The sequence below is a fragment of the Halichoerus grypus genome, chromosome 3, assembly GCF_964656455.1.
Source record: "Halichoerus grypus chromosome 3, mHalGry1.hap1.1, whole genome shotgun sequence".
NCBI lineage: Eukaryota > Metazoa > Chordata > Mammalia > Carnivora > Phocidae > Halichoerus > Halichoerus grypus.
The window spans coordinates 70924082-71212439 of NC_135714.1; the positions used below are offsets into that span (position 1 = coordinate 70924082).

At 40.0% G+C, this 288358-nt stretch overlaps 4 protein-coding genes and 1 pseudogene across 17 annotated transcripts; 2 read left to right on the top strand and 3 right to left on the bottom strand.

Annotated features, from left to right (window-relative positions):
- Positions 1–566: 566 nt before the first annotated feature.
- SPP1 (secreted phosphoprotein 1) lies at positions 567–8486 on the top strand. 3 transcript variants are annotated; one of them, XM_036096713.2, is made up of 7 exons: positions 567–711; positions 1835–1899; positions 2012–2050; positions 5006–5086; positions 5378–5419; positions 6484–6762; positions 7654–8486. In XM_036096713.2, the coding sequence occupies exons 2-7, from the start codon at positions 1846–1848 to the stop codon at positions 8056–8058; spliced, it is 900 nt and encodes a 299-aa protein (XP_035952606.1). In that variant the 5' UTR covers positions 567–711; positions 1835–1845; the 3' UTR covers positions 8059–8486. The 3 variants fall into 3 exon arrangements, with proteins under 3 accessions (XP_035952606.1, XP_035952607.1, XP_035952609.1); XM_036096714.2 differs by lacking the exon at positions 5378–5419; XM_036096716.2 differs by lacking the exon at positions 5006–5086.
- A 20223-nt stretch (positions 8487–28709) lies between these two features.
- PKD2 (polycystin 2, transient receptor potential cation channel) lies at positions 28710–83132 on the top strand. Its single transcript, XM_078068940.1, has 15 exons — positions 28710–29393; positions 36800–36913; positions 50554–50687; positions 52256–52506; positions 56925–57149; positions 59618–59846; positions 64634–64801; positions 67138–67319; positions 68423–68543; positions 70785–70883; positions 73037–73158; positions 73406–73523; positions 74643–74806; positions 80235–80382; positions 80742–83132. Exons 1-15 carry the CDS (start codon positions 28793–28795, stop codon positions 80976–80978), a joined length of 2913 nt encoding a protein of 970 aa, XP_077925066.1. The 5' UTR covers positions 28710–28792; the 3' UTR covers positions 80979–83132.
- Positions 83133–93214: 10082 nt separating this feature from the next.
- On the bottom strand, positions 93215–234888 carry ABCG2 (ATP binding cassette subfamily G member 2 (JR blood group)). Of its 7 annotated transcripts, none has more exons than XM_036122711.2 (17): positions 234740–234885; positions 194981–195102; positions 134173–134394; positions 127208–127267; positions 126361–126475; positions 125640–125792; positions 122784–122941; positions 117624–117775; positions 116008–116112; positions 114811–115058; positions 108833–108915; positions 103940–104029; positions 102643–102767; positions 100978–101132; positions 96255–96344; positions 95113–95195; positions 93215–93428 (listed from the first exon to the last, which is right to left on the bottom strand). In XM_036122711.2, exons 2-17 carry the CDS (start codon positions 195022–195024, stop codon positions 93281–93283), a joined length of 2031 nt encoding a protein of 676 aa, XP_035978604.1. In that variant the 5' UTR covers positions 195025–195102; positions 234740–234885; the 3' UTR covers positions 93215–93280. The 7 variants fall into 7 exon arrangements, with proteins under 7 accessions (XP_035978604.1, XP_035978603.1, XP_035978607.1 ...); XM_036122710.2 differs by lacking the exon at positions 234740–234885 and adding an exon at positions 226012–226573; XM_036122714.2 differs by lacking the exon at positions 194981–195102 and having other exon boundaries at positions 234740–234888.
- Positions 234889–240146: 5258 nt separating this feature from the next.
- Positions 240147–264421, bottom strand: PPM1K (protein phosphatase, Mg2+/Mn2+ dependent 1K). Of its 6 annotated transcripts, none has more exons than XM_036122717.2 (9): positions 264227–264419; positions 256944–257462; positions 255768–255868; positions 251295–251324; positions 248841–249006; positions 248343–248487; positions 247252–247386; positions 243892–244068; positions 240147–243576 (listed from the first exon to the last, which is right to left on the bottom strand). In XM_036122717.2, the coding sequence occupies exons 2-8, from the start codon at positions 257381–257383 to the stop codon at positions 243937–243939; spliced, it is 1149 nt and encodes a 382-aa protein (XP_035978610.1). In that variant the 5' UTR covers positions 257384–257462; positions 264227–264419; the 3' UTR covers positions 240147–243576; positions 243892–243936. The 6 variants fall into 6 exon arrangements, with proteins under 6 accessions (XP_035978610.1, XP_077925070.1, XP_035978609.1 ...); XM_078068944.1 differs by adding an exon at positions 262949–263078 and having other exon boundaries at positions 240147–244068; XM_036122716.2 differs by having other exon boundaries at positions 240147–244068; positions 264227–264418.
- Positions 257560–258013, bottom strand: LOC118554864 (ribosomal biogenesis factor pseudogene; annotated as a pseudogene).
- Positions 264422–288358: the final 23937 nt, after the last annotated feature.

Consider the following 288358-nt stretch of genomic DNA (forward strand, 5'->3'; position numbering starts at 1 on the left):
ATTCGTGTCCTTGAATGGTCATTGTAAATCCAACTTAAGGGGCATAAACATGGAACTTAGTGTTAGTAATGTCATTTGTCTAAATGACAAGCTGCTACATACTTGAAATCACAGCACTGAGCCTGAGTAGCAAAGGATGGAGGGAGCCTCTTCCTACACCTGAACAACTGCCTTGCAGCTGTTAAACGAGTATAATTGTGAGGCAAATTTGGTTGCATATATTACCTTAATCTGTTATTTAACCCTAAAGAAACAAAAATCTATTCCATTTCCTTTTATTTAAGATGGATTTATATTAATATTTTTTCTTCTAATTCAGACATTATCAATTCTCTAAAAGAACCAGTCATTCCTCCCCACTTTTTACAGGACCCCTAGATGCCCTTCCATGATGCTGAATGCCAGTCCCACAAATGAAAAAGCTAGTTAATGATATTGCACATCAGTAACATTTTAACTGTAGAGTAGTTTCTGTGTGTTTGTTTCTTTGTTTTTTAACCACAAAAACCAGAGGGGGAAGTGTGGGAGCAAGTGGGTTGGGCAGCGGCAAAAAACCTCATGACACATTTCTCCGCCTCCCTGTGTTGGTGGAGACTGTCTGGAGCATCATTTAAATTCTGGGAGGTCCTGATTGTCAGCAGCAGGAAGAGAAGGCGAGCAGTGCAGCCTCATCCGGGACTGGGCTCTCTTCTCAGACAGCCACAGAGCAAGGTAAGGCCGCACTTCGCTGTCCTATGCGTTCAACTTCATTGCTGTCCTAGGCATTCAGCTTCATTTCAGGGGGAAGGGCAAGTTGTAAGGAAAAGAGTTGAACTGTAAAGCTGTTAAGCAGACTTACACTGTTCTAGTCTTTTAATTGAGCATGCCAGATACATTGCAGATTTCCTGGAAGAAAGGTAACTGGTTATTTTGAAAGCCAGTCATTTATAGAACTCAAAAATTCTTGGGAGTCCTCAAAAGAACTGAATCTATTTCTTCCAATCAGAAAAAAAAAAGAAAAATTCTATGCCCCTTTCAAATGACTATATACATTATTTTTAATGGGTAGATGGCTGTGGAAGCATTTAAGTGGAAAAGGATCTTTAGTGGTAACGTAAGCTAATAATTATGCTATGTTTTAATGATTTAATGTATCCATCCTATTTTCAAGGGAAAAAAAACTCTTTCTGAATATTTCACTTCTGTATTTAGCTGTTAAATTCTTCACCAAGATACCTGTATGACACTATGCAGACTTATTATCATGAATAGAAAAGCTGTTGACTATTTTCAATGTTTTGGTTTTTGTTTCAAATTTCTAGAATGCCTTTCTTAAATAACTTGAGTTTTGAGACAGCCTCATTTTGCCTAAGTAGTACCATTTTAATAATTTAGTTAAAAATCACACTTAAAATGCATGCTGGAAAAATGAAGAAAGCAAGCTTCTTTCTATGGTTTTATTTTCTCTCTGTGTTTTTCTTCCCTGAGAAATAAATATCCCAACAGTAGCTTATTATTTTAATTAAATTACTAATGATCTGTTTTTAGGTTGAGATAACTGGAGATATCAGGTAATAATGATATAATCTCTGGAACTCTAAATTTTGAAGTCGAATATAGTCTTATGAAATTCCTCTCTCCCTTGCCTAATAGTGAGAGATGGAGTAAAGAGGAGGCATTACAAATAGTAACTCAAAAGACCATAGTGATTGAAACAGAAGTTTTCTCCAAAAGGTAGAAAATATTCTACAGAAAATATATTTATTTGTAAATATTTTGTAATGTGGTAGCATAAAGAGGTATCACTGTTTTACCCTACAAAGAAATCAAATATTCCTTACAAAATATTTTGCAGGAAAAATCACCATGAGACTTGCAGTGATTTGCTTTTGCCTTTTAGGCATTGCCTACGCCATTCCGGTGAGTACAGCTGAATCTTAAAGGAAATTTCTCAAAATAAATGAATTGTGTGCTCCCCTGTGCTAGGAACACATTCACATTGTAATCTTGCTTCATCTTTTCTGTTTCAAAGATTAAGCAGGCCGATTCTGGGAGCTCTGAGGAAAAGCAGGTAAGCATCTTTTAGGTTTATCGTGTAGTTAAATTATTTATGCAGCTGTACGAGAGTCACCACAAACATATTTGTTGCCATTTTACTTATGATCATAGTCAAGCCGTTGATTGATAAGTATTTACTGACTGTCCGCTCTCAGCCTAGGCCAGTACTAAGTACAGTTACAGCTGGTCTCTGACTTACAATGGTTCCATTTACAATTTTTCAACTTTACGGTGGTGGGAAAGCCATACGCATTTAGTAGAAACCATACTTCAGATTTTGAATTTTGACCTTTTCCTGGGCTAGCGATGCACGGTACAATACTCTTGTGAGGCTGAGCAGCGGTAGTGAGTCACAGACCCAGTCAGCCACGCCATCCCGACGGTCAACACCGATATGCTTTCAACCGTTCTCTACCCATACAACCGTTCTGTTTTTCACTTTCAGTATAGTATTCAATACTTTAAATGAGATATTCATCACTTTATTATAAAATGGGCTTTGTATTAGATGCTTTTGCCCAATTGCCGGCTAATGTAAGCATGTTTAAGGTAGGCTAAGCTGTGCTATGATGCTCAGTAGGTTAGGTGTATTAAATGCATCTTTGACCTACCGTATTTTTAACGTTCGATGGGTTTATTGGGACATAACCCATCACAAGTTGAAGAAGAGTTGTATAGTCTTTAGTAAATATATGTTCTTAACACCAAACTAGTTCTTTTATATAATAAAATAATGCTCTGGGCCATAGAATTAAAACCTCCCTAATAGTCATAACACTCACAGATAACCAATGTTCATCTGCAGTCTATGAAGTCATGTGAAGTCACGTGACTTTTTCTTTCCATGAGTCAACATACTGTACTAGACGTAGAAAATTCCATCCTTTGCTTTGCTGAGTTTAAAATTTGTCTCACACACTGGACAGTTTACATGACCATAATATTCATAATATCTCCTAAGATACTTGCTAAGAAACCCATTATAAAAAGAAAGGTTCTTAAGCTGTTTGGATCTATTATGCTTGTCAGCTGACTTTAGATAACAACTTTCTAACCAAACATAAGACCAAATCAAACCCTTCATTATAACTCTTTGACCAGCACCGTAGATGTACATGCCCCTCCAAAATACGTGAAACTGTGCCAGCCAAACAACAAACGGGCATTGTCCTGAGAGCTCAGACTAGAAGGCACACAGAGTTCAATTCCAGATGAACAGAATAAAGGCCTATATAGAGCTGCCTGGGGTCACTGAAAGTAGATTGCTTAATGAAGACATTCGGAGAAGTATTTGCTGCATGTGTTTGGGTGCGCAAATAGGTGGGTATAGATATGACTGGTTTCCAACTGATTTGAGAAAACAAGTATTGAAGCACAATAATAGGCCAGAAAAATGAACATTTCCAGAAAAGATAGAGGTCACACTATTTGGGCAAGAATTGGTGACTTTTTCATGAATAAATATGGCACATAAAGCTATGACAGTATAAATTATTCAGTTATATTTAGGAGATAAGTGAAGAGCTCAACCTTCCAGAATCCTAGAAATTTAGAGCTAGTCGGAAATATGTGAAAGTTATAAGGCTTTCCCTCTGCAGATGAACATTGGTTATCTGTGAGTGTTATGACTATTAGGGAGGTTTAATCTGTTTGTTTTGTTCATCTACATTGTCTTCATGTTACCTTGTTTTAAATCATAAATTTAACTTCTAAATGCCTTCTCTCTGAGCCCATATTACATGTAGCAGCAGGAAACATATATATTAAATATATATAAATTATAACATATTTACATATCATCTTTATATATTTTTAAATAAAAAAGAAGTAGGGAAACTTGGAACTCCTCTAGAACAGTAGTTTCACATCTTTTTCAGGCAAGGAACCCTCTCCTTCAGCAAAAGCTTTCAGAGTAGCCCAATATGAAGCTGCTCTGGTTGCAGTCAGCTCTGGGGGGAAACCCCACATGCTACTGACTTGTTGCCTCCCTGCCCTTCCCCCACCCGGTGGCTGGCTGTGAAAGGGACCCAGGGAACGGCCAGGGTTCTCATTCTCAATGACAGGGAAGGGAAGGGATTGGCTCTGGGTGATACAGCCCATCAGATGACACTTATTCAGAGCAATTTCCACTCCTCTGCACTAGGATAATCATTTTCCAGATAAATAACTGGGCTAAAGGAAAGACCGTTCCATTCACATCTCTGGCACCTTGGAGCAATAGAACATTTGTGTGATGATGTTAATATTATAATAATATTATATTTCTGCATGGTCCACCCAGAAAGCAACTAGACACATGTGGCTACTGAACTCACAATGTAGCTAGTGCGATTGAAGAACTGAATTTTTTATTATATTTCATTTTAATTAAATTAAGTAACCACATGTTATATGGCCGGAGGATATTGTATCAGACAACGCAGTCTCAGAGAGTTCCTCCTCTTTTCATAGAGGAAACAATGAAGATCACCACTAATTAAGGGCACCTCTGCTTTAGATGTGCTTTATCTGAGGGGAAATTTCAGCTCGTAAGCCTAGGACAGGAATGCACAGTATTCAGCATGCACAGCATGCACCACTGCGAAGACCCAGTCTGCCTGGATTTGAACCCCAGCTCTGCCACTTACTACTACTTAACTTCTCTGTGGCTGAGCTTCTCTTGGTCTGTAAAATGGGAATCATAATGATACCTATCTCACAGGGGGTTGAGAGGATTAAATGAATAAATATTTGTACATCACTTTGAAAGGATGCCTGACCTAAGTAAGTGCTATGTAGGAGTATATTAAATGAATCTGCAACAAAAAGGAACTGATAAAAGAGGTATGTAAGGCTCTGGCTGACCATACAGAGGCATATTATGCTTATCCATCAAGATCAGTGAAGTATACTTGTTTTTTCAGTTGATCACTTAGAGATCCTTATGTTTCTTTTTTTAATAATGATAAATATGCAACATTTTTTGTAGCTTTACAACAAATACCCAGGTGCTGTAGCTACATGGCTAAAGCCTGACCCATCTCAGAAGCAGACTTTCCTAGCACTACAGGTATTTTTAATTTTAACTAATTTTAAGAATTAAATTTCTCACATTTAGAGAACAACAACAAAAAGTAGCCATCATGGAGGCCATTCAGGCCAATTAAATGGATCCTTCCTACCTGTTGGTAAACTTGAGCTTAGGATAGCAATTGATCTGGTTATGTTGGCTTTTCCCCACTTTAAGCCACCCACTTATGAGGCTGAAAAATAAGACCTGCTTTGGATAGAAAAGGCTAACTTTTGAATTAAAATATGAGACATATTTGATGTAAACTGATATGTGTCCCTCCTTCTTCAGAATACTGTGCTCTCTCAAGAAAATGATAACTTCCAACAGAAGGTGAGTTCTCACCGTGAATCAGAAACTGACCATGCCTTGGAGAGATGAAAGAAGCCACTCTTTCTCCTAATGACATGGCCTGGCTTCGATTCTGACAATATTCTATTAGCAACTTTTATAGTAAATTGCCAATTTAAAACTTGCTCAGGAAGAAAACATGTATTTACTCAACGTCAGAAATACCAGGTTTCTTCAGATAAGTTTAGTGCGGCAGGAAATGTTTACTAATGTCTGTTATTTGAAATACTAAGCCTCTTAACATTTTATTTAAGGTATTTTGTAGATGTCTTATCTAATATCTGATAAGCATCTAATAATGCCTACGAAAGCCAAGACTTTGTCTCAGGGTAACAGTTCTGTTCCTAACATAATGGTTTATGTGATAGCTATTCTTTTTATTAGGAGTATTGATATATTTGCTAAACAAAGAGATAAATTTGTTTTCCTTAAGATCTGTTTGAATGTGTTAAGAAACTCTATCTGGGAAAGTTAGATAAATAATCAAGTATATTTGCTAATCAGAAGTTTAATCAGACATTCAGTGGTTAATTTGGTTGACAGATTTGAGTTGCAGTTTATACACAAGCATAATGGAGTCACTTTTGCTTATGTATGCCGATGGGGGGGGTAGGTTTTGGTGCATGCATTAGTATATGGATGTTCCAATCTCCTGAGAATTCTCATTTCAAATAAAAAGTAATCTCACAATTATGTATCTGTATTTATTTCATCATTGAATTTGGTAAATGAAATAATGTCTAATATGAACAAGGAAAAGCAATGTTATCCATAGAAATGTTATACTCACATATATGGCTTGAAAATGTCTATGAAAGTAATTACTTATGGAAAAGCAAGAAAAATACCTCAGATTATGATTCCATTTATCCTGGTGTTAAAAAAGAGATTGGAAAATACTCACTTTTACTCCTAGAAGCCACTGAATACATTGTTGTGAATGCAAAGATTCTGAAACCAAATTAGTCTGAAAGACTAATGCACTATAAAGACTAAGGGAAAATAAAAACCCTTACCCAAATTTTTCTGGCCATCTTGTTTTTTAGACCCTCTCAAGCAAGTCCAATGAAAGCCACGAGGATGTGGATGAAGATGACGGAGACGATGTGGATAGCCAGGATTCCATTGATTCCAATGACGTAGATGATGACTCTAACCAGTCTGATGAATCTGATGAACTGGTCACTGATTTTCCCACCGACATTCCAGCAACCCAATTTTTCACTCCAGCTGTCCCCACAAGAGACTCAAATGATGGCCGAGGTGATAGTGTGGCTCATGGACTGAGGTCCAGATCTAAGAAGTCCTACAGATACGAAGTCCAGGTAAATCCTTAAACAGACACATCAGATATTTATGATTAGAGCCCAATTCTAGGAAACCAGAGTGTGTCTATTCACATTCACTTATTCATTCATTCATTCATTCATTCATTCAGTAAGCATTATTAATTTATGACTTTTTAAGATTTTTAAAATTTATTTATTTTAGAGAGAGAAAGAACAGGGGGAGTGGTAGAGGGGGAGGGACGAGGAGACTCCATGCTGAGCTCACGACCCTGAGCTCATGGCCTGAGCCAAAATCAAGAGTCTGGCGCTCAACCGACTGAGCCACCCAGGTACTCCTAATTTATGACTATTGAACACAAAACCTTTTTTCACTTGGTGATTTTATGTTTAAGTCCATGCAATTTCTCCCTACTTTTGTCTCTCAATTACAATGATCTTTTTCCAAATCCTGGCTATAAAGCATTTATTCTATTCACTTTTTTAGATTAAAGAAAAAAACTTTGGAAAACAGCAATTATTTTCACAATATAATGGTCATGTTTTGAAGTTAAATACCTAAGACGAATTGCAGAGTTGCAAATTATGCTTAATCTGCAGTCGAAGGATCTGAATTTGACACATAGCCTTGCCACTTACGAATCATTTTACTTTTTAACTTTCAATTCACTTTCCCTTTATGTAAAACAGAGATCATCAGATCTACATCATAGTCTTTATCATATGCATAATTGATGTATCTATTAAACTAAAGGAGATGAATATGTGAAAAGGTTCAGTAAAAAACAAAGTAACATGCTAGTCCTGTTTTTTGCTTCAGCCAAATTTAGACAATTTTCAGTATAAATTGGCCTAAAATTTAGAAAGCAGAATTACAATGTTCCCATCCCTGGCTCTTCATTTAATTCTTCCGTTTGTTCTGTGATTCAGTATCCTGATTCTACAGAGGAGGACTTGACATCACTTGTGAAAAGTGAGAGTATGGATGATGACTTCAATGCCGTCCTTCTTTCCCAGACTGTGAGGGGGACTTCTGATGGGGACAGCCACGCGAAAGACAGTCAGGAAACAAGTCAGCTGGATGACCACAGTATGGAAACAAAGAGCCACAAGCACGCCAGAGAGTATAAGCTGAGAGCAAGTGATGAGAGCAATAAGCATTCCCATGAGATTGGTAGTCAGGAAAATTCTGAGGTCAGCAGTGAACTCGTCAGCCAAATAGTTCAAAGCCATGAAAAGGAACGAGTCCTAGACTCCAAGAGTGTGGAAGAAGATAAACACCTGAAATTTCGCATTTCTCATGAATTAGATAGTGCATCTTCTGAGGTCAATTAAAAGGAGAAAAGGCAATTTCTTACTCTGCTTTTAGTAAAAAGAAAAAATACATTGTAGCAGGATGAGAGAGAATATGAAATGCTTATTTCTCAGCTTAGTTGGTGAATGTATATGTATATGGATCTGGAAATAGATACTGGTTTTGATCATTAGTTTAGTGTGTGGCTTCATGGTAACACCCTTGTAAACTAAAAGCTTCAGGGTTTGGTCTATGTTCTTTTCATATAAGAAATGCAAGCTATCACTGCATTGTAATGTTTGCTATTCTTTTATGAATAGAAATTATGTAGAAGCAAACAAATACTTTTACACACTTACAAAAGAGAATATAAAATTTTGTCACTGTAATCTTTTGTTTTTTAAATTAGTGTATATTTGGTTGTGATTATTTTGTGTGTGTGTGAATAAATCTTATGTCTCAAATATAATGAGTTTGGTGGTAGCTTTTTCTTTTTCTTCTTTTCTCTTTTTTTTCCCGCAGCTTTATTGAATTATATATGAAATGTAATATTGTGTAAGTTGAGTCGTACCACATGATGATTTGATCTGCTCTTGTACTGCAAAACGATCACCACCATAGCATTAGTTAACACCTCTAGCTTGTCACCTTCTCTAGCCTATCACACAATCATCATTTCTTTTTTGTGGTGAGAGCATTCAAGATGTACTGTCTTAGCAATCAGTTGCTATTTTAACGAAACTGCTACACTTAGTAGAGAGCAATCCAGGGTCTTCTGGATCAACCGTACAGCTTCTGGTTGAGCTAAGGTTCCTAGTTAAAGAAACAGAATTCAGGCTGGGGTCGCTATTCAGCCAGAAATCCTCCAACCATGCAGGACTCTTACACCCCATGGGACACCTTTTTCTAATTTTCACAAAGCTGATATAAAAGCTAACGAAAGCCTAGCTGCAATCACAAATCAATTTTATTATTTCTCATCACTCACCATTAATTTGTTCAGTAAATTTATTGCTTTGTTGCCCTCGGATGAAAACCTGATAGGTTCCATAGCAGTTTTTTTCCCTAGCTATTTTGATCACCCGTAGATAATAAACAGTCCCCTTGTATTGGAAAATTTTTAAATGCAGTTTCGGGTAATAACTGAGATTTTCAATTTCATTCAAAACTAAAAGTTCTGGAAGCCTGAAGTGGAGCAAGCATCTTTACTTCCATGTCTTGCTCGTTTGCTCTTTCTAAAACTAGAAATTCCATTTGGAAATTTTAAAATTATCTATTAAGTAACTTTTAGGACAAAACGGGCAGTTTTTCTAAAAAAGAATTATATTGAAAACACAAAATCAATAGAATATAGTTAAATCAGTGATCACAGAAAAGCCATAGCCTTAAATTCTTGCAGCAAAAAAACACATCAAAAAATGAAAATAAATAAATTGAGCTCCCATCTTAAAAATAAGAAAAGAACAACAAAGTAAGACAAAAGAAAGCAGAAGGAAGGAAATAATAAATTTAAAAGCAAAAGTAATGAGGTAGAGAACAGAACAATAGTAGAAACTAATAAATCAAAATGCTGGCTTCTTGTAAAAACAACAACAACAACAACAAAATAGATAAACCATTAACTCACCCAATAAAGAAAGAAAGGCAGAAAAAAATAAGAAATACAAGCAAGGAGATAACCAATGACACTGGTAAATTTTTAAATATTGAAAGAGACTACTTTACACAATCCAATACAAATAAAATGGAAAACCTAGATAAATGGAATTATTTTCTAAGAAAATACAACTTATCAAAACTGGCCTTGCTATACATGGAAAGCATAAATAGACAGATTTCCATAGAGGAAAGAGAAAAAGTTATCAAGGAACGAACTATAAAAACTAGATCCAAATGATTTTACAGGGGAATTCTATCAAACCTTCAAAGACCAGATAAGCTTAATCCCATTTAAGTTGTAGCACAGAAGGAAAACTCTCAAATGATCTCTGTGAAACAACTATAATTCTGACACTCAAACCTGGTAAGATTACAAACACACACACACACACACACACACACACACACACACAAAACTATAAAGCAGTCTCACTCATGACTAGCAATGGAACAATCCTAAATAAAATGTCAGCAAACAGAATCTAAAAACATGTTTAAAGAGTGCATCATAATCAAGAGGGGTTTATTCCCAGACAATGAAGCTTCAGTATTAGTAAATTCATTCCTATAGTTCATCATGTAGTTAGATCTAAGGAGAAAGATGTTATATGATTAGATGTATAGATGACACAAAGGACTTTGTGTTAGTGAGCTATTACTAGGGTGAAAATAGTGAGTAACAAACACCCCCGCCATCTCACTGGCTTACAACGTCAAATATTTTCCTTGTTCTCACTCACCAGTCTGTGGGTTGGCGGGGCTGCTTATGCTTCAGGCTGCTGGATGGATTCAGGTCTACTCCATATGCTTCTCCATTTGGGATCAGCAACTACCCAGGGTATGTCCTTCTGATGGTAGAGGCAGAAACACAAGTGGGGTGAGCAGAAACATATGATGCTTCGGACTCTGAACTTGTCACGCTACTACTGTTGATCAAATTCCATTGTTTAAGGCAAGTCACAAGCTCAAACCCAAAATCAGTGTACAGGTAAAGTATTCTCTCCCAACAATAAATCATGATAGAAGGGAAAAAAGAAATAATTGTGAACACATAGTAAAATGTAGCATAGCCTTTGACAAATTTCAACACTCATTCTTAATTTCAGAAAAATAAAATAAAAATTAAGATATATTTTCTTAACATGATGAAATATTTTATACCTCAACTCAAAAACCAGCATCCTACTTAATGGAGAAACAACTCTCATTAAGATAAAGCAGTTATGTCCTCTGCCCTGCTACTATATAGCAAAGTATTGGAGATAAAAGCTAATAATCATAAGCATTTAGGTGCATAAGACTTGAGAAAGAATTAAATTATATCTCTATGTAGATCATGTAATACTACACCTACAAAACAAAGAATCAGTACTAAAGATAATAATTTCTGTAAAGTACCATAATATAAAATTCACCTGAAACATATATACAAAACTGCAAGCAGTAACCATTTAAAAGATACAATGTCATTTAATATAGAAACCAAAAAAGGATAAAATACTTAAGGAAATGTGCCAAAACTATATTAGAAAGACTTCAGTAAGTGGAAAACACTTCTGTAAGCTAAAAAAGGCTTGAAGAAATCAAAAGACATCATTTGTTCTCATATAGGACAACTCAACACCCTAAAGACGACAATCCTCCCCCAAGTTATGTATAAATGTGATTCCAATTAAAATAAAGGTAAACTTTTTCCTAGAGTTATGCAAGCTAATTCTAAAGTTCATATGGAAAAATAAACATACAATAATGGAAGGAAAATCCTGAAAAATAAAAATAAGAGAGGGCTAGCCCTAACAAGTATTAAATAAGATTATAAAGCCTCTCTAATAAAAACACTGTGGTACTGGCAAACAGATAGAGTGGGAAGGGAATAGAAAATCCAAAAATAGACCCAAGTACAGATGGAAATCACTAGAGGGCATCTAAGATCACCTGGGGAAAGATGGACTTTTAAATAAATGGTGTTGAGTGACTGGCTATTCATTTGGAAAGATAAAACTGGATCCATATCTCACACTATGCATCAGAATAATCTTCAAATAGACCAGAGATGTCAATTTAAAAGGAAACTATAAAAACATGAGACAAATACGTGAGGGAGTTACTTTTTAACTTGGGTGTGGGGAAACCTTTTCTAACTACGAGAAGACTCAATCTCATACCACCTGCTATAAACTAAATGTTCGTGTCCCTCCAAAATTCGTACGTTGAAACCTAATCCTCAACACAAGGGTATTAGAGCCGGGGCCTTTGGGAGGTGACTAGGTCATGAGAGTGGGGTGCTCATGAATGGGATCAGTGCCCTTAGAAAAGGGACCCCGAGAGCTCCCTGGCCCTTCCACCAGGGGAGGACCCACTAAGAAAATGGCTGTCTACGAACCAGGAAGCAGGCCCTCACCAACTCTACGGATGCCTTGATCTTGAATTTCCCAGCCTCCAGAACTGTGAGAAGTAAATGTCTGTTGTTTATAAGGCCCGGGTCTTTTTGGTATTTTTGTACTTGCTTCATTTGCCACTTCATCACCATCAACCGCAGGCGATAGCTTTATTAATGGTGTTGTCCCTGCCCGCCACAGAGTACAAGCATCCCATTTCCTCCTGGCAAGCAGCTCCACACTGGGCTCAAATCCAAGAACATACCAAGTTAATCCAGTTAATCCCCAAAACTAAGGTTCAGGATTCATGAGAGAGAATGGAGTTGTAGCCCAGGGGATGGCGGAGAAGTTTGCTGCGTTATCGTGGGCCACAGCCGATCCGGAGCTGGCGGGGGCTGGAGCCGGCAAACTTCCCGCTGGGGTACCAGGAGGCTGAGGCTGGCAAGCAGGAAACCATGGACCGCGACTGCAGAGCAAAACCCTGCAGGCCAAGGCGCCAGGAAAGCTCACCGGGGAGTGAGGGACCCCGCGTGTTCTTGCACGGTGCTGGCCCCCGCTCCGTCGGAGGAGCAGAAAGATAGGACACAAGCCAGCAAGAGAGCCCGTTTCCTGCAGCGTCCCTCCAGTGCCCCCTACTGACAAAGCTTGCCATCGTGCCGGTCGGCCGGGGGTACGGGGTCCAATTCCAGTACTGCAAAGCCGGACAGCAGTAAACTGAGAGCTGTCACAGGCTCTTGGGGGGAAAAAAGCTGATTCCCGCTCCTGGGGCAAAACGAGTAAAAAATGAGCCTGGGAAATCTCTTTAAAGATAGAATGCAAGGAAGCCCTCAAACACAAAATGGGGTCATAACCAAGGGACTGAAGACCAAAATTGAAGGGGATTGCCATTCGCCAAAACTGGAGTGATTTGAGAATAAAAAGAATAATGGCAATAATGAATTATAACAAATATATATATATATTTATATAATATATATGATGAATTATAACAAATTGAAATTTTTTTTGTTTCATTGGTACATAGCGATACTATAAGAGAAAGCATAGAAGAAGGAAAGGTCTTCTTTACAGATGAACGCCAGCTAATAGTAAATGTAGAAGGAATGATAAAATTAGAAAATCAGTTTGCAACCACAGTGTAATATTGACTCAGGAAATGATCACTGATTAGTGTTAAAATAATTGTACAAAAGGTTATTGGCAACAGGATATTCACCTCGTCCTAGAAGATCACCCCATAAATTACTAATTCCAAAAGAAGAAGATACTTCTAACTAGAGAGTTTTGGTGGTCAACATCTTCATCCAGGAATCAAACTTAGCTTCGCAAATGAGACAACTAGACATTTGCTTCCTAATGTCACACAATAAGAAGCACGCAACATCCCCTATGAAACATTTTTGTGAAAAGATGTTTAACAGAACCAAAAAATAGGAAAACAAGCAAACCCAGACGTTGAGTTACTCAATGATAAGACTGACTTGAACTTTCCAAAAAGTAAAGTTTCCAGATGAAATACAGGACACTGTTATATTTGAATGTCAAATGAACAACAAAATCATCTTTTAGTGTAAGCATAGTATATATTATACTAAAGGATGAGTCATTGTTTATCTGACATTCAAATTAACTGAGCATCCTGTATTTTTATTTTCTAAATCTTTAAACCCTAGAAAAAAAGGGTGTTATACTATTCTAGATGAAAAGCCTAAAGAGGCGTAACCAAGGGCAAAACATGAACTTTGACTGGCACCTGGATTGAAAAAGAAGACTATAAAACACATTTTAGGGACAATTATGGTAATTGGAACATACACAGTGTGTTAGATGATATTGCAGAATTACTGTTAATTTTCTTAGGTGTGACCATGGCATCATACTTACGAAATGAATGCCCTTATTCTTCAGAAATGTATATTGAAATATTTAGAAATGATGTGCCATGGTTTTTATAATTTGCTTTCTGATGATTCAGAAAACACACACGGGCACACGAGGAGAAAGAAACCAATGTAGCAACATGTATTATTCTTTCAACTTTTCTCAAGGTGTGGAAATGTTCCCAAAATTGGGGGTAGGAGGAAAGAGCCTACAGAATACAAAAATGTATGATGAATTACGTCCTTAAAATAATGTCTCATCCATTGATATAAAAGTCTCAGAACAATTTCTTCATGGTTTACTTCTTATATAAAATCAAGGAAAAGGAATTAATACATTTTTACAACTAAAAAAAAAAACTGTGTTTAAACTATGTTCCATCACCTATGTATCCCTAATGACCTTAGACGCTCACTTCAGATGCAATCTGACAATCTTTTCATCCTTTTTCCATGTCACTAGTATAACCTAACCATGATTTGGAGTCCTTTTTTACTGGTCCTCGGCACCGTCTCTTCCTCTCTCCCACATGCAATATTTCGGGCTTCTAGTAACAGTGGCTCCAAAGATTGTTTGATTGCAATTATAATGGTAACAACAAAACTTCCCGGCGAGTCAGTGTTGCCTGTGCAGCAGGGCAGAGGCAAATAACTAAAATAAGCAGTTCTGTTCTTGATTTGTACCGAGCATTCAGAAAAGGACTTAAAAACCCTATTTGTGGAGATTGAAGAAAAAACTATCTTCTACTGCACAATTTCATGAGGCAGTTTTTTATGCTTCCTCAATTTGGTGAATTCCCATATTGAAGCATTATGAATTATGTTCTCCACTTACAACACGCAGACCCAAAGCACACACTAGCATGTTACATGCTCAACTGCAGTTTTGTTCCTATGCAGTCTCTTTGACTTAACCTCTTTTATTCCAAATACCATAAAGACTCATGTCTGACTAATCTAATGTGGCTATTTTAATCCAAAGTGCAGCTACATATCGCATATAGGTCCCAATCTCCAATAATAGATGCCCCCACCTCCAAGACGCAAACAAATAAATCCGGGAGACCTATGTGGCTGAACATACTCATCTAGTCAAATTGAAAGCATAGGTTGGCAACCGAAAAAACAAAAGATCAGTCCCTCTGAGGAACCACCAAAAGAATGAGGGGCAGACCTAAGGGAAAAATCCAAAAGAAGGGTCCTAAATGTGCCCTAAGTATTACCAACATCGTTTACAACATATCAAGGTGATACTTTGAAGTTATTATTTAGAAATTATTCAGTAAAAGTACAGAAGTTTTGCATGAATATAATACATCCAATTTCTTGAAGGTGCGAAAGGGTGAGAGGAGACCTATCCCTAGTAAAGCTCAAATACCTGACTTTCCCCCCCACATCACCTTCTTCCTCATTCCAGACACTAACAGTGGAGAGGAAGGGGATTAAGTGCTGACCTGACACATTCTTCTAAAGAAGGCCCCCATTGTCTTAGTCTGTTCGGGCTGCTATAACAGAAATACCACAAATGGGATGGTTTATAAACAACAGAAATTTATTTCTCACAGTTTTGAAGTCTGGGAAATCCAAGATCATGGCTCCAGAAGGTTTGGTGTCTGGTGAGAGCTCACTTTCTGGTTCATAGACAGCCATCTTTTTGCTGTGTCCTCATGTGGTGAAAGGGACTGGTGATCCCTCTGGAGCCTCTTTTATAAAGTCATTCTGGGCTGTGCCCTATTGATCTAACCATGTTCCAAAAGTCCTGCTTCTTAATACCATCACATTGGGGTTAGGATTTCAACATATGAATTTGGGCAGGATGGGGGGCACACAAACTGTTGGTCTCTAGCACCTACCCTCCAGCCTCGAAGCATTTGGAGATGGGCCAAAACACAGGCCGGCTCTACTTAGCAGTGCCTCCAGAGCCCCTTCGGAGGTGTCAAATCAATGATCTCATCTACCTCAAGAAACCAGACAAGCAAGAGCAAAACAAACCCCATGTCCCTTCTCACCACTTTTATCCAACATAGCACTGGAAGTTCTAGTCATTACAATAAGGAAAAAATAAACTAAATTAAATTAAATTTAAAAAGAGCACACAAATTTGAAAAGAAAAAATAAAACTATTTTCAGACATCAGGATTTTCTATGTAGAGAATTTCAAGAAACCTACAAAACATTCCTAGAACTAAACAATGAGTCCAATAACATTGTAGGATTCAAGATCAACATACAAAACTCAATTGAATTCTTATATACTGACAATGAACAAGTTAAAACCAAAATTAAAATGATGTCATTTATACTTGCTTAAAAAATGAAATGTTTAGGTATAAATCTAAGAAAATATGTATAAGATCTGTATGATAAAAGTTACAAAATGCTGATTAAAAAAACACACAAAAAAAGACCTAAATACTTGGGGATTCACACCATGCAATAGCAAGAACCCCCAAACCATACAATTAAAAAATGGACAGGAGAATAAACAGACATTCTTCCAAAGAAGACATACAGATGGCCAACTGGTACATGAAAAGGTGCTCAATATCACTAATTATCAAGGGGATTCTAATCAAAACTACAAGGAGATATTACCTCATACCTGTTAGAATGGCTATTATCAAAAAGACAAGAGATACCAAGTATTGGCAAGAATATGGAGAAAAGGGAACTCTTGTGCACTACTGGTAAAAATGTAAATTGGTGCAGTGACTAGGGAAAACAGTATGGAGGCTCCTCAAAAAATTAAAAACAGAGCTACTATATGACCCAGCAATTCCACTTCTAGGTATTTATCCAAAGGAAGTTTGGATAAGGAAGTTTGGATAAGGAAGTGATTTATCCAAAATCTCTATCAATTCATCAGAAAGATATAACAATTGTAAATATTCACTCATCATTGGAGCACCTAAACATATAAGATAAATATGAACGGAAATGAAAGGACAAATAAACAGCATAAAACAATAGTAGAGGACTTCACACTCCACGTTCAACAATGGATACATCATCAGAGAGAAAATCAATAAGGAAAACGGTGGGCTTGTATAACATCATAGAGCAAATGAACCTAACAGACATTTATAGAACATTACTTTCAACAGCAGCAGAATATGCCTTCTTTTCAAGCACATTCTCTAGAGGGATTGTGTGTTGGGCCACAATACAAGTCTTAACAAATTTAGGAAGACTGAAATCATATCAAACGTTTCTAATCATAACGGTATAAAACTAGAAATCAGTAGCAGAAGGAAAGTTGGAATATTTACAAATATATGGAAATTAAACAACACACTCCTCACAACTTAGGAGTCAAAGAGGAAATTAAATGAGAAATCAGAAAGAATCTTGAAAAGGAATAACAACATGCCAAACTTATAGGATCCAATGAAAGCAATTCTAAGTAGGAAGTTTATAACAATAAATGCTTGGATTAAGAAAAAAGAAAGCTCTCAGATAAACAACCTAACTTTACACCTCAAAGAACTAGAAAAAAACTAAGCCAAAGTTAGCAGAATAAAAGCAATAACAAAGATTAAAGCAGAAATAAATGAAATAATGAGTAGGTGGACACTAGAAAAGATAACAAAACGGTATTGGTTCTTTGAAAAGATAAAATCAACAAACCTTTCATTAGACTGACAGAGAGAGAGAGATAGAGAGAAGACTCAAATAAATAAAATTATAAATGAAGGGGGACATCACAACTACATAAATGTAAAAGATCATAAGAGACTATTATCAACAATTATATGCCAATGAATTGGATAAACTAGAAGAAATGGATAAATTCTTAGAAACATGCAACCTACCAAGGCTGACTTGTGAAGAAATAGAAAATGTGAACAGTTCAATGACAAGTAAGGACATTGAATCAGTAATCAAAAATCCTCCCCCCAAAAAACAAAAACAAACAAACAAACAAAAAAACCAGGCACAGATGGCTCTATGGGCAAGTTCTACCAAACACTTAAAGAACAATTAATGCCAATCTTTCTCAAACTCTTCCAAAATATTGAAGAGAAAGGAACACTTCCAAACTCATTTTACAAGGCCAGTGTTACTATAATAACGGGTATATGTCAGTCCACATTTGTCCAAACCCACAGAGGGGCAACACCAAGAGTGAACTCTAATGTGAACTGTAGGCTTTGAGTGATTACGTTGTGTCCATGTGGGTTCATCAAATATAACAAATGTACCCCCACCCCCACGCTGGTGGGAAATGTTGATAATGGGAAAAGCTATGCATGCAAGGGGGCAGAAGGCACATGGAAAACCTCTGTACCTTTCCCTCAATTTTGTGTGAACCTAAAACTGCTCTTAAAAAATAAAGTCTTTAAATATGGGGGAAAAAAACACAACAGTGGTGAAAAATGGTAGCATACCACTTAGGGTCACTTGTATTCAATTAGGAAATAGATGGCATATTCAACTGGCTAATCTGCCTAGGAGTTATATAGAACGGACCAGCTTTTATTCTAGGCTAATTTGGCCCCACAACTGAAGCATTATCTTCCTGAGTCTTCTACTCAACACCCCATATATTACAAAGTTTCCCCACTTTGAATGTTGAGAACTAGAACGTTTTCCTGCTCTGTGAGAGCATCAGAAATTTCCCCACTTGCTCCTTTCGGGTAGTTCTTTCCCTGCAGATTTCCCAGCAGGCAGTTCTGTCCTCAGGCAGATTCCTCACAGGCACACTCTGAAGACTCAAGGGCAACTCTGGAGATCTCTGGAGCTCTTTCTGCAGTTCTCTCCTCTCTGGTACTCTGTCTGCACATTGGCCTCCCTTGCACCTTGGTCTCCTTGACCACCCTGGCCTCCCCAAATTCTCAACTTAGTCTTCTCAACCCTGAGGGACTGCACTACAGCCTGGGAGCCCTCTCTAGGGAATTATTGGGAAACCATAGAACTGTCATCCTTTGTTTATCTCCTCATTTGTTTATCTTCTTTCAAGGATTACTGTTCATCACTGCTGATTGTCTGATGTTTCAAAACCATTCTTTATAAAATTTGACTGTATTTTTTTTTTTTGTAATTGAGGGTAAGTGGGTATATCTGTCCCTGTTGTTCCATCAGGGCTGGGAACAGAAATCCTTTAAAAATAATGTTATCTTAAAAAAAAAAAAAATGAAAAAGACCAAATAAAATATATGACCACAGAGAAATAAAAAGTGAGCTGACAAAATTCACAGGAGGAATTAAGGATTTAAAATAAATAATTAGAGAAATAAAAGCCACATTCGAAACTATAAAAATAAAAGATACAGGGGTGCCTGGGTGGCTCAGTTGTTTAAGCCTCTGCCTTCAGTGGCTCAGGTCATGATCTTGGGGTCCTGGGATGAGCCCTGCATTGGGCTACCTGCTTCTCCCTCTCCCTTTGCCCCTCCCCCTCCCCACCCTCTGCTTGTGCTCTACCCTCCCTCTCAAATAAAGCAATAAGATCTTTTTTTTTTTTTTCAGGGGTGGGAGAAATCACTTTTATTCCAAAAGAATTCCATATCTATATTCCAAATCAATAACAGCATTTAGGTAAGTGTGTACCCTTGCCTCATAGATAACATTCATTTGAGTGCCTAAGTTAAGGCATTTAAAAATTATATATATTTAATTTCTATCACCCATCCAATCTCATTTCCTTATATAGGCAGCATCCTGTAGAATAAAAAGTCTGATTCTAAAGGCCATATTTGCATGTATAATTTAAAAAATTAATATGTGCATGGATTTTTTACACCGATCCTGTGAAACACTATGTTCCGTTTCCAGGGATAATTAACATCAACTTAGTCTGTTGCTAATTTCCGTTATTTCTCACCAAGTACATTAAAAAAAAATGAAAGATACAGTAACATGGAGGGCAGGATTTGTAAAAATTCTGTTAAAAAATAGAAAATGATAAAAAGAGAAATAATTAGAAAGAAGATAATTAGAAAGAAGAAATCAAACACAGTAGCTCCAACATATGCATTAATTGGTATTCCTGAATTAAGAAAGCAAAATTTAAAGTATTCCAAAATTACAAAAGAAGAAAACTTTCCTAAAATAAATGAAAAATTGAATTTGCTGATTAAACCCGTATAATTTCTCCCAGAAAAATAATTATGCATAATAATCAACACAATGGTGTATTCTAGAGCAGGATAATAAAAAATTCACTAAGCAGGTAACTTTTGGGCAGAAAAATCAAGTCATCTGCCACAGCTGAGAGAAAAGAGTGGGTTTAATCTGAACTCTCCTTCTCCATGGCAACATTTAATGACAGAGGAAGGTGGAAGAATGTGTCCAGAATCTTAAAAAGAAGGAAGACAAGATTGAGCCAAGAATATTATGCCCAGCCCATTTGTTTTATGTTTATGGCAACAGAAAGGCACTCTCAATTTGGTACACACTCTGGGAGTAATGAGGCATTAATGAGTCCTTCTTTTAAAAAAAGAAAAAAAGAACACTTAATAAAAAATCTATCCCAAAAGTATTGAATCAAGAGAACTTAGGGGAGGGGAACCTATGTTTTAAAAGTATTGGTAATAAGTACTGAATATATCTAAATATAAGATGAAATACTATATTTATTATTTTAGAAGAAAATAAAAGTTTATAGACTTTGACAATGTCAAAGTTATTAATTTTTAAAAGTGTTGGTAGAGAGTACGTATTTGTTAATACCTTATTTTTCAGAAGAGTCAAAGCCTACTGAAAAAATTGACAGATCAAAAAAACAATTGCTTGCTTAATTTAAAAAATTGATGTTGATATTAAAAATTACATTTGTAAATAATTTCTAAATAACATTCAGACAGAAACCCAACATAGCTCACTAATCCTCTCTAGTAAATTGATGAGAAGCCCTTTAGAGGTCAGGCCAAAGTAAGGACTATAACCAGACAGAGTCATTAAATAAAATTAAACCATTAAAATTTACAAATTTAAAATATGTAGTCAGTGAGCAAGAGTATGAGGAAAGCTACTGTAACCAAAGTAGGATGGTATTAGTAAAAGGTTAAAAAATAAAAGAAAAAAAAGAATACAACATGCAGAAATAAACTCACACATATATGGTCAATTGATTTTCAAAAATAGTGCAAAGATGGTTCAAGAGAGAAAGGATTGTCTTTTCAACTAATGATACTAGAACACTTGGATACTCATATGTAAGAAAAAAAAACTTGATTCATACCTCCCACCATATGTTAAAATTATCTCAAAATGGATTATATGCCTAAACATAAAACCTGAAATTATAAAACTTCTAGAAGAAGATATAGGAGAAAATGTTCATGGCCTTGGGTGAAGCAAAGATTTTTACAAATATAACACCAAATGTACAATTCATAAAAGAAAAAATTCATAAATTGAACTTTATCAAAATTAAGAACTGCTATTAAAAATTACTGAGAGTCCATTTTCAAAAGGATTTCTGGATTATTACAGCAAAAATTTCAAAGCTGTAATTTAATTATGTAAAAAAAAGAAAAGTAAGATTCAGGGATGCCTGGGTGGCTCAGTCGGTTAAGCGTCTACCTTTGGTTCAGGTCATGATCCCAGGGTCCTGGGATGGAGTCCCGCATCGGGCTCCCTGCTCAGCGGAAAGCCTGCTTCTCCCTCTCCCACTCCCCCTGCTTGTGCTCTCTCTCTCTCCGACAAATAAATAAATAAAATCTTAAAAAAAGAGAAAAGAAGAGTAAGGTTCAGCATCCTCTAAAGTCTCTAATCTCCTAACTCTTGCAGAGTGGGAGGCCAAACCAGCCACTCTATATGCCCAGACAAGGGGACCTGATCTTGTGATCATATTGCATATAACTAGCACAACTTTTACCAGTCTGTAGATTCACTTCTATTCAAATTTGTTAGTACTATTTTAATTGCAAGGGACAGAAACCCTAACCTAAAATAAATTAACCAGAAAGGAAATGTTAGGGCTAATGAAGTACAGGGGTAGATCTGCCTTCAATTAGTGCTGGCTCGGGAGCTCAAATGATATCATCAGAAGCTGGTCTTTCTTCATCTCCTAAGACCCACCTAAGGTATAGTAAGTCAGAATCCTCAGGAGTTAGACTCCGGAATCTTAAAACCAACAACAGAAAACCCTTTCCAGATGAGTGCCCTAAAGCACTTATCAGTTAATTGCTTTATCTGTGTATAGCTTGTCTTTGCAAGCTAATTACAAGCTTCTTGCATGCAAGGACAATTTCTTCTGCACCCTAATCATATCTAAAATTGTGCTCGATGGATATTAAACAGGTATTCTGTAAAGTCTGGTAGATCTAGGGATGCTGCAAGTTTAATGCTATAAGCATGAGAAGGCATTTGAAAAAAAATCTAATATTCTTTTGGAAAATCTGAGCTAGTGAAAATATAGTTGGATTCAAAGTTTTTGAACAACTCCATCCGAATGGAATTAGTGAATAAATTTGAGTTAGTAAAGAGCAGTATTCCAAAGCCCTCTGTTCTTGGCCCTGCATTGTTCAAAATTCTTTTGAACTTGAATAAAGATATAGATGATAAATATCATATCTGCGATTGACCAAACCAGGAGACGTCAAATGATAAAAATGTATTTCGCAATGTTCTTGAATAGCATGGCCACCCAAACATTACCACCAGATCAATTTTGGTATTCTTCCAGTCCTCACGTTATATATATATTGTTGGCTCCCTTTTCCCCCTGAGCATCAACATTTTGGCTGCCAGTTTGTCTAGACTTACATCCTTTGACTCCAAATCTAGCAGGAAGAAAAGCTTTTCTTTTCCACAACTTGAAAAAAGTTCTGTCCTGATTTCCATTGAACAGAACCAGATCCCATGCCTGTTCGTAAATACCACTCACAGGAGCCAAGGGTTCATGATGCTCTGGTCGGCCACGCCTGCGTTCCACACTCATCACTTGGGAACTAGTGGTGGTGGTAGCCACATCTGAGGCACACAGGGACTCAGAATGGGGGGGGTTCCCCAAGAAAATCTGATTATTGTTTTGGCAAGAAAGGGGAATGGTTACAGAACTGCTAAACAACAAACCAAATAAGCCAGGGTCTCTGCCTTACATCCTACTCAGGAGGACAACTCTGTTAACAGATATTTTTAATATGAAATGATAAATGTTGGGGTGCCTGGGTGGCTCCGTTGGTTAAGCGTCCAACTCTTGCTTTTGGCTCAGGTCATGATCTCATGGATCATGAGATCGAGCTCCTCATAGGGCTCTACACTCAGTGGGGAGTCTGCTTGAAGATTCTCCCCCTCTGCCCCTCCTCCCACTCACTCACAAACACTTTCTCTCTCAAATAAATACATAAGTCTTTTTTTTTATTTATTTATTTATTTATTTATTTATTTGAGACAGAGAGAATGAGAGAGAGAGAGCACGTGAGAGGGGGGAGGGTCAGAGGGAGAAGCAGGCTCCCTGCCGAGCAGGGAGCCCGATGCGGGACTCGATCCAGGGACTCCAGGATCATGACCTGAGCCGAAGGCAGTCGCTTAACCAACTGAGCCACCCAGGCGCCCAATACATAAGTCTTTTTGAACAAAAAGATAAATGTGATAAAATTTGACAGGGTAGAGGGGCAAGTAAATTCAAGCTAGGGGCCAAGATCGTGGCTAAGTAAGTTTCCAGAAGGAGATGATGCCTGAGTCTAGAAAGATTCTAAGTCTTTAGGAGGTGTAGAAGAGGGCTTGGGGATGACTTAGAGGATTTGATCCCCTTGCAGGTAGGAATTATGTCTTACTCTTGCCCCGCTGGAATCCAACATGGAGCCTGGTGTCTAGTGGACACTCTGTAAGTGTTTGATGAATTTGTTAATATTCCCTCATTATGTATTCAGCCAAAATTCTGTGGGAATTTGTAAGGTAGATATTTAGCCACATTATTCCCAGAAGGAAACTGAGATACAGAGGTTAGGTCATCAGAATCACATGCCAGCCAACAACGGTGCCCAGGTAACTCCCACAGAGGCAGGGACACATCCAAACCAAATTCTAGACATAAGGTAGAATACCACAAATCCTAGCCTTGCATTATTAGTGCAGTAAATTGAGAAATAAAAACAAGTAAAAATTTTAGTATGGTTAGCAGTTCTTATAAAGCCCAAAACACCAAATCTTTTTCTAATGATTTCAGATGTCAAGTGGTAAAAATTTATTCTCCAATGTTCTTGAATAAATAAGGACTGGGAAAAAATCGAGAAGGAAACATGTTTGTTTGGGTGGGTTGCTAAGCAACACCACATAAGCCAGAGAGCCCTTTTGGATTTCCTTTGGAAGGTGGATTCTGCAGGACCAATGGGTCCTTCTGCTTGTGTCTGCTTCATCTGTTCACATGGGAAAATAAAAGCAAAACAGGAAACAAACAGGCAAGTCTAATAATACAGAAGCCAGAAGCGTGGCGAATACTAAGTATTAAATCAGACTGGACTGTTTTTAAGCTGCCTTTTGAAGGGCTTGTCTGAGTATCCACCATGGCACTGAGACAAAGAGGTGGGGTTTATGTAGCATGTTCCAGAAGAACTTACCACACAGATGAAATAAAACCAAATAGCATCCAGCTATGTTATCCATCCCACACAGGATTTCAGGCCTGTAGATTATCGAAACTTGCAATATGGCCATAGGATTATGGCAACCAGGTGGAGAAGAATATGAATTTTGCATCTCATTTATTTAATAAGAGAACACTTCTTATGAGAAATGGGTTTGTAAGATGAATATTAAAGGAAGGAATTCTGTGGGAAGGGAGAGAAATTTACAGCTTCAAGGCCTACTTGAGGAAAAGCGAGGCACTCCCAAGGGGGAAAACATGCCAAGGTAAAAGCACAAGAGAGAACATTAGGAAGCCAGAAAGAATGACTAGGTATTTGAACAGGAAATATATTGCGTGGCTGGTGATGGGTTTATGAAAACTAAGATTGACACTGGTAGTGAAATTCTTGGAATGTAAGATTTAGGATGCGGTGCATTAAATACTATCCACATAATGTTACAAAAATGTTTCTCTGAATTTTTTAAAAATCACATTACTTGTGAAGATTTGTAATTAAAATTTTGGGTAAGCACACATTTAATTCTGAATTATGTATGTGTGGACACATTTTTGGTCAGTCCAAATTCTTTTGGGGATAATGGTATAGTCTTAAAAAGAATGCTTCAGATTTTGTTTTAAATCATTGACAAAGAAAGTATATTATTATTATTATTATTATTATTATTATTAAATAAAGGCTATACTCTTTAACATGCATCTCAGGCCTTCCATGATCTAGCCCTACCTTCTCCCGTGCCAGCCTGAGTAGTTTCTCTCCTCAACCCCTTCTTGTGTTGAAAGACTTCATACTGACTTGATGCCATAGGGGCCAAGGGCAAGCCACCTCAAAAAGTGCACTTCAGCATACTGGTTATTTTAAATAAAAGTTACTTAAGAAACAGTTGGTATAAGGATACTCAGAACCACCTCCATTCCCCTCCAGCAAGAAATCAATTTCCCATATGAAAGGTACCCTTCCTGTACTAAGAAGTACAAAGATATCCTTATCACCAGAGATAGGAACTTTAAAGCTGAGAAAGCTATAGAAAAAAACCCTGAGATCATAACCTGAGCTTAAGAGTCAGATGCTTAACTGACTGAGCCACCCAGGTTCCCCATGCTCTTCTATCTTAATTATGTTAAATATTTCCATCTATTACAATAACTTATGTGGTTTTTGTTTAGTGTCACAACTGGATTATGAGCTTCTACTTTTTTTTTTTTTTTTAATTTTTGGATTATGAGCTTCTTAAGGTCAGACACTCACCACCTAGCACAGAGGATTCTACAACAAATACTTCTTGAGCACCTGCTATGTGCTGGACACAACACTATGAAAGAACACAATCAGTGCAACAGGCAAAAAGCCCAGCCCTTAAGGAGTCTTCATTCCCTGTGGAATTGTTGAGGGACTGCATGAGCCTAGTCAGGCGTCATAATCATACCATTAGAGCTTTGGTTAAGACTGGGGTTTCCTAATTCTTCATGTAGAGCCCTTTTTAACCTTCACATGCTACCATTTCTCCTCTGAGGTGCAAGGGCCTTGGAATAGCTTATGCACACAGGAAACTATTTTTTTTTTAAAGATTTTATTTATTTATCTGAGAGAGAGAGAGAACACGAGCAGGAGGGTGGGGCAGAGGGAGAGGGAGAAGCAGACTCCCCGCCCAGTAACTCGGGGCTCGATCTTAGGACCCGGAGATCATGACCTGAGCTGAAGGCAGATGTTTGACTGACTGAGCCTCCCAAGCTTCCCCCACATTAAACCATTATTAAGTCACTGTTCAAAGTGTTATTTTCAGTTTTGTAATATTTGTTCCCCAAGGATGTTTTGATTTTCCACAGCTCAAGGTTTAGAACACAGCAGATTACTCCTTAGTTTATCCATTTCTTTTTTCTTACTTTTTTTTTTTGCTAGCAAGTCTATAGTCCAGAGATATAAGGAAGAGAATACTGAATGGAAAAACAATAATACCAAGGAATAATAGAATTAATTCAATTACTATTTATTTATTGGGTTCAAGTTCTGTGCTTTCACTATGCACAATGTAAGTAACATTATTATTTTAATAGAACATACAAGATAAAACAAAATACTCTTGGGACATAACTGCAGGGAGTTATCTCATTGGTGAGATAATATACCTTAAGTCTAAATAACAACAGATGGGAGAATATAATTTAGTATTGTAGGGAAGTGAAGTTGTTCCTCTACCCTTCAAGGTCTTCCAGCTGAACTTAGAACTCAATTTACACAAGACAGATTAAAAAGGGGGAAAAAACCCCAAAGTTTTCTTATGTGCACACAGAGGCCTAATAATGAAATTGAGGCCTAAACAAATGACCAAGGCAGGCAGTTTTCATAGTTTTTAGACAATAAATTCGTGAGAAATTGACTGGCATAAAGAAAACAGATGTTTGAGAGCTTTAATTAATAAGAATTCTAAGTGGAATTTGGGCTGAGGTAGTAGATAAGAAAAACACACCCTGTCTTTAAGAAACTCAAAGTTAGGAAAAGGATACAGGTAAGTAACAAGGTAAACTGTAGAATTGATGATAGGTGGCCATGATTACCTGAATAAAATCAGGATATTATGGGCACATTGTGTCCCCCTCAAAAATTCATATGTTGAAGTCCTAATCTCCAACAACACAGAATGTGACAGTATTTGGAGACAGGGTTGTTGTTTTGTTTTGTTTTTTAAGGTAATTAAATTAAAGTGAGGTCACTAGAATAGGCCCTAATCCAATGTGACGGGTGTCCTGATGAGAAGAGATTAGGACACAGACACCTACAAAGAGACCACCATGTGAAGACACTAGCGGAAAACCACCATCTACCAGCCAAGGAAGGAGACCTCAGGAGAAGCCAATCCTGCCAACATCTTGATCTGACTTTCAACCTCTAGAATTGTGAAAAAATAAATTGCTGTTGTTTAAGCCACGCAATCTGTGGTACTTCATTATGGCAGCCCTAGCAAACAAATAAATACAAGGGCAGATAAAGAAAATGTACTAACCTAACCTAAGGAAATTAAATTTTATGTTTTAAGTTGTAGGAAGCCCCCAGAGGTATCTAAGCATCAATGTGACAGGAGCAGTTTTGGTTCTGAATACAATTTGGGAACGCGTGGACCCTGGAGTGGCGGATGGAGATGGAATTGACAGGTTAGTTGTCCCAGTGAGGAATAAAACCAAACATAGACCAAGGGCCCTGGGCGAAATCACTGACAACAGGGATGAGAAACGGAGGTCCTATCAGAGAGATTTGTGGGGCAAAAGGAACAAGATTTGGGGAGATGAGGTGTAGGAGGAGAAGAGCAGACAGATGAGGGTATCACGGAGAAGCATATCTTGACAAGTAAGGAGGACAGCCATGCCTCAAATTTCAACTGGGGGAACAGGAGGTGACGCAGGCTTAAAAGAGGAGGAGAATGGATATTTAATTTGGGATAGGTTAAGTCTGAGACAATTGCAGATCCTCCAGTTGGATGAGCTCACCGTAGAGTGGGAATAAAGTTCTGGCCCCGGGGCTGACGTGGGATTGTGACTCGGAAGCCAGAGTCTGAGCTGACAGCGGGGGGCGGGAGGGGATGAGCTCGAGCTCAGAGCACCAGCGATCTGAACGTTCCAGGACGGAATCTTTGGGGTCCCCACAATGTGTGGAGAGAGGAGCCGACCAGAGGTTGAAGAAACCATCCAAAAAGCAGCAGAAGCGGGAACAAGGGGGCCGCCAAAGGCCAAGGAAGTCAGCATTAGTAGTTTGTTGGTAGTTTTCAAACGAAGTTAAGATTTCTTTGCCCCTGCTGCAGACCGGCGCAGGCTGGATTTCGCTAGTACACACCATCCCACAAAATGGTTTTCTCTCTCTTTCTCTCTCTGCACTTTGGGAGAGGCAGAAGGGGCTGGCGGTGAACAGGGACCCAAGCATTATGTCGGGGTCACGCAGGCAGTGACAGCTCCACAAGCCCCTTCCCCGCAGGCGAGCGGGCGGGGCAGCGAACCCCTCCCTGCCGGAGCCCCTCCACCCGAATGGAACGTGGGCGCCCGCTCCCGGGCTCCCGCTCCACTTGGAACACGAGTCTGGGCGCCGCTCACAGACCGCGCGGTCCGCAGGGGCGGCTTCCTCGCACCTCCCCCTGCAGCGCGCCGCGGCGGCTGGGCGAGGCGAGGCTAGGCGAGGGGGAGGCGGGCCGAGGGGGCGGGCGAGGGACGCGGGACCGCCGGGAGGTCGGGGGCGGGGAGCAGGAGGCGGCGGGCCCCGGGAAGAAAAGAACATGGCTCCTGCAGCGCGCTGCGCCGAGCGCGGCGAGGGGCGAAGGCGCGCGGGGCGCCAGTGACCGCGATGGTGAACTCGAGCCGCGTGCAGCCGCAGCAGCCCGGGGCCCCGAAGCGGTCGCCCGCGTCCCGAGCGGCCGGCCCCGGCCGGCTGATGGCGGGCGGCGCGGCCGTGGGCGCCGGCCTCGGGGCTCCAGGCGGCCTCCGCGAGCAGAGGGGCCTGGAGATCGAGATGGAGCGTATCCGGCAGGCGGCCGCGCGGGACCCCCCGGCCGGAGCCTCAGCCTCCCCCTCTCCTCCGCTCTCGTCGTGCTCGCGGCAGGCTTGGAGCCGTGACAACCCAGGCTTCGAGGCCGAGGAGGAGGAGGAGGAAGAGGAGGTGGAAGGAGAGGAAGGAGGAATGGTGGTGGAGATGGACGTGGAGTGGCGCCCGGGCAGCCGGAGGTCGGCCGCCTCCTCCGCCGTGAGCTCCGTGGGCTCCCGGGGCCGGGGGCTGGGGGGTTACCACGGCACTGGCCACCCGAGCGGGAGGCGGCGCCGGCGAGAGGACCAGGGCCCGCCGAGTCCCAGCCCGGCCGGCGGCGGGGACCCGCTGCATCGCCACCTCCCCCTGGACGGGCAGCCGCCCCGAGTGGCCTGGGCCGAGAGGCTGGTTCGTGGGCTGCGAGGTAAGAGCGCGCGACCCGCAGCGGCTGATGGCACAAACCAGAGCTGCGGGCGCCGGCCGGAGCCATCGCCCGCTGTGGGCAGCTTTCCGGGGCTCCCCCTCGCATCCTTCCTGTGTCCCCGCCTCCCTTGGAAGCGCGTACCCCATTCTGCTAATTGTGCTCTACTTCCGGTACCCATGCGGAATTCCACTGCGCCCTTGTTGGTGCAAATTTATGGGATAGCTCCTTCTTCTAACGGAAGGAGATGGGTCAGCATATTTTTACCTCTGTATATAAGTGAAAGCCGTATTAGAATGAAAGGGTACCTCTGAAGATTTTTTTTCTTGTAGGGGAAAAAAAGAAAAAATATTCGAATACAGCTGAAGGTGGTTGCGCCTGTATATCGGGTCTTCCGTTGGTCTGGATGCCCTCTTACCCCTCATTCCATTCTGGAAAGGGTAACTGTAGTGTTATCCAAGTTGTGGGGGAAGTGTCACTGAGTTGTCACGGATGTTGTTTTGGTGATGTGTGTGGTGGTTTTGGGGAGAGCGAGCTGTTGAGAACACCACAGATAGAATAAAATAATGTCTATGAAGGCAGTTATTTAGCCATTTCTAATCTAGGCGTTTTTCTAAAACAACTGCAAAGCAAAGAAAAAGTTACATTGTTTAAAAAACTTGGTAGTATGGTTTTAAATAGCTAACTTAATGTCCTTTGAAATTCCAACAAAACAGTGAAGTCACCGGATACCAGCTGTGTGTGTACATGTGTCCGAGTTCAGTGCACCCAACTTTCCAGAGGCAGGAAAGGAATTTTCAAATCTGCCAGTGCCTATTTAGAGGACCCAGATTTTCCAGGAGCAGAGAGGATCCTGTTTTGCGAGGTTTTGTCAGAGGCATCCTTGGAAAAGAGTTGCATTTGCTCTCACATTCAAATTATTTTAATCTCCGCTTTTTAAAGAGTTTCCATTCTCCATTCTTTTGAAAGTTTCCCTTCCCTACTCTTCCCTGTCAGTTTTGCAAATCTTGTACAAAAAATCCAGCTGTTTTTATAGCAATGTGATTAAGACCAAGTCAGCCCTACACCCAAATTCCAGTTCTACCACACAGTGGCAAATTGCTTTATCTCCCTGATCCCCAATTTTTGGTTTTCTTAAAAAGAGATAATCATAATACTTTGTTCTTGAATGGGGAGAATTGAATGAGATGAAACATGTGAAATGCTTAGCATGTCTCTGACATGTTGTGAGTGCTTCATAAATATAAATTGATTCATAAATTTTCAATGGTGTGCACTTTTGTACTTCTTTTATGTAAGGGCTTACGCTGTTACTTTGATTCATGTCATGGTGGGGAACAAAAGACCCTTTTTGAACAACCTATGTGAGTAAGTTAGTAAAGCTTTTTAAGGTTCAAAACTGTATCCAAACAAATTATTTTACATTGTTTTAAGTGTGCTTTAAAAAATATTCACTGAAGTAAGAGAAGTTTTTTGCAAGTTAGTGAATAATAATAAATCATGATCCTTTAACCTCCTTTGAATAAACTCAATAATGGAATATAATGAAATGAAATATATATCCTTATATGAGTTTATATACAAGTGTAGTTCTTCAAAAATTTTTTCTCAAAAAAATTTACAAAGTATAGGCTCATAGGGAACTTCTAGTCAAACTTTATCAATGGTCTAATTAGTAGGGCAAGAGACGCAGGAAAATGTTAATCTTAGGAAATTTTAGAATAAATTTTATTTTATTAAATATATTAAAAATTAAACATACATATTGCTTATTAAATAAGTGACATTTGTTGAGTAATTAGCACCTCCTATGAAATTAGTACTGAACTAGGTGCTCCCCCACCACTGCCAACAAAAAAAAAGAGGTAAAATAGCACCATCACCATTTTCCTATGGATAGAAACCAAGAAAAGTAAAATAAATAACCATGAATGAGTTGTGATTTTTTTCCCTCATGGGATACCAATGACAAAAATCTTACATGCATTATGTAAGTAGTACCCTAGGATCAGAACAAGAAGTAACTTGCAATTTCTAAAGGTAGGAAAGATTACTCAAGCTTGCAGTGGTCAGGAGCTTCCATGGAGGTCTCCTGCCTTCGTGATTTTGTACAACTCACTAAGATTCCCCGAGCCTCTGTTCCTCATTTATAAAACGGAGGAGTTGAACCTAATCTCCAGAGTCTTTTCTAGCTTCCACATACTCTGTGATGTTCTTTAATGGCATGAATCCAAGATGGACAACAAATGGTCCTTTTTGCTTTTTGTACAGTAGATAGATCTATCTCCTTAGCAGGAGTAAGATGGTAAAGAAGAAATGTTTGAGGTTTGGTTGTGGGAAACATGTGTCCAACCAAGGAACTGAGAATTTATCCCTAAATATTAGGAAGCAGTTGCAAGTTGTTAACAGGACCAGAAACATGCCGAAAGGGAGTATCGGTAGGCAGTGTGCTGTGCAGAAAAGCTTGCACAGGGAGGCAGGGAGGCAGAGAGGCAGAAGGACCATGTAGCAGGCAGCCAGTGAAGAAGTGGTGAAGGTCTGGACCAAAGTGAAGGATGGCCGAAAGATGTAAAGACTGCCCTCAAACTTAAAGATATCCCCAATAATCTTGTTTGCTTTTTTCTTAGCAAACTCTTTTTAGTGCAAAAATAAAATTTGACACTTTACATGAGTTATCAAATTTTCTGAATTTCCAGAATTGAATGTGTTCTATGGATGTATCAACGTGGTAAAGTCATCTCCTGTTATTTTAAACATCTATGCTTGGGGTTTCGGGGTTTTGTTTTCCTGGAGAAATCCTAAAGTACTGGCTGTGTTGGTCAGGGTGGGCTGGGCTGCTCTAACAAATAGCTACCTTCTCTCCCATTCACTTGTATCATCACTGCCCATTTCCAGAAACTTTTCATCATTTCAAACAGAAACTCTACCCATTACCACGTTCCCCTTCTCCTGGTATCTTCTATTCTTTCTGTCTCTGTGACTTTTTCTACTCTAGGTACATCATATTAGTGGAATCATACAGTGTTTTGTCCTTTAGTGTCTGGCTTATTTCACTTAGCATAATTTTTCAAGGTTTATCCATGTTGTAGCATGTATCCAAATTTCATTCCCTTTGATAAATGGATAATATTCCATTGTATGTCTACAACACATTTTGTTTATCCATTCATCAGTTGACGAACACATGGGTTGTTTCCACCTTTTGGCTATTGTGACTTTCCCTTTGTTTTTAATCCAAACCTCACTCCATCACTTCTTCCTTTTCTTTTTTTATTTGCACTATAATTTTGAACAAACAAGATTTTGTATTTCCGTAGCTGTGGGGATTTTTTTGAGGGAGCATTGCTACTGTGAGGTATGTGGTTAAGGTTATGCTAGTAACAGAATTTGTGCAGTCAGCAAACATTTGTGAGTCTCCTTTGTGGTGGATACTAGAGATACAGAGATGAATAATACAAGGTCCCAACTCTCAAGGAGTTCAGCTTAGTAGGGGAAACAGATGTAAGTAAATAATTGCAATGTGAGGTCTCAGGGATTGGAGGGACCCAAAGAAGAGAGGACCAGCTGTATGGGAGGAGGTCAGAGGAAGTGAAACTTGAGTTAACATTTTGAAGGATGAGGGGAGAATTTAAGGAGGGAAAAGTAGCAGAAGTAAGAACACGCAAGCCTATAGCTTATTGGTACTTTTTCCTCTAAAAAGTTAGAGCTCGTGGAGGCTTCAAGAAGGGGGCTGATACGGTCACATATCAATCTGAAGATGATTCTAGCAAGAATGTAGAGAATGGAGTGAGGCAGATAGTGCTGGTTGGTGGGAGAATAGGTCAGGAGAGGACTAACCGAGAGACAGGGGTAGCAATGGACTGCAACCAAGGCATGTGCGCTGGGCTAGAAGGAAGCTGGACTGGAGACAGACAGAAGGCATCAGAATTGTGGACCAGCTCCATGTGAGGGTTAAGAAAAGGGCCTGTTCTAGGATGAAACCCATGTTTCTGGCTTGGTACCATTAACCCATACAGGGCAAGTAGGTTTCTAGACAAAGAAAGAAAAAATCTCAGTGTGGGGCATGCTAGTATTAACTGTCCGTGGAACATGCATGTAGAACTGGCTGTTAGCTGTGGCACCTGCTTGTCTGTTCCTCAGGAGAGGGCCGACTGAGAATTTAAGAGTCAGGAGTCAATAACATATAAGGGAGCAACTGAATATTCTATATTAAATGGGCCAATAGTAGTAAAAAGTCACTTCCCTTTTTAAAGTTGGGCCTGCAATTCAAATAAATATTTGGAAGGATTGTGTTTGTCTTCCTAAACAAGGCCCACATGTGTCTGAGCACAAAACCCCCGGATTCTTTCATGATAGAAATGCGATGAGAATTTGGTTAGGCTATTCACAGTAAAATCGAAGTTCGTATGGATTTGGGTGTTTACACTGTTCTGAAATTTAGACCAACTAGAGGTCAGAAGTAGGACATTTTTCAGAGTTGCACCTGTTTCTGGAGCTATAGACAAGTCTCTTTCAAGTACTTTATGTGCTTTACATATAATATTTCTAATTCCCAGAGCAACCCCACCAAGAGGTACTTTTATCCCATTTTCAGCTGAGGAAATGGAGGCTCATGATGTTCGATAAGGTCCCACTGTTCATATGTGACTGAGCCCTCAATTGATCACAGCTGACTCCGAAATTCCACATTGCACCTTGTCATGATCAATGAGTCATGGGGATTTAGTGTACATCAGATGGGACAGGGTTGGTATGAGGCAAATGATCCACATGCAATCTTTTGACCATGGAACTGAAATATTCAGGATGAAATGATACGATAGCTGGAATTAGTTTCAAAATTGGGAAGGAGTGGGTGAGGGTTTAGATGAATCAAGGTTGTTGTTGAGTTGATAATTGTTGAAGCTGGGCAAGAGATACATAGGACTTCATTATATCATTCTCTCTGTGATGTTTTTTGTGTATTGCAAAATAGTTTTGGAAGTATTTGAATAAGATAGTTGCAAAAATGGCATTTTTCACAATTATTTATGTTTGAGACATCTTTTGTGTTTCAGATTATCCATTTCAGAGTCCCTCTACATTCATATTCATAAGTACCACTGCCTATGGGAATATACACTGTTTAGATGAAGTACTCCGGCTTTGGGCTCTGGCATTGACCAAGCACCCTCTTAAATATGAGAGAAGCTGGATATTGTCTGGTGTCCCCCTCATATCATGTTCTCCCTAACAGCTGGAGACACTTTATGTACTCAGTGTGAGTGCCTGAAATGCTGGGCATATACTCCCTCCATGGTGAGGACAATTGTGGGAAAAGACAACAGTTGATTTTGAAGAATGCTGCCATTTTGTAACCATTCTTATTCCATCAGCTCTGCTAAACATGGGAAGTAGTTAGCCATAGGACAGCAATTTTTTCTATTTGTGGACATAGCCATTTCTCACTCATCAGAATGTAAAGAGGTCCCCGTGTCCTAAGACAGATCCTACATACGCACCCAGTGGGGAAATTGGATGAAATTTTGAAGGTGATAAATATTTGAGGAAGTAGATAATTTAGAAAGTCAATGAAATGGATAAAGTATATTATATAAAAATATAAATAAGGGAACTTTGTTTCTTTTTACTTGAAATGTTTCATTCGAGGGCTAGAATTAAATTGCCATAGACCATTGCACGTTTAGCTTGAATAAAATTTGATGGGAGTTTGGTTTTTCTATTTATAGGTCAAGCAATACCATTTGTAAATATTAAGAACCATGACTACTCCTTAGTGCATAATTGTTTATAAACCATGGGAAAGAGTGAAATCACTGACTAAGTGAGGCAAGACAACAATCTTTCCTGATGATAAAGAGACTCGTCATCTCCACTTATGTGTGTATTTTAGGCCTGGTCTCCAAAAGAAATATAACCAAAGAAATAGTGTGATTGCGTCCAGGGCTACTGAGCCTAATACTTGGCTGCCTCTATGTTATTCTGATTGTAATTTTCCATGTCATCTAAATTTGTAATAATTTTTAAATATGATAGAGTTTCAGCGAACAAACATTCTGCTTGCCGCATTTCTTCTGCATGAGTAATTCCCTGACAACTACCAGATCTTGGCAGAAGCAGACCTGGTCATAAGTCATGCTCCACTTTCCGTATGCTGAAACCTATGATATGTAACACAGTGTCTTTGAATTCAGATGCTGATTTTCCTAAAGGAAATTTGGGAGAAAAAAAAGAAAAGGAAACGAAATACCCAAATTCAGGAGTAGTATTAATATATTATTATAAGACTTAAAAAATACATAAACACTGGTGATGGAGTCATTTCTGTGAAGTAAAAGCCACGATGCCATTTTCCCCTGTCCTCTGTGTGGCTTGATGGTGGCTTAAGTGGCTGTGTGAGTTTCAGTGATTGATGGCGTTAAAGTCTGTGGAATAAACGTGTGAGGCAGACTGCCGGGGCCAGGTTGGCTGCCATTCACAGCCGACCTAATCTAACTGAAAGGATTGAGAAGTTTGTCCTTTTTGGCAAACATGAAGGCTCTTCCAAGTAGCCAGCAATGTGATTTTACCACACTGTTCATTAATGGGGGTTTTGGATGGCCACCATGTCTGTCTGCTGAGCGAGTCCAAAACTGTGGTCACTGCCTCCAGCAAGCCCGCGGAGGGTTATGTCATCCCCGCTCAGCCAGCCCAACGCTTTTTCCATCTGCTAAAATATGGAACATGGCTGCTGATTTTATTCTTTCTCCAAAGAGAGAAAGAAGTTGGATGATTGTTGCTTTTAACTTAAAGATGATATGTTAATTAGCGTTTTTCAAATCTGTTAAGCTAAGCATGTTTAGAGTAGTCAGTCAGCATTGAGTTTCTTAAAGGAGAGAGATGGTACCGAGTAGCGAGATTTTGTGCCAGTGGATATTTCCATAGTGAAATGATGCTCCAACCAGGCTTTCTTTTCATCAGGAGTGATCCAAAAGGTGTCATGTGCCATAGAGTTACATCATGTCCTAACTAGGTTTAGTAAGAGGATAATTGCCAGGTTGTGTCCTCCCCCACACAGGAAAAGCAGATGTGTGTGTGCACAGTTATTTAATATGTTCTTCTGGGGTGCCCTCATTTCCTGTTCTAAGTTTTTACTAAGACATTTTCTGATGGGATTGGGAGTTTAGACAATGATCAGATTGTCGCCTTGTGTTTTGTACATCTGGGGGGACAGTAGAGGCTGATCTATTCTTAAATAAAAGGCACTCCTGCTAAAACAATTTCTTAGTTACATTCAGAGCATGCTAAAAAAAAAAAAAAAATACAGGAGAATCCCCCTTAAAGGTTATACTATTTATTTTATGTTTCTTCTTTGCCATTCATGAGATTTTTAAAAATAAAATGTCATACTTTTCATTATTATTTTAAAGGTCTCTGGGGAACAAGACTCATGGAAGAAAGCAACACTAACCGAGAGAAGTATCTTAAAAGTGTTTTACGGGAGCTGGCCACATACCTCCTTTTTCTCATAGTCTTGTGCATTTGTAAGTAGAACATTTCCTCCTACTAAAGGAAAAGTTTTGAAAATATTTGACCTGTCGAAACCATAATTGAAAGGAATTGTATATGCATCAGAGGGGTTCATTCAGAAGCTCTCTGTTTTCAGTTTCAGTTTAGAATTTGGTAAAGCTTTCCTCTCTCCTCTGGTAAAAATTGATTAAAATTCAGCGTTATCTGATTGGCCAGTTCATTGTCAGCCATGACCATTTTCACTATGAGATGCATGTGGCAACCTGCCAAATATCAAGAAACCAAGTAAAAGGATTTTTTATTAGATTTCCTGATAAAGGGGCGCCTGGGTAGCTCAGTCGTTAAGCGTCTGCCTTCAACTCAGGTCATGATCCCGGGGTCCTAAGATTGAGCCCCACATTGGGCTCTCTGCTCGGCGGGAAACCTGCTTCTCCCTCTCCCATTCCCCCTGCTTGTGTTCCCTCTCTCGCTGTGTCTCTCTCTGTCAAATAAATAAATAAAATCTTTAAGAAAAAAAAGATTTCCTGATAAATACACTGTCACTATTTTTACATCAATTAACGTGAAGTTTAATGTAGGAATTATTTTCAGCAAAATGACGTTCAAAGTTTAACGTTCAGGAAATACAAATAATGTCTCCTAATATTGCTTTTATGGATATATATATAAAAGTCCCATTCTTTTGGATCTGGATGTGTTTCCTGTGTGGGTTCCTTCATTCTAATTCATAATGTCTTCCAAATCTTCAGTAATCACCAGCCTTGTACTCTACAGGAAACTTATGGCAGACTCATCTCTTTCTTCTTCCTCTCTTCTTTCAGTATGTATATGCATCCCCTGGGAGGGGAGGGGACTCAAGCCTTAGCCAGGACAAGTCTTAGAAACCATTTGCTTTGAAGTCCAGAAAGTCTTAGACAATGGATTGATGTTCTGATTCAAAGGGTATTGGATGATGGGAGTTCTGTCCTGTTCTCTCTAAAGGTCTTTATGAGAACAGACAAGGAAGCAGCTTTATGACAACCAGGACCTCTTACCATACTCCTGGGAAAGGACTTCCTTCATATAGTGTACACTTAGAAAGGCTTAAAAAATTAACACCAATCTTAAAAAGAGTCCCCTTCTTTGTTTATGGAGAGAATCAAAATTTATCAATGATTTAATAAGGCCATTCTTATTACATTAAAATTGACCACCTTGAATTTAATTGACTAGGTACAAAAAGCTTCCTTAAAAACATTTTTAAAATTTATTAGATTTATTAAAAAAATTTTTTTAAACTTGAAGTTGAACATAAAGGATTGAGGAAACACTTAAGTTTCAATATTTATAATTTTAAGAAATTGAATATTGATTTGTTTACTATCCCCACACACAGTTTTTTATTAATACTAGTAAGTTCTTAATGAGCTTTAACAGGGAATGATGACTTTTTGCATTTTCTGAGACTTTGCCAATCCACATGGGAACTTGAGAAAAAAAGAAGTTATTTAAGCTAGAATGTATATATGTGTGAATAATATCCATTTTCTTGATTTTTTTCTGTTATTTGTTTAGGAGGGAATGTCATTACTTTTTACAACATTCTATCTAAGATAGAAATGCTGAAAAAGTAGAAAAGATCTATTCATTATATTAAAAGTTGTAAAGCCAGAGATGTGATATTTTTAATTTTTATGTTCTAAGCTGTTAGAGCTTAGAATACTGAAGTAGAGTTTGCTCCCTGCATAGGCGCTTAAATATTAAACTACACTGGCCTTAAATATTAACAGATTGATTAGAATCATTATTAAGATTTTTTCAGGCATGACACAGACACATACATACGCATATATTTCTTATGCAAAATATAAGTACCCCTATAAGTACGTTTAGGTTTTCAGTGGCCCCCCAAATTGCTTGAGCATCAGAATCACCAAGAGAATTTTTTAAAAATTACAGTTTGCCCAGATCTGCTAAATCTGAGCCTTCCAGAGGTGGCCCAGGGAAGTGAGTGTTCTGATGCACTGACAAGTTTGGGAACTAGGCCAGATAAATAAACTGAATAGCTAGAGTTCTAGGAAACATGCCTTACTTAAGTCATATAATTAGTGTTTTCTTGTTTATTTTGGAGTTTAATGCTTTTTGTTCTTTTTCACACTAATCACTTTTTTCTTATATCAGTAGCTGCATATTTTATATAGGCCAAGTTTTATTTTCAGAGTACTATAGAATCTCTGGCTAGGAAGGGATCTTAGCAACCATATGATCAAACCTCCACTGAATGCTAAAATTCCCCCTGCAGCATCCCTCTCAAATGGTCAGTCCTCTTGTGTCTGATTGAGCAAGAGTTCCAGATTAAAGGACTTACTTCTTTTTTTTTTTTTTTTTTTTAAGATTTTATTTATTTTTTTGACAGAGAGAGACACACAGTGAGAGAGGGAACACCACAAGCAGGGGGAGTGGGAGAGGGAGAAGCAGGCTTCCCGCTGAGCAGGGAGCCCGATGTGGGACTTGATCCCAGGACCCTGGGATCATGACCTGAGCCGAAGGCAGACGCTTAACTGACTGAGCCACTCAGGCGCCCAAGGACTTACTTCTTTGAAATAGTTCATTTTGTTTCTCTATGGCTATGTTAGAAAGTTCTCCCTTATATGAAGCCAAGTCTAACCTATCAAATTTCCTCTCCTAGCTCTCCCCTCCAAGCCCACCTATACCAAGTACCTTTTCCATGTTCTTCTCCAATTTAGCCCATCAGAAGTTTGGAGACAGACATTCAGTCTCCCTTAAGTCTTCTCTAGGTTAAACCTTTCTGGTTCCTTTAACTGTTGATCATGTGATTGGAGACATGCATTTGAGTACCCATGTGATAGAAACTCCCTCCAGCACATGTTCTGTTTATCAGGTCCCTTTGAAGGCACAGTAGGAGCCTCATAATGAAAGAGGGGGAAAGGGATGCCGTAGGTGTCCTCAGTCAGATACACAGCTGTGGTTCATGCCTCCTCCCATCACCTGATTCTGCACATAAATGATTCCTCAGTCTCTTCACCAGAAACTATAAAGCACTGCGTCCCCCAACTAGTATATGAACACTTTTTCCTGGAACATAGTAGCGGACTTCCCTTTCAGCTGTGTTAAATTTCATCTCATTCAGTCCATCTGTTGAAATTTTTTTGGATCTAGATTCATTCATCTTATGTATCAGTTGTTCCTCTTGGCTTCACTGGATCAACAGAGTTGATATCATCCATGTCCTTATCCTGATTAATTAATAAATCAAAAAAGATTGGTCTAACAACATCATCCATTAGTCAAAGTTCTCTGAGTTCACTGAATTATATTATCATCTAGCTCAGAATGTTCAAGAAATAGGATAATAAGGATAATAGAATAATAAGGATAATAAATAGGAAATAACGACTGGGTGGCTCCGTCATTAAGCGTCTGCCTTCGGCTCAGGTCATGATCCCAGGGTCCTGGGATCGAGCCCCGCGTCGGGCTCCCTGCTCAGCAGGAAGCCTGCTTCTCCCTCTCCCACTCCCCCTGCTTGTGTTCCCTCTCTCGCGGTCTCTCTCTCTGTCAAATGAATAAATAAAATCTTAAAAAAAAAAAAAAAGAAAAATAGGATAAGAAAGACTTTTTCAAATGCCTGTCTGAATAACTCCACCATTCCTCTGCTATTAGCTGTTGACCAAATTAAAAATGAACATTATGAGGATAAGCGGACAGGATTTACTCCTAACAAAGCCTTACTGACTCCTAGTGATTGAGCCCTTTCCCATTGCTCAAAAACCATCTTTTTAACTATTAGTTTTAAAATCTTGCCAGCAATATCAATATCAAATGACCAATAATATCAAGCGTATTACTCTGTGGGTAAATGAGATAATGTACTTAACCGTATGCCTTGCATATTGGAAGCTCTTGATATGAAGTAGATAGGGTTCTGGAAGGCAGTTGGCATAGTAGGAAAAGTATAGATTTTTTTGCATCAACAGAGATCTGGGTTCAAATCCCAGCTCCACTACTTATATACTAGGTAAGCTTGAACAAGTTATTTAACCTTTCTGAACCCTTGTCTTCTCATCTGTGAAATACTTATTTTGAAAGATTTTGTGGAATGCCTGGGTGGCTCAGTCAGTTACGGGTCTGCCTTCAGCTCAGGTCATGATCTCAGGGTCCTGGGATCGAGCCCTGAGTTGTCCGGCTCCCTGCTCAGCGTGGAGTCTGCATCTCCCTCTCCCTTTGCCTCTGCTCCTCCCCCTGCCCGTGCTCTCACTCATTCTCTCTCTCTCAAATAAATAAATAAAATCTTAAAAAAAAAGAAAAGAAATATTTTCTGAACTTTGGGATTAATATACCAAAAAATCCTAGGATACTGTCTGTCACGTGAAGAATAGTACGAGCAAAATTCTTCCCAGAAATAGTTGACAATGGCTGAATTGTTTCATCAGTAGGTTCTAAAAACTATAGGTTCGAATTGTTTGGACATTCATTTGAAGCAACTAAGTGCCCATCAAGACCTATTTTCTATCTTATCAGTGTTACTTCTAAGCCCTATGTCTTTAAAATTAGTCTACTTAACCCAGAGGAGAGAAATGACATGGGAACTAGATAATCCCACTTTCTCTATAATTTAGAATTTATTCTTACTTGAAACCTAAGGTTGCTATGAATCCACCATCAAAGTACGTACTTATATATGGGTTACTGTTATAAAGAGCCACGGAATTTCTTTGTGTGACTTAGATGCTGAACTTGAAGGGGATTAATGGTATTGTTAAAGATCTTTGGAAAAACCAAATGAAGTCTTTGGTGAATCTATGATAAAAGTACATTTGCCTCTTCTTTTTTTCTGCTCTCTCCGTTAAAATTTCTCAAGTTTCCTGTTTAAACATAATGAAATCATAAAGAAAAGTTGGTAGAGTTAGCATCATAGAAATTTGGTATTTCTATATGTCAAAAAAAATAGACAAGATTAAAAGGCAGAAAATTCTCAAGAATACTTAGAAGAAACATTACAAAGGATTAATATTTTAACACATATATAACCCACAAAGCACTGAGAAAAATACCAAGGCCTCAGTAAATATTTTCCGGAGTAGAAAATAAAACATATTTCACAGAGTAGAAAATGTAATCAATTAGATTCAGAAAGTCTTTAACTTTAAACTCACCAGTGTCCAAAGAAGTAATGAAACTGGAGAAATGAACAACACAATCATAATACAGCATGATATGTCCTGGGATAGGAAGAGCTCTTATATGAAGAAATCTATGTGTCTCCATCTCTTTATTTCTGGAAGAAGAAGGCTTTGCTTTGTATTCTAAAAAAAAAAAAAAAAAGAATAGTATCAAATCAACATGTTGTATACCTTAAACTTACATAATATGACAAGTCAATTATATCTCAATAAAAAAGAAATGAATATTTTATTTTACTTGTAAAAATCTTGCAAAGATGGTTATCTAATCTAAAGATAGTTTTCCTAATTGCAAGAGAATTCATGCAGATGAACTGTTGATGACTAGGTCAGGGAAGTCAAAGTCCGTGGGTTAATCATCACATTGGTGGGAAGCTAATTCAATTTCCGGTGGCATACAGTCCAACAGCTGACACATTCAGTCTGAAGATCACAGCTTGCAGCCCACGGAAAGTAACTTTTAAAGACTGCCTATGGCCGGAAAGCTCTCTGTCCTTTTCAAGAGAACAAAGCTACAATGACAAGAAATGTATGTTCTTGCATAAATACTAATTTAAACATGGCCTGCGTTCCATGTGCATAGCTTTCTCTTCTTTATGTCTTTGTGATAACATATATAAATATTACATATCTTGCTCTCTTGTTTCAAATGGCAAAGTAATAACCAGCTCAGTATGGGCACTCGCAAAAGCACTTGTGTCAACAGACTTTATCCCTCAAAGATTTCCATCACAGTGTTACTTACGATTTCCTTCAAATTTTAACCAAAACTAGATTAAAATATCTGGAGGTTTTAATAACTTTAATTCACCTCTCTTGTTTATTCTGCTGTCTCACTTCTACCTCTTGAAACGCCTCACCAGAGTTGCTTAGGGTCCTCTTAATTGCTAAATTTTATGGGCTCTTTCCAGGCTTTCTCTGGCATTTGCTCCTATGGCATTTGGCTTTCTAGAAGCTTCTCTTTGACTTCCAGGACTCCCTCTCTTCCTGTGTTTCTTCTTGCTCTATTCACTTTCTTAGTTTTTTTCTTTATGAAATGTGTTTAGCCAGTGTATTCTCTGTGATTGGGTCTTTGGTTTTCCCCTCAGGTGATCTTTCCCACAGCTTCAACTGGTACCTGCTGCTGGTGAGTCCAAGCGCCCCCAGACCTAGCTCAGGAACTACAAACCTTGTACCAGCTTCTGCCCAGCATCTCCACTCGTGTATCTCCCAGGCGTCTCATCCTTACCGTTCCTAACGCCACACTCATCATCCTTCCCATCCAAACTTGCTTCATTCGTGTTCTCTCTCTGGGCTCATGTTAGCATCACCCACATGATGCCTCTCTCCAAAGCTGGGCATCACTCTAGATGCTTCCCCTCATTCTTCTCGTGTGATCATTCCACCTACTTCTTCCTCTTTTGTGCCTCTCAAATCTGCCTTCCTTCATATATCGCTATTTTCCCTATTTTAACCTTTATCATCTCTATCCTGGATTATTCATTTATTCATTCATTCAACTGTTCAGTAAGTTAATTAAAAACAGATTTAGGCCCTGCCCTGAAATGTGGAAGTGATATGAAAGAAAACAGTTGGGGACGAGGATTCCCCTACAGAGAAAGGCCTCTGTGAGGCCTAAATCAAGCGTGGGAGCCCTTCAGATGAAGAGAACTGCCTGAGTGAAGTTTCTGAGGCAGGAAAGAGCTCAGAACATTCCAGAAGCTGAGTGAAGACAGTTACTAGAGAGAGTACCATCAGATGAGGATGGAAAGGTGGTCAGGGGCCAGACCCTGTAGGTCTGGTAGGCTTTGGTTAGGGGTTTAGAGGGGGAAGCTGGGATTTTAAGTAGGGGAGTGACAAGATTTATTTAAATTTTGAGATGACTCAGATGCCGTTAGACCACATACTGGTTGGAATCTTTTTAGATCTTTTAGTAGGACTCCCAGGCACTGCCTCCAGGCTGCTCTGAAACCAGATTAACCCAGGTCACTCTTCCATTTAACATACTGTCATCACCTCACTTTCAAGATTAAGTTTAAAATCGTTACATAATAAAGTGCACTTCATTATTCCGTCTTTGCTTACTTCTTCAGACCTGCCACTCCCTGTGAACACCTGTTATTTCAACCACATCAAGCCACCGTGAGTCTCAAAAAGGCCTTGGCCTAGGCTGTCACCTCTTCTTGGTCTGTTCAGTTCTTCCTCATCCCTCAAGATCAGCTCAAGAGGCAGATCCATCGAGAAGCCTTTATCCACTAGCCCTTCCCCGGAGCTGTGCTGAGGTCCCGGGCCCACCTCAGTCACCGCACTCCTCACCCTGGATTGTCAGACTAGTTCATGCATCCGTGTCCCTCAGCACAGGGAGGGAGAAAGGGGTGCTGTTAGGCACATCTCGGAGATGCCACATAGATGTTCTTACTAAATGCTGACAGCTTCGCCCATTCTCATTCTCTGTTTACTAGTACTTCTTGCTCACTAACCCAGAACTATTCCTAGTATGACAACTCCAAGAGCTCAAGCCTCATCATTCTTTGATTTATGTGTATTGCTTTGCATTTGGCACTCTTCATTTATAGAGTCTATTCAAATACCTGATCTTATTTGATCTCTACCGTGTTTCTGTGAGGATGTGGGACAGCACAGAGCTAGCAAAGGAGTTCGGCTTCCTGGTCAGGATGATGGCTTTACTTTGTGGCAGATGGCCTTGGAATACTGGATTCTACTGTCTTTACATCTGGTATTTATATTTGTGTGGCAGCTTTGATTTCCTCTTTGGCCCAAGAGTTATGAAGAGGAAAACAATTTTTCATTTTGAGATGGCTTGGTTTTATCTGTGTTTGCTTAATCCTTTTAAAATTAATTTTCTGGGGGCGCCTGGGTGGCTCAGCCATTAAGCGTCTGCCTTCGGCTCAGGTCATGATCCCAGGGTCCTAGGATCGAGCCCCACGTCGGGCTCCCTGCTCAGCGGGAAGCCTGCTTCTCCCTCTCCCTCTCCCCCTGCTTGTGTTCCCTCTCTCGCTGTGTCTCTCTGTCAAATAAATAAATAAAATCTTTTTAAAAAAATTTAATTTTCTGCCCTTGTGGTTTTTAAAATATTGCTTCTTTGGTTTTTATGGGGGATTTTTTGTCATTTTCTGTGTTTCTGTTGTTACATTGGAAAATTCTTCTTTGCTCTTTATTCTAACGATTTGGAGTTTTTAGTACAGTCATCTGTGTTTTTAGTCTTTGAGCCTACATTTTTTCAACAATATTAAGGATAAAATAGTGTCCATTGCTATTTTATTTTATTATTATTATTTTTAAAGATTTTATTTATTTATTTGAGAGAGAGAGAGAGCACATGAGAGGGGGGAGGGTCAGAGGGAGAAGCAGACTCCCCGCTGAGCAGGGAGCCCGATGCGGAACTCGATCCCGGGACTCCAGGATCATGACCTGAGCCAAAGGCAGTTGCTTAACCAACTGAGCCACCCAGGCGCCCTGTCCATTGCTATTTTAAAATGAGGAATGTTTTTTAAAACAGCTTTATTTATATTTCATGCTGATTAGTTGGTGATGCTGTGATAATATTTTTTATTCTGGCTTATTTTATGGAAAAGGGAACTTGGAAGTTAAGACAAGGACTATAGAATAGAAGAAATATATACACATAGACATATATCTGTCCTTTACCTTATATTTTTTAACATTCTCCTTTCTGTTCCTCATTTAAGCCTATCTATTTCATCCTGTAGTTTTTTTCTTCATGATTCAGCTCATTTAAAGAGTGAATGCTACCTTCCAAGTGGGCTTCTCCATCAGGGACTAAAGAGAAAATGATGATACAGTCTTGTATTTCTATTGCATTTGACATCGTGCAGAATGTCTTCACATACATTTCTCCCATTGAACTATGCAGAAGCCCTAGATGTTATTTTTAAGATTTCATTTATTTATTTATTTGTCAGAGAGAGAGCACATAAGCAGGGGGAACGGCAGAGGCAGAGGGAGAAGCAGGCTCCCTGCTGAGCAAGGAGCCCGGTGCAATGCAGGACTCAATCCCAGGACCCTGGGATCATGACCTGAGCCGAAGGCAGCCGCTTAACCGGCTGAGCCACCCAGGCATCCCGCCCTAGATGTTATTATACCCACTTTCTTGTTGATGAAACTCAAGCTCAGATAAGTTAAGTATTTGTCTGAGATCCCAAGACACCGAGACCCACTATCATGACCACGGAGGCAGACATTCTAGGTGAAGCAAAGCTGAAACTCAAACCCAAATCATTCTGCTTCCAAATCCCAGGGGTCCTTTAGCTACAACCTAGGTGGACTCATGGTGTAGGTGATTCCGGGAGCGTAAGGAGCTACCACTCAAAGATATCCCATGGACTAGCCCAGGGCCTGGCACAAGGGAGGGACTGAGTTAATATTTGCTGATTGAATGTGTTAGAATAATCATCCCTTCAAAGCTAGATGACAGTGTTTCTCTGGATGTCCAACAGATGGTGCTAAATAGCCAAGGGAATGCATCACTTCCCTTTTAGTGAAGCCATGAAATTTCATACAGGTCCTGAGAATTTCAAAAGCAATCGATATTAAAAATATAGGAAAACAAAAGAGTTGAAATTTTTTTATTTTATTTTTTTATTATGTTCAATTAGCCAACATATAGTATATCATTAGTTTTTGATGTATCGGTTCATCGATTCTTTAGTTGTGTATAATACCCAGTGCTCATCACAACATGTGCCCTCCTTAATACCCATCTTCTGTAACCCTCAGTTTGTTTCCTGAAGTCCAGAGTCTCTCATGGTTTGTTTAAGAGTTAAATTTTTAATCAGTGGCTAAAATATTTATATGTATGCATATAGAACTAGAATATTTATAAATCAAAACATTTAAATCATTTGTTACAATTCTTTTTAAACAAAAAAAAAAACCCACAGGTAAAAAATTTAGAATGATCTATATTAATTAATCCAAAGCAAATTCTAATTTCAAGTTAATTGAAAAAATCAGCTTCATAATTACTTATTAGGTTTTGGGGACTCCTTCCCTACTCCTCTAGCATCATATCAGCCTTGTTTCCTCAGCTGTCTCTGGATCCACAGAAAGCTTTCCTAGAGCTCATAGTACCTTGTCCATTCCTCTATAGGAGTTGAGTGGGCGGTGCTGTTCCCAGGGAAACTTACTGGCTTTTCTTCTTGAGGACAGAGATCACACCTTGCTTATCTTCATAAGCGCTTTGTCCCATAAATATGAATGGATTAGAAGTCTAAACCCTTACCTCTGGCCCAATATAGTTTTGAGAGGTGGCAGGTCATGTAACACTGGAAAAGGAATTTCTTCTCCTAATTTGTGGGTCGTAGGAGGACAGGTGAGGGAGCCTAACTAAGGGGATGGCAAAAACGTTCCTTCCCCTCCAGATAGAGCACATAAGCCTCGTGACTGTGTGTATTTATTGATCCATTGACTGCTTGCAGTAGACTTTAAAAGACACTTGTGTTTGAATCACTATTATCTACGCCGCTTTTTTTTTTTTTTAATCTTTAACAGTTTATTTCAATATCTGTGGCTGTGCAAAAGTCAACACAATACTCAAGTAGGAAGGATCAATAGAAAAAAGTGTTGTATTCATTTTAAGCCGTGGCCCGCTAAATACTGGAATACTATCAGGTGCTTCGTTCCTTGCCCCTCACAGAGTTGGTATTTAGCAGACAGCTTCTCAGAAAATAGATGCTAAATAATGCTTGGTCATTAAACTGAAGATTAGAAGTACTTGTTTTGAGGTTAGTAGTATCTAATTAACAGAATTGTTGTAAGGACTAATTGTGGGACCAAACAAGTACTGAATGCCCTATGAAAAAATTCACCTTTATTGTACATTTATGAAAAAATTTCTTTATTATGTTATGTTAATCACCATACATTACATCATTAGTTTTTGATGTAGTGTTCCATGATTCATTGTTTGCGTATAACACCCAGTGCTCCATTCAGTACATATCCTCTTTAATACCCATCACCAGGCTAACCCATCCCCCTACCCCCCTCCCCTCTAGAACCCTCAGTTTGTTTCTCAGAGTCCATAGTCTCTCATGATTCGTCTCCCCCTCTGATTTCCCCCCCTTCATTTTTCCCTTCCTGCTATCTTCTTTTTTTTTTTTTTTAACATGTATCATATGATCTCACTGATATGAGGAATTCTTAATCTCAGGAAACAGACTGAGGGTTGCTGGAGTGGTGGGGGTGGGAGGGATGGGGTGGCTGGGTGATAGACATTGGGGAGGGTATGTGGTATGGTGAGCACTGTGAATTGTGTAAGACAGATAAATCACAGACCTGTACAAATAATCATTATATACTCCTCTTTTTAACTAATCTTAATTTTCTATGCTGCTCAGGGGGGGAAGGGAGCTATAGGAGGATGAGATTTTACTAAATAGCACTTAATCCCCAAATCATTTAATACCAGGTTTTAAATGCATTTTGTGATGCCTAAAGATTATTACAGAGTCAGCTGAGTATTGATCACCTGCTGGATATTGAGAACCATGACTAAAAGAAGTGAAAAACTTCTGTAGTCAAAAGAAGTATAAAAGAGGGGCACCTGGGTGGCTCAGTTGTTAAGCGTCTGCCTTTGGCTCAGGTCATGATCCCAGGACCGGTCCTGGGATCGAGCCCTGCATCCGGCTCGCTGCTCCGCAGGAAGCCTGCTTCTCCCTCTCCCACTCCCCCTACTTGTGTTCCCTTTCTCGCTGTGTCTCTCTCTGTCAAATAAATAAATAAAATCTTTAAAAAAAAAAAAAAGAGAAGTGTTTCCCCTTGAAGCTTTTTGTCAGTTAGTTACAAGAATTATAGCGTATTGCACATGCAATCATTAGAGTCCAGTGTAAGACAGTTCTCATTAAGTACTGAAATTTTTAATACATGTGTTATAGCAAGTCAATTAAGGAGGAAGAACCATCATTATTGGGCATTTAAGTTTCAGCCACTGTACTGGGTAATTTTTAGTTAGTTTTTTTAAAATATTTATTTATTTGTCAGAGACAGAGCGTGCACAAGCAGGGGGAGTGGCAGGCAGAGGGAGAAGCAGACTCCCCGCTGAGCAAGGAGCCCAATGTGGGACTCGATCCCAGGACCCCAGGATCATGACCTGAGCCAAAGGCGGATGCTTAACCAATTCAGCCACCCAGGCGCCCCTAGTTACTATTTTTATGTAAGCACCAAAAACTCCTATGGGATAGCTAATTATTCCCATCCTACAGAAACGGAACTGAAGCTAAGAAAGTTTAAGCAGGTTGGGGCACCCGGGTGGCTCAGTCACTTAAGCATCTGACTCTTGATTTCAGATCAGGTCTTGATCTCAGGGTTGTGAGTTCAAGCCCCAACTTAAAAAAAAAAAAGAAAAAGAAAAAGTTTGAGCAACTTGCACAGGTCACGTTGTAAGTAGCAGGATTCAGCCTCTCATCTCCTATAACCTACTGAGCCTGTAAATTATCTTCCCATCTCCCTCTAGGACCATTCGGAATGGGCTGATAGAATCAGCAAATCTTCATGGCAGGGATGTAGCTTGGGTTTAGAGGGTTCCATAGAAGATTTGACAGGTAGATGGGAGGCAGATGGGTACATTCTGGAAGGAAAGAGATGGAAAACTCAAAACTCAAAATTTAAAGAACATGTAATGAAGGGCCTATTTCCGCAAGTGGGGAGGGTTATGGGAACCCGCAAGGGGAGTGAGGCCCTCGGAACAGATACCACCTCCAGACCTGAGGGGACAAGGGGAGGGAATGGCGTGGCATCAACCCAGCGTGGCTGTGGGAAGGGAGATTCTCCCAGCAGCTGTGGCCAAGGTTGGAGGGTGTCCTGCCAAGCTGCATCCAGGTGGTGAAGGAATGGAGTAAGGGTGGTGGGAGCAAACCCAACCTCTCTTTCCTCAGGCCCGCAGATTGCCTGTTCAGCCTCCCCTGGGCCAAATGCATGGGAAATCAAAGGGCAAGGGAGCCCATGTGGTACAGTCTGGAGAAGTCAGCCTCATGGTGCAGAGCAGAGAAGGATGGAGAGCTGGTACGGAAGAGAGAGCGGCCTGCCCGTGTTATCGTAGGGAGAGCGACAGCACGTGCCCAGCCACAGGACGAGGAGTGCGGCCTGGCCTCTGTAGGGGCCTGTGCCGAGCAGCCTCACTGCTTGGAGGGACTAATCCAGCAGCGGCCTCACTGTGTGGAGGGGCTGATGGCGGGAGGGGCGTTAGGTTAAATAGGCATGTCCCAGATGTCAAGTGAAGGCGCTTGATCTTCACTTGATGCTCTGTAGTAAGCCAGTTTTGTTTCACATAAGCCAATGTGAGTTTATTTCTTTTATAGGCCCAAGAGCTAGGGAGAGATCCTAGAAGAATGGTAAAGGGAAGGAAGGCAGGGGACACAGCAGAATGTTTGTGGCTGCCTGCCCATCCACTGGGAGTGTGTGAGTGAGTGCGTGGGTTCCCCCACAGGGTTCACGTGGCTTTTTCTGTGTTCCAGTGACGTATGGGATGATGAGCTCCAGTGTGTACTACTATACCCAGATAATGTCACAACTCTTCCTAGACACCCCAGTGTCCAAAACAGAGAAAACAAACTTTAAAACTCTTTCTTCAATGGAAGACTTCTGGAAGGTATTGCAAATGACTTTCAAAGTACCTCTTTACCATTGAAAATTGTTCATTTGGTTTCATTATTTCAAGTCAGCAGTATCTATAGGATCCACCTTGTGCTTGACACCATATGAGGTGTAGGCTGTGGTGAGTTGTTAGAAGTCATGGTTCTATTGAGAACCTTGTATGTGCCTTGCACCGTGCAGAGTGTTTCATACCTTCCCTTTTCTAATCCCATAGTAACCATACGAGGTAAGGGCTGATACTACACCCGGGTGGCAGATGAGGAGATGAAGAATCAGCATGCTTACACATGGTTAGGGAGTAAGAAAAATGGACTTGTTTCTAGCCTGACAGACACTTCCTCACCCTCGTCTATAATTCACTCAGTCATTCATGATTCATTGAATGTCTGTTGAGTATCTCCTAGGATATATGGCCCATAAGGGCAAGATTTGGTTGTTTTGTCTTGCTTTGTTTTTTGTTTTTTGTCTCCTTGTTGATGATGGCCTGTGCCCTAGAGCAGCGCCTGATACAAGGCAGGCACATTCTTTCAGAGATCTCTGATGTGAAATTCAACCCAGCCCCTTCCCAGATTGTCACAAAAGCCAACACAGTAACTGAGGATAAGCTATGAGAGATACCACAGGAGAAATGTTAAACTGACCTGGGAGGCATGGTGCTCAGAACCTAAGAAAACTGGGAGGGAAACTGGAGAGGAAAGACTTGTTTCTTCCTGCGGAGATGCATTCTAAAACTCTTACTAAACCCCGGAGTCAGAGTTGGTGGTTGTAAAGATAGAGGAAACTGGACCTTATGAACCCATTAATACTGATGCCTAAAAATACTTATGCCTAAAAATACTTGGCATCCAAAACCACGCTTGTAAAGTAGGAATCTCTCCCCTCCTGAACAGAGCAAATCAGTCCATCTCTACTAATTATCTAATAAGCTGGCACTGAGAAACAGCTTCTTCTTCCCCATGTGCAACTACTAAGAGACTTCTCCCATATACACAATTCCATGGTAATGAATGCCAAGGTCTAAAAGCAGGGGCAGTGGCAGGGGCGGGGTCAGTTACTGAGTTCACCATATGCCAAAATAATCCAGACACTTAAAAGATCCACCAGATGGCAGACTGGTAATCAAAACTAGATATTTCCTCTCCAAACAAGTTTGGAACCATGATTATGTGGGATACTATTTTAATAAGGGAAAGTAAAATTGATCATGGTTGTGGATTTACGTGAACCACACCCCTGACCTTTAGTCCTAGGGCAAAAATCAGAGTTGCCATTTATTAAGCACCCACTGGGTACCGGGGTAGCAGCCATGCAAAGATGGATATTATAGATGCAGGAACTTTGGCTCAAAGTTGGATCCTGCTCAAGGCCTCACAGCTAACAAGCAACGGAGCAAGATCCACCCCAAATCTTTCTGACAGCAAAACCCATGCTTGTTACTCTAGCGTGTTTACAGAGTTGCCAAACTGTTGGTCGTACAAACATTCCAGGAAAGAGCAAAGCAGCTACTAAGCTAAGCTTGGGGCTTTTCAAAAATTTTTTTAAAAATGTTTCCTTCACTTTCAGTTCACAGAAGGTGCCTTATTGGATGGGCTGTACTGGAAGACACAGCCCAGCAACAGAACCGAAGCTGACAACCGAAGCTTCATCTACTACGAGAACCTCCTGTTAGGGGTGCCACGTATCCGGCAACTCAAAGTCAGAAATGGATCCTGTTCTATCCCCCAGGACTTGAGAGATGAGATTAAAGAATGCTATGATGTCTACTCAGTCAGTAGTGAAGACAGAGCTCCTTTCGGTCCAAGAAATGGAACTGCGTAAGTGTCTGTGCCCCCGGCGGCCATGCGCGCCCTGGCTTCTCATTCACTCATTCATTCATTCATTCATTCATCCTCTAACCCCTTAACCAAGGAGAAGATGCTTTAAATGAATCTTCAGTGCATAGAGTTAAGACCATGGCCAAATTGGCCTTTGGTTTCTCAAGCTTTTTCTACTTTTTACCCCCTTCAGCTTCTGCATACATATTTTTCAAAAGGCTAAATTATTGACCACATGGCCCATCAAAAGTAGCTACCTGGGTCTTTGGAGGTTTCTTTGAAGATGTCTGGATCCTTTTTTTCTAGATCCAGTGACATCATTCACTAGGTTGTTACTGAGAACTATTCTGGTACAGAAATTCTCATTTTACTAGCATTTACAAATACATTTTGGTTCAAAGTACAGGTATTTAAAGTGTGTAATAAGCTTGTGAGGCAGTTTCGTGTCTGCTTTAAAGCCTGTCCTCTCAAGTGTGTGTTTATGATTTTGAGTATATATTGTCCATGTGCATATTTGCAGGGATTTTTGGTGTTCTTTTGTAATCATACTTAAAACATCTTATGTATTAAGGGAGGATAGTCGGGCACCTGGGTGGCTCAGATGGTTAAGCATCTGCCTTCGGCCCAGGTCATGATCCCAGGGTCCTGGGATCAAGTCCTGCATCAGGCTCCCTCCTCGGCGGGGAGCCTGCTTCTCCCTCTCCGGCTCCCCCTGCTCATGCTTTCTCTCTCTGTCAAATAAATAAATAAAATCTTTTTAAAAAAGGGGGGGAGGATAATCATTACTTTTAGAATTACTGTAGTTATTATAAAGAAATAAGAAGAGCTCTCAAGCTGTCCCAAGGTGGGCCTCTTAGGGTCACTGCCCCTGGGTGAGTCACTATGGTTAGAATAGTCTTCTAGACTTTACTAAGCTAATTCTTTCAGTTCATCTAGATCCCTGTCTTGACCTGAGACACCCAGACTCCAGATTTGTTAATATACAGTGGGGGCAGACAGCCTTCCCATGATCAGATTCTTTGTCTATCATCCAGTGCATACCTTATTTAGTACCAGGGTCCATAAGGAACACACTAAGTAAAGGTCAGAAGATTTAGCATAAAGGGATTGAATCATCCCGAAAAACATTTTGTCCGGCTTTGATAATGACTTTGCTCTACTCCTTTTTCTAGTTCCTGCAAAGCATAAACATGCCCTTAAACTGTAGTACCTGGTTTAATATTTTACTCTATCTCATAGCATTAATAAGAGAAGTGGATGCAGCCACTACCAGATGGTATTTAAGAAGTGATTTCATGCGTTATCTCATCTGCTTTCACAAAACAACCTGAAATACATGTCATCTCCATTTTGTTGATGAAAAAACTGAGGCTCACTTACCCAAAGCATCACAGCTCGTAAATGGAACCATGCTGGGATTTAACCAGCCTGACTCCAAAACCCATGTTTCTTCCACTAAACCACATCGCTTCTTCCATATTAATTACGCTGTTGGGTGGCTCCTGGCCGCCCTCAGCTCCTTATCAGTATTCAGGCTTCTGGAGCGCAGGGACGGTATTTTGTTCAATGCTGTATTCTCAAAGCCTTGACCACTGCCTGGTATCTAAAGCTGCTCAGTGAAGACCCACCAGAGACATGGGTGAATGGGTGATTTCCGCTATGGGAGGGACCACCATGTATCTAAACCACCCCTTGATGCTACCCTATTCTCAAGTTACTCCCATTTCTCCTTCCCTTGAACTCCACAAGCTTTAGGAAAGAATAGCCTTCACTTGCCACTTCCATTCCCTTACCATTGATTCACCCCTTAAAGCTTAAGCCCTGTGCTTCTGACGTCTCTCTTGGAAGCCACCAGTGGATTTGTTGAGTTTGCCAACCCAGTGACCAATTCTTGATCTTCATCCCATTCAACCTCTGCAGAAACCGGCTATGTTGATTGCTCATTCTTTTGACTTCTGAGAGAGACACTAAACTTGGGGTTCCCTTCATTCTGTAATCCTCCTCTTAACTCTCCCGCTTCTCTCTCATTCCTAGGTTCTATATTCTTCTTTCTTTACATTCTTCCCCTTGGCATTCCAGTGGCTTCCTCTCTCATGTCTGTTTGATAATTTATCATTTCATTAACAAATATACGGAGTGTTAACATGTGCCAGCATTTTCTCAGTGAAGTCTCCCTCTTCTAGAAACACCCTTGGTGCTGGCTGGGTAACAAAGCAGCAGGAAACAAAACAGAAACAAACCCGCTGTCTTCACAGAGCTTATGTTCTAGTGATAGGAGACAAAAAACAAATCTGTATCCTACCTGTGTCCTACCAGCTCCTTTGCATTATCCAAAAAGAGTCTCCAGTCATTTTTCAGATGTCCCTTCTCCCTCGCTCCAACTTCCAAATCAGAGGCCACGTTCTGCTGACAGTCACTGCAGTGTCCTCTGTCCATCCTTCCTGTCTGTCTTCCTGTCTTCCTGTCATTGCTCTGGTTCAGGCCTCATCGTCACCTCTGGGTTACCGCAGGCACTGCTAACTGGGCTGGGTCAGAGCCCGCAGGGCCTCTCCCAGGTGCAGTGATGTTCTGGAAGGATTCACGAGATTCGTCACCCAGTCGCGTTCATGGCTAAGCTTCAATGCAACGGAAGGATAAAAGCAGAAGCAGCAGAGGGTACAGGCACATGGGGTAGAGTTTGGAGGAAAAAAAAAAAAATGCAGGCTCCCAAAAGTGCTCTCCCAGTGAGAGTCACACAGGCCCCATGATGGGCTACAACCTGTAATGGACCGTAACGACACGTATGAAATGTTGTCTGTCAGAGAGGCTCGTTAGAGACTCAGTGCCCAAGGTAGTCAGTCCAGAAGGAAAGCAGGTGCTGGGCATGAGCCACTGTGTTTGTACAGACAGCCACTCTTCCCAGTCGCACAACATTTTTGTTGGTTTTTTTAAAGATGTTATTTATTTGAGAGTGCGCACATATGAGCGGGGCTGGGGGGGTGGCGGCGGGGGGAGGTGAGGCAGAGGGAGAGAGAGAAGCAGCCAGACAAGTGTTATATCAGTGTAGGGAGCTGTTTAGCAGTCAAGTTCCAGATGGCAGCCAAGGCGCAACCCTGCAACCTTGCAAGCAGGCCTTCCTAAGGAAAGGCGGTCTCGGACCCGCTGTGGCCACTTTTGTCTACATGTGAGGCCCCTGTTCTCCCCACTCCAGTCTTTCCTGCAGCCACCGGAGGAACCCTGTTCCATGCCTCTCAGAAACCTTCCCTCAGTGACCCCTTCCTGCTTGCTCTTCACAATCTGATCACAGTCTACCTTTCAGCCTTCTTTCTTTATCGTATGTGAGCTGAACTCAGCTGCCAGCTGGGTGCCTTGTGCTTCTCCGGCCCCGCCGGGCCCAGGCTTGAAAATGCCCTTCCCATCCACTGGTGCCTGCCTGAATCCTATTTACCTTTCACAGCCCGGGTCCACTGCGGCTTCTTCCAAAAGCTTTCTCTGATGCACCTTCCCTGGCACTGGACCCCTGGATGAGGATAGCTCTCCTCTGATCTGCCCGAGAAATTTCTCTTACTTCTCCATTGGATATCATCCATCTACCTTGTATTTTAATTATGTCATGACTCTTCTCTCCCTATTTACTGTAAATTAGAGAAGGAAAGGAACTTGGTTCTTTCCTTTTATATCTTTATATCCTCATTAATGCCAAAGAAGCATCTGGTTCCTAAGAGAACCTCTGTCAGTATTTGTGGATTAAATTCCCAAATGCCCTAAGGTGCCTGGGTGGCTCAGTCAGTTAGTGTCAAACTCTTGATTTCAGCTCAGGTCATGATCTCAAGGTCCTGAGATCGAGCCCCATGTTGGGATCTGCACTGGTCATGGAGCCTACTTAAGATTTTCTCCCTCTCTCTCTCTCTCTCCCTCTCCCTGTACTCCCCACCACTTTCTCTCTCTCCCCCTCTCAAGGTAATTAATCAATTAATTAATTTCCAAATGCCCTGTGGAGTCTTGTTTAGTTCAGTTGCCAACAGTGGTACTTGATGAACTTGTACCTCTTGGCTGCAGTTTTCTCTGAGAGCCTAGAGTCATCTAGCCCCTGAGTATAGTTACCCAGGGAAGGCAACCATATAAACTAAGGGCTAATAGCACAGATTCTAGAGACAGGGTGTCCTGGTGTAGGTTCCTGACAATAACCTCAAAAGCTTTGAGACTGAGTTGACCTCACTAAGCTTCAGGGCCCTCGTTCCTAAAATGGGGATAATAAGTATATGAGAATTAAATAAGAAAACACGAAGCACCACACCAAGCACATTACCCAGCTTGATAAGACTTCTATTGATTTATTACATACTCTGTCTTACCAGGAACCAACTGCCTTTGTATTTGCCATAAGAGTTCCACTGATTTTATCTGTTTGTTTTGTTTTCATTTTGTTTTTTAATTAGTTGGATCTACACAAGTGAAAAAGACTTGAATGGGAGTAGCCACTGGGGAATGATTGCAACCTATAGCGGAGCTGGCTATTACCTGGATTTGTCAAGAACAAGAGAGGAGACAGCTGCCCAGGTTGCTAGCCTCAAGAAAAATGGCTGGCTGGACCGAGGAACCAGGGCAACTTTTATTGACTTTTCAGTATACAACGCCAACATTAACCTGTTCTGTGTGATCAGGTGTGTACCAAGGGCACTGATCCCTCCCACGTCTGTGTATTTGTAGGTACATCCTAGTCTTGAGAGAGACCAGGAAACCATTGCTGCAGTTGGCTAAAAGAGAGTGCCGAGGATCAGAGCTGATAGCAAGGGAAGGGTGAAAACCAAAGGCTTAGTGGGATAAGTATATTTGGTGAAAGGGAGTTAGGATCCTAGAATATTATGAGTTGGGAAGAAACTTAAGTCTGGTCTAAGTTTATCCCAAAGCTGGAACCTTCCCAGAAAAAGCACCGTATTTTGCTAACATCTATTCTTATTCATTATAAAAATGATCAGTGCTATATGCTCTGTTACCAGGGCCTCTGGCCATCAAATCTTGACTCATTTCCCTGAGTTTCCCACTGTCAGATGAGGCCCATGCTATTTAAGAACACAAGCACGGCAGTCAGGGGCTATGCCTAGGTTCAGGAGAATACCCAGGCATCTGCTTACACACAAGATTCACCAAATGCACATAAAGTTCCTTCTGAGATCCTGTGACATTGCCATCATGATCACTTGGTTAGCAGGGAAAAAACTGACAAAAATCCTATGGGCTTGTTTGGGGCCTTTTGTTCATACATTCATTTATTCAGCAAACATTTATTGGACACTTAATATGTACCAGGCACTGTTCTTGGCTCTTGGGACATAAGTGAATAAAATAAAGATCCTTGCTCTTATAGAGCTTGCACTCAACCAGGAGGAGACAGATGATAGACAATAAACAATAAACGAAAGAAACAAATTAATTAAATAGTATATTAGAAGGTAATATGTACTATAAAAAAGAAAAAGTAAAACAAGGCAAGGGGGATCCAGAGTTCACCCCCTTTAATCCTCCTGGTGAACATGTCAGCAACACCCAGACATTGCTGGCATGAATTACTTGCATATATATTTACCAACCAAATAAGAAGGATAAATTCTCATAATATCCTTATTTTGTGATCATTTTTGAGGCTAAATGCATGCCAGCTTTACATGGCCAGTTGGATTCTTCCAGACCATGTATTTAACAACTTTTGAAGGAAATAATATCCCATGAAGTCAAATGAGTTACTACTAGAAATGAATGAAAATCGATTGCAATTATTATTGAACTTTTCCTAATGATTTCAGTGTGGATAGAGAGAGGATAAAAACAGGCACTCAACTCTGATTGAAATTGAAGGGAATATCTATAGAAGGCCTTGAGTATGTCTTCTACTTCCTCCCCATACTTGACGAGTGAATATTGTCAAGGCGATTATTTCATTTCTCTCTGCTGCTGTCTACGTTTCTGGAGGGGTTGACAGACGCAGGGCCAGAGCAGGATAGAGAGCACAGAGGCTACTTTCTGCCCTTCCAAGTTCACACTGAACCTATGACGAGGCGCTTCATTTCAGTACTGCTCTCCTGGGTTTTTGGTTCTTACCCATACTCTCCAACACATTGAATAGGAAGAAAACAAAAAACAAACAAAAAACAGGAGATTGACAGTGAAGAGGAAGGAAGAATTTTCACTCTTCTTTGACCAATTCTAATTTGCCGTAGTCTCTGCCTGGACCTGATTATTGCTCTTGCTTGAGTCCTAGACACTCAGGCTCTAGGTGTGGCTACCCATCCTGGAAAGGGAGAGACAGTTATACCTAATAGTTGACTGAAGGTTTTTTAAAAGTCTTAAGGAGCTAGGTATTCTATTTCTAGTTTGATAGGGAAGTTGTACCATTAAACGAATCATTTAATTTTCTCACTGTGACACCTATGAAATGGGAGTTAGGCAAGAAACGTCCTCACTTCAGTTATGCTAAAACACTAAACATCAGTGCCATCAGTGTGACTGTAAAAAAATACATGTTACTGTTTTAGACTGTCAGACATTTACTGAACACCTATTAACTGTAGGCTCTGGGAAGGGTAGCAAGAATAGCCCCTAGGGCAAATTATTAGTGCTAGTTAGGTGATACCAAATGAATGAATGAGAAACCCAGTTTGTGTATATATACACATACACACATATATATACTTACACACACATCCTACTTCTCGACAGGCCATACATGTTTGAATGCATGAGTTATATTTCTTACATTCTTCATTGCCTAGTTGAATTACTTGCATTTAATAGAAGTCCTAGAAAGGCTTATTTGTTGATTAACTTCTACATTAAACAAAACAAAACTATAGAGCATTTTGAGGAGTATAAATACCGGAAAAGTAAAGGGGAGACTGAGGAGGAGTAATCTCTTTAGGAGGACTTGGGAAGTCTTGTTCCTTTTGGGGGCACAGAATTGTACAAGTATGTAGTTACTAGCTGTGATTAAAAATACTCTGCCACGACTTTGGGGTGACTTGTAGCTGCCGTTTCAATCCCTTATTAGTGCAGGGACAGAATAGATGGATGTCCTTCCTGGCTGCATCCATGTGTTGTTGTTGTTACTGTTTTAATTGTTCTTATTGCAACGCAGGTTATTGGTTGAATTCCCAGCAACAGGCGGTGTGATTCCATCTTGGCAATTTCAGCCTGTAAAGCTGATCCGATATGTCACAACTTTTGATTTCTTCCTGGCAGCCTGTGAGATTATCTTTTGTTTTTTTATCCTTTACTATGTGGTGGAAGAGATATTGGAAATTCGCATTCACAAGCTACACTATTTCAGGAGTTTCTGGAATTGTCTGGATGTTGTGATCATTGTGGTAGGTTTGAGAACAACACCAAATTCCCTACTCTGTTATAAAAACATGTTAATTAGAGTCCTTGATCTATCTCCTCAGTATTGTGGATTCTGATATTCCTGAAGGAGAATCTAAACGTTCTCCTCTGCTATTTCAACTTCAGTGTTACTAATCAATATCTCATTTTGCATGAGTAACCCTTCTGAATATAGAAGTAGAGAGGTATTTACGATAAGCTATCAATTAGCCACACTAATAACAAGAAAAACTTAGTGGGGCACCTGGCTGGCTCAGTTGGAAGTGCATGTGACTCTTGATCTCAGGGTCCTGAGTTTGAGCCCCACGTTGGGTATAGAGATTACTTAAAAACAAATAATTTTTTTAAAAAATGAAAGATCCATATGGGCTGATACAGCAAGAGTTCCAAGACATAAAAAAAAAAAAAAAAGAATAACTTAGTAATTCATATTTGGCTTTGGCATGCCATATGAGACATGAGGGAGAAAAGAATGTTTTGTTTATTCTTTTTTTGTTATTGTTAATGATATTTGTCTTCAACTACTAGCAAAAATTATTTTGTATTTTTCTGCACATGTGTAAAGTTACAGCAAGAAGAAACATCTTGAATATATTTGGGGTAGCAGTTTAAAATTTCCTGCAAATAGTTCAGTGTACAAAATACTAGTGAGGGGGTACCTGGGTGGCTCAGTCAGTTAATCGTCTGCCTTTGGCTCAGGTCATGATCCCAGGACTCCTGGAATGGAGTCCCGCATTGGGTTCCCTGCTCAGTGGGGAGCCTGCTTCTCCCTCTACCCCTGCTTGTGATATCTCTCTCTCTCTCTCTCTCTCTCTTTCTCTCTCTCTCGGATAAATAAAATCTTAAAAAAAAAAAAAAAAAGACAAAATACCAGTGAGGGACCATGCACGTTTTCTGTATCAGGTGCAAGAAAATCAGAAGGCAGTGAGGACAGAGTCGAGACTATGACACCTTGTAGACCCCCTGCCTGCCCTTGACTATTATAATTTTTACACTTGTTCAGCATGGTTTCCCTTCCACATCATCCTCATCACTTCCTGCCAGGGGCCTCCCTGGAGAAATGCATTTTGACCAACTTTTCCCCCTTCAGCAAGAACGCATGACCTTTTGCTGAGTCCTGTTACACATCGAAGCATGTAAGAGCAGGCTTAATTGTTACGTGCCTGAAAGCCCGTCCTTTCCACTGCCCATTGCCCGCTGACAGAGCATCCCTGAAATCTCGGTAGGTGGTGCATTACCCTATCAGCGTTCTCTCTTCCGTTACCCTACTTTTTGGCCATTATTCTCCCCCTGCCCATAACAACCAAAAGTTCATTTGGGCTTCGTGAAGCATTTACATCAAGCCATTATCAGATCATCACTACAATTAGTTGGCAAAATATAGAAAATATTATTAAGATGTTTTAAATATAGAAAAATGTTATTCATATGTGAGTAAAAGAATGCTTAAGACATTGAAAAGAACTATATAGATCTATATTGCATGACAGTAATATTAACTGGAGCAATAACAATAATAATCGCTAAAGCTTTAGAAGTCATGTGTGTCAGACACAGTTCCGAGTGCTTTTCATATCCAGACGTACGCTCAGTTCTCACGGTAACCTTAGCTAACCTTAGCCACTCTGCCGTTGCCTCTCAGGCTACATGCCTCTGTAATTCAGGAAGAGCTTTTACTTCAAATAAAAATTCCTGTAGAATTCGGGGTGGAACCCGTTCGACCCTGATGCATTTAGAAGTGCATCCCTTCTTTCATGATGACTGTGTAACATCACACAATTCCTGTAGGCAAACTGTGGATCCCCAAATTCTCGGTATATTAATAACAGTAACAAAGGAATTTCACCATTTAAAGAGGCAGGAAAGGCAAGGATACTGGAAGTAATTTTTCAACATATTTCTGAACTGCATGATGGAAGAGTGTGGGTCCATATACATTGAAAATTATTCTAGAAAACAATTATTGTTTGGAACCCTAAGATTGCAAACCCTGCCTTTTTAGTTTATATGGGTATATTTATAGTTAAGTCATTGAGAATAAAGGTAAAAAGGTGAGTGTGAGTGTGATATTATGCTCATTAATGGCAGGTTTGTTTGGATTTTAACCAAATACCTTCAGTATCAGCAAAAGAATAGTTAGTGGCAATCAACCTCTTCGATTATGTACACCTATCAGTGAAAACTTTAACAACACACCCTAATATATTCCATTTATTTATAAACTCTGCGTGAGTGTGTGGGGAGGCATAATAGGTACATTTGTAAAACATAGACAACAGAGAATTTGAAGGATTGGGTTAAAAAAATACAAATAGAATTCTAATACTTTCTTTTCACTTGGATAGAAATTTTCATATTTTATTTCCACACCCCAGGGAATGGCCTTGTCCCCACTTCGGAGAAAATAGCTGTTGATATCATGGAAATTGAGGATAGTTTCTTTGGCTCAGCAGCCACAACATTTTGAAAGTATTTCTTTGAAAACTTGCTCCATTGTGCTATTGTTCTTGTTTTTTTGAACTCTAAGTACTGCCAAGACAACAATTCAGACAGTGTGCTTTTGTAAAGAATAAGGAAGGGCTACTGGAATCGTTCTTCTCCTTTGAAACTTTCTCTGACCCAGCAGAAATGAGGGCACACCTTCTGCTCACCCTCCAAAATAAGCCCAATGCTACACAGGACCTTCAACCCCATGAAAAAAAGCAAAGGCATTTTTATCAGACTAAGGCACACCTGAAACTTGAGAAGTAATTCTACCCTAAATATAAATATAACATCTTGGAATCATTTTGAAATTATTTTCCGTTTTCCTTTTGTTTCTTTAACAAAGACTCTGAAATCTATGGGCTTACTTTAGTCAACCTATTTGACCTAAACAGTCTTTCTAGCAGAATTACTGATAAAAAGACTATTAAGGAGTCTAAATTTGGGGCGCCTGGTGGCTCAGTCGGTTGAGCATCTGCCTTCGGCTCAGGTTATGATCCCAGAGTCCAGGGATCAAGCCCCGTATCAGGCTCCCTGCTCAATGGGGAACCTGCTTCTCCCTCTCCCTCTGCTCCTCCCCCCACTCGTGCTCTAGCTCTCTTGCTCTCACTCTCTCAAATAGATAAAATCTTAAAAGAAAAAGAAGTCTGAATTCAAATAATTTTGTTGATTGGTAGGTTTCAAGGGTGAAAATGATTATTTATTCAAGAAATATTTTCTGAGCACCTACTATGTGCCTGGCATTGTTCTAGGCATTGGGGATACAGGACTGAACAAAACAACCCAAACCCCTGCCTTTATGAAGCTTACATTAAGGAAGGAAAGTTCTTTTGTAGATGGGGATGAGAATCCCAAAGAAAACTCAGGGGAACATAACTCAAGTGCTTACAAAATCTCTTTCCCTCATCTCTTTTCTCTCATTCAAGAAAAATTCTCTGGGAAATTCAGTGTACTGATATGATATTGACCTTGTATAAACGACCACACCCTGGGTACAAAGCAATTGTCCCTAGTGAGAGTTGGGTAAAGAGTTATTGTTCAGTCAGTTAACCCTTCCCTCTCAACTAAGTCAACATAGAGACATATTTTCAGTGTATTCCAGAGAACTCAAGGAAAATATTCGCACCACCAGCACAAAAATACAAGATTTGTTCTGGGAATCCTTCACAGACAAAGAAAAGGTGGTGACGTTGGCTTTTTCAGCTGTGGTTGGTAGCCAGGCAGGTCTTTGCTATGATAATCACCTTGAGCCATGATCAAGACAGCCATCTTAAGAAGGGCTAATGAAGTGGTCTTTGACTCTCATGCATGAGAAGACAAAGGGAATGGACAGCAAAGGTCTCAGCACCTGTGACCTCCCACCTGCTGTGGCTTCAGACCCCACAGGAGGCCCAGGTTGTAATGGTTAACCTCTGGCATTTTCCACACCAACACCTTAATCCAGCGGTGATGGATGCAAGTAGGGCCCAATGTTCTCGTCAGATCTGGTTTTAGAGCCCAGAACTGAAGCCGATGTGAAAAGTTGCATGGTCATGAGTTAAGGGACAGAAACGAGCAGGAGGGAAACCCTTGGCTCACATACATTCCCACTGCAAGTCTTCTTGAGCCCTCTCTGACCCTCATCCACACCATCTTTTAAGACCAAGCATCTTGTTTCCTCTTAGGAGCGCTCTTTTTAGATATGTCTTGTTCATCCTTCACCTTGTGTTGTGTGATGCCAACTCCTTACTAGGTTTTTGTGTTACTAGTTATTTTTGTGTGTATATCTGGTCTTGAACCAGAGTATAAGTTTCTTGAGAACAGAGTTTGTGCATTTTACTTCTACTTGTTCCTCTTAGCCCCTGGCACAGTACTGTATACATAGATATCCACTTGTATGTGTTGAATAGTAGAAAAAATGTATGGCTGGCAATTGAAAACAAAAACAAAGCAAGATGAGGCTGAGAAGGGGGGAAAAGTGATTTCAATGAGGGTGGCAGAAAAAACAAGGCATTCCTATTTGGTTTGAGTTTGTAATATAGCAACGTGGGTGTGTGTGTACGCACGCACGTGTGCACACACGTACACGTATACTCAGTGGGTTTCTCTTCCTGGCTAAGGGAATGCAGCTGGCTTATTGTTACACCTGTTTCGTGGCTGTGCTCAACACTTGTCATTCGTATGAGTGACTTAGATAAGTAGTTGGTGAGCCCTAGGAGTAATACATGGGTAAGGAAAAATAGTCATTTTAAGGTAAGTTACATGTTTCTAAAACACCGTAATAATATATAAATCTTCTGTTTTCCAGCTGTCAGTGGTAGCTATAGGAATTAGCATGTATAGAACGTCCAGTGTGGAGGTGCTGCTACAGTTTCGAGAAGATCAAAACGCTTTCCCCAACTTTGAGCATCTGGCATACTGGCAAATACAGTTCAACAATATAGCTGCTGTCATCGTATTTTTTGTCTGGATTAAGGTAATCTACAGAGTTCATGGTCTGGATTTTTAATATTTTTCTCTTCTTTTTACTAACATGAATCACACAAAATGCTGGAGGACCTGAGTTTGCTTTTTGTGGCCAAATTCAAATAGCCAGCCATAGCTGCTTCATATTTTGCAAGTAAAATAGCAGGACCCGTGTGATCCTTCCTCTCAGTGTGAGTGGTGCTTCCTGTGACCTGAGCTGCACTCTTGCAAGACCTGTCCCTGCAGGTTTGTTTATCGAGTGCAATTAAGAGCCCTTTTCAACGTCAGCTGGGCGTCGGGCCCTCGGCTACACTAACACAGGGACAGGTCTGAGTTTCACCTGTTATGGTGTGACCAGGTGAAGGAAAAGGAACCAAGAATGAGGGGTGCGGATGGGAAGGGATGGAAAGATGTATTGGAAATTATCTATAGAAGGATTGCCTCTTTTCTGGGTGGAGGCCATACGGAAGCTTTACCTAGAATTGAGGTTGGGACAGATCCATACTCTTCCAAGTAGTACCTTAATTATTCGTTTCCTTCTTTTCTGAAACATAGTGTACATTTCCATGTATGTGAAAGGTTAGGGCATTTCATATACAAATGAGCCTCAATTCTGGAGATGCAGGAAATTTTAGTAATAATGAGGCAGCTGCCCGCATGTCACTCTGCTATCCAGATGGTAGCTATCAGCCCCAAGTGGCTATTGAAATGGAAATTTTAATTAATCAAATTACATACCATTGAACATTCAGTTTCTCTGTCCCTCTAGCCACATTTTAAGGCCTCAATGTCTGTATGTGGCTGATGGCTACTGTACTGGACAGTGGAAATAAAGAACATTTCCTTCGTCACGGAAAGTTTTATTAAACAGCACTGTTCTAGAAGCTACTCACCAACAGTTATTTTTTTTCCTGAATTGGTACTCACACCTGGAAGGCCTGAGATTTATCGGAGGGTGTAGGCCTCATCCTATATCTGTCTTGCTATTTATTTAGTTACATGCTTGTTCAGGAAAAACCACCACTCACACACCAAACCTTTATCATAAAATAGTAATAAATAATCCAAATCCAATAGGAATTAAGTAATGTGATTACAACAACCTTCAAAAAATGTTTATTGTGGCCCAAAACAGTGTATAAGAGTAAATTCTAGAGATTTCCTTTCAATTTGTGCCTCAGGCTGAGTGTTTTATTTAGTGTTTTGCTTGTAACTATTCTGCTTCCGAAACTTAGAGAACCATTAAAGTTCTTTAGGGCAGGGACTGCGACTTGGCTTCTGATGTATCCCCCTAATGGTTTTCCATCGGGACTTTGAGCTAGAGCTATGCAGCTTGTCATGCCTCAGGGCTGGGATGAGCAACCTGAACAGCCATCCTTAGTGTTGCCTATAGAAATGTTCAGTATGGCTTTGCTGTCAGACAAAGGTGAGTTCAGCTGCTGGCTCTGAGCCCTGGCTGCCTCCTGAGGGCAGGATACCAATATTTCAATCTCATTGCAAAGATCTGAGTCAGTATACATAGCCCTTCCCATAATGCCTGGCACATAGTCACTAAATAATGAATGACAGTTAATAACATACAGTAAGTATCTCCTGGAGGGGGGTTTTTTGTTTTTCTTCACTAGTTTTCATTTGTGGCTTTTTTTTCCCCCTCTTTTAATCTTTCTTAGGGGGAAGAATATCCCTAATCCTCTTAATTATGATTTGAACCTGTTTTTACTGTATTGCAACCATCACGTAAAATTTTAGCAACATCAGAACAGGAGCTTTGTTCTGTTCTCTGCTGTTCCCAGCTCCAAGAACAGGGCCTGGCACATGGTGGGCACTCAACAAATACTCTTTGAATGAGAAAAGAGAAGTTGCTGGGTTTAGGGGAAAAAGCAAATCATTATTCTCTCTCTTCCAAAAATGTTGTTGTAAAATACATGTAACATAAAATTTATAACTTTCACTATTTTTAAGTGTACAAGTCAGTGACATTAATTGCATTCACATTGTTGTCCAACAATCACCATATGCATTTCCAGAACTTTTTCATTAATCCAGCTGAACTCCGTGTCCGGTAAACACTAACTCCAAATTCCCCCCTCACCCCAGGCCCTGGTAACCTCATCTATCTCAATGAATTTCCATAGTCTAGCTACTCCATGTTAGTGCAATCATATAATAGTTGTTTTTTGTGTGTGTGTCTGGCTTATTTCACTTAGCATAATGTTTTCAGGGTTCATCCATGTTGTGGCCTATATCAAAATTTCATTCCTTGGTAAGGCTGGATAACATTTCATTGTACGTATCTACCACGTTTTGTTCACCCATTCATCTGTTGATATCTTCCCTCTGTTACAGCTCTTCAAATTCATCAACTTTAACAGGACCATGAGTCAGCTCTCCACAACCATGTCTCGGTGTGCCAAAGACCTCTTTGGCTTTGCAATTATGTTCTTCATTATTTTCTTAGCATATGCTCAGTTGGCCTACCTCGTCTTTGGCACTCAAGTTGATGACTTCAGTACTTTCCAAGAGTGTATGTAAGTATATATGAAATTAAAAAGAAAAATTTAATTAGAGATGTCACTGCCTTTGAAGGATAAAGAAATCTTCACAGTTGCTATTTAATCAACAAGTATTTTCAAATAGTTATTTAAAAGTAAGAATTAATTATCTTTCCCAGAAGCGATGACTCACCGATGCAAAGAGGGCAATGCATAATGCTGATAAGCTTAAGATAGCAGCTCTAGAGTAATGAGACATAGTAGAACAGCTGTAGGAAAGCAATACTGTTATAAAGACAGAGGGCTTCTCAGCAGTCAATGCAGGTGGCAGCTTTTAAGAGACATTTGCCTATATTTTCATTCTTACTCAATATTGTTGCCACATGTTTTAAACTTGGAGTTTTTTTCTAAGAAAAAAATAGTATTTCTAATATTCTAAGAGAAACTTAAATCAGTACAGGAATTTTCAGTCTTTTCCAAAGTTCTCAAATATGATATGAAGACTAAAAAAAAAATAATAATAACCGGTATTAAGATTTCCATGCCATTTAGAAAGGAGTTAGTTAGGAAAGAAGAGAATTATGATAATAGAAGTTAAAAAGGCTTTGTACTGAAGGACAGCTAATTAATGTCACTGTTTGATGGAAATCAGGAACGGAAATGATTTTACTGATTAAGACCCAGCGTTGGCAACACACAGCCACTCAACACCACTTTGAGTGCATGTGAGGATATTGGGTCTTTGAATGCATACAAGTTTGGCTAAGTCTTTTTTAAGAGGTTTTTTAAGAGGGTGACTGTTGTGAAGTTGAGAGTTAACCATGTTTTAGCCAGATTATGTGTTAAATTCTTATAGCTAATTGCTTTATGTCATCTAATAATATTATTATATTTTCTTTTTAACCAAGTGGAAATAACATATTTAGCATGAAAGCATATTATTTTTATTCCAGAGGCTTCAATTGGTCATATAAGTAGCAAGAATTTTCCAAAGGGATTGACAATTTTCTGTTATTTGGCAGCTATCTGTACTGATGAAAAGGTCCAAAAGTATGAAGTCATCTTTAAGGAATGTTACATCAATGCTGGACATTCTTTGTTTTTGTATTATGGTGTTTTGTTTTGTTTTGTTTTTATAGTTTCACTCAATTCCGTATCATTTTGGGTGATATCAACTTCGCAGAGATTGAGGAAGCTAATCGAGTTTTGGGACCAATTTATTTTACTACATTTGTGTTCTTTATGTTCTTCATTCTTTTGGTATGTACACTTTTGTTTATAGTGAGGTGATTTAAACTTCATAAGTCACCATCATAAAATCACCATCTTCCTTTTTCTCTCATGCTCTATCATTTTTTAAAAGACCCAGGAATAACTGTAGATACCAGAAGACATATTTTATTTTACCTCTCACTGATTCAGTTTAAAGTCTTCACCAAATACCTTTTCCATGGTCTTTCATTAATCCATATATATGTGTCTATTCAATGTAAAAAAAAAAATTAGTTCACATGCAAATTTATAAAGTCACCTAAAATAGTGCTTTGCCGAAAAAGTAGAATGCTTACATGTTTACATGCTTTTTTAACACAGATGTCGGCACTTTTGTGATCACTTGCTAGCATGACTTTTCATTCCTCTTTCTCTTCTTTTCTTTAAAAAAAAAAAAATTGGAACTGACAAAGCAAGCTAGATCCAGGATGTCAAGAGTAATATTTGAGTGAATTATTGCTTGTGAAGATTAAGATATTTTTGTTTTAATTTACTCATATTTGCAGGCGTTAGCTACCAGCCATTTGGAAACTTAAAAAGACAACAGTAATTGCCTGGGTTGGGAGGGAGAAAGTGGGAGATGTTACTCCAGCTGCCCTTGGATTTGAGCATTAAGCCAGGAACTTACATGCATTTTATATTTTATTCTCATTTCTGCTACAGAATCTTAAATAGTATTCCTCCTTAATTTGTAGCAATTTAATAGCCATTAAAATAATAGAGCTCTCTTTTTGTTCATTCCCCAATCATTCAATAAATATTTACTGAGCCACTATATTCCAGGCAAGGTGCCAGGTACTGGGAGTACAGACCAGCCCTGCCCTCAGGGAGATTCCACAAACTTGTGGGGAAAACAGACATAATCAAATACATAACTCTGGGGGCGCCTGGGTGGCTCAGTCGGTTAAGCGTCTGCCTTCAGCTCAGGTCATGATCCCAGGGTCCTGGGATCCAGCCCCGTATCGGGCTCCCTGCTCAGCGGGGAGCCACCTTCTCCCTCTCTTCCCCGTTTATGCTCTCTGTTGCTTTCTCTGTCTCTCTCTCAAATAAATAAATAAAATCTTAAAAAAAAAAAAAACATAACTGTAGTCACAAACCAGAGCTATATGCCAGAAAGGAAAAGTGAAGAAAGAGTGTGTTAAAGAAGGACCTCATCAGTTGGGTGTGGCGTTTCAAGAAAACCTGTGGGAGGGGGGGCGCCTGGGTGGCTCAGTCATTAAGTGTCTGCCTTCAACTCAGGTCATGATCCCAGGGTCCTCTCCCTCTCCCACTCCCCCTGCTTGTGTTCCCTCTCTCACTGTGTCTCTCTCTATCAAATAAATAAGTAAAATCTTTAAAAAAAAAAACCTGTGGGAAACAGGTGTTGGAAATACAAACCATTATCTTGGGGAGGAGAAAGTTAGGAAAATGAACTAACCATTACTGAATGATAATAGCTATAAATTATGTAGCGCTTACCATGCATGAGGCTCTGTCCTAAGCACTTAACATAGATTATCTCATTAATTCTTACAACAAGTCTGTAGGGGAGGAACTATGATTTCTCCCATTTTGTTAATGTAAGAACAAATAAATTTTAAAATAAAGATTAGAATATTTAAGCAATATAGTCTTGGCAGTGCTAAGACTGAAACCCAAGTGTGCTTGACTCCAAAGTCTGTCTTTTTCACTAAGCTTCTCTTGACTATCTTCTATGAAGCCTACTGTATTCCCATTTGCAGAGATCTTTTCAACTCTTCAAAATATGCTCTGTAAATCTCAAATAATATTGTATAACAATATTTGGAAGAGGCATAGAATTCCACTTGTCTGTATTAACTGTTGAAATTTGAAGAGCTACGTAGAGTTCTACACTTCTAATAATTTCTGTCAAATGAAAAAAGTGTAGACAAACAAAAATAATAAAATAAAATAATCCCACCATCCATTGGTAAATACATCGATATTTTGTTGTATTTCATTCTTGTCTCTTTTTGCAAAATATATCACAATATATGGTTTGTAAATAAGAAAATATATTGCATTTTCCTTTGGCATGATTTAATGAAAAAAATAATTTTCCCAAAGAGTATAGTAGCAAAACTATTAATTTATGTCTTCTTAAGAAATCAGATCATTAAAAAAAAAAAAAAAAAGAACAAAAATGCATATGTCAAATTTCGGATTGATGTTTAGGAAGTATATTTAGGTTTCTTCTTTAATCTCAACTTTCCTTTGATTTACAAACAGAATATGTTTTTGGCCATCATCAATGATACTTACTCTGAAGTTAAATCTGATCTGGCCCAGCAGAAAGCTGAAATGGAACTCTCAGATCTTATCAAAAAGGTACGACAAGCCCTAATTCTCAGAATTGTTTTACTTTCTACATAAAGTGAGCATTGCTTCAGCCAGATTTCCACATCAACACTGATCCATTGTCATGGTGTAAAGTAAAGAGTAGATTGCTACATTTCAGGAATAATTTAAATGTTCTCTGTCTTAGAGCTAGAGATGGGTATGCTGCTAGCCTGGACTTAAATTCTGGAAATCATTTAATGCCCTAGAATTAAATTCTCCACAATCTCTTTTGACTCTTTAAGAGATGAGCTGCTGGTTTTACCTTTACTTATTTTGAGGACACCTCTAGTTGGCTGCCCCTTGCAGATCCAGAGTTCAGAATAAACTGAAAGACAAGAATATGAAGACATTTCCACTTTTTCTATCTCAAATACAATTTTAAAAAAGTTTTAGAAGCAAATATTTTGTAGTTCACCCTTTATCCTTGACCTTCCAAGGAAGTTTTAAAATAGTCAAAGGAAAAAGGCCACAGAGTAAGGGCCTGAGAACTTTCACTTACGCACCTTCTCAGGAAGTTGTTAAATAAATGGAAGGGCAGGACAGGAAAGTTGGGTAGCTTTGTTCTTCTCGATGTGACTTCTTTATTTGGTTTAAAGTATAAAACTTAAGCAACAAAAAATAACTACATCTGAAGTACACAGCCTGTTCCCTAACATCATTTTACTAAGATACCCGTAGCTCCTTGACTGTGTGATCTTTTTCTGTTGGTTCAAGTCCTAAGACTGTGTTGTCTGTGAATCATGTTGGAACAGAGAACTTCCAGTTCTTAAAACAAAACCCCTTGGATGGGACCTTAAGATTTGGGTTATCCTGAATTTTGCAGAACAATATATTACATGTTAGCAAATCTCCAAGGTGTATACAAGCAGTCCTTTGCACTTTGGTTCTGAGATGCACAGATTTCAATTATTTCATGTTAAATAACACCAGCCTCTCCACACAGTTCCTATTTCAGTTGTCACAGTATCTTGACTGAGAATAATAGTATAAAGTACAAACTTCCAGTTGTCACAGAACATTTCAGTTATCACAGTATATTAACTGTAATAGCATAACATAGAAACTTCACTGCTAGCTCTTCAGTCTACAAATTGTTACATAAGTAACGGATGTGTATCCTAACCAGTGAGGGACAACACCCCTTCTTACAAGGTCTAGGCTAGGTCACGGAGCACCTGCTGTTTAGTGCAGACACAAAACATGTAGTTGTGTTGCTTCTCTCTCTCCCTGTGAGAAACCCCCACGTGATGTGTTACAAGAGTGCATATCTGAAAGGGAGAATGGGCCAGCAAAGATGAAAGCCGAGCAAAGAAACAAAGACTGATAACACTGAAAGTGAAGTTCAAAACAAATGTAAGAGAGTTCTAGAATAGGTAGCTGGCCATGGGAATGTTGGCACAGCTACCCTTCAAGATCTTGAATATCTGTGGAAAGATAGATATGCAGTCAAAGAACTTAGTGAAGGCAAGTTTATCAACATGAATGAGAGTAGTGGTTGTGATGGGAAGTCCCGACAGTCTCCAAGGAAGTGACGCTGGCAAACAATGTCACATTCAAGGAACTCTGGAGATATTTTACAACACTGGAAGGGCAAAGGATAAAATGTTGGGAGCTGATCCATATAAAGAAAGGATTATCAAAGTTCCTCAAGACATAGAAAAGAGGTGTCCTCCATATCCGTTATACAAGGAGAAGGGAAGCACTATTCAAACTACTCTGGATAAAATTTTTACAAATAAATATTCATTTTACTGTTTTTTTTTAATTTCCCTGTAAATTTATAACTGATACCAAGGGAGTTTTTAATGCTTTGATGAAAAGTTATTTTTTTTTAAGTTTATTTAAATAATCCCTATACCTAACGTGGGGCTCCGACTCATGACCTCGAGATCAAGAGTCACATGCTTTTCTGACTGAGCCAGACAGGCGCCCCTGATAAGATGTTTTAAAGGTCATGGAGCAATCATAATTTTTCCTGTTGATTATTAACATCACTTGCACAGTTCGGGCTTGCAAGGTCATTTTGACAGCCCTGCACTACTGTGCAAAATAAGGTCTACACTAGTAGTTACTAGTGTAAATGGATGGTAAAGCACATGCAAAAAGAGAGTAAACTAAACCCAATCTTTTCTTTTCAACAGGGCTACCATAAAGCCTTGGTCAAACTAAAACTGAAAAAAAATGCTGTGGATGACATTTCTGAGAGTCTGAGGCAAGGGGGAGGCAAGTTAAACTTTGATGAACTTCGACAAGATCTCAAAGGGTGAGAATCACACTTTCTGAGGCCCTGGGAAATTCCTATATAGAGATAAGTTCTTGGTGATAAGGATATTTCTGGCCCGAGTACTCAGAGAGACACTATTTTTTCAGAGGAGGTGTCTTTCTGGAACATATCCCAAGAGGAGGGATGATTCAGCAGTTTCTCCTTTCTTCCTGCATCTTGATGTCTCTGTGTTTGCACTGGACCATGTACATGAATGATTTCATCTGTAACCTCTCAATAATTTCAGGAAGGGCCATACTGATGCAGAGATAGAGGCAATATTCACAAAATATGACCAAGATGGAGATCAAGAACTGACCGAACATGAACATCAGCAGATGAGAGACGACTTGGAAAAAGAGAGGGTGGGTCTAGTGTAGGAGAACATGATTTGATTCAGCCCTCACTGTGTTTCAGACACCATGCTAAGTAGTGGATTACTGAGAGTCTCTCTGTCTTTCTGCCTCTTTCTCTGTCTCTGTCTCCGTCAATTTATGTAGTAGTACCCAGCATATTCCAAAAAGGATATATAACAACAATATGTAAAAATATATTACATATATATTGGCATAAATGTAAAAAAATCAAAATGAAAAAATGAGGTAAAACAAAAGTGAAATATAAAACTAGACTATGAAGCTAAAAATGCATTCCATAAAAATATATACATGCTTGTTAAAGACTGAGCTACAAATTTGGCCCTAAGCTTTCTGGTCATCAGCTTAAAAAGGGAAACCTAGGAGTTACACACTTCATAGTGTCCGTGAGAGTGGGGAAGAGATTTCTCAGGGGATATAAAGTTAGTTGCTCTATAAATTAACATTTATAGTAAAACAAAACTAGCAGCTGCCTTCCGTTTGAATACTTACTATGAAATGGTCTTTTATAATCAGAAAGGATAATTAAAAGCTTTTAACATTAACTTCAAAAATAAATGGTTAAACAAACAAAAAATAAATGGTTATACAAAAATATCCGTGGTAATTGAGGTACAGAGAATATAGGTGAATACTCTATACAAAAATCCCTTTTCTATAAGGAGATAGTATAGAACAGCGGTCTCTAAACTGCTCCACAGAACTGTGTCGGTAGGTGGGAAACTTTACCAGGTATAGTGAAATGTGAACAAGAAGACAGTGAGTAAAATCACCTTACACAAGGCTGTATTTCTTCTAAGATTATATCCTTCCTACTTTGTAGTTATTAAATGTATTTTTTTATGAAAAGGTGATAATATATTTCTTCATTTACTTTTTTTGTTGTTGTTCTATTTTTAATGTTCTTCCTTGTCCAAACAAGTTAGCAATTCCTTGCTGGTCATTAAAATTTGTTTTGAAAATTTGCCAGTCCATGAATTGGAAGTGTGGGAATCACAGTCTGGTGTTGAATGGTACATGCCCATTTCCCATCTGCCTAAGCCCACAGTGAAGCTCTGTGGGGACTAGGTGTTCTTGCTCCTCACTCAGTGACCCCATGTTCTTCAGGAGGACCTGGATCTGGACCACAGCTCTTTACCACGTCCCATGAGTAGCCGAAGTTTCCCACGAAGCCTGGATGACTCTGAGGAGGATGATGATGAAGACAGTGGGCATAGCTCCAGAAGGAGGGGAAGCATCTCCAGTGGGGTTTCTTATGAAGAATTTCAAGTGTAAGTATTAAGGAATTGGCAGAATTTGGGCTGACGAGTTCAAATGAGACCAAGCCGCTTCTCCTACCTCTCACAATTTGATCCTTTCCATTACTAATCATCAGTTCTTTTTTTTTTTTTATAACTTTTAATGGTGTTTTTTTCTTTTGATAAAAGTACTGTATTCCTTATAGGAAAATCAGCAAATAAAAACAAAACATTAAGATCTTTCCCATTCCCACTAAACCGAAATGCCAATTAACATTTTGGTGTTTGTATCGCCATTTACATGTGTTTATTTTTTTTTTTTATATTTTTATGGCCTTAGCACATGGTATATCCTAAGATATACCTGAGGAGAATATATGTTCTGCTGTTGTTAAGTGGAGTGTTCTATAGATATTTATTAGGTCTGGTTGGTTTATAGTGTTACTTAAATCTATTTCCTGCCGTCCTGCCTATTTGTTCTATCTGCTTTTGGAAGTGGGATATTAAAGTCTCCAACTATTATTATTAAATTGCCTGTTCCTTCCTTTCTGTAAGGTTTTGCTTTGTGTATTTTGGCACTCTGCTGCTAGGTGTATATATGTTTATAATTGGTACATCTTTCTAATAGATTGACCCTGTTTTCATTATAAAATGTCCTACTTTATCTCTGGTAAGATTTTTTTTTGTTTTAAAGTCTTTTTTTGTCTGATATTACTATAGCAACTCCAATGTTTTTATTGTTTCTTTTTGCATGATACATCTTTTTCCATTCTTTCATTTCCAACCTATTTGTATCCTTGAATCTCAAGTGTGTCACCTGTAGACAGCATTTAGTAGGATCTGGTCTTTTTATCCAGTCTGATAGTCTCTGCCTTTGATTAGAATGTTTACTTCATTTACATTTAATGTTATCATTGATATAGTTGGACTTACATCTACCATTTTATTTTTCATTTTCTATAGGTCTCATGTCTTTTTTTTCCTCTTTTTCTCCCTTATTGCTTGCTTTTACATAAAATGGATACTTTCAGGGTGCCTGGGTGGCTTAGTCATTAAGCATCTGCCTTTGGCTCAGGTCATGATCCCAGGGTCTTGGGATCGGGCCCCACATCAGGCTCCCTGCTCAGCGGAAGCCCACTCCGCCTGCTGCTGTTCCGTCTCTTGCTGTGTCTCTCTCTGTCAAATAAATAAATAAAATCTTTAAAAAAAATAAAATGGCTATTTTCTAATGTAACATTTTAATTCCTTTAATAGTTTTTTTCATTACATTTTTCAGTTATGTTTTTAGTGGTTGCTCTAGGACTTAACATATACAAATCAATTTATCAGAATCTACCTCAGATTCATATTAACTTAATCCAAGGAGATACAGAAATATCATTCCTATATAACTGTTAACTCCTCCCCTTTTTGTGCCATTATTGTATATGTTACAAATCCAGTATCACAATATTATAATGATCACTTCAATAATTTTGTCTCTTAAAAGAGCTGAGACAAGAAAGAAGAGAAAGTATATATTTATAGAATTTAGCTTATTCTTTTTCTTACCATTTCTGCTTCTCCTCATTTGTTCCTGAGGATTCAAGTTACCATCTGGTGTCATTTCCGTATTCCAATACAACTTTGATCTTACCCACCTCCTTTGTCCTGCTATTGTCAAATATATTACTACATTCCTATGTGTTATAGGCCCAACAATACAATTGTGTACGTATGGTCTTACACAGTTGCTTTTGATATCAGTGAAGAGAAAAAAAGGAAAAGGTATATGCATTTGTATTGTCTTTTGCAGTTACATAATAACATGTTCCAGTGCTATTTGTTTTTTCATGTGGATTCCAATCACTATCTGGATCATTTGCTTTCAGCCTGAAGAACTTCCTTTAGTATCTCTTCTAATAGAAGCAGGCCTGCTGGGGCACCTGGGTGGCTCAGTTGGTTAGGCGTGTGCCTTCAGCTCAGGTCATGATCTCAGTGTTCTCGGATCAAGCCCCATGTCAGGCTCCCTGCTCAGCAGGGAGTCTGCATCTCTCTCTCCCTCCACCCCTCCCCCCAGCCTCTGCATGCTCTCTCTCTCTCTCAAATAAATAAATAAAATCTTTAACAATAAAAATAAAAAATAAAGCAGGCCCACTAGCTTGAATTCCCTGTTTTTCTTTATCTAGGAATATTTTTATTTTTCCTTCATTTTTTTCTTGTCTCCACTATTTCTGATGAGAAGATAGCTGTTGATCTTACTGAAGTTCCCTTGTATGGGATGGGTCACTTTTCTCTTGCTGCTTGCAAGATATTTTCTTTGTCTTTGTCTTTCAGTATTTTGACCATGATCTGTCTGGATGTGGATTTCTTTGCAGTTATCCTAGCTGGAGTTCATTAAGCTGCTGGGATATATAATATTTTCATCAAATTTAGGAAGTTTTCAACTATTATGTCCTCAAATATTTTTTTTGCTGCCTTCTCTCCTTTCCTTCTGGGACTCCTATCCTAGATATGTTGGGGTGCTTACTGGTATCCCACATCTTTCTTCACTCTTTTTTCTCTCTGCTCTTCAGATTGCATAGTTTCTGTCATCTATCTTCAAGTGTGCTGATTCTTTCTCCTGCCAGCTCAAATCTACTGTTGAGACCCTGTTAGTGACTTTTTCCTTTCATTTATTGTACTTTCCAACTCCAGAATTTCTCTTAGGTTCTTTGAAATAATCTGCATCTCTTTATTGATATTCTCTATTTGATGAGACAGTGTCATCATACTGTCCTATATCTTTTGAAACCTGATTTCCTTTAGTTCTTTGAATATATTTATAATAGCTACTTTGAGCTTTTTGTCTACTAAATCTATCTGGGCCCCCTCAAAGGCAGTTTCTGTTGCCTCCTTTTTCTCTATGTATTATGGCTCACATTTTTTTGTGGTGTTTTTGCATGTCTCATTTTTTTTAATTGAAAACTGGAGATATTAAATAAATATTATAGCAATTTAGAATACTGATTTTCTTCCTCCCCTACTCCCCCCCCAGGCTTGTTCTGTTTGCTGTTTGCATGCTTGTTTTTTAATGAAGTCTGTTTCCCCCACATTGTGAAGCCTCTGATGCTGCTTCTCAGAGGCCACAGGCCTGACCACGTGACCACGTGACCACAGGCCTGACCAAGTGACCACATGACCACCACAGTCACTTTGAAAAGATAGTGCTCTTAGCAGGGCTTTCACTGTCTTTCCCTGATCTCTCTGGGAAGCCTTCCGCCTCTGTTGATATTACTTCCACCTCTTGGCTTCCACTAATTGTTGGCTGATGGGTCTGTTGTTTTCAGTAATGCCTTGGGATATAAACTGTTCCACACTCTGATCCAATTCAATTCAGGCCCCTTTGCAGGGGTAGTTTTTGAAGCCAGTCTTTAGCAGTCTTCTTAGCTGTCTCTTTTCCTGGTTCTTTCTGATAAACTAGCCGGTAAACAATTTATCTTTTTTATCTCATGAGGTGACCAACCTCGTCTTAACGGCTTATCACCACAATCCCCATTTGTTCTGAGGAGCACTCAGGCTTAGCACTTTGTTCCAAATAAAGCCAGTTCTCTTGGGGGAAGCCTTGGAGCTCTCTGTTCTATGGCCTGACTCTCCTCCCGGCCAAAACCTCTGTGCCACTCCTTCAGAGCTAGGGTCAGGGACAGTGGTCTACTTCCCCGAGTGATACCCCTGTTTCATGAATAAGCCACTGGGCTAGGAGGGCAGCCTTCAGTCTTCTCAGTTTTCCTCTCCTGGCATGGAAACTCCAGCCTACAGTTGGCAGTTGGGTGGAAGAAGACATCATCCCTCCCAGCCACTCTTGCCTGGATTAGATCCTCTGCAACATGGATTTGGAGGTGGAGACATAGAGATGAGAAATGCAGCAGCCCGCCCCTCCGTGGGAGATACCATAGGCCCCCACTGGGAGCTGGAGGGAGTGGGGGCCCTGTGTCCATTGCCGAACCCAACTGGAGTGACCCTTCTGTTGCACTGAGCTGGGGGAGACAGAGAGGGAGCAGACCGTAGCTCACGTGTCATAGACTCTCACTCTTCTTACTAAAATCCAGTGAATTTTCTTAAGTAAATGCTTCTTCATTTGCTGTGTACTCTTAAGAAGATTTACAGAATTGGGGTGCCTGGCTGGCTCAGTCGGTTAAGCATCTGCCTTCAGCTCAGGTCATGATCCCAGGGTCCTAAGATCGAGCCCCGCATCGGGCTCCCTGCTCAGAGGGGAGCCTGCTTCTCCCTCTCCCTGCCACTGCCCCTGCTTGTGCTGTCTCTCTCTCTCTCTCTGTCAAATAAATAAATAAAATCTTTGAAAAAAAAAAAAGATTTACAGAATTTTGAAAAAAAATTTTAAATAATTTTTAACAGTTATGGTTGTTTCTCTGGGGAGAGTGCCTACAGAGCCCTCAAACCACCATTCCAGAGGTTGTCTCCTATTTCTATGTTTTTAAAGCTTTTACATAATTTTTTATTCAAAATATTCACTCATTAGTGAACAGTGTTTTCTAACTATTTTATTTACTTAATATATTGTCAACATTACTATTTCATTAAATATTCCATCACCATATAATTTCTGGTGTCTCCTTGGAATTCCATTATATAAATGAACAGTAACATATTTGAATAATTTTCTGTTAATTATAAAAATAACCATTTTTCTTTTTTTTTAAAGATTCATTTATTTGAGAGAGCGAGAGAAAGAGAGCACAGGTGGGGGGAGGGGCAGAGGGAGAGGGAGAAGCAGGCTCCCCACTGAACAAGGAGCCCAATGCGGGGCTTGACCCCAGGACCCCAAGATCATGACCTGAGTCCAAGGCGTCTGCTTAACCAACTGAGCCACCCAGGCACCCCTAATGTAACCATTTTTCTTTTTCTTTTTTTTTTTTTTTTTTAGTATTTTATTTATTTATTTGACAGGGAGAGACACAGCGAGAGAGGGAATACAAGCAGGGGGAGTGGGAGAGGGAGAAGCAGGCTTCCCGCCGAGCAAGGAGCCCGATGTGGGGCTCGATCCCAGGACCCTGGGATCATGACCTGAGCCGAAGGCAGACGCTTAACGACTGAGCCACCCAGGCGCCCTGTAACCATTTTTCAATGAACTGCTATTAATAAGCAGAACTCTGATGAGTATGCTGGTAGCCCAAAAAATCACACATATACATATTTCCTTTAGAAATTTTTCAAAAAATGGAATATCTGAATAAAAGCTAAGCGTATGTTTTTAAGACTTGTAATACAATGTTGACTTGCAGAGAAGTTGTGCCAGTTAGCATTCCCATCAGCAATATATGAGTTTATCGCTGAAGTTTGAAACTACTTAGAATGTGTTTCAGATTATCATATTGTTTAAGAAAAAAAATCTTAGCACTTCCATTTGAAAAGGCAAATGGGCTGAAAAGGCAACCAACTGCACAAGGTGGCTTTGACCCCTCTCACCTGCGGTTTCCAACAGGCTGGTGAGACGAGTGGACCGCATGGAGCACTCCATCGGCAGCATCGTGTCCAAGATTGACGCTGTGATCGTGAAGCTGGAGATCATGGAGCGGGCCAAACTGAAGAGAAGGGAAGTGTTGGGAAGGCTGCTGGATGGGGTGGCGGAGGTAAGTGGTCATCTGACACAGAAACACTGACCCAGTAAAGTATCAGGGTAGTCATATTTTATAACCTTGAATCTGAGACAGTTTTTGAAAATGTCCGTGTAACTGCAGATCCGTGCCGTCAGATGATAATCTGGAGGTGTTACTTAATACTGCAAGCACTGATGCTTCTGCCTTCACTGAATGGTACAATTAAGCAGAAAAGTTACTCCAGTAGCTCAGAGAATTGCTGTATACGCTATAAATCGCCAGCGTCACTTAATGACAGATAATTTGGCCCCTTAATTTCCTCGGGCAACTTCTAAATACAGAAGTATGCTTCGCCCGACCCCCAACATCGTGGTCTTTTTTTCCTTTATTAGGATGAAAGACTGGGTCGTGACAGCGAAATCCACAGGGAGCAGATGGAACGGCTAGTACGGGAGGAGCTGGGGCGCTGCGAATCCGATGATGCAGCTTCCCAAACAAGTCACGGTCTAGGCACACCCGTGGGACTGAATGGTCAAGCTCGCCCCAGAAGCTCCCGCCCTTCTTCCTCCCAGTCTACAGAAGGAATAGAAGGTGCAGGTGCAAACGGGAGTTCCAATATCCACGTCTAGGACATGTGCTAGTATGTGTTCCTAACCGGCGAGAAAGGGGCTGACGTCCTGCATTGCCAGGGCAGGTACACTTTATATGCCCTGACCACCGTAGGATGCTGGTCTTTGTGACCAGCCGTTAAGTCTTCTGCACTTTAATTTATTTTAGATAAACCTTGCCCATGGATCAAAGAAGATTTTTTTTTCTCGTGTAAGAAATCTAGGTGTAAATATTGAGTCTAGAAAAAAAGTCTTTGTAAAGTATATGGAGTGGTATGCCCACTTGCTACGAGTCTTCTCAGTTGACAATGAAGTAGCCTTTAAAGTGAGGAGAGAAGCATCAAGAGGCTTCTGAGTTTTATTTCCAATCACGAACATCGGTATTGTCATTTTTGCCCAGTGTGTGAAGGGAAAGTAGGGGCATTCCTTCCCACGCAGGCTGAGCTCATGGACGTAATACATAGCTTTCTTTTAAGAAAGGAGCCTTTTGTTTCAACTACCTTCCCGGGGTAAACTTTTCTAAAAGATGAGCTGGAAAAGAACTCCAAACCATAGAATGGGTATGTAGTCATTATGCTAGAATTTGTATGAATGGTTAAGATAAATGTTGGATACTGTGCTTTTTTTTTTGGTTATTGTATCATATCTAATGTCTGTGGGAATAACTGTTTCACTTAGTTCACACTATTTTTGCTCTGAGCTGCATGAAGCCACCGAAGATTGATTGTGGGTTAAAATGTCATCTCCAACCATAACATGGGAAAATTGGAAGGAGCCCTATCACTAAGATTGACTTACTCTGATAATTAGTTTAGTATAAAGATTTGTCCATATATTCTCTTCCCAGGTAGCCCAGCTTATTTGCAACTGATTTTAATGTTGTAACTAATCTGGGAAGGCCAACTTACTAAATGTTTTAAGTATGTACTGAAGGTTTTAACTCAGCAAATATGTTCATTTTACACAAGAATTTAAAGTTTTGAAATTCATATATAAATATTGTGAGACTAAAGTTTGAGTTTTATGCTGTTTTGAGAATATAGAACTCAAATACTCTTTTTTTTTTTTTTTTAAATGAGAGAGAGGGAGGGACAGAGGAGAGGGAGAGAGACAACCTTAAGCAGGCTCCGTGCTCAGCACAGAGTCCAACATGAGGCTCCATCTCTTGGCCCTGAGATCATGGCCTGAGCTGGAGACTTAACCAACTGAGCCACTCAGGCACCCTGAGAACTCAGATACTCTTGATCCTGCATTTCAAAACTAGAATTTATAATCTAAATGGAGCTCAGTTTAATCAAAAGGAGTTTCTGGTGTTGAAAATTCATTATCAGAATGTATCAGCCAAAGTTTGAATTTGCAGCAGGTTTTTTTTTAGGAGAGGATCTCACCAAATTTATGGAGAAGAAGTCTATTTCTCAATAAAAAATAAAGATCTTATTTTTCAAAAGTGTTGAATGAGGTAACCTTTTGAGAGCTAATGGGACGAGCAAGGGAGAATGCAGTGTTTGGTGAGTTAACTCCGACTCGGAGAACAATAGAAGAGAGGCCTGTGTTTTAGTGCCTTGTTCTGAATTCACATGTTGTTTCATGTAATTGGTAGAACATGTCAGTCAAATCTTCAATGAAAACACGAGCAAACGAACTTTTTAAGCTGGCTTCTATAGAAGTGATACACATTGGGTTTCTTTCACAATATTTCTCACGGCTTTCTTTCCATCTTTACTTTCTTTTGAATATGCTACACAAAGTTCTTTATTACTAGGTACTACAGTTTGCATTCCAGGGATATTGAGTGTGTATTTATGTTTGTGTACCGTGTTGTTACATGTAAACAAACTTCAATTTGAAGTGCAGCCATTATGTGGTATCCATGTGTATTGACCACGTGCCATATATCAATTATGGTCACTAGAAAGTCTTTTTGTATACTTATTATTATACTGTTTCTCATTCCACCTGTAAGACTATACAACATTCTTTCTTTTTACCCTTAAGTTACAGATTTTTTTTCTCTGTAGTCATGGAGAACTCCGTTCTCATCCCTGTCCTGTCATCTTCCCCTCTATATTTGTATTATTAAGAAGATGTTACATATGCAAGGCTCTCGACAATCGAGAATTTCATTAATGTGTAATATTGAGCACTTTACTTCTCAATAAAGACTTGGGATAGTAACAGATGTTATAGTTGTCTATTTCCTAAGGAGAAGCAGCTGGGTAATTTGTATCATGAGACTCATTAGTAAAGGCTTAGACTTTGAAAAAGGCATCTTCTTTTTTTATGTCCAAAGAACAGTATGACTGACACATTACTTCGTCTGCAATATGTACCTCTAGGAGGTGATTCTGAGGACTGTGTAGTGTTTCCTACTGTGCAACCCCCACATTTTACTTACGGTTTCCTATAGTGAAGAGTTGGCTCTCATAGTTCTGTTATCTCAAAATCTTTTTTTTTTTTTTTTGATTTTTTTTTTTTTTTTTTTGATTTGAGAGAGAGAATGAGATAGAGAGAGATAGCATGAGAGGGGGGAGGGTCAGAGGGAGAAGCAGACTCCCTGCCGAGCAGGGAGCCCGATGCGGGACTCGATCCCGGGACTCCAGGATCATGACCTGAGCTGAAGGCAGTCGCTTAACCAACTGAGCCACCCAGGCGTCCCTGTTATCTCAAAATCTTTGAACATAATTCCCTCGTCGGCTTTTCCTGAGTTCCTCCATGGGTATATAACAGGAGTTGGAGTGCTGAATGCCAGGTTTATAAATACTTAAATTTTTTTAATTTTCTTTATTTATTTTAGAGAGAGTGTGTGTGAGCAGGGGGGAGGGGCAGAGAGAGAAGGAGAGAGAGAATCTTAAGCAGACTCCGCACTGAGCCCAATGTGGGGCTTGATCCCAGGACCCTGAGTTCATGACCCAAGCCGAAATCAAGAGTCGGACATTTAACCGACTGAGCCACCCAGGCGCCCCTATGAATATTTAGTTTTATTCAGAACTGTCAGATTGCCCTCCGGAATGACTGCACCAGTCTACAATTCCACTACGTGCGTGAGATTACCAGTTTTATGCATACCCTCACCAGCATCAGTACCAGGCTGCCTACTTTTTGTTAATGGCATGGCTTGAAAGTAAGGTTTCATCTTATTTTGCATTTCTCGGATTCCTAATTCCTAAGGTTGGACATCCCCTCACATAATTGTTCAACATTTGGGTTTCCCTTTTGGTAAGTTGCCTATTCAAACCTTTAAAATCTTACACTTTGATCTACTGGGAAACACGTATGTTTTTGTTCATTGCTTATTTTTCTACTGGGTCATTGCCTTTTTTGGTGATTTGTGAATCAACAAATCAAGTTCCTTGTATGGTTTAAGTATTAATCCCTTATCAGTTTGGACTCTTGTTAGTATCTCTCACCCAACTGATAACTTTGTCAATATTTCCTTGGTTTTTATATAAAAGAATCCATCAATTTGTTTTGCCTTATTGTGTTGGGGGTTGTGAGACCTTTGTACGGTCAAAAATTTTATTTATTAAACTTACAGTTTTACCTTTCACATTCAATACTTTGTGTAAGAGTAACCTTGTATAAGGCCCACAGGTATTTTCTCCATACAGTCAGCCAGTTTTGCCAATATTCTCTATTAAATAAGTTACTTTACCTTATTAATTCATGATGTCATTTCCGTTTCATGTATAAATGTCTGTTTTTTTAACTCTTTAGCCTTTTACATACTGATCTATGAATGTTCTTGCACAACTTCTATCATTATGACTTTAGAGTACGTGTTCATATGTGGTAAGGTCTTTTTTTTTTCCCTAAATTGACTATGCTATTTTTGTGAAACTTTATTTTTCCATGCAAGTGTCCAAACAAGTTTGGTGGGTTCCTGTGGGGGCAGGAGTGGACAGAGAGAAAAAGGTCCCACCGGAATTTTATTGGAATTGCATTGAATTTACTGATGAGTTTAGGGAGAACTGACATCTTAACACTATCAGAAACAATTCTTCCTTTATTCAGAACTTCCTTAATGTCCTTTAAGTGTTTCTTAAAATTTCTTAAAGATTTATGCATTTTTTTATTTTTTTAATGTTATGTTAATCACCATACAGTACATCATTAGTTTTTGATGTAGTGTTCCATGATTCATTGTTTGCATATAACACCCAGTGCTCCATTCAGTACGTGCCCTCTTTAATACCCATCACCAGGCTAGCCCATCCCCCCACCCCCCTCCCCTCTAGAACCCTCAGTTTGTTTCTCAGAGTCCATAGTCTCTCATGGTTCGTCTCCCCGTCCGATTTCCCCCCCTTCATTTTACCCTTCCTGCTATCTTTTTTTTTTTTTAGATTTTATTTGTATTTGATTTTTTATTTTATTATGTTATGTTAGTCACCATACATTACATCATTAGTTTTTGATGTAGTGTTCCATGATTCATTGTTTGCGTACAACACCCAGTGCTCCATTCAGTACGTGCCCTCCTTAATACCCATCACCGGGCTAACCCATCCCCCCACCCCCTCTTATGCATTTTTAATATAGTTTTATTGGTACTATGAACAGAATCTATTATATTTTCTAGTTGGTTATTGCTGAAATAAAGGGAAATTACAAATGTTCTATAAATTAATCTTACATATATCACACGTGTTGAACTCCTTTACTAACTCTAGTATAGATTCTGTATTGGTTCTTTGCGTTTTCTGGGAAGAAGAGGAGCTCATTTGTAAGTAAGGACAGTACTGTGTTGGAGAGTAGCAGTGAGAGTAGACATGCTTATTTTGTTTCTGGTATTAATGGGAATGTGTTTCAGTGTCCTAAAAGAAAAGCCGAAACAAGGACTTGAGTCCTGATAGTTTATTTGGGAGGTGATACGAGGCAACTGGAGCAGGAGATGGAGAGTGAGCCAGCAAAGGAGGAAATGCCAGTAGACAGGTGTGTTATGGCAGGTGCCTCTGGAGGCAACGGGAGCTTAGTTCCACCTCTGAGGACCGTACAGAATGCCTCCCATAATTCCCTGTCTGAAGAACGTAAGGCCACGGTTTCATCCGTCGGCCCCGGTCCCTGTTGGTGGAGGGCTAGACACCCCCACGCTTTCAGGCTATGCTTGCACTCGGGCCAAGCAGGTTCTTCCAGCTCTGGAGGACCTCACAGCAGCAAAGCGAAGAGCTCTGTGGTGCAGGCTTGAGGTGGGATGCTGTCAACGTGATCTGAGCTCACGGAACTGGCCACCACAGCTGCCGCCGAAATCAGAGGTGCAGAGGAGATGGGCCACAGAGCACCAAACGCATCTCCTTCATCCACCCTTGGCACCACTCAGATCCACTCATGCCCACATTAAGTCCACTCTGGACTTTTTGAGGGAGGCCAGCTAGCATCTCTAGAGAGTGTAATTCAGGAGGGTTACTGGAACTCGCTAGTCCCCATCGCTGGGGCTGCTCACAAGGCCATAACGATTTCTTATCTCCGCTCCCACCCTTTCTAGAGTTTCCTCGATCTCGGCCAATACTTCAGCTGTGCTGAGTTGCCGGTTCCGTGCCATGCTCACACCCTCATTGCTGAGGGCTCACAGCCCTCGTCCTTTATCAGGCTCTGGTGGTTCTGCCTGCCTGCTGAGGGTAACCACTGAGCGTGGAGACACCAGGTTATTAGCTCTGTGAGTTCTCTGCCCCATTAGGCCGCAGTAAAGTCTAGCCTCTCCTAACACAGATGACCAGTGTGATACCTGCTTTCTTTCCCCAGTGTGCAAATCTCAAAGTGCGTATGTGGCAGACAGTTTCAGGCTCAGTGGGACCCTCACTGTATTCTCAGGTAGAAGTGTGTGTGTGTGTGTGTGTGTGTGTGTGTGTGTGCGCGCGCGCCCCGCCCCCCCACCACTCCTGAGGATTTGGGAGCCCCAGTGCAGTAGAGCCGACAGCTGCGGGCAGGACGCATCGATTCTGCAAATGGGTTACAGGGAATGATACTGAGAGAGGCCGAGCCCACTGGCGTGTAGACCTGTACACTGTAACTGTATACCGTCACTACTGGGAACAAGAGCTCTTGGTTTACTACAGGGGCCTGCAAACTCTCCGTAAGGGGCCAGATAGTAAATATTTTAGGCTTTATGGGCCGTAATGGTCTCTGTCACAACTGCTTGGCCATCATAGTGCAAAAGCAGCCATAGACAATACAAATACAAATGCGTGTGACTATGTTCCAATAAAGTTTTATTTACAAAACCAGGCAGTGGGCCGGATTTGGCCTGCAGGCCATAGTTTGCCGAACTCTAGTTTGGAAGGATGGTGCTCTCGTCCCAGCCAAGTGTGTCATCCATGAACCAGCACTAGGATGATGCTAATAACCTGTGTTCATGTCCTGTGGGATGTAGCAGTAATAGCTAAAATGTATTGAGGGCATCCTATGAGCCGGGTACTTCTAGGCACTTTACATGCGTTGCCTTATTTCATCTTCACACCTCCACAGAGGGAGATAATAATAGAGTCCCTATTTTATGCATACGAGACTAAGTTACATACAGATGAAGCTAAGTAAGTTCATCAAGGCCACAAACCTGGTGAGTGGAACATGACAAGAAGGGGAGGGGGGACATCTGCCTGAGTAACTGTAGAGATAGAAAGGCCCCGTATTTGCTTCACAGCTCTTGAAACACTTTTTTAAAGTACAACTCCCTGGTTTCTACTGGAGACCTCTGTGCTCATCTTGGCTTCTGCACATGTGCCCAAGTGACCCGCCGCAGGTGATTTGTCAAGTTACCCTAGGAATAGTGCAGTATGTTCCAAATCTTAGCAAGAAAATAGTCTGTGTGGCCTTTGGCGGGTCACAGCCTCTGAAACTCAAGTTTCCTCATCTACAAAATGAAAAAGATGGAACAGCTTGAGGTTTTCAAAAACATCGTACCGCCAAGCCCTCTGTTCCTGAGATGACGCCTCGGCTTCTGTTGCCCGGCAAGGAAAGGAGGCCAAACTGTCACTTGAGCGGAGCAGCGGCTGTGTCAGCTGTCACTTCTCAGAGACCCACAGTGCTGTCGTGTGGGGCTGCCGGGGGAGAACGACCCCGCAGGTTAGAAAGGGTTTGAAGATCGGCTGATGTTAATGAGCTCACTTAGTCCTAAATGTGATTCCGATGTGTTGGTGGGTACAAAATATATGGCTTTGAATGCAGTTGTCACAGTGATCGGATCGAGATCAAATTATAATGAAATTAAAATGGCCTTACCTGGTTATTACAATCCTAAATCAGTATATCCCAAAGAATCACCTGGAATTCCCAGGCCCAGTCCTCAGAGATTTCTCAACAGATGGAGGGAAAAAATAGCCTTTCCTTGCCTTCCTTCCTCACATAAGCATCCCAGATGATCACTGATTCTTACCAGGGAAGCGTGGGAAACCCTAGATAACAGCAAAGAAATGTGGAAGCTCACAGTCTAGAAAACAAGAGTTACTTCAACTTAGAATGTAAGTTATCTTGTGTTCATAGTGCTCGGTGGGGACAAAGTAGGCTGCAACATGTGAGTCAGCTGTTTTTTTTAAATGTATATACCGTGAGACAGAAGGCCAGGAGGTACAGCAAGAGGGTAGAACTAGGTTTGGTGGGGCTCCAGGTTTTCTTTCCTTGGGATCTTTAGTCCACTGAGAATAAACCCAAACCTGTGAGGGTGAGGATGGTACTGATTATCTCCTGCACTGTCTTGGTGATGATGAGCTCTTGCAACTATTCAGCTTAGCTTGACACAAATTCCTATGGATGTAGTAGACATTATTTGAATTAATCTGAAATCCTAATTCTGTCTTTACCAAGGAATCCTCTGATCTCAGTTTCACACCTGAGAGAAGAATGTCACAAGTAAATGGCTATTAGAACACTTTACTGTTTAAATTAGTGAATCAGTGCTCTGGCTTACCAGTCCCCTTCTGAGGATGGCTGAAGTGAATTAATTCCTCAGAGCATAACAACGCCCCTTACATGCACTGGGGAAAAAAAAAAAAAAGTCCAATTCCTAAACATGCAAAACAGGCTCCCCCACAAACCCCATGAGGCCTGACCTCAAGTGGTAGCCAGATCTCTTAAGGAAGAGCCAAGTATTAGGAAGCAATATATTTGTTCTATTATGCAGAAACAGGGTTTCAATATAATACCTTGAAAAATATTTTAGTAAAATTGCCAGCAAATTTCTTAGAAATCTGGTTCATCAACATTTTAAGTATGGTTTCACATGAAGCAGGAGCGACAACTTTACACCAAGGGTCTCTGCAAACTGTGGCCTGTGGGCCAAATCTGGCTCACACTGAGTTGTATAGCCTCAAGCTAAGAATAGTTTTTACATTTTTCAAGAACGATTTTTACATTTTTAAGAGGTCGTCTAAAAAAAAAAAAACAGGCAAAGACTACAAAATATTTCTTAGATCCCTTCACAGATAAAGTCTGTCAACCCCTGGTCTACAGGAGTAAAGAACTCTGCTCGGTTCTACCCCTACCAACCAAAGCGGAATGTAAAAAGAAAATACTTAAAACTAACCAGATGAACAAGTCAAAGGCCAACCTTTCAAACAGAGAGAAGGCCCTTCTTGATTTTAGCAACTTTGAGTCTAAATCTGCATAAATAAGATTCCAGTTATTTTGGTAACAATTCAAATGAAAGAAATTACAGGATTATACCAAAAGCACATAGGTGAAGTTGAAAAGTCAAGCTGGGTGGCTGCTCTTCTTGAAGCTAGTTGAAAAATGGACAATTCAATATAAACAACCATATAACCTAAAATGTTAAAGCTAGGGACGCCTGGGTAGCTCAGTCGTCAAGCATCTGCCTTCCGCTCAGTTCATGGTCCCAGGGTCCTGGGATAGAGCCCCGCATCGGGCTCCCTGGTCCTCGGGAAGCCTGCTTCTCCCTCTCCCGCTCCCCCTGCTTGTGTTCCCTCTCTCGCTATGTCTCTGTCAAATAAATAAATAAAATCTTTAAAAAAAAAAAATGCTAAAGCTAAAAGAAATTCTCATCTTATAGATGCAAGAAGGAATTCAGAGAATGTAAGGATGTATGAAAACAAAAAAATAAATAAAATGAAAAATAAGTATCAAGAATTACTTAATCTTTATGAATTCTATCTGAGGGAGGTAAAACAATATTACCATCATAAACATATAATTGATCAAACCAGGACACTAAAAATAAGTAAAGGGCATATAAAATTGTATAACTTTGAAAATATTTATTGATTACATGGTCACTGTATTATACTGGTGGGCCTATAAAATCATTTCACTCAAACTCTATTTTCAGAAATAACTTTCGAAATGCATCCCATGAGACCTGTTTGGATTATCTGTGTGCACACAAGCAGTGCGTTGTTCCAATGAAATATACTTTTTACCATGGATACTAGCCAAAAGTTTTAACATTGCAATGACTTGGAAGTACTCTCAAGCGGATGACTTTCTAATAATTCTACTGCTACAACCAAAAGGAAAATCCCTTAGCACAGTACAGCAAGAGGTATCATAAAACACCATACAGCTCTTCCATGAGGGAATGCAAAATAAAACACAAAGTACAGAATCTCTACAAATGTAAGGCCTCCAGTAGGACTCATACTCTAAGACACTGATCCTCACAGATTTCTGGGCCAACCATAAAGTTATTGTATGTTATCAACTTGTCACCAAGTGGCCTGCTGCTCTAGTCAAAGGACAGGACCATATGGAGAGCTCAGACAGCTCAGGCATCCATAGTGGCCGCTCATACATCAGCGTTGGTGAGAGCCCAAGCTCTTGGACCCATGAATGGTATCTGCCCCAGCTACCTCAACTCGTCTCATCTGAGGCCCATTGAGCAGGCACAGGGGTGGTCTAAAGATGTCATATAAATATGAGTAGTGCTACTTTTCAAATATATGTAGATATTGAGGTACTGAGGTTAATACAGTTCAAATCTAAAGACCATGAAGAATGGCTTCCAAGATGGAGAAGGAGATGAGTACATACGCCGCCTCTTCAACATTACTCACTTCAAGCCACCATGAGAGCAATGGAAGGAATAGAGTAGTAGCTAACACTTTTCATTTATTCCTGAGGTTTCTTTTATTTTAAACCAAATTAATTCATCCTCTCCATTATAGATTGGTTCTTGTGACATCCAAGAAAATAAAAACAAAATTCAAAAGAATATAGACATAGTCTGAAGTAAATTTCTATAAATTCATATTTTCTATTTTATAGGACTTATATTTACTTATACTTTAAAAAGTGTTCCTTAACTCAAAAATGGTGAAGATGGCAAATTTTATGTTATGTGTTTCTTACCATAAGAATTAAAAACAATTGTGTAAAAAAGGATATTGTAATATAAAGGGATGATAAATATAACAAGATACATTTAAATTCTTTTCAAAAGTAGGTATTAATATGTTTGGCTGTTTTGTTTCTTCTTTAAGTGTATTTTGTATGTAAAGTATGTGTGTGTGTGTGTGTATATATATATACACACACACTTTATATATATATATATATAAATATATATATATAAATATAATATATATATATATAATGAGGGAAGAGTGTATACAGAGAACTCTAAGGAAGCCAGGATTATATACCAAGGACAGGAAAAACTGATTAACCCTGATGGTCACATAATAATCAGGTAAAAAGAGTGTGTGATAACATGTTACAAGATGATGCATTAATCAAATGTCATCTAAAAAAAGTTTCTTAAAAATATAATGCTACGTCCCTGGACTGATGTCACGCCAATATGGCAGGGCACCCACTGACACTAAACGATACTCCAAGATGAGCAGTCACAAGGAGTCTACACTGGTGATCCTCAGGCTCACTTAATTCCTATTAATACTGAAAAGTGTTTACTTTTATAAAAAGGGGGATTCATTGCAATGTGATCTCCTGAAATGGATCCTGGAATAAAGCATGTTAGTGTGAAAGTGGTGAAATCTGAATAAAGTGCATAGTTTAAGTAATAATAATGTACAGTGTTAATCTCTTACTTCTGACATGTACCGTGGTCTATAAATGTTAACAATTAAGGAAAGGTGGGCAAATACTGTCTTTGCAACTTCTCTGTATTAATACTTCATTAAAAGGGGGCGGGAGGGACTTAATATGGATCTATGCACACGGGAACACAAAACTCAGCTGTTGTGATGTGTGATAACAGCAACAGAGAGGAGTATGCAAGCGTCATTTCAGAAACAACCCAGAGAGGAGGAAGTAGTGATGGGGAGCGGCCACCAGGGGGGCTCCCATGTGCTGGTCATGTCCTGTCTCTGCCCCTAGGTCGGTAGCTGCACCGGCATGTTCCTTTTACGATAATTCACTGGACGACACTTTCCCCTACATTACCCTTTAATAAAAAAAGAAGTTAAGAAATACTTCCCTAGTTCCGATAAAGGTTAGAACGAAGAGAAAATCTGTGAATAAGAGATGTCTATGTAGGAGTGAAGACGTCTGTATGGGGGCAGTGGTGACAGTTATGGTATCACAGGTCCAAGTGTTCGGAGCCGGGAAGGATCTTGGTAGTTCCCGGGTCCTGGCGTGGCCCGTTCTTTCTGAAGCAGCCCTGGAGATGCTGACGCAGCCGGGCGCACTGTGCATTGAGCCAAGTGCCCTGGGAGGTTGTGACGCGCATCCAGACCACAGACCCCTGAATGCCCCAGCGCAGCTCAGCACCCTCCACACCTCGTCTGAGGCCGGCAGACCTCCTGCGGTGTTCGGAGTCCACAACAGAGAAATCTCAGTAAGTTCTAATAACTTTAAAAGGCCCAGCAAAGCTTCTTCTCTCAGAATGGCTTTTTTTACCCTATGAATCACACTGGGTTTTTCCAATACGGTTTAAATATCGTACTTCCACCACTGCGTCTGTATATTTGTTGTTGTTATTTACTAAATAACGGCAGATCGTAGATTCTACTAAATAACAGCCGATCATAGATTCAGATGATACTGGAGCTGGAGGGCAATGAGCCCTCCACTCCTTTCAAAGATGACGAAACTGGTATCAGAGGTGTTCAGAACTTGGCACAAGTTCCTAGAATTCAATTATTTTTTAGGTCCATAAATTAAACTAGATGCCTCCCCCATGGTTACTGTATGACTAGATGAACTAATACGCAGTTCATAAGAGCACTAGTTTATGACTTGGATTCTTTCATGTGTAATTCAGTTCACCACGGTTTCTGTGAATGTCTTTGCTGAAAATAATTCTTGCTGAACAGTATGATGCCAAAAGAAAAGACAACAAAAACACTTTGGAATATTTAAAATAAATCAAGATGCTCCATTTTTAATGTGTGGATCAATCATGTAAATTAAAGAGGAATTTAAGAATATTTTTTAAGAAATAACAATTTTAGGTAGGCAATTGTAAGGAAGATAACAATCATACATGCCAAGGCTACGTGATTCTTCCACAGGCCCCACTGGGAGATATCGATGCCCTGGTTTAGCAAAAATTCTTCGCCAGTACATCTGAAATTCAACAGAAAAAGAATATGACTTCATTCTTAGCATCTGTCAAATTTTACTCATTTAAATTCACTCCTCCCATAGGCTACCAAGGCTTAAATAACTATGCCTTCATGTATAACAGACAATGAGTGCTTATGAATCCATTAGATACTATGCTAAGCAATCTGCATGTAACAGTTTAGTTAATCCCTAAAACAGCCCAATGGGGGTTAGTACATACATTTAAAAGATGAAGAGGCTAAGGTTGTAAGGAACTTGTCCAAGTCCACAGACTCACACTGTGAACCAAACTGCTAGTCTCTGCAAATTCATTTGTTTCCAGATCTATGCTGCTGCTCTCTCTAAAGGGCAAAAACATTTATCAAGTAATTTTGCCCTCACTCCTGATGGGGAAAACCTCAGTTTTAACAGATGACATCAAAGGCCCTTACCGAGATGATCAAAGCTCTTTTTAGAACTCATCACCCACAAATCAGCCATACAAACGAACACAGGCTAAGAATTTTGAAACTGGGAAAAGAGGTGAGCAAGGCCTTCCTGGCACCGTCGCGTTCCATCAGCTGTTGCACCAAGACCGGTCTGAGCGCTGCAGACGCTCTGCAACACGCCATCACCAGCAGGCCCACTTAATCAGCTGGAGGCCTCCGCGGCAGCCGAAACACAACACGGGTGCAGTAGCCCTGCCACCGTTTAGAAAAGCACCTGGCACTAAAAACACCTGGTACAGCCTTAATTATTACCCGTTATCCCATCTTTGTGCAACTCTTGAAATCTAGCAGTCCCCCCCAAAAAAGTGTTAAGCCCAGACAAAAAAGAGAGGGAGCGGGCAGGATAAAGAAAACTCTTTATAGAGGTTTTCTAGAAATACTACAAAACAGCACTCTGTCCTGTTACTAAGAATTATTTCATGAAGGTTCATGAGATTTGGATACCAGCATTCTCTTTTCTTTCACTAGTTAATGTATCAGAATCAAACCGTTAACAACAATCATCAATAAGGAAAGTGGTGTTATTCAATTTTTAAGACAATATCCTAATTTTATGAAAATCTGCATTTCTGTTTTATTGACATTACGCAATAAATGGGACTTCTTTCTCAGCTGACTGAAATGTGTTTCTTTCTTTAGAGGGTACATGCTTTAATAAGGATATTCCAAGTCATTTTAAAAGAAAAAAAAAAATAGCCGTGTAGACTTCGATTTCATAATGTATCCCATTTAAGTGCAGGAGGAAGAGGTACGTGCCACAAGCGCGCCCGGGAAATATTCCCTCCGTTCCGCTCTAGCTGCCTTTCAGTCTCTTGCTCCTGGCCGTGGCGTGGGCTTACAGGAAGCCTTAAGTTCATGGATCCGTACACTTCCCATAACCCATACAATTCCAATATCCTAAGGCTTCGCTACAATATCAAAGCAGCTCATTTCAAACTCAAATGTTCTGAAAATAAAAGCTAAAGCCCACAATCAAAACAGTGTTTTAAAAGGCCCCAAATGAACAACATATCAGAAACATTTCCCCAACTTAAATATAACTTTGACCAGAGTAGAATGTCAAGGAGATGTGCACTGGTGTACAACAGCTCAGAGAGGTCGGTGAAAGGACCCACACCAGCCACGCGGCCCAGAGGCCTCGCTACCCGACACCACAAGAGTAAGCAAATCCATTCTGACACTGAGTACAAACTCACATCGCATAGCTACAGGTATTATTCGCTGTTACATTGACTCCTGGGCAGAAGTTTTGTCCCAAAAACTCATTATGCTGCAAAGCCTGTAACACAAGGGGGGATGGGACAAGGTAAATGATTTTATTTATTTATTTTTTTTAAGATTTTATTTATTTATTTGACAGAGAGAGAGTGAGAGAGGGAACACAAGTAGGGGGAGTGGGAGAGGGAGAAGCAGGCTTCCCGCTGAGCAGGGAGCCTGATGCGGGGCTTGATCCCAGGACTCTGGGATCATGACCTGAGCCAAAGGCAGGTGCTTAACGACTGAGCCACCCAGGCGCCCAGTAAATGATTTTAAATTTCAAAAAGTCTCCAAAGAATGATCATGTCCTCCTAGTTTAATCTTTACTGCTATTCCAAAAAACAAACCAAGCTTCACATTCACGGTCTCGGTCACACCAGAGCAACTAAAATTCTTCTCCCTGGCAACTGAGTGGCCTATGTTGGGATTCTGGCTTCTAAAACAAAGGAAGTAAAGTATTTGGCAAAGAGGGGAGACCTCTCGCTATCTTACCTGTAACTTCTCCTTTCTTCTCTCCTTAATTTTATAATCCCACAAACAGTGTAATTAAAATCATACAGCGGTACTCAATGACTACTGTCAATTTACAGGTAAGAATCTTTTATATTGTTCTTGTTTCTTTTCATCAAAACCAGTGCTAATTCTTGGGAGTTATAAACCCAATCACACTATATTAAGACACAGTTTTCTTTGGAGTTGATGAACTTTCTAAAGCCAATACAGTAGCTGTATTATATGCTCTTTTTCTTCTAATTTTAATATACAAAATATGTACTCTAGGCTCCCATCCTCTATTTTCGTATGGAACTGAAATGCAACTACATGTTTTTATATCCATTAGGCAATCTTTCTCCTTCATGAGGAGTTCTCTCTCCACCCCTCACCTCCCTCAGGCAGCAGGGTGACTGGGGAAACCTCAGGTGATGATCAAGGTGAAACTCTTCTTCATCACTCTGAAAATGAAACCCCTGGGAGACTTTCACAGTTCGTGGCTGGAGCCATGAGGTTGTTAGGCTTTATTCTGGTTGGTTCTAGCTTGGGAACAATGAAGCAGTCACAAGGACATGTGAGGAAAACTTACCGCATAGCCATATCGAGGAATGCTTAAGTACTGAAGCCAGGACAGCCAAGGCCCAACAGTTCTGAGATTTACCAACAGCCCTGAAAATATCTACAAAAAGCAAATGCCAAGAATCAGACCTGGTGAAGGGATTTCATGGAGAATTACAGAGAATAATTTCTGAGTCCCCGACAACCTTTACAAACGTTTCTTCTAAGACTTCTCCACTCTGCATATGTATGCCTCTCTAGAGCTGAGGCTGTTTATGGTTCTAAAGGAATGACAATATATCTAATAATACCTATGTCATTTAATTGGAAGACCCTTCATTGTCAAGGATTTTACTTTTGGTAACTGCCCACAACGAAAGGTCAATAAAGTACTGACTGTTCTAATGATACAACCATTATATGTTCACACCAGTAAACATACCAGAACAGATCCTGAACATCTCATGCCCCTCTCTATTGCCCTAACACAGTAAGATTTGTTATTTACAAGGGCTTGCGCTCTGCATGACTCCAGAAATAATCTGGGGTTCAGGATGCATGCTAAAATAACCCAAATCCTGGAACTGATAAACAGAATGACACGGGGAAGTACTACATAAAATATGGTGAATACCTTCATTTAAAGCTACCAAAGAGCAGTCTTACAGTGAAGATCCCGGGGCAGATTACTCCAGCAACAGATGGCTACGTGAGAAGAGGCTCATCTAAAACTTCTAACTGGAAGGAGGTATGCTGGGATAGACATAACAATGACAATGTTGCTGGAGTGACTACATATTTTTGAACTTGACTTAACCAGGTGCTAAACAGAGGACACACAGCATCTCTGAGTAAAATATGGTTTTATGACTGGTTATAAAGGATCTATATACAAACTTTTAAATAATAATAAGGTGAAACATCTAATATATCACACAAATATATCTATTTTTATAAATCGATGACACATTATTGGATAACATGATAGAAAATATATGCAAGGTTTATCACTCTTAATAATGTTTAGATTGATAGATGTCAGACTCAGAAATGGAAGACTGGGGGCGCCTGGGTGGCTCAGTCGTTAAGCGTCTGCCTTCGGCTCGGGTCATGATCCCAGGGTCCTGGAATCGAGCCCCACATCGGGCTCCCTGCTCAGTGGGAAGCCTGCTTCTCCCTCTCCCACTCCCTCTGCTTGTGTTCCCTGTCTCGCTGTATCTCTCTCTGTCAAATAAATAAAAATCTTAAAAAAAAAAAAAGAAAGAAATGGAAGACTTAAACTTTGGCAAAAAGTTGTGCTAATTATGCTCCTTTTAAAGACATCTTAGCAGAAAGAACACGTGTATTAAGTAAACAGGCTAAACATTCCTGTTCACTTGATGTAGTTAAGGAGCAAGGTGGTAACTAGCTGATTCACCTACTGATTCATCTATGTACAGGTAAAATTAAGGGACATGTAAGGTTAGGCTTCAGTAACCATAAAAAAAAAAAAGGTAAGCAGAAATACATTGGTATAGGAGAATGTCAGGAACCCAGAAAGGAGGAGACAGAGTACTGTGTGAGTTTTGCAACTTTTTAAAACACCCCTTTTCAAAATATAGGAGGGACTCAGGATAGACTACCCACACTGCAAACTGTTCTATTTCTCATGGAGCTTAGCCTATTCCCTTGGGGAGGAGTAGATCCAACCAAACCATTAAGTTACTGCTTAAATAAGTCAATGGTTCTCTAACACTAGCACAGAAGTTGGGTAATTAACCTGTCATTTTTATGAGGGAATCTTATAATCAAAACTTTTCTGGTTTTTGTGGGGTTTTTTTTAGAAGTCTTTGTTTAAATTCCAATTAGTTAACATACACTCTAATATTAGTTTCAGGTGTACAATTTAGTGATTCAACACTTCCATACAATAGCTGGTGCTCATCACAAGTGCCCTCCTTCATCCCCATCACCTATTTAACCCAACCCCCTAACCACCTCTCCTCTGGCAACTATCAGTTTGCTCTCTATAGTTAAGTCTGTTTCTTGGTTTGCCTCTCTCTTTTTTCCCCTATGATCATTTGTTTTGTTTCTTAAGTTACACATATGAGTGAAATCATATGGTATTTTTCTTTCTCTGACTTATTTCGCTTAGCCTAAAACTGTCTAGCTCCATCCACATCACTGCAAATAGCAAGATTTCATTCTTTTTGATGGCTGAGTAATATTCCATTCTGTATATATACCACATCTTTTTTATCCATTCATTGGTCAATTGACATTTGAGCGCTTTCCATAATTTGGCTATTGTTGATAATGCTGCTATAAACATAGGGGTGCATGTATCCCTTCGAATCAGTATTTTCTCCCCTCTGGGTAAATACCTAGTAGTGCAATTACTGGATGGTTATTGTTCTTGGTGCAACTGTAAATGGGATCGATTCCTTGATTTCTCTTTCTGCTGCTTCATTATTGGTGTATAGAAATGCAACAGATTTCTATACATTGACTTTGCATCCTGTGACTTTAATGAATTCATGTGTCAGTTCTAGCAGTTTTTGGGTGGAGTGTTTTGAGTTTGCTATAGAGTATCATGTCATCTGCAAATAGTAAAAGTTTTACTTCTTCTTTACCAATTAGATGCCTTTTATTTCTTTTTGTTGTCTTGATTGCTGAGGCTAGGACTTCCAGTACTATGTTAAATAACAGTGGTGAGTGTGGTGAGTGTGGACATCCTTGTCTTGTTCCTGACCACAGAGAAAAAGCTCTGTTTTTCCCCACTGAGGATGATATTGGCTGTGGGTTTATTGTATATGGCCTTTATGATATTGAGGTATGTTCCCTCTATCTCTACTTTGTTGAGGTTTTTTATCAAGAAGCAATGCTGTACTTTGTCAAATGCTTTTTCTGCATCAACTAAGAGGATCATATAGATCTTATCCTGGCCTTTATTAATGTGGTGAATCATGTTGACTGATGTGCAAATACTGAACCAAACTTGCAGCTCAGGAATAAATCCCATGTGATCGTGATGAATGATTCTTTTAATGTACTGTTGGATTCAGTATGCGAATATTGTACTGAGCATTTTTGCAACCATGTTCATCAGGGATACTGGCCTGTAGTTCTCTTTTTCAGTGGAGTCTTTGTCTGGTTTTGGAATCAGGGTGATGCTGGCCTTGTAGAATAAGTTTGGAAGTTTTCCCTCCATTTCTATTTTTTGGAATAGTTTGAGAAGAATAAGTATTAACTCTTCTTTAAATGTTTGGTAGCATTCCTCTGTGAAGTCATCTGGCCCTCGACTTTTATTTGTTGGGAGATTTTTGATTACTGATTCAATTTCTTTACTGGTTATCGGTCTGTTCAAGTTTTCTATTTCTTCCTGTTTCAGTTTTGGTAGTTTTTATGTTTCTAGGAATTTGTCCTTTCTTCCAGACTGTCCAATTTGTTGGCATATAATTTTTCATAATATTCTCTTATAATTGTTTGTATTTCTGTGGTGTTGCCTGTTATTTCTCCTCTCTCATTTGTGATTTTATTTATTTGGATCCTTTCTCTTTTCTTTTTGATAAGTCTGGCTATGGGTTTATCAATTTTACTAATTTTTTCAAAGAACCAGCTCCTGATTTCATTGATTTATTCTATTGGGATTTTTTTTTTTAAGTTTCTGTATCATTATTTATTTCTGCTCTACTCTTTAATATTTCCTTCCTTCTGCTTGCTTTAGGCTTTATTTGTTGTTCTTTTTCTAGCTCCTTTAGGTACAAGGTTAGGTTGTTTATTTGAGATTTTTCTTCCTTCTTGAAGTATGCCTATATTGCTATATACTTCCCTCTTGGGACTGTTTTTGCTGCACCCCATAGGTTTTGGACCATTGTGTTTTCATTTTCATTTATTTCATGTATTTTTTGAATTTATTGATTTCCTGTTGACCCATTCATTGTTTAGTAGAATGCTGTTTAACCTCCATGTATTTGTGGTCTTTCCAAATCTTTTCTTGTGGTTGACTTCAAGTTTCACAGTGTTGTGGTCAGAAAATATGTATGGTATGATCTCAACCTTTTTGTACTTATTAAGGACTGATTTGTAACCTAGTATGTGACCTATTCTAGAGAAGTCCCATGTTCACATGAAAAGACTGTATTCTGTTGCTTTAGGATGAAATGTTCTGAATATATCTGTTGAGTCCATCTGGTCGAGTGTGTCATTCAAAGCCATTGTTTCCTTGTTGATTTTCTGATTAGATGGATCTGTCCACTGCTTCAAGTAGGGTGTTAAAGTCCCATACTATTATTGAATTATTATCAATGAGTTCCTTTATGTCTGTTATTGTTTTATATATTTGGATGCTCCCATACTGGGGGCATAAATATTTACAATTGTTAGATCTTCTTGTTGTACTGTCCCCTTTATTCTGATATAGTGCCCTTCTTCATCTCTTGTTACAGTCTTTGGTTTAAAGTCTAGTTTGGCTTTTGAAGTTCCAGTTTATCAAGGTTTCACTATATGTCACCAAGAAGCATCTTTTAAAAACTCATTTGTAACAAAACGTTAACTGAAAAGTTATAGCAATTATATTAGAACAGTAGCCAAAAATGCTGGGTAATGGCAAGAAAAATCTGTACATTCTCTAGGCTGTACCTCAATACACGGTCTCCTTAAAGAAGAGAATCCCATTTACAGAATCCTCAAAGCAGGTTTTAGGAAACAGGTAAATTTGTGGGAAGGAATAAGGGGAAATAATTACTTCTCAGAGAAGCACAGTTCCTACTCACCATCATAAACACAAAGGAGATGGTCATGAGAAGTGTTGCTATGGATACCACGCTCTGGCCTGCTGCTATGGCCAGTGCCATAGAACTGGCTGAATACGCCACCATCATAAGGGTAAACATCATGATGAAGAAGGCCTCCACAACTGGTTTCAAGCCTTAGTTGGGAAGAAAAGAGGGGGTTGAATACAACTGCCTCGGTAACTGTGTATTTGGGATTGCTTACTGTGCAGAGCACGTAATATTTTGAGAAACTAATACCAGAATGAGGAAAATTCATCCTCTATCCAGCCACCTTGGGTCACCAATTTCATTACCAGTTCCCCCATGTTACTTTATAAAGTTATCATAAAGTGTCTTTTTTATACTTGTGGCATAAGCACATTTCTGTATAACATCTCTGCTCCTTTATTTGTAATTATTAACAATTTCTGAGTGCCCGAGATGGAGAGCTCCAGGCCACACAACCGGCCCCCCATCCTATCGCCTTTTCTTCTAAGAAGGAAACTTGTCAATAGCATATTTGTTTTACCCAAATATCACCACATGACTGTTTGCTATAACTGCATTGAGTAAATAAACTGGGAAGAAGATTACGTGACCTCTCAGTGGTTTCAGTATCTGGGGGAACATCTCCACAGTCCAAGTCCCCCAAGACAAAGCACCATATAATTTTGGGATTGAGGGTGGGGTTAAATAAGTTTCATAAAACTACAAACTATAATGGACTAATATTATGGGTCACACAATCTGAAGATTTTGGAACAGCCATAAGACCACCAGTCAAGAGTCTGAGGATCTAGGTTCTACACCTAATTCTCTATGACACACCTCTTATATATAACATGGAAGTTTAAACTCAATCAGTTGATGTTCCTCTATAGTGCTTTACTTATATATTTTTTTAATTAAAATATATATTTCTAACGTGTGTGTGTGTTTATGTGTATCAGTAGAATATATGGAAATTCTGATACAATGAGCCTGGGGTAAAGCCTAAACACAATGCAGAAATAAATCTAACTACACCCATCAAACAAGTATTTGTATTAAAGCAGGAAGCCCTGAAAGTCACTGTCTTTCACTATGTTTACATATAAACACACAGACACACACATGAATAAAAATATAAATAGGTAGGGGCGCCTGGGTGGCTCAGTCATTAAGTGTCTGCCTTCAGCTCAGGTCACGATCCGGGGGTCCTGGGATCGAGCCCCGCGTCAGGCTCCCTGCTCAGCAGGAAGCCTGCTTCTCCCTCTCCCACTCCCCCTGCTTGTGTTCCCTCTCTCGCTGTGTCTCTCTCTGTCAAATAAATAAAAAATAAAATCTTTGAAAAAAAAACACAAACAAACATAAATAGGTAGTAACTATCCCAGCTCCTCCAGCAGAGTCTCAAATAGTTTCGTGAATTCTTTCCATGTTTATAAATGACACACAGCATCTTTCAGTAAAATACAGTTTTATAAATAGTTTTAAGTTAGTTTGGGGCAAGTCTTGACAAAAATGTCCTCAAAGAACAGTTATTTCATAGCACACACAATGGATAGATGTCTCCTTCTCTCACTGGCTTGGTTTAGAGTCTGAGAACCAAAACTAAGCTGGTAAAAAGAAACTGGCTTACCCTCATATCCAAGACTAAAGACACAAACCTTTTGTCATATTGCTTACCTAACAAGAAGTATATTATACAAGTAAATATAATACTTGGTAATATCCTCATGGGTAGTAAATCAGATAACAGTTTTCCAAAGAAATAAGATGACACTCTGTAGTATCCACTGATATATTCATGTCTAAAAAAGAAAAAAAGTGTCCTACATTAGTTTAGGAAGGCAGAGACCAGCTTGGGCTGCTTGCTCACCTACAGACTTCGCCGCCACCAGGGGTCTAATGACTACAGCTTCTCACGTCCTTGAGGCAAACCCCCGCCACCATCCTGTCAGCATCAGGCACCATCTTGGATGTGAGCCTTCCCTGTGATGTCACCCCCACACGAGTCTGTGCAATACCCCTCTTCTCGTTATAGAACTCCCTCTAGATGCCATCTATTCTGCCCCCTGAGCACCCACTCCCAGTGGGCAGATCTGCATCTCCTCCCTCTCTTCCAACACTGGCTCTCCTTGGAGAACAGCGCTCCAGTAGCTGAGCTCAGTTATGGTAGAGGCTTTACTTTCTCCCCACTTCTGATTATGAAGAAGGTGGCTCTGCTATCCTCCGAGCTTCCGAATGCACCTTGGATCACTTCTTCCACTCTCGTGATAAAAAAGAAAATGGCACTTCTTCCTTCAACAATCATACCTTTCAACTTTCAACCACACATCCCTGTCAGCCATCAAATCCTGCTTCCTTCCCTCTCCAGTTCTAGATCCCTTCCTCTTCCTGACGTCTTCCTCCTGTAATTCCAAACTCCTCCACCAATATCTTTCTTTCCCTCTCGAATGATTCCTTTCCTCAGCATGTAAATACGGGCAAATCTCATCCAACTTTGAAAAACACAAGAAACAAAACAGCCCCTACTTTATTTCAAGGCTGCCCTTTTTGGTTCCTTCCATTCCCCTCCCATTGAGGGCTAAGCTGGGTCCACATTCTTTGTCAACTTGACCTCCACACCTTGTATTTACTGCTCAACCCACCACCTTCTCTCTACCAAGCCTCTCTAACTTTTCCTGTAAGGGCCATCATGACTTCTCATTTGCTAAAAACAAAAGATCCCTTTTAGCCCCTTTATCGCTTGCTTTTTCTGCAGCATTTGGGTTTGCTGGCTCTGCCCTATTCTTGAACTCCTTTTTCCCTTGGTATCAAGCCCCAGATGCTCATGATTGTCCTTCCAGCCTCTGGCTGCTTTTTCTCAATTAACATCGGCAATCCCCAGGAACCAAGCTGTGGCCCAATACTGGATATGACCAGTTTGACCAACAGCCCCTGATATCGGGTAGCCCCCTTCCTGGAACAGAGACCTACTCACATAAAGAGCTTCTTCTCGACCACAAAGAGCTCCACAGCTGACACACTGCTGAAACACTGGTTGGTCGTCAGGAAGAAGAGCACCCCTGATCTGCAATGAGAGAAAGCGGGGGGAAAGCACTGCAGTCGATTAAACATTCTTAAATCAATTTTCTAACCGCAAAACTCTCTCCTCAAACGATACCTTATAACATGAAATAGAAACTGTTCTGGTTAAAACAGAGGGAAGTATGTGCCCCACCAGCTTTCTCCCCACCATCTCTGTGTATCCACAGTGGTACCCCTGGGACTCCAGAGAGCACAGTTTGGAAGTCAAGGTCCTGGGTTGCTATGGATCGAACTGTGTCCTCCCCAAATTCCAATGTTGAAGCCCGAACCTTCAATGTGATGATATTTAGAGACAGTGTATTTGGGAGATAATTAGATTTAGAAGAGGTCATGAGGATAGAGCCCTCACAATGGGATTAGTGCCCTTAAAAGGAAAGGGAGAGACATCAGAGTGAAGAACAAGAAGAAAGAAAGAAAGAAAGAAAGAAAGAAAGAAAGAAAGAAAGAAAGAAAGAAAGAAAGAAAGAAAGAAAGAAAAAGAAAGAAAGAAAGAAGAAAGAAAGATGGGACATGCAACAATTCAGCTCAATTTGTTAAGCCTTATATCTAACAATACTGTTATGTTCATCATGATTCTGAACTAGTAGATACTGACATTACTTCTAAATCATATGATTTATAGTAAATACAGTTTTATTGCTAAAGAATTTAAGGTATTCTAATTCTTTTTTTTTTTTTAAGATTTTATTTATTTATTTTGACACAGAGAGAGAGACAGCGAGAGAGGGAACGCAAGCAGGGGGAGTGGAGAGGGAGAAGCAGACTTCCCGCTGAGCAGAGAGCCCGACGCGGGGCTCGATCCCAGGACCCTGGGATCATGACCTGAGCCAAAGGCAGACGCTCAATGACTGAGCCACCCAGACGCCCCTCTAATTCTTTTCAAGCTGGTAATCCATGTCTGTAATATCTACTTATTGATCCAAATATTTTTTAAAATATCTTTTCTCTTAATATATATTAATTTGTTTAGCTATCACCACAACCCTGTAAGGTAACTATTAGGTCATAGAAGCTCCTACTCTACATATAAATAAAACCCAGCTTGTTAGTTACACAGGTTAGAGAAAAAGCAGAGAGCACCTCTTTGGGATAATTCATTCCCAAAGAGGAGAACCAAACCACTGGCCTCCTGAGCAATTTCAAATGATGAAAAAGTGGCAACAAGTTTATGTCAAAAATACAAATTAAAATAAATCCAATGCCCTATTCCTCCAGAAAACATTTGAAGAAACTGCTAAACCTCTTCTTTATTTCTCTGGATTCTTCTACCAAGAATTGTAATGGTTAGATATCCAATTCCTCTTTAAAATTCCAGTTGCAGGGGCGCCTGGGTGGCTCAGTCGTTAAGCATCTGCCTTCGGCTCAGGTCATGATCCCAGGGTCCTGGGATCAAGCCCCGCATCAAGCTCCCTGCTCAGCGGGGAGTCTGCTTCTCCCTCTCCCTCTCCCCCTGCTTGTGTTCCCTCTTTTGCTGTGTCTCTCTCTGTCAAATAAATAAATAAAAATTAAAAAATAAAAAAATAAAAAAAATAAAATTCCAGTTGCAGACAGGTTTTCCAATACTTTTTCCGAATACTTCCCACTGCACAACACAAAAGGTCCATGGGCAATAGATCCTGTGACCTATATTCTGTGCTTGGTAAAAATATGCTACCTACAATGGGTACAAATCATCAATTACTAGCAAGCTTGGAAACAAGTGAGAGACCACCACACCCCTCAGGGAAAGTAAAGAGAAAAACAGTGACGTAACTCTGGAAATAAGCTGCCATAATAATCGCAATGTAGAGTAACACTATCTGATTCTATACAGGAGAGAATTTATTTTACTTGAGTGAGGAATTGACTTTTATGCTTATTCTTTCTTTCATAAACAGTCAGACATCAAAACAGATTCGACTCAAGCTACTGCAACTTTCCTCATATCCTTATGGTAAAATGGGGATAATACCACCCCACCCCTTGGGGCAGAAGTCTGCGTCCATGGTTTAAAACACAGAGCACAGTGCCTGGCACAGAACAGCTTTCTACATGAAGTACAAGGAGAACTCTGCAGTCTTTGACACTACTGAGCATATACATTCAGAGCGTGCTAGAGCCCATTACTAAGTCTCATCATGAAAAAATATTTTTAAGGACACATGGTGACTAAAACTCGGTAAGGTAAACTAACGTAAGCGCTAACCATATAACAGAAAAACCTGAGTGTCATCCACCTCCCCAGGGCAAACAAATCAAAAAATATAAAGGAAAAATTATTCACAAGCAACAAAAGCAAAAAACAGATAAACTGGACTACATCACAATTTAAAACTTTTGTGTATCAAAGGACACTCTCAACAGTGAAAAGACAACCCACAGAAGGTCAGAAAATACTTGCAAATTTATACCTGACAAGGGGTTAATATCCAGAATATATAAAAAACACTTACTGTTCAACAATTTAAAAATCCAATTAAAAAATGGGCAAAGGATTTGAATACACATTTCTCCAAAGAAGATACACAAATGGCCAATAAGCACATGAGAAGGTTCTCAACATCACTAATCATTAGGGGATTGCAAATCAAAAACCACATGCGCTATCACCTGACACCAATTGGGATGGTTATTATTATTTAAAAGAAAAAAAAAAACAACAGAAAATAACGTTTGGTAATGTTGTAGAGGAATTGAAAGTCTTGTGCCCTGCTGGTAGGAATGCAAAATGATACAGCTGCTGTGGAAGATAGAATATTTCATAGAATTACCAAATAATCCAGTAGTTCTACTTCTGGGTAAAAATCCAAAAGAATTTAAAGCAGAGATTCAAACAGATATTTGTACATCCACGTTCATAGCAACATTGCTCAATTAGGGGTAAAGGGCAGGCCACTCCAAGATGGGTCACTTTGACATGAAAATTATTTTGAGTTAAAAGCAATCAAGACCTGGCAGACTCAGGAAAAGCTTTTTATCTCACGGCACCTGGGTGGCTCCGTCAGTTAGGCATCTGCGTTCGGCTGAGGTCATGATCCTGGGGTCCTGGGATCAAGCCCTGCGTCGGGCTCCCTGCTTGGTGGGGAGCCTGCTTCTCCCTTTCCTTCTGTCTCCTGCTCCCCCTACTTGTGCTCTTGCTCTTTCTCTCTCTCTCTCTGTCAAATAAATAAAATTTTAAAAAAAAGCTTCTGGGTGCCTGGGTGGCTCAGTTGGTTAAGCGACTGCCTTCGGCTCAGGTCATGATCCCAGAGTCCTGGGATCGAGTCCCGCATCAGCCTCCCTGCTCAGCAGGGAGCCTGCTTCTCCCTCTGACCCTCCCCCCTCTCATGCTCTCTCTCTATCTCATTCTCTCTCTCAAATAAGTAAATAAAATCTTAAAAAAAAAAAAAGCTTCTTATCTCCCCCACAACTGCCTAAATTTAAATTGGAAAGGAGAGCCTTTTAAGAAGAGAGCTATTAAGAAAGATGCCTCTTGGGGCGCCTGGGTGGCTCAGTCGTTAAGCGTCTGCCTTCGGCTCAGGTCATGATCCCAGGGTCCTGGGACTGAGCCCCACATCGGGCTCCCTGCTCAGCGGGAAGCCTGCTTCTCCCTCTCCCACTCCCTGCTTGTGTTCCCTCTCTCGCTGCGTCTCTCTCTGTCAGATAAATAAATAAAATCTTTAAAAAAAAAAAAAAAAAGATGCCTCTTTGCCTAAGAAACTTATTTGCATAAGAGGGCAACCTTTGTTTTCCAAACATCATCTCCCACCTCCCTGCTAAAGTCTTTCTCCCCTTACCCTACCCAGCCTTCTCCTTAGCTCATATAAGCATCATGTTGTCTCACTGCTTTTGGAATTTGCATGTCTGTGTGGATTCCCTCTATACATGCTATTAAATTTGGTTTTTTCCTGTTAATCTGTCTCATGTCAATGTGATTCTCAGTCCTACTAGAAGGACTTTGAATGACAGAGGAAATTCTTCCTCCCCAACATTCACAACAGCCAAAAGGTAGAAATAACCCAAGTGTCCAAGGAAAGAGAAATGCATAAACAAAATATGGTATATCCATGCAATGGAATATTATTCAGCCTTTAAAAGAAAAGAAATCCTGACATATGCTACAACACGGATGAACCTTGAAGATACTATGCTAAGGAAAATAAGCCAGTCACCAACGGACAAATACTGTATGATTCCACTTATATGAGTACCTTGAGTAGTCAAATTCAGAGACAGTAAGTATAATGGTGGCTTCCAGGCACTAAAGAAAGCGAGAATGAGGAATTATTGTTCAATAGGTACAGAGACACAGTTTAGGAAGAAGAGTTCTGGAGTTGGATGGTTGTGATAGTTGCACAATAATGTGAACATACTGGGGAGCCTGGGTGGCTCAGTCAGTTAAATATCTGACTCTTGATTTTGGCTCAGGTCATGATCTCAGGATCACGAGATCAAGCTCCAAGTGAGGCTCTGCACTCAGCGCAGTCGCTTGAAATTCTCTCTCCCTCTCCCCCTCCCCCCATTCGCACGCTCTCTCTCTAAATAAATAAAATCTTTAAAAAAAATAATGTGAATGTATTGAATGTCACTGAACTGTACGCTTAAAACTGGTTAAGAAGGTAAAAATTAATTACCTGTATAATCTGCATAAATTACCACCACACACACACACACACGCACACACACACGCACTCGGCTTGCAGTTCACTGACTTATCCTACTCCTCAGTTTACCCTGTGCTTGTCTCAAATTCAAATTCTTCATGGATTTTCATTAGCTAGAAAGATGTAACAGCACTTTCTCAAAACCAAGATCCAAATTTACTTACCTATTCTGGATCCCTGTAGGATCATTTTTTAGATCATAGAAAATAGCGCCAATAACCAATCCCAGGATGACTGTTACAATTATCTTTTCAAAAAGAAAAAGAAAAACAAGTGGTAAAACTTAACACACCATTTATTATTATAAGACATAAGGCTACATAATCAAATTTCTCCACTGAGATAGATACTTCAAGTGGTTCAGACAAAGTCCTTGAGTGAATATAAAACAGTGTATGTTATTAGACTGCTTTCTAAAGTAAAAAATAATTGATTTGTGTGTTGGAGAGGCTGATAGAACACAGTAGACCCCTGGAATGCTAAGGTTCCTCCCAGTGATTCACCAGGCCAGTTCAAGGTCCAATTCAGGCCACTAGGCCTGGGAGGGCCATATACGGTAGGGTAACAATGCAAGCGCCTGGCTAGGTCATTTGAGGAATAAAGTCCAAATAGATAAGAGTTCTGACCTGAACTCTCAACCTTTTGTGCTAGTGAACATGCAGTTTTATATTTCAAGGGGTTCAAATAAAAACAGGATATCTTTACTCTTACCATTATAAATAAATAAAAATTTTCAAACACACATAAAAAAATTCTAACAATGTTATTCTGCGTGATGAGGAAACAGGGGTAAGCTGACCGCCGACCTGACCCAGGGGGCAGGGCATGCCTGCACTGGAAAAGCGCAAGGTCACTGCCACCAAAGCATTCAACCAGCTCTTTCTGAAGGTACTCAAATGCTTCCACTACCCATTCTCTTGTCACAGCTTCTCTAGCAACCTCCGTCCAAGGGCCTACAGCCAACAGTGTACAACTAAGCTGCCAATTCTTTGCCGCTCTTACCTACATCCACTTACTCCATGTTTGGGGACTCCTAAGAAGACTACATAAACATCACTTTTGTTTTTAAAATTGATAAAATTGTCTCTTAAGGACACTTCCAAGCAAAGGATTAAGGGTTATACTGTGGTATAATTTATTTAAGAAAATTCTATTTATTGGGGTGCCTGGGTGGCTCAGTCATTAAGTGTCTGCCTTCGGCTCAGGTCATGGTCCCAGGGTCCTGGGATCGAGCCCCGCGTCAGGCTCCCTGCTCAGCAGGAAGCCTGCTTCTCCCTCTCCCACTCCCCTTGCTTGTGTTCCCTCTCTCGCTGTCTCTCTCTCTCTGTCAAATAAATAAAATCTTTAAAAAAGAAAAAAAAAAGAAAATCCTACTTATTGTACTTTTATATTGCATTGAATATAAAAATAGAAGGAATGGTTATCTAAAGAAAACAAAATACCCCACCATGTACCTCGGACCCTTCAAAGTTAAAAAAAAATCTCAGTACTACAACAGTGTAATGGTATTAAGACTTGAAATTTTTTACAAGCCTATTTTGGCATGAAGCAAACCAAACTGGAAAAGAGGATCATGATCTGTGAAGGCTAGTTTGTGAAGACCACAGTCTGGAAAAAAGTATGATCTGAGATGTCTTCAGAATTCCTGTGCTAATAAGACAGTCAGAAATTTGGGGAAAAATCTATTACCTTGGTATAATTTTCATTACCCTCAGAATATACTGCATTTCATGCCAACAGTTCAAACTTCCAAAATAAACAATGATGACTCCATTACCACGTGTGCATGTGTATATATACAAGTCTACTTTCAGACAATAGAACTTTAGGAATGTTCAGACTTTTTATTTTATTTTATTTTAAAGATTTTATTTGTTTATTTGACAGAGAGAGACACAGCAAGAGAGGAAACACAAGCAGGGGGAGTGGGAGAGGGAGAAGCAGGCTTCCCGCTGAGCAGGGAGCCCAATGTGGGGCTCAATCCTAGGACCCCGGGATCATGACCTGAGCCGAAGGCAGACGCTTAATGACTGAGCCACCCAGGCGCCCCGGAATGTTCAGACTTTTTAAACTGGACAATCTACATGCTTGTTTCTTTAGTATTCAAATATTTGATATCCTAGAGTAACAGACTGGACTGTCAGTCTTATCATTAGGATGTTTACTAAAGGTTTCAAAGTTCTAAAAGAATGTTCAAGTCAGCTTTCAAACACATTGACAAAATGACTAATCTCGTAATTTTGTCATGCTTTCACAAGGGGCATCTAGGTTATTCTTTCTTGCATTACAGAAAAGAAAAAAAACAAGCAAGCTAAACACTGCTCAACAGAGTGCACAAAGACACTCTCTGTGAGTTCTGTACACCTGGTCTCTGAACAGAGGGGAAAAAAATTCCCTAAATATGTTATTCTGTCATGTTCAAATGTGTTTAGCAATATTATTTCAAGGTAAGTTCTGAGGGATGATTATGGCCATCACTCAAAAAACTAATCCTTAGTCAAATGTTAAATATGCCAATGGAAAAATTAATCTCTAAGAGTTATAACAGTGTTTTCCAAATAGATTTGATCAGAAAAACCCATGGCACATTAAATGGACATTAAATCCTTTTATACAGATGATCCATTTACTCCAAGATCATCCAAATACAACCTTTGGTTAAATGGCATTCTCGGAAGCAAAGTCTGAATCACATAAATGACTAGTTGAAATCTAAGTATGGCTGTAATATTACCAATACGAGACTTATCAGCAGGAAGCTGTAAAGCAGTTTAATAGCCTCACAGTCAAATACTTAAAGAAGTAAACAACATACATACAAGATTGAAAATACTAAACCGAAGGTCAGCCAGCTAGGGTCCACAGGCCAAACATCGCCTGTCGCCTATTTCTGTTTAGCCCTCTAGCTAAGAACAGGTTTTACTACCTTTTTAATGGTTGGGGGAAAAAAGAGTGAGAGAAGAAGACTATTTCTTGCCACATGAAATTTAAATGAAATTCTAATTTGTGTCCCTCAGTAAAGTTTTATTGGAACATAGCTATGTTCATTTGTTTATGTATTATCTATGGCTCCTTCCTTGCTAAAATGGCAGAGTTGTCTCAGAGTACCCGAGACAAAGACCACATGGCCCGCAAAGCCGGAAGTATACACTATCTAGCCCTTTACAGAAGAGGTCTGCCTGCTCCTGTCCTAAGTTAACATTCCAGTATGTACAAATATGAATAGGTAATGCTCAGAGAGATGCAATATTCTATTTTTGTTCTACAACATTGCCATGAATCTGAGCATTATGAGGACTCCTTTTGTGGAACTGAGTTCACTGAGGAGGCAAGCAGGTTGAACATGCAGCCTGGAGGCACTAGGCCTGGGTCTGCACCTGAAGGAAGCTGAGCAACAAAAGGTGCAGAATCATGCTGTATTAGAAATAGCTCCGCATTCTAGAAAGGGGAAGCCTCTTGCACTGTTGCTGGGAATGCAAACTGGTGCAGCCACTCTGGAAGACAGTATGGAGGTTCCTCAAAAAGTTAAAAATAGAACTACCTTATGACCCAGCAACTGCACCATTATTATTATTATTTACCCGAAGAATACAAAAACACTAATTCAAAGGGATGCATGCACCCCTATGTTTATAGCAGCACTATCTACTATAGCCAAATTATGGAAAGAGCCCAAGTGTCCATCGACTGATGAATGGATAAAGAAAATGTGGTATATCTACAATGGAATATTACTCATCCTAAAAAAGAATGAAATCTTGCCATTTGCACAACATAGATGGAGCTAGAGAGTATTATGCTAAGCGAAATAAAATAGAGAAAGACAAATACCATATGATTTCACTCATATGTGGAATTTAAGAAACAAAAGCAATCATAAGGGAAAAAAGAGAGAGGCAAACCAAGAAACAGACTCTTAACTATAGAGAACAAAGTGATGGTTACCAGAGAGAAGATGGGTGGGGAATGGGTGAAACAGGTGATGGGGATGAAGGAGGGCACTTGTGATGAGCACGGGGTGTTGTATGGAAGTGCTGAATCACTATATTGCACATCTGAAACTAATAATACACTGTATATTAACTAACTAGAATTTATTTTTTTAAAAGATTTATTTATTTATTTGAGAGAGCAAGCATGAGAGGGGAGAAGGTCAGAGGGAGAAGCAGACTCCCCGCTGAGCTGGGAGCCCGATGCGGGACTCAATCCTGGGACCCTGGGATCATGACCTGAGCCGAAGGCAGTCGCTTAATCAACTGAGCCACCCAGGTGCCCTTAACTAACTAGAATTTAAATAAAAACTTAAAAAAAAAAAAAGAAAGAACTCCACATTCTAATCACATCCTGCCCAGAACTACTATATATATGACTTGGACAAGACACTTATAAACCACTTTCAGAAAAAAGAGAAATTTATATTATATTCAAAGTAAAAAAATATAATGTATAAATCATGCTAAAGAATCAACTCCATTACATTATCTCACTGTTGAAACAATGGGTAAACAAGGTTGACCTTATTTATCAGACTTGTTTCCAAACGATATCAAATCTACTCTAAAAGAAGAAAAACTTAACTTTGATTGATAGTATACAGAAGTGTTCATATTCTGACAGAAACACAAAATAACAGTAGCAAAAATGTTTGGAGCAATTAGCAATATGTCTCACAGAGGGATAGAGATTCTTGGTACTAATACTTAAAAGGCAACAGTACTGAAGTACGAAAATTCTGGTGCATGTGGTAAGAAGTCAGTCATATCTTTTATTTTTAAGATTTATTTATTTGAGAGAGAGAGAGATCTCACGCACGCATAGGGCGGGATGGGGGGGCAGAGGGAGAGAGAGTCTTAAGCAGACTCTACACTGAACATGTGAGCCCAACTCGGGGCTCAATCTCCCAACTGTGAGATCACAACCCAAGCTGAAACCAAGAGTCAGCCACTCAACTAACTATGCCACCCAGGTGCTCCAAGAAGTCAGTAATATCTTATTAGTGCCAACAACATGCCATCTTTTGGTACTCAACAGAGATTCAATGACTGATAATAAATAAAATCAACCACCCCCAAAATAACTGGCTAACCTGATTTCCTTAGAAAGGATGGACCAATGAACTGGGAATACTAGGGTTTTGTAGGACAGAGCACCTGAGAATACAGAACAATAAAAGGGTAGTAATCAACAACTACCAACAGAGCCAGCCGAATGAGGAAAAGAACACGGTTTCCTCTTCATCTAAAGAAAGTTAATCTGACAGTGAATAGCCTTATTTAACAGGATTCAAGCCTGCTTACTACGTTGTGTTAACTGCCAACTGTTTTAGGTACCTAGTGCTTTCCTAAGATGAGAACCCTAAAATGAAGAAGGTCAATGATGGGGAAGAGCACTTGCACACAGGCTCTTCCCTGAGACAGCAGCTGACCCCTGTGACCTTCAGGTGCATTCAGTGAATCTAGATGCAGGCTTCCCTGACCGCCTGACTTCAAATGCAATCAACCCCTTTCTGCTCTCTCCCTCTCTCCCACTCTCCCACTCTCCTTTCCTTCTCTCTTCTCTTCCTTTCTCCCCCACTGTGCTTAAACTTTCTCCATAGCTCCTTTTACCATATGACTTGCTATCTAGTTCATTACTGTATGAATTTGTCATCTGTCACACCTCACAGGAAAACAAGCTCTCTGAGAACAGGGGTTTTATTTTCGCCCATTTTGTTCACCACTGTATACAAGCTCCCAAAATACCACACACGGTCGACGAGAACTTGCTGAATGAGTCAGGAAACGAATGTGTGCAGCCACCAGAAAACCCTAAATGTGGCTAAACACTTCCTTTATTTCACAATTTTTGAAGAAAAGATTTTTCAACAAAGATTACCCATTACAGCTAGTCTAAATCAACAAAAGTCTTAATTAAGTAGTCAAAAAAAAAAAAAAAAACCCACACACCAAAAAAAAGTTTTCCATAAGTAAAAATTTCATGGTGTTTCACTTGTTCTGTTGGCTGTTTTTATATCCCAGATGGAGTGGGGATAAATAAATGGAAGCTTGGGCAGAAGAGAAGCATAATCCCCAAACAGATTATACCAGAACCTAATGTTCCCACATGAGCATGTCCCAGCATAATCAGGAGACTCTCAGGTTACCTGAGCTATAGAGGCCTGGGGATTGCCCAGTAAGTTTTTGAATGAACGCTTGGAAATCCACCTGAGTTGATGACAGAAGGAGGTGGCATAGGTGATCTCCTTAAAGGCTGAGCTCTTCCTTTTATGACCCTTTATGAGTCGATCTAACTCATCTTTCGTTTTTCTGCAAAAGTCAGAGTTGCCATAAGACTCAGCTATTTTTTCTATGAGTGGAGATTCTCTCTTGGAAGGCTCTTCAGTCTCCTTGACTTTGGAACAAAAGTAGATAAAGAAGGGAAACATTATTAATAAAATAACAACTGATTTAGCCCATTTTTCTGTAACCCCTTTCTTAGATTCTTCCCTGACATCTTAAGTATAAAAAATTATTAGATCTGTCATCGCTTTACAACATTAGAAAAATATAGTTAACTGGCCGACGGCTTCCATAAATTCGTGAATACAGCAAACCTACTGACCTTTTCCTAACTATAACATTTGAACCCTAATTTTTTTAAAATAGACTTCTTACCATAGGGAGTTATAATTCCTAATATACAAACCTGGTCCTTTTTTTCTTCTATATGCAAATATATAAATTGCCAAGTTTCTTATTTCACAACATTATATAAACAATGGGCATTTTTAAATGAAACTTCCCCTTAGAAGTGACACTATCACATAAATACTCATTTATACATTACATAAAAAATATAGCAATCACGGAAAACAAAATCTATGTTGACCAATACTACAGAGTGAATGTTTGTGTTCCCTCAAGATTTATATGCCGAAACCCAATCCCCAAGGTGATGATATTTGAAGGGTGATTAAGTCATGAGAGTGCAGCCCTCATGAATGAGATTAGAACCCTTACAAAAGAGGCCCCTCTTCACTTCCATCATGTGAGGAGGCAGAGAAGACGGTCACCCATCTTTGAACCAGGAAGCGGGTTCTCAACAGACACCAAGTCTGTAGGTACCTTCACCCTTCACCTTGGACTTCCAGCTCCAGAACTGTGAGAAATAAATGATTATTGTTTAAGCCACCTAGTCTAAGGTATCTTTGTTACAGCAGCCCAAACAGACTAAGACAACTGTTATCAGAGTTCAGCATTAATATAAATTCACAAAGCCATGTTTTACTGAGCTGCCACAGGGCTAACCTTCAGCAAATTCGGTTCGGCAATAATCTGTGACTCTCAAGAGATTCACATACCTTCGCCCTCTTGGTCCTCTCTGTTTAATATCACAGCAGAGGAGTCTCCATTAATGACATCCAGGAAGAAGTCTGCAGGGTTATTATAAGGCTCACAATGGTAACCTACAAAAAGAAAGCAACTCAGGTATATAAACTTGATGGTCTTGGAAAGTAAAAACTCACTTTCAGGGGTGAGAGAGGTGAGGCAGGGGAAGAGAACCAACTTCTCCCTCATCTTTTTTCCTCTTCTTTCACTGATTTACCCTTTCTTTTTATGTATTCAATCACACGACATTTCAACAATGCTCTGTCTTCCAGAAAAACAACATACTCAAAACCAACCTTGAAAATTAAAAAAAAAACAAAAAACAAAAAACCTACCTTGGACTCCCAAAATATCTTAAGTTAATATCTGGTCCTTATCCATTATAATTCATGAGACCTGAAACAGCTATCAGTATGCTCTGATGCTTATCAGAACCACTTCAAAAATCTAAATATAGGTCCAAGGGAAAAAAATTGAGTAAAAAAAAAAAGCTGTAGCTAGGACTAATGCTCCTCAAAGCAAGGCAAGAAGCAAAGAATGCTAAGGCACAACAAGATGGCACTTGGGAAAGGCCAGGGGTGTATTTTGTTCTCCCAGTTCACCTGGGGACTGCCAAATGATCATTTGTTGTGCTGTCATAATTCCAATATAGAGAACAAACCCCAGAGCAGCACTCCCAAGAGAATAAGACTGGCACCACACAAGTGAATGCTTATCTCAACTTCTTGTAGCATGATCCTCTGAACTCAACTTGGCCTGTAGTCTATTAGGTTCATCTCCTCTAAACTCCCTAGACCTGTGTGTGCTTGTTAACTTTAAATGAGAGAGATTAAACAAAAATTTTAAAAGATGGCTAGTGAACATTTAAAACTATATTTGGAGTCATGGAGCGCCATCTATAATCCTATCCAAATATCTCTAAAATGAAACAGACTGCATGAGTCATATAAAAAAAAAAAATTATGTATGTCCATTCTAAATAGAACCAGGCAGCCCAAAACTGTCAGAAGTGTTAGCCCCTCAAAGTAAGACTTACAATGAGTCATTCTATTGACTGGTAAGTCACTCATACCCCCTCAAGGCCTAAATCTGTAATTTAATGTTACTAGAAAATTTTAAGTAGCATCTTCATGAACCCCCACCAAAGCAGACCAACATCCCATACAAGGGAATAAAATGAGAAAGTCTGATCCATAATCTGGACAAGAAGACAAACTATTTGGGGATATTATTAGGCCTTTTCAAAAATGTTCGCCCGACAGGTAACTGGTTATGAGGCGAACATATTTACTGAACTGTTAGGGAAAGGTTGCCAGAACTGGGAAGAGGATCAGATACAGGCCCAGTAGAAATATTCATACATACATAGGCAGGCATAGTCCAATAGGACAGGAGAGAGATCTAAAGAACAAGCTAGCACTATAAAGTGAAGAAAAACCCTAGCACCAAACTAACCAAAGATGTTTTGGAGTGGCAGAAGCCATAGTATGTCTACTCAAAGACCAAACAGCACTCCTAGAGACCTCCTTTGCTCTCTTCCAGGATTCTATTAATAAAGGATCTTACTGTGTGAAAAAGTCAAGCATACCCACTGATGCAAAGTACCCCAAGGCCTCCTGGGCAGGCCCGTGGAACATTAGTCTTCCTGAGGCCAACAAGGTGAGGCTATTAAACAACTTGAAGATAGAATAACGAGGCTGATGAATGGAGAAGATGATTGTTCGTCCCTGTTCAGACATCCTAAGTTAAAAGCGAAAAAATAAAAGTCATTAAACATCTGAAACGTGAACATCATGGCAACTTTATTCCTGCCTTCAGATCATCTGTTCTTAGTTCGACTTGATTTTCTCTTACTAGCTTCTCATTTCATATTATCTGATAGTTAGGAGACCTAAATTCAGCGCTTTTATGAAACACTAGGGTTTCTAAAGTGCGGTCCATGGGCAATCACCATCAACCAGGATATTAATGAAAAATGCAGATCCCTGGACAGTCTTCTCAGACCTACTGGGCAAGTGAATCCATATTTCTAACAAGCATCCACGTAATCTGTAAATACACTCAAGCTTGGAAACATATCATGGACTAAATATTAAAATGATGGTTGGATGCCCCATTCTCACTGATCATTTAAATCCCCTGGCTCTTTAGGAATTGGTTTTCATTCTTTTGCCCTAACGATACAATTAACATTACTGAGTACTTACTATGCCTTTGCTATATACTTTTATACTTTTCTCAATTCTCACAATACTGTTACAAGGCAGTACCAATATTATTACCTTTATGCTACGGATAAGACTTAGACGGCTGAGCGACCGGCCCTGAGTGTCACAGTTAGTAAGGGGCAGGGCTGATTTGATCCCTGGTCTGATTCCAAGGCCAAAACATTGCTAAACTACCTTTACACAGGAAGTACTACTCATGGATAGAAGAAACAAAGGCCAAAATCACTGTTGAAAACCTGTCATTATTGAAAATATTTTGTGAGAGGTATCATGTCAATTGAAGCATTTTCTAAGCACTTACTACATGTTAGCAATGGGTACAAGCTTGCTCTGCTTCAAAGGAGATCAGGCCAGCAGATCCAACCATTTCAGTACAGCGTGGAATAAAAGAAGCTGAGGGTTCCTTATAAGCAAAATGGAAGACCATAAGCCGGTCTGAAGATAACATACGTAGTGTATCAAACGGGCCAACCAGAGTAAGCCAAGAAGAGAAAATGTAGTCACGGGGAAGGAAGTCACGGCCACAACAAAGTGTGCAATAACAGGTCTACCTAAGGAGACTACAAGTACTTCCGTGTCATTGCAGAGCCTGGATGTGTGTGTGGGGATTGGGGCGGGGGGGAGGGGAAGAAGCTAGGAAAAAGACCGCCCCAAAAATCAAGCCCATGATGAGTCCTTTCACTCAGAAGCTGCAGCTTTCATCAGAGGGCAAGAAAGAGCCAGTGAAGGACTGGAAGTAGGGAAGTGCTTCGTTGCAACAGCCTTGTGGTCTGAGGACCAACGGCAACAGGATCAGTATCTCCCAGGAGACACGTAGACTCGGACTCCATCTCAGAGCCGTGGAAACAGAATCCGATGTTAACAAGACCCCGGTGATTAGTGTGCACAGTAGAGTGTGAGAAATTCTAGGTTAGAGCCCTCCGATGCAAGGAAAGATGCTTGTGTGCCAACTAGTGCAAAACAGGATAAAACACAACATAGTCCAGTATTCCACATCAATCCACCATTCTCTAATGAACACTGTTAACACACTTACAGATCACCAAAGTATCATGCATTCCCTAACAGAACCTGAACCCTAGACCCATTACTTGGCATCTTCATTAAAATGTGCAACTGCCATCTCAAACTTAAGATGTCTAAAATCTCCCCATTTCTTCTTATCCTAGCACAGAGACTTGCTTATGAGGGCATGAGCATCTGAAGAAGCAAGGTAATGACAAGAAGGGGATGTCATATGAAGATGATGTGTGTGGTAGCTCTTAAGAAAATTGGTGGTGGGGCGCCTGGGTGGCTCAGAGGGTTAAGCATCTGTCTTTGGCTCAGGTCATGATCCCGGGGTCCTGGGATTGAGCCCCGCATCGGGCTCCCTGCTTGGCGGGAAGCCTGCTTCTCCCTCTCCCACTCCCCTTGCTTGTGTTCCCTCTCTCGCTGTGTCTCTCTCTCTCTGTCAAATAAAATCTTAAAAAAGAAAAAAAATTGGGGTTGTAGGGAGGAGTCCCAGAAGTGGTGGGCAGAGAGAATGGCCAGAGTGACTAGGAGATTAGTTATATTTAACAATGAAGTTACTTGGCTTAGCAAGAAAATGTATTGAAATAACGACAGCTAAGTTTTTGCCTGTCTAAAAAATCATTTACAAACATGGAATGGGCAAAGACTAAAAAGAACATTCAGGCGTTAGACTGGACTGGAAATATTATGCACTCATGGGTTTTTTAATATACACATGCTAACGGAGCGATAGTTACAGATGTATGTTTTCATGTATCGTTCTATTCAAACTATATATATACATATATATATAATAAACTAATATTCCATCTATCTTCCATATAAAAATATAGAAATAGGGGCGCCTGCCTGGCTCAGTCTGTGGAGCATGTGACTCTTGATCTCAGGGTTGTGAGTTCGAGCCCCACGGTGGGTGTAGAGATTACTTAAAATCTTTAATAAAAAAATATAGAAATATATTTGTGTTACATATGCACACACATGTACACAAGTATTTCCTAGTATGTTTGCTAAGTTGGTCTGGAAGCAATGAAACCGCAGTAGCAGCGAGCACACTAATCAGATCTTGGTTTCTAAATTCTGACTACACCAGAAGGTACCGGGACTCCCTAGAGAAATATGACACGGGAAAAGGACAAGATGAGCCTGGAACATCTTGTTGACCATGAAGTAAAGAACTGCTTGAAGTATGTTTAGGGCACATGTCAAAAGGACATAAAAGTCAGGCTGAAGGGGCTTCCGATGGCCAAATCAGGGTTAATTTAATCATAAAAATAAATAAGAATAACATTATATAATCCATTGATCCACTGACTAAAATAAGAATATGAGAAAACATAAATGAATACAGGAGGAGGAAAAGTTCTTTACAGTAGAATGCCAACTAATATATGTAGAAAGAATGTTGTAAATAGAAAATCACTTGGTAACCATTGCACCAGTAATTGATGGAGGCAGAAATTACTAGTATATGCTAAAACTGGTGGGTGGAAATTTGATGAGGAACAGGGTATGGACATTATATCCAATTATCTCAAATACTAACCAATTACAAAGGGAATAAGAGTTACTTCACAGCAGGTAAACCCAGCAGACACCAACATGACCAGGTGATGGTCATGAACATCACCCATGGTGGGAAAAGTCAAAATCAGGCAGCTCCTGATTTATGCAGAAGAACATAGCATTACTTCTGTGGTTCCCCCGCCAAGATTTCATGGCCTGAGTCTGGTCATAAGGAAACACTGGATATATCCAAGTTGAGGGCCACTCTACGAAATGTACTCTTGAAGACAGACAAGGATATGTGACCCAGGAAAGACTGAAAAAACTGTTCAGGATTAGAAAAGGTTTAAACAAGTGTTTCTGGAGAACATCCTGAGTGAGAAAGGAGAAAGAGACACTTCTGGTACAAATGGTGAAGTCCAACTGGAGTCTCTGGGATGGACAGTGGTGATGGCAGCAATGTAGATTTCCCGACTGGGTGGTGTAGAAGGTGGTAATGTAGGAGGAGCGTCCTTGTTTCTTGTAGTTACACTCCAGAGTATTTAGGGGTGAAGGTACATGATGTCAGGAAAAGACTATGTGGGGTGGAGGGTTAGAGGAACAGCAAATGCAGATAAATGGTAACAGTTGGGGAATCTAGGTAAGAGGACATAAGATTTCTTTGTACTAGTCTTATAACTCTTCTGTAAGGTTAAATTTTTTTTTAATTTTCTTTAGATGTCCAAAATCTACCTTCTGAAATTTCTCCTATAAACATATTCCTCCCACTGGAGGAATAAAAGTAAAGGCAACTCTTTTCTCCATTCTTCCATTTCTCAGGCCCTAAATTTTAGAAAGTTGTTCTCTCAATAACCACACACCGTGTCCAGTTCATGAACTAATCTAATCCTGTTGGTTCTATGTTCAAAATAGATCCAGAATCCACGACTTCTCACCACTTCACCACTACCATCCTACTCAAAGCCAGCATCATATCTCAACTGAACTAATACAGATAGCCTTCTGCCTGGTTTCCTTGTACGCACCTTGCCCAGTTATACAGTCTTTTCTCTACACAGCTGACACTCCTCTGTTCTAGAACTCTCTAAAAGTTCCCATGTCACCTGGAGACAATAAAAGCCATAGTTCTTACAGTGGCCTACAAAGCCTGTGTAATCTGCTACCCACTCAATTCAATCTCATGTCCTATTCTAATTGTTATGGATTGAACTGTGTCCTCCCCAAATTCATGTTGAAGTCCTAACCCCTAGTACCTCAGAATATACCTGTATTTGGGGACAGGGTCTTTAAAGAGGTAATTATGGTTAAATAAGGTCATATGAGTGGGCCTTAATCTAATAAGGACCAGTGTCCTTATAAATGAGGACCCAGATGCACAGAGGGAAAATGAAATAAAGACACATACTGAAGACAGCTAGCCAAGGAGAGAGACCTCAGAAGAAATCATCCTGCTGACGCTCTTATCTTAGACTTCTAGCCCGCAAGAATGTGAAAAACTGAACTTCTATTGTTAAAGTCACCCAGTCTGTGGTACTACGTTATGGCAGCCCCAGCAAACTAATCAGTAAGCAATCTCCATTCCCCTTAGTTCACTGGGGTCCAGTCCTTCTGGCCTTTTTGATGTTTCCAAACACATCAGGCATGCTCTGCCTTAGGACCCACTGGCTCTTCCCTCCAGCTAGGACTCTCTTCCCCCAGAGATCCAGGTCTCACTCACTTGCTCCCAGCTCACATGTCACATCATTGAGGTCTTCCCTGACCATCCTGCTATATAATAGAGCATCCCTACCCCCACCACAGCCATCTTTTGCTACACCTTTACCCTGCCTCACTTTTCTTGAAACACTTATATTTGTCAGTTGACTATTTCCCTCCAACAAAGAAGGAAGAAATTTTTGTTTGTTGTGCTTACTCTTGAACTCCCTGCACTGAGAATAATCCTGGTATCCAGCAGGTGATCAGATACCAGATGAATGAAAGAGTAATGTTCCCATCGCATTTACCTCTTCAGGAGCAAAAGAACAGCGTTTGCCGTGCTTGAGTCTAAGCCAGTTGTGGGCTCATCCAGGAACAAGATGGCGGGATCGGTAATAAGCTCCATTCCAATACTAGTCCTTTTTCTTTCTCCTCCAGACACACCACGTATAAATTGAGTTCCAACCTAAAACACAAATATCATTATTAACAATTACAACCACAGCTACTACCATTTGTTGAGGTCCTACACTGTGCCAACCCCTTACAGGGCACTTTATCTCATTATCCTCATTTATTCCAAATAGCAAATAAATGAAAATATGGGAGAAGAGGTAGTTTTCTCTTTAGTAAGATGAGCAAACTGAAGCTCAAGTCAGGTAAGTGGCTAAGCCTGATATGAATGCCATGCTTAACGGTACTTCATGTTCCCTACCAAGTCAAATATTTAGTTTTAAGATAGTTAAGTTAGAACCCTAAAATATATGGCCCTGGTATTGTGAAATCACAAAGCAAAAGAGAGATTAACGTGGGAGAGGAAAAGGGGAAAGCATCTATAATTTATTAGTCTTCTTAGACCCTCTCTCCCCACTCCTCCAAAAGTCCTCAGTGGGCTTGGCAAATGGGAAAGTTTACTCTCTATCAACACCACATTAGTACCTCTTCAATCACCATAAGGTTTCCCAAATTGACCCTGCCTACATCCCAACTCACTACAGAATTCCTGACTCATTCAGACAAATCCGGAAGGCAGAATATTTTACAGGGCAACTGGCCCAGTCTTTTCAACGAGTCATTGTCATTGTGTGTGGAGGGCAGGGGAGTGGGGGAAGCAAGAAGGTTTTGGGAGAGGCAGGAGGTAGGAAATAATTCCTATATTAAGAGTCTTCAAAGAGATAATAATCAAGTGCTACTCATGCCCTTGACTGGATCCTGTAACAATTGAGCTACAGCAGACATTTTGGAGACAACTGGGAAAATGTGAATGAATATGGCTTAACATAGCTGATAGTACGATACCGTTGATTTTGTTGGTTAATAACGGTACCGTGGTCATATAAGCAAATGTCTTTTTTCTTAAGATGCATAATCAGTATTCAGGAGTAAAATATGATATTTGCAACTTTCTTTAAAATATTTCAGAAAAAAAAAGCTGAAGCAAGTATGGGATAAGATGTTAACAACTGGGAAATCTAGGCAAATATTATTAGTAATCAAACCATTATATTAATTACACCACAACCGTGTGATTATGATAGTAATGAGACTATTCTCTCTACATTTCTGTTATATTTAAAATTTCATAAAAAGTAAAAATTTTTAAATGTATTTTCAATTAATTAGATAAATAAATTCCAAGAAGTCAACAACTACCTTCAGCTCATCTTCCCTGGAATTACATGCAAGGAAGTTAGGGCAATGACTGCCTGTTGGGAAAGAACTTGTACCTAAAGGCAAAGATTGGAAAGAACCTTACTAAAAAGACAAAATCGAATAAACAGAGCCAAGGCAAAGGAAACCCAAACTCATGAACTCCTAAAACAAAAATAAGTGGTAAATGGTGGCATCTCAGAGTCATGCTTTCAAATGAAATACAAGCAAAATACATTCTACATTTTTCTAGAATGTCAGACAGTATGACATGAAGCAACAGCCAGCAGAATACCCCGATTCTTCGTTATCTCTAAGTAAGGGATATATGTACCCAGGGGAATTAAACTCCTGCCATCACAGGCTCAGTCGGTAGAGGATGAGACTCTTGATCTCAGGGTTGTAAGTTCAAGCCCCAGCTTGGGTGTAGAGATTACTGAAAAATAAAATCTAAAAAAAAAGCTGAACTATAGCCACCATAATCTAAAAAAAGCTCATCTTCACCCAAAGCTTCAAATGTCTTCCCAGCAAATCTTTCATCCTTAGTCATCAACTATAAAATTCCCTTGTTCATCTCATCTCTTCCTCCTGACTCTGCACAACCACAAAAGGAGTTATTTTTGTCTCTCTTGCCCACAGCTGTTACCTCTAAAACCTAAGAGCCCAGCACATAACACACCAGTCTGTAAATAAGTACTGAAGGAGGAAAGAAGATAGGAAGGGAGGGAGGGAGGAATAAGAGAACGAAGTGCCAAAAGAAAGGCTACAGAAAAACAACTCAGATGCTACACAAATTAGAAATAGGGGCACCTGGTGGCTCAATTGGTTAAACATCTGCCTTCGGCTCAGGTCATGATCCCAGGGTCCTGGGATGGAGTCCCACGGCAGGCTCCCTGCCCAGGAGCTGCTTCTCCCTCTCCTCCCTGCTTGTGCTCTCTCTTACTATCTGTCTGTCTCTCTCAAATAAATAAAATCTTAAAAAAGAAAAAAAGAAAGAAAGAAACCCTACTTTGACTAAATATTATTTTGAAAGCCAAATTATAGCAAAGTGAAACACAGAGCCAGAACCCTTGGATTTTTGTCATTTAAAAATTCTAGAAATATACCTCAAAAGCAATGGAACAAAGTCTCCTGGAGGAAGAGGAAGGAGAGCTAAAAGGGGAAAGAAAACAGGAAGAAGGAAAGTTAGTGGAAAGATAGTGGCTGAGACATGACAAACAGTGTGGAAGAACATCAAGAGCTATAGTCACATGGAAAGGGCCTCATGTTCTTCTTCTATGTACTAGACCAGCCTGCCACACACTTCATTTCCAGGATTCAAATATTTTTAGTTTTTTTTTTACCTCATTAATTTCCATCTTCATATGTTGTAACAAGTCCTGTTTCTCATCATTACAGAGAGCAGCCACTTTTGACCACACATATTACAGAAAACTTCTGAGGAAGAGTTACACTATCCGCACAGGTGAGATCTTATTTGCTGGCTATGATCCTGTCTGGTTTTTCCACATTACCTTGGAATCTGCCACTTTATCCAGACCTAACTGCTGAATGACCTTGTCAATTCGCTCATTTTTTTCATGACTCGTCATAGTTGTCGGAAGCCGGAGAGCTGCTGAGAACTGTAAATTTTCTCTCACTGTCAGAGTTCCCATCACGACATCATCCTTAAAGCAAAATGGCATTTTTAACAAGACATATTAGGTCTTTTTTAATACCATCACCCTTAAGTACGTGTAACTTAATCCGCAAGAATAACATATCCAACATAAAGTCCTAGCTAATGATGAACTTGCAGTTAGACAAATGACAGCAACTCCAAACACAGACAGCTGAAAAAGCCGAGGGCATAATTTTCATTCCCCTTTCTGTACACCCAAACCGACACAAGTAATTATAATTACTACTAGCAGACATGTCCAGACCGCTTTATACAGGATTTAGCAAAATAGCTTTCTAAGCTAGGGGAAGGGCAAAAAAGGAAAATAGTGTCTTGTGGAAATGATAACTAGAATGGATACCATTGCCCCTATAGTGGTTATATTCCAGATTCTTCCTGCCTCTTCATTTAACACCACTCTGAATCTTAACAGGAGATTATGAGAGGCTGGTGTGAAGAAAATTGGTTCCATGAATATGTCATTTGGTCAGCTGGAAGTACACTGAACTATCAGCCAAGGCACTTGCTCATATAGAAATAGAAGAAAGCTAAAATACAAATCCACAAATACTTACTTGTACCACATAACCTGAATTACACTTGAAATTGGCAGGTCGAGGTGCTCCATTTATCAAAACATCTCCAGATAATCCATTCGGATCTTTCCTTGCAGCTAAGATATCTAACAACCTATGAGAGGACATATACATTGTTGTTTTTCTCCAGTTCAAGCTATATCTCTCAGCTACTCTAAATCCAAATTCTGCTTAAGTTAGAATATTAACCGATCAAGAAATTCCATGGATCACCTAAAATTATGTATTTTTTTTTTTCAGGTACTTCCTCGAGTTCAATTTTTATTTAAATTCTAGTTAACATATATGATAAAATTGGTTTCAGGTGTAGAATTTAGTGATTCATCATAAAATTACGTACATTTTTGAATTCTCACCTTCCCTTTTTTAGTATATACTACAATAAAACTCAAAAACATGGCACAAGTCACCACTGGCTGATCCAGCACAGACTTCCCAAACAGCCTTCCAGGTCGTGTGACCTTGGGGGTCTCAAGTCAGACAATGTGTTCCTTTGTCTAAGACACAAGTCTTCACTTAGGCCTTTGGCTCCATCTCCCCACTTTCAATTTTTTTCTCTCTCCTTTCCCTCCCCATTAGCTCAAATCATAGCCGACAGCTGTACGGCCAATCATGTCCTGTTATCGTGTCCTGTTAGTAAGCTGACCAAGTAAGATTTCCCGGTCCTTGGGACAACCACAAGCTGGCATCATGCATGTTATCCACAGCGCCCAGAACCACACTAGACATGCAGCAAATGCTCGACACACACCTGCTCACATAATAGTCATCTTGAAAAGCACAATAAAACTGCAAAGAAAAAGCTGACTTATGCTAGTATACTCACGAAGATTTGCCACCACCTGTGGGTCCCAGAATGGCATTGAGGCCAGGTCTCATGATGCCACTGTAAACACAGAACATATCAATTTATCGGCCCGCTTCAAAACCGGTTCTATAAATTTAGGGTCTGCATCTAATACACTCAATGAAAGTGATTAAACTATAAACAGAAAACAAGCACAAACCAATGCTTAAATGAAAAAGACACTGAAATGTCCATTAACGTAAGTCCAGCAAACAAAGGATCTTAATCACTAGTCAAGACCTGTGAGAAAAATGGCTTGGGTCTCTCTAAACTCCTTTTACTTCTTCTCTAAACCATTTATATTTTTTGAAATTTCAAGTTTCCTTAAAGTAACAGATTCTGGTTAAACATCTCTGTTACACTCACCCTCTTAACCCAGTGTGAAGAACGTTACAAGTCTTAACTAATGTTTGATGACATTAACTGATTTACTTCAAATCACCTCAGTTGCTACCTAGTCAGGTTCTACACAATTAATAAATCAATGGATTTCTAGAATTACCAGTAGTGTTCTCACCACTTAAAACTAGTCAGATTAAGAAACAATATATGTGAAGTAGAAATTCAATGGCTAAGAATAAAGCACCTCATGGGTAAAAAACGAAACACCAATTCTTAACCTTCACAAAATTTTTACTGAATTAGAAAAGTAAAACATGGGAGCACCTGGGTGGCTCAGTCGGTTAAGCGTCTGCCTTTGGCTCAGGTCATGATCCCAGGGTCCTGGGATCGAGCCCCGCATCGGGCTCCCTGCTCAGCGGGAAGCCTGCTTCTCCCTCACCCACTCCCCATGCTTGTGTTCCCTCTCTGGCTGCCTCTCTCTCTGTCAAATAAATACATAAAATACTTTTTAAAAAAAGAAAGAAATAAAAAACTAATGATATAATGTATGGTGATTAACATAACAATAAATTTAAAAAGAAAGAAAGAAAAGTAAAACATGTACCCACCCTCAGGATATATCATTTTCTTCCCCATAAAGTATCAGGTAAGTGGACTGGAAAATTCTCAGCATAGAAGTGGTGGATGCCACTTTCTGTAAGGAACAACCTTTAAGGATATATAGACATAGAGTACACACAGCATGTCCCAAACAAATTAAGTAGATGTTTAAGGGTAGTGAATACTCAGCAAAAAGGTGGAAAAAATTAAGGCAGGGTTTACTGTGCTGAGACTCAAGAAGAAGGCAAGTAGTTTGAATTTTATCCTGAAGGTAACAACTAGACTGGTAAGGAGAATGGACTGGAGAAAGGAGAATTAAGAGTAGGCCCTCTCCAGGGGCACCCGGGTGGTAGAGGCAGTTCAATGTCCGACTCTTATTTTTGGCTCAGGGCCTAATCTCAGGGTATTGGGATCGAGCCCAGTGTTGGGCTCCATGCTCCATGTGGAGTCTGCTTAAGACTCTTTCTCCCTCTGGCTCTGCCCCTCCCTCCCCTCTAAAATAGATAAATAAAATCTCTTAAAAATATATTTAAAAAAAAAGAAAGAAAAAGAAAAGAGTAGGGCCTCTCCAGTTAAACAGGTGTGACAAAATAGAGACCTGAAGAAGCCCTTCAAAACCTTGGTGTCTATGCCCAATCTGTATTGGAACTGATAAATCAAAATTTATTCCACAGAAAAAAACAGTATCTGTTCCAAAGCTGAAATCTATTTCATTCCCAGGTAATGATTTTCACAGAGGCCAATCTATGGCTATATAACCGTGAGTGATAAACTTCACGTAGCAATTGTACCACAGTGCCTCAACCGAGGAGGACCTCAGCATTTACTGACTATTGTGCTTCAATTGTCACAACTATAAAATGGCTGGTGGATGGTAGGGTGAAAGGTAGCTCTCACTCTGCTCATGAACTGAGGCGCCTCTCGCTGAAACACTGGACGAATACAATGAGTTTGATAAACCAGGAACAAGCTGTAGAACAGAAAGATCTCTTATTCTTTCAGTGACGTCTTCCCCTGCCCGCAAATGTAAAAAGACAACCTGGTTGAGTGAACTTTCAAGATGCATTTATCTGTAGCTCTCGATGCATCTTCTTTATTAATAGCTACCCAGTAACTTCTTAAATGACCAGAAATAAGCTTGTTATTCACTAAGACGTCATTGTCAGAAAACTTTTCCAGGTTTTTAAAATACCTTCTCAAATAAAGACCAACCAATCCTAAATGATTAACCCGAAATTGAATGTGAACGCTCTAGGACAATCTTTCAGGTCCCCGAGTTGGGCTGACTTTGGCATTAAACCCTAACATTACAGAAAACAACCATAACGTACAATCACAAATGCAAGAAAGAGTTCCAGTTGGGAGCAGTGGCTAATTCTCCTTCCATTCATTCAACACAATTATCCAGTGACTACTACAGATGACAAGACCCTCTTCTAGGACATGGGACAGAGCTGAGAATAAAACAAATCCCTAGGCCACGTGGAGTTTGCACTCTAGTCCAGGGATCAGCAAATAAGAGCTAGTCACCTGTTCTCTGTTTTCATAAAGTGTTACTGGAACAGAGCCGCACTCTTTCATTTACGTCCGCGGCTGCCTTCACGCTATAGTGACAGACCTGAGTATTGCAGCACAGATGTATGGCCCATAAAGCGGAAAATATTTACTAGCAGGCCCTTTACAGAAAGGCTGTTGACCCCTGTTCTGGCTTATGGTCTACAATTCCCTTGTTTCCTCACCCCGCTCTCCACGCTACTATCATCCCTCAAAACTCATTTCCCACCCTTATTTACTGCTTTACAGCCTTTGCGTGCAGGACAGTTTCCCTCACTGTACTGTAAAACCCTGTCAACAAGATGGTGTCATCTCAGGCCCCCAGGGGGCTCCGTCGGTTACACGTCTGCCTTCAGCTCAGGTCATGGTCTCCAGGTCCTGGGATCGAGCCCCGCATCGGGCTCCCTGCTCAGGAGGGAGCCTGCTTCTCCCTCTGCCTCTGCCTCTGCCTCTTCCCCCTGCTTGTGCTCTCTCTCTCAAATAAATAAATAAAATCTTAAAAAATAATAATAATAATGGTGTCATCTCGCGTTACTACCCACCCCCCCATAGCATGCAGCCAGTGGTACACAATGGGTACATCACTAAATGCTGAACACATCAAGTGAAACCTAGCTGAAGGACTCATGTCACATCGATTACATTTTAGTGCATAATGGTGAATCCTCCAGTCTCATTTTATGGAGAAGTCCATGCCATTCCCACTGCTTGGAGCACCATCCCTCCCTACCCTGCTCTACACACACACACACACACACACACACACACACACACACTCTTCACTTTCTCTCTCATGCCCCCGGCCCTCCAATTTAAGTTTAGGGGCTTCCACAGGGTCTTCCCATCCCTCCATCACGGTAGAATAACACAGTGATGTGCCTTACTTGTCTGAATCCACCATTAGACTAGAAGGTTTCTGAGAACAGAGGACATATCTATGTCACTAGCATCTTGCACAAGGTCAAGCACCTAGCAGATGTCTAAAATTTGTTGAATAAGTGAGTCTCTGCATTTTTATAAATAACACTTACAGGAAAACAAAAAGACAAGTTTGCAAAAAAAAAAATGTCAAGAAGAAGGAAAAACTCGATAGCTGTAACAGAACACAGGCTGTGAAGGGATGTGGGAGGAAGAGAGGTGACAGCTGAAGGGTGGGCTATTTACTTGTATCAAAGAATGAGAAAAGTGAGCAAATCAGTAAGTATATCAAGGATAATGAGAGCCAGGGTTTTCACTTTTTGAGATGTTTTACAAACATAGAAATGTGGAAAGAATGCTAGGGTACTAGATACAATTGGAGGTATTAATGAGAAGTCCTAGGTTTTAATCTATATACACAGATATATATAGAAAGTTTTAGGCACATGTGTGTATACATATATACAGATATGTGCTCCCTAGGTCTACCCACTGAGAAGGCATAGGACAGAGGACATCCCAACAGCAACAAATATCCCAAACACCCAGATCTTGGTTTGTAAATACCATCCTCCACAAAAAGGAACAACAGCTGATTCCAGGTCTGAAGCAAGACAAGTATTCAGGGAGTCTGAAACTTCTTGCTGTGTCAAAAAATACTCAAATGAGAGGACAGGTCAAAAGAATGAGTTAAAAAAAGCAAAGGTCTCCCACTAACCGAATCAGAAACAATGGGAGTATCAAGAATAATGATAATAGGGGCGCCTGAGTGGTTCAGTCGTTAAGCGGCTGCCTTCGGCTCAGGTCGTGATCCCAGGGTCCTGGGATCGAGCCCCGCGTCAGGCTCCCTGCTCAGCGGGAAGCCTGCTTCTCCCTCTCCCACTCCCCCTGCTTGTGTTCCTGCTCTCGCTATGTCTCTCTCTGTCAAATAAATTTTAAAACTCTTTAAAAAAAAATAATGATAATAATGCATTACTATTGAATATGAAATCCATGAGTCTATACTGAATGAAGAGATGATGAATAAAGCTTTTTTCTTTTAGTAGACTGCAAATTAATCCATGCCGAAGAGATGAATTAAAACAGAAAATCACCCTTTGATAACTATCATAGTGATCATTACTGCTAATTTGGGTAGGAAGAGTTAATGGGAGCTGAAGCTGGTGGGGTGAAGATTAATGAGGAATAAGGTTTTGGAATAATGTCTTATCTCCCCTCATAGCATTTATCAATTACAAATGGAAAATGGTAACATTATGGTGGAGAAGGTTGGTAGACACCAACATGACCAAGTAATCAAGGTTAAGGGGTGAGACAGAAAAATACCAGGTTGCATGAGACAAAGGAGACATGATGTGGTGGTCAGTCAACTATGTTAAGAGCATGGTTGACCGATGGTCTCTTAGGACCCACCACTGTATTCACTATGAGGCTGCACTCCCCCGGGGCTACTCCAAAACAATGACCTGAAAAGAGGATCCTTATTTCTGGAAAACATACATCAAAGGAGTTATGAACATCATATGGACAGCTTGCTTTTAAAAAAATACTAATGATAATGGGTATATAAAAATTAAAAATGACAAGCGAATGCACTGAAATGTTAACAGGTGGGGCATCCAGGTGAAAAGTGCAAGGTTTAAGTTTAAAATTATGTCAAAATAAATTATAAATTTAAAAAATTCCCAAATAGTATAATGAATTTCCATGAAGACTAGTGGATATCCACACAGTTACTGGAATGGACCATTTTTTCCATAGATCTTCAGCATTGGTGAGGGAAAGCTCAAATGCTGGGCATGGAGACAAACTAAGTGTAACAGATGATTTTTCATGAGGAAGTAAAATCTCACCTTTTTGAATTCTCATAGTCAGATTTTATTTTATCTTCTTCACGCGCCACCCCCCCAACCACAAGAGGAAATCAGGTTCTAGTTACTCAGTTCTATAAATGAAATTACAAAATGTCCAAAGAAAAACCGAAAACCAAGACTCTCACCAGCTTTTTCGAAATACAGTAACTATTGTGAATGGTGGTGGTGCTATCAAATACAAATCAAAAATAACACATATGAGAGCAATCTTTCCCCAGCCCAGAAACTCTACTTAGAAGAAGTCAGCAGATAGGGGAAAGATTAGAAATACTGCAGCAAAAATAGGGATGACCTCTCTCAGGGATGCCTAAATCAGAAATGTGAGATAGCAAGGAAACCAAGCCCTCCTCTCCTTTTAACTATAAAACTGGAAAGAACTGCAAGATTTGACTGCGTTTTTATGAACCTAGTTATGTGTGTTTAACCTAGGATGAATTCATCCATTGCTGAAATGCATACCACTGGACCATAAAACCTTATGAAACCTTGAACAGATGACACTTTTGCTGTATCAAGGTATTAATCTAGTAGCTTGAAAACATAAGCAAGATAAATGTACACTCACACAGTATGCATTTTAAATCTATTGCACCTGTGCATATTCCAATCATTTACCTTCCACTCATCAGCACAAAATCTGAAGTAACCACCATTTTCTTGATTATCATGTTCCACAAAACACTTGTCAGCTTTTCAGAAAGGTCAGTCAGTTCTAATCTAGGCCTGATTCCGTTCCTAATTTCTCTTATCACTTTGGACTTCAACTGCATAGCATAAGCTAAGCTAGAGCTGTCTTATATTTCCATAGTCTCTGTCTGCCTGTGTAATGGAGAGAAGCATTAAGTACATGGTACAAACTACTATATAAACAGACCACTCATTTAAAACAAGTGTATTTGAAAACCAAAGTACTTTTACAGCATACTGTCATTGCAACTCCCTGACGCTAGCATCTCGAACATAAAGGACATAAAGTGCGTAAGTACCTGAAAGTGTCCGGCTCATAAGTTACAGCCGCACATCTTCTCTGTTTCAAAGATCAGAAAACTAAAGCTCCAGGGATGACAATTACATCCCCATTACCAAGAACTAGCAAATCATACAGCCAGTCGCTTGCTAGTGAACGCCAGGGTATACCCAGAAAAAAATTAAATGACACATTAATTGTTCAGTTTCTCAAACTACAGTTGATGCACACGGAACAACCACTTTAAAAAACAGTTTGGCAGGGGCACCTGGGTGGCTCAGTCTGTTATACGTCTGCCTTCGGCTCAGGTCATGATCCCGGGGTCCTGGGATCGAGCCCCGCATCGGGCTCCCTACTCAGAGGGAGTCTGCTTCTCCCTCTCCCTCTGCCTGCCATTCCCCCTGCTTGTGATCTCTCTCTCTCTCAAATAAGTAAATAAAATCTTTAAAAAAATTTTTTTTAATAAAATAAATAAAAACAGTTTGGCAGTTCCTTTAAAGCGAACCATATACCTAATATGTGACCCAGCCATTTCACTCCAAGTTAGCCAGACGAAATAAAAGCATGTGTCTGTATGTCTGATTAGACTTGCACACAAATGTTTATAACACCTTTATTTGCAATAAGCAAAAACCTGTAAAGCTCACTGTACGTCAATAAACTATTTTAATACAAATTCATGCACATACTTGATATCTGTCAGGATTTCTTTCTCAACTGTTTTTCGGCCAAGAAGAAAGCCACTCTTCACTTTTACTCGATAGCAAATGTTATGAAAACTTAACACGGCTACTTCAGTAAATGTCTTCAGGTTGTTGGAGGTCATCCTGGAGAGGTCATTGGTGTTTCTTCGTGACATTGGGATAAAAACTTGATCATTATTGGAAGACATCTGGAGAGTTTTGGCCTTTCTGTAGAGGGAAAAGCAACAGTAAGTTGATAGTCCAGATAAATGAGATTGTAAACACCAGTAAGAGTACACTTAAAACAAGTCCATTTTGGTACACATTTCCAATTATAAAATAAGTAAGTCCTGGGAATATAATGTACAGCATGGTGGCTATAGATAACAACACTGCATTGTATATTTGAAAGTTGTTAAAACAGCAGATCTTGAAAGTTCTCATCACAAGAAAAAAGAATGTGAGGGGTGCCTGGGTGGCTCAGTCGTTAAGCGTCTGCCTTCGGCTCTGGTCATGATCCCAGGGTCCTGGGATTGAGCCCTGCGTTGGGCTCCCCGCTCCGCGGGAAGCCTGCTTCTCCCTCTCCCACTGCCCCTGCTTGTGTTCCCTCTCTCGCTGTGTTTCTCTCTGTCAAATAAATAAATAAAATCTAAAAAAAGAAAAAAAAGAAAAAAGAATGTGACTTTGTGTGTGATAGATGTTAACTAGACTTTTTGTGGTGATCATTTCACAATATATACAAATATTAAATCATTATGTTGCACACCTGAAACTAACATAATGGTATATGTCAATTATATCTCAATTAAAAAAAAACAAAAATGAAGATCTAAACTTTAAAAGAATGTAAAATACCTCATTAGTCATTTTTATACTGATTACATGCTTAAATAAAAATATTTTGGGGGCAGACATGGTCCGAGATGGCGGAGGAGTAGGAGACCTAAACCTCGTCTGGTCCCAGGAATTCAGCTAGATAGCTATCAAACCATTCTGAACACCTACGAACTCAACAGGAGATCGAAGAAAAGAATAGCAGCAACTCTCGGAACAGAAAGGCGACCACTTTCTGGAAGGTAGGACGTGTGGAGAAGTGAATCCGAGGCGATATTCGGGAGGATAGACGGCAGGGGAGGGGGCCTCCGTCGGCCGCTACCAGCAAGTGATAGAACAGCAGAGCACAAAATTGGAACTTTTAGAAGTCGGCTCTGCTGAGGGACGTTGCTCCAGTGGCTAAGCAGGGGCTGGAACCCTCATGGGACAGTGTGGTCTCAGGACCCTTGGGGTCACAGAAAGACTGGGGGTGCCTGAGTGTAACAGAGCTCCCAGGTATCAGAGCGGGAAAGCCGGCTGCAGAGACGGAGCCGAGGAGCAGGCTTTCAGCTCGGGGTTGCCATAAACCATTATCCGCGGCATAGTTGGGCCAGTTCTCTTCGAGCAGGGGCCCAACAAGCGGCAAAGGAAACAGTCAACCAAACCAAAAGACAACCGACAGAATGGGAGAAGATATTTGCAAATGACATATCAGATAAAGGGCTAGTATCCAAAATCTATAAAGAACTTATCAAACTCAACACCCAAAGAACAAATGATCCAATCAAGAAATGGGCAGAAGATATGAACAGACATTTTTCCAAAGAAGACATACAAATAGCCAACAGACACATGAAAAAGTGCTCCACATCATTCGGCATCAGGGAAATACAAATCAAAACCACAATGAGATACCACCTCACACCAGTCAGAATGGCTAAAATTAACAAGTCAGGATACAACAGATGTTGGCGAGGATGCAGTAAAAGGGGAACCCTCCTACACTGTTCGTGGGAATGCAAGCTGGTGCAGCCACTCTTGAAAACAGTATGGAGGTTCCTCAAAAAGTTGAAAATAGAGCTACCATACGATCCAGCAATTGCACTACTGGGTATTTACCCCAAAGATACAAATGTAGGGATCCAAAGGGGTACGTGCACCCCGATGTTTATAGCAGCAATGTCCACAATAGCCAAACTATGGAAAGAGCCCAGATGTCCAACAACAGATGAATGGAAAAAGAAGATGTTCAATCAAATGAACATTTATGTGAGTGCTACATACATATGTTGATTTAAAAATTTTGTGCCTTAGAACAAAAGATACTTTATGCTTATGCATATATAAAATAGGGTTATAATACTGAAGATAGTTTCAAGTAATAGCTGTTGACTTAATCATATCCAGCAGTAAGTGGAACAGACTTTTCTGTCTCCATAAAAGCAGACATGTTATCATAACTTGGCACCTTAGAAAGATGTCCATTAACAGATGAATGGATAAAGAAGATGTGGTATATATATACAATGGAACATTATGCAGCCATCAAAAAATGAAATCTTGCCATTTGCAATGACATGGATAGAACTAGAGAGTATTATGCTAAGTGAAATAAGTCAGTCAGAGAAAGACAATTATCATATGATCTCATTGATATGTGGAATTTGAGAAACAAGGCAGAGGATCATAGGGGAAGAGAGGAAAAAATGAAACAAGAAGAAACCAGAGAGGGAGACAAACCATAAGAGACTCTTAATCTCAGGAAACAAACTGAGGGTTGCTGGAGTGGAGGGTGGGAGGGATGGGGTGGCTGGGTGATAAGACATTGGGGAGGGTATGTGTTGTGGTGAGCACTGTGTATTGTGTAAGACTGATGAATCACAGACCTGTACCCCTGAAACAAATAATACATTATATGTTAATAATAAAAATAAATAAATAAAAAATTTAAAAAATATCTTGGGGGCACCTGGGTGGCTCAGACAGTTAAGCATCTGACTCTTAATTTTGGCTCAGGTCATGATCTTGTGGCCCTGGGATGGAGCCCAATGGGCTCTGTGCTCAGCGCAGAGTCTGCTTCAGATTCTCTCTCCTTCTCCCTCGCCCTCTGCCCCTCCCATTCGTGAGCTCACACTCTCTCTCTCAAATAAATAAATAAATAAATAAAATCTTTAAAAAAAATTTTTTGGGATATAGTGGGTTCAATAAAATATATTAAGCATTTTTTATTTTTTCAATTTTTTTTAAAGATTTTATTTATTTATTTGACAGAAAGAGACACAGCGAGAGAGGGAACACAAGAAGGGGGAGTGGGAGAGGGAGAAGCATGCTTCCTGCAGAGCAGGGAGTCCGATGTGGGGCTTGATCCCAGGACCCTGGGATCATGACCTGAGCCAAAGGCAGACGCTTATGACTGAGCCATCCAGGCACCCAAGCATTTTTTAAAAACAAGTCTGTTTTAAACTGGAATGCAATATATAGTTCCATTTCCAATGAATAGGCCATATTGCAGTGATAAGAACAACCATGGGAACTATATTAGGGAGGCAGACACAACTATGAATGCATAAACTCCAATTAGCTGTCAATTAAACATTTAGAAAGTAAATAGAGAATATGAAAATTAATCAAAATTCATGAAGCAGAAGAAAGATGAATGGGAGACAAACTTGCCTGGTTTGAAAACCAGATTATGAGACAACTCAAGATTAGGGGCAGACCACATGATCACCAACACCCTGCTTTTGTTTTTGTTTTATTTTGGAGTTTATGATGTAGTTATTACAAAAAAGGGGGTTAATTCTGGCAGTAAGGGACAAGAGAAATTTCTCTGAATTTATAGCTCCAGACTTTATACCCTTGGTTGTTATGCTCCCTCAATTAGCCAAGAAAATAAACTCCAACAAAACTTTTTGGGATGATATAATCCCTTCCATAATGGGTGACTATATTTAAATTCCAGGAAGATTTAGAATTAGGTATAAAAATGATTTAGAAAACCAAACTAATAGTGAATCAGGTAAAGAATTTAAACCAAAAACTGAGTATTAAATTTATAAAAGGAGTTTAAAAATGCTTCATTAGACAAGTTACAAAAGATTTAGATTAAAAAGATTTAGATTGGGCGCCTGGGTGGCTCAGTTGGTTAAGCGACTGCCTTCGGCTCAGGTCATGATCCTGGAGTCCCGGGATCGAGTGCCGCATCGGGCTCCCTGCTCAGCAGGGAGTCTGCTTCTCCCTCTGACCCTCCCCCCTCTCATGTGCTCTCTCTCTTCTCATCCTCTCTCTCAAATAAATAAATAAAATCTTTAAAAAAAAAAAAAAGACTTAGATTAACATACTTAATAGCTTGTGAACTAGGTTTGAAATATAAAATGTCCATAAACTTAGTTTTTTGGTTTTGGTTGCTTTTTTTTTTTAATTGAAGTATAGTTGACAATCCTAGCTTTAATTTTTAAAAATCAAAGTTATCCACAAAGAACTTTCTATCTGGCTATGGTGGACTAGCTTTTCCAAACTAAGCATTCTCCTAAGAACAACCATAAAAATAGATAAAATGTAAGGGGGAACTATTTGAAAAGTTCTCTCTGATGAGAGTAACCAAAGCAGAACTTGCAGGGCAAATTCCTGGAAAGCAGGGAACACAAAGGTAAACCCAGCATTCTGTGCCCTTTCCGCACACATGGGTGGGGCAAAATTCAGAAAAACCAGGCAGAAAGTTGCTAGAGGCTAAAAAACTGAGCAAATACTTAAGCAGCCAAGGGCGCCTGGGTGGCTCAGTCGTTGAGCGTCTGCCTTCAGCTCAGGTCATGATCCCAGGGTCCTGGGATCGAGCTCCGCATTGGGCTCCCTGCTCAGCGGGGAGCCTGCTTCTCCCTCTCCCACTCCCCCTGCTTGTGTTCCCTCTCTCGCTTTGTCTCTCTGTCAAATAAATAAATAAAATCTTTTAAAAAAGAAATATTTAAGCAGCCAATGACAAAGGAAATTTTCAACTTTTAACGTTTGTGGGCCCTGCTACTGGGCTCTCAGGGAAGCTATGCTTTAATATCTCCCACCAAGGTCAAAATGACTCAGCAAAACCTCAAAGCAAAGGCTCTCTTTCTGCCTGGAGCACACATTATATGTCTGCGTCGTTCAAAAAATAACCAAAAAAGGAGTATTCCAAACAAAAAGATAAGAAAAACAAAACAAACCTCCCTGGTTTCCATAAGATTAAAGTCATACAGCCTTAACACGCTAAAAGCATAAGATAAAGTCTGGAACTTTCTGGAATGTCCTTCAGCATCATGATTTGTAACTATTTACGTAGAAAACATATATAACCCTGCACCAAATGTTTCTTCCCCAAAGCACTCTCTTCTTTGTCAAGATAATATATCGCGGGCAGCTGTCCTAACTTGGGCTCGAATAAAACGCTTTTCCTTTCTCTTTAAAATTTTTACTAGACAGGCGCTTTAACCAGCTAAGCCACAGCGCCGGCTCTTTAAAATTTTTTCTTTAGATTTTTTTTTTTTTATTTATCTATTTGACAGAGAGAGAGACAGCGAGAGAGGGAACACAAGCAAGGGGAGTGGGAGAGGGAGAAGCAGGCTTCCCGCTGAGCAGGGAGCCCGACGCGGGGCTCGATCCCAGGACCCTGGGATCATGACCTGAGCCGAAGGCAGACGCTTAACGACTGAGCCACCCAGGCGCCCCTCTTTAAAATTTTTAAAAAAGGTTTCTTCATTTTGCATCCACATTTCCTGGTGTACTCAACAGGATATCAGAGTAACTCTCGTGAGATTTCCTGGGGGTCCTCTGGAACTTGGCTCTGGGTACCAGCACAGGCCCTTTATGGCCCTCTGACCTCTCAGCACCTCACAGATATATCAGATGAGTTCGCTTGACATCTGCCCCTCCTTAATTTGAGTTGATGGTCCTGACTTTTATTCAGGTTGTTGAGGGTTACAGGGAAAGTTCTCTAGGTGGGAATAACTTAGAGGGGTTGGAGCTGATGGGTTCGTTGTTTTAATTTGACATTATACTAATTGGCATACTGTTAACATAAGGCTTGAGTAAATTTTCTGGCTAGAAATATGAGAGCCTGAATCACTTAGCTCCCGAAGAGCAGGGACATTTGCCCCTTCTGGCCAAATGAGGCTTTCAGGTGACGGAAAGCCTAGCGGAAGTGTCAGAGGATCCTCCTCGAGACCTGTAGGGGTCCCATAGGAATGTCCCATCTCATAAGGTAATTAACGATTGGTTCACCCAAGGACGCACACATAAAGATTGATCATCCAGTGCTCCCAGCCCCCTCAGTGGTCTTAGACCTCACTGAGAGAATCCAAGACACATCAGAGGGTGTATTACAGCCTTTTGAAAATAACTCTCACAAGCAGCACCCTCTTGATCCACCACACTTAATATCCTTAGATCTTATTCAAGCCTTATTCTAAAAAGAAAACTGAAACCAAAAGGAATGGGGAACCATGCTTCAAAAGCTGAACAGCCCCTGGAAAAACAACCACCACCCACAGAAAACTCTGGCAGGCTGTATGTAGAATACATATGGAGCGTATACTTGCAAGTGCTTACTAATGGGAATATTTAAGGATAACCTGAGTCTCAGATCCCAAATGCAGTTCTTTGGACTGGATTAGTTTTTTTGTTTTTTTTGTTTGTTTGTTTTTGTTAAAGATTTTGTTCATTCACTTGAGACACAGAGATACAGAGACAGAGAGCATGAGCTGGTGGAGAGGCAGAGGGAGAGGGAGAAGCAGGCTCCCCGCTGAGCCAGGAGCCCGATGTGGGGCTCGATCCCAGGACCCTGGGATCACGACCCGAGCCGAAGGCAGACACTCAACCATCTGAGCCACCCAGGCGCCCCTGGATTAGTTTTCTTGTGTACACAGTTAGAGAAAGCCAGCTGTAAGACTAAGCAGCCAGAAACTAGGAAGCTGTTTGATTTAATCAGTGAAGCTCCTGGCTTTTGGGGAGGAACCAACTCTCAAGAAGGTACTCAGGGCTTCACTTGGCTTCTTTGTTGCTATCTGTGGACAAAACTGACCATGTTCTAACTGGCAATGGAAAATAACTATTTAATGAATCCATAAATTATAATGCTTAATAAAAGGAAGATATTGGAAAGTGGGTCTTTCATATCCTCTCCACAAATATTACTGAAACAGAGGTTAAATTTTGTTTGCATCTCATTTGTGTATATGTATCCATGTGTTACAAATGAGATATTTTCTCTACCTCCAGATGGTATTGCTAAAATTAATTTGTAAAGGAGCTCTATTTCATTAAGTTTAAAGGCAAGAGCTTGTAGAAATTGGGCATTCTAAAATTCAAGGATAAAAATAACTCAAATGTTTTTCAGGTTCACATGATCTGGGATAAAATTCCTTACATTCAGGCTTTTATGTTACTTGAAAACAAAGATGCCTCACAGGAAGGAACCCAATTGATGATCCAAAGAGATAAGAATAGACAAAAATTTAAGACACCTGACCCCCTTCCCAACAGTCAAAATAATGAGGAAATGGGGAAGGAAGACAGGCAGCCACTGGAAATCCTACAACCACCTGGCCAGACACAAACAGCAGAACCACTGCCCAACCCACTGGCTCCTCCCCCCCTCCTCCAGGGCACTGAAAAGCAACCCGGGAAGAAGCCTGTTTCGCAGGAGGGAGAGACAGGAGAAGGAGATAAAGGAAAGTTAGTCCAAACTCGGAATCTGCCTCTGGGCTTTCACGCAAGCTGTATCAAAACACCAGCAGCATTTTTCACAGAACTAGAATAAAGAATCCTAAAATTTGTATGGTACCACAAAAGACCCTGAATAGCCCAAGCAATCTTGAAAAAGAAAAGCAAAGCTGGAGGCATCAGGATTCAGACTTCAAGTTATATTACAAAGCTGTGGTAATCAAACAGTATGATACTGGCACAAAATTAAGACACATAGGTCAACAGAATAGAATAGAAAACCCAGAAATGAAAGCACAACTATATGGTTAATTAATCTGCAACAAAGCAGGAAAGAATATCCAATGGCAAAAAGACACTCTCTTCAACAAATGGTGTTGAGTAAACTGAATAGCAATGTGCAAAAGAATGAAACTGGACGACTTACTTACACCAGACACAAAAATAAATTCAAAATGGATGAAAGACCTAAATGCGAGACCCGAAACCATATAAATCCTAGAGGAGAACACAGACAGTAACCTCTTTGACATTGGCCATAGCAACATTTTTCTAAGATATGTCTCCTGAGGCAAGGGAAACACAAGCAAAAATAAACTATTGGGGCTACATCAAAATAAAAAGCTTCTGCAGAGCAAAGGAAATAATCAACAAACCTAAAGGCAACCCTACAATGCGTGAAGATATTTGCAAATGACATATCTAATAAAGGGTTGGTATCCAAAATATATAAAGAACTGATACAACTCAACACCCAAAAAACAAATAGTGCAATTTCAAAATAGGCAAAAGACAGGAACAGACATTTCTCCAAAGACGACATACAGACGGCCAACAGACACATGAAAGGATGTTCATCATCACTTACCATCAGGGAGATGCAAATCACCTCACACCTGTTAGAATGGTCAAACTCAACAACAGAAGAAACAACAGATTTTGGCAAGGAAATGGAGAAAAAGGAACCCTTGTGCACTGTTGAAAGAAATGCAAACTGATGCAGCCACCCTGGAAGACAGTATGCAGGTTCCTCAAAAAGTTAAAAATAGAACTACCCTATGATCCAGTAACTGCACTACTGGGTATTTACTCAAAGAATACAAAAACACTAATTCAAAGGGATACATGCACCCCTATGTTTATAGCAGCATTATTTACAATTGCCAAGATATGGAAGCAGCCCTAGTATCCATCAATTGATGAATGGATAAAGAAGAAGTGGTATATGTATACAATGAAATATTCTTCAGCAATAAAAAATGAAATCTTGTCAGTTGCAATGACATGGAGCTAGAGAGTACTTTGTTAAGCAAAATAAGTCAGTCAAAGAAAGACAAATACCATATGATTTCACTCATATATGGAATTTAAAAAACAAAACAAAGGAGCAAAGGGAAAAAATGAGAGAGAGAAATCAAGAAATAGACTCTTGGGCGCCTGGGTGGCTCAGTCCGTTAAGTGTCCAACTCTTGGTTTCGGCTCAGGTCCTGATGAGACTGAGCACCCCCCCACCTCAGCATTAGGCTCAGCGCTCAGCGGGAGAGTCTGCTTGGATATCTTCTCCCTCCACCCCTTCCCCGGCTTGTACTCGTGCTCTGTCTTGCTCTCTCTCTCAAATAAATAGATAAATCTTTTTTTTTTTTTTTTTTAAAGAAACAGACTCTTGGGGCGTCTGGCTGGCTCAGTCAGCGGAGTGTGCAACTCTTGATCTCAGGCTTGTGAGTTTAAGCCCTACGTTGGGTATAGAGATTACTTCAAAATAAAATCTTAGTTATAGAGAACAAACTAATGGCTACCAAAGGGAAAAAGGCTGGGGGGAGGGGTTAAATAGGTGATGGGGATTAAAGAGTGTACTTGTAATGAGCACCAGGCGGTTGTATGCAAGTGTTGAATCACTATATTGTACACCTGAAACTAATACAACACTGTAAGTTAACTAACTGGAATTGAAATAAAAACTTAAAATGAAAAAAAAAGTACACTGGTATAAAATGAAAATGTGTTTTTTCTCTCTGTTAAGAAAGACAAGGTTTCCTTGGATTGTTGGTCTGCTCTTGATAAGAAATTACAAAGTTTTTTTTCTTTATCTGCCCAGTAAAACAAAGTTTCTGTATTTGTTTTTATCAGGTCTTTAATTACTTAAGAATACTAAAATGTGTCAATATTAAAGGAGCTGAGGTTTGGGCGCCTGGGTGGCTCAGTCGTTAAGCGTCTGCCTTCGGCTCAGGTCATGATCCCAGGGTCCTGGGATCGAGTCCCACATCGGGCTCCCTGCTCTGCGGGAAGCCTGCTTCTCCCTCTCCCACTCCCCCTGCTTGTGTTCCTGCTCTCGCTATGTCTCTCTCTGTCAAGAAAATAAATAAAATCTTTAAAAAAAAAAAAAAAAAAAGGAGCTGAGGTTTGCTAAGAACTAGATAAGAATCTCTTATTGCCACTTTAAACAGATTACTAAATTTTAAGTTTTGCAATGATCTCTAATCCTACTTAGGCATGTGCTTTAAAATGTTTTTCATATTCTTAACAAACTTCCCAAAACTTTAAATTCTAAATAAAAGTTTGTTGACTAATTAGGCTTGTTTATTTGGTATGTTAGGTTACATGGGAAACACTGTCAAACAAATATGATAAACCTTCTTAGATTGTATTATGTGGGTAAATGCTACATAACTATTCCAGAAATTATATAAAATTCCTAAAGTTTTAATATGCCCCAGTATAATGTCATCACTTAAAATTCTAATTACTGAAATGTTAAAATGTTGTGTATCACAGAAATAACCAGATTTCCTTGTCAACCGCGTTATAATGAACTCTCATCATATCTTTAACCATGTCCATTTTTGAGTCTTTTGTCATTTACAGTTATTATTCTGATGCTCTTGCAGAATGTGTTTCAACTTCAAGGAGATTCACAAAAAGGACTTTTGACAAATACAGGTTTCTGATACCCTTAAGATCACAAAACTCAACTAAGAATTTCCAGCACCAACAAAGAAACTGCACTCTAACAAAACTGAAATTAATTACATGGGACTAAGTGAATTAAGAAAAAATAATTACAGTTTTTATAACTCTGGTTTAAAACTGTTGGTTCTCTGCTCTTCCAAATTTAAGGAAACTTCTCTTAAGATATCTATGGCTTACAAAAATATGATAAAATATTCCTTTGTGAACATATTAAAACATTGATCTCCCCACCTGAAAACTCCAGAATTTAGAAACTCTCAGTGATTATTCTTGCTTTCATGGCAATTATTTATATAAGTTCAATTAGAATCTGTTCCCCTTGTTACAGGACACTATTGGAAACATTGGTTGTATTACCAAGGCTTTGGTTGGAATGTCCTATTTGAGAGAGACATTCATAGACTCAGATATGACCAGCTTTAAGGAAGTATGGTTGACTGAATGGAACCAATAAAGCCCCTTGGAGATGTTGGCCTGATACCTTGCTTACAGAGCTCCCAGCAGCCTTACCAGGTGAGTCAAGAATGTCACTTCCTGGCAGATGCAGGAAACCTCAGGATATTCAGAGGACCTCAAGAAGAGAGGAACTCACTGACATCTAGAGATATTGCAGTAGTATCTGATGGCAAATATTAAGTATTAAAGTGCAATCTGAAATTCCTTATAAAAGTTCCCAAAAAGCAGATTTTAAAAGACCCTATATGTTTAATTACTATTCTTGCTGTACTTATGTAAATAATTAGGCCAAGTTTGTTAAAACTGGATTTATTTTACAAACAAATTAATCTTAATTTGGCTATCTTTGACAGGAAGGAAGGTCACTTTTGAGAGAAAGATTATAATTTAACAACACACCTTTGTGGATATTAGATTTAGTTCCAATTAATTATCTTTGAGTGTGTGTTGTTTGCCTATAAAACTGGGTTGGATCCTGGGCACCTGGGTGGCTCAGTTGGTTAAGCGACTGCCTTCAGCTCAGGTCATGATCCTGGAGTCCCTGGATCGAGTCCCGCATCGGGCTCCCTGCTCGGCAGGGAGTCTGCTTCTCCCTCTGACCCTCCCCCCTCTCATGTGCTCTCTCTCATTCTCTCTCTCTCTCAAATAAATAAATAAAATCTTTAAAAAAAAAAAAAACTGGGTTGGATCCTGAATTCTTCTGATTTCCTCCAATATCTGGCTATGACTCTCCAAACCAAGGTTTCTAATCTTCTCCCATTCTCTTATCTTAAAATCATTAAGAATGAAAACTGCCCTTTTTCCTAAAGCCCTACAAACTGAGGCTGGACAACTTGAGATAAACTTTAGAGAAACTGCTGTATTTATATAGTATAATATATACACCATAATATATATAGACTGTCTTAGTGCCTATCACTCAGAAGGATCACCAGAGAGAGACATGCTAACAACAAAGCAGAAAAATCCATCAGATTGCTGCTGCCTGTTCCCATTCCACTTGAGCCTGACATCTAGAAACCTCACTGGCAGCCTTCAGAACTCAGATACTGGGTTTATAATTTGTTCCAACCATTAACCTGGTTTTTCTCTGGTTTCCATAGAAATGCCTCTTAGTAATTTCCCTGATTGCTTGCTGAACAAGGCAGAGTCTATATGACAGCCAATACCCCTTGCCACACCTATATTAACTCCTCCTCGGAAATAAGAACCCATATAAATAAAATTAAACAGTGAACCACTTGTCTACAACAGGCTCTTGACCACCACACTCTTTTCAAGGTGGCTGGGGACTGGTTTAGTGATATTCTCTTGGATAACCATTGGTATCAGATCAATTTTAGAGGGAATGAAAAAATTGGGTTTAACTATACTGTTACTATTGCTTGGAATAGACTTCAGGGTAAAGTTAATGATGTTATATAGTGCCAAACTATGTAGGAAAATATCCAAGTTCTCAGATGAGCAACTACCTCTGATATGCCCTCCATTAAAACAAGGGACCAAAAGTTACATCCTACACCATGTCAAATCCTTTTATTCCAAAGCCCCACTGTGCCCTAAATCAGTCTGAAGCAGTTACAGAAGACAGACCTCTGCCCATGCTCCAGAAAAATGAAATAAAACGTTGACAATGGGGAATTATAGCAGAGAAAAACTTAGCCTGTCTGACTCCATGTTGCTCCTATTTCTCTTGCTGCTGTTACCTATAGGTTAAAACAAAACAACACAACAAAAAAACTTCTGCTTAATCCTGCACATAGGCATATTACAGCTAAGATTTACAAAAATTGCTCTTTATCGGAAACCTACTTCACCTGAGGAGATAAAAGTACCCAGACAGTTCATCATCCCAATCCAAGGTTGAGAAATGACCACAATTCAAGGGAGAATTGAAACTGTGCCCCACAGGGTTAATGAAGTTAAAACTAGCAGAAAGTTTAAAGCTTGTTTTTCAGAGAACTGTTTCCCCCTAATCAGCTGTTGTGTCTTTTCAGACCCCACTAACAAACTCACTAGCTGTCTCTGCAGAACCCTCGACTCAAGGTCAACTGATATGGTTCCAGCCTATGAATAGCAAGGCCCTGAATTCCATACCTGAGACAATGAGCCCATCCAGGTTGTAACAGCTCTCAGAGCATACCCATAGCCCTAAGATACCCTCCTGGTCAGGGACAGAATTTTCCCTCGTTCTGATGTTAACTGTCCACCCCCAAAGTAAACACGGGAATATATGTTACATATATGTTTGCTCAGTGCATATGTTCCATCTTTCCTTGTAAATAATCATAAATTGCCCTACCCTTTTATCAAGATGTATGTAGAGGATTCTTTGGGTTTTTCTCCTGTCCAATGTCACATTGGTTCCTTCAAACTGTACTTCGTGGAATTCTTTTACTGTCCGTGCCTCTTTGTTATAAACGCTATACCAAATGCAAAACCAGACAACCTAAGCCAAGCACACGTACTATGTTTGCTTGTCAACTGGACTTAATAGAGAACATATATAAATTTTAAGCTTCCCACCACTTACATTACGATAAGTTCCCCACATTAAGAACCCCTAGGTAAGGGCACCTGGGTGGCTCAGTCGTTAAGCGTCTGCCTTCAGCTCAGGTCATGATCCCGGGTCCTGAGATCGAGCCCTGCATCGGGCTCCCTGCTCAGCGGGAAGCCTGCTTCTCCCTCTCCCACTCCCCCTGCTTGTGTTCCCTTTCTAGCTGTGTCTCTCTCTATCAAATAAATAAAATAAATAAATAAATAAAATAAAAATAAAAAAAAAGAACCCTTAGGTAAAAAAAAAACAAACCATATATATATACACATATATATACACACATATATATACACATATATATACACACACATATATATACATACATATATATACACACATATATATATATATATATATAAAATTTTTTTTCATACCTAGCAACAAGGGACTTAAGGGACCCAGGGCAGACAAGCCAGTCACCCTGGCACTAAGAAACATAAAAACATAAAGCTGATCATCAGTGCTGCCTAGGGAAAGATTATTGATCAAAAGGGGGAAATGTAGGGTACATGGCTGGCTTAGCCAGCAGACCATATGACTCTAGATCTTGAGGTCATGAGTTCAAGCCCCACACTGGGTGTAGAGTTTACTTAAAAAAAAAGTTTTTTTTAAAGGGGGAAATGATAAAGGAAATTTTCACCTTTTAATGTTTGTGGGCCCTGCTCTTAGGCTTCCAGGAAGCTACACTTTAACATTTCCCACCAAGGTCAAAAGGACTCAGCAAAACCATACAGCATAGGCTCTCTTTCTGCCTGGAGTACACACTGTGTATATGCTTCATTCAAAAAATTACCAAGGCGTATTCCAAACTAAAGATAAGAAAAACAAAACAAACCTCCATGATTCCCATAAGATTAAAGTCATACAGCTTGTACATGCTAAAAACATAAAATAAAATCTGTGACATTCAAGGAATGTCCTTCATCACCATGATTTGTTTCCCTTTATGTAAAAACCATATACAACCCTGCACCAAATGTTCCTTCCCCGTAGCACTTTCTTCTTTGTGAAGATTATGCATCCCAAGCAGCTATCCTAACTTGGGCTTGAATAAAACTCTTTTCCTTTCTCTTTGAAATTTTCATGTGTCTGTTAGCCATCTGGATGTCTTCTTTGGGAAAATGTCTATTCATGTCTTCTGCCCATATTTTACCTGGATTATTTGTTTTTTGGGTGTTGAGTTTGGTAAGTTCTTTATTTATTTTGAATACTAACCCTTTATCAGATACGTCATTTGCAAATATATGCTCCCATTCTGAAGGTTGCTTTTAGTTTTCTTGATTGTTTCCTTCACTATGCAGAAGATTTTATTTTGGTGAAGTCCCAATAGTTTATTTTTCCTTGTGTTTCCCTTGCCTCAGGAGACATATCTAGTAAGAAGTTGCTATGGCCGATGCAAAGAGGTGACCACCTGTGTTCTCCTCAAGGATTTTGACGGTTTCCTTTCTCAGGTTTAGTCTTTCATCCATTTTGAATTTATTTTTGTGTCTGGTGTAAGTAAGTGGTCCCGTTTCATTCTTCTGCATGTTGCTGTCCAGTTTACCCAACACTACTTGTTGAAGAGACTTCCTGCCATCGGATATTCTTTCCTGCTTTGTCAGAGATTAGTTGACCATATAGTTATGGGTCCATTTCTCGGTTTTCTATTCTGTTCCATGGATCTCTGTGTCTGTTTTAGTGCCAGTACCAAACTGTTTTGATCACTATCCCCTTGTAATGTAACTTGGAAGTCTGGAATCATGATGCCTCCAGCTTTGCTTTTCTTTTTCAGGATTGCTTTGGCTATTCAGGGTATTTTGTAGTTCCATACAAATTTTAGGATTGTTTGTTCTAGCTCTGTGAAAAATGCTGTTGGTATTTTGAAGGGGATTGCAGTAAATGTGTAGACTGATTTGGATAATATAGACATTTTAACAATATTTGTTCTTCCAATCCATGAGCATGGAATGTTTTTCCATTTCTTTGTGTCATCTTCAATTTCTTTGGTAAGTGTTCTATAATATTCAGAGTATAGATCTTTTAGCTCTTTGATTAGGTTTATTCCTAGCTATCTTATGGTTTTTGGTGCAATGTTAAATGGGATCAATTCCTTGATTTTTCTTTCTGCTGCTTCATTATTGGTGTAGAGAAATGAAACAGATTTCTGTACATTGATTTTGTATCCTGCAACTTTAATGAATTTGTGTATCAGTTCTAGCAATTTTTTGGTGGAGTCTTCTACATAGAGTGTGTGGGTTTTCTACATAGAGTATGCTGTCTGCAAATAGTGAAAATTTGACTTCTTCCTTGCCAATTTGGATGCGTTTTATTTCCTTTTGTTGTCTGATTGCTGAGGCTAGGCTTTACAGGACTACATTAAATCACAGTGGTGGAAGTGGACATCCTTGTCTTGTTCCTGACCATAGAAGAAAAGCTATCAGTTTCTCCCCACTGAGGATTATTTTAGCTGTGGGTTTTTCATATATGGCCTTTAATGTTGAGGTATATTCCCTCCATCCCTACTTTGTTGAGAGTTTTTATCAAGAAGGGATGCTGTACTTTGTCAAATGCTTTTTCTGCATCTATTGGGAGGTTCATATGGTTCTTATTCTTGCATTTATTAATGTGGTGTATCAGGCTCATTGATTTTCAAATATTGAACCACCCTTGCAGCCCAGGAATAAATCCCACTTGACTGTGGTGAATGATTCTTTTAGTGTACTGTTGGATTCAATTTGCTAGTATTTTGTTGAGAATTTTTGTATCCATGTTCATCAGAGATATTGGCTTGTAGTTCTCTTTTTAGTGGATAAACTAGATTTTAAACCAAAGACTAACAAGAGATGAAGAAGGGCATTATATCATAATAAAGGGGTCTATCTAACAAGAAGATTTAACAATTGTAAATATTTATGTCCCCAACTTGGGAGCACCCAAATATATAAAACAATTAACAAACATAAAGGAACTCATTGATAATAATGTAATAATAATAGGGGACTTTAACACCCCATTTACATCAATGGACAGATCATCTAAGCAGAAAATCAGCAAGGAAACAATGGCTTTGAATGACACACTGGACCAGATGGGCTTAACAGATTTATTCAGAACATTTCATCCTAAAGCAGCAGAATACACATTCTTTTAAAGTGCTCATGGGACATTCTCCAGAACAGATCAAATACTAGATCACAAATCAGGCCTCACCAAGTACAAAAAAGACTGAGGTCATACCGTGCATATTTTCAGACCACAATGCTATGAAACTTGAAGCCAATCACAAGAAAAAATTTGGAAAGACCACAAATACATGGAGGCTAAAGAACATTCAACTAAAGAATGAATGGATCAACCAGAAAATTCAAGAAGAAAGAAAAAAATACATGGAAACAAATGAAAACGAACACATGACACTCCGAAACCCCTGGGATGCAGCAAAAGCAGTCATAAGAGGGAAGTACATCGCAATACAGGCCTACCTCAAGAAAAATCTCAAATACGCCACCTAACTTTACACCTAAAGGAGCTTGAAAAAGAACAAATAAAGCCTAAAGCCTGCAGAAGAAGGGAAATAATAAAGATCAAAGCAGAAATAAATGATATAGAAACAAAGAAAAAAACAAAACAGGAGAACAGATCAATGAAACCAGAAGCTGGTTCTTTGAAAAAATTAGTAAAATCGATAAACCTGTAGTCAAACTAATCAAAAAGAAGAGAAAGGACCCAAATAAAAAAAATCACAAATGAGAGAGAAGAAATAACAACCAACACCACAAAAATGCAAACAATTATAAGAGAATATTATGAAAAATTATATGCCAACAAATTGAGCATTCTACCAAACATTTAAATAAGAGTTAATACCTATCCTTCTCAAACTATTACAAAATATTATATGCCAAGAAATTGAGCATGGTTTCATGTGGCCTCACAGGGGAATTCTACTAAACATTTAAATGAGTTAACACCTATTCTTCTCAAACTATTTCAAAAAATATAAATGGAAGGAAAACTTCCAAACTCATTCTATGAAGCCAGCATTACCCTGATTCCAAAACCAGACAAAGACTCCCCTTCAAATTTTTAAAAAGGTTTGTTCATTTTGCGTCAACACCTCCTAGGGCTACAGAGGTGAAATTTGGAGTTGCAAGTTAGCAGTTGGAAACCTTAAGCTTTTGAGGTCCCAGAAGGGCTATGCCCTGAGAATACAGACAACCCAGAAACAGATCAACTTCTACTCAATCAAAGTGATCCATTCATACTTGATTTGCATGCAAGAAGAAAGTTAAATCCACTCTGAAAGATATCATCCTCCCAATTTTCAATCAAAAATTACCAGACATGCCAGAAAATAGGACCTAATGTTCCAAAAACAAGAAAATAGAAATAGACCCACAGGTAATGCAGACTAGAGTCATCAGACATTGACATATCTTTATAGATATATAATATCTTTATCTTTAAGAAAATGAACGAAAAAATAGTCACCAAAGTACTAGAATCTATATTTAAAACAAAACAAAACAAAAATCAACAGATGAGTTTAATAGCAGTTTAGGCACAGATTAGAAAACAGAATTAGTGGAACTGGTAGACTAGTATGCAGAAAACATCCAGATTAAAGCATGGATGAAAATTATCAACATGGGGGGGGTCCTCCAGACTGAAAAGGATGAAAATTACATAAAAGAGCCTAAGAGGGGTGCCTGGGTGGCGCAGTCAGTTAAGAATCCAACTATTGGCTTCGAATCAGGTCATGATCTCAGGGTCATGAGAATGAGCCCCATGTTGGGCTCCATGCCTAGCACGGAGTCTGCTTGAGACTCTCTCCTCTGCACCCCTCCTGCTCATGCTCGCTCTTTCTCTCTAAAACAAATAAATCTTCAAAAAAAAAAAAAAAAAGGAGCCTAAGAAACATATGGGATATGATGAAAACGTTCTGGCATACATGTAACTGGAGACCTGGGAGTGGAAAAACTGAAGCAGAATCAACATTTTAAGGAATAGTGACCATGCATTTTCTAAAACTGATGAGGTTATTAAGCCACATAGTAAAGAAGCTCTAGGAACATCAAAGCAGGATAAATAAAAGAAAACCACACCTGGGCATATTGTAGTAAAGCTGCTAGAAACCAAAGTAAGAGCGAAGTAATGTTTCTCTACCCAAAGCCTGCTCCATTGCTATCACAGGTATAACACTCTATTCAGTTTTAGGAACGGGAAAAGTGGGAACCACCTAAAGATTGGCACCGAGAAAATTAAAGGTAAATAGCTTAGTTTGGTTTTTTGGTTTTTTTTTTAACATTTTATTTATTTATTTGGGAGAGACAGAAAGTGAGAGAGAGGATGAGAGTGGGGTGAGGAGCAGAGGGAGAAGCAGACTCCTCGCTGAGCAGGGAGCCCGATGTGGGGCTCGATCCCGGGACTCTGGGATCATGACCTGAGTAGAAGGCAGACGCTTAACTGACTGAGCCACCCAGGCGCCCCTAAATAGCTTAGTTTTAATCTGTGAACACAATGAATGGTAATAATTAGCCAAAATCCTAGTCTCTTAAATAGGTGAAAACAGTGAAAACAAAAGTACAAGGTACAAGTAATTTATAACCCTTACATCTTGACTTTATAAATTTCTTGAGCTATCTCTCCATGTCTTCAGAAGCCAAAATATGCCAGTTCTAATGCCAGCAATCACTTCTATTACCATCCCCATTTGAGGTTTAGCACTGAGAAAGCCACTAATCTTTTCCTAAGACTCATAAAGAGAATCAAATAACGTACCAAATTTAAACAGGACATTGGCTCAAGATGAAAATCTCTAAGAGATTTTTTGTGAGATTTTCTGCTAATAAAAGGCACCAACTGGAACTAAAGTGCCCCAAAGACTACCCATGCCCATGCAAGGAAGATGGCTAAAATTTACCAATACGATCACATTTTAGAAGTGTGTGCATACAAAGAGTGTCCTCATTGTGATGGGATTAAGTTTGTGATTCACACTGTGTAGAAGCTGCACAGTTCTTCAGTAGGATTCCAACAATCTTCCTCTGGGAGACAGCAGGGCTTCAGAAATTCATGAGTCACACATCAAGAGATTAGACAGGTATTAACTAAGGCACACCATCAAGCTAGAGCACATTGTACACATACATAGAAAAAAGACAACAAACTTTTTATTTCTAACACCAATATGGAACAATGCATTACTCCAAGACGAAACAAAAAATATATAGTAATAATTATAAAATAAAGAAAATACAACAACCTCAGCACCATATTAACCTCAAAGTGCTTGATCTCCAGTTAAGACCGTATACTGGGTTTAGAGGAGTCACCAAAAGTAACTGCCTCTAAGTAAACATTGATCTTTCCCTATGGTCAGAAGCTTTCTGGACATATGCATTGCTACCACTGGATTAGCATTATCTTCTTTAGTATATAACAAACAACCTAAATCACATCTAGATTTCCCTATCACAAAAATCACATTCCCACCTTGTTGCTGCTTCCCTCCTTCCGGAGCATCTGCTGGTCCTAATTGCATTCTTATCCCTTTCTGTATCCTAGACCTACTGCAAAAATGTTTATTTTTAAAGATTTATTTATTTATTAGAGAGAGAAAGAGAGAGAGCGTGGCGGGGAGGGCAGAGAGAGAGGGAGAGTGAGATCCAAGCAGACTCCATGCTGAGTGTGGAGCCTGATGGGGGTCTCAATCTCACGACCCTGAGATCATGACCTGAGCTGAAACCAGGAGTCGGATGCTCAATCAACTACACCACCCAGATGTCCCCAAAAACATTTACTAAGCTACAATTTTTACAATATTTTAACTCTATTCTGAGATTGGTCTACAAATATCTTTTTTTTTTTAAGATTTTATTTATTTATTTGATAGAGACACAGCGAGAGAGGGAACACAAGCAGGAGGAGTGGGGGAAGAAGAAGCAGGCTTCCCGCAGAGCAGGGAGCCGATGCGGCGCTCGATCCCAGGACCGTGGGATCATGACCTGAGCCGAGGCAGACGACTGAGCCACCCAGGCTCCCCTACAAATATCTTTATATAACATTGAAGCCAGTGATTTAATAAATAAGAGGCATGTATGTATCACTTTGCAAAAAAATAACCCTTATACATTTATGTCTATATATATTTGTAGAGTCAGTTTCCCAAGACCAATGGAACTAAAGTGTGCACACAGCACAAACACACACACACACACACCACCATATTCAAATCAAATGTATTTATATTGTCAAATTAGATGCTATAAAATTTATAATCAGATACACAAAAGATGAATTATGAATACACTATTGATAATGGGTACAATAACATAATAAAGATAAAAAGAAGCATCGCTGAAATAGGACAATGAAACAAGCCCAGTCTGGGAGTCTAGGCCCCCACAGCATTGCAGCAGAGTGATCTGGGAAACATGGAGTGAAGGACAAGGTCAGCCAGACAGAGCCGCAGAGACCCCATCATGGAAGGTATGTACAATCAGTGAGAAGTTGCTGAGGCCTTTTAGGCAGGACTTCTGATCTTAACTATGTTTTTAAATGACCACTCTGGCAGGTGTATGGCAAGCAAGCAGCAAGGGCCATTTAGAAGAAAGCAGGTAAGACCTGCTTGGACAAGGGGATGAGCCTCAGTAATGACAGAGGGGACATCAAAAAATCAAGGACTCACTTCCAACCTGGTAAGTTTTAGATGTCTGTAAGACATCTGAGAGAGAGAGACAGAGATCTTTGGTTAAAAACTGAGAACGATAAACAAGACTCTTGTGGATGGCAAACCACCCCACCCTCTTGGGGTCTTCCTTATGCAATAATGTATTGCTTTTTGATTCTTTAAAAAACACCACAGACCCACATTTGATTGAGCATGCAAGTGTAAGCTTTTTCCAAGAGGCACTGACGGATTTACACTGTCACACACAATTGTAAAGTTTAGGATCTTGGCAGCTACAGTGAATTTCAAAATCCAAATAGATCTTTGTCCTTGGCCTGCCTCCTCAGCCCCTTGATCTTGTGCTCCCTGCTATCGAAGTCCTGCATACGCACAACCTTGGAAGTGTAGGGACACTACACTGTCTTCTCACCCACCTAATTTTTCATCTTTCATCCATCTCCTATCATTCTAGCCCACTCCCTTTATTTATCACAGGACAACACCCCTAGGACTCCCTCTGTTCCCACACAAAGTTAACCCTCTACTCTCCTTATAATTTGAAGACATTTTGCACATCACAAAGATAGGACCTGTGTATATGTCCCCTTCACATATATTCAGCCATTAGTCAAGATATAATTTAGTTAAGCCACTTAACAACAATAAAATTCCCGCTTTCTTATTAGAGCCTAAAAAATAAAAGTTTGTGTGTTCATTCTGTTGGTTTTGTAAGCACGTACAGGTCATTATTTGAGAAAAACTGAGAACTTTTAAACTACACCCTGACAATTTTATTTATTTCCCATAAAAGACTAAACCTAAACTGGCAACTACAATGAGGTCCTCTATAACGTTTGAAATTTAAAGCATTATCCCTCTTGTAGAAATGCACTTCCTAGGTCACAAAATTTATTAAACTTAAAAAGCCCAAAGTAACTCCAGTAACATACTTAGTGTCCAGATCTTGGTTTCTCAAAAAAAGGAGCCAGAGTGTCCTGGAGAAATGGGTGATTCCAGGGTTGGGACATGGAAAATATAAAACGAGCCTGGAGCATTCTGTGGTACCAGAAAGTAAGGATAAAGCTTTAGAGTGGGGGGAGCAAGGGGGCAAGTGGTACGTTAAAAGGGCACAGAGGCAAACCTAAAGAAAGTTCTAGTGGCCAAAGCTGGAACAGTTTGAGCAGCAAGTTAAATAAAAACCCATAAAATAACAAATATCCATGAATCTATACTGATACAAATAGTTGAATAAATAAATGGGGAAGAAGAATTCTAATCAGTAAACATAGAAGAAATGAGAAAAAAAAATGTTTAATCAGAACAATATAGTACAGGGGTATCTGGGTAGCTCAGTCAGTTAAGTGCCCGACTCTTGGTTTCAGCTCGGGTTGTGATCTCTCAGTTGTGGGATCCAGCCCCATGTCGGGCTTCACGCTCAGCGCAGAGTCTCTTTCAGATGGTCTCTCTCCTCTCCCTCTGCCCCTCCCCGCTCGTGCTCTCTCTCTCAAATAAATAAAATCTTTTAAATAAATAAATAAGAACAATATAGTACAATGTACATCAAGTTCCACCAATGGATGATAAAATTAGTGAATTAAAGTTTATGGAGAAACAGGATCTTTGCACAGCCCAAGTTGTTCTTCCAAGCTATCTACTAATTACAAAGAGAAAAATAACTTTCCACTGGGGACCAGGCAAATAGCACCTTAATCAAGGTTTACATCAGCAAAAAGACGTCTTGTGTCCCAGACGTGATGCACTGAGATTCCTTCTGGTATTTTTCCCCAAAATGCATAACTTCAATCTAATCATGAGAAAACCTCAAGTACTAATTGAGGAACAGTCTACAAAATAACTGACCAGTACTCTTCACAAGTTCATAGACTGGATCCTGAACAGAAAAAGGATAGTGAAAAGCCAGTGAAATCCAAATAAGTCTATAGCATTGATAACAGTATTATAATATCGCACCAAGGTGAATCTATTAGTTTTGACAATTTTACTACAATTAATACAAGATGTTATGGGAACTCTCTGTACTCTATTTTTCTGCAACTTTTCAGTTAGCCTACAAATTACTTCAAAACAGCAAATTAAAATCAATAATGAAAGAACCCCAACATTTTTTCAATATTTATACTGAAAGCATAATGTCAGACTTAAAATGCCACCTTTGGGGCACCTGGGTGGCTCAGTCGGTTAAGTGTCCAGCTCTTGGTTTCAGTTCAGGGCATGATCTCAGGGTCGTGAGATCGAGACCCGCGTCAGTTCTCTACACTCAGCAAAGAGTCAGCTTGAGATTTTCTCTCCTTCTCCCCTTGTTTCTCCCGCTTGTGCTCTCTTGTTCTCTCTCTCTCTCTCTCTCAAATAAATAAATCTTTAAAAAGAAAATGGGCCATCTGTGCTCTTGAAAACTTCATCAAGAGCTATACAAACCCAGTCACCGCTATATGCATTCTGAAAAGCATGGTTTTATAAAGAATAACACAACAATAACATCTTTTTCTTCTTACCCTGGCATATTTATGAGTAGCTGAAATTCAAATGATATGAGAGTTGTGAGATCCTCCTAAAAGCCAAGCTTTCCAGGCTAACTCTATTACACTGAGAAGGAAGGAAGAGCAGGAAGCTTACCTTTTGTAAACTCTTCTCCAGAAGTGATTTGCCCCTCTTCCTTATGATGAGGGAGCAGAAGGTAAGCTGAGGACAAAGCACAAGCTGACACCCTGCAACCCCCCCCCATACACTCCCAGGCGGGATATGTGTGACATTCTTCCAGGAGGCTCCCAACTATTTTATGCCTTGCTAGAGGGAAAAACAACCTTAACTTGACAATGGCAAGGCCTCTAGGATCTTGCAGGTCCTCTTTAGCATATGAAAGTTCTTTTGAAAACCTCCCTTTTTCCTTACCTCCCCCAACCCCATAGTACAAAATCAATTGTACCTCCCAACCCCAGTGCAGCTGTCTGCCCCCAGGGTCCTGTCCCCGTGCTTTCATAAAACCACCATTTTGGACCAAAGACATCTCAGGAATTCTTTCTTGGTCGTCGGCTCCGAACCTCACCCCAGCAAACCTCACCTATATTTCAAAACCATATCACTTTTATAGGTGGAAATAGTGAAGGGAGAAAAACATAGCAATTTGCTTTTTGTTGAAAAATGCAAAACACTTCAATTTGCCTCTGGGTTGGGATGGCATTCTCGGAGGTAAGATGGAACACATCTCCCTGAGGGGTGGGGAGATATGTATCTACCTCTGAGTCAGAACAGAAGGGGTCGTCTGTGGCTCCAGGGAACAGACTTCCAATTTTATTCTTCCAGATACCTCGAAGAACTTAATACCAGTGAAATGACAACTACCTAATGCTACCTGACCCCAGGTTCTAATTTCCAGCCAGCTCCTGTCTAAAGAGTAATAAGATTTTTTCAGTTGCAAACCCAAAGAGATTGGGCTAGTGACCAGTAATGTGCAAGAAACCTCCTTCAATGGGGTTTCAGACCTTGCCAAGATTTTATTCCACCCTTCTGTCAAAAACAAAACTTCACTGGAATCATGATGAGAACAGCACTTTTGCTTTAGTCACACCCACCCACGTGGGTTTTTAAACAACCAGTACACTACTAACTTTCAATGTTACGATTCTCTGAATGAATATCTATCTCTATGAATAAGCTAATGGTGTGGCTCAAAAATTAGATATCCACTTTCTAACAGTCTCTCCGTGAAGTAGAATATCTGCTTCAAAAAACGGTGGGGGGGGGGTGGCTATAATGAGAAGGGGGAGTAATTGCTAGTAGACTTTGAGGGGAGAGGATGATGAAATGTGATGGTTCTACAAACTGCACTTTAAGTAGGTGAACCGTAGGATATTACCCCAGTAAGCAACACAGATTAAGCCTTCCCTCTTGATACAACCTTTAACTGCTGCCAAACTTCTATCAAAAACTCCTGACAGAGAAATATAGGGTATTTAAATAACATGAGATCCAACCACCCATCTAAAAAATCTAGATTTATCCCCGAATATACCCCAAACCATCAAACAGGAGCATGTGCGACCACAGTGTCTCAGCATCCAACAAGGGTTTCTCATAACCCTTAGGATAAGGAAAATTGCAACTACAGCGAACAGTCGTAGAAAATGCACTCCTACAGGTACTACATGGATGGGCACATGGGATTTAGAGTCTCCTCTGCATCTTTTGTAAATGCCAGGAAAAGCTTTTCTATGGAGCTGGTATGTTTCCCCCTTTATCCTCACTGAATTGTGTGACTAATCATCCCTTCATATTATTTCTTCCAGAATGCAACTTTAATTTGCACAGCATCTGTCCAGGTCCATTTTAATGTGCTTCCCTTTACGCGTGGTTGTATTTTATTTTCCACTTGGAATACTTATGCTCACCTCAAATGTTTCATGGATGCTTAATAAAAATAAATGCAAAAATAGATTTTGGCTGTAAGTGTATTTTAACAGCTTCTTAACACAAAAGAATGTGTTTCCTAAGGGAGTTCTTGCTGAATGCTCAGGGTCTGGAACAAAGATAACTGATACACATTTGTTTCTATAAACCTATTTTTTTCTAAAAATGGAATGAGCTTTTATATTTCCACTATTAAGCAAGAAAATAAAACTGGGCAACATTACAGTTAGATTTGTAACTGTAAATTTACAATCTAATTTTTTTGGTCTTGTATTTTTCTGTATTGTTCTAACTTCTTCAGTACTATTTTTTTTTAAAGATTTTATTTATTTATTTGAGACAGAGAGAGCATGAGTGGGGAGCAGGGGGAGAGAGAGAAGCAGGCTCTCCGCTGAGCAGGACACTGGGATCATGACCTGAGCCACAGGCAGATGCTTAACCGACCGAATCATCCAGGTGCCCTGCTTTAGTACTATTTTTAATAATAATTGTAATAAGCTGGTTAAATTTTTGAAGTCAATCATTAAAAACCAACTATCCACAAAAAAAATTACAAAAGGGAGATCAGTAACTTTTTAGCAAGCCATCCAAAGTTGTGGACAAAAATTTATGTCCCGGAACTAAGAAAAAAGACATAAAATATATTGGTTAATCCCTTTAAAAGTACTAATATTAACAAATTTCTCTCCTACCTTGTAGTGACTCCCGTGATCAGTAAGTTTTTATCCATCTACTATCTATCAACTCTTATTTCATACGTTTGGAGAAAGGCAGAAGTTTTACCAACTGGTTCTTAACACACACCACCAGACACAAAATCAGTTTGCACCAGGGCATTGATTTTTGGAAAACCAATCTGAATTCTCAATTTGTATTTTACACTCCAATGAAATTGGGAAGGACTAACTAAAACCTAGTCGTCTCAACTGAGGTTTTCTATTTTCTGCCAAACGTCCATGCAATACCCACCAATCTTTCAAGCCACACAACATCCCAAATGGTTTTCACCATTTACTCACTCAGCTTAACAGAGGTTCAGTTCAACCGAGGTCTTTGATCTCAGAGTCCGTGTGCTCAGAGGCAGAGCACTAACAATCGTTTATATAGACGCCGAGCTGAGTCAGCCAAACCTTCCAAACATACCCTAAGGAAGCAGCTCCTAACAATGGCATCAAGCATCTGTACTGTGCTTTCTAAATCGTGAAGAGCTTTTCCAAAATCTCCCTGGCTCCTTTCCAGGCTGCTTCCTTCCTGCGACTCCCAATCTCTGCGGGACGGTCCGGGACTCCCTCTTGCATCCTGCGCACTCTGGACTCGATCTCTAACTACGCAGGACTCAGGACACAGCCGGCGCGCGCGGCAGACCCCCATCCCCCATCCCGCGGGGCGACCTTCCTAGATCGAAGCGCTCGGCTCCGACACCACCCACGGTGTCCGCGCGCTCCCGGCAGGCCGGCACTCACACGCGCCCCTAGTGGCCTGGGAAGGCGCCCGCCCGGGGGCACGGTGACTCAGGAGCGGCGGGCCGCTGGCCAGGTCGGCCAGAGGGCGAGGAGGCGAGTGCAGGCAGCGCCGACGCGGGCTTCGCCTCCCTATCCACCGGCTGCAGGCCGGTAGAGCGCAGGGCGGCGGCTCCCTCGGGGTCGGAGCCCGGAGGCGGACGATAGGAGCAGCGCCGCCTGTCTGGCCGCGCTAAAGCACCCTGAGCCAGGGAGGAGCGCGTGGATGGGTTGCTCAGAGACCCGGCGGGGCATTGGATCGACGGCCACCCTCTTGCGGGGCCCAGGTCACGGAGATGATTCTCCCGGAGCGCGCATGGCCAAACCCAAAACTACCGCCTCCGGGGTTTGTACGAAAGGGACAGCAGGACCCGGGCTGATCAATACCTGCTCTAGCCTGGATGGATTTGGTCACTGTCTGTGTCCCGCGCCCCTCTACTCGGGGGGACGCTGATACCGAGGGTTTTTTTTTCCTGTCACACACGATGCCCACCCCGAGAGCAAGTAGGTCTCTATTGAATGAGCTTCTGAGAAATTAGGTGCTTAAGCCCCAGGACAATAAATTCAGGAACTTAATCTAAGAGGCGGGGTGGGGCAGTTGAATGACAATATTGCTATGAACGGTTTAATTGTATTGTGCACACTCTTGTAATAAATACTTCTCCGCAATACTGTTCGCGTATAGGATACGCGATACAGGATAATAAGTTGAATATAGTATTCTGCAATAGGTAAAACGTAAACAAACCAAAAACTTATGCATAGAAAACAGCTTGCAATACAAGAAAATGTTATTTTTCTGGGTTGTGACATTATGGTTCTTTTTTTCCTTCTATTTTAGTGTAATTTTCTAAATTTTTTTTAATGCAGATATACAACTTTTATATTGGAAAAAAGAATTTTGTTTAAAAGTAAATCAATAAGGGACGCCTGGGTGGCTCAGTCGGTTAAGCGTCTGCCTTCGGCTCAAGTCATGGTCCCGGGGTTCCTGGAATGGAGTCCGACGAGGGGCTCCTTGCTGAGGGGGAGCCTGCTTCTCCCTCTGCCTGCCACTCCCCCTGCTATGTTCTCTCTCTCTCTCCTACAAATAAATAAATAAAACCTTTAAAAAAAAGCAAATCAATAAAATAGTGTTTTAGTCAGTAAAAGACACATGACAATACTTAAAGACAGAGCCTCACCTAAAATAGGGCTAAAAATCGCTAAAACAAAAAACTTTCTACCTTGTTTCTAGTCTAATTTTTTAAACAGTTTGATTTTTTTCATATTGATAGATCAGTGTATATGTTTGCTAAAGTTACATTAATTCCTAATCTCACTCTAATACTCGCTAAAGCTGATCATTGCTATCAAATTCTGTTTGATAAATTCAGATTAAAGCCAGCCTTTCGTGAATGTATTGTATTATTAAGGAATGAGTCATTTTAGCTTATAAATTAGCATTTTATTTAGGGCTAATTATCTTCAAATGCCCTGTCTTCTCTTTTAGTGTTTGGGTGTTTTAGGTCACAGAATAGAGGGAAGGAGGAACCTAAAGATGACCTTCCTAATTTACAGATGAGTCACCAGTTCCAAAGGAGACCAGTTGCACAAGGTCGAAAGTTGGGAGGATAAATGGGGGGGGGGGCTCACAGCTTCTGAGACTGTTGCTCTCTGCCCTCCACCTCATAACCTCTTTTATATTGCCAGAAAAGAGCAACTGCCCAGTATTTGCAAAGCCCAGTATTAGGATTCCCGCTGAATGTGTTCTCATTCTGGTACTTTTTCTTTCTCCCATTTAACTAAACTTTTTTTTCTCTCCCTTGTTGTAATATCAAGCAAGATGAAAATAAAAATGACTTGTAACCCAGCAACCACATACTATCTGCTTTTAGTCTTTTTCTGTGCATATGTATTTTTTTAAAAAAACAAAAATGGGCTTATATGCAATAAGTACAGGGACAAAAGTCATCATTGCTGGAGTCAGACAGCCTGCATCGGTATCCTGGGTCTCACAACCCTGGAGATCTGCACTTGTACTAATTACTTGGTCTTTAGGTGGTTATTGGTAATCAGGGGAAACAATCTCTCAGGAGAGTTAGAAAGATTGATTGAGATAATGTGTATAAAACCCTGAACAGAATTATTAACACTGGTTAGCACTCAATAGATGACAACTATTATTATTTTGTAAACTGCTACATTGTAAACTGCAAACATGGTTCCCTGTCATTGGGTATCTTTCTACAACTTTAAAATGAATAGTTGCATGGTATTCAATGGTTTGTTATATACCATAATTAATTTAACTAGTCTTCCTATTATTCACAAAACATCCCTGTAGCTATGTCATCACACACATCCAGATAAATTCCAGAAGGGGCACTGCTTAGGCAAAAGGTATTGCTCATTTAAAAACTTTTAATACAGGGGCCCCTGGGTGGCTCAGTCAGTTAAGCATCTGCCTTCAGCTCAGGTCATGATCTCAGGGTCTGTGATCGAGCCCCACATAGCCCCCTGCTCAGCGGGAAGCCTGCTTCTCCCTCTCCCTCTGCTGTAGCCCCTGCTTGTTCGCTCTCTCTCTGTCAAATAAATCAATAAAATCTTAAAAAAAAATTTAATACAAAAAAACAAACAAACAACTGTTAATACATATAGCCAGATTTCCCACAAAATAATCCATGCCAAATTCACAGTCTCCTAACAATTTAAAAGGTCGCTTGCTCATCTGAGCTCTCACAAATACTGGATAGAATAATAATTTTAATCTCTTTGAATCTGATAACAAATGGCAGTATTTCAATGTACATCTCTTGACTTAGTGAGAGTAAACTTTTTTAATGTTTAATGATCATTTGTGGTTTATTCATAAATTTCCTATGTAAGGCCTTTTCCCATTTCTCTCTATTGATTTCTTAAGTTGCAGAACAAGGACACAGGAGATTGGATCTCTGATGAACATTGATCTGGTGGGCTCTCTCCAAGCTAGTTGAAGTCACTGTCATATTTTACGAGCCTTGCAATCAAACCACAGAATTATCCAAAGTAGGATTTCTTTCCAATCCTAATTGAAAGCTTTCGGGCCATCTGGAGTCTACACCTATGAAACACACATTGAAGATCTTAAATGGGCACTGGCAGGGGTGAGGTGTCACCATGTTCTTTTGCAGGCAGTATGTATGGATATAAACAGACAAATAGGGAAGATGACCTCGGGTGAAGGGAGCAGACAGACTCATTCGTAAAATCAATTAAACCTCACTTTTGGAAAACTCCAAAAATAATGGGAAGTTTTTCTTTTTTCTGGGGAGGAGGGTGGTAGTAACTGGCCTTTTCAACAATCACACCAGTGAGGGACTTGCCCGTGTGGTCTTCGCCAGGGTATTAGTGCTTCGTGGAACGTGAGCAACAGACACAGGCAAAGGATACAAATTCATTTAATGCTGATAAACGGTACGGCTTATTATAAGAATGGCAACCAAAGCAAAATCAAAAACAGTATTCTCATTAAAGGAACAAACTTCCTGGGCCTGTAACTCCATGAATCAGTTGCTCTACTCTCAAAGCTCCCATATAGAACTATGAGAAGCTCTCTTCATCTTTCTCATAGGAGTTTTAACACCTTCCTAGCCTTTCCCAGCTGCCCCAAGCTCTCAGTCTATTCACCAGCCTAGCCACCAAGTGTAAGGAGCTGGTAAGGACTCAGTACCTTCCTTAGTGCTTACTCCAAGTGGTAAACTTCTCAGGGTCAATTTTCCCCTCGCAAGTCCAGGTTTCAGACAGGGCTTATTGTGGACCTGGGGGCATTTGGGTTATGTATATAACATCTGTAATGGGTCCAGGTATATTTATTTTCACTACTCCCAAATAAAAACCAATAAAAAAGCAAATAAAAAACAGTGCAAGACGCTGTAGGCACTGTGTTTCCCCATGGCTCTTTTCAGAGATACCAGAGACCTTTGATGAACTCCACGAGAGAAAGGTCAGTCTACAAAGGGCTCGAACACTGATGAGTAAGTGAAGAAGTGGAAACAGGTGTAGATAACTCTTACCAAAGGTTTCACTATAACAAGAAGGTAAGAGAAAGGAGTATCTCTTAAAATCATCTTGGGGTTCAAAGAATATATTTCTTATTTGGTTAAGTTAGGCAGGCTGGAATATGTGTGCATGCCAAGAGGACAAGTCATAAAGAAAAAAAGGTGGTTAACTGGTATAATCAGGACCCTTAAGAAGGGAATGGAAATGGAATCCAGAGGAATTAGCATTAGAAAAGGAAACTTTTTTTTTAATTATGGCAGAAGGGAAGGGAGTGAGGATGAGTCCTCATGCAGATAAATGTTTTAATTAGGGAAAGAAAGAAAATTGAAAGAAATGTACATTCTCTCTGAAGTTGGAGGATCTGCTGAAGGTATTGTGTGAAAGCAAAGACAGGGATTTGAGAAAATGCTAAACACTGGAATAGACCTGTATTAGTTTCCTATGGCTGCCATAACAAATTCCCACAAACTTAACGGCTTAAGACAACAAGAATGTATTAGTCTATATTTCCATAGGTCAGAAGTCCAAACTGGGCCTGACTGGGCTAAAATCAAAGATGTCATCAGGTCTACATTCCTTTCTGGAACTTTTTCCAGGTTCTAGGGGCCACCTGCATCCCTTGGCTCATGATCCCGTTCCTCTAGCTTCCAAGCCAACAGCAGAGCATCACTCTGACCCTGCTTCTGTTATTGTATCTCTTTGTTCTGCTTCCCTCTTCTACTTTGAAGGACTCTTGTGATCACATTAGACACAGTAGATAAGCCCTGATAATCTTTCTATTTTAAAGTCATTTGATTAGCAACCTTAATTTCATTGGCAACCTTAATTTCATGGGCAACCTTAATTCTCCTTTGACAGGCAAACTAACACATTTACCTTCTGGCTATTACGACATGGCATCTTTGGGAGGCCGTTATTCTGCCTACCACAAGGCCCTAAGGAAACAAAGAGGATGCTAATACCTGATGTGGAAATGTTGGGGTTCAGAGCCAAAGGCCAAGAAAAAATTCTTGAGATGTCTTGGGTGCAAAAAGGTATTTTTATTAAGGCATGGGGACAGGACCCATGGACAGAAAGGACTGCCCAGGGATTGTGAGGAACAACTGATTATATACTATGGAATTAGGGGAGGTAAAGCCAAGGGAAGTTTCCAAAAGGATTTTCATACACTAAAGAAGACTCACAGAATCCTGAAGGCCTAGCTATTGTCAAGCTAAGGTTGTTTTTCCCTCTAGCAAGGCATTCACACGGCAGTTCCTGGAGGACCATTGTACTCTGCCTGCCTCAAGTATTTGTCAGTGGGCTGCCGGGTATAAGAAAATTTAATTTTATCTACATTTCTTTTTGCCTTTGTTCCCCACATCACCACCCAGCCCCACCGAGTTGGTTTGAATATTATATTAAACTGAAGACATTTGAGATATAACTGATGCTGAAAGAAGCCTTCTTGGAGCTTCCCTTATCTGACTAAAGGCAAAGCCTTCAGAGAGTAAAACAGCCATAAATCCCTTCTCAGGAAAGCTTCGCTGCCAGGAAAAAGACCCACCACTCACACCTGGATAAGAAATTGCATAAACAAGCTTTATCACAAACTGTCATACTTTATTTCTCTAAAAGCCCATTTGTCTTTCCTAAAAGTGGGCATGGAAGTCCTCTCTCCTACCCCCCTTTGCCCCTATCAAGTTGGTATATAAACCCCATAAACCTTATCTTTTCTACTTTAATCTGTTGTCAGTTAACTTTCAGCTCCTCCCCGACCCCACGGGATCTGAATTGGTGGAGGGAAAATTTGTCCTCCCCATAGTAATAAGGGACCTAGAGAGACTGCACGGCAACACCAAGGACCCGTAAGACTGAATTCTATAAATGAAGCAGCATCAAAGCCACAAGTGAGTTCACAAAGAATTCCCATTCACAAAGAATTCCCATTTATAAATACAGAGAAGTTTAGAAGGTTGAATAAATTCGAGAATGTGGTTTTGCTGGGTGGATAAGGCATAGAAAAATGGAGCAAGGAGTTGAGTGTGCGAAATGATTCACCGTAAGAAAGTGAAGCCAGGAAGAGACAGGTTGAAAGGGGACCTATGGAGGGGAGGCTGAGGAGCTGAAACATGAGGGTGAGGTCACTGAACAGGAAACTGGCATTTAAGGCTGGCATTCCAGGTTTTGAAAAGGTCGCAGGGTTCAGACAGTAGGATTATGGAGGTGGAAGGGAGGTACACTTGTCTTCTACCAATTTAGCATCTTAAAACAACATTTATTATCTCACAATTCTGGAGGTCAGGAATCTAGGACGGCTAGGCCAGGCTCTGTTCTGTGTATCACGGGGCCAAATCAAAGTGTCAGCCAAATGGGCTCCTACCTGAAGGAAGGCTCTTCTCTGAAGAATCTGCTGCTAAGGTCGGATTACTGGCAGAATCCAATTCTTTGCAGCTTTAGGACTGAGGTCCCTGTTTCCTTGCCGTCATCCATCTCCTCCAGGCTGCCCACATTCCTTCTTACGTGACTCCCTTCATCTTTAAAGTAGGTCCTTCTCAAACTTCAAATCGCTCAGACTTCTCCTTCTACCTTTTAAAGGGTTCATGTAATTAAATCAGGCACACATTGATAATCTCACTATTTTAGACTCAACTGATTTGGGACTTTTTTTTTTTTTTTAAGATTTTTATTTATTTGACAGAGAGAGATAGCGAGAGAGGGAACATAAGCAGGGGGAGTGGGAGAGGGAGAAGCAGGCTTTCCGCTGAGCAGGGAGCCCGATGCAGGGCTCGATCTCAGGACCCTGGGATCATGACCTGAGCCGAAGGCAGATGCTTATTGACTGAGCCACCCAAGCGCCCCAATTTGGGACTTTAATTACAACTTCAAAAGTCTTCAGAGTAGAACCTAGAATGATGTCTGGTTAAATAACCAGTAAATGAACTGGAATCTTGGGGTTTAGGGGAGAAAGGAATCTTTAAAATTCTGCCTACCCTCAAGGTGAAGTTGAGAAGATCAAAGAGCACAAAAGCTAGGGTGATAGGCTGATCATCTAAATAAACACAGATTTGGGGGCACCTGCTGGCTCATTTGGTGGAGCATGCAACTCTTGATCTCGGTGTTGTGAGTTTGAGCCCCATGTAGGGTGTAGAGATTACTTGAAAATAAAATCTTAGAAATAAATAAATAGGGGCGCCTGGGTGGCACAGTCAGTTAAACGTCCAACTCCTGGTTTCGGCTCAGGTCATGATCTCAGCGTCCTGAGATCGAGTCTTGCATCAGGCTCCACACTCAGTACGGAGCGTGCTTCAGATTCTCTCTCCCCCCTCTCTGCCCCACCTTGCTGTGTGTGCTCTCTCTCTCTCAAATAAATACACAAATATTTTTAAAAATAAATAAAAATAAATAAATAAATAAACACAGACTTTGCCAAGGTAGTGACCATCTTAGAGAGAAGGGAAATGCCCAAACCAGTTGTCAAAGTCTTACAGTCATGGAGAAGAGAACAGAAGGAGGCATTAATACAGAAAGAGACTGTGTGTGTGTGTGTGTGTGTGTGTGTTAGGGGGGTGGAGGTGTTGAGAGCCCAGATGTGGAGCCAGACTACCTGGGTTCATATAATTTGCTTTATATAGCAGACAAGAGACCAAACAAGAAATAATTCATTTGGTTATAAAGTTCACAGAGGTAACCAAGCCCTAAAAATTAAGCAGCAAGGGAAAAAACAGGCATGATTAGGTACTGATAATGAACGTGCAGAATCAGAAGTGGTATAGAGGATGTAACATTTATCCCTTCAAAATAGGCTAAAAGGTTAAATGTTGAGAGTTCATGGGGCACCTGGGTGGCACAGTCAGTTGAGCAGTTAAGCGTCTGACTCTTGATTTCAGCTAAGGTCATGATCTCGGGGTTATGGGATCGAGCCCCATGTGGGGCTCCATGCTCAGCACAGAGTCTGCTTGGGATTCTCTCTACCTCTCCCTCTGCCTCTCCTGCTCGTGCTGTCTCTCTCGCTCTCTTTCTCTAAAATCAATAAAAACTTTAAAAACAATGTTGAAAGTGCTGCAAATAAATTTCACAAATCCATAAAGTCTTTTGTTTAAGTAAGCTTTTTAATTGAAGTATAACACACATCCAGAGTAAGTATGGAAAATCTCAGTGAACAGCTTGATGTGTAGTTACAAAGTGAAAACACCTGTGTATCTGCCACCCAGATCAAATACATATGTCAGTTATATCTCCATAAAAACAAATTAAAAACAGATAAAACTCACGTACAGTGATGGAAGTCAAAAGAGTAGTTACCTTTGGAAGGGACAATGACTCATGTGGAGCATGGAGACTTGGGGTTATTGATACTAAACACACAAATGTGCATACGTATATATGTATATATGTGTTTGATCTGGGCGGCAGATACACAGGTATATTCACTTTATAACTATACATTAAGCTGTTCACGTAGATGTTCTGTACTTATTCTGGATCTATGTAACACTCCAATTTAAAAAGTTTACTTAGGGACGTCTGGGTGGCTCAGTTGGCTAAGCATCAGCCTTCGGCTCAGGTCATGATCCCAGGGTCTTGGGATTGAGCCCCGCAACAGGCTCCCTGCTAAGCTTACTTAAACATGGGGTGCCTGGCTGGCTCAGTCAGTAGAGCGTGCGACTCTTGATGTCGGCGTTGCAAGTTCAAGCCCCACACTGGGTGTAGAGATTACTTAAATAAATAAACTTTTTAAAAAAAAGTTTACTCAAACAAAAGGCTCTATGGATATATGAGGAATAGAAGGATGGAGAAGTGCCAGATTAAAACAAGTTAATTAAGTAGATTTCATCATCACAGAACATGTATACAGCATTTACTCATGGAAACTATCCCCCAAGAAGCATCTCAAAGGTTGTATTCTCGGTAACATACTAAAAGATACATGGGAGAATTTTCTGGGGCCAAATTGTGGACGCCTCAAATGCCAAGCTAAGGACACTAAACTTATCTTGAGAGTGAGAAATTAATGAAAGTTTAGTGTAGAGGGATGATATTGTCAAAGCAGCGTTAAAATGATTGATCTGTCCACATATAGAATGGATGGGGGATATGGGACAGCAGAAATCAATTTGGAAATGAACAAAATAAAGACTGAACCAGAACAATGGTGGAAAAAATTTCGAGGGAAGGATAATGAGGGAAACATTGTGAAGAAGGAGTTTATAGTACCTGGTAACTGATAGAACATTGAAGGCGAAAGACAGCTAGAGCTGACTTCAAGATCTTGAACCTGAGAAGCTGAAAACCTTTTGGTGTCAGTGATGGAAATTGTAAGAAAGTAATGCCTTCCCCCTTCCTGTATATCCTAAATATTGCCTCTCTCAGAGCCTTGAACACAACAGATAATTGATAAAAGTTTATTGACTGAATAATAAAAGCAAGTTTATCATATGCAATTCAGGGGCCTCTCCACCCTTACCTGAATCTGCCATGCTATAAAAATGGGACAGGGTTTCATCTGTGACTGACCTCTTCCACATGATCCATTAGTGACTACTATAAACACTTTATTGCCTGCAGAGGGAAGAATTTGTTCTTGGTTGTGAATGAAGTCAAAGTGTAATGAGCATTAAATGACACATGATTCATTACACTTAGAATTTTTTCACATCTGTCTGTCACGCTTTATATAATGATAGATGATGTTCAGCAAAGCCAAACACATATAACTTCATCCAGAACCCGTATTAGACCAGGAAACATACATCCATTATTCTATGTGTGACAAAGCCACAGCCAATCTAGATGGACCCAAGTTTTATCTCACCTCAAGAGTTTTTGCTATTTGACCCTTTTGTGCCTCAATTTCTTTCCTCACATTAGGGGTGATAATACCCATGTCACAGGGTATATTTTATAAAAATAAAAATAAAATCATGTGTATTTGGAAAACATAAGGTAACTTCGACTTTTACCCAACGCCAATCATAACAGCTAATATTTATTAAGTACTGTTCTAAGTGCCTTTAAGTTTTATGAGGTGTTTTTTTTTTTTAAACCTCGCTTGGGGCACCTGGGTGGCTCAGCGGTTAAGCGTCTGCCTTCGGCTCAGGTCATGATCCCAGGGTCTTGGGATCGAGCCCCGCATCGGGCTCCCTGCTCAGCCAGGAGCCTGCTTCTCCCTCTCCCGCTTCCCCTGCTTGTATTCCCTCTCTAGCTGTCTCTCTCTCTGTGTCAAATAAATAAATAAATAAAATCTTAAAAAAATTAAAAAATTAAAAAAAATAAACCTCACTTTATCTTCACAACAATGCCCTTAGGTGAATTCTGTTAAAATCTCTATGTTGCAGATGAAACTGAAGCATAATGAGATTAAGCAATTTATCCCAGGTGATACAGCTAGTAAACAACTTAGGCTCACATTTTGGCTCTACATTAGTGCTGATATAGAAATAATGACACCATTATTTCCTGTAGAAACTGCTAAGAAAAAAAAAATTTGGACAGAGAAGGTAGAATGAATTTGCTCACCCTTCAAAATCTCCCTGAGCCATGCATATCAACACAAAAGAAGAAAAACAAGAAAGTCTAGGCAGTTGCAAATCCAAGATAGATATCTCCATGAAAGAAACCCCAAATGGTAAGAATTTAACTAAAGCTTGCAGGTTGAGGGACTTCGGTCTAGAAAAGCAGGGAATGGGGTGCCTGGGTGGCTCAGTTGGTTAAGCGACTGCCTTCGGCTCAGGTCATGATCTCGGAGTCCCAGGATGGAGTCCCACATCAGGCTCCCTGCTCAGCAGGGAGTCTTCTTCTCCCTCTGACCCTACCCTCTCTTGTGCTCTCTCTCTCTCTCTCTCAAATAAATAAAATCTTTAAAAAAAAAAGAAAGAAAGAAAAGCCGGGAATGGTGGTGAGGAGTTCGGCCAAATAAAAGGAACTCAAACCACACAAAGCAGAGAACCAGAGTCAGGCTCACTGTCTGTAAGGCAGGGATGAGGCTGGCCACTTACAAAAGGGTGGAGGTAGTGAGAGACAGTGCTGTTCAGCTCTGCCTAGGGATGTGTGGCTAGCTGTGTTGTGTGAATGGGGATACTGAGGCAGAGACACAGCACATTGGTGGGGAAGCCCCCCCAGCTCATCTTGCCTCCCTAGTGCCTCTAGAGGTCTCTGTGCCTCCCCTCTGTAAGGGGGGCAGTGGGCACTGGGAGCCACTGGAGTGGACCTTTGGCTGTGAAGTGCCTGATCTCACCGGCTGCCTGTGGGAAGGTCTTCAGCACTGCTGGATAAGGTCGGTGCTTTCACCGCTCCCTGCTCAGTAATAGAGTTTCCCTAAATTACATTTGTCCTCAACAAAAGTGTGTGAGATTCAAGCTACTATCCTGGCCTTCCCAACCTCAGCAATTTATGACCGATAATGGGGGCACCTGGGTGGCTCAGGCATCTGCCTTCCACTCAGGTCATGATCCCGGGGTCCTGGGATCAAGCCCCATGTTGGGCTCCCTGCTCAGCGGGGAGCCTGCTTCTCCCTCTCCCTCTGCTTGCCACTCCCCCTGCTTGTGCTCTCTGTCAAATAAATAAAATCTTAAAAAAAAAAAAAAAGACTGATAATGAATTAAATCATGTTAATCCTAAAAAAAAGTCCCTACTAAGTTCTGGCTAGGGACGTAGCTACTCCCTTCACAGCAAACAGGAAGACACGGGTACACTCTGATGGGCCTTCTTACTACTCCTCCACGTCTCTTAGCCCTCACATATTTTCCACATCTTTATCTCTCTGTGTTGTATCTTATATAATTTCTTCAGATACATCTTCTCTATTCTCTATACAATTGTATTTACCTTTTATCCAAATTCTTAACTTCAATGATTAGGGATCCTTTTCATTTCTAAAACTAATATTTTGTTCTTCAAACTGGCCTAATTATTTGATAGTCTCTTATTCTTGTTCATGTTTTCAGTATCTTCTTTTTTTTTTTTTTTACATTTTAAGGCACTTTAAGCAGAATTATTTTTCATTTTAATTCTGATAATTATAATATCTGAAGTCTTTGTGGTTCTGGTTCTGTTATCTATGGCTTGCTCGTTGATGTGTTTTATAATTTTTTAAGTTTTTTGGGCAGCCTACCTGTAGGAATTCTTTGAGGCCTAGTTGAGGGTACATTCATCTGGAAAAGTCTGGATTTCCTTCTCTCAGACACCTGGAGATATTACCGATCCTCATAATTAAATTATAGGCTCGTGTTTTTGGATCAGGTAAAGAATATAGATTCAGCTCCCAAATAGCATAAGATTTGGCCAGTGGCTACAAATTCTCAGGGGAGGTTTTTTTTTTCTTCTTTTTAAAATGTCCATTCATAGTGTAGGTCAAGATAGCAATGTTTTCTTGTGGCCTAGGTTCCTTTCTAGTTTGCCCTTTCTGAGGGTATACTTCTGGGTCTAGGCATTATGCTTCCATTTTATGCAAACTCAAGGCGTTGACCCCATCCCCTCTGTGCAATGCAGTTCAGATCACAAAGACCACTGTACATCCCAGATACCCAGGGACTCCAAGCATTAGCTTACCTGCTCGGTCTTTGCGCCATTACGGATCCTAGTGGACTCAATCATCTAAAAGAAGGTTTTAATATTTAGTGAAGTATTTTTAGATATTATGTAGCTGGGTAGTTTCAGAGTCTCTAATGCTGCAAAAGTGCTGAAAACAAGATCCTCAAATATATCTGTCACCTTTTTTACTTTTTCGTGTTATTATGGAAAATTACAAACATTACACAAGTAGGAAAAAAATATGATGAGCCCCAATGGACTGATCAGCAACTAGTGGCCAGTCTTAATTTTATTCATATTTCCCTTTTCTCTCCCTTTCCCACAAATTATTTTCCTTAAGAATACTTTCAAGTTTTTATTTATTTATTTGAGAGAGAGAGAGAGGGAGAACACGAGTTGGGTGGGAGGGGCAGAGGGAGAGGAAGAAGCAGGCCCCCCACTGAGCAGGGAGCCCAACATAGGGCTCAATCCCAGGACCCTGGGATCATGACCCGAGCCGAAGGCAGACGCTTAACTGACTGAGCCACCCAGGTGCCCTCCCACAAATGATTTTGAAACAAATTTCAGAAAGCAAATAATTTTATTCATAAATATTTTCATATGTATTTCATAAATATTTTCATAATGCCTCCCCCGACACACAGAGGATGTTTGGAAATGTCCAGTAGCCTTTTTGTGGTCATAATATTTGAGGGTTGTTATTGTCATGTAATGGTCATGAGCCAAGGATGTTTCCATCCCGCATCCCGTAAAATAAGCAACAGTGTCACATCCAAGAAATCATTGCCAAATACAGTGAGTGTCATAATGATTTTCACCTATGTGTTCTTCTAAGGATTTTCCAGTTTTAGCTCTTACCTTTAGGTCTTTGATCCATTTTGAGTGTTTTCTGTCCATGGTGTAAAGAAAAGATCCAACTTCATTCTTTTGCATGTGGATATACAGTTTTCCCAGCACAATTTCTTGAAAAGACTATCCTTTTCCCATTAAATGATCTTTGTACCCTTGTTGAAAATCAATTGACCATATAGGCATGGAGTTATTTTGGAGCTCTTTATTCTATTCCATTGTTCTATATGCCTATCCTTATGCCAGTACTACAGTGTTGTGGTTATACTAGCTTGGTAGTAAGTTTTAGACTCAGAAAGTGTGACACTTCTAACTTTGTTCTTCATTTTCAAGATTATTTCGGCTATCCAGGGTCCCTTGAGATTCAGATGCATTTTAGAATGGGTTTTTCTATTTTTGCAAAAAATGCCATTGGGATTTTGATAATTATACTCGATCTATAAATCATTTTGGGTGGCACTGTCATCTTAACAATATTAAATATTCTAATTCATGAACATAGGATGTCTTTCCACTTATTTATGTTTTCTTTAATTTCTTTCAGCGATGTTTTGTAGTTTTCAGTGTACAAGTCTTTTACCTTCTTGATTACATTTATTGCTAAGTATTTTATTGTTTTTTATACTATTGTAAATGAAATTGTTTTCTTAATTTTCTTTTCAGATTGTTCATTGATGCAGTATAGAAAAGCAAGTGATTTCAGCATGTTGATTTTGTAGCCTGCAACTTTGCTGAATTCGTTCATTAGCTCTAACAATTTCTTTGTGTGTGTGTGCAATCTTTTGGGTTTTCTACATATATTATCATACCATCGGGTGCCTGGGTGGCTCAGTTGGTTAAGCAACCAACTCTAATTTCAGCTCAGGTTATGATCTCAAGGTTGTGAGATTGAGCCCCGTGACAGGCTCTATGCTGAGAGTGGAGCCTGCTTGGGATTCTCTCTGTTCTTCTCCCTCTACCCCCCCAATCTCCCGCACCCTCATGTGTGCACACTCTCTCTCTCATTAAAAAAAAAAAGAAAAAAAAAAAAAAGAAAAGATCATACCATCTGTGAACAGAGATAATTTTACTTACATTCCAATTCGGATGCATTTCTTTCTCTTGCCTAATTGCTCTAGCTAGAATTTCCAATACCGTGTTGAATGTAAGTGGGAAAAGAAGGCATCTTTGTCTTGTATCTGATTTTAAGGGTAAAGTTTTCAGTCTTTCACCACTAAGTATGTTAGCTGTGAATCTTTCATATATGACCTCTATCATGTTGAGAAAGTTTCCTTCTATTCTTAGTTTATTGAGTATTTTTTTGTCATAAAAGGGTGTCGATTTTGTGAAATATCTTTTCTGCAAATATATTTGCTACACGAGATGATCATGTAATTTTTTCCCCTTCATTCTAGTAATGTGGTATAGTGCATTGATTGTTTTTCATAAGTTGAACCATCCTCACATTCCAGGGTTAAATCCCACCTGGTCATGGCTTATAATCCTTTTAATAAGTTGCTGAATTCAATTTGCTAGTATTATGTTAAGAATTTTTGCATCTTTATTCACAAAGGATAGTAGTCCATAGTTCTTTTTTTCTTATAGTGTCTTTATGTAGTTTTGGTATCAGGGAATGCTGATTTCACAGAATGAGTTAGGAAGTGTTCCCTTCTCTTTAATTTTTTGGAAGCGTTTGAGACGGATTGGTGTTAGTTCTTTAAATATTTGGTAGAATCTACCTGTGAAGCCACTTGGTCCATTGCTTTTCTTTGTTGGGAGGTTTTTATTACTGATTTAACTCCTTGCCAGTTGTAGGTCTATTCAGGTTTTCTATTTCTTTTTCTTTTTTAAGATTTTATTTATTTTTTTATTTTTTAAATTCAAAAAAATTTTTTTGGTGGGTAGCAAAATTTATTGAGCAATAGTACAAAGCTCCCAAAGAGGGAGGGGACCCAAGAGGGTTGCCTTAAGATTTTATTTTTAAGTAGCCTCTACACCCAACGTGGGGCTCGAACTCACGACTCTGAGATCAAGAGTAACACACACCATCAGCTGAGCCAGCCAGGTGCCCCTCAACTTTTCTATTTCTTCATGAGTTCATTTGGCAGATTGTATGTTTCTGGGAATTTGTCCCTCTTAATTAGGTTATCTAATTTGTTGACGGACAATTGTTCACAGTTTTCTTTTATAACATGTGTATTTCTATAAAATCAGTAGTAATGTCCCAACTGATGTTAGTAATTTGAGTCTTCTCTCTTTGTCCTTAGTGAATGTAGTTAAAGGTCTATCAGTTTTGTTGATCTTTTCAAAGAAACAATTTTTGGTTTCACGGTATTATTTTTATACTTATAAATATACATACTTATAAAATATGTTTTAGTACTTAGTCCATGATTTTATAACTGCTTACTTAAGTATTTTCCTTAAAAGGGTGTGAATTACATTTTAAGGCCAGTTTCTAGCTTTATAATAGGTACTTAGTAAATTCATTGTTAAATGAACAAATGAGAGTAAGTTTAACGGGGTATACAAAAAGAAATGTATCTAAATCATAAATTCAAAGGAGGCAGGGGGTGGTTTGAGGGAAATGTGCAAAGTTGGCCCTTATACACTGAACACAGTCCAATTCCCTTAACAGCATGAGGTTTTTTTGTTGTTGTTGTTGTTATTTAAAACAACAGTCCTTGAGGTGGACTTCTATTATTAAAGCCAGGTTTCTACATAGTTCAGTTCTTCCTCACTTCTCTTTGATGTTTAAATTCCTTGATCAAGAGCCAGCAAATAAAACCCCAATCTTATCAGGAAATAATGACTTTCTCTCTTTGTTCTCTTGCCTTACCTGAACTCCATGACTCCCGATGGTTTTGTTTATCCTCAATTTAAGCTCTGCCTCCAGTGCTCCAAAAAACCTTGCATTGCAAGTAAGTCATTTGAGTTCATTTACAAAATTAGAAGGGCATTTGGTTAATTGCAAAGTCCCTTTGATTCAGCGGGAGATGAGTCACTCAGCTTGCTGAGTTTAAACGCCACTGAAATGCTCACTAGCGGTGGGTGGGATTCTAGTGTGGTCTGATAATCCTAGAGTACCAAAGGGAGGCTTCAGTGACTCCAAAAACCTTTTATATAAATGTTGTTTTTAAGATAGTTTAGCCATTTAGAGAAATTATTTGCAAATCATATAACTGATAAACAACTTGAATCATAGCATGGATATTTTTTCCCCAAATAAATAAATAAATGTTATTTACCTTTTTGGTTCCATTCCATAGTGAAATTAAAAATGTAAATACTGCATATGCCTTTTTTTTTTTAAAAAGTGTAGTACAACAATAAAAAAATTAAAAAAAATAAAAATAAAAATAAAAAAGTGTAGTACAGAAGAACAATTTGTATCCAGAATTTATAAGGAACACTTACAACTCAATATCAAAAAAATAACCTAGTTTTAAAAATGGGCAAACAGATTTATGTAGACATTTCAGCAAAAATATGTGAATGACCAATAAGCACATGAAGAGATGTTCAACATCATTGGTCATTATGGAAATATAAATTAAAGTCACAGTGAGATACCACTTCATACCACTAAAATGGCTATAATCAAAAAGACACAATTAACGAGTGTTAGTGAAAGAATGTGGAAAACCTGGAATCCCCATACATTGCTGGTAGGAATGTAAAATGGTACAATTACTTTGGAAAAATAGTTCGGCAGTTTCTTAAAAAGTGAAACACAAATTTACCATATAACTCAGCGACTTCACTCCTAGGAATCTATGTGAAAGAAATAATAACATATATTCACACAAAACCTGTAAACAAATGTTAAGAGTAGCATTATTCACAATAGCCAAAAATTGGAAACAACCCAAATGTCTGTCAACTGGCAAGAAGATAAACAAAATCTGGTATATCCAAACAATAGAATACTATTCAGGAATAAAAATGAATGATTCATGCTATAAGACAGATGAACCTCAAAAACATGCTCAATGAGAGACGCCAAGCAGAAAAAGATGGTAGGATTCCATTTAGCAAAACGCCTAGAGAAGGCAAAGCTGTCAAGTCAGGAAGTAGATCAGTGGTTGCCTGGAGCCTGGGGTGGGAACGGGGAGTGACTGCAAATTGGCTTGAGGAATTTTTTAAAAATATACTTCCTATAATGCATTCAGCATTCTCAGTTACATCTTCCGTATATTGGCTCAAAAGAGCTCAGCCATATACTCGCATCAATCCATAGTCCAACTTGAGATGTGTTTCCACATCCAAAGTAGATTTTGACTATGCAGATGGGAGACCCCAGGAACGATGGTAACTTGTGCCCCACTGCAATTAAGGACTGACAGTTCTGACAACTTTAAGTGCCATCAAGTTCCCAACACCCTTTGATCAGTGCCAGCAAGAGAAGGGGGTGTGAACCCCTGCCCTAGGCCCATTCATTGTTTTTTTTTTAAAGCATTTGTTAGCATTTAGAACTTCCATGTGGCTTCAAGCTACCAGACACAGCGGCTGCCCCTCCTCCAAGCTCCCCCACACAGATCCTTAATCTTCTTAGCGCCTCTGCTGAAGAATTTGGCGCTCCTGACGACAGGCTGCTCTGGGAGCTTTCCTTTCTCCAGAACCTTGCAGTAGCCTGATTGCACCACGTCAATGAGAGCAGCAGCTCCCGTCTTGCTTTTGGCAGCATTTACCTGCTTACATCTGCTCATCACTAATCAATATTCATTGTTTATCAAGGTCAACAGTTGGGCAGAAGCTTTGGTTCGAGTGGTAATGCCACATACCAACTGTCCCTAAGTAACCTGGGTATGAGCTGTCTTAGTCGATCCTGTGGTGATGACGCCATCAGCATCACCCATCAGCATGCCCCCCTCCCGGGGGGGGCAAGAAGAGGGGTGGTCCCAGTGCTTGCAGGTACAGTGGTTGGGTGGCTCACGGGGCTTCAAAGTTTCCAGGTCTTCCTCTGCCTGAAGTGCTTAGTGAGAAGGCCAAAGGGAGGTGGGGCAGGAGACAAAACTTGACAGTGTGCGAAGAGCCTGTAGGCCTAGGGATCAAGGATTTGCCTTGTGGCGCAGCCAGCAAAGCCGATGTTCTGGACTCGCCCAGGGCTGTTTGGCCTCATCAGGGCTGCGCCAGAGTGCACTAGCCTGCCAGTCTCAGAGATCTGAACCAGGGCTGAGCACGCAGCCTCAGGCTCCCGAGCCCAGGCTGGCCCCCCGCCCTGAGGCCCTCCATGTGGGCTAAGGCCCTGAGGGCTAGGGGTGGGGGCATGCACGGTTGGGGTGCAATGCAAGGAGTAAAGCTTGTGGCTGGGCCAGCAACAAATCAGGGGCACGTTAAGAATCCAGGCCTGTTTGTTCCTGAGAGGATAAAAGGTCTGGATAGGAGGTGGTACTGAACACATCAGGTAACAGCAGTCCACGCTGCACAGATCTCAGCAAGGGGGTCTTTCCTCTTGGTCCCCCTGTTTCAGCAAGATGGTCTTGCAACATGGGGTCAGCCATGGAGAACCACGTATCTCCGCTCCTGGCCCTCCCGGACAACTGGCGGGGCTTCCTCATTTGCTAAGTGAGGAAGAAGCTTCTACCCACACCTATCCTTTACATGACTTCTTTCCAACCTACTATACTAGTAGCCACGGTACATTTCAGTACGACCAGCTGCCCTCGTCGCCGAACACTTCGTGAATAAGTACTACTACTCTTCCCTAGTGCCTTTTCCGTACTTGCTTAGTCAGTCTACCAGACAGGTGTCACCTGTATTTTTTTGAAAGAGCCTTGTCACCTTAACAGCTCCACAAAAAGGGAGTTTTAAATCTCATGAAGTCAACCTGCCGAAAGTCCTGGGTAGTGTTGCGTCTTTTACTGAGGGACACAAAGGCCAACTTTTTCAGCAGTTTGATGGCAGCAATTATGCTTTGACTACACAGGGGATTCTGTGTGTGAAACCGCTAACGGAAGTTTCAGTATCAGGGCAAGTATGTCCTCAATTTCGTTGGGATTGTAAGTCTCCCTTCTGGGACGCATCAAAGGCCCCAGACAATGTCACCTGCAACTTGCCAATCCATAAGATGTCATTAGACGGTGAAAACGCTGGACATCAGAACTGTCCTCTGATACCATAGGAACATTCCAGGTCAACATGTTACACACTCCGATACCAATTGTACATTATTACACAGCGCATAAAATGAATTTGCTCACAGGCCTCCCAATGACAAAATCACTTTTAGCTTTCACCTTTCACTACAAGTTCTATAGCTACATTAGACACTTTTTTAAATGATTTTATTTATTTATTTGTGTGTGAGAGAGCGCGCACAGCGGGGGTGGCAGCAGGCAGAGGGAGAAGCAGGCTCCCCGCTGAGCAAGGAGCCCGATGTGGGGCTCGATCCCAGGACCCCGAGATCATGACCTGAGTCCAGGGCAGCCGCTTAACTGACTGAGCCACCCAGGCGTCCCTATATTGAACACTTTTTACAGGCACATAGACCATGCATTTTTTTACACAGACACGAACACATCAGCTTCCAGGAGACCAACTACCCTTCTCCCTGGAAGTTTGGGAAATTAGAGAAGGGGGTGCAGGGGGTGCAGGAAGCATAAGTTTGCAGCTAGGTTTTTGAGGCAATAGAAAGGTTCTAAAACTGGATTGGTAATGGTTACACAAGTCTATAAATTTACTAAATTCATTGGATTTTACACTTAAAATTTACAGCATTTAAATTTCAACAAAGCAGTTTTTTTAAAAAGCCAATAAACAACAATGTGTTTATCCTAAATATAGGGAGAAGTATTTCCTTACTTATTCAAAACATTTAAGAAATTGTACAAAAACATGCAGTGCTCTTTCATACACTATCTACCAAAGTTTAACATGTTGGAAGTCTGTGTGCTAACTTGTGGATGCTTATGTGTATTTCAGAATACATCCTCTCTTGTCATCTCTGTTTAATCAATGAAAAATCATAAAATTAAGATAACCCAAACAATGCAAAAACCTGAAACCATTTCTGGCTACTAGTCTATAAATCGTATTTTTCTTAATACTGTACAACCAAAACAAATGTAGAAATAGGTTTATTTCAGAGGCTTTCTGCAACTATAATAAACCCTTTCTACAACATTTTTGTGCTCATCAAAAATACTGTTTCCATTGACTAACTTCATAATAAGTGAATGCTATAAATTTTAATATATAAATAACAATAAATACATTTTGTATATATTGGAGTTTATTTTATAAATACTATATGGACTCAACAATTCTTGGATTATCTGTTGTTTGTTTCTATTTAGACCAACCTGTTTGTGTTAAACACATTCATTTTTCAGATAGGTTATTATAAAACTATTTATAAATGATTCAGTTTTAGGGGCGCCTGGGAGGCTCAGTCGGTTAAGCGTCTGCCTTCGGCTCAGGTCATGATCCCGGGATCCTGGGATCACGTTCCACCTGAGGGGGGTGGTCTTTGCTCAGCAGGGAGCCTGCTTCTCCCTCTGCCTGCCACTCCCCCTGCTTGTGCTCTCTCTCTGACAAATAAATAAATAAAAATCTTAACAAATGATTCAGTTTTAGCTTTGACCAGTTAATAAAGTGATTATATAAAAATATTTATAGCATTCATTTTTAATTTTTAAAAAGGCTTCTTTTGCTAAAACAAAAGAAATCTGAATACTCCTGGACCATAGGTGGCACAAAAAGATCAAGCTCAACTAGACTTTTACTAGCAGGGTGATTAGAAACAAGTTCAGTTTAAAAAAGCACCTTATAATTGCCCTCTAAGGCTGCCATGAAGGTAGATGGGATTGTCCTTAGACAGCAAGGTTTAACTTCAGAAAAACTTTTTTTTAAAAAATGAGGTGTTCTGTTTCCTCCTTTATCCACCATTTCATAGAAACACAGAGTGCTCTTTCCGTCTTCCTCCTTCCTGTTGGCTCAAGCTCAAACATGATGACTGGAATCCCTGTGGCTGACCGGGGCTGGGAGATGAGTCTGACAATGGAAGCCACACAGGACAAAGCAACAAGATAGAAGGGATGTGGGTTCTTTGAAACCATGGACTTTATACTATCTCTGGAATGCCTACCTCAAGGTGTCTTGAACATGAGGGATGAATAAGTGTCCATATTGTTTATGCCACTGTTTGTAAACTAAACTTAATCCTATGAGTATACTGAGACCAGAGTGGTGCAGACGGAGGGAGAGGTAGGCACAAAGGCTCTGAGACAGGAAATGCTTGACCCCGTGAAGGCACAGCAAGGTGAGCGAGGCCGGGGTGTGAATAACTAGAGGGAAAATGGTCAGAGATTGTGTAGGGCTTAGTGGTTGGTACTATGAGGTACTCTGAGGTATGTATTTAGTTGTGGAAAGGCATCACAGGGTTTCAAGAAGAAAAGTGACCTGATTGATTTATATTTTAAAAGAATCTCTGGGACACCCGGGTGGCTCAGTAGGTTAGGCGGCCAACTCTTGGTTTCAGCTCAGGTCACGATCTTGTGGTCTTGGGATTGAGTCCCGGGCTCCACACTTGGCAGAGGATCTGCTTGAGGATTCTCTCCCTCTCCCTCCACTCATGTGCACTCTCTCTCTCTAAAATAAATAAATGATCATTAATTTTTTTAAAGAAAAGAACCTCTTTATAAAGAAGAGACTGATGCTAATGTACAAGAATCCTCACAGTGGGTACATAAGCATTTATTACATATTCTCTACACTTCTTTTATATGCTTAATATATTCTAGGTTATAAATTTCGTAGAAAACTTTTCACAATCACCCTTATTAACTGGCCAAAGCTAAAACTGAATCATGTATAACTTTATTTACAATAACCTATCAGAATAAAGAATGTGTTTAACACAAAGGATTTGGTTTAAATAGAAACTAAAGGGGCACCTGGGCGGCTCAGTCGTTAAGCATCTGTCTTCAGCTCAAGTCATGATCCCAGGGTCCTGGGATCAAGCCCCGCATCGGGCTCCCTGCTCCGCGGGAGGCCTGCTTCTCTCTCTCCCACTCCCCCTGCTCGTGTTCGCTCTCTTGCTGTGTCTCTTTCTGTCAAATAAATAAATAGAATCTTAAAAAAATAAAAAATAAAATAAATAAATAAAAATTCTAAAATAAATAAATAAATAAATAGAAACTAAAAAAATAGTCCAAAAATGGTTTAGAGTCCATAGAGTATACTGGTGGGCTCAGAGAGCTCCGCTTTTGAATCCTGCCTCAGGGTTTTCTTAAGTGGGTGGGTGATCTTGATTAAATCATTTAACCTTCCTAATCTACCAAAGTGTAATTATCTTTATCTCTGAAGATTTTCTGAGGATTAAGTGCTTAGCACAGTTCCTGGCACAAAGAATCATCCCATATATGGTGTCTTTATTAGTAGTAGTCACAATTATTAGACTAATAATAACATTGGATCAGAACGGTATGAAATTTCCAGTCCCTAGAGAGGTTTTTCTCTATTGTGGGTGGAGACAGCTCACACAAGCATTTTCCATTACTTGGATGACAAAATCCTTAAGCTTTTTTCTACTCTCATACTTGGAAGTCTGGAAGTACCCACTTAGGAGACTTGAATATCTAAATCATAGAAAGGAATGTCCCAGGGGCACCTGGGTGGCACAGTCGGTTAAGCATCTGACTCTTGGTTTTGGCTCAGGTCATGATCTCAGGATTGTGGGATTGAGCCCAACATCGGGCTCTGGGCTCAGCGTGGAGTCTGCCTAAGTCACTCTCCCTCTGCCCCTCCCCCCCAAAATAAATAAATCTTTAAAAAGAAAGAAAGGAATGTCCCATGAGAAAATCAATTATCATTCTAATTCATACCTCGATTTCTTGTGAGCTTATTATGAATCAGTAACTATGAGGCCATCAGCACAAGTAACTGAAAAAGATCCAGTTTCTAGACCCACGTAGGTGAGGCCCAGCCTCTTAACTAGGTTGATCTTATGTCAGTACTGCTTACCAAGTACTTGATCATTTGAGATCAATTAATCATTTGAGAACTAACTGAGGCATAGAAACAAACAAAAAGTGTGTTTGCTATGACTGTTGAGGATAAAAACTGGTATTTAAAACCATTCATGGGGCGCCTGGGTGGCTCAGTTGGTTAAGCGTCTGCTTTCGGCTCAGGTCATGATCCCAGGGTCCTGGGATCGAGCCCCACATCAGGCTCCCTGCTCGGCGGGAAGCCTGCTTCTCCCTCTCCCACTCCCCCTGCTTGTATTCCCTCTCTCGCTGTGTCTCTCTCTGTCAAATAAATAAATAAAATCTTTAAAAATAAATAAATAAATAAATAAATAAAAACATTCAAGCAGACTTCTAATTTCTAGTCAGGCACATAAGGACCTTGGAAGTCACCAGTCTGCCCTAACAACAAATTAAAACTGAACAAACTAAAAAATCAATAGCTTTTCTTAGATCTGTCAGAGAAGTGAGGAGAGGACAAACTGCTTCCCCTAAAATTGGAGACAACAGGTGAATAGAAAATCACAATTTAACAGGACAAAACCCTGCAAACAAAAACCTCTGTGGAAACCAGTGCCAAGGTAGGAAAACCTGAATTGCAATTGATAAATTGCCGGTGGACAGGCCTATGAGCTAAAAACCCTAAGGGGGTCCCCTCATTTTTGTGAGTTTTATCTCCTGAAGTCTACTAGGTCTTCACAGGAAAGATCAGAGAAAAATCCCCTTGGGTTTCCCATAGGAAAAGTAACCATTTTGAAACAAAGAACATTCTGTTCTTAAGAAAGCCTGCCCTCAAGAGAAACTATTTTATCAGACCCTAACCTGTTTAGGTTTTGTCAGAATTTAAAATGACCTGGGAAAAGGTGAATACCCAACTCCAGCCCCCTCCAGCCATCTTGTCTTCTCTAAGGTTGGGGTAGTAGGGGCTGAGAAACATTTGTGAAGTTCAAAGCCTAGGAGCACAGGCTCACTAAAAGACTTACACCCAGTCATGGGACTGCAGAACGCTACCCCTCTTTCCACACCTTACCACTACATCACTAAAGGTCTATTTACCAGCATTCCTTTTACTCAGTATGTAATGTCTGGCTTTCTTTCTTTCTTTTTTTCACATTTTTAAAAAGATTTTATTTATTTATTTATTTGAGAGAGAGAGAGCACGCATGAGTGGGGGGCAGAGGTAGGGGTGTCCCCAGGTGTCCCCAGATCATTAATTTAAAACAACTATGATTACGGGCGCCTGCGTCGTTCAGTCGTTAAGCGTCTGTCTTTGGCTCAGGTCATGATCCCAGGGTCCTAGGATCGAGCCCCGCATCGGGCTCCCTGCTCAGCAGAAGCCTGCTTCTCGGTCTCCCACTCTCCCTGCTTGTGTTCCCTTTCTCGCTGTGTCTCTCTCTGTTAAATAAATACATAAAATCTTTAATTAATTAATTAAACAACTATGATTAATACAGTAAGTGTTCTTTTTTTTTAAGATTTAATTTATTTTAGAGAGAGAGAGAGTGTATGTGAGCAGGGGGAGGGGCAGAGGAAGAGGAAAGGAATCTCAAGCAGACTCCATGCTGAGCAAAGCCCAATGCTGGGCTTGATCCCATGACCCTGAGATCATGACCTGAGCTGAAACCTGAACACCCCAATCGGTTAAGTGTTCTAATGAAGAAAGTAAACCTGATGGGGTGCCTGGGGGGCTCAGTTAGTTAAGCATCTGCCTTTGGCTCAGGTCATGATCTCAGGGTCCTGGGATCAAGCCCCGCATTGGGCTCCCTGCTCAGCGGGGAGCCTGCTTCTCCCTCTCCCTTTGCTGCTCCCCCCTACTTGTGCTCTCTCTCTCTCAAATAAATAAATAAAATCTTAAAAAAAAAAAAAGTAAACTTGAAAGAATAGATAGGTAATGTAAACAGATGAAAATTCTAGGGGTCAAAAAAATGTTAGGGAATAAAAACACTGTAACAGAAATGAAGAATGCCTTTCATGGGCTTATTGGCAGGCTGAACATAACTGAGGAAAGAATCTCTTGATCTTGAGAATATGTCAATGGAAACAAAGTAAAGAGAAAAAGGACTGAAAAAAAAAGGGAACAGAATATCCAAGAACTGTGGTACAACTATAAAACGCATAGCATACACATAATGAGAATACCAAAAGGAGAAGAAAGAGACAAAGATACAAAAGCAATACTGACTGGGAATTTCCCCCGAACTAAGATCAGACATAAACCACATGTCTTAGCTGTCTGCTACAACAAATTACTATAGACTGGGTGACTTAAACAGCAGAAATTATTTCTCAGAGTTCTGGAGGCAGATAAATACAAGATCAAGGTGCTGGCAGATTTGGTTCTGGTAAGAGCCAGCATCCTGGTTTGTAGATGGCTCTCTCCTTACTGCATCCTCACATGACCGAGTCAGAGCAAGCTCTCATGTACATTTTTATAAAAGCACTAATCCCCATTCATAAAGGCTCTACTCTTAAGACCTAATCACCTCCCAAAGACTCCCACCTCTTAATACCAAGGGGGAACACAAACACTTAGCCTATAACATCACAAAACCACAAGAAACTCAGAGAACACCAGGCAAGATAAACACCAAATAAATTACACCTAAGCATATCATATTCAAGCTGCAGAAAACAAAAGACAAAGTCTTGTAAGAAAAAGTCTTGTAAAAATAAAAGACAAAGAAAAAGTCAGAAGGAAAAAACTTATTTATAGAGGAGCAAAGATAAAAATTACATCCAATTTCTCTAAAACCATGTGAACAAGAAGGGGGTGGAGTGATATATTTAAAGTATTGAGAGAAGGGAACCTGGGTGGCTCAGTCAGTTAAGCATCTGCCTTCGGGTCAGGTCATGATCCCAGAGTCCCAGGATCAAGGCCACCGTTGGGCTCCCTGCTCAGCAGGGAGTCTGCTTCTCCCTCTCTCTCTGCCCCTCCCCCTGCTCCTTCTCTCTCTCTCCTTCACTCTCTCTCAATAAATACAATCTTAAAAAAAAAATAAAGTATTGAGAGAGAAAAAAACCCAAAACACTAACCTAGAGGTGAAGAAGAAATATTTTCTCAAACAAACATTGAGGCAATTTGTTGCCTGTTTATCTTCCTTGCAAGAAACGTTAAAAGAAGTTCTTTAGAGAAAAGGAAACTAACATTGTTCAGAAATTTGAAGGCAACCACTAAAAAAAGTAAAAAAAAAAAAAAGACATAATTTATATATTAACAAAGGAGAGAAAATAGAATCATATAAAATGCTTATTTAAACAATAAATGCCATAAATGGTAGGGGAAAAAAGGTGGAAGACAAAAATAGGAACAAAGAACAAGGCAATAGGGGCGCCTAGGTGGCTTAGTCGGTTAAGCGTCTGCCTTCAGCTCAGGTCATGATCCCAGGGTCCTGGGATTAAGGCCCTCCATGGGCTCCCTGCTCAGTGGGGAGTCTGATTCTTCACTCTCCCTCTGCCCTCCCCCTGCTCATACTTTCTCTCTCATTCGCTCTCTCTCTCTCAAATAAATATATAAAATCTTAAAAAAAAAGAACAAGGCAATAAAGAGAAAACAATAACAAGATATATATTAATCCGAATACATTAATAATCATTTTAAACATCAATGGCCCAAATACAATAATTAAAAGACAAAAATAGTCAAACTGGGTCAAAAGAACTACACAGTGTCTAAAAAAACCCACTTTGGGGTGCCTGGGTGGCTCAGTTAAACAGCTGCCTTCAGCTCGGGTCACAATCCCAGGGTCCTGGGATCGTGGCTGTGTCAGGCTCCCTGCTCGGTGGGGAGTCTACTTCTCCTTCTGCCTCTGCTGCTCCCCCTGCTTGTGCTCTCTGTCAAATGGATGAATAAAATCTTAAACAAAACAAAACAAAACAAAACACCCTACTTTATTTTTATTTATTTTTATTTTTTAAATATTTTATTTATTTATTTGTCAGAGGGAGAGAGAGAGAGCAGAAGCAGGGGGAGTGGCACACAAAGGGAGAAGCAGGCTCCCTGCCCAATGTGGGACTTGACCCCAGGACCCTGGGATCATGACCTGAGCCAAAGTCAGAAGCCCAAACGACTAAGACACCCAGGCATCACAAAAACCCCACTTTAAATATAAACACACATATAAATTAAAAACAAATGGACAAAGAAAGATATACCATGCTAATACTAATCAAAAGAAAGTCAGATTACTTATATTGAGCAGCATTCAAAGCAAGGAAAATTATCAGGATAAAGAGGGGCATTAAATAATGATAAAGGGGTCAATTCTCCAAGAAGACATAATAATCTTTAATGAGTATGCACCTAACAACAGAGCATTAAATACATGAGGAAAAGCTGACAGAACTGCAAGGAGGAGTAGACGAATCTGCAATTATAGTTAGAGACTGTAATACCCTTCTATCAGAAATGGACATATCCACCATGTAGAAAATAATTAAGAACATAGTTGAACTCAACAGCACCATCAATCAACTGAATATAATTGACATCTATAAACTACTTCTTTCAACAACAGCAGATTCCACATTCTTCTCAGGCTGACATGGACCAAACTCCAAGATAGACCACATCTTTAAAATTTTTCAAGAAAAAAAGTCATACAATGTATGCTCTCAGATCATAATGGATTTAAACTAGAAATTAATAAAGATAACTGGAAAATCCCAAAATATTTGAAGATTAAATACACTTTCAAATTACACATGGGTCAAAGAAGAAATCTCAAGAGAAATTTAATAACATTTTGAGCTAAATGAAAATGAAAATACAACTTATCAAAACATATGAAATGCAGCAAAAACAGTGCTTAGATGAAAATTTCCAGCATTAAATGTATATATTAAAAAAGAAAAAAAATCTAAAATCAGTCATCTGAGTTTCAACCTTAGGAAATTAGAAAAAGACGAGAAAATTAAATGTAAAGTAAGAAAAAGTAGAGAAATAATAAAATTATAGCACAAATAATGAAATTGAAAACAGGAAATTGGCAGAGAAAATTAATGAAGGATAAAAAGCTGGTTCTTTTAAAAGAATAACAGAATTGATAAGCCTCTAGATAAGCTAAGAGATAAAAATAAAAAGAAATGACATAAAGTTAATACTGATATTAATATATCAGAAATTCCTTTGTGTGTGAACATTACTACAGAACCCATGGACATTAAGTAAATAGAAAAGATACCATAAACATCTCTTTGCCCACAATTTGATAATCTAGATGAAATGGACCAACGAAAGACACAATCTTCCCAAACTCACACAAGAAGAAATAAACAATCTGAATAGTCCTATATCTTTAGAAACATTAAATCAATAACTAATAACTTTCCAAAGCAGAAAGCACCAGGCCCAGATGGGGTCACTGGGTAATTCCATGAAACATTTAAGGAAGAAATTATATCCATTCCCTACAATTTCTTTCAGAAGACAGAAGCCAAGAGAATACAGTTAACCTTTGAACAACATGGGTTTGAACTGCAGGGGTCTACTTGTACATGGATTACTTTCAATAAATACAGTACAATAAATGTATCTTCTCTTCCTTGTGATTTTCTTAATAACATTTTCTTCTCTAGCTTACTTTACTGTAAGAATATGGTATAAAATGTTAAAAATGGTATAATATAGCATAAAATGTTATACAATCGTAAGGCTTCCAGTCAACAATAGGCTGACTGGGATGTTTTAGCATTTTAGCATTTTTTTTTTTTTTTTAAGATTTTTTTTTTTTTTTTTTTTTTTATTTGAGAGAGAGAGAATGAGAGACAGAGAGCATGAGAGGGAGGAGGGTCAGAGGGAGAAGCAGACTCCCTGCCGAGCAGGGAGCCCGATGCGGGACTCGATCCCGGGACTCCAGGATCATGACCTGAGCCGAAGGCAGTTGCTTAACCAACTGAGCCACCCAGGCGCCCTAGCATTTTAGCATTTTAGCACTAAAAAGAAATGAGCTATCAAGCCATGAAAAGACGTGGAGGAAACTTAAATGCCTGTTACCAGGTAAAAGAAGCTAATCTAGAAAGGCTACATACTGTATGATTCCAACCATATGGAATTCAGGAAAAGGCAAAACTGCACAGACAGTTAAAAGATCAGTGATTGCCAGAGGGAGGAGAGAGGGAGGACAACAGTTAAGGTACAGAGGATTTCCAGGGCAGTGAAACTATTCTGTATGATACTATAATAGTAGATACACATCACGGTACATTTGTCAAAATCCATGTTACTTTCAACACCAAGAGTGAACCCTGACATAAACTAAGGACTTTGGATCATAAGTGACAGTGCTATCAAGGTATGTTGATCACTCGTAAGAGATGTACCACTCTGGATGGGTATATAGATAGTGCGGGAGGCTGCGACATGTGGGGGGGCAGGGGTTATGTGGGGACTCTCTGCACTCTTTGTCCCATTTTGCTGTGAATCTAAAACTGCTCCCAAAAAATAAAGCCTATTCAAAGAGAAAGTTAGACATACAAGCATCTAATGAAGAGACATGTGCGGGTAAACAAAAACACTAAAACTAGTATGGTGCAGAAATTATGCAACGAGACTGCCAGGCTTCAGCTCCCAGCCCTACTCTATCATAGTTTGTCACTTTGGCCAACTTCTTGGTTTCCTCATCTGTCAAAAAAAGGACACCCATCTCTGAGGTTGCTGGGAGGCCAACATAAGTTAACCCACGTAAGTGAAGTGTTTAGAAAAGCATCTGGCAGTTAGTAAGTACACAGTAAATGTGAGCTATCATTAATATTAAAAGAACAAAAAAAATCAACACAATATTTTATAAAGCCCACCATGCCAGGAGACGTCATATCTGTCTGCTAGGGGAAAAAGTATACAGATTTTCTTTCTTTCTTTCTTTCTTTTTTTTTGGTGTGTGTGTGTATACAGATTTTCTTAATGTATCACAAGTATGGGCCCTAAGATACAGTAGAAAATAGCATATTATGACAAAATACGATCTACAGACCAGATAATCTCTTTTGATATACTTAATTCAATAAGGCTATTTGGTGATACTGTTACAGTTTTAAGTAGAGTCATCCTTAAAATATGCAGAAACACCATATATATAAGATTGAGCTTCAAGTTGAGGAGATGTAAGATTGAACATTGAGGGAGATAAAGATTATTGCATACCATGAGTCAAAATGAGATTTTGCAAATAAAATGTCAAATCTCTTCGGACAGGGTTGTTTGGCAGGACGTATCTGCCACACAATCTGTGCTTTTTTTTTTCGAATTGAGTAATGTATTTTGTATACTCAATGTTGGACTACATTAAAACCCATTATTTTAGATTTTTTAATTTCTTCTGGTACTTGTATTCTAGGATTTCAGAAGGTACAGGAAAGGAAACAAGAGAAGCAACAAGAAAGTCTGGACAGGCAGGGCAATGATTAGACAGCAATCTAGACCAGCGGTTCTTGGGTCTTAACCTGCATCAGAATAACCTGGAAGCTAACAAGAATCACGGAGGCCCAGTTTCTCTGAAGCAGGAAGAGGTCTAGGCCTTTGCTGTTTTACCAAATTCCCCAGGTGATCGTGTCTGGACCCAAGTTTGATCTGGACCATCTGTCTAATCTCTCCCTTGCTACTGAGGGGCCAGAGAGGAAGTGGTGTGGGTGTTACCTGGGAAGCTGGTTAGAAATGCAGACTCTTGTGCTCCACCCTAGATCTACAGAGTTAGAATCTGCATTTTTAACAAGATCCTCAGGTGATTTATATGGACATTAAGGATTGAGAACTTCTCAACCTCTTTGCACTTTGGAATCTCTAGGAAGAGATTCTGAGTTTGGCCTGGACTTTGGGGTTTTGTAAAGTTCCACAGGCTATTTAAAACTCAGCAAAATTTGGGGTGCTTAGGTGGCCCAGTCATTTAAGCGTCTGCCTTCAGCTCAGGTCATGATCCAGGAGTCCCGGGACTGAGCCCACCATCGGGTTCCCTGCTCAGCAGGGAGTCTGCTTCTCCTTCTGCCCTTCACCCCGCTCAAGCTCTCTCTCTCAAATAAATAAATAAAATCTTTTTTTTTTTTTTTAAAGATTTTATTTATTTATTTGAGAGAGAGAGAATGAGAGACAGAGAGCTGAGAGGGAGGAGGATCAGAGGGAGAAGCAGACTCACTGCCGAGCAGGGAGCCCGATGCGGGACTCGATCCCGGGACTCCAGGATCATGACCTGAGCCGAAGGCAGTTGCTTAACCAACTGAGCCACCCAGGCGCCCAATAAATAAAATCTTAAAAAAAGAATTCTCATTAAAAAAATAAATAAAATTCAGCAAAATTTGAAAAGAGATTTTATTGTTTTAAAAAATTTTACTTATTTATTTGAGACAGAGACAGAGAGCGAGCCCTTCGGCTCAGGTCATGATCCCAGGGTCCTGGGATCTAGTCCTGCATCAGGCTCCTTGCTCAGCGGGGAGCCTGCTTCTCCCTCTTCTCCCCACTCTTGCTCTGTCGCTGTCTCTGCCTCTCTCAAATGAATAAATAAATAAAATCTTTAAAAATAAAAAAATTTAGAAGCTAAGATCACAGCATGACTACAGGTGCAGTACTATCATGTTTATCTCAAAGGGTCTTATCAACTGCAATATTCCATGGGGTGCCCCCAACATGCTACTAAATGGAAAACGTCCATTAATGCCTCCCCAATAAGTTTAAGAGATTATACCTTTAGAATTGTTTGTTTCAGTAGTTTAGTAGCATAAACCCCCCCTTAGTTTCCCTTTTCTCTTTCACTCCCACCCAAATTAAATTCCATTTAAATATCATTTTAATGAAACTGGTGTTCAGCAAAGCACCAATAAAATGAGATTCCATCTACAACCAATGAAAACACTAGGGGTGATTCAAAAGATTGTATAGCAGATTATTCAAGAACTAGAGAGGTGAGAACAGAATGAGGGATGGAATTGAATAGATGATGAAGAGATGAAATTGCTGAGGGAAAGCAATCCTGTAGTTTTAGGTTTTTTTTTTTGAAAGATTTTATTTATTTATTTGACAGAGAGAGACACAGTGAGAGAGGGAACACAAGCAGGGGGAGTGGGAGAGGGAGAAGCAGGCTTCCCGCTGAGCAGAGAGCGGATGCGGGGCTCAATCCCAGAACCTCAGGATCATGACCTGAGCCGAAGGCAGACGTTTAACGACTGAGCCACCCAGGTGCCCCTTCTTTTAGATTTTGTAAACTGTTAATGACAACTGGCGTCTAGCGACTGGATTCAATGATCCGGGGCTGCAGCTAACTGACAACCATGGCTGGTTCCCAGTATAAGGTTGTAGTTAACAACTTGTTAGACTATTGCTTCAAAGTGGCTTAATCATAGTGTTTCACAATTGGAGCTCCAAAATAACTTGAGAGCTACACCTAAGAAACCAGGTTTTCTTTAAACTTGAGAAAGAAGGACAGCTAGATGTTATTGATGGTATCAAAATAAAATTTGATCCCATTGGCACAAGGTTAAATTTTACAGATTACCCTGAGATACTTACCCTCTATTTTCACACCATAAATAAAAAATAAAAAATAAAAAATAAAGGTAATAAGTTGCAGACTAACGTTCCTACTAATAGTGAAAGCAGGCCAGAAACATGTACCTGAGAAAACGGATGCAGAGCAATTAAATTATAAAAAACACAAGAGTAAATTAAGATAACCGATGATGACTCAAAATAAATAGAATATTAAAAATGAGAGGAAAAAAACTTAAGAAGTAAATAAAGAGTTAAATATTTGAGAATAAGTGACAATTATTAAAACTATATGAAGAAGAGTGAACATATGAATTATAGAAGTCCTTGAAGAACCAAAGTAAGGAAATAGAACAAAATATATTTTTAAAAGTCTGCAACTCAAGAAAATTTTCCTGAAATTAAACTTAAGAAAAAAATAAAACATGTATTCTGCACATTAAAAAAAAAAAACAAACCAGCAGCTACACCAAAGGAGTTTTAGTTCCAAACCTGAAAGAAGGTTTCGTTCCAAACCCTCTAAATACAATTGTTTTTTCTTTTAATCACTTTGCAAATCTTCTCCTTCCTCTTCTCTATTTCTCTAGTTTTCTTCTCAAGTGGGAAAGAATTTCGTTTCTTCTAAAAGAGCCAACATGGGGGCGCCTGGGTGGCTCAGTCTGTTAAGTGTCTGCCTTCGGCTCAGGTCACGATCATCAGGGAGTCTGCTTCTCCCTCTGCCCCTCACCCCACTCGTGCTCTCTCTCTCACTCTCTCTTTCAAATAAATAAAACCTTTAAAAAAATAAAAATAAAAGAGCCAACAAAACCACTGCCCCCTCCCCAAAGAATTTAAGCAAAGCATTCCCCTGCTACGAGAATAACAGGTATGTAAAATTGACTATATTTGCTCAGTGTAGCATTTGGACACAGAATAATTTTGCTATAGATATTCAACCGTCGACAGCCTGAGCCTGAATTTGCTCACCCACAGTTGCCACACGGGTCCGTGTGTGTAAGAGTGCCGCACATCTTCAGTACATTTTAGGCTCTGGATCGTTCGTCCTCACATGGCTGAGCAAGATAGCTCCGTTTTATTTGTCCTGCTGCCTACAAATAAAGGGGGATAGTTGAAAGTGCTTTAAAGGAATAAAGGACTCTGGTTGTTTCTGGTGAAGCGGACTCATTATTCTCTCCATCAGAGAGGAATTCATTTCATTGTTTTAGAGGCACCGGCTGGGAGGATTAGGATGCTATTAGGGAGTACTTGATTTCAGAATTAGAGTAGTGGGTTCTGCATGGAAATAGACATGAAATCCAGGTCCTAAGCTGTTACAATATTTGTCAGTTAAAAACAAAAAAATGTTTGAGAATCCCATGAGACCGGAAGGCCAGGCTGGCCTGAACAATACTACCCAGCCTCTGAAGAGTCCTGCCAATTCTTTGTTTTGGCTTTGCTTTCTTTAAAGCTGCTTCCTCCTTGGCCAGGAGTTGTTCATCCTCTCCTGAAGCATATTTACCAGCAGTGACACATTAAAAAACATGAAAAAAAAAATTCCTGTAGTTGTTCCCTTCAAGTGCACTGGCAGAGAACTTGACTTCCTGTCCTCCTTCCTGAAGCACAACCTGTTTGCGTCTTGGGCTCTTCTCTACAAAATGGTTCAAAAGTCTCCCAAAGAGCCCAGCAGACTGCAACATTCCAGCTCATCAGTCTATACATTATCCCTCTAGGTATGTGTTGCTTAACTCTTACCAGATTTATTTGGAAAAGCCAAGATTCTAATATTATAATACCTAAGAGTTAAACCCCTATGAGTAATGCATTCCAGTTATACTTTGAGTTGCAAAAAGTTCTTTTCTCTCTTGAAAAAGTAAACTTTTCTCCACACTATCTTCTGATATAGATACTAATTCCAACTCACTTGGTATAAACAACAATAAAATTAAACTAAAAATATAAACAACCTACAGATGTATACTTCTTTCTGAAAATTTACCCTTGTTTTCCACATTCATAAAGGTACTCTTATCGTTCCTTTGTATGTGGTCACCAGTCCCATTACTTCTTCCTTTACAATGTTGAAGGAGTCTGTCTTTTTCCATAACCTCTGACCTTACCATGGCTTAGCCCTTTATTACCTTATATCTGTTTTCTAACTATTCTCTGTCAAGAACACTGACTTCTCTGATCCAACCCACACCATCCTACACCTTGTCCCCAGTATCACCTTTATTCTAGAACCACCAAAGTCTTTCTTTATACCATTGCCTGTTGAAAAACCATTCATTCTTCTCTTTACTAAAAGAATTGGGGCCAAACTCCTGAGCCTGAGAAGCATGACCACCACAACCTGGTGTTAAGAGACCTTTCCCTCCTCTTCTTTTCTAGGACAGCTAGGCTGCCATGCTAGAGGGTCAACATGCACCTCAAAGTCATGCCTTTTATTTTCTCACTTCCGTTCCTTTGCTCATACTCTTGCATCTCATGCCATTCCCCACTCTTACAGCTTCAAATCCAAAATATTTTTAAAGCAAAGATTTTCTAAGACTAACTTTCTCCATGAAGCCTTCCTTGACCACTACAGCCTACAGTGGTCTCTCCCTACTTTGAGCTCTTAACACTTATTCTCACTTCCATCCACTTGGCAATTTATCACTTATGCTTCTTACATGCCTCCAGAACCACAGTCTCATCATTTAACTTTGAGATGTTTACATCTTAATCCCTTAGCTAAATAGTTCCTCTATTAATTCAACAAATATGTACTAGGTTTACTAAATGCCAGATACTATGCTAGGTATGAGGAGAAAAATCCCTATTCTCTTTATACTGTAGTGTTGTTTTTTAATGCATAACAAGTAGGTTTTAGGTATGACTATTCTACTAGAGACCCCTGCCACACTCTTCATCCAACGGAGAAATCTGCCAAGTACACTAAATAATATTAAAGGGCTGGTTTTTATTAGCTTTTCCTGGGTCTTTAACAGTATAGAGTTACCAGCTGTTGCATGAATTCAACTGGACTTCCTACCTACTGATACTTTTGCAGAAATCACATTTTAATATCACCATTGGTAACAGATTCTACAAGATGATGTCATATGGTGTACTACCAAGTGGTATAATCAGGGTTGGATCCTAGGCTACTTTTTTTTAACTAAAATCTTTTTTTTTTTAATATATTACAGGTTTATTTGAAACTTAATTCTCACCTTGAGTATGCAAAATATAAACTCCACAAAATGTTCGTTTTTTTACTTTGTAGTTTACAAATATACAAAATAGAAGTTTGCTTAAATTTATCTTACATAATTATTAAGGCAAGGAACTATATAGAAAAAAAAATTTGTTCTGGTTAAGGCATACTTGGGAATAAACCCTTGTGCAAATTATTACACATCTGAAACCACAGTGCATAACAGACTGTCTACATAAAAGTCATAATATAGTTAGCCTTAGTTCTTTGAATGTCCCATTATTTTCTAAAAACTTAGTAAGATGTCAACTTTAAATCAAAAAGCTTAAATCACTTATTTAATTACACATTTAAAATTAGATTGACAAGGGGCCCCTGGGTGGCTCAGTCATTAAGTGTCTGCCTTCAGCTCAGGTCAGGATCCCAGGGTCATGGGATCGAGCCCTGCGTTGGGCTCCCTGCTTCGTGGGAGGCCTGCTTCTCCCTCTCTCACTCCCCCTGCTTGTGTTCCCTCTCTCACTGTGTCTGTCTCTGTCAAACAAAAAAATAAAATCTTTAAAAAAAAAATTAGATTGACAAAATTGGTCTCATACTTTAATAGGTCATATTATATTAAATAATAAAATAACAAAAAAGGTGAAAATTCTTTAATATAAAAGCATTAAAATTGATTTGATTATCTTAAACATTTCTTTGATTAATCCCAAATTCTTTTCAAGTGAAAGATGCTTTAACACTAAGAAAACTATATGTTACCCTGAGCACTGTCGGCAGATATCTTAGCAGCTAGTTGATGAAACATAATTTGGAAACCAGAGATATCTGCAGATTGATTTCTTGCCCTGGCCCTAATTTGTAATTGATTAGGTAACTTCAAGTTATCCAATGAGTTATTGTGTTATCCCTGCATTTACATCATGTATTAGCTAATTCTTCCAATTGCCGACCAAAGTCTGCAATTTACTCCAGCATTGATAGAATGCTGCTTTTTTTTTTTTTTAAATTGTGGGAGGTAACCTTAATGTAATTGTCATTTTGGTCTATATTTAAAGCTTTTTAAATTTAATAAATACTTCATTCTTTCATATTCTTGCTTTTAGGACCATACTTTTTTTGATACAAAAAGGATATCAGATTGAATATGGATATATGTTTATAGTTTTATCTATGTAGTCACAATTTTCAAAGTAATTTTTTTCCTTCTTTTGTATTTTTAAAAATATACTTTATTTTTTAGAACAGTTTTAGGTTCACAAGAAAACTGAGTGGAAGTTACAGGCTCATTTTATTGTGCTTTGCAGGTATTACATTTTTACAAATTGGAGGTTTGTGGCAACCTTATGTCAAGCAAGTCTACCAGCACACTATTTTCCCAACAGCATTTGCTTACTTCGTGTTTTTTGTATCACATTTAGGTAATTCTCAGAATATTTCAAACTTTTTCATCATTATTATGTTTGTTATGGTGATCTGTGATCAATGATCTTTGATAAAACGACTGCAATTGTTTGGGGGCACCACGAACCATGCCCATGTAAAACAATGAATTTAATCAATAAATGTTGTGGGGTTCTGACTGCTCCACCAACCAGCTCTTCCTCCATCTCTCTCCCTCTCTTTGGGCCTCTCTATTCTAAGACACAACAATAATTGAAATGAGGCCAATTGATGACCCTACAATGGCCTCTATGCGTTCAAGGGAAAGAAAGAGTCACACACATTTAAATCGAGCTAAAGATGATGGATCTGGGCAAAGTCAATTAAAAACCTTCTGGAAAGGATTCACCATTCTAGATGCCATTAAAAACATTTGTGATTCATGGGAAGAGGTCAAAATTCCAACATTAATAGGAGTTTAAAAGTTGATTCTAATCCTCATGGATGACTTTGAGAAGTTCAAGACTTCAGTGAAGGAAGTTAACTGCAGATGTGATGGAAATTGCAAGAGAACTAGAATCAGAAGTGGAGCCTGAAGATGTGTCTGAATTGCTACAATCTCATGACAAAATTTGAATAGATGAAGAGTTGCTTCTTATAGATGAGCAAAGAAGATGGTTTTCTTGAGATGGAATCTACTCCTGGTGAAGACACTGTGAAGACTGTTGAAATGACCATGAAGGATTTAGAATATTACATAAACTTATTTGATAAAGCAGCAGCAGGGTTTGAGAGGATTAACTCCAATTTTGAAAGAAGTTCTATTATGAGTAAAATGTTATCAAACAGCATTGCATGCCACAGAGAAATCTTTCATGAAAGGAAGAGTCAGACTGATGCAGCAAACTTCACTGTTGTCTTATTTTAAGAAATTGCCATGGCTACCCTAACCTTCAGCAACTACCACCCTGATCAGTCAATGGCCATCAACACTGAGGCAAGACCCTCTACCAGCAAAAAGATTATGACTTGCTGAAAGCTCAGATGACGATTAGCATTTTTTAGCAATAAAGTATTTTTTTCAAAGATTTATTTATTTACTTTAGAGTGAGGAAGAGAGAGAGAGAGAGTAGGAAGAAGGGGCGGGAGGAGAGGGAGAGAGAGTTCCCAGGAGATTCCGTGCTGAGCATGGAGCCTGATTCGGTGCTCAATCTCATGACCCTGAGCTCACCACCTAAGCCGAAACCAAGAGTCAGATGCTCAACCAACCGTGCCACCCAGGTGTGCCAACAATAAAGTATTTTTAATTATGGTATGTACTGAGCAGCTCTTTCTGCCCACGGGTCCTGTCCCTGTGCTTTAATAAAACCACCTTTTTGCAACAACAATAAAAAGATAATAATAATTAAGGTATGTACTTTGTTGTGTTTTTTTAAGACATAATCCTTTTGCACACTTAACAGACTACAGTGTAATATAAACATAACTTTTATATGCACTGGGAAACAAAAAAATTCATTTAAGTTGCTTTATTGTGATATTTACTTTATTGCGGTGGTGTGGAGCTCCCAATATCTCCAAGGTATGCCTGTACAGAGATTTCCCATATATTCTCTACTCCCTTCACACACTCTCCTCCACTATTAACATGACCCACCAGAGTGGTGCTTTTGTTGATCAATTGATGAACCTACATTGACACATCATAATCACCCCAAAGCTGATAATTTAAATTAGGTTCACTCTTGGTGTTATACACTCTATGGATTTTGACAAATGTATAATGACATGTATCCACCACTGTAATATCATACAGAATAGTTTTTCTGCCCTAAAAATCCTCTGTGTTCCACACTTCCTCACTCCTACTGGCACCACTGATCTTTTTACTATCTGCATAGTTTTGCCTTTTCCTAAATGTCATATTGCTGGAATCATACAGTATGTAGCTTTTCCAGATTGCCTTCTTTACTTAGTAATTAAAACTTTAAGTTTCCTCAATGTCTTTTCATAGCGTGATAGCTCATTTCTTTTTAGCACTGAATAATATGCCGTTGTCCAGATGTGCCACAGTTTATTAATCCATTCACCTACTGAAGGACATCTTGGTTGCTTTCAAGTTTTAACAATCATGAATAAGCTGCTATAAACATCCACATTCAGGTTTTTGTGAGGACAGGTTTCCAACTCATTTGGGTAAATAATAGAGAATACGATTTCTGGATTCTATGGTATGTTTAGTTATGTAAGGAACTGCCAAACTGTTTTCCAAAGTGGCTGTGCCAATTGGCATTTGCATTCTACCAATCTGCAGTTTGCAGAAATGAATTAGAGTTCTTGTTTCTTCATATCCTGGTCAGCATTTGGTGTTGTCAGTGTTTTGGATTTTGGCCTTTCTAATAGGTAATATAGTAACATCTCTTTGTTGTTGTTGTTGTTGTTGTTTAAAAGATTTTATTTATTTATTTGAGAGAGAATGTGAGTACAAGCAGGGGGAGTGGCAGGAAGAGGAGAGGGAGAAGCAGACTCCCTGTTGAGTAGGGAGCCCAATGTGGGGCTTGATCCCAGAACCCTGAGATCGTGACCTAAGCCAAAGGCAGATATCTAACTGACTGAGCCACCAGGTGCCCCTCTTTGTTGTTTTAATTTGTGATTCCATAATGACATATGGTGTGGAGCATCTTTTCATACACTTATTTGCCATCTGTATATCTTCTTTGGTGAGGTGTTTGTTCAGGTCTTTTGCCCATTTTTAAATCAGGTTATTTGTTTTATTAGTGTTGATTTTTAAGTGGTTTTTGTATATTTTGGATAACAGCCCTTTATCAGATATCTTCTGCAAATATTTCCTCCCAGTCTGGAGTCTGTCTCCTCATTCCCTTGATACTGCTTTTTGGTTTTGGGGTTTTTTTGAGTTTTTTTTAGTAGGCATGGAGCCCAACTCATGACCCTGAGATCAAGACCTGAGCTGAGATCATGAGTCAGACACTTAACCAAGTGAGCCACCCAACACCCCCCACTTTGCCCAATGTTGTTTTTTGCAGACCAGATATTTTTAATTTTGATGAAGTCCAACTTATCAATGATTTTTTTTCATGAGTCATACCTTTGGTGTTATATCTAAAAAGTTATTGCCATATCCAACATCACCTATCTTATCTCCTATGTTATCTTCCAGGAGTTTTTTGTTTTTCATTTAGGTCTAAGATCCACTTTGAGTCAATTTTTATGAAGGGTATAAGGTCTTTATCTAGATTAATTTTTTTTTCACGTGAAGGTCCATTTGTTCCAGCACCATTTATTGAAGACTATCTTTGTTTGCTCCATTGTATTTCCTAAATTGACTATGTTTACATGGTTCTCTTTCTGGGCCCTCTATTCTGTTCCATGATCTATTTGTCTATTCTTTCATTGATAATACCACACTGTCCCGATTATTGTAGCTTTATAGTAAATCTTGAAGTCAGGTAGTGTCAATCCTTTTACTTTTTCTTTTTCTTCAATGCTATGTTGGCTATTTTGGGTCTTTTACCTCTGTACAAACTTGAGAATCAGTTTGTAGATAAACATAAAATAACTTGCTTAGATTTTTATTGCAATTGCATTGAATCTATAGATCAAGTTGGGAAGAACTGACATCTTGATAATGGTGGGTCTTTCCATCCATGAACATGAAATATTTCTCCATTTATTTAGTTATTCTTAGAGTTCATTCTTTGTCTGGTTTTGGTATTAGGATAATGCTGGCCTTATAGACTGAACTAGGAAGTATTCCCTTGGCTTCTATCTACAAGATAATGTAGATAGTTGGTATAATCTTTCCTTAAATGTTTGGTGGAATTCCCCAGTAAACCCATCTGGGCCATGTACTCAGTGTTTTAGAAGGTTATTAATTACTAATTCAATTTCTTTAACATCTAGTCTTTTCAAATTGTTGACTAGGTCTTTTTCTTTTTAAGATTTTATTTATTTATTTGACAGAGAGAGAGAGTGCGCACAAGTAGGCAGAGCGGCAGGCAGAGGGAGAGGGAGAAGCAGGCTCTCCACTGAGCAGAGAGTCCGATGTGGGGCTCGATCCCAGGACCCCAGGATCATGACCTGAGCCAAAGGCAGACGCTTAACCGACTGAGCCACCCAGGTGCCCCAGTTTTTGTTTTTTTAAAGAGAAGATAATTTTATTGTTTTGGGTGATTTCAATACATAGTCTTGCTATCTACTTGTTATCAGGAAGAATTCTCAATATCATATATTCTAAAATAAAAATTGTTATCTTAGGCATACTAAAAAAATTAATTGATTTATGTCCAATAACTGGAAAATCTAGATCTAGTGACTAATTATAGTTAATATGTAGACATTTTAATTAGCAATGTATTCATTGTTTGTTCATTTTGCTGTTCGTTCAAACTTGTAATTTCACTAGCAAGCTGCAGTATTTTAAATTACAAGTTTAAACAAACAAAAAAAAAATTTTTTTTAAGATTTTATTTATTTATTTGACAGAGAGAGACACAGCGAGAGAGGGAACACAAGCAGGGGGAGTGGGAGAGGGAGAAGCAGTCCTCCTGCAGAGCAAGGAGCCCAATGCAGGGCTCGATCCCAGGACCCTGGGATCATAACCTGAGCCAAAGGCAGATGCTTAACGACTGAGACACCCAGGCGCCTCTAAACAAACAAAAAATTTATAAGTTAAAACAGAGCATTATAGACCTGCTTCTATGATCCTAGCAATTAATATAGACTGCTTGGAAGAAAAAAAAATGCTGGGTCAAAATCCCCTAGACTGTGCTCTTTGCCTTTTTTGGCAATTTCTTAAATATAACTATAGGCATACTACTAAACTTAAACTGATACAACTAATTATAAAGCCATAACAATTGGCTCAGGGCACATCTGAATCACTTGGGGTGCTTTTCAAAAATAAAGAGTCTTAAACAAACACATCCCCAAATGAGATTCTGATTCAGTAGATAATAAGTCAGAAATCTAGATTTAAACAGGGGTGCCTGGCTGGCTCAGTTGGTAGAGCATGTGACTGTTGATCTCAGGGTTGTAAGTTTGAGCCCCATGTAGTATGTAGAGATTACTTTAAAAAAAGAGAGAGAGAGAGAGAAATCTAGATTTAAACAAACACTACCAGATGATTCTGATTCTGATACAGGTAATCTGTGGTCCACACCTTGAGAAGCAATGTGTAGGGGTAAGACAAGGTAGACTTGATCAATATTTCCTCCTCTTTAGTGTGCTAAGTTGTGCCCAAAATTGATTCCTGAGAAAATAACTGACTTGGCCTTGTATGGCCTGGTTTCCTTAACATCCATAAAAGGATTTCGACATTAAATGGTGAATATGTGTGGGCTACATAGAGAGGAGAACTTAAATTCACTCTTAATTGGAATGAGGGAAGAGAAAAAGAAATCTCCGTTGGTCAGGAAAGGGTAGAGGTGAGAAACAGAAATAAAGTATTCGGTCATGCCTCAATCTGTAGAGGAATGCCAACTGTCATCATTTGTAAATAAGTCATATTTATTTAAGCTTAGTGTGCCCATGGCTAGGTGCAATTTCCCAAAGCATTTGCCAGCATGGAATGAAATGCATCTATTTTCACTAGCAATTCTCAAAGTCAAGCCTTTCCAAAGGCACCCCCTACAGAAGAAACCATTAATGAATGATTGCATTTGATGATTGTCTACCCTGTTTTTTCAGTAATTTTACATAAATTTTAACTATATTAAGAAGGAGAAAATGCCCCCATAACTTTGTATTTTATTTCCAACATCACTCACTATTTTGGGGTTGTCTCTTTGATATTCTATGGAAACTATACTCCAGATTAAACTTCTTTAATAAGGTAAAACCACTATTCTGAGAAGAAGTACAACTAGTTTGGTATAAGTGGTTCTTACGATCTTTATCCTAGTCCTCATTCTTTCTGTGTGCCCATATACCCACATAACACCTCTTCAATAACCATTTCAGAATTCTGACAAGCCAAGCTTATCAGCTTTGTTGCTTGGACCATGTACTCTTGGTTATTGGCATAACTTGAAATTTCTCCAAGAAGCACCAGCTTTGGGGTAAAAATGAACGCATGAATGGTGATTACTTGAATATCGCTGATTTATGCCCCTATCTCCATGATGCAGGACCTCTGGCTTCCAAATACTTTCTGGGATCACATTCTTTTTTTTTTTAATATTTTATTCTTTATTTGTCAGAGAGAGGGAGAGCACAAGCAGGGGGAGCGGCAGGCAGAAGGAGAAGCAGGCTCCCCGCTGAGCAGGGAGCCCGATGTGGGACTCGATCCCAGGACCCTGGGATCATGACCTGAGCTGGTCACCGACTGAGCCACCCAGGCATCCCTGGGATCCCATTCTGATATAAATCTCCTAACGCCCTTCTACCGGGGCCTCCTCCATGTCCGGTGTCCATTGAAGCAGTTGACAGTAGAACTTCACTACTGCAGCTGACTTACATCAAGTGACACTCCCTAGCAGCAGTGCTTGTCTTCCAGGGCTCCAAAATCTGAATGAAAGTCCTGAAAGTGTCAGAACAAGGCTTCATTCTCTTCAGCCCCCACTGTGCCAGAACACTGCATGACCCACAGAAGTGGAGGGAGACACCATACCTTGTTTGTTAATCAAAACACCAGACACCAAATATGCAGGGTCTTTTTTTCCTCACACCAACCAATTCTCTGACTCTTCAGATGTGAACTGAGTGTCCTACAACTAAATTCAATTCTGACACCAAGTACCAAGAATTACCATAGGCTACACAGGTTAAGGGTCAGTCCCATAAAACTGCTCCCACTACAGAGGTCAGTTTCAAGTCCTTGTACTTCTTTCCAACCAGCTATAAACCAGGGGTTCCCACAGTCCTCTCCTCGGGTTTGATAATTTGCTAGAACAGCTCACAGAACTCAGGACAACAGTTTATTTACCAGTTTGCTGTGAAGGATCCAACTCAGGAACAGCCAAATAGAAGAGATGCAGAGGGCAAGGTATGGAAGAAGTGGCACAGAGCTTCCACACCCTCTCTGGGCATGCTGTCCTCCCAGTACCGTGATGTGTTCACCAACCGGAAACCCCATCATTTAGCGGTTTTTATAGAGGTTCCGTTATGTTGACATGATTGATTAAACCATTGGTTGTTGGTGACTACACTCAATTTCTATTCCCTCTGCCCTCCGTAGAGGTTGGGGTGAGACTACAAGTTCCAACCCTCTAATCACATGGTTAGTTTCTCAGGCAGCCAGCCTCCATCCTGAAATTCTCTTGGGGCCCACCAGAAGTCATCTTATTAGCATAAACTCAGACATGAATGAAAAGGGCTTGTTATGAAACACACACAAAAAATACTTCTATCACCCTTATCAGTCAGGAAATTGCAAGAGTTTTAGAAGCTGTGTCAGGAACGAGGGACAAAGACATAGTATATATTTCTTAATGTATCATACCCAAGTCTTACACGTCACTCATGAACACAGACCATCAGCTTTTACTCATAGGTCTTCTTTCCCCAAGGTTCAGACCTAGCCTAGAAGGTCCTGCTGAGTTCCAGATACTACGTCATCCTCTCTTATCGTACCCACCCTTCAAATGTATTAACTAAATCTGAATTCCAGTTTTGACACTTGTCCATTTCTAGTTTCCTGGTTCTTCTTCTGCTTTCTAGATCACTGAGAACACCTTGCTTTGTCCAGCAAGTAAATAGGACTCACACAAGATGCGGACAGCATCAGACAAGAGGCTGATCAAGCTGTAGAGAGCGCTACACTGAGAGACTGTACTAACAGACAGTCACAATAAACTAGGTGTTGGAACTCAGAGGCCCAAGTCGTTGCGGGAGGGGAGGTGCTGGATAATTTCAACATGGTTGAGACACTGGAGGATGATAGGCAAATAGTAAGCATGAGAACCAATACCCTGAACAGGGCAAACTTGAAGTGCAAGCCAAAGAAACAAGCCAGTAAACCCAAACCAGGATCAGATGTGGGGGTCTTGTTCCTGAAACTGAGTTTTTGATGAAGGCCTTGATTACACAGTGGTTCTGTGATCACATATAAAAATTATTTTGGCACACTGGGATATGTTTAATTCATTAACTCAGCAAATCTAATTTGGGTACCTGCAATATACAAAGCATTGTGGAGTGCGGCAGTTCTTATTCTCAAGGAATTTATAATCTAAAGAGAGAAAAAAAGTACACAAGCAAAGATGTTAGGTGAAATATATGCCTCATGAATGATACACACAGGCTTAGCAGCTCAAAGGAAAAGAAAAAGAAACTTTGTTGAGATATAATCACATTTAACCCTCACGAACACTAGGAAAGGTGAACGCCGTTATTCCTATTTTATAGGGAAGGAATCAGGATCAAAGACATTTGGTAAATTTCTCTGGGACTAACAGCTAGGAAGTCCCAGAACTCAGAGCCCATGCTTCTTCTCCTCTCCCTCCTAGTAAGCAGAGGTGAGGGGTGGAAGCTTCACAGGGGAGGTAACATTTACGTTTAGAGATCATCATCATTTTTTGTTTAGTGTTCTCTTACTCTTTCCTTTTCTACCTTGGTTTTCATTTGCTCATTACAATATTTATTTCTACTTTTAACAGTTTGGAAATTCTCGTGCTTCCTGGGAAAGACAGAAACAAGAGGCTTAAATCGGGCCTTAATAAAAATCATCTACCATATTTGTTGATTCTAAGATGCACATTTTTCTTCCATCTTAACATCACTAAAATCACGGTGAGTTTTTTAATCAATGGCATCTTACAATTCCTGTTGGCCAGGTGGCAATCGTGGCACACTTGTTATTGCCTGTGCCGGCCTGAACGTTAACAGTGTCAAAAACTTAGAGATCAAAACTTACAGAACGGTTATCGGTAATTTGGATGAAAATCGCTGAAACAGTAGTGGATCTGTGATCTACCAAACAGTAGATCTCTAAACGATTCCTCTTTCCCTCGAGGAATCACATAATCCTCAGAAGGACGGAATGTGATATATTTAGCAATGTCCCTGGGTGTTTAGTGTAAGCCAGCTCTGGGTAATTGAAAAACCGCTGCCCAGCCCAGCAACAATGCCTTTCGGTTCCTTTATGGATTCTTTTAAGTAGCTGTATTCCCAATATCCTTGAAGGCACAGAGGTCACTATTGTGTGAAGGACCAAAGACATCCATGACTGAGTCAAAAGTGATGCGGAAGAGTTAGTCTCTGAAAGTGAAGTTTTAGGAATAACTTAGCCAATTAATTTTTATTTTCTTTTTCTTTTTCTTTTTGGGATGCACAAAGTAACATACAATTAAAAAAAAAAAACCTCTAAAAACCTCTAATCAAAGTTCAATAAGTAGAAAATAAAAATTCTAAGTAAAGGGGAAACTTTTTTTCAGTTCAATTAACAGGGATTATATTGTTGGTATATAAAATAATAATAAAACGATGAATTTTAGATTCAAGAGAATATGGTATTTGCTATATACTGAGTTTTTTCTTGCCCCTTGTGTCCCCCCCGCTTTCACTCTCAAAAGTAACTATGGTTGTCCTAGCTTTAGCTGAAAAGCAAAAATAATCCCTTGCTAGACTCTGGCGCCCTCTTGTGTTTAAAGTGTGAGAAGTCTTTATGGAAATGTTTTTTCCTTAAGGAGACACTGGGGAATTTCACATTCTGAAATTGCTTATTCTGGGAGGAGAAACCACCAGAAAATGTGAACATCCCAAAGTGGATCATCTACTACTAATTTCCCCACTAAGATCTCAGCTTTGAATTTCATGTCATCAGACTTTATCACTGCCTGCCTCTTACTGATGCTAACTTTAGACTCCAGGACCCTCCTGCACCATTTATGAGTAATTTTAGTTCCTGGTACACCATCACTCTCTCTAACACCACTTCAGTCTTGCTTCATGGTGAATTCAATACACACACAGGTGCTTTTCCCAACACGCTGGACTTTGACTACCTTGACCTTCTCTCCTCCAACGTCCTTATTCCCCAGTTGTGCACTCCCAGGTCACACCATAGAAACTGTTATTACTAGTATCATCTTATGTATCTTGCTCCCTGACCACCAAATCCCATCTTTCCACCCAGCTCCTTTTAGTAACCCAACTCCAACAAACCTTTGACCCCCCATAAGAATGTAGAATCCATTAATTTTGCTAATATTTCACTGTGCCTCATCCCCTACTGTTCACTTTAGTCTCCATACCAGATGAAATTCTGTGATTATTCATTATAATAATACCCTAGAAAACACCCTCAAACTCCCTTGCTCTTCTTTTGCATTGTCATTTGCTTGACTAAACTACAAACTCTCCCTTAAATGCACATCTCCCCCACTCTGTGCCTACGTCCCTACCACTGAATGTGGGTAGAGGAAAACCCATAAGAATAATGGTTCTTCTGATTTTAAATTCGTGATCAAGAATCTTAATGCTGGGAGGTGCCAGGGTGGCTCGGTTGGTTAGCATCCGATTCTTGATTTCTGCTCAGGTCTTGATCTCAGGGTCATGGGTTGAGGCCCCACATTGGGCTCCACGTTGGGCATGGAGCTTACTTAAAAAAAAAAAAACTTAATGCTGGGACCCTCGATAGTGCCAGCAACTCATACTATAGTCCCCTAGACCATTCACTCTTCTTTTTTCTTATTTCAATAGGTCACAATGTCTTCTTCCTACTCAGTACCTTCTCCCATAGTCATCCTCAGCTGATAACCTTATTTCCTACTTTACGGAGAAAACTGAAGCAAGCAAAAGAGACTTCTAGATTCTCTCTACCATATCTTCCCACCTACCAGCATACTCTGCCTTCCCTCTTATTACTCTGGCCTAGATGAATGTCCATGCTCCTGTCTAAGACCTAAGGCGATGTCTCCGTTTTGCAGTAAATCCTTTAAAATCTCTTAAACATCATCACATATAGATATGGATATAGTATATAGATATATAGATACACAGATATAGATAGTATACTATAGATCTATATACTATACTACGGATCTATATACTATATACATCTATATATCTATACTGTATTTATCTCTTACTACTGGATCATTCCCAACAGCATGCAACCATGCTACTTTTTATTTCTTTCATCTTCAACGTCTCTCTTCATCTCACACCTTACAACCGCTGCTATATTGCTCTGCCCTCTTTTACAACAAAACTCTTCAAAGGAATTCTCTATAATCACTTCTGCAATCCCTCTCCCATTCCCTCTCAAATCCATTTAATTGTTGTTTTGGAGAGTTTTGTGATGCACCAATAGAAACTGGAACATACCTCTGAGAGAGCAGCACCAGCCTGCCCTAGGAGGAGGCAGCCTATTCCCTAACAGAGTTGCATGATTTTGCCAACATGTATCAGCAGAAGTCTAGGGAGCAGCTGAAGGTATAGATTCTAAAAGTGTTAAGCCTATGGGGATAAAATACACTCAATCAAGCCAAAATCACTGGCATGGGCGCACTCCTCCAGGGTTTGGAATATAACATGCTGGCTGGAATAATGGGGATAGTGCTAACAGTTTGAAAAGGTCAGCTACTGAAAGCCAGGACTCCACAATAACACAGAGTTAATGAGGTTGAAATGCCAGAAATTCTCTAGCATACTGTAAGCAAAGGAACGCAAGTTTTGGGAAAATAGGAATGGATCCATTATGAGCAATCTCCTCAGCCACCTCCTGACTAGACCCCGCTGGGAAGGTCTAACAGACACTCTTTTCACCCAGACATTAGGAAATGCAATAGTGAGGCAGGCACCAGCATCTTTGAGGAGCTCTGCAGGTCAGAGATATTGGCAGATGAGGCTGCAATGAAAATGTACGCCCTTATTTCAGTGGGAATATAGGGATTCAGCATGGTAAAGGCCCTGTATAGCGCTGGTCTGTTTCAGAATATATGCGGCAATGACTACAACGAGCCATAGATGGGGCATGTAATCAGTGTTTTGACCTTCTGTGCTTTGTGTCAATGGCTAATTGATTTGGGGGTTCCAAGAAATCGTAAACCGACAGCATACTAAGATGCTGCTTGACGTATGTATATAGAGAAAAAATCTAGGGGCACCTGGGTGACTCAGTTGGTTAAGCGTCTGCCTTTGGCTGGGATCATGATCCCGGGGCAGGGAGCCTGCTTCTCCCTCTCCCTCTGCCCCTCTCTCCCAACTTGTGCTCTCTTTTTCTTTCAAATAGATAAATAAAATCTTCAAAAAACAAAAACAAAAAACAAAACAAAACAAAAAAATTTAAGTCTGCTAGGCAGAACCTAACTCAAGTTGCCAAAGTATGCCTGGTACCCAATACGCAGACCTAAGTCAGTTCAGAGACTAAGACCCCCAGTGAGAAGGAACATCTGGGAGATTCTGAGAAAAGATCCTGCGACACAGCCATTAGCATGGTATACCATAAATCTTCCTCCCAGCCAGCATTTCTCAACCTCTGTACTCCTGACATTTTGGCCTGGGTATTTCTTTGGTGTGGGGGGAGGGTTATCCTGTATGTTGTAGAATGTTCAGCAGTGCATCTAGTTTCTACCCACAACATGCCAGTAGCACACACATAACCTTTTCTACAGTTGTGACAAACAAAATGTTTGCTAAAAACATTACCAAATATCCTCTGGAGAGTAGGGTTACCAGATTTAGCAAATAAAAACACAGATTAAATTTGAATTTCAGATTCAAACTATTGCATGGGGTATATTTATACCAAAAAAAATTACTTGTTTCTTATCTGAAACTCAAATTTAACTGGGATCCCTATATGTTATTTGTCAACCCTAACCTGAGGGACAAAATCAGTTTTTGTAGAACTAAGCCAGAGCCTCTTTAAATGTGCTGAGAACTCATTATAACACTGATTCTTGAGGTCCACTTCCAGGGATTCTGACTTAGTGGGACTACGGTAATGTCTCTGAATTTTCTTTTTTTTTTTTAATTTTATTTATTTGAGAGAGAGAGAGAGAACGAGCACAGGGAAGGGGAGAGGAAGAGGGAGAAGCAGACTTCCCACTGAGCAGGGAGCCCGACATGGGGCTCCATCCCAGGACCCCAAGAGCAAGACCTGAGCTGAAGGCAGATGCTTAACCAACTGAGCCACCGAGGTGCCCCTGAATTTTCATTAAAAAAAATTTCTTTTTATATTTTATTTATTTACTTATTTGATAGAGAGAGAGAAAGAGAGCACAAGCAGGGGGAGCGACAGGCAGAGGGAGAGGGTGAAGCAGACTCTCCACTGAGCAGGAAGCCCAATATGGGGCTCAATCCCAGGACACTGGGATCATGACCTGAGCTGAAGGCAGATGCTTAACTGACTGAGCCACCCAGGCGCCCCTGAATTTTCATTTTTAATGAGTTTCTAAGTGAAGCAAATGGTCACTGGTCCAGGGAGACATCTTAAGTAGTATTGCCTCAAAGAGATTTGCTTGGTGACTATACACTAGGGGAAAGAAAATACCCAATGATTCTGGGAATTATTAGATACTGCTTCTGAAATGACATTGACTCCCAGGAACACAAAATGCCACCAAGTTCAAAAATTCAGAGTAGCAGCTTATGGAGATGAGCAGTTAGATGGAGTTTGGCCTAAGTTAGTCTAATAATGGGCCCCACATGGAGTAACAGCTATGATGGCAGAAAGCATCAGATAGAATCCCCTGGAACTGCCCTCCCACTCCCGCGTTCCTGTGTACCAAGACATAAACCAAAAAGTAACACCACATCCCTGAGAGAATTGCAGGGATTAATACCAACAACAGAGATGTATGATACTGTGATGGGGATTCCTCCAACCTTCCTAAGTAACTCACCTGTTTAGCTGGTACAAAAGTCAGATGGATCATACAGAATGACATTAGACTATTATGATTTTTTTTAAAGATTTTATTTATTTATTTTAGAGAAAGATAGAAAGCATGAGCAGGGGGAAGGGCAAAGGGAGAGGGGGAGAGAGAATCACAAGCAGACACTGCACTAAATGCGGAGCCCGATATGGGGCTCAATCCCAAGACCCTAAGATCATGACCTGAGCCAAAATCAAGAGACACTTAACCAAATGAACCACCCAGTTGCCCCAGATTATTATGATCTTAACCAGGTGGTGATTCCAATCTCAGCAGCCATTCAAGATGTATCTTTAGTGGAGACAATCAACACAGCACCTGGTACCTGTAGGCAACTCTTGACTTATCAAATGCTTTCTTTTCCTTTCTAATCGGTAAGGAAAATCAAACACAATTTGTACTTATTTACGTAGCAGTAACAACAGTATACATTTATGTTGATGTCCCAGGGCTTTGTCCTCTCTCCTTCCAACATAATTTAGTTGAGAGGAACCTTGGTTGTCTTGATATCCCAGAGGACATCATGCCAATCCTGTATATTAATGTCATTATGCCAACTGGATCTGGCAAGCAGAAGGAAACAAGTACCAAAAATACCTCATTTACATATTTGGGTGTCAAAGGGGGGGAGTTAAATCCTATAAAACTTAATAGGTCTACACCATCAGTGTTATTTGTAGAGGCTCCATCATCTGGGGAACGTTAGGATAGCTCTTCTAAAATAAGACACCAGTTGCTGTACCTTGCACTTCTCACCATGAAGGGAAAAAAAACCCAAAAACCCACCATACTTGCTTCTTTCAAATTAGGAGGCAGCGTATGCCTTTTTAGCATGCTGCTCCAAAGCATTCACTTGATAACTTCTAAAGCAACAATTTTTGAGTGGGACCAGATCCAAGAAAGGTGTCAGGGCTTCAAAAGAAGCTGTCCTGACACTTGGGCCCTATGACCTGACAGACCAAATGGTATTAGAAGTCTTCTGGTGCAGGGGCGCCTGGGTGGTTCAGTCATTGGGCGTCTGCCTTCGGCTCAGGTCATGGTCCCAGGATCCTGGGATCGAGCCCCGCATCGGGCTCCCTGCTCTGAGGGAAGCCTGCTTCTCCCTCTCCCACTCCCCCTGCTTGTGTTCTCTCTCTCTCACTGTCTCTCTCTCTGTTAAATAAATAAATAAAATCTTTAAAAAAAAAAGAAGTCTTCTGGTGCAGAGAGAAATTATATATATATAGCTTGAGGCAGGTGCCAGTAGGACTGTCACAGCACAGACCTCTGGGCCTTTGGTAAGGCCGCACCCCCTCTGATGACAAATATTCTCCCCTTGAAAAGCAGCTCCTGGCTGGCAAGTGGCCCTAGTTTTTGAGACTGAACACATTACCCCACAGTACCAACTGGCTACACAACCTGAACTTCCCATCACGAACCACAAAGCTGCATGTACCCAGCAACATTTCCACTGCAATATGGAAGTAGTAGAGAGGAGACCAGGTCCGGCAGGACCAGAAGCACAAGGAATATCTACAACCAGTTAGTTCCAGCTACCAAGATGTCTTTTTCCACTACTTGTTTACATTTTCCTCAACTTATATGGGAGTCCTCTTAGGGAATTCCCAATGAGCATTTCACAGAAGAGAATGACGCATAGGTCTAGTCCTCAGATGGATCTAAACCTGATACTACACTGACAAGAGAGGATGTCCACCACACCACCACCCACTCGGGCATGACCACAGAAGACCAGGATGAAGGGAAATCCTGCCAGCAGACAGAACTTGGAGGGATATATCTGGTTGTTCATTTTATGGCATGAGGTACAAAGCCCTATACTTATTTATGGGCAGTGGCTGCTGGATTGGATGGCCATCAAGGAGCTAGGAAAGAACTAATTGAAAAATTGGTGACAAGATGGACTGTGTATGGACCTCTTGGAGCAAGAGAATATTTAATTGCCATGTATATTTCCAATAGAGAGTATCCATTATGGTGGAGGCTGTCAAAAATCAGATGATCAAGAGGATCTATTCTGCAAATGTAAGGAAGCCTTCTCCAGGCATCCCACCCAGTTCTTGCTCAACACATCCACACACAACACGGCCAGAGCAGCGTAGAGGGAAGTGTGAGCTAATAACATGGTTTTCACCTCCCCAAGACTGTTCTGCCTATAACTACTGCTGAGCGCCCAATCTGCCAACAGCAGAAGCCAATACTAAGGCACTGATATGGCACCACTGTCCAGGGTGACAGGTGGCTACTGAGTGGCAGTTGATAATGATGAACTCATCCCATCATAAAGGGAACCATTCTTTATGTTCTCAGGGATAGCTGCATATTCTGGGTAAAAATGTGCTTTCTCTGCCTGCAAAGCTTCTGCCAACACTATTATCATAAAGTTACAGAATGTCTCATCCATTGCCATGGTATCCTACATAACTGTCCCTGACCATAGACATATGTTATGAACAAACAGGTTTAGAAATGAGCTCATGCTTTCAAAGTCCACCACATACTTCCAACTTACAGAAGCAGCTGGCTTGACAGAACAGTGATCTGGCCTATTGAAGGTTCAATTATAGTGCCAGCCAGGACACCATGTAATGCTAGGATGTTGTCCTACAGCTCAGGATGTATGCCATAAACCAGCAGCCTATATTGCACAGAGCCAGAGTTCATGGGGGTGGGGACCATGGAAAGGAACGGTTCCTCCAACCACACTGGCCTCCTAGGTGTTTCACTGACATGCTAGACATTCTCCTGCCTCCATTTCCTCTACATAAATGCTTTTCTCCACTCTACTTAAAGTTGCAAAGCCTGGGGCGCCTAGGTGGCTCAGTTGGTTAAGCATCTGACTCTTGATTTCAGCTCAGGTCATGGTCTCGGGGTCATGAGATCAAGCCCAGCTTTGGGCACCACACTGAGTGTGGAGCCTGCTGAAGATTCTCTCTCTCCAGGGTGCCTGGGTGGCTCAGTTAAGTGTCTGCCTTCGGCTCAGGTCATGATCTCGGGGTCCTGGAATTGAGCCCCGAGTTGGGCTCCCTGCTCAGCAGAGAGTCTGCTTCTCCCTCGCTCTCTGCCCTTCCCCCCGCCTCGTGCGCGCTCTCTCTCTCAAATAAATAAATAAAATTTTTTTAAAAAGATTATCTCTCCCTCTGCCCCTCCCTCACTGCTTGCATGTGCACATGTGTGCTCTCAATAAATAAATAAATAAAATTGTGAAACTTCCCTTTGCCTTCCTAATTACCCCTTCTCTTACTATGCTTTTCTCTCCAGCCTTCTCACCTTCTAACATACTATATTATTTGGTTATTGTTTTTATCTGTGTTCCCCCACTAGCAGGTTCTACCTTATTCACTGTTCTATCCTTGATGCCTAGGACAGTGCCTGAAACATAATAGGTGCTCAACAAATATTTCTAAATTGGCTTGAATGGGTATCATGAAAGTTCTTGGGGAATAGTAAACAAATATCTCCAGTCTATTATCTTCCCATCAGGGATTGGTTGGCAAGCTTTTTCTGTAAAAGGCTAGAGAGTAAATACTTTAGGACTGTGGGCCATGCAGTTGCTGTAGCACCCACTCCATTCTGGTATCGTAGCATAAAAGCCACCGTCGGCAGTAAGTACACGAACGGGTGATACATGGAGAGGGAGGAAAGGAATTGCTCACGTCCTGGGAATTGGGAGGCTGAGAAAGGAGTTCATATGGAAATATTTTATACGAGTGTGTTTGATTCATTTCTTCCTCATGCCCTCTCACTCCACCATCACAGCTAATATTATGGAAGTTACACTTTCCCTTGGCTTTGACTTTGGAGTATTATGTATTTACAACTGCCACAGAATACACTTACTCATACAACCTCCAGGTGGAGCCCTTTCTCTTTTCTCATTAAGCTGTTTTTATTACAGTTGACCCTTGAAGAACTCCAGAGCTGGGAGTCCCAGTGCTGTCCAAAATCCAACTTTTGACTCCCTAAAAACTTAACTACTAATAGCCTACTGTTGACCAGAAGCTTACAAGAAACAGTCGAGTAACACATATTTCATACATATATACATACTGTATACTGTATTCTTAGAATAAAGTGCACTAAAGAAAATGTTATGAAAACCATAAGGAAGAGATAATACATTTATAGCACTGTACTGTTATTGATACTGTAAGTTTACATTGTCTGATTACAAGATCATATCTCAGTGCCTACATCAATATGGTCTTTTCAAGTTCTTACTTAAATTCCAGTTAGTTAGCATACAGTGTAATATTAGTTTCAGATGTACAATACAGTGATTCAGCACTTCCGTACAGCACCCAGTGCTCATCACAAGTACTCTCCTTCATCCCCATCACCTATTTAACCCCTGCCCCCTACCCACCTCCCCTCTGGTAACCATCATTTTGTTCTCTATAGTTAAGAATCTGTTTCTTGGTTTGTCTCTCTCTCTTTTCCCCATTGCTCATTTGTTTTGTTTCTTAAATTCCACATACGAGTGAAGTCATATTGTATTTGTCTTTCTCTGACTGACTTATTTCACTTAGTATTATACTCTCTAGCTCCATCCACATCGTTTTAAATGGCAAGAGTTCATTCTTTTTGATGGCTGAGTAATATTCCATATATATATATACCACATCTTCTTTATCCATTCATCAGTCGATGGATATTTGTGCTCTTTCTATAATTTGGCTATCATTGACAATGCTGCTATAAACATCAGGGTACATGTATCCCTTCAAATCAGTAATTTTGTATCCTTTGGGTAAATATCTAGTAGTGCAATTGCTGGGTCATAGGGTAGTTCTATTTTTAACTTTTTGAGGAACCTCCATAACCTTTTCCAGAGTGGCTGCACCTCAATATTGTCTTATATGAAACAAAACACTATAGATGTTCTATGTATTACTAAAACTAGACTTGAAAAATGAAAAGATAGGGGCACCTGGGTGGCTCAGTCGGTTGAACATCTGCCTTCAGCTCAGGTAAAGGAGTCTGCTTCTCCCTCTACCTCTCCCCCAGCTTGTGTTCTCTCTCTTACTCTCTCTCTCTCAAAAAAATAAATAAAATCTTTAAAAAAAAGAGAGAAAAAGAAAAAGAAAACTACCACAATATAAAATTTACATTAAATATCACTCACTTTATGCCTGTGTAAGGATAGGCCACCCACTTCCATACAATTCTTGCACACAATGTTCTACACAATGAATACTCAGGCAGTGATGCTGATAATGACACAAGGTCTCAGTACAGCTCTTGTACAGTCATTAGATTTTCACACAAAGACCCTTGCACACATACACGACAGCTGTTCATTAACTGCACGGCATGATGACTATTTACTATTCCTTAAGTGGAAGTGAACCATCACAGAGGTCTTCCTTGTCATCTTCATGTTGAGTAGACTGAGGAGGAAGAAGGGGAGGGGTTGGTCATGCTGTCTCAGGGGCAGCAGAGGTGGAGGAGGTGGAAGGGGAGGCAGGAGAGGCCGGCACACTTGGTGTCACTTTACAGAAATACATGTAATTTCTGTCTCACTTTTTTGCTTTTTTCTTTCTCTACATATGTTTCTTCTTTTTTTTTTTAAAGATTTTATTTATTTATTTGAGAGAGAGAGAGCATGAGAGAGGGGAGGTCAGAGGGAGAAGCAGACTCCCTGCTGAGCAGGGAGCCCGATGCGGGACTCGATCCCGGGACTCCAGGATCATGACCTGAGCCGGAGGCAGTCGCCCAACCAACTGAGCCACCCAGGCGCCCTCTACATATGTTTCTAAACAGTACCAGTCCTTCTACCATTTGCTTTTGTTTCAGTGTCCATGTTGTAAAAGAACTCAAAAGCAGGGGCGCCTGGGTGGCTCAGTCGTTAAGCGTCTTCCTTCAGCTCAGGTCATGATCCCAGGGTCCTTGGATCGAGCCCTGCACTGGGTTCCCTGCTCCACGGGAAGCCTGCTTCTCCCTTTCCCTCTCCCCCTGCTTGTGTTCCCTCTCTCGCTGTGTCTCTCTCTGTCAAATAAATAAATAAAATCTTTAAAAAACAAAACAAAAGCAGTCTTGAATAATCAGAACCCTTCTGCCAGATCGTCTGTCAGTTTGTCTTCTGGCACTGCTTCTTCATCTTCCTCTTCATTGTCTGGCACTGATTTGGAAGCACTCATCTCCATCAGGTCAGCTTCTGTTAATTCGTCTGGTGTGGTGTCTATTAGCTCTTAAATTTCTCCAAGGTCCATATCTTGAAACCCTTCACCACAACCACCCTCCACTTTTTTTTTTTTCCATATCAACAATCTCGTTCATGATTTCCTTGATTGGCTCTGTTGTAAATCCTGTGAAGTCATGCACAACATCCAGGCACAGTTTTTCCAGCAGGAATGTATTGTTTGGGGCTTGATGGCTTTCATGGCTTTTTCTATAACAACAATAGCATCTCCAATGGTGTGATTCTTCCAGACTTTCATGATGTCCTCTCTATTGCAGTTCTCTTTCATAGTGTTGACAATCCTTTCCTTAAAGTACTGTGTGTAATGAGCCTTAAAGGTCCTTACGACCCCATGAGCTAAAGGTTGAATTAGACACATTGTGTTTGAGGGCAAGTAGACCACTTCAACACCTTTGGTGTTGAACTCATGGGGTCCTGGGTGGACAGGGGCATTGTCCAAAATCAAGAGAATGTTAAAAGGCAGTCCCTTACTGGCAAGGTACTTCCTGACTTCAGAAACAAAGCTTTGATGGAACCAATCCAGAAAAAGCATTCTCCCTGTCCAGGTTCTCTTGCTGTACAACCAGAACAGTGGCAGCTGGTGTTTATCTTTCCCCTTCACAGCTCAGGGGTTAGCAGCTTTATAGATAAGGCAGTCCAGATCATAAACCCAACTGCATTTGCACAAAATGGCAGAGTTAGCCTATCCCTTCCTGCCTTAAATCCTGGTGCTTGCTTTTCTTCCTCACTAATAAATGTCCTTTGTGACACTTTTTTTTCCAGAATAGGGCACTTTGGTCTCCATTAAAAACCTGTTAAGGCAGATATCCTTTCTCCTCAATGATTTTCTTAATGGGTCTGAGAACTTATCTGGCTGCCTCTTTGTTGGCAGAAGCTACTTCTCCTATTGACATTTTTTAAGCCAAAGTTCTTGCTAAAATTATCAAACCATCCTTTGCTGGCATTAAGTTCTCCAGCTTTAGATCTCTCATCTTCTTTTTGCTTTAAATTGTCATATAATGACCTCACTTTTTCTAGAATATAGGTATGCCTTTCTTATACTAATCCTGTACCCAAATAAAAGCTGCATTTTCAATATGAGATAAAGAGGTATTTTGCAAAAAAGTGCAAAGTTTTCACCCCCATTGGTGTAGCTACAGTGACAGTTTCAGAAATTTCCTTTCCTTTTCTTTTTTTTTTTAATGCTCCATATGCTGGATTCATTTAACTTGAAATGGCAGGCAACCACACTGCAGACCTCAATCTACAGTACATATCAAGCAACTCAACTTTTTCTTATAATGTCATGACTTTCCTCTGTTTCTTGCAAGCACTTTGAGCATCACTAGTGGCACTTCCTATGGGTCCCATGGTGTTATTCAAGGTTTATAGTGTTGTACCAAGCATGGTGAAAAATATGGGAGAACTGGGAGAGAACACATTTTACTGTGATACACAATAACCTGGAGAGACAAACGGGTCATACAGAGATTATTATTGTAACACGGCGTTTTAAGTGGATCCTGGCAACACTTGAGCTCACCGTCATAGCTAGGAGGGGTGGCTACAAAATTCTTGCAGTGTATAGTATGTATTACAGTTAATTTGATGTAGTTATGATTTAATACTGCATGTTTGCATTTGTTTACATTTCTCTTGACCACAAATGGTACCATGTACGGTCTATGTCCCTGCACATACTTTTTTTTTTTTTTTTTTTTCTTTATTTGAGAGAGAGACTTGGGGGGGTAGGGGCAGAGGGACAGGAGGAGAGGGAGTCTCAAGCAGACTCCATGCTGAGTGCGGGGCTGGACACAGGGCTCAATCTCTGACCCTGAGACCACCACCTGAGCCAAAACCAAGAGTCGGATGCTTACCCAACTGAGCCACCCAGGCACCCCTGTGCACATACACTTTGATAAATTTTAACTTTTTATAATAGATTTGTGTATATTTTATGGTAGTAAATGACAAAGTAGTACCTACATGTATTTTATGCATTCATGACATATCTAACTTCTTAATTTTCTTGATATATCTAGGCTATCAGTTCATCTGTGAGTTTTTTTAAATTGTTGCAAATCTCCAAAAAATTTTCCAATATATTTATTGGAAAAATCCATGTATTAGTGGACACACACAGTTCAAACCCATGTTGTTCAAGGGTCAACTGTAGTTTAGTCCGCAAGTATTTACTGAGCATCTACCATGTGCCAAGAAGTAAGTGTTAGGATATAGCTTTGAATTAGACAAAGACTCTCTCCTCAGGAAGCTTACATTCTAATGAAGACAGATGATAGATAGATGATAGATAGATAGATAGATAGATAGATAGATAGATAGATAGATAGATATACGATCATTTCAGAAAGTGATATGTCAAATAAAGAAGTTACATAGAGTCATGGGAGCCTTCCTTAAGGAAATATCATTTGAGCCGAAAACTGAAGAATAAGAACCAGCCATGCAAAGACCTGTTTGTTTTTTCTTTCACTGTGGTAAAATATCTATAACATAAAATTTACCATTTTTGAGTAGATTTATTGAGTAGAGTTGTGCAACCACCACCACCACCCACCTCCAGAACTTTTTCATTTCCACAAACTGAAACTCTGTACCCGCTAAACAATCACTCCTCACCACCCCCACCCCACTGGCAACCACTATTCCACTTTCTGTTTCTATGAATTTGACTCCTGTAGGTACCTCATTTAAGTGTATTTGGTATACAGTATTTGTCCTTTGATGACTAGCATATTTCACTTAGCATAATGTCATCAAGGTTCATCCATGTGTCAGAATTTTTAAAACGAATATTCCAATATAAACATATACCACATTTTGTGGTGTTCTTCTATTGATAGACACTTGAATTACTTTCATCTTTTGGCTACTGTGAACAATGCTGATATGAATACAAGTGTACAAATCTCTATTTGAGTGCCTGTAAATACCCGGAAGTGGAATTGCTGGATCAGATGGTAACACCATGTTTAATCTTTTGAGGAACCGCCAAACTACTTTCCATAACAGCTACACCACTTTACATTCCTACCAGCAAAGCACGAAGGTCCCAGTTTACATCAATGCCAACTCTTGTTATTTTCCTTTTTTTTTCTTATTATGGTCATCCTAGTGAGTATGAAGTGGTATCTCATTATGATTTTGATTTATATTTCCCTCATGATTAGTGATGTTAAGCATCTTTTCATATACTTATTGCCCATTTTTATATCATCTTGGGAAAAATGTCTATTCAAGTCCTTTGGCCTTTTATAATTGGGTTGTTTGGCCTTTGTTGTTGAGCTGTAGGAATTCTTTATATATTCTAGATATTAACTCCTTATCAGATATAAGATTTGCAAATATTTTCTGCCATTCTGTGCGTTGTCTTTTCACTTTCTTAATAAATGTCCTTTGAGACATGCAAATTTTTAATTTTGAAGAAGTTCAATGTATCTAGCTTTCCTTTTGTTGCCTGTGATTTTGGTGCTATATCTGAGAAATCACTGCCAAATTCAATGTCATGAGGCTTTTCCCCTATGTTTTCATCTAAGAGTTTTATACTTTTAGCTGTTGTGTTTAGGTCTTTGGTTCATTTTGACTTAATTTTTGTATATGGTATAAGATAAAGGTCTTGGCACCCTTGTCAAAAATCATTTGACCACATACATGAGAGTTAATTTGGCAGCTCTCTATTCTATTTCATTGGTCTCTATGTTTTTCTTTATGCCATTACCACAGTTTTTTGATTACTATAATTTCATTGAGGTTAGAGTTTTAAATCAAAGGTCACAGCAATTTCGAAGATCTAGAGTAGGGATCAGCAAACTTTTTCTGTAAAGGGCCAAATAGTAAATATCTGGGGCTTCACGGGCCATGTGCTCTCTGTCACAATTACTCCACCCTGCTATTATGGCACTAAAGTAGCCATAAACAATACATAATCAAATGGTTGTGGCTGTGTCCCAATAAAACTTTATCTTAATTGGTAACAGGACAGATTTGCCCCAAAGGCAGTATTTTGACACTCTTTGGACTAGAGGTCACAGTTGTGCATTTTCAAAGGCTTGAAGGAAGGCCAGTGTGACCAAAATAAAGGTGAGAGAGGAGGGAGCTGAGGTTGGAGAGGTAAGTAAGGGCCAGATGACAGAAACTTGTAGACCACAAGGGGGATTTGATTTATTCTCTCTCACTCATTCACTCACCAAACATCCATCAGGGACCTACCAGGAGCTAGGGGCTGGGGCTACAAGGCTCAGTCCTCAGCCTCCCTGGAGCTGTGATACAGAGAAGAGGTGTAAGCTAAGGAGTTTTAATACAGATCATATTTCCTGCATCATGACAATATGCTCTACTCCCTCACTTGAACCATGGGAGCTGCTCTGAGCTTTACCCTACTCTTAGTTCAAGCCTTTATTAATTGTCTCCAAGATGAGTGCAACTGTCTAGTCAAAAAGATTCTGCCTATAGCCTCACCTTCTTCCAAACTAGCCCCCCCACTGCAGCAAGAAAATTCCTAAAATGTAATTGTGATTATACTCCCCAGCTTCAAACTATCACTGTATCACTGTTAAGTCCAAACCCTTGGGACCCTGAGTGACCAGACCCTTGCCAACTTCTCAGCATCATCTGCTCTCTCTCCTCTTGGTGGGAAGTGCTAGCTGACGACCTGGGCCATCGACTCACACAAACCCACATAAGAGCATGTTTGACTCATGATTAAGCCCTGTGTAACACCTACATCAAAGAAGGGTATTTGCTATCTGGGTGAATTCTTGTTGTTCGTGTTTCTATTATAAAATATAATTATGAATTGAGCAAGACCTAGTAATAAAAGAGCAAACACATACAGAGATAGCCCGGCACATGTAAATGTAATGTAAATTACAAGTGTAAATGCAAATTCTAAGCCTGGGACCTGACCCACTGAATCAGAATCTCTGGAGGTGGGGCTCAGGAATCTGAGTTTTAGCAAGCTCCCCGGGGTGATTTTTAAGCATGATAAAGTTTGAGACCCACTGCTCTAAAACATTTATTCCTGCAGAGTAAAGGCCTTAATGGAGGCAAAGCTTAAGACAAGCATGAGAATAATTTTGACAAAGTAGAAATAGAATAATTTTTAACATACAAAGTTTTTGAAGTATGACATAAAAAGAAAACAGACCTAGTACAGAACACTATATGCTGCGAAAGGTCCTGAGAGGATGAAGAAACTACAGGATAAACCTGACCTGGGAGCAATCGGGCTGGGGTTCAAATCCAGAACTCCCACTAACCAACTCTGTGCCTTGTAAGAAATTGCTTAACCAGAGTCTCAATTTCTTCACTAACAGGTTAGAATAATAAGCCCCTTGACCTGCACCCTGTGATGGTTGTGAAAATCATGTGGGATAACGTATTCGATGATGCTTTGTATGGAAGGATAACATGGTGATCAGGTTTCTTTTCCTGCTGTAACTCCTTACAACAGAATATATGCACCTTCCCTTCTACACAGGAAATGGATAGGATTTTGAGGCTTGCAGTGACTCAAGAGATTTCTCTTTAGTGTAGGTTGCAAGAGATACACAGCTGGAATGAGAGGTTGCTCTGGGCTTGATAAGAGAGAACAGAGGAAAGTGGCCTCACCTGAGAAAATGGTGCCAGAGCTTTGGCAGATGGTGGTAGGAATACCATTAATATCCCTGAACTCATCTGTGGCTTTACCATTTCTCCCCCCAGAAAAGTTTAATTAAAACCTATAACAGGGGCGCCTGGGTAGCTCAGTCGTTAAGTGTCTGCCTTCGGCTCAGGTCATGATCCTAGGGTCCTGGGATCGAGCCCCGCATCAGGCTCCCAGCTCAGCGGGAAGCCTGCTTCTCCCTCTCCCACTCCCCCTGCTTGTGTTCTCTCTCTGGCTGTGTCTCTCTCCCTCTCTGTCAAATAAATAAAATCTTAAAAAAAAAAAACCTTTATAAGAAAAAAGAAAAAACCTATTAACAGCTTTGGCCAATGTTCAGTCCCGGACATTCTTACTGCCTAGCAGTTGCTGTTGTGTGGGCCGTTTACAACAACTTCTGTGCTGATTGGTCAAGGTTTGTGCCACACAGGTTGTTAAACTTTTAAGTAACACCTCTGGTGATACCCCATGATAGAAAGGAATGTTATTTGAAGCTTATTTCAAACAGAAGCAATTCTCCTCCCTCTGGGATGGTTTAATGGGTTCCTACTGTGCTTCACCAGGCCTGCGCATTCCCTGGACCTTTGACCCCAGTGCATACTCTTCAACTTAATGACAGATAGTTTCAGCATGTTCATTCATCACCAACAACACAATTTATAATTTATTCTGTTTCAAGCATATTTCTCCGGCTGACGAAGCTATGAGCCACTATTCTGGAAGGATTCCCATGCGTGTGTGGGTAAGAATTCTATTTCTATGCTGGGGTTTCTTTCATTCATTTCACGAAGCGAGGACATCCCAGGCCACCACACTCTTTTCTTTCCCCCTTTTTTCCCATTGCTATTTTCTCCCCTCAACTACAGACAGAATAGGTAGACTTCCTGTCTATTCATTTTTTTCCTCTTAGCTTGTCTCTTTTGGATTAAAAGCAACTTTCAGATAAATGTGAATCATTTAAGAGAGGGAGCTACTCCCAGGAGAGTTTAAAGGCCTCTCCTAAGAAAAGAAAACATGGTAATTATATTCCTTACTTGAACTGACGTTCAACCACGTAATAGATTCATATGCCTTACAATCTTTATACCTCGAAATGGTAGGTGGAAGACACCAGTTATTTTTTGAGCATGCATAATCTTTAAATTGAAACCAAAATGTTTAAAGTGACGACTAGCTCTATCAGTTGAGGTGTGATATGACAATCCCCTAAATTGCAAAAATTAAAAAAAGATTTCTGGCTTTGCTCAAAGTGACCCCATGCAGTGTAAGGAGTGGCCCAACATTCTCTCTCACTTGGGGTGACTTGGCTTCCCACATCTAGGAACAGTTGAACAGAAACCCCAAATTTTAGATAGTCCGTTAAGCAGATACAACCAGGGCAGGGATGGTGACTGATTTTCTTTTCGGGTGCTCTTCATAAATCACAGACTTGGTTAATACCTTCATTCCACCAGCATCCCCCAATCCTTTTCCCCCAAAGCAAAAAAAATTCTAGAGGATCGAAGCCCTTGTTACTCAAGGCATGGTTCACGGACCAGCAGATCTGAGGCTGCCTGCAAGCCTGTCAGAAATGCAGAGTCTCAGGCCCAAACCAGACCCACGGCATTCTGCTACCTTTTTAACTAAATGTCCAAGTGATTCATATTCACATTAAAGGATGATTAGTACTGGTTTAACTGACACATTTGTTAAAGAGCATACCAAAAAAGAATCAAGATTCTCTACTCAGAACACTTGAAAAAATAAAAACAGACAACTCACTTCAATTACGACGGGTGATGCTGGAAGGAAAGAGCCCCCAGCCTTGGCAAGAGGCAGGGTGATGCGGAGACTTCTATCCTTGTAGGTTTTCCTTTAGAGACTTCAGCCCCAGAACCATGTCCCTTAAAGTTCCACGAGCTTCCTTTTGCCGGCCCACGGGGGCAAGAGAAAGAATCAGAGAGGAAATGCAGCCCCTCAGCGAGGTCCTGCAACGACCAGAAAGACCGAGGCTTTCCAAAGAAACTAGCCTTGAGGAAACGGCCACGGGGAAATGAACAGTTCTCATACCTCCCTGAGATCCTTTCTTCTGCCCCATGAGCCGGGCATTACCCACATTTCCTTCTCAACCACTGAGATTCAAACCGACGACCTAATGCCTCCAATCCGCCTGGGATCCTTTTCCGGCGTTCCCGGCAAGGGGATGGGAAAGGGAGAAAAAGGCACGCGTCAGAGAGATATTTTTATCTTTCTCTTTGTGCAACAGAATCCTGATGACAGCATCTCCCGACACTAGCAACAACTTGAGGAAAGATCAAAACCAATCCTAGCAAAGAGTTCTGCTCTGTGTAAACTTCCTGTCCTTCGCTAGCTCTGACGAAATCGGGGGTCTCCTCTCATAGGCCCTGCCTTCTGGCAAAAAAAAGTGCCAGCAGGAAGAGAACACATTTGAAAGGAAGTGAAAGAAACCAAAGCAAAGACAGCATTAGGTTTCAGGGCAAAGACCCACCAGAGACTGGAAGAGGAGAGAGCAGCTATATTTAAAACATGCTAGTCTTCTAATGTTAGCTTTTCTAACCCAGAAATACAATAGGAAGGTAAGACCGTACTAAATAGGCATTTCATATTCTGAAAACATGATGATGTCAAGTGAAATAATAGGACAATAATAGGGTAAAAAATTATTTATGTGATATTACTGTGATCCTGTGTGATCATTTTCCTAGTTGTTGCACAGTTGACCATTTTGCTGTGATGTAAGCATATGGGCAATGCAAGGTACCTGTATCTTGCCTGGAATGTAATTAAGCAAGGCATGTGTGCATTCTACTAGTAGTGCAATTATCTGTATTAAGCAAAGCCTAAAGGTAAAATGTTACAAACTTCCTAATCAATGGTATATTTATTTATTTATTTAAAGAGTTTGTTTATTTATTTATTTATTTCACAGAAAGAGAGAGCACAAGGAGGGGGAGTGGCAGGCAGAGGGAGAAGGAGAAGCAGGCTCCCAGCTGAGCAGGGAGCCTGATGCGGGGCTTGATCCCAGGACCGTGGGACCATGACCTGAGCCGAAGGCAGACGCTTAACCAGCTGAGCCACCCAGGCATCCCTCAATGGTACATTTAAATCCATAGAGATGCAGAAGTTTTATTCACCCAGTTACCTTATCCCCCTACCTCCCTCCCCTCCAACAACCCTCAGTTTATTTCCTATGACTAAGAATCTCTTATGGTTTGTCTCCCTCTCTGGTTCCATCTTGTTTTATTTTTTCCTCTCTTCCCCTATGATCCTCTGTTTTGTTTCTTAAATTCCACATATGAATGAGATCATATGATAATTGTCTTTCTCTGATCGACTTATTTTGCTTAGCATAATACCCTCTAGTTCCATTTTGCCATTTCCAAGGTTTATTCTAAACCAAATAGAGCTAACTTCACAAATACAATTTTAAGGATAATTAAGACATATATTAAAAATAAATAACCACAATTCTAAGAATCAGCTAGATACTGTTGGGGAAAAGAAGGAATGTATGACACAGTACCTGCCCTCCACGGGTTGGGTAGACAAGACTAACATACATGACCCAACAGGAGGTCTGGCTGAATACCATATTAGTTCAGGCAGTAGGTAGGGGGAGAAAGGAGAACCCAGCATAGATTATAGATCATGGATCCTCACTTCCTACTGATGTAGACCTATTGCCGACTTGGCTAAGATGACCCAGTGAACACGTAGCAAGGTTCAGAGTAATTGGGCTCAAGCTCTCATGATTCCCCTGTATTCCAGAACAATAAACATTAGATAAATCTTTGCTTGAGAAGTAACTAAAGCCTCTCTTCCACTGAGGCAAATCTAAGGAAACACATATTGCTTTTCTGACAGAAGGTTACACAAACTTTAACTTTCAAATTTTCTCCCATGTTTCATGTAATGTAATTTTATGTTGTTAAATATAATATTAAGACAATAGTAATGCAGTAAAAAAAAAAAAAGAAAGAAAAGAAGGAAGGAGGGAAGGAAGGAAGGTAGCAAGGAAGAGAGAGGTCAAAAGAGGAAAGTAGGAAAGGAGCAATGAAATTAGAATCTAAATGTTTACCAGTAAGGATATGGTTAAATAAAATGTAGCATAGGCATACAATGGAATATTATACAACAGTTTAAAAGAATGAGGTAGAAATATATGTACTGTCTTGACAAAGAAAGATCTCCAAGATATATTAATTGTAAAAAGCAAGTTGCTAACTAACACGTGCACACCCTCACAAAACAAAACCACATGTTTTTATATGTACCCATCTATGTATATAATCACATAGAAAAAACTTCTGAAAAAACATGACCCAAAATGGCAGCAATCTCTGGGTAGTATGGGATTAGGAGGTAGGGATGCTTTGTTGTCAACATATATCTCTGTTGTTTAAAGATTTCCCATATATTTTCCTATTTCTCTTAGAGTAAAAGCCAAAGACCTTTCTATCTCCCACCCCTACTTCTCTGGTCTCATTCTCCCCTTTGCTAACTGTAATGTAGCCAGACCTATCTCCTTGCTGTACCTCAAACGTACATACACCCACCCACCTCAGGGTCTTTGCACTAGCTCTTCCCTTTGCCCAGAATGATCTTCCCCTATTTATATATATGACTCATTCCTTCACTTCCTTCCAGTTTTTCTTCAAATGGTAACTTCTCAGTGAGGCCTACCCTGACCTCCCAAATTAAAATTGCAGTTCCTTCTACTAGCATTCTTGATCTGCCTCATCTTATTTTTGTTGAGAGGGCTTATCACCTTTTGACACATGTAATTTCCCTATTTATTATGTTTGCTTTTCTCCTTCCAATAGCATGTAAGCTCTATGAGGACATGGCTTTTTATTTACTTTGTTCATGAATAAATCCTTAGTCCCTAGAATTTGTGCCTAGTATACCACTAGATGCTTAATAAATGTACTAATAAAGTCACAAATTTTCCCAAGAATATATTCATGTATTTTTTGTATATATTTATCAAAGATAATCACCAATCGCAAACAAAAAAAAAAAAATTCTAAAAAGTTAGAATAAAATGCCTGAGGACCTCCTGGCTTCTATGGAACAAGATTTGAAAATCTCTGGCTGAAAGCCAAATAAGGTAGAATGCATAGGACAAAAGCTTATTGAATGGAAGTCCTTCCATTGACTTAGCACACTATCTAATTATTTTGCAAACAACTAGGAGCAAACCAACCACTCCTAGAACCTCTGTGAAATACCCAGCTATTTCTTTATAGAGGCAAAAGGCCAGTGAAAGTCCCTTATTTCTTATAAGGGCAACACTGTGCCAAAGGTGACAAGTTGTAACAAAAGTCATGCATAGTAGTTCTTGGAGAGCTCTGTTATTTCTCTCAAAAAATGTATATCCCTAAGAATGTAGAGGGAATTTAATCCCCAATCTTGTTGAAGCAGGTATTGAAGTCCTTGAAGCTGGAGAGTGAGAAAGGTTTGAAACAGCCAACATCATCCCCTACGTCAAAGTAGAAGTCTTTTAGCTAGTGATTTTTTTTAATCAGAATCAGTAGCATAGGGGCGCCTGGGTGGCTCAGTTAGGCGTCTGCCTTCGGCTCAGGTCATGATCCCAGGGTCCTGGGATCGAGCCCCGCGTCAGGCTCCCTGCTCGGCGGGAGGCCTGCTTCTCCCTCTCCCACTCCCCCTGCTTGTGTTCCCTCTCTCGCTGTGTCTCTCTCTGTCAGGTAAATAAATAAAATCTTAAAAAAAAAAAAAAAAGAACCAGTAGCTTGGCCGTGGAGAGGAATCCACTCCAAATTAACAAGGTAGGGAAGTCGGGTCCGCAGATAAATATTTATTTTGCCAGTCTTATTTCCCCCGTCTTAACCATTCCTCAGGGCTCTGAGAGGCAGTAACAGAGAACATTTCCTTGCTTAGCCATTAAAATTATGAAAGGGTTGGGGCACCTGGGTGGCTCAGTTGGTTAAGCGTCTGCTTTTGGCTCAGGTCATGACCTCAGGGTCCTGGGATAGAGCCCCATGTCGGGCTCCCTCCTCAGCGGGGAGCCTGCTTCTGCCACTCCCCCTGCTCATGCTCTCTCTCTCTCTCTAATAAATAAATTTTTTAAAAAAATATTTATAAAAAAAAAAAGAAAAGAAAATTATGAAAGGGCCTTTTCTGGTATCCCAATCTTTTGTTTTCCATCTTGTATTGGTTTATAATGGTGTCTTCAGAATTCTCTAGAATGAACGCAAAGAAATTTGGGATAATCTATTCCTATGTTCCAGAGTATGGAAAAGTTGCTCCAAATTTCCTTTAAGGCTTAGAAGCAAACCAAGACTTAGCAATTGTTTAATAAAAGTCAAAAATTCTGTGTTCCATATCTTTATTATCAAGACTCACAATGATTATTTACAAGTTCCTCAGCACTTATAGCTTTGGTTTCTCATTTTGCCAGTTATAAACTTCTGAGAGTTAAGGGCCTCATTCTAGGCTTTTTAGTCTGACAGTATGGTGCTGTTCAAACAGCAGTTATTTAATCAAGGCTTTATAATCAGCATTATAAACCAAATGATAATATAAACAGAGCTATAAACATGACCTAAAATAAAATCACACTTGTAGCAGAACTTTGAAATGCCAAATCTGCTTCAGTGGTTGCTTCCAAATATTAAAAGCCATATAGGACAAGAAAAAATTAGTAACTATGACAAACTATCTTTATTAACACTTCATACTTGTTATTTACTGAACCAGAGACACAAGAAGCTCTGGAAGAGGAAAGCTCAAATCAAGGGAAGTATTTTTATTAAGCAGACCAACCCCACCTCTGTTTATTGCCTGGTACATTTGTGCAGCTGTTAGTAAATGTTTACAATCTGAGAAATCTAGGTACAATAAAGTTTATGACTGGGGTCTAGATCAACTCCATAGAGAAGAGAGACACTCCAGAGGGCAACACCGTCTGATTTTTCCTTTTCTTCACAAAGCTAAAGATCTGGACAACAAATACAGCAAATTTTATATATTTTTACATAATCATGCATTTGTATGTTTGTGTATATCTTCTGTGGCAGAGAAGGCAAGGGAAAGTGGTGTAAGGGAAGGAAAGAGTTCAAAATAGTGCAAAGTTAGAAACAATGTGCCTCACAACAGGGGAATGCAACATAAACTATGGTATATGATATCACAATCACAAAAATTAGCAAGTAGATGGGCTATATGGATGCATGGCATATGAACTGTCTAGGGAGTAAAACTTTTTGCTCTTAGATATAGTTCCTGGGCACCTGCAAATTAAACTGACAGATGACAGACTGACAGGAGAAAAAAGGTTTATTCATATGTAAGTTAGAGACTTACCTACCTAACTTAGTAGGAAAATGAGGAGAGTGGAGGAAAGGCTTTTATGGGACGAAAAAATAAGTTTCTTTAGGAAAGACAAATGGGTTTTTAGAAGAACAAACTGGAGATTTAAAAAAAGTTTGTGATAATATTTGTTTATGAATGTGTGAGTGGTCTTTTCTATCTTCTTCATGGCCATGAACGATTTGATTTATGGTAGGATTACTCTTGTTCTCTCTTCTAGGAGTAGACCCATCCTGAAGAGGGATTTATGACAGCCTCATTTTTCAGAAGTTTCTGCTTTTAATGAGATAACAGAGGCACCAAGAAGGCTTCTTTCTGCATCTGTTGATTCTCAATTTCCTTCAACTCAAAATAATCCTTATGTCAAAGTGGCATATGCTGATCCCCTTCAATATAAAATTGTATCAGTTGAAGGAAATCAGAACTAAAATAACATGAATGTATTCACTGACTTTAAAATGTAAAAAAAAAAAAAAATGGATGCATGATCATGGCAGGGATCAGAAATTAGTTTGAAAAAAAAAAACAGAGTTTTAACAGTTATTATTAAGTTTCTTGTTCTGTAGATTTACTAAAATTCATAGCCATCAGTCATTTTTTAAGGAAGGGAGCGGTATTAGACTATTAAGAAGAAATCCAGTCAGGCAGAGAGAAATAATGAAAAAAGAGAAAAAGTAGAAAGGTAAGGAGAGGAAAAGAAAGGCGCATACGGGGAGGGGAAAAAAAAAACAAACCCAAACACAGAGAGAAACATTTACCAAAAGCAAAACTGACACCTAGAGAGACACGAATTAGTGGCAGAAAATGGGATATATGACTGTGTGAGTTGTGTATTAACTATTTATGTCTCACAACAACCTGTATGCTGTTATTAGCCCCATTTTGCAAATGACGAAATTGACTCACAGCATGGGTTGAATAACTTCCTGGGTTATTTAGGTGAGTAGGAGAGGACTCAGGCAACTCAGACTTCACACTCAAGCATTTTGTCCTGATGTTTCTGATGCAGACATGTCAACATTTCAGAAGATAATTTTCAATCAACCCTTGAAATTAGTGACAAATGATTCTGCAACATAACATAGATCTTTATTTTTAAAATAGGCTCCATGCCCAATGTGGCACCCAACATGGGTCTTGAACTCATGACCCTGAGATCAAGACCTGAGCTGAGATCAAGAGTTGAATGTTTGGGTCCCCTGGGTGGCTCAGCTGGTTAAGTGGTTAAGAGTGTGCCTTCAGCTCAGGGCATGCTCCCTGCTCAGCAGGGAGTCTGCTTCTCCCTCTGCCTCTGCCCCCCCCCCCCCCCCCGCTTGTACTCTCTCTCTCACTCTCAAATAAATAAATAAATAAAATCTTAAAAAAAAAAAAAGAGTCGAATGCTTAACCGATTGAGGCACCTCAGGTGCCCCTAACATAGATCTTTCTGACATCCAAAATTTTTTCTGCCTTTGTTTTGATAAAGTTTATTTTTGAAATAAATATTTATTTTCCCCTCCCCCAAATTCTAAACCTTTCCATCTTTAGAGAAATGACAGTGCTCTTCCCTTTCATCTACACCACTAGGGTAGAGCACATTCATTCATTCCCTCCTTCATTCAGCAGACGAAGGAAGCTGAGTAAAGTTACCTAGCCCCCGTCCTCAAAGAACTGCACAGTGACCTCTGGGATACAGCCTAGAAGCCAGTCCCTGGTTTGACATCTAACAAACCTCTTGAACACAAGAGGTTAAAATTAAAAACCCTGATTCTTATTTTCTCTTGGTTTCTAAATAGGAACTTTAAGGCAGGAATTCTCTCATGACTTCGGCTTTAAGCTTTGGCATTAGAAATGCCTCTCACATTTCTTTGATCCTTGAAAGCAGATTTAGCATCAGAATATATCACAGTGGAAAGATGTTCCAGGCAACACCTAAGAAGGCTCCTAGATTTTTATCTTCTTACATTATCATTGTTTCTGACTTCAAGCACCGTGGTCATACTTTCTCAGCTGTGCCAGCATAACTTGCTAGCACCGATTGAACAAGATCTTAAAACAACGGTGCTGGGCCCGCCTATCCAATTTGGTTGTAACTGAAGAAACCTGAGGACTTCATTCCTCTTAGTAACACAGTGATCTTTCTTCTTTCCATGATTCATCTTTTGGGAAGGGTGTACTAAGTTTTAAAGTAAGGCTCAGGAATGAGATAACTCTTCCCTATTTGAATTATGTCTTTCATGCATTCCAAACTTTTCTGAATGCCTACGATGTGCCAGACTGTTGTTAGGATTATATAGAAAGTACCTGCCCTGAAGGAATTAACAATCTAAAGGTGAAGAAAGGAAGGAAACAAAGTGTTATAATACTGGGTAGTAGGAGCCTCAAATGTAGTCAGGAATGCAGTGTAGGAGGTTGGCTAACTTTTGTTGCGGTCTCAGTGTGCTTTTACTATGTCCTTTCTTCTGACAGTTTTCCCATTATTCCATTCTTCCTGGTTTTCCGTAAACAGCTGCAGCATTCTCAGGTTCCTTATGAATTTTTTCCCCATTTAATTACTAATATATTCGTACTTAATATTTCCGGAAAATAATTGACTTTGGGATGAAATAGGGCTGGATTTGAATCCCTAGCCAGCACCCTCAAGTAGTTGCTTTTTGTATTTTATTATGCAGGAGTTTGGGTCTGTTTAGAAATCCTATGCAATGAGCCATGGGTTGGAATGGGAGCTCTGCTGGGATGGAGACAGCTCCTCCCTACACTTCTCTGTCCAGCTCTGGGCAAGTATCTTCTCTCTGCATGCTCACATGACCTAGGGACGGCCTCGTCAGCTTGGCATGATCTCACGATCCTAGCTCCTCCCATGATACAGTTAGAGAACCTATCCATCTCTAAATACTGTGTAGGTTGTGTAGAGAGAATCTGATTGGTTGTTGACTAGCTAAGGATAGACTCTATCCAGGATGTTGTCCAAACCGCAAGAAGTGTCTGTTGGTGCAAAGAGAGCCACCCAGGCCAAAAGTTTTAACAAGTTATGAATCGGGCACGGTTCCTGAGAATGAGGGTTTGAACTGGACAGAAACCCCCATGGGACCTTGGACAAATTCCTCGGTCTTTGCAGTCTTCTCCGCGAAGTGTTGTTAATACTTAGTGGATAGCGTGCTCCGCTGCCACAACCTACCTTCAGGGCTGAAGAAACTATTCCCCCAGCCGCTGGGAGCCGGGCCATCCTCCCCGAGTACTTCTCTAGGGAGGGGAGAGCCTCCCTGCCGACACTCGTGGCCTCTTTCCGAAGACCGTCTGCATCCCCTGGCTGCTCCCCGCCGGCCTCTAAAGGCCGGCTCCCCGGGCGGGAGGAGGCGGAGCCGCGGAGCCGCGTGCGCAGGCTCCCTCCGCTTCAGTGTGGGCTCTGACGCCGGCTCTGCCTCAGTTGGGCGGGGCCGCCGCAGGGGAAAGAAAGGAAGGAAGGAAGGGACTAGAAAAGGAAATACAAGAGAAAGGAGGAGGAGGAGGGAGGCAATCAGCTGTCCGGCAAATGCCAAGGGAGTGAAGGAAACGAGTCCTCGGGCGCCGCACGGCTGGGGGAGCGGCCGCGGGGCGCAGCCCGGCGCTCTCAGAGCCCGCGGCCCGCAGCAACCCCGCCCAGCGCGCGGCCCGGCGCCCTCGCGCTCCTCGGGGCTGGGTCCCCGCAGGCAGGCCGCCCGGCCCGGCGCCCTCGCCGGGTCTGGGTCCCCGCAGGCTGGGTCCTCGGGTCTGGGTCCCCGCAGGCTGCCGGGCCCGGCGCCCCCGCGCGGCGGCAGAAACCGCGGATCCCCGCAGCCGTACCGCCTCGGCAGCCCCTCAGAGCCAGGCACCAGAGTCCGCGCTGGACAAGGCGTTGTGGAAAACCGACCTCTGGGCTCCCGGGTCAAATTAGAACACAGACCCGCTGGGGATAAACGTCAAAACAGCAGACCGCTGGGGATAAAAGGCTGAGGGGTTTTACAGGAAAATACAGGTCCTGGGTCCTTTCTATAGGAACCTGGTAAGTGCTGCCAGCCTTGTTCATTATGTCTTCAGGGTGGCCTCACGACCCACGCTGGTATTGGACATCTCAGCCTCATTACTAAGTATACATCGAGGTCGGCGAGATGTCAGCATTGATACCAAGTGTCTGGAACAAAGGATTCTACAGAAAAACAGGTGAAAGGGAAGGGGAGGCTTCAAGAATGAGGAAGAGAAAAGAAAGTGTTCAAAGTCAAGCCTTACTGAAGCATTAGTGTGTAGATCTTAATTTCCATCTATTTTTACGTTTCTATAGCGGTTTCGAAAGGTCTTAGGAGTGCAGTGAATGTGGGAAAGCCTTCCCTGAAAGGTTTAACTTCTTTCAGCATCAGAAAGTCCACACTGCGGGGGAGGGGCGCTGCTGGGTGCCTCTGTGGGTTAAGGGTTTGCCTTGGGCTCAGGTGCTGATCTGGCATGATCTCTGGGTCCTCCAATGGAGCCCACCTCAGGCTCCCTGCTCAGCGGGGGGGTCTGCTCTCCCTCCCCTTTTCCCTCTGCCCCTCCCCACCCAAGCTCTCCCCCTCTCTCAAATAAATAAATAAAATCTTTAAAAAGTAAAATAAAATAAAGTTCATACTGCGAAAAAGCCTTATAAACGCAACCAGTGTGGAAAATTCTTCCCTCACATCTCCATTTTCCTTCAACACCAGAGAATTCACATTGAGGCAAAGCCTTGTCAAGTGCAGCGAATGTGGGAAACTCTTTGGCCTAAGCTCCAGCCTTATTGTACAGAAGAGTTCACACTGGAGCAAGGCATTGTGAGTGCAGAGTATATGGGAAACTCTGCACTGCTGATTGTGACTTCATTCAACACAGAAGAGTTCACATGGGAGAAAGACCTCATGAGTGCAGGGAATGTGGGAAATCCTTTAGAGTCCAATTTGCTCAGCACCAAAAAATTCACACCAGAGAAAGGCCTCACCAGTGCAACAAATATGAGCAAGCTTTCAGCTGAAGGTTTAACCTCACTCAGCACCAGAAAGTTCACCACCATACAAGAAGGCATCTTGTGTTGGGCAAATGCAGGAAAGTCTTCAGCCAATGTCTGCTCTGATTCAGTACTAGAAACTTCACAAAGCAAGGGCAGACATCTGGGTGGCTCAGGTGGTTGTGCTTCCGGCTCCTGGTTTCAGCTAGGGTCATGATCTCGGGGTCCTAGGACGGAACCCCTTGATGGGCTCTGTGCTCAGCAGGGAGTCTGCTTGAGGATTTTTCCTCTCCTTCTGCCGCTCCCCCCACTCAGGCCACACACACACTCTCTCTCTCAAATAAATAAATAAATCTTAAAAAAAAAAAACCACAAAGCAGATAAGCTTTAAGATAAGTGCAGTAAATCTGAGAAAGCCTTCAGCTGATTCATTTCCTGGGCACAGGAATGTTCACATGAAGCAAAGCCATAGACATGCAGGGAACATGCTCTCTCCTTGTTCAATATAATGACACTGAAGGAGAACCTTTATGAGGGAGACATGTTCCTGAAGTTGAAACTCATACATCTGAATATACACAGTGGAGAAACCCGCCCGCCCCCCCCTGCATAAGTTCCAGATATGTGGGAAGCTTCCAGCAGTTGTTCTGTACTTCCTAACTTGCTTGGGGCGCTTGCCAAAATTGTCACTGCCAGTTACTGTGGCACAAGTAATCTCAGCTCTACCACCTGCCAGGTCTCCATGGTGTGCATTAGTCACTCCCAACCTGTTCAGGAAAGTAGATATCTGTGCTCTCTCTAGAGAAAATAATGAGCAACATGAGCCTTTATGGGGACCTGTTCCTTTTTCTCTAATTAGGGCACATCCCTGACCCAGTTGTATCCTAAAGGACCTTATCTGAGTTCTGCTGGTCACTTGCAGAAGAGATTCACCTTCATGGACATTTTTGTTCTTCAGTGATGCTCATGATGGATTTTTCCAGCCTCCACGTCACCAACCTGTGTGACTCATGAACTGGCTGCCTCACCTTGCTTTGGTTTGTGCAATAATAAAGGCCTCATTTTATTTAAACCAAAAATCAAACAAAACAAAACAACTCTAAAGGGGCATCCCAATTTCAGAGCTTCCTGTGGAGGGACATGGGTCTTTGCATCACAACCCAACTTCTCCCTCTGCCCATTCCTGCCTATTTCCCATCCCTGTCACATGTGTTGTTGCCAAGTGCATTCCCTAATAAACTTCGAATCTAATCTCTGTCTCAGCCTGCTTCCCAGGCAATGCAATCTGTAGCAATAACTTACCCCACTTTGCAATATTTTAGAAAGCAATAAATAAGACATTGTAAATAAAGGTGCCTAGGGATACAACTCCAGGGACACATTTATTGAAGGTTAGTCCTTTTGGCTCTTATCATGAAAAGTTTTCTATCACTTCTATCAAGGCTTTGTGCCCTCCTAGCTTGTATACATTTTGTGTTATAGAGAACTATTCTTTTTTTTTTTTTTTTTAAGATTTTATTTATTTGACAGAGAGAGAGACAGCCAGAGAGGGAACACAAGCAGGGGGAGTGGGAGAGGGAGAAGCAGGCTTCCTGCGGAGCAGGGAGCCTGATACGGGGCTCGATCCCAGGACCCTGAGATCATGACCTGAGCTGAAGGCAGACACTCAACAACTGAGCCACCCAGGCACCCCTGTAGGGAACTATTCTTGCCTTCCTGACATTGCGCTCCTTTTTTCTGTGCTCTGCATTAACTTGCAAAATTTGCTCTTTAAGAGTATTTTCACTCAGGTCAAGGCCAGCTTCATGGGTGCATAACCTGCGTAGCTGCATGAGACCCAGTTCTTAAAAGGGTCCCACACTTGGTTTAGTGTTCTGCAGTTGCTGTCTTCGAAATTCTTCATCAATTTTGAACAAGGGCCTGGTGTTTTCATTTTGCACAAAGTATATAACTGGTTCTGCCCTTGGCCACTTGCCTCCTAAGACATGATATAGATCTTCTGGTCCTTGAAAGAACTTACCCTTGACATGTGGCCAAAGGCTTAATGACTTCATTGGTTAGATCTCTTTTGGCTCCAAGCATCTTTGCTTTACCTGTCCCGCCGAACACTCTCTGGTATAACTCACTTTCCTCACTTCTTGGCTTCTGACAAAGTTCCATGGGTAATGGGAGATAATCAACCATTACCTTCCCCAAGCCCTGCTAGGCCCAAGCTGGTATCATTTACAGACCTATGCAGTAGGTTCTCAGTAAATGCTTATCATTGGTAGACTGACTTATTAGACTTCCATAAGAAATCATCTAAATACTCTACTGTTTAAAGCAGTAATTCTGTTCATTCATTCAGTCACTCCCCAGTTATACTTACTTGGCTTGGACATAATTTGATTCTCTGCCCTAATTTATTTTTTGTGACAGATGCTCAGTTACTATCTCTACTATGCTCATCCATCTACTCAGAGTTTCTGGATCACTTCTTGTAATTCTTTTTCATGTGCACCAGAGAACCTTCTGCAAATAGATGTTCATAGATGTTTGACAGTAGTGAATTGGTTTTGCTTTTGCTAATGTACAAAAGGAGGCTATGGTAGACTAGAAGGAACATAGACTTTGAAGTCAAAGGGGTCTGAATTGGATCTTGCCATTATGAGCTGCACAAAGGCTCCATTTCCTCATCTGTAAAAAGGTTAATTAGAAAGGCTTCCCTGTGTGATTGTTGTAAAGAATAAATGAGATAGTATATGCAAAAGAGACCCTTAATATTCATTTCCCCTTCTCAATCTTCTAAGAAAGCCAGGTTAGAGTCATTCATGCAGCACTGCTCTTGTAGATTTTTGTTCAGAACAAGATTCTGAACCATGTATACACAAAGGCATAACTGATCATGGTCTAAGGAAACACGAAAAGGGGTGACAAGTCATTCCTTCACCATTAAATACTATGTTTGGCTTAATACTCAAGATATCTAATGTCCATTTCCCCACTAAAATAAAATCAATAAAAGTATAATTCAATGCATTAACTTACTCAACAAACATTAATGATCAATGATTCAACATTTTCTCCTCATTGCTAAACCTATAAAGAGTGCTAGGTATGGAGTTTGAACAAAACAGGACAGACAGATCTCTACTGCCGTTTTATCAAGTTTTACCAAGTTACCTTCAGGGAATACAATATAGAAGAGATCCTTGCACCAATGGAATGCAACTATTCAATTAACAACAGGACATTAAAAATTGCTTATGTTAAATGCATAATGCTGAGATCTGCAGAATCACTACCAAACCCCTATTTCTATTTTTTTAAATACATAGAAACACTACAGTGAAATATACTACATGCAAAATATTAGAAAATCATCATGACCATTTTCCTCTGATGTACCAACAAATATTTTGGAAGAAGGAAATAAAAAGACAAATTTTCTTTCAGATCAAATCAAAAAAATTTGGATAAGTGTATACATTTTTTTCAAAGATTCTTCAGACTAATTTTGCAAACATCCTGAATTTGGCTCCTAAATTCCCAACCATTCATTGGCTCTTGTATATCAGTATTCACAGGATCACATAATAAATATTGGAAGTCTGGATTCCAAATAAACACACTTGGATTTTTAAAAAGTGTTTAATGGATGTACTTTATTAAAATGGTGTTTTGAACACGGAGATATATGATTTTAGTCTGTTCACAATTACTCTAATACATACATTTAAAACAATGGTCAAAGCAGCAATTACATCAACTCACTAGGAAAAAGTACAAAGTACACCCAAGTAGCACTTTGGTTAAATTGTAAAACAGTGTACACAGGAGCACTTCAGCAGAAATTAAATTAACTTGGGACACATTAAGCTGCTAAATTTTGTACTGGAATCCAATGGCAGATGAGTCATTCTTGGAGGGGGAAGAACTCTATGGTTTCACAGCCCAGAATACTCAATTGACCATCAGTGGACCATTTGAGCCACCTAACAACCAGTGGGAGCTGCCCGAGTCCATGGGTCTCATTCCAGATACCAAAAGCAACAGGGAGGTCATCAGAATTTGGCTTGCAAAGACACAGCATTTTATTTCTGCTTAAGTCATCCAGGTAAGTGAATCTAGTAAGTACAATAAAAGGTAATCCAACCAAAATTTTATGTCACTTTCCATGGATAAGAGTATGTGAACAAATGAAGTGCTAAATACAAATCCATGTTTGTATTTAACTGTTTGATGCTAAACTTTAACCACGCCTTCCCCTGCCTCGAAGCATTTTCTTACTCTCATATTACCTTGAAACTAAATCCTTGTCCATTCTTAGAAACTAAATGTCCTGTCTGACATTGAGGAGTTAGCATAGACCTAACTCATTCTCTGCCAGGACTTTTAATAAAAAAAAAAAAAATCAAATTCCTCTTTGAAAAAATAATTTTTATTCAGATTATGTGCTAATAATTCTTCAAAGCAAGTAATTTCTTTTTAATTTTGGAACTTGAGAACAGTTCACATCATAGAGTACAGAGATTCAAAACTGTTTCCTTCAAAACAAACCAATTTTTTTTCAGAAGAAAAATGCATAAGACTTTGAAGCACTTAAACACAAAAATCTACAACAAATAAACAGTTGATGGAGAGCAGGACAGCATTACTTTTGAATATATTAGGTACTTAAGAACTTATACTTGTGAAAAATCACAATGATTTTAAGAATATTTTGCCAAGTCAATGTTGGCAAATAGTTTGGCAACACATTTGATAAAGATGATTTATATACTACATATAAATGAAGGGCAAGTGTAAATTATAACAGATTTAGGTTTAATTACATTAATATATAATCTACACTATACCTACACCCACATGGTAATAGCCACATGGCAAATTCACAGTTATAGCTAAAAAACTATATTTAGAATAGTCCTTTTTTCCCTACTATTTGCATAATTCCTTGTAGGCTTAATATCTTTTGTGGATTACAATAACCTACAAATTATACTTCAACATTGTGGCTTAAAAAACAAACACCAATATGTTTTTATGCTTTAGTCAAAGTTGTTTGATTTCGAGTTTTAAAAGCTTTTCAGATGAAGCAGAGCAAAGTCCACCCCAAACTAAGGCCTAGACAACCCTACAGATTCCTCTTTGTTAAACCTGGCAATCTGCCTCAGTGCATCAGTGACTTTTGAGCTTGACAACATCACTCCCACCCTGTGAAGAATTCAGATCAAAAATGAAACCTACATTTTCAGAATGTCATTTTGTGCTTTAGAGTTTTCATTTGCTTGTTAGTTTGGAAATTCTCCATACTCCTAAGTGAAGCTTCTATATTTAGGTTCTGGGACCTAAACATATGTCAGAAAGAGCAAGAAAGCTTTCCAGCTTTCTTAGCCTACCTTTGGTTCCTCACTTCCCAGACAATGAACAGGAGACTATTTTCTGTCCTGTAATATTTTTTACTTTCACTAAGCTTCCTTGGGAAAAAAAATTGAAATATTTCTTTTTTTTTAAGATTTTATTTATTTATTTGACAGAGAGAGAGACACAGCGAGAGAGGGAACACAAGCAGGGGGAGTGGGAGAGGGAGAAGCAGGCTCCCCACTGAGCAGGGAGCCCAATGCGGGGCTCGATCCCAGGAACCTGGGATCATGACCTGAGCCGAAGGCAGACTCTTTAACGACTGAGCCACCCAGGTGCCCCGTGAAATTGAAATATTTCTTTGTCAACTTTTTTATCAAAGGAAAATTCCTGATTAATAAATACAGGAAAACTCAAGATTCATTTTCTTCCATTCCCCAAAAGATGAGAAGATGTGAATATTTATATCGGGCCATCTTCCTTCTAACAAACCTTTAAATAAAAACATAAAGACAGACAACAAGTCGACCATGAAAACTGAGAGTGGAAGGTATACACTCCACCAACTTTATCTTCTTGGTTTCTTTTTTTGTTTGTTTTTACAACAAAACTCCACATCATTCTTAACACTCAGTATTTTCCTCACATCCTATTATTTTATTTGCAAATTACCATATAGCAATGTAGCTTCAACATGCTAGTCTGCTTCTGTGTGTTCCACATCAATTAGCCACCATAAAATATCTCCTACAGCCATTTTAAATTCACTTCCTCACCTGCCAATAACCATTGGTTCTCCGCTATAAAACTGCCCTCTGTTTGTCAAGAGTCCTTGGGGATAAACATAGCAGTAATTTAAAGCTAACTGGTGAAGGAGCTATGCAGGATTGTTCCCTTTAATTCTCTATTACTCCAAAATTTACATTTGTACATACACCCACACATGTAGCAAATTTACATTGTCTGCCAAAATAAACTGCAGATATAATTCCAAACATGCATGTAGAGATTCACATTTTAACAGCAAACTTACATGCAGATATAAAGAAGTATAGTTTTACATTCCTAAGTTACATTAGCAAGCTGAAATACAGAATGCTTTAATGTTCTAGATTTATTGTTATGAATCATAGAAATAAGCGAAAAGGAGACATAAACCTCACACTATGTCTGTAGCATTGTCAGTCAGTGCGGTATTATTTTTACTGACACATTATCCAACTTGCTGAATCTATACAAAAAGTGACATAAACATACTATATACAATACACAAAACACAAAGTTAGAGATAACAAATGGAAACTTCATACAAAATACTTGATACCATCAGTATTTAAGTTTGTATAGCTTTGACCAAAAGACTCAGCCTGTGCATACTTTTCTGATATAAAGGAGTAGTCTGTGAATCTGTATAGCATGCTTAGCTACAGGAAAAAGAAGAATGGAGACCAAGGACACAGCTGAAATACGAAAGTGCATTGTTGTAAATACGCACATACTTTAGCAATGTCATATTATCTGAATTAATGTCTTTTGCGTTGTGAAGTTTACGAGTAAGTGGTCCAAAATACAAAATATAGTCACACGGAACTCCATTTTCACACTTACTCCTCGGTAGAACTATTAAAAACAAACACTTGCAGCTAACACATTGCAGAGCCGTCAAAATGCCTACTAGTGTTGAAGAACTTGAAGGCGAGAATCTGTTCAAACGAATAAAGAACAAAAACGATCAAAAGAAACTCATAGCTGCCTAAGAGTTTTAAAAATTAGAAATGTAACACTCAGCAAGTGTGTCCAAACCACTTTTCATTTGCTCACTCAACTTCGAGACTCACAATAACTGAATTACACACATATTTATACTGAGTATGTATAGCTGAACATAAATATGACAGCTATTTATGAAAAACTACAATGTAAATGGTTAGGACATTTACACTGTGTACTAATCTAGTGAGTCACAGAGTCACCCCGGCACAGCTGACGTGTTTGATCTACTAAGTTTCTTGACATACTCAGTGAAAAACTGTTTCACAGAAATTCAGAGTCCCAGCAAGCAGTCAGGCCCATCGTCCACTGGAGGCAAAGCTTCTGCTGAATGAGAAGTTGACTTCAGAGTTCTTGTACTTCCCCCAGGCACCAAAAGGCACCACTACTGCAGTACTGTTATCTTCACTACCATACTGTATTGCCTGCAAGGTTTGGCAGAAGGAAGAAGAAAACACGGGAAATCAGAGTCTGTACAAAGAAAAATCACCATTCCTCTGGAAGGCTATAATCTCGTGCAGAATAGTTACTAACCCAGTTACTTCGCATTCATTCAACATGTATCAAGGTCCACACAGTTTATTAGATCATACATAGAATAACAGATGACCCCCCCAAAAAAACAACCATATTAACTATATTCCACTGTAGCAATTTTGGCAACAGAAAGGCCAGTGGACTAAGATCAAGATATGCTCTGGAAGAAGAAAATAAAGCATTTAGCACAGGGACTAATACAAGGTAAAAAGTAATAACCTAAGGAAATGAAAGTGTATAAGATAGAACAACAATAAGGTTTATTATGCTCCCTACAAAATGGAAAAGTGGCATAAACTATATTTCTACAGTAGGAGAACTGTAAATCAATTTTAAGAACTAATTCAAATAGCAAATGACAGGGCGTCTGGGTGACTCAGTCGGTTAAGCGTCTGCCTTCAGCTCAGGTCATGATCCCAGGGTCCTGGGATCGAGTCCCACATCGGGCTCCCTGCTCAGCAGGGAGCCTGCTTCTCCCTCTGCCACTCCCCCTGCTTGTGCTCTCTCTCAATCTATCTGTCAAATAAATAAATAAAATCTTTTAAAAACACAAAACAAAACAAAAAACAAATAGCAAATAACATAGTCAGTATTATAAGAAGTGCTTGGGATTATATTCAACAGCAAATGTATTTCAAAAGAACTAATAGCCTGAGGCCAAAACTGTGAGCGAAAGTGTTGATAAAAATATCTAATATAAAAAGCATCAAAATATTGGTACGCCTGGGTGGCTCCGTAGGTTAAAGGTCTGCCTTCGGCTCAGGTCATGATCCCAGGGTCCTGAGATCGAGCCCCACATCGGGCTCCTTGCTCAGTAGGGACTCTGCTTCTGTGTGCTGCTCCCCCTGGTTGTGTTCCCCCTCTCTCTCTCTGACAAATAAATAAAATCTTTTCAAAAAATTTTAAAAAAAATAAAAAGCATCAAAATATAAAAAAGTTTTACAAATTGAAAGACCAAAAAAAGAGTTCGCAATATCAAAGTACTAATATACTTAACATATAGGAAGTTGTTACAATAACCATGAAAAAGACAAATATGCCTATAAAAAAATGGGAAAACGCTATACACAGACAAGAAATACAAGGGTCTAACGAACCTGTGCAAATGGTTAGTTCCACCAACAAAGAAAAAGATGCAAATTTAAAACACTAAAATTTGATTTTTCTACCTATCAAACTGGCAAAAAACTATTATAAGCATTTGGAGAAACAGAAATTTTTAAACATGCTAGAGAGAAGTGTAAATTGGTATAGCATTTCTGGAGGGCAAATTGGCAAGCTTATTAAAAGTTTTAGAATAGGGCACCTGGGTGGCTCAGTCGGTTAAGTGTCTGCCTTCAGCTCAGGTCATGATCCCGGGGTTCTGGGATCGATTCCTGCATCAGGCTCCCTGCTCAACGCGGAGTCTGCTTCTCCCTCTACCCTTCCCGCCTGCTCATGATCTCTCTCTCTCTTCTTTCTAATACATAAATAAAATATTTTTTTAAAAAAGTTTTAGAATACAGTGTATCCTTTTACCTAGCAATTTTCTAAGAACTTTACCTGAGAAAATAATATATGAAGGAAATAGACATGCACAAGTAGGTACAAGAACGTTTATACAGTGCTCTCCCTCCCTATAATATGGAAAAGTGAACATAAACTAAATTTGCTCATTAGGGGAACTAGTAAAAGAATTATGGTACACAAATACAGCAGAATACCATGCAGTCATTAAAATATCATTGCCTGTGTGAATGAGAACACATATATCTAAGACAGGGAGATGAAATGAGAAAAGAAGTGATCATCCACAGGATTGGGCCCATTTCTATAATCTCATGAACCCACATAGTAACCAAGGGAATACTTCATGCTTGCCCATCTATTTTCAAACAAATAATGCTTTTTAAGTGAGGTCTTAAGTCTTAATTACAAATATTAGCACTTAAAAGTTTGGGCTAAATTTGCCTTCCCAGTTGCAAATGTAAAAATTGGGAAATGCAGAAGTAGCTGTTAAATTAAAGCATGACTCTAATGATCAGCGATGGCTATAACTTCAAAGAGCTATCTATTAGGTATCTTCAAAGATATAGATAATATCTAATAGAATATTAAAGAGCACATGGAAATTTTACATTTTCTTTACTGGGTATTCCCCATTTTATCTCTGAGTGACATACTCATACATAACCTATCCATACATCTTTCTGAATTTGTTTGTTTTTTTCACATACCTTTTCTTTTTTTTTAAGATTTTTATTTATTTATTTGACAGAGAGACAGAGACAGCGAGAGAGGGAACACAAGCAGGGGGAGTGGGAGAAGGAGAAGCAGGCTTCCCGCCGAGCAGGGAGCCCGATGCGGGGCTCGATCCCAGGACCCTGGGATCGTGACCTGAGCCGAAGGCAGACACTTAACGACTGAGCCACCCAGGCGCCCCTCACACACCCCTTCTTAAAAACCAGATGTGGACTATGCTATAGTGTTCCTATACTGGATATTTACTTGGAGCTGTCTAGCTTAATGGTCTAGTGGTTGAATCCGGGAGCTTGGCTGTCGGTTTGAAGCCCAGTTCTGCAACTTAAAAGTCTGTAATCTTGAATAAGTTACTTAACTTCTCAGCCTCTGTGCCTCGGTTTTCCTCATCTGTGGAAAGGGATAATACTAGCTGTAACCTCAGAAGGTTATTGTGATGATTACATGAGTTAAATATATGTGACTAGAAGAGTGTCTGGCACATAATAAGTGATAATACTATTAACTATTATTATAATTTCCTGTTGCTATTACTATCATATCAAGGTGTGTACAAATCCAAAAAATAAACATAGCACATTCCCTGGCACACAGGTTTTACTTAACTACTTGGGAGAATTGTAAACATTTTGTAAATTGGGAATATTATGGAGTCAAGTGTAAAATTCCTTGTAATACTAAAGGCTCAAACACAGGATTTCAAAGAAATCTCAAACCCGTAGTAGCCCCTCCGGGCTGTACCAAGACCGGCACCTGGGTGTTCTTCTCTCCACCCCTCCCACCCCCACACCACCCAAATCGGGACTTTTCTAGCAGAAGCTCTGCTCTGTCACCTGCTCAATCACTGCATGGGCTGCTTCATTGGGATCATGGCACTGATTGACAAAGTCACAGATCTCTTGACTATTCACCATGAAGTTAATTCCATCTGTAGTGAGGACCAGGAAGCTGTCATCGGCATGATGTAGCTGCAATCAGAACCAAATACACAGACTCAGCCTCTGAATAGTCTTCAAAATTCAAAGATTTTATCGGTTTGCTGAGTGGTCGTCTGTGTTTAAAAGCTTAACGGTGAAAATGGAAGACCTAGATTTTGGGCAAAATTAGCAACATTTAGCATCAACCACCAAGGACAAACCCCACATGTCCTTAGTAACACCACAAAGGAAGACGCTAGACAGCCAAATGATGAGAGGCAAGCACGCTGTAATGGTGGAGAGCACAGTCTCTGGAGCCAGGCTTCCTGGGTTTGAAATCTGCCTCTACTTTTTGGCTAGGCAAACATAGGGGAGTTCACCTATGCTCTAGATTTGTTTTCTCTGTAAAATGGGGTGGTAGTAGCTATTCTGGACAGAGCCTGGCCCATAGGAAACCCTATGTAAGTCTTTGTTAGACACAATGAATATAAGCGGGGTTAGCTATAAGACCGGAAATCATTCAATGAGCAATCCCCTGCTGCCATCGTTGGGAGCCTCTGTTACCTAGTACTAGGTACCAGCACTTGCAGAGAGGGAAGTGTCAGCTCACAACTGGGTGTGTGTTGAGGGAAGTGTAGTATAATTGGGGCACTGATTGGTAGCATGCAAAAGATGTCAGAGAAAGGGAGGAGGGCGATTATTTAGCTTGGTGCAAAAGGGAGGTAAAGGTCTGATTCCGAGTGGTGGTGACACTGGGTGACCAGGTGTCAGGGAGGAAGGGCACTAGAGCCATTTTACCAGGCGAATTCCGGCAAGCAGGGTAAAGCAAAAACCAGGCACTTCATCCTACAATAGGCCAGTATTTTATTTTATCTGAAAAGTTCATCTATCCTTCCATAAACTTTAAAAGTCATGTTAGCTTCAATTAAGGCTTCTAAGAAAGCCTGTAGCTGGAAACAATCCTGCTTTCATTCCTTGCATGTGTATCAGCTGTTGCAGATTGTTACCTTAACCCTCTTTGTTTCTGGTTCTGCTATCACACCACTGGTTTTAAGATCCAAATCTCCAAGACTCCTTGTCATTGCAAGTCTGCCATTCACGTGAGGCTGTCCCAAACTATTCCAAGCCACAAAACCACCACATTTCTTGATCCTGGTCCAAGAAAAAAAGACTATGACATGATACCCAGGAAATGAAGGCACGGTTAAACTTAAGATGAAATCAGTTTAAAATGCAAGGTTTCGGGGTGCCGGGGTGGCTCAGTCGGTTAAGCTTCTGCCTTCGGCTCAGGTCACGATCTCGGAGTCCTGGGATCGAGCCCCGAGTCGGGCTCCCTGTTTCTCCCTCTTCCTCTGCCCCTCCCCCCTTCCGAAGCGCGCACTCTCTCTCTCAAAAAAATAAATAAAATCTTTAAAAATAAATAAATAAAAATAAAATGCAAGGTTTCATTTCTATCTTGAACTATATAAACAGCATCCTCATAGAATGATCAGTGGAGGTGGTACCTTTCTTTTTCATCTTTTCTTTCTGGAGTATGGTCAATGGTCAGCTTCATGGGTTTTCCTTTTCTACACAAAATAGCCCGGCTATCCCCAACACTGGCTACAACCAGTTCAATACCATCTCTCACGAGGGCTACTGTTGCAGTAGTCCCCGAGGTCAGAAGGGTTGCTGCAAACATTATGAAAAAGAGTATAAGTCAGTGACAAATGATTGGATATGGAATTTTTATTACAAAATAAAACACAGGCATGTTAAACTAATGCTGAAATGTATCATTCTAATCTAACTAGAGCTATGCAAATAAAATGCAAATGAACTATGTAAGTAAGAGCATGCAGAGAAAGAAGTATTTAATTCAGTAACAAGGCTCCATGCAAATAGAAAAAGTTGCTAACCTAATTTGGTAAAAAGTGCATCACTGTCTCCACATGGCCTCTATTCATATGAACTAGAGCTGACTTGAACTGATATTTATGACACCCTTGTGTGTATATCAGGTGTCAGTATTAAAAGTATTACATTTTAATTAGATTAGCTAAAATGGCAGGTTGACCTTCAGGTCTACTGAGTTCATTCAGGCAAGCTGACTCTTCTAAAATTTCTATGCACTCAGAAGGCTTTCTCTTCCATTTCTTCATTCCTATCCTATGACAGTATTATCAGTTAATAAGCTAAGCAAGAATGCCAAGGGCGTATCATTTGCTCTTCAAGTGCTATATTTTATATTCTTTCCTTCTACAATTGTTTTATTTTTACAAATGTTCACCCAAAAAATCCTAAAATGGTTAAAGGTTCACATTCTTTTCTATTTATCTTTGTCCTCCCCAGACATGAAACAAAGTTACAGCCATCGTTATATTAGGAAAATATGGGGGATGGAGAATGAAGTTCATTCTAGTTTCCCAAATGCTTAATGCAGTTCACATTTAATTTTCTCTGACCAATAACACAATTAAATGTCACTTGGCTTGAGGTTGCCACTGTTCCCTTCATCCAATCCAAACTGAATTTTTGCATCTTTCTTTCATTTACTCAAACCGCATCTATCCTAAGTTCTTTACTATTTGTTAAAAATTTTGAAGGTGCATTGAGCCTTGCCAAAAGTGAGAATACTATGAAATTAAGGGCTAAAAAGTAAAGCAAATTGGAAGAAACTGAAAAAGATAACTTATTTAAAGCAGGTATTGTCTTCAGTAACATGGTTCATTCTTTAAAGCATCTAAATAAAATATTCAGGTGATCATCCAAAGACGATTTCTTCTTTAAAGGTAGATTTAGGAAAAATGAAGTGCTACTGATTTGACTGACTGAGGCTCAATCTTTCCAATTTTTTTTCCCCAAAAAGACAATTTAAAAAATTTCATCAGTAATACATTTTGGATGGATATATATATATATACATAGATATAAAAATATATTTTCCAATTGGTATATTAAAATGCCTGCTTTAATCAGAAAAGTAAAATGGAAAAAACATTAATAAATCCTACTTAATCTTTTATATCCATGCTGAATCTAATTTATTGAGAAATAGCATTTATAGTTGCACTATCTTCCCATTAATCTTTTGATTTTGGAACTGTTGTGCAAGGTAGTATCTGAGCAATGCTAAAACACATTACATGTTTGTCATTGTATAACATATATGTTTTAGCGTAAGAATCAGTGATGTTCATATTACAAAAGTTAACTTTTGAGTTGCCCAAAACATCATACGGTAGGACGTTCCCAGTTTAACCACTGTGACCTTTTCCAATGATAGGAAGCGCCAGGCAAGAGAGTACAGGCATTCACTCAGACGCTACCTGCCCAGGGAACTTAGTATTCCTCTCCTTTGCTTAAATGGTCAGCAGCAGCTTAATTAGCTTCATCAAAAGAGTTAAAAATTCATAAACTAACTCTTCCAAGTTTCGCTGTTCAGGATTCTATTGTCATTCATGGCCACCTCTGTCACCCAGGAATTTAAAAGAGCTTGAGTTTTAACCAACCCAACTTCACAGTTCCAAAATCCCAGGATTTATGGGAAAGTTTTCAAAACTAACTGTTGATTCTGGTTTGCTAAGCATCTAATAAATAAAGATTAAATAAGCATTTATTTCATTTAACATTTAACATGGAAGTAAAAATTCTCACTTTTTGCCCTAACAACATAAACTATAAAACTAAGACATCTTTCAATAAGGTCTTAACACTCACTGGACATTTCCTACTGCAAGTCATCTCAACTAATGGGACAAAGAGGATGTGGGAACCTTCCAGTAGTCCAGGCTAGGAACCGCTGGACTCCTTCACCTGGGACAAAATTAAGCAGATCTCTCTTTCCACTGAAGCCCAGCATATAGTGTCCACGGGCTCCAGGTCTAGAGCTGCTGACCGGGCACAGTTCTCTGCCACAAATAACACGCACAGAGGCAAATAGGAAATTCACCCAGGAATTGTGCTCAAACATTACAAACCTGCAACACAGGGGAGGGCAGAGAAAAGAGCTGCAAGATAAGGGGAAGGTTTTTATTTTGGTGAAAATTTCACTAGCAAATTACATAATATTCCAGGAGGTGCCGGATCAACGAATTCAAGACTCAGTTTGCCCAAATTGATGGTATTTTGTAGTTGAATCCATTTTTTCATCACAGAGTAAAACTTCCCACGGTTGGGAAGACTATATACAAATGCAGGCACACAAACATATCTGCAGTATACCACCAACACACATCTATGCACTCGTTCTCTCTCTTTCACATGCGCACACCACTCACACACACTTCAACAGTTAGTCCTGGGAAGTAAATCAGTACCTCTAGGAGCTGGAAAAAAGACACTGTCAATTTGATTGGTACCAATATCAGAACTGTCCCAATAACTAACGGGAAAATTCATGGGTACAGCAGTGAGTAATTTGTATCTGACAAGCAGTATGTAGTTAGAAAGGATGTGCACTACAGTATACCACCAAATTACTGGGATTCAAATATATATTAAGAAGGAATTAAAGCACCTCCTATACCAGAAACAAGAAGTAACATATTTGTTAATGATGCTTAATGCATTTTTTTTAGTAGACTGATTAATTTAAATTAATTGTTTAAATATAGGCTAGTAAGGCTCTTGAGCTCTAGTGCATGTTTATAAGTTTATGGGATTCACAAAATGGGTATTTCTGCAGCTCTCTCCTTTCCCCAGTGTTGCAGGTCGTCATATCAAAAGAAAAATGATCAAGTTTCTGAATGGCAACATAAGAGTAAAAGCTGTACTTTTCAAGCTGTACTTTTCAAAGTGTAACCCCCCCACCTGCCCCAGTAGTTATTGTTTACCATGTAAACAATAATATGTATAAACCAAAATGGTTTTCAACATTTATTAAACACGGGTGTTCCAGACACGTAGGACTCATGAACACCGAAATCCAAGTAATGAGCTGAAGCGGTAATAGCACAATAAGTATCTCTTCAATGTCGTCCCTATTGTTCTTTTCTTTTGGCTGCGCCCAATATAGGAAGACTCAAAAACACTGCCTTTCTAACACTGGTGATTTCGTAGAGATCAGGTAATGTGAAGTGCATGGACGTTTCCGATGGAACTCACAATGCTGCCACCAACATCTCACGCCCTGAACATCAGAGCGAGTCTTCTCTTTTTGATCCATCTGTCTCTTGGGGAGCTTTGCTGCTTTCAAGCCTTAAGCAATCTAGAAACACTTGGAAGAGTTTATAGAATGTAAAGGATAGTAATCTCAGTTTTCTACCACCCCATTTGTTTTAAGTGAGGTTTGTTCATAAACAGGAGAGTAATGGGATATCATTTGAATTTGCTGGCTGGTTTCATCAATTGTAAAAATACACAACTGGCATGAATTGAATACAAAAAAATATTTAAAGAGGATGATGAGATTAGCTTCATAAATAAGGGTAATTTCAAAATGTGTCAACACAAATCAATAAAAATAGCCAACAATTTCATAAGGGCAAGTTCTTGCTGTTTTTGGTAAGTGGCATTCTGATTTTCTTCTCCTCAAACCATCCCATTTTAAACTGAAATAGTAACTATTTTAAATGCTAACAAGATAATTTGAAGCACTTTATGCAGATGTGACAGTTTTGGACTAAATTCTTGAAGAGGAAAATGTTTTATGTTCACTTTATTTTTTTCACTTTCTCCCAAGAAAGCTAATATAGTATAATTGAGGGGTACTCTTCCCATTTATACCCCAAATTCTACCATTACTGATTCATTCCTATGGTTTAACCAATCTCTTTTCAGGCTTCCCCTACTTAAAATTCAAATCCACACAGGAGTGATAACTCATTAAAACACACACATTATGGTAATAATTTGGTTAAATCGGCTCTAGGATAATCAAAGAATAAATTGCAATAACTTTGGTGAGAAAGAACATGCATGGAGATCAGGTCAGTCCAAATAATTATTGAGTGCCTTCCAGAGTCCATACAGGGTGCTGCGTGCTGGAGATTCAAAATGAATAAGCATGGTGACTACCTTTAAGCTCCTCCCTGAAAGGGTTCAAGGAGGGAAAATGGGACTGATGCTGATAGAAAAGGTTAAAAAAAAAACAACACAAAAAACCTGGAAAGGGCAAACTGCACTTACTTCACAATTTTTTTTAACTGGCCTGGGTCCTACCTATAGCTATACCAAAAATAATATTATCCATTCTTATAATACTGATACGGCTTCAGTTCTTACTAAAAACCAAAAAAAAAAAAAAAAAGTTTTTAATTTAAATAATAACTTTGAAATCTGAAATATGTTTTTTTAATCCACAAATTAAAAAGTTAAACAACTTACAGCATCTATCTTCAGTGGCTTTAATATATTTGGTAAAATAGGCCCCAAATATCAAAAGGCAATTTTTAGCAATGTTGAAAGCCTTGGCAACTTACTAAGAATAAATTTTTAAGTTGTTCCCAAAATACTTATTTAAAAACACACACACAGATCAAGTAATCTATAAGAATACATACAAAATAAGATTTAAGAACAACAATGCCCTTTCTTTTGGTAGCACACTAGGTATTGTTCTGCTGTGCTCCATTATACTTGTAAACAAATGGCCATTAAATGGAAAGTAAATTTTAGAATAGCACATGAAAGTTCTAAGATCATTAGCTCAAGGTGTATGACAGACGAACTAAGTTAAATACAATTTGAATTTATTATTAGAAATTAATTATATTTTTATGATTACTTTCTTTGTACAATTGTCTCTGAGCGAGGCACCTTTAGAAAGTTTCTTTTAAGGTAGGCCAGTTAAACAAATTTTTTCCCCAAGTTCAAAATTCCCTTGAATTATAATTTATTACTTAATAAAACGAAAGGGGTCCTCTCATATTTTAGGCTGAATCTCAGTTTTCAGCATTTTCACCGATTAGATCCTTTACCAAAGGGCTGACTGCACCAAGAAGGGTTAATGTTCTGACTGTTGGCCTGCACATTCCCCATGATAAACTTGAGGGTTTTCTTCTGACAGGTAGAGGCCAGTAGGTTCTACCTGTTTACAGGACAGCTGGGGAACACCACCGGCATTAGAGCTAATAAACACCATGGTGTGAGATACAGCCAACCTGGTTATGGATGAAACCAGAGCATGCCAATATTCAGAGTCATAAAAATAAAACTACAAGAAGGTGTTTGACTGTTCTCTTCTACCTCCTATATTTTACCCATTAGGAACAAGAGCTCAATCTTATACTACAATTTACCTTCTCTCAACCTCTATTTTCAAAGGTGAGGAGCCAGCTGGAAGGAAAAAAGTCCAAAGGAATGAAGGAGAAGAGAAAATGGGCCGAATGATCTACAAACAAGAAAACAAATCCCTGAACAAAGAGAGTGGACTCTAATGCTTTTCCAAAAAGTATGATGACAGTAAGGTTCTCAAAAAAGGGCAGGAAAAATCTTGTAAGATGGCGAATAGAGCCATCCTAGTCATCTTCTAGAATCCTCCTCATTAAACATGCCCGTGAGGGAGCCCACTGTGGGTGCCAGGAAAATCCCAGCCCTCACTCTGCAACTGGGCCTTATAGGTGAATTGAGACTTTCTATCCCTATGCTCTCAACTGCAAATTGTGAAATGTTATTTCTGTGGTGCTTTGACTTCCTTTAAATAAAAGGATGAACCAAACACAGATTAATATTGCATGATTCACTTTCAAATCTGTTATGAGGTCTGTATGCATACATTAAATGGTCACTGCAGAAGTGTTGAGGATTACCTTTAGGAACAAAAGATTTGGGGGTCAGCTAACTAGAAAACACCAGCTATGTTTTTCTGAATGCTTTTGATAAATTCAGTGAAAATCAGAAACATTTTACTTTCAAAATTTAAGGACATACAATACGTAAATTTTAAAATTCAGCTGACATGTCCTTGTGTTTAACAAATAAAAACAAAAACAAAGTCTTTTAGAAGTGGGAGAAAACATATCTTCCTTCTGAAGATTAAACAGAGTAGTGCATATTACCCATTGTCTTTTCTTATTTAGGACCAGTTAGCAATTTTCTTCTTGTCTGGATAATTACTATGTGGGTAAATGATATTACCCTATAGTCTATCTCAGTACTTACTCATCAGGTTCATCTAAAAAACCAAAACAGTAACCCTCCCATACTATGGACCTGCTATCCATATAAAGAGCAAATTTAAAAATTTTTTAATCTTTTTAAAATTTAAATTCAATATCAGAACCATTTTAGAGCTTCAATTTTTGAAAAATTGTCCAATATATTTCATTTAAAAATTAGGTACTAACACTACATTGATTCCAAACAGCATTTAAAGTTATTTCTTATATAAAACCACTTTCAATATAAGCATCCTCACAAATAAACTTATATTCCCACCCCTAAAGGGCTTAAATTGTTTCCTTTCATTAGACATGCCCCAAGACCCTAAGGAATGTGATTGTTTTACTTACCGTCAGCAGACAGGTGGGCATGCCTTGCAAAGGCTTTGTCTAGTTCTAGAAAAGCCAAGGTCAACACAGTTTCCAAGTTCTTCTCCTTAGGAAGCAAATCCCTTTGTGGAGAGGAAAAAAGAGTCCCAAACAATCATTTTATAATAGGTTTCTCTTCTTCATCTAGGTCCCTCTGGCTAGCTGTTACTCCATACAATGGACCGCCATGGTTTGCCTTTCAGATGCTTAAAATCCACAGATTAACAACTCAAATTAGGAAATAACTAGACACGGAGATAAGCCTTTAAGAACAATAAAATAAAAGTCCAAGTCTCCGTCCTTAAAGATTAATACTCTATCCACAACCCTGAGAGGTCAAAATTCCTTCAAATAAATGTACGCCACTGAGTTCAAAATATGAATAAATCCACTGATGAACAGCATGAATAACTACAGGAAGACAAGAAATAGTCATATGTTCTCCCCCTCTTTTAATTCAAGTCATATGATCCCCAAAATACATTAGTAATTACTGCAGTAAATAAACTTTTTAAAGAGCTCCAAAACACCCTCACTAAATGCATTCTCCCCATCCTACTGTCAATCATCTAAAGCCATTCATACCCCTTGAAAGAATTACCATTTATTGAAGTACTATATGCCCTGCACTGGTAGGAGTAAATGCTTTTCCTAATACGTGAGATCCTGTACTATATAGCTTGATACAATCACAAATCAGGGGCGCCTGGGTGGCTCAGCCGTTAAGCGTCTGCCTTCGGCTCAGGTCATGATCTCAGGGTTCTGGGATCGAGCCCCGCATCGGGCTCCCTGCTCGGCGGGAGGCCTGCTTCTCCCTCTCCCACTCCCCCTGCTTGTGTTCCCTCTCGCTGTGTCTCTCTGTCAAATAAATAAATAAAGAAAATCTTGAAGAAAAAAAAAAAAAAACAATCACAAATCAAAGTGCTGTTGATCCTGGTCAATGCTTTCACCAGGTGAGTTGTCAAAACATACACTGCGGAATGGTGGTAACCACCAGTAATAAAGGGCATGCTTAAGCCATTGCTTGTTCGTAAAACAGTATGGAACCACTCAAATAAGTAGGTTAACAGTGAACATCATCTCGGCCAAAAGGTTAAAGTTTAAACATGAAGTATAAGGTAAACTGCAAAGTCAAGAGCGAAAAGTCATTGTACATACATGATGCATTTCTCCATGTGAGTGTGGCAGAAATCAGCAGCTGCAGGTCCGCCGTGCCCGTCGTACACGGCAAAGTACAGGACCTCGTCTGTTAGCTGAGCGCTGTCAAATCGGTCTTCATTCTCTTTCCGTTTGCCAATATGCGAGGCGCAGCCTACGTTTTCCAGGCTGATTTTGGGAATTGGCTTGCCGTACTTAATGCTGGGCGGCAGCAGAATGGGCTCATCGATGCGGTTATCCCAGATCCCAAAATTATCCCAAGTGGCCGGGCGCCCACTACCATCCGGGTCAAACCGAGAGCACCTAGGCTCTGAAGTGGAGCTGTGGCAGGTAGGCGTCAGCCGTTTGTCGTCCTGCAGTAGGCGGGAGCTTAGCAGCACTCTCCTTCTCAGGTGGTTCCCACCACTTCTAACCAAAGTAATTAAGGCAGCTGTGGACATAACTCAACTCCAAAGGACTCAGGAAGGAGGGAAAGGTCAATAGAACAATAATGGAATGTCTTCAAGAAAAATGATGTGACTGGGGAGAGAGAGAGAGATTCCATCAGTATTTCCTCATATAACTGATGTATCATGAGATATTACCAAAACGTAAGGCCATAAAGAATGTGGCATCTTACAGCCTACTTCTTCTTCTTTTTTTTTTTTTTTTTTTGTATAAAACATTTAATTTATTGGTCTTTTTGGGGTGTCTGCTGTATCTCCAGTGTATTACAACTGAGCCATTAATCTTGTCACTTCATCAACATTAACTGGTTCGTTTTCATGACACTGCTGAGGAATCAGCTGTTTCTGCAAAGGTTCAAGGGAAAGGCCTTTTGAGAAATGGGCAAGTTCCTTTTGTATATCTACAAAAGCTTTATTCACTCTGTTAACTTTTTCATCATTCACAATGTTTATCTTCTTAAGATTAGTAGTAACTGGTTTTGCTTTGTTTTTAGACTTAAAGTTTTTTTGGCTGGCTATATGAAATACATTCCTGGACTTCTGCCCTCTTAGTTTGTTCTTGGCCATTGTGCTCCGGCTGACACCATCTACATGCAGAAGATCTTCTTCTTACAGCCTACTTCTAAGAATAGTGGATCAAAACCAAAATTGATTTACTTACCCCTTTCACAGTGTTTAAATTCTATAAAAATGTGACAATGTGTATATATCATATAGAACAAGTGTTTCTCAAACTTTAACCTACAGTCACCCGGGGAACTTGTTAAAAGGCAGATTCATTCTGATTCAGTCTGCCTGGGGTGGAGCCTGAGATTCTGCATTTCGAGCCAGCTCCCTGCTGGTGACAGCAAACTGCTGATCCAGCAGGCCCATACTTTGCATAGCAAGAATATAAAATATGGGTGTAAATAAATATTCTTCCCTTCATTAACTCCATTGCTCTAAAGAAAGGGTAGGGGCAAATGTTGACAGTATCAAAGTCTCTTAAGGGAGAAAGAAATAAGAAAAGTAATTGGTTAATAGGACAGTTCTGTACTCAGAGTGCCCAAGTTTTAGCAAAGACACAATCTACGATCTAAATTCTGTTTTCTTTTAAGATTTGTCAACTTACTAAACTTCACATATTTCATTACTATGGTTAGTGTAGAATGGTTCGGGCAAACACTCCCACAGGCACAAGGATGAGCCAGTTCCGATGTGTGTGATCACTGGATTAGGGGGCACCACCTTTGTGACTTATGAGCAACTGATCTATGCATTTACATTAACAGCTGCTGGTCTCCAATCTACCCAGCCCAGCAGCCCAGCCCTTGCGTGCCCTGCAGACTAGGAGCTAGCGCCCGAGCCCAAACCACATTTCTTTGAAACTATTACTCTGCACCCCCATTTCTGGACTCTGCCCCAAAGCTGAATCCTCCCCTGGGTGTTGTCAGGGGGAATTCCTACACCCCTGCAGGAAGGGCTGTGTTTCTGGCAGTTTTCCATATAAATAAGGTTCTAAGCAAAAATTCAACTCCACGGTACTTTGTTCTGTTACTTTATGTATTAAAAACCAACTGGAAAAGATAGCATAATGTCAAGATTTGATAATGCTGGAGGGTATACAGGTATTACATTACTCTCAATTGCATGTTTGAATTATTTCACAATACAAAGTGGACTTGAAAAAATAACCTCAGCAAAAGCCACATACACACACACACAAAGCCCAACTTGAGTGAACCCGTAAGTAAATGCGTTGCAGATTTCAAATAATCATTTTCAAATAAATTTTTGGAAATCAGCCTAGTTCTGTGTAAGAATAGTAAATAAAACAGTAGAAAGAAAAGATGAAATTCCAAAGAACTCCCTTAGGTATCTATGCAATGAAAAACATATGCACCCTGCCTTCATAGAATTTAGTATAAAGAAGGCCTTCCAAAGAATTAATGTATCATGAAAGACTTAGGAGGCCATTCTTTCTGGGCCTTTTAGCTAATATCATGTACAAAAGATTGAAACTCACTTCTATGACAATATTAGGGGTGGAGGAGACATAGTATCTCTGGTTATCAAGTATGAAAGAGAAGCAACACATTAAATTACCAAAAAAAGGTGTTTATTCCTTTGCTGCTGTGTGATATTTTCATTCAGCAACAATAGCTATTTTAAATAAAGGTAAGGACTTGTGAAGAAATTTCAAACTATAATACAATCTACACTAGGGAACTAAGTACTGATTACTGATGGAGATAATTTACAGAGCAACTTTAGACCATAAAGAAAAAAATAAAACTTTCAAGATACATTTATTAGAAACCATTAATATTTGAAGAGTGCACCAGAAATTAGTGAAGTATGATTCTTTCTTCTTTTAAACCTAGCTATCGCTGACAATACAACATTTTTTTAGTTTCAGGTGCACAATATAACGAGTCTGTTTTTGTATAAGCAAAGTACTATTCTTTTGGCTTCAATCTGAAATCATGAAGGCTATATTCAGCCTTGGGCCATTTTGCAGTCGTTCACCTACTTTAAACAAGAGTTCTAGAATTAGAAGCAAATAAATATTGAGTAAATTTTTTGCAGCTCTTTTAGGTCACTCTTCTCTTTCTTCTCTCTCTCTCTCTCCTCCAAAAAAAACCCAACCAAATAAACAAACAAACAAAAAAACCCAGAGCTGCATTTTATTATTATTTTTTTAATTAACATATAATACATTATTTGTTTCAGGAGTACAGGTCTGTGATTCGTCAGTCTTACACAATTCACAGCGTCAGAGCTGCATTTTTAGCAGGAAACAAATATCCATTGGAAACATTATTTAAGAATGAAATAAAATGGGGCATCTGGATGGCTCAGTCAGGTGAGCACTGGACTCTCAGTTTCGGCTCCTGTCCTGCTCTCATGGGTTGTGGGCTCCAGCCCCACCGTTGGGCTCTGTGCTCAGTGCAGCGTCTACTGGAGATTCTTTCCCCCTGCCCCTTCCTCCTCACACTCCAGCTCTCTCTCTCCCTGAAATAAATAAATAAATCTTAAAAAAAAAAAAAAATGAAATAAAATGCAAGTTGGACAGTTTCTTTAAAAGCCTCGCTGGACTAAAATCAATCACCAACCTGGCCTCCTTCCTCATTTATTATCTGCACAATCACCTCAGAAAGTAAGCAGAGTAGTCATAGGAAAACATTTACTTTAGGGAATACTTTTGGCCTAGATGAAATGTGAGCCAGATATATAGCTAGTTTACAAAACTAGATCAGCACCCACTTACGCAAGCATGTGACTTTGTATATTTCCAATGCAATATAACTAAATCATATTAACCTCCACATTCTCTGGGGAAACAATTCAAAGAGGACCTGTGTTCCCAAGCTCAATAACTACTTTGAATTAAACCTGCACATCAAGAAAAGTTTCCTCCAGAGATTCAAATTAGGAATCTAGTCATCACCTGCCCCCAGTTCTCCAAAATGCCCATAGAAATGACTACACACCGACTAGCAGACAAGAGAGTATAATTTATGATGTGGGAAAAAAAACCCAAAGCCTGCGGGAAAAAAAACAACAACACATCAGTGTTCTTCGTAACAACAAGAGTGGAGAACAAACTGACAAACACCTAGGAGATATTTTTATTATTTGTCAGTTCAGCAATTATAAATTGGCATGTGTTTATCATTCTGCAAAAAAAAAAAAAGTTATTCAGGAATCCTTTATGTCAATATCTCAGTCAGAAATCAAGGCTAGCTTTTTTTTTTTTTTGAAAGATTTTATTTATTTATTTGACAGAGAGAGACACAGCAAGAGAGAGAACACAAGCAGGGGGAGTGGGAGAGGGAGAAGCAGGCTTCCCGCCGAGCAGGGAGCCCAAGGCGGGGCTCCATCCCAGGACCCCGGGATCGTGACCTGAGCCAAAGGCAGACGCTTAAAGACTGAGCCACCCAGGCACCCTAAGCCTAGCTTATTTTTATAAACCATTTTAACATTTATATTCAAGCTCTGAAAGTAAAAGTCATCCAAAAGAGTCAAAGGGCAGAAGTAATTCTGCTTGAAAGCCGTTTGAAGACAAAAAAATGTCAGAGCAAGAGTTAAATCAACTAAGAGCACAAGAACACACTACCCACACATCATATTCAACTAGCAAAAATAAAATGCAAAAACTATGCTAAGCAAGAAAATAAAGATAAAGAACTTGGCTAGAATCCTAGTGACAGAACAGGTTATTTATATCAGCAACCTAAACTATATTGATAGTCATATACCAAAAGGAAAAAGAAAATGGAAAATATTCCTTCTAGACCAAACTTTTCCAAATCCTTTTTATTTCCCAATCATAATAAAAATGCAGGACCCACAAATTTACTTTAATCACATGAATTTTTTAAAATGTGTGAGTATGCACACATATATATACACACACAGAAACCCTATATATTCTACATACTGTCAATAAATAATTGCCTGAAAATATCTTTCTTTTTCATCATTTTCACATTGATTTGTGACCAGGCCTTCTCCATCTTCTTCCTTAATGTTTTAACAGTTTAATATGATACTTGAAAGTCCTGACACAGAACTCTTGACCAGCGAAAAATGTTGGCACCTGGTATAACAATTCTGACTAGCAGGAGGGATTCTCAGCAAAGAGAGTTAAATTGGAAGTAAGCTCGGAGACCACAAGAGTAAGCACAGATTCTGTGTGAGGGCACTGCTGAAAACCCACATCCTGAGAGTAGGAAATCTCAGGTGAAATGCATCAGGAAGGGAAAAAAATGCATTTGGTTTGTAGTGAACTTTTGAAGTACATACTTGATTTAAAAATAAAAGGTGGTGAAGAAAAGCCACAATTTACAGCTACAAGATTGCTATGCCAATTTTGCATCTTCATATCACTCCCATTTTATAATCCCTCAATGGTTTAAATATCTCAGAGCTGTCCAAATTTATTTTTGGATAAGAGAGTCACTCACTGTCTCTGTCAGGAGGATACACTTGGGATTTGAGTTGAACTGTTGACTGCTGAAAGGTCAAAAGGGCAATTTATTGTTGTAATTTTAAGTGCATGCCAAAATCATTCAGGCATTCTAGGGTTCAGTGCTACAGAAACTTCTTAGATTGATCTCTCCAGCAAAAATATTTAAGAAAATATTCATATTTGCCCATTATAAAGCAGCACTCAGGTATCTTTACATCAGTAACTTCCGCAAAGAAAACAACAGATAATTTTAATATTCTCAAAGCAAATATTTCTTTATCAACTTTTTTAAAGACAACCAATGCATCCTAATAAATTCAAATGGTATGGAAACCTCCCAAAAGTATTTCAGGAAATGTGGACTCCAATATCTTATCAGTACTCTGCTGGGAGGAAGGGAAACAAATTTTAATAGTCTACATGAGGGAAAGTACAACAATAAAAACCCCAAATGATTCCCCTTGGGTTTGATGTGAACATGTTTAGATGTGTGAATAGAGGAATGAAAGTCCTGAAAAGTATTCATTGTTCTATTTCCATAGATATCTTTTAAAACATCTTTGTTAATGTGGATACAACTCACAGACCACATTCCAAACCTGTACCTTTATACTTCTTTAAGGATTTTCCTTGACATTCTCTACTACATCAACAGCACATCTCCCCTCTTCTTTCCTCTTCTCTAAGATTCTAGTCAAGGGAGGTGCCTGTGTCCGTCATCAATAGAAAGTGACTCTGGTAGCAAGAAAAAAATCATTAGCAAGAACTCACTACTCAAAAATATAACTATTTTATTACCCAGTGGTGCATCTGTTCTCTTCCTCTAATACCACGACATCACTACTCTTCTTCAAGACCATTATAATCCGTCACTTGTCACTCATTCTGAAACCGGCGACAATCTCATTCTTGAGGATGGTGGAGGATGGGTGCAAAGGGCTTAAGAGGCTCAGAAAGCTCAGAAAGGCCAGTGGAGCTTTAGGGACTCCAAATTCCCCGTCTATTTCCACCCGGACTCTCGTCTTTGTCGCCTCCTGTGAAATCTCTCATCTACACGAAGCGGTTGCTAAAAAAAACCCATCACCAGCCACAAGGCCTCTCTTGGGAAAGCAAAACCCACACCCTCAGATGGACACCAACCAGGGCTCTGCATCCTGCTCTATTCCGGTCCCCTGAAACGCTCGCCCTCGGACAGTTCAGGATCCCGGGCTCGCTCGCCGGCTGTGACAGATGAGTAGCCAGTGTGATACACTGCAGGAAGCACACCCTCCCGCCCGCGCAGCGCTGCAGATGGCTGGGCTCCCTCCAGCACCTTCCGCCGCCCGGTCTCCGCCTCCCAACCACCCTCTCCCCGCATAGATCTCGGGTGTCGCCACATCTCCCTCACCCCGGTTGCATCTGCAGCGGCGACGCGACGCTGACCCCTGCAGCATCCTCCAGTCCGGGGTGCGAGCAGGGCGACCCGGATCCTCCCTACGGAGAAACACGAACGAGCGGCCCCCGTCCTTTCCACCATCCAGTCCATGGTCCCTCCTGACTTCCAACCCCGGCCCACTCCACTCGCAATGGTGACGCCCCCGCCTGCAGTCAAGTTCAAGGCCGAGTGCGGGGGTCTCGGCGGGAAACGCCCACTGCCTGCAGGGCAGCCGGGGTGGGCCCCGACAGGACATGCTACTCATGACCTCCAAAGAGAAGAAAGCGGCGCACAGAGAACCCAGACGCTGACTGTGGGGCTGGGGAATTTAAACCTACATTTCCCCTTCCCTCCCTAACTCTCCGTTTAATCTCCATTCCGCAGACCCTGAGCGCGGGCATGCGACCCCGCCTATAAATAATATCATAAACTGTTAGAAATAAATGAAGTGCACTCTCTAGGCTCTTACCTCGCGATGGTTACGTCCCTGGAAATTTTCTAATTAATTAACGGAGGGCGGGGAAGGGACTTTCCTGCTGGGTAAATAAGATTTCCTTCCCCGATATTTCTGGTTTCTGGAGCGAGAAGCTAGCACAGCCACTGGCTCTTCTGCTGGAAAATCTCGAGAATTTTTCGCCCGCAGTGAGCCAGATGGAGAGGGAAGTCTGTTCCGGCTGACTGACGGCAGCTCTGGCCAATCCGCGCTCGGAGAGGCGGGCGCCGGCCGCCCAGGCCCCCGGTCGCAGCCAATCATAGAGTCCAGCAGGAACGAGCCTCCCCGCAACTGCAATTTGGTTTGGCTGACTTTTAGCAGCTCGCGATAGAGGGACGTCGACCCGAGCCAGTAGCGGCTCGAGGTGACATCCCGCCCCCCCCCGAAGGCCTTGACGCTAGGGCCAATGAAGGGGCGCCTGGGAGGTGGGTGGGATCGGGAGATTGGGTAAATCGCCAGCCTGTCGAGGAGGGGTGTGTGTCCGTTGTGGCTAGGGGGCAGTCGTCGTGACAACTAGGAAACCGAGAACGAATGCCAACACTTTGCCTGGGCAGAAGGGCTTGAAAGGCATCTGGTTTCACTGCTATTCTTTGGAAAACTCACAGTGCAATGTTCTTCGTGACTGAACAGGCATCTTGTGGTCCCTTGGGAATGCCGATTCATTTGTTCGACAAGTATTTCTATGTTTATGGAGGACCTTTCGTATGCCAGACACTGTGCTAGGCATTGGCACTGCAATCCTGACACAAATACACGTGATTTCTGCCTTCACGGAACTTACAGTCTTATGAGGAAAAGGGAGCAAACAAACAAGTGAACAAATGAAACAAGAATCACGTCAAGGACGGAAATAGACAAAGTGTGGATATAGTGAATAATAGGGGGTTGACATTAGGTAGGGACGGTTGTTATAAGAGAACTTTATAAGATGCCATTTAATCGGAGACTTGAAGAGTGAGAAGGAAATCAGTCAGTCAGCCAAGGAACCTGAAAAGCGATGATTGTTCTGGGCAGAGAGTGGACAAAGGTCCTGAGGTGCAACAATTTGACATTTTGGAAGAACAGAAAGAAGACCAGTATGACCCTAGCACAGAGAGCGGGGGAGAGCGGCATGACATGAGATGCGTGAGGTAGACTGAGGCCAAACCATATACACAAGTCTTGGAGTTTGCTTTACGTTTTAAATGTAATGGGACTCTATTGCGTTTTAAATGTAATGGGACTCTATTGAGGCATTTTAAGCAAGAAATAAAAGGATCTAGTTTAGACTTTACATCACTTTGGTTAACGCCTAGAGAACCAGTAGAATAGACTATTGGGAAACTGGTGAGGAGACCATCTCAGATTAAATTCAGGGTGGGAGATGACCTGGCTTAAGCTATGGTGATATCCCTGAAGGAAGGGAAAAGCAGAGAGACTGGAGATTTTAAAGGGAAATTATTAGCCTGTTTTGACATATCAGGTATCCTGCTCCTGGGACAACTGTTCTGAATCCAGTTCATTGACTACTCGATTTAGAGACTGATTCTCACATTGATGACCCACAAATTCTGGTAATGACATGGAGGATTATTATGCTGGGTTGAGATTCAATTTTCATGGGCTTCCTAGAATTTTCTTTTGTTAACTTTTTATTGAAGCATAATATATATGCAGAAAAGTACACACATTCTAAGCTGCATATACACCTCAATGACTTTTCACATTCCGAACACAACTTTGTATCCAACACAGATCAAGAAACAGAACATTATTAACACCCAGGAACCCCATCATGCCTTCCAGTCATTGCCTATCCTGACTGTCAACAATGCAGACTTAGTTTTGTCTGTCTTTGTACTTGACATATATAAAATCATAAAGTATGCATTCTTTTGTGTTTGGCTTCTTTACTCAACTTTATACTTATGAGATTCTTCCGTATTGTTGCATGTAGTTGTAGACCATTCATTTTATTCCATTCTGTGACTATACCACAATTTATGAATTCATTCTTTTGAAAGACATTAGAGTAGTTTCCAGTTTGGAGCTATGACCCATAGTGCTACTATGTACATTCTAGTACATGTCTTGGCCTTTTATGTTGATGGAGCATTTTGGTGGCTGGGGTTTAAATACAATTAAGTTACTTTGTTTAAAAAAAAGATTTTATTCATTTATTTGACAGAGAGAGTACACGCAGGGGGAGCGGCAGACAGAGAGAGAGGGAGAGGGAGAAGCAGGCTCCCCACTGAGCAGGGAGCCCGATGCGGGGCTCAATCCCAGGACCCTGGGATCATGACCTGAGCCAAAGGCAGACGCTTAACCAATTGAGCCACCCAGGTGCCCCAACAATTAAGTTACTTTTGACCGTTCATCAATAATGTAGTACCATGTTTTGCAATACCTCAAACATTTGGACCAGATAATGAAGGACTTTGCTCTCACGAATGTGAGCACTTTTGGCAACAACAAGAGCTGTTGATGTGGGAAATTTTAAGTTTGGAAACCTAAAACATTTTGAATTATGCTTGGCATTTTGACCTTCTTTTTAAGTTCTTGAAAACTGCATGCCCAGCATTTGAGAACATCATGACCATGCTATATCCTCTTATTCTAATAAACTATAATCCACAGTCATATGATAAACAAGATCAGTTAGGTGGCCCTGAAGACTATGTATATGTTTGATGTTATTGCAGTCCTTGGAATTACATTTGAAAACCATACCACTGGGGCATCTTGTGTGACTCAGTTAAGCATCTGCCTTTGGCTCAGGTCATGATCCCAGGCTCCTAGGACTGAGCTCCCCATAGGACTCCTTGCTCAGGGGGAAGCCTGTTTCTCCCTCTGCCTCTGCCACTCCCCCTGTTCATGCTCTTTCTCGTGCTTGCTATTTTAAATAAATAAGTAAATAAGTAAATAAATAAATAAATAAATAAAAAGAAAACCATACCACTCCATATCTTACCACAGTTGATAACAAACAACACCAGTAGCTTACTTCTTTTGAATTATATACTTAGGCTCTTTGAATCTCTGAAGCTAAATGTAGTACAAATGTACATGTACTCAGCATGAGGGATCATTCCATAATGTCCAAAAGGATCAAGTGAACACAACACTCCATGCCTTCATTAAGTTGAGCTCTTTTGTATTTCACTTTATATTTTAAAGAATTCAATGGTTTGATAGTAGTGACTATCAGGAAATTATACCCAAGACAGGTTATGAGACTTTGGGCAAATGGGTGGCATGGGGGCTTATTAAATATAGTGAGGACATGTGAGTCTTGAGTAAGCCATTTGAGATTTGGGCTAATGAACCACCAACACAGGACTGTTAAAAGGTAAGCAGAGGCATATTAAACATTTTAAGAGTTTATTTGAGCAAAAATCAACTGGAATTGGACAGCCCCAAACCAGAAATGGTTTGGAGTGCTCCATGGATAGGAGCTAGAGGCAAGACTTTATAGATAAGAGAGGAAAGCAAAGCAAGGAAATTATCTAACTCTAACTTAAGCAGCTACTTTATTTGGGAAAGTCTGATTTGCTGTTTGTGATTGGTTGTTCTTAGGTTTTTATTTCTTAACCTTCAGGCAATATAGACTTAGGTTTTGATTTGCTAGAGTTACTAAGGCATTTATGCCACCTCACACACACACACACACACACACACACACAAACCCACAACTTTTTTTTTCTTGTTAATTTGTATCAGCAATTTTCCAGGTGAGTATCTGTATGCTACTTTTGGCCTCATGCCTAAACAGGGGCCTGGAATACTAGGATATATTTTTCCACAGTTCAGCCTATTCTCTCCAGAATTGCTAGCCCAGATGTCCTTTCTCTGTGTCACCAGAATAATTTCCAAAACACTGACACAATAATTTTTTTAAAGATTTATTCATTTGTTATTAAAGAGAGAGGGGAGGGGCAGAGGGAAAGGAAGAGAGAAAATCATAAGCTGACTCCATGCTGAGCACAGAGCTTGAGTTTTTCTTGGGGCAGTGAAAGAGAAATTTTTGTTCCTTTTTCAATAACATTTGTGAAGTTCCTGCTGTATGTCAAATACTATATATGTTAGGCTCTGGGTTTATAGCAATGAATGAACAATATAAACATGATCTCTGCTTTTATAAAAATTGCGAGGTGGGAGAGTAAACAGTATGCATGTATTTAAGTATAATGAATGCTATAATTAGAAAAGTATGGGCATCTGAGTGGCTCAGTCAGTTAAGCATCCAACTCTTGATTTCAGCTCAGGTGTTGATCTCAGGGTCGTGAGTTCAAGCCCCACATTAGGCTGGGCATGAAGCCTACTTAAAAAAAAAAAAAAAGTATGGCGTTCTCTAAATATTATCCTAGGAGTCCTGTGGCTCATCTTCTCCTTTCTGTCTCTGTCTCCCTTTTAAGTTAGGGATATTCAGTTGCTGAATATTATACAAGGCTACCTAGAAAGAAAGAAAGAAAGAAAGAAAGAAAGAAAGAAAGAAAGAAAGAAAGAAAGAAAGAAAGAAAGAAAGAAAGAAAAAACAAATTTCTAGCTCTTGAGAGGGATCTTGTAATCAAATAAAATGTACCTTGCATGGGTCCTGAGCCTAGACTCCAGCATTGCTTTTGATCAGTGTGTGGCCTCAGATAAGTAGCTAACTTCACTGTGCCCCTGTTTCATCAGATATAAAATAGCACCTGTCCTGGCCAACTTACATAATTGCTGTAAGAATTAAATTAGGTAGAGAATGTAAGTGTCCCTTAAAAATAAACAATGTTATTACTCTGAAGACTTTACAGTGCACTGGAGGAGCCTATACACAGCCAGTCTAAAAAAAAATAATGAAAACACTTGGTCCACCTATAAAGCAACATATAAACAAATTAATATGGCACCCTTCTAGCTGTGGGAAACGGTACAGATTAATGCAGTGAAAATTATACCTTTAAGAATCTAAAACTCAGTGTTTATTGCCGAGTAATATCTGCTAATGTACTATTAGGATATGGCTGAAACAGGCCAGAACTTCCCTTGTAATCTTCGTAAAGAACATTCAATACATTTCTTGTCAGTGGAATGAAGTGAACGTACAAATAACTAGATTTATACAAGTGGATAAGCAGGAAAATGCATGCAGTATTGAGAAAAACTGCCATTGTCTTTAAAATCTATAATGTCAGAAGTCTGTATGCTTTTAACCTATTAGAAATGATATCTAATTTCCTAAACTCATTCCTCTTTTCTGAGTCTCATTTAGATTAAAGTTCAGAATCTGAAGGTAACATTGTAAGAGGTGATGAAAGGCACGCTTGTCACTGGTTGTGAGGCAACCAAAAGCATGAGTTAGTGGCATGTACAAACACACCTCCTCATTTTGTATGGAGTGGGTGTAGGTGCTGAACTGCTCTTCTATTGGTCAGTTTCTCTACCAATGGCAGCAAAGAAAGTATTCTTTTTCAGCTAATTAGCATACCCTGGGAAAGTACCCAACTGCATTTTCTTTCCCTGGCAGTGTTAAATATAGACTTTCAAACCAGGGTTAGCATTTACCACTTAAAAGTTACTTCGGCTTTGGGTGATCTAGATTTTACATACAAAAATCCTCCAGGAAAAGTTTTTCAAACTCAAATAAACTAATAGCATATAATGGTTCTGCTATAGAAAGAAAACAAAAGACATCTGTTTTCTTGAAGATGCTTTAATATGAAGAAAATAAGAATTCACACTCCTCCTCCCAGGTTGAAACCAGGAAAGATTTCCAGAGGTCAGAAAGGACAACAAAAATGGCATTCCCTATGGCCACCCTACCTTCACATAGACCAGGAAACATGCAGGAAGCTGGGACTTGGGAGGAGAGCAGAGTTAGAGCAAAGGAAAAAAGGGAAGAGGACCAAGAGAGGGACATCAGCCTGCTCACATGAGGAACCACCATATGGCCTAAAATGTGACCCAATGAAAACAGTAAGGAAACAGAGGCTTAACACTCTTTGGAGATGAAATGTATATAACTGCATAAGGAAAGGTCACATAATATTTTCCACCTGTTCTCTCTTACCCTGGTTTCTCCCTCCTCCTGACGAATCCTACGCCACTGATGGGTGTTTTCATCTTACCGCACTGTTTTCACAAAGCTTGAGTAGCTCTCCATTTCCACTAGAGGGAAAGAAATCCTGAGTTTCCAAGGCTGGTATGCAGACTTTTCCCTGGGCTGCTCCAACCTTATGGCCCACCACTTCCCTAAGTGGACCCTTATCCCCCACCCAAACACATCATTTTCTAAACCTGTCATGAGCATTCTTGCCCCCTTGCTTCCTCGCCTTTTTAAAAGGCAAACCTTTATTTTCTCCTCTTAGTTTTTTTAAATCTTCAGAAGTGGGAGGATTAAAGTGAAAGACTGCCATGCGATTACTCTCACTGAAGAACCAGTTTAGAGGATCACTTCAGGCTACAAACACAAATCATTATCGCTAACTGTATAAGGGTTCTCCAGAGAAACAACTGATAAGGGGTGTGTGTGTGTGTGTGTGTGTGTGTCTGTGTGTGTCTGTGTGTGTAGAGAGAGAGAGAGAGACTGAGATTTAAGAAACTGGCTCACATGATGTGAGGGCTGGCAAGTCCAAATCTTAAGGGAGGGAGCAGACCATGGATACATGTGAAAGAAAAGTATTCAGGGCAGAGGAAAGAGTAAAAACCAAGGTCCTGTGGCAGAGTGGCAGCTGGAGACCCAGGGAAGAAGTAATGTTGCAGCACAAGACTCAAGGCAGTCTGGAGGCAGAGTTCCTTCTTCCTTAGGGGATGTCAGTCTTTCTTCCTCAAGACCTTTAACTGATTGGATGAGGCCCCCCACATTATGGAGAGGAATCTGCTTTACTCAAATTCTACTGATTTAAACATTAATCCCATCTAAAAATACCTTCAACAGAGACATGGAGACTTGATGTTTGATCAAATGTCTGAGTACCTTGTCCTAGTCCAACTGACACATGAAATTAACCATCGCACTCACCCGTGCGAATGTTTATTCTGTCCAGGAACTGTTTTAAATGCTTTCCACATATTAACTCACTTAATCTTAACAACCCTATGAGGTAGGGTTACTATTATCATCCCCATTTTACAGATGAGGCACAGAGAGATTAAGTAACTTGCCTGAGATCATACAGCTTATAAATGACAGTACTGGAACTTGAATCCTTGTGAACATGGCTCCACAGTTTGTTCTTAACTGCTCTGCAATTTACCTCTCAAGAAAAAGAAAGTGAAAGCAGAACTCATTGATGCCTTCTATGTTCTTCCCACCGGCCCCATAAACATCTGTTTCCCTGCCATAACATCTGTTAGATGCCAACTTTTACAGAAGACTCAAGTATGTCCACACAACAGCCCTTTGATGTATGTAACGTTATCCCTATTTTACAGATGAGTAAGTTTTGAGGCACAGAAAGGTTAATGACTTGCCCTCGGCCACACAATATTGAGTGGGATAGCAGGGATTTGAACCCAGGACCCTCAGTCTTCAAAGCATATCCCCTTCCCACACAGTCTGTCTGTACATAGTTCATTGATGTGTTAAATATGTTCCTACCCATCTCTGTTTTGAAAACTAAATTATTTTATCAAAAACTGGCTTTGCCAATTTCCTAACAAAAATTAGTTTTCTGTTTTGATGTGTTCCGCAAGTGAAATACACTGTACGTATGAGCCTAAATTTCTGACTAATAAATTTCTGACTAAACTTCATGCACTAGGAAAGAACAGAGATTACAGCTAAAATAAATGGAAAGAATGGGGGAAGAAAAAGAGCATTTTCTGTTTCACCAGGTAGAGATTATATAGTATCATCTGCTGGGGGCCTTCCATGTTCAGAGAAAGTACAAGGGGAGAACACGTCACTCTGAGGCACTGAAGGGGGAGAAAATGAGCAGTTAAAGTAGAATATAAATTGAACCTGAGGGGTGAGTTTACTTAAGACTAGCCAGCTGGCAAGAGCTCTGATTGGGAAGGAAAGCATAAAACAGAAATCTTCCATTTTGCAATGTTGGCTCGCTACACTGGAATTAGCTAAATTTACTTTCAGTCTGCTTTTCAGTGACTGGTGTAGAAAGTTTTATTCCAGGGGCACCTGGGTGGCTCAGTCGTTAAGCGTCTGCCTTCGGCCCAGGGTCCTGGGATCGAGCCCCACATCAGGCTCCCTGCTCAGCGGGGAGCCTGCTTCTCCCTTTCCCGCTCCCCCTGCTTGTGTTCCCTCTCTTGCTGTGTCTCTCTCTGTCAAATAAATAAATAAAATCTTAAAAAAAAAAAAAAGAAGAAGTTTTATTCCAAAAGAAGGCTTGATTTCCTAACAGGGCCCATGAGCAGGCAATCAGCCCGCGGGTTTACTGTAGATAAGGATCATAATAGAGTAGTGCTGCCACCAGGGGACCTTTCACCTCTTTCTTCTTAACTCAACTGACTAAATGGGGAGCTTGGGAGACAGAAGGCCCAGAAGTCTTCTTGCCTGACCAGCAGTCAATGTGATCAAAGAATTTTGGAGCTGGGAGGTATCTTTGGATATTTGGATTATTTCCTCCTCTTCCTCTGCCCTTCATTTTTCAGAGAATTAAATGCAAACTCTGAGAGGTGATAGGATTTGCCCAAAACCACAGAGCTGGCAACTACAGACTGAGAGTCATTAAAGGCCAAACTTCTAGCATCCCAGTCAAGTGCTAATCTCATCTCTTCACACCATGTGCAATCATGACTCCTAAGAGCAACAAAGCCAGAGAGTCTATCAAGGATATGCCAAGTGGTAGAAAAGTTTGGCAAAATTCGATGTATTTCTTCTACAAGACCTGTAGGAAAGACACCAAGACTGTAGGTAGGATTGACTCTGAGCAATACTGTGAAGTAAGTGAAGTATAAACCCAGCGGCCTCCTCCTCGGCTTGTCTGAGAGGCCATGTAATAGAGCGGTGGAGAGCAAGGCTCTGGGGATAGCTAACCTGTTTCAGTTCCGGCTCTACATTTATGAGCTGTGACCTTGGGCTAGTTTCTTCACCTCCCTATGCCCAGTTTCTTTGCATGTAAAAGGAGAAGGTAGTATTTCTCAAATCATACTTTTTGGGAGGATTACATAAACTGACATGTGTGAAGTATGTAGAGTCATCCTGGCTTTAGACAGCCTAGTAAATGTGAGGAATTTTGACTCTTCGCTGCCATTGCCCACAACACGCTCCCTGCTCCAGGCTCGCCCGCCCCTGCTCACAAAATGTCTCTGTTCTTCCTCCTCTTTTCTATTGCAACTCTCGCTCCTTATTTGTTCACTCATTCAAATAATACGTATTTAGTGCATCCCCTGAGGTACAGAAACTGTTCTGAGAGCTGAAGATACAGCAGTGACCTAGACAGACAAAACTTCTGTCCTTGTGGAACATACCAGAGAAAGGAAGATAGAACAACAGAGATAAATATATTCTTTGCTTTCTGTAACAATGAATGGTCTGTAGAAAAAGAACAATGAATAATGGGGTAGAGCAGGAAAATGTGTTATTTAAGGTGAGAAAGCCAGGGAAAACCTTTTAGAGTCAGGGGCACTCAGGGGCAGAAACCGTAATAGAAGGGAGGGAACGGACCATGCATATGTTTGAAGAAAAATACTCCAGGCAGAGAGAAAAGGACAGGATGAGCACAAAGGCCCTGTAGCCGAGTGGCAAGGGAGCCAACATGACAGGAGCAAGGCTAATGAGTGAAATTAAGCAGAAAGGTGGCAGGAAAAAGACTGGAATCTGGAAGGCATTATACACCAAGATTAGAAGTTTGGATGTTACTCTCATAGTTGAGAAGACCCAGAGAAAGAGAGCAGATGAGTGTCAGGAACGGATCTATGATTGAAAGGGATCACTCATGTTGCTGTGCAGAGAATAAACTGCAGGGGGGCCAAGAGGAGCAATGAAGGGACAAGGTAGAAAATTCTCCAGGTGGAGTTGAAGAAGAATCAAGGGTTTTACTTTGGGGGAGTTAAATTTGTGATGCCTAGTCAACATACAATGACGATTTTGCGTAGGCACTTAAATACATTCATCTCTTGTTCTAGGGAGACATGATTTTTGGAGTCATCCATGTGTGCCTGGAACTTAAAGCCACGAGGACGAGATCCCCTAAGGAGTAAGTAAGGATGGAGAAGAGAGGAGGCTGGAGGCCAAGGCACTGGGATTTTGCAGAATATAGAAGTTGGGAAAAGGAAGATGATTGAGTGAGGAGACAAAGAAGGAGTAGCATTGAGGTAGGAGGAAAAGCAATAGAAAGCGAGAGAAGGGCAATACAGAAGATTTCAAGAAGGAAGGTGTAAGCAGCTGTTTCAAATGTAGCTAGAGATCACGTGAGCTGAGGCCTTTGGTATGCAACAATAGATAAATAATACACATGCCTAAGCCCAAAGTCAAGAGACAGAGAAGTTTACTCGGCATCAGACAAGTGTATATTATCTGAATTTTAATTACTTAAAATGTAGGTTGCTCTTTAGTTGTTAGTGGCTTCTGACAGTTAAATCTGTTTTCTAATTCCCAACCAATTCTATCTTTATGATAGCTTATCTCTAATTCTTCCCTTCCTGTACTCACATGCTGTTGCCCTATCAAGGGTAGAGTCTATTTTCTGCACACCCTTGAATCTGGGCTGGCCTGTGACTGCGTTAACAACTAAAATACAGGGAAGCAACATTGTCTCAATTCCTAGACTTTTAGAGGACTGGCAGCTTGCATGTCCTGCCTCCTGGAAGGCTGCCGTTATGTAAGGAGGTACATCTACCCCTGGACTACTCTGCAGCGAGAAAACAAGTTTTTGACATTTATCGCAAACAACTGATTGCTTTCATATGTTTTATAAAGTTCCATTCTGCATTTTCAATTTTTTTAAGACGGTGGGTACAAGGTTTTGTTTATTCTTTCATCAGCTGATGGACAGCTAGGTTAGGACATTTGGGGCTATTACGAAGAATGCTGCTATGAATATTCATGTACAAGTTTTTCTGTGGATTTGCGTTCTCATTATTTTTAATATATACCTACAAGTCGAAGCGCTAGGCCACATGGTAGCTACTACACATCTTTGAATCGCTTCTCCTAAAAGAATAATTTTTTTAAAAAAATCTGAATCTGTGGCATGAGATTTAGAGGGCCAGATTTCTATGGAAAATGCAAGTCATCTCTTCAAAATACAACATGTTGGAGGAATTACAAACATACTAGTACATGGTTGGAAAGCTCAAACCTATCAATAAAACCTATCATAGAAAGCATAAAATAAAACCGAAAGGAAGCTGGGAATAGGAAATGTGTTGGGTTAATGGAAACGATGTTACATGCTTATGCCTGGCTTCTCCACTGACCATCATCCACTCTCCCCGGGCAGCTCTGCTCTGCCGCTCTGGCCTCTACTGGAGACAGCTCAGGGGACCACTGTCTCCTGTCCTGCAGGTCTCTGGTTACTCCACAGTGGGTCTCCCTCTCCTCTACCCCTTGCCCATTCCCATCTTCAGAGCGTGGATCAGCACATTGGATGTTTACCCATTTGTTCATTTAGTTATGTCTGCCATTCCCCAGACCTCCATGGGAGGTGGATTTTTGTTGAAATTGTAATATCCCCGAGGCACCTGGGTGGCTCAGTTGGTTAAGCGTTTGCCTTCAGCTCAGGTCATGATCTCAGGGTCCTGAGATCGAGTCCCGCATCGGGCTCCCGGCTCAGCAGAAAGCCTGCTTCTGTCTCTCCCTCTGCTGCTCCCCCTGCGTGTGCTCTCTCGCTCTCTGTCAAATAAATAAATAAGGTCTTTTAAAAAAATAAATAAAGGGGCGCCTGGGTGGCTCAGGTTAATCGTCTGCCTTCAGCTCAGGTCATGATCCCAAGGTCCTGGGATGGAGCCCCACATCAGGTTACCTGCCCAGCAGGAAGCCTGCTTCTCCCTCTCCCACTCCTCCTGCTTGTGTTCCTTCTCTCGCTGCCTCTCTCTGTCAAATAAATAAATAAAATCTTTAAAAATAAAAAAAAAGGAAATTACATCAAGCAAATACCGTAATGCACGCAAAGTTGGCCACGATCAGAAAATCCCAGGGGACCTAAGTGGGTCCACCCCTCACTCATGGAAGCAGAAAAGAAAATATAACTAAAAATTACCTAAATACTTCTGTTCTCACTTTGCGGCATGGTTTCTGCTGCTTTCCCTTCAGCTATTTCGGCCCTTTATACCCCTTGGTGTTCCCTGTTCTTGGCTCTATTTCACACATTGTGTGGCACAGAACAGTGCGGCTGATGTAAAAATTTCAAGTCTCCTGAAGCCTTAATGGTTGATGCAGAAAGAGCTCAGCCTGATTAGCTCTAGGGGAGTGCTTTTAAAAATTCTCAATTTTGGGGCGCCTGGGTGGCTCAGTTGGTTAAGCGACTGCCTTCGGCTCAGGTCATGATCCTGGGGTCCTGGGATCGAGTCCCACATCAGGCTTCCTTTGCTCTGCGGGGAGCCTGCTTCTCTCTCTGCCTCTGCCTGCCGCTCCCCCTGTTTGTGCTCTCTCTCTCTGTCAAATAAAGAAATAAAATCTTTAAAAAAAAAAAAAAATTCTCAATTTTTAGGGCAGGTACCTACAGGTTTTCCCCTCCAGGTTTTCTTCCCGACCACTGGTCTCCTTGATCTGTTCTTACAGTCTTTCCTCTCAATTATCTTCATTTCTTTCACATTTGCCTTCACTTTTTCCATTTTCTGCCCCAATTAAAACTCAGGGACTGACATAGACAGCTGTAGCAGGACATGTCCGTAATTTTGTGTCACTTTCTATATTCTGCCATATCTTTTAGTTCTGTTCTTACCTCCTCAGTTCAGTTATATTGAGCAAATGTTTGTGGAGCCCCTCCTGTGCTAGACACTTGCTAGACCTTGGAGACTCTTCTGCTTCTAGTATTTCACAGTTTTAGCCGTCACCATTCTATTCATTTATGTCGTGACCATAAGCTTCTTGAAGTTTCCCTACACTGAGATAGCTTTCACATAAATATTTGTTGTTAATGTGGGAAATGAATTAAATTGAATTGATAATCAACCTGGAATCTGTTTTCTTTCTTCCACTTCTCTTCAAACCAATCTATGTCTGTGATACACTAAGAGATATATATTTGGTCTTTGTCCCCAGTTCCTGAAACAGAGCTCCTAAATCCCTTAGAATTTCCTGAATAGTAGGAGTCACCTCTTTTGTCTGATGAAATGACTTTTGGTGGGCCCCTCCATAGCTTCAGGCCAAGACTTGATTTGAGGGTTTGGAATTTTCAGTCCCACTTCCAAACTCCAGGGAGGGGAGAGAGGCTGGGGGTTGAGGTAATCCCCTATGGCCAGTGATCTAATCAATCATGCCTAGATAATGAAGCCTCCATAAAAACCCAAAAAGTTGGAGTTTGGAGAGTTTTCAGGTTGTTGAACACATAGAGATCAGGAAGAGTGGTATGCTCCAAAGAGGAATGGAAGCTCCACACCCTTTCCCCACACCTTGCCCTATGCATCTCTTCCAGCTGGCTGCTCTGGAGTTATATCCTTTTATAATAAACCAGTAATCTAGTAAGGAAAATATTTCTCTGAGTTCTGTGAGCTGCTCTAGCAAATTAACTGAGCCTGAGGAAGGGGTCGTTAGAACTTCCCATCTAGGGGCACCTGGGTGGCTCTGTCAGTTAAGTGTCCAAGTCTTGATTTCAGCTCGGGTCGTGAGCTCAAGGTTGTGAGATTGAGCCCTGTGTGGGACTCCATGCTGAGTGCAGAGTCTGCTTGAGATTCTCTCTCTCCCTCTCCCTCTGCCCCCACCCTACTCTCTCTCTCTCAAATAAATAAATAAAATCTTAAAAAAAAAAAAAAGAACCTCCCTCCCATCTATAGCTGATTGGTCAGAAGTACAGGTGACAAGCTATAGTGAGGGCAGACTTGTGGGACTGAGTCCTTAACCTGTGGGACTCTGGGTGATTCGTGGCAGAACTGAATTGAATTGTAGGATACCAACTTGGTGTCCAGAGAGTTGGAGAATTCACTGGTATGGGGGGAAAACCCAAGCATTTGGTGACAGAATTGTTGTGAGAAAAAAACTCAGATTACCCCAGAAATGTGGGTAGTGATAGCAGCTATTACATTTTTTACATCAGAGCTAATCTAGGAGGCAATTAGCCCAAGAAAATATTTTAAATCACAAATTTCATAAGAGACTTGTATTCAGGGGCGCCTGGGTGGCTCAGTTGGTTAAGCGACTGCCTTCAGCTCAGGTCATGATCCCCGGGTCCTGGGATCGAGCCCCACATCGGGATCCCTGCTCCGCGGGAAGCCTGCTTCTCCCTCTCCCACTCCCCATGCTTGTGTTCCCTCTCTCGCTGTGTCTCTCTCTGTCAAATAAATAAATAAAATCTTTAAAAAAAAGAGAGACTTGTATTCAAAATATATAAAGAACTTTTGCAACTCAATAACAAAAAAACCCAACCCAATTATAAATGGGCAAAAGGTCTGAATAGACATTCCCCCAAAGAAGATATACAGATCACCATGAATATCACATCATGAAAATATGCTCAACAGCATTAGTCATTAGGAAAATTCAAATCAGGGCGCCTGGGTGGCACAGTCAGTTAAGCATCTGACTCTTGGTTTCAGCTCAGGTTGTGATTCCAGGGCTGTGAGATTGAGCCCCATATTGGGCAGTGGGGAGTCTGCTTAAGATTCTCTCTCCCTCTCTCTCTCTGCCCCCCTTCTCTCTCAAATAAATAAATAAATCTTTAAAAAGGGAGGGAAATTCAAATCAAACCACCATAAGATACCACTTCACCCCTACTAGGATGACTATAATAAACAAAATGGACAATAACAAGTGAGACAAGGATGTGAAGAAATTGGAAGCTTAGTACATTGCTGGTGAGAATTAAAATTGTACAGTCACTGTGGAAAACAATTTGGCAGTCATTCAAAATATTAAACATAGAGTTACCATTCTTAGCAGTTCTTAGGTATATACCCAAGAGAAATTAAAACATATCCATACAAAAGCATGTACATGAATGTACATAGTAACATTCTTTATAACTGTCAAAAGATGCAAACAACCCCAAATCCATCAACTGATGAATGGATACGGAAAATGTGGTACATCCATACAATGGAGTATTATTCAGCAATAGAAAGCAATGAAGTACAGATTATGCTCCTACAAGGATGAACCTCAAAAACAATGCTACGTGAAAGAAGCCAGGCTCAAAAGACCACATTTTGTGTGATTCCATTTATATGAAATATCCAGAATAGGCAAATCTACACAGACATGTAGATTCATGGTTTCCTCGGGCTCTGGAGTGTGGGAGTTTGGGGGACCATGGAAAATAAATGCTAATGAGTATAGGGTTTCTTTCTGAGGTGATAAAAATGTTCTAAAACTGGGGGCGCCTGCGTGGCTCAGTCAGTTAAGTGTCCAACTTTTGATTTCGGCTCAGGTCATGATCTCAGGGTCACGGGATCAAGACCTGCCTCAGGCTCTGTACTCAGTGGGGAGTCTGCTTAAGATTCTCTCTCTCCCTCTGCCCCTCCTCCCCCTGCTCTCTCCCTCACTCTAAAAAAAAAGAGAGAGTATAGGTAACTTCTGATATATTTCTTAATAAACATTTGCTATGCATATTTTTATTTATTTATTTTATTTTTTATTATTACTATTTTTAACAAAGAAGTTGAAGGTTTTATTATTAAACTATTTATCTTCTGGCAAAGCTGTTGCTTCATTGTGTAAAAATAGCACCAGCAAGTGCAGTATATTGCAAAATTAAGGTAGTGTTGTTCTTCATCTGACACTATACAACTAACAAACCTTTCTCTACTGCCAGTTATTTCCAATGGAAAAATTAAGTATTTTGACCCCCATCCAGGGATAAATGTAAGAAGTTACAGTACTCCCTAAGGCTTAAGGTAACAATGTCATCCTTGAATGACAAAATTTTTATAGCTAGTTTTTAACCACAGATCATTTCAGGAGTCTGAATATCATAACTGGAGCATAAAAATCAGAGGGTGTTGCAAAACAGATGCATATTGTGTTTTTGTGCAATCATTATAAAGTTAAGGGGTATTTTCTTCCATTAGCATTGTAAGTAGTTTCTTTTTCCACTGGTATTGCTAATAGTTGCTATTTTAAATCCTCTGTGTACCACTAATTTAAGACAACTATGCTAGATTAAGTTGTTGCATACTAGTTTATTTAGGGGTTCCATTTTCACTCCTCAATGTATTTCTCATATGCTTCTTCACTCATTAATTCATCCAGTTCTGAAGGATTACTGAGTGCTATCTTGATCAGCCAACCATCTTCATAACAAGATTTGTTGACAAGTCCTGGATTTTCTCCAAGAGTTCCATTAATTTCAGTTACTTCTCCTGATAGAGGAGAAGAGAGTTCACTAGCAGCTTTCACACTTTCGAAAGCACCAAACTCAAACTTTTTTGTTCAGTTTTGTCCCAACTTCAGGCAGACTACAGTAAACAACATCTCCCAAAGTTTGCTGTGCAAAACTGCTGACTCCCACTGGCCCAATACCCTTTTCTATTGTTATCCATTCATGTTTGTCTGTGAATTTACGCTGGGAGAGCGGAGCCCAGCAGGTGCGCAGAGTCCAGTGGGCACCCGCCCTCAGCCCCCAGGGCCAAGGCAGGCAGGGCCCAGCGGGCGCCAAGGCCCTGGGTCAGGCTGCCCGCCCCAGCCAGCCTGCTCCACACACCACTGGCAGGGCCATGTTCACAGAGGTGCCTATTATTTATTTTATTATTTATTTAATTTTTTAGAGGAGGCAAGAGGCAAAGGGAGAGGGAGAGAGACAATCCTAAGCAGGCTCCACACCCAGTGCAGAGCCCAACTCGGGGCTCAGCCTCACAACCCCAAGATCGTGACCCGCACTGAAATCAAGAGTCGGATGCTTAACTGACTGAGCCACCCAGGCGCCCTGCTGTACACATTTTTTTTTTTAATGTTCTAAAATTGATTTTGGTGATGGTTGCATGACTCTGTGAAAATGCTAAAAACCATTGAACTGTGCACTTTACATGGGTGAATTATATGGTATGGGAATTACCTCAATAAAGCTGTTTATTGGGCAGTTTAAAAAACGACATTGGCCTAAGCCAGGGAACAGAACAAAAGGTAGAAGAGAAACCTGAGACAACAGGACCAATCTGACCCTTCTCAGCGTATCAGCTGCACTATGCGCTAGTCAGTTATATAAACACGAATTGATAGTACTCAGATACAAAAAAAACATTAACAAGGATATCACTTTATACCTTTCAGGCTAACAAAAAATCAGAAATTGAGATCTTGCCAAGGGTTGGAAGAGAAGGGGGGGCGGGAAGGAACATACTCTTCTCCACTGCTGGTGGGCATCTACCCGATGCAGCCATTCTGGAGACTAATCTAGCATAATTCAGTCTAATGAAGCATACATATATCTGGGACCCAGAACTTCTGCTCCTAGTAAATAGTCCAAAGAAATTTTCACACGGGTTATATGGGAACATGGGAAAAGTTGTTTCCTGTGTCATAGCCAAAGGTGGACGGGAGCTGAGTGTACATGGGTGCTCATCCCTGTGAGAGGAGATGGGTAAGATGTGATGCCTGCACTGGAACCTACAGCCTCTGTGAGTAGTATCAGGTTAGATGTAGGCAAAGCTGCAGGGGTAACTCTTAAGTACATAGAGCTGAGTGGAAAAATATAAACACCTGAAGGAGATATATGATGCAATCCTGTTTCCATAAATAAAAATTTGCACACATAAAATAATATACTTTGCAGTAATATATTCAAATAAAAAGAACGCTCCAATAAAAGCAGCAATTTTAGGGGCGCCTGAGTGGCTCAGTCGTTAAGCGTCTGCCTTTGGCTCAGGTCATGATCCCCGGGTCCCGGGATCGAGCCCCGCATCGGGTTCCCTGCTCTGCGGGAAGCCTGCTTCTGCCTCTCCCACTCCCCCTGCTTGTGTTCCCTCTCTCGCTGTCTCTCTCTCTGTCAAATAAATAAAATCTTTTAAAAAAAAAGCAGCAATTTTAGTCCTATGCCTGCGGTCTCCTCCTAACTCTGAGTTATAAAAGGTCAGAATTTATTGAGCTAGAAAAGGTTAAAAAATATCCATTAATACGACTGTAGGGGAGATTCCTGCCTTGCATAGGAGATCATATCAGATGACCTAAAGCTACATAAACCAAGAGAACTCTTATCAGTGAGATAACAGAAGTTGCAACATTAGGGACACATCCTGAGATGATTTCGTTTCTTTACTATTTTAAGGGTCAGTAGCCAGGGGTGATTTCTCCAAGACAGGATCTGAACCTTGGTTTTCTGAAATTCAAAGTGGTTTTGCTCTAAACTGAGGTTGAACCACTGATTCCCCAGTGGCTCTTGGTGTGCGCCTCCCCCCCCCCCGCCCACTTCCCCCCAATGCAGCAATTAAACATAGCCTGTTTTCCTTAAAACAAATGTACCCCCTGGTCACCCCACCACCCCAGTTTTTGCATCATTGTGTTGATGGCTCCCCGCATTCCCTCACACACCTTTCTACTTAATGTTAAAGTGGACTAAGCCAGGTTCCATGCCAGACAAACTTGGTTTCATCTCTTGGCTTCACCATTTGTAGCTGAGAGAATAACCAAGAACACTTGGTTATTTAACTTCTCAGAGTTTCTGTTTTCCCACATAAATCAGGGATAATAATAAAATGTGTCTTAGTACCTTCCATGCAACTACAAACATACATATTACAGTTCAAATTATATCCTGTTTATTATGTATATTCTTCTGTTAATTTTCTTTTTACCCAATATATATTATGGATAGCTTTCCATGTCAATATACATAGATAATAGATGTCATGCATGCGTGGGGGCAGAGGATACACAGGAAATCTCTACTTTCTACTCAATTTTGTGGTACACAGAAATCTGCTCTAAAAATAATCTATCTTTGGAGCGCCTGGGTGGCTCAGTTGGTTGAGTGTCCGACTCTTGGTTTTGACTCAGGTCATGATCTCATGGGTCGTGAAATCGAGCCCCACATCAGGCGGGCTCTATGCTCAGTGGGAGTCTGTTTGATTATTCTCTCCCTCTGCCCCTTCCCCCACTCTCTCTTGCTCCCTATCTCTCAAATAAATAAATAAATCTTTGAAAAATAAAAATAATCTATCTTTTAGAAAAATTAAAGTTAATTCAACAATATGGTTGAATAACTTAAAATACATGTTAAAGAGTTTCACATTATGATCATTGTTATGGAATCTAGGCTTGTACTGTTAAATTATATTAGCAACATATTATTTTTATATTTAAATAGTGTATTCAGGGCACCTGGGTGGCTCAGTCTGTTAAGCATCTGCCTTCAGCTCAGTTCGTGATCCCAGGGTCTTGGGATCAAGTCCCGCATGGGGCTCCCTGCTCCGTGGGGAGCCTGCTTCTCCCTCTGCCTCTGCCTCTCTCTCTCTCTGTGTCTCTCATGAATAAATAAATAAAATCTTTAAAAATAAATGAATAGGGGTGCCTGGCTGGCTCAGTTGTTAAGCGTCTGCCTTCGGCTTGGGTCGTGATCCTGGGGTCCTGGGATCAAGCCCCGCATCAGGCTCCCTGCTCAGCGGGAAGCCTGCTTCTCCCTCTCCCACTCCCCCTGCTTGTGTTCCCTCTCTGGCTGTGTCTCTCTCTGTCAAATAAATAAATAAAATCTTTAAAATAAATAAATAAATAATAAATAAATAAACAGTGTACTCAGTGAGAGAAATTATCTTTTTTTAAAAGATTTATTTGTTTAATGAGTATTAAGGAGGGCACCTGGGTGTTATATGAAAACAATGAATCGTGGATCACTACATCTAATGTTGTATTGTATGGTGACTAATATAACATAATAAAATAAAATTTTAAAAAAGACCCAAAACAACAACAACAAAAAAGATTCATTTTTTATTCTGGAGAGAGAGAATGCACAATGGGCGGGGAGGGGGAGAGGGAGAGGGAGAGAGAGAGTCTCAAGCAGACTCCACACTGAGAATGGAGCCCAGCACAGGGCTCAATCTCACAACTCTGAGATCATGACCTGACCCAAAATCAAGAGTCAGACACTTAATGGACTGAGCCACCCAAGCGCCCTGATAGAAGTGATCTTAATATGAACATTTTATAAATAATTTTAGATAATAGCTGTCCATGTCAATATATACTTAAAAAAATAGACATTACTTTTTAGAGTAGTATTAGGTTCACAGCAAAATTGAGTGGAAAGTACAAAGAGTTCTCATATATATCATGGCCCCCTCATACATGCACAGTCTCCCCCACTACCAACATCTCTCCCTGAAGTAGCACATTTGTTACAATCAGTGAACCTGTATTGACACATGGTTGTAACTCAAAGTCCATGGTTTTACATTAGGGTTGACTCTTGGTGTTGTATGTTCTGTGTTTTGACAAATACATACTTTTTTTTTTTAGTATAGTTGACACCCAACGTTACATTCATTTCAGGTGTGCAACATAGTGATTTGTCAAGTTTATACATTATGTTGTACTCACAACACTATTACAGTATCATTGACTATATTCCTTATGTTGTGCCTTTTATTCCCATGACTTATTCATTTCATAACTGGAAGCCTGTATCTCCCACTCCCTTTCACCCATTTTGCCCATCTCTCCAACCCCTTTCCCTCTGGCAACCATCAGCTTGTTCTCTGCATTTATAGATCTGATTATAGGTCTGATTCTGCTTTCTGTTTTTGTTTATTCTTTTTTTTTTTAATTCCGCACATGAATGAAATCATATGGTATTTTTCTTTTTCTGTCTGACTTATATCACTTAGCATAATACCCTCTAGGTCCATCCATGTTGTCCCAAATGACACAATCTCATTCTTTTTTATAGCTATGTAATATTCTATTGTGTACATATATACCACATCATCCTTATCCATTTGTCTATCAATGGACACTTAGGTTGTTTCCATATCTTGGCTATTGTAAATAATGCTACAATAAACATAGGAGTGCATATATCTTTTTGACTTTTTAAATTTTCTTTTGGTAATACCCACTAGTAGAGTTACTGGAACATATGGTATTTCTATTTTTAATTTTTTGAGGAACCTCCATATTCTTTTTCACAGTGGCTACACCAATTTACATTCTCACCAACAGTGTAGGAGGGTTCCTTTTTCTCCACACCCTCGCCAACACATGTTATTTCTTATCTTTCTGATTCTACCTATTCTGACAGGTATAAGGTGATAACTCATTATGGTTTTGATTTGCATTTCCCTGATGATTAGTGATGTTGAGCATCCTTTCAAGTGTCTGTTGGCCATCTGTATGTCTTCTTTGGAAAAATGTCTATTCAGGTCCTCTGCTCATTTTTAATTGGCTTGTTTTTTGGTGTTGAGTTGTATAAATTCTTTATATATTTTGGCTATGAATGCCTTATCAGATATAGCATTTGCAAGTATCTTCTCCCATTTAGTAGGCTGTCCTTTGGGTTTTTGTTTTTGGGGGGTTTTTTTGTTTTATGTTTTTGATGGTTTCCTTTGCAGTGCAAAAGGTTTTTATTTTGATGTAGTCCCAATAGTTTATTTTTGCTTTTGTTTCCCTTGCCTTACTTAGGAGACTTGTCCAGGAAAATTTTATAACGGATGTCGAAGAAATTAACGCTTGTGTTCTCGTCTAGGATTTTCATGGTTTCAGGTCTCACATTTAGGTCTTTAATCCACTTTGAGTTTATTTTTGCTTATGGTGTTAGAAAGTGATCCAAGTTTCATTCTTTTACATGTAACTGTCCAGTTTTCCCAGCACTGTTTATTGAAAAGACTGTCTTTTCCCCATTGTATGTTCTTGCCTCCTTTATCATAAATGAATTGACCATATAAGCATGGGTTATTTCTGGGCTCTCTATTCTGTTCTACTGATCTATGTGTCTAATTTTGGGCCAGATCCATACTGCTTTGATTACTACAGCTTTGCAGTATATCTTGAAATCTTGAATAATGATACCTCCAGCCTTGTTTTTCTTTCTCAATATTGCATTGGCTATTCTGGGTCTTTTGTGGTTCCATACATATTTTAGTATTATTTGTTCTAGTTTTGTGAAAAATGATGTTGGTATTTTGATAGGGTTTGCACTGAATCTGTAGATTGCTTTGGGTAGTGATAAATATATATATAATGGCTGCATGGAGCACTATATTATGGGTTTGCCATGCATACTTTAAATAATTGTTTGACAATAAAGTTCATTTTGAATTTTTTCCATTATATATAATACAGATGATGCAATATTTATTAAAGCCCTTGCTATTTTAACTTATCAATTAATATGAAAATAAGATTGATGCATAGAAAAATCAACAGAGGAATGAATAGGCAATTTATAGCAGAAATATAAATAGCCAATATAAAATAAGAAGTTGCTCGATCTCATTAATAATCAAAGAAATGGGAATTGGAACAAGACATCATTTTCAGGGGACATAGACTGGTGAAGATGAAAAAGATTGATAACATCAGGGCTGTAAACTGGGGGTGGGAGGGTAAATTATTACACCCTCATAGGAGGACAATATAGCAACATGTTACAACAGTCAAAATGTACAGGTCTTTTGGATTATTTTTAACCTTTTAAAATCTGTGGTGATAATATTATTGTTATGTTAAATAGTTCTTATCTTTTAGAGATAAATATTGAAATGTTACTAATGAAATTTTATGATTACTTGGAACGCTTCAAAACAGTCTGCTGAGGGGGTGGAGGGAAAGTGGGAAGGGGCATAGATGAAACAAAACTCGCCACAAGTTCTCATTTGTTGAAGCTAAATGTGATAAATATATATTTGGTCTTTGTCCTTGGTTCCTGGAACACAGCTCCCAAATCCCTTGGAATGTCCTAGGTGCATCTTTTGTTCTAATGAGGATACTTTTGGTGGGCCCCCAGTTAGCTTCAGGATGAGGACTAGTCAGTCACCAGAAAGACCAAGGCATGACTAGAGGATTGGAAGTTTTAGCCCCACTCCTTCACCTCTAAGGAGGAGAGAGGGGCTAGAGATTGATCTTCAGATTAATCAGCAATGACCAGTGATTTGCTCACTCATGCCTAGTAAAGGAACCTCTGAGTCAGTGAGCATATTGAGGTGCTGACAAGGTGATACTCTGGGGAAGACATGGTAACTCTGTGCCCTTCCCTCCATAACTTGCCCATGCATCTTTTTTATTTGGCTGTTCTAGAGTTGTATCCAGCAATGGACTGAATGTTTGTAGACTCTTCCCCACTGCTGCCAAATTCATAAGTTAAAATTCTAACTCTCAATGTGACAGTATTAGGAGATGGATCTTTTGGGAGGTAATTAGGTCATGAGGGTGGAGTCCTCATGATGAGACTTGCTTCCTTATAAAAAGGGATCACAGAGAGCTCTCTCCATCTTTTCTCCACAATGTGAAGATACAACAAGAAGTTAATAGTCTATAACCCAGAAGAAGGCTCTCACTAGAACCTGACCATGCTGGCACCCTGATCTCAGACTTCCAGCCTCCAGAACTGTGGGAAATAAACTCCTGTTGCATATAAGCCACCCAGTCTATGGTACTTTGCACAGCCCAAAGAGACAAAGACATACTTTATAATAAACTGAATAGTAAGTAGAGCATTTCCTGAAATCTGTGAGTTTTTTAGCAAATTACTGAACCTGAGGAGGGGGTCATGAACACCCTTGATTTATAGCTGGTTGGTAAGAAGTTCGGGTGGCTACCTGGGACTTGCGATTGCCATCTGAAGTTGGGGCAGCCTTGTGAGACTGAGCTCTTAACCTGTGAGGTCTGTGCTAGCTCCAGGTGGCTGGAGTCAAAATTGAGTTAAATTGTAGGACATCCATTTGATGTGAGAAGTATTGTATGAAGGGTGCCTGGCTGGCTCAGTCAGTTAAGCGTCTGCCTTCAGCTCAGGTCATGATCCTGGAGTCCTGGCATCAAGCCCTGCATCAAGTTTCCTGCTCAGCAGGGAGTCTGCTTCTCCCTCTCCCTCTGCCCCCCACCCCCGTGCTCTCTCTCTCTCAAATAAATAAATAAATAAATAAATAAATAAATAAATAAATAAAATCCTT

Excerpts from the sequence above, each read along its gene's own strand:
- SPP1 (XM_036096713.2), top strand. The coding sequence starts at position 1,846 with ATGAGACTTGCAGTGATTTGCTTTTGCCTTTTAGGCATTGCCTACGCC. Across the intron at positions 2,051-5,005 it reads GGAGCTCTGAGGAAAAGCAG|CTTTACAACAAATACCCAGG; the intron begins GTAAGCATCTTT and ends CATTTTTTGTAG. Across the intron at positions 5,420-6,483 it reads ATGATAACTTCCAACAGAAG|ACCCTCTCAAGCAAGTCCAA; the intron begins GTGAGTTCTCAC and ends CTTGTTTTTTAG.
- PKD2 (XM_078068940.1), top strand. The coding sequence starts at position 28,793 with ATGGTGAACTCGAGCCGCGTGCAGCCGCAGCAGCCCGGGGCCCCGAAG. Across the intron at positions 57,150-59,617 it reads AACCTGTTCTGTGTGATCAG|GTTATTGGTTGAATTCCCAG; the intron begins GTGTGTACCAAG and ends ATTGCAACGCAG. Across the intron at positions 67,320-68,422 it reads AGTACTTTCCAAGAGTGTAT|TTTCACTCAATTCCGTATCA; the intron begins GTAAGTATATAT and ends TTGTTTTTATAG.
- ABCG2 (XM_036122711.2), bottom strand. The coding sequence starts at position 195,024 with ATGTGCGGCACTCTTACACACACGGACCCGTGTGGCAACTGTGG. Across the intron at positions 134,395-194,980 it reads GACCCGTGTGGCAACTGTGG|AAAGGCCAAAACTCTCCAGA; the intron begins GTGAGCAAATTC and ends TTCCCTCTACAG. Across the intron at positions 93,429-95,112 it reads AATACCTGTAGCTATGCGAT|ATGTACTGGCGAAGAATTTT; the intron begins GTGAGTTTGTAC and ends GTTGAATTTCAG.
- PPM1K (XM_036122717.2), bottom strand. The coding sequence starts at position 257,383 with ATGTCCACAGCTGCCTTAATTACTTTGGTTAGAAGTGGTGGGAACCAC. Across the intron at positions 249,007-251,294 it reads TGCCCTCCCCTGTGTTGCAG|CAACCCTTCTGACCTCGGGG; the intron begins GTTTGTAATGTT and ends TAATGTTTGCAG. Across the intron at positions 244,069-247,251 it reads CCCATGCAGTGATTGAGCAG|GCAATACAGTATGGTAGTGA; the intron begins GTGACAGAGCAG and ends CAAACCTTGCAG.